This window comes from Anguilla anguilla, chromosome 10 (assembly GCF_013347855.1).
Source record: "Anguilla anguilla isolate fAngAng1 chromosome 10, fAngAng1.pri, whole genome shotgun sequence".
NCBI classification, from domain to species: Eukaryota; Metazoa; Chordata; class Actinopteri; order Anguilliformes; family Anguillidae; genus Anguilla; species Anguilla anguilla.
This window is the reverse complement of record NC_049210.1, coordinates 31,659,343-31,945,914: the sequence shown is the minus strand read 5'-3', so window position 1 is coordinate 31,945,914 and position 286,572 is coordinate 31,659,343. Positions and strand designations below refer to the sequence as shown.

General features: G+C 45.3%; 11 protein-coding genes, 1 long non-coding RNA gene, 2 other non-coding genes and 2 pseudogenes across 39 annotated transcripts; 10 read left to right on the top strand and 6 right to left on the bottom strand.

Annotated features, from left to right (window-relative positions):
- Positions 1 to 56,167: 56,167 nt before the first annotated feature.
- On the top strand, positions 56,168 to 57,740 carry LOC118237145 (annotated as a pseudogene).
- Positions 57,741 to 64,475: 6,735 nt separating this feature from the next.
- On the top strand, positions 64,476 to 118,444 carry LOC118207104 (CUGBP Elav-like family member 4). Of its 7 annotated transcripts, none has more exons than XM_035380404.1 (13): positions 64,476 to 65,137; positions 90,447 to 90,529; positions 107,062 to 107,110; positions 109,845 to 109,973; positions 110,889 to 110,968; positions 111,530 to 111,673; positions 112,657 to 112,795; positions 113,075 to 113,227; positions 114,257 to 114,319; positions 114,627 to 114,707; positions 115,202 to 115,345; positions 117,002 to 117,197; positions 117,491 to 118,444. In XM_035380404.1, the coding sequence occupies exons 1-12, from the start codon at positions 64,873 to 64,875 to the stop codon at positions 117,127 to 117,129; spliced, it is 1,458 nt and encodes a 485-aa protein (XP_035236295.1). In that variant the 5' UTR covers positions 64,476 to 64,872; the 3' UTR covers positions 117,130 to 117,197; positions 117,491 to 118,444. The 7 variants fall into 7 exon arrangements, with proteins under 7 accessions (XP_035236295.1, XP_035236299.1, XP_035236297.1 ...); XM_035380408.1 differs by having other exon boundaries at positions 64,477 to 65,137; positions 109,848 to 109,973; positions 115,202 to 115,285; XM_035380406.1 differs by having other exon boundaries at positions 64,477 to 65,137; positions 109,848 to 109,973.
- Positions 118,445 to 122,558: 4,114 nt separating this feature from the next.
- On the bottom strand, positions 122,559 to 127,422 carry si:ch211-214j8.12 (uncharacterized protein LOC100000539 homolog). Its single transcript, XM_035436447.1, has 5 exons — positions 127,344 to 127,422; positions 126,516 to 126,756; positions 125,942 to 126,108; positions 124,258 to 125,396; positions 122,559 to 123,735 (listed from the first exon to the last, which is right to left on the bottom strand). The coding sequence occupies exons 2-5, from the start codon at positions 126,736 to 126,738 to the stop codon at positions 123,354 to 123,356; spliced, it is 1,911 nt and encodes a 636-aa protein (XP_035292338.1). The 5' UTR covers positions 126,739 to 126,756; positions 127,344 to 127,422; the 3' UTR covers positions 122,559 to 123,353.
- A 59-nt stretch (positions 127,423 to 127,481) lies between these two features.
- LOC118237562 (nucleolar protein 56-like) lies at positions 127,482 to 138,467 on the top strand. The gene is made up of 13 exons (XM_035436444.1): positions 127,482 to 127,582; positions 130,357 to 130,446; positions 130,771 to 130,885; positions 131,185 to 131,352; positions 131,916 to 132,114; positions 132,572 to 132,759; positions 132,991 to 133,142; positions 133,479 to 133,579; positions 134,036 to 134,184; positions 134,957 to 135,078; positions 135,307 to 135,453; positions 135,546 to 135,629; positions 136,097 to 138,467. Exons 1-13 carry the CDS (start codon positions 127,580 to 127,582, stop codon positions 136,388 to 136,390), a joined length of 1,812 nt encoding a protein of 603 aa, XP_035292335.1. The 5' UTR covers positions 127,482 to 127,579; the 3' UTR covers positions 136,391 to 138,467.
- A 746-nt stretch (positions 138,468 to 139,213) lies between these two features.
- ubap2a (ubiquitin associated protein 2a) lies at positions 139,214 to 169,424 on the bottom strand. Of its 8 annotated transcripts, none has more exons than XM_035436435.1 (27): positions 169,317 to 169,424; positions 163,340 to 163,477; positions 161,985 to 162,062; positions 161,263 to 161,373; positions 159,376 to 159,541; positions 159,174 to 159,251; positions 156,181 to 156,244; positions 155,783 to 155,886; positions 155,486 to 155,538; positions 155,299 to 155,369; positions 150,976 to 151,141; positions 150,122 to 150,398; positions 149,258 to 149,562; positions 148,981 to 149,165; positions 148,420 to 148,636; positions 147,288 to 147,327; positions 146,710 to 146,905; positions 146,034 to 146,100; positions 145,317 to 145,506; positions 144,815 to 144,906; positions 144,328 to 144,378; positions 144,139 to 144,220; positions 142,808 to 143,179; positions 141,391 to 141,492; positions 140,657 to 140,742; positions 140,165 to 140,356; positions 139,214 to 139,550 (listed from the first exon to the last, which is right to left on the bottom strand). In XM_035436435.1, exons 2-27 carry the CDS (start codon positions 163,433 to 163,435, stop codon positions 139,455 to 139,457), a joined length of 3,537 nt encoding a protein of 1,178 aa, XP_035292326.1. In that variant the 5' UTR covers positions 163,436 to 163,477; positions 169,317 to 169,424; the 3' UTR covers positions 139,214 to 139,454. The 8 variants fall into 8 exon arrangements, with proteins under 8 accessions (XP_035292326.1, XP_035292330.1, XP_035292329.1 ...); XM_035436439.1 differs by having other exon boundaries at positions 140,657 to 140,724; XM_035436438.1 differs by having other exon boundaries at positions 144,328 to 144,375.
- A 737-nt stretch (positions 169,425 to 170,161) lies between these two features.
- LOC118237563 (DDB1- and CUL4-associated factor 12-like) lies at positions 170,162 to 183,207 on the bottom strand. Its single transcript, XM_035436445.1, has 9 exons — positions 182,721 to 183,207; positions 177,108 to 177,401; positions 176,638 to 176,898; positions 175,991 to 176,051; positions 175,463 to 175,656; positions 174,861 to 174,926; positions 174,506 to 174,668; positions 173,324 to 173,502; positions 170,162 to 173,003 (listed from the first exon to the last, which is right to left on the bottom strand). Exons 1-9 carry the CDS (start codon positions 182,775 to 182,777, stop codon positions 172,845 to 172,847), a joined length of 1,434 nt encoding a protein of 477 aa, XP_035292336.1. The 5' UTR covers positions 182,778 to 183,207; the 3' UTR covers positions 170,162 to 172,844.
- A 3,553-nt stretch (positions 183,208 to 186,760) lies between these two features.
- On the bottom strand, positions 186,761 to 196,268 carry LOC118237564 (ubiquitin-associated protein 1-like). The gene is made up of 7 exons (XM_035436446.1): positions 196,113 to 196,268; positions 192,022 to 192,066; positions 190,972 to 191,096; positions 189,217 to 189,900; positions 188,003 to 188,182; positions 187,334 to 187,435; positions 186,761 to 186,938 (listed from the first exon to the last, which is right to left on the bottom strand). Exons 2-7 carry the CDS (start codon positions 192,059 to 192,061, stop codon positions 186,798 to 186,800), a joined length of 1,272 nt encoding a protein of 423 aa, XP_035292337.1. The 5' UTR covers positions 192,062 to 192,066; positions 196,113 to 196,268; the 3' UTR covers positions 186,761 to 186,797.
- LOC118237560 (kinesin-like protein KIF24) lies at positions 196,113 to 214,367 on the bottom strand. The gene is made up of 15 exons (XM_035436434.1): positions 214,169 to 214,367; positions 212,649 to 213,351; positions 211,837 to 212,011; positions 211,521 to 211,618; positions 211,038 to 211,283; positions 210,387 to 210,474; positions 210,091 to 210,212; positions 203,419 to 203,524; positions 202,745 to 202,816; positions 202,410 to 202,519; positions 200,126 to 202,071; positions 199,344 to 199,857; positions 199,018 to 199,111; positions 196,507 to 198,674; positions 196,113 to 196,278 (listed from the first exon to the last, which is right to left on the bottom strand). Exons 2-14 carry the CDS (start codon positions 213,296 to 213,298, stop codon positions 198,546 to 198,548), a joined length of 4,350 nt encoding a protein of 1,449 aa, XP_035292325.1. The 5' UTR covers positions 213,299 to 213,351; positions 214,169 to 214,367; the 3' UTR covers positions 196,113 to 196,278; positions 196,507 to 198,545.
- A 510-nt stretch (positions 214,368 to 214,877) lies between these two features.
- On the top strand, positions 214,878 to 227,105 carry LOC118207141 (ubiquitin-conjugating enzyme E2 R2-like). The gene is made up of 6 exons (XM_035380482.1): positions 214,878 to 215,427; positions 216,039 to 216,520; positions 223,572 to 223,658; positions 223,914 to 224,011; positions 225,189 to 225,323; positions 226,837 to 227,105. Exons 2-6 carry the CDS (start codon positions 216,344 to 216,346, stop codon positions 227,069 to 227,071), a joined length of 732 nt encoding a protein of 243 aa, XP_035236373.1. The 5' UTR covers positions 214,878 to 215,427; positions 216,039 to 216,343; the 3' UTR covers positions 227,072 to 227,105.
- A 3,732-nt stretch (positions 227,106 to 230,837) lies between these two features.
- On the top strand, positions 230,838 to 234,208 carry LOC118206557 (Rieske domain-containing protein). 2 transcript variants are annotated; one of them, XM_035379361.1, is made up of 5 exons: positions 230,838 to 231,314; positions 232,019 to 232,233; positions 232,344 to 232,406; positions 233,093 to 233,127; positions 233,248 to 234,208. In XM_035379361.1, the coding sequence occupies exons 2-5, from the start codon at positions 232,053 to 232,055 to the stop codon at positions 233,542 to 233,544; spliced, it is 576 nt and encodes a 191-aa protein (XP_035235252.1). In that variant the 5' UTR covers positions 230,838 to 231,314; positions 232,019 to 232,052; the 3' UTR covers positions 233,545 to 234,208. The 2 variants fall into 2 exon arrangements, with proteins under 2 accessions (XP_035235252.1, XP_035235253.1); XM_035379362.1 differs by lacking the exon at positions 232,344 to 232,406 and having other exon boundaries at positions 230,844 to 231,314.
- Positions 234,209 to 236,413: 2,205 nt separating this feature from the next.
- LOC118206634 (Rieske domain-containing protein-like) lies at positions 236,414 to 247,032 on the top strand. Of its 12 annotated transcripts, none has more exons than XR_004761216.1 (7): positions 236,414 to 236,499; positions 237,741 to 237,920; positions 239,056 to 239,154; positions 239,595 to 239,627; positions 240,156 to 240,261; positions 245,922 to 246,002; positions 246,077 to 246,163. XR_004761216.1 is itself a non-coding variant. In XM_035379536.1 (7 exons), the coding sequence occupies exons 1-6, from the start codon at positions 236,436 to 236,438 to the stop codon at positions 245,926 to 245,928; spliced, it is 489 nt and encodes a 162-aa protein (XP_035235427.1). In that variant the 5' UTR covers positions 236,414 to 236,435; the 3' UTR covers positions 245,929 to 245,956; positions 246,077 to 246,119. The 12 variants fall into 12 exon arrangements, 10 of the variants coding, with proteins under 10 accessions (XP_035235427.1, XP_035235430.1, XP_035235426.1 ...); XM_035379536.1 differs by having other exon boundaries at positions 245,922 to 245,956; positions 246,077 to 246,119; XM_035379539.1 differs by lacking the exon at positions 240,156 to 240,261.
- LOC118207148 lies at positions 238,141 to 238,247 on the top strand. The gene has a single exon (XR_004761318.1). It is a non-coding gene; the product is annotated as a U6 spliceosomal RNA (small nuclear RNA).
- LOC118207149 lies at positions 239,440 to 239,502 on the top strand (annotated as a pseudogene).
- Positions 247,033 to 250,108: 3,076 nt separating the features above from the next.
- Positions 250,109 to 258,530, top strand: LOC118206635. Its single transcript, XR_004761218.1, has 4 exons — positions 250,109 to 250,191; positions 251,441 to 252,065; positions 252,967 to 254,299; positions 256,865 to 258,530. It is a non-coding gene; the product is annotated as an uncharacterized LOC118206635 (long non-coding RNA).
- Positions 251,841 to 251,947, top strand: LOC118207147. The gene has a single exon (XR_004761317.1). It is a non-coding gene; the product is annotated as a U6 spliceosomal RNA (small nuclear RNA).
- A 3,569-nt stretch (positions 258,531 to 262,099) lies between the features above and the next one.
- On the bottom strand, positions 262,100 to 277,297 carry LOC118237356 (neuroendocrine convertase 1-like). Its single transcript, XM_035435978.1, has 14 exons — positions 276,909 to 277,297; positions 274,461 to 274,565; positions 272,380 to 272,505; positions 270,754 to 270,900; positions 270,228 to 270,304; positions 269,034 to 269,122; positions 268,093 to 268,265; positions 267,324 to 267,536; positions 266,811 to 266,911; positions 265,873 to 266,106; positions 264,439 to 264,596; positions 264,027 to 264,160; positions 263,519 to 263,680; positions 262,100 to 263,140 (listed from the first exon to the last, which is right to left on the bottom strand). The coding sequence occupies exons 1-14, from the start codon at positions 277,098 to 277,100 to the stop codon at positions 262,787 to 262,789; spliced, it is 2,265 nt and encodes a 754-aa protein (XP_035291869.1). The 5' UTR covers positions 277,101 to 277,297; the 3' UTR covers positions 262,100 to 262,786.
- Positions 277,298 to 286,572: the final 9,275 nt, after the last annotated feature.

Here is a 286,572-nt window from a genome sequence, read left to right as displayed (position 1 = left end):
ACCCTGGCAAAAAAAAAAAGCAAAACCAAGCCAGTTTGAAATTGTACACCCTGACCATTTTCCCCCACAGACCCGACCCCGAATGATTCTCAGCATCCTGCCCTGATCTCTGTGTTACCGGTCATAGTGGCTGCTAAGGCACTTGCGAAAGTGTAAGGCTTGCGTACGGTTGCCTGGAGCAACTGAGAGCAGGGCGATGGGTTCCCCCTGAGGCGGGTGTGGACAGCGCGGCCCTCTGTGCCCTACCCTCTGGCACGCAGTGTCTCTGCGCATCTTTGTGCATCTGCACTGGCCTAGCACACACACCCAACTCAAGATCATGTGTCTCTGTTCATATTCAATAGCCTCACACAAACAACCAACTCTAGATCATGTGTCTGTTCATCTGCAATAGCCTCACACAAACACCCAACCCAAGATCATGTGTTCTACATGGGTTTATCTCTTTGTTCTCATTTTCATCGAAGGATGACATGAGAGAGAGAGAAAGAGAAGGTCAGAGAATTCAGATTCAACCTTCCTTTATTGGGTCATTAAATAAACTCACACTGATGCAGGTAAACCAAACTTTACTGCAATGTTATGGCGCACATTAAAAACATTCCTGCTGTGTGTTGGATCGGGGGGGAGGGGACTGCTCGACCTGGCCCCCTTTTTGCAGACATTAATTAAACACACCTTCTGTAGGAGGCTGTGGATGCCCCCCTAACAGACCCCAACAGGAGCCCATTAAAATCTGCAAATTCAACAAATTAAGTCAAGACAGATTAAGCCCAGCACTTAGCAAATTATCATCTTCTTTGCAAATACAAATGATTTGGGCAAATATTTCCTCATTTCTAAACCTGTTTGCCTATCTGATATCTGTACAATAAACCTGGTGCAGACCAAAAAAGAGCTAGAGGAAGAGAGAAAAAAAGAAATAATGAAAGACAGAAAAATAAAGAAAGAAAATGAAAGAAAGAGTGGGCTCTAAAATTGTATTATCATTGGCACCTTGCTGCTCTGGTGGAACCTTGCTGTACTGATGGCGCTATTTTTTCAGATCGCTGTAAGCATTTGTGGTGTCAGTCAGATTCTCTGTTCTGCATGCCAGAGTGGGATTCCATGAGTCGCGTGTCACTCCCATCATGCCCTGCTCTGGTCTAACAATTGGGGGGGGGGGGGGGGTCACAGACTGCTCTTTGCTCAGGAGACTGTAATGGAATGATCTCAGGCCTGGAATGCAGGGACCCAGGTACGTTTTAGGGCTTGTGTGGCCTAATGAGAAAGCCTGACTGGTGGAATTGTACTTTAGGCAATAAAAACCGATGACTGCTCACCATTTTGAGTCACTGGCCAAACCCTCTATGGCTCATAGCTCAAACTTTTTAAAAAGCCCCTTGGCTGTGCTGCAAGGAGGCAGGTGAACATTAACAAAGCGTCCAACGGTACAAGCAGTGATACTGGAATAACACTGTTCACTACTGTTTTTATGTCGTATGAGTATGAGTACAGAGTGGGTGTATATGTATGTTAAATTATATGAAGCATTGAATATTTCTGTGCAGTTAGTACAGTGTAAGAAACGCAATAGAGTAATTTCACAATGCTGTGTATGTGCAGTAGTTACACTGATACAAGGCCACTGTAGAGAGAAGCGTTATAATATTGCTTGTTATGGAAGCAGTTTGCATTTGTGGGTGGAAAACAAAATGTAATTTTATTTAATGTTATTTTATACATTCGGTGGTTTTTTGAGAGCTGGTTTAATTTCCAGTTAGTCAGTCATATTGAGAACGACACAAATTTAAGTATCATGTCAATATAGGCATCATGAAAGTGGATGATTTTCAAGAGCTGGGTTGTAATGAAATTTTCTCATAATTTCTGTTTATTAGTTGCATACAACTTTCAATTTTTTATACCTTTGACTGTTTTTGACTTTTACATATTACTTAATTTATTAGCAGAACCTTCTGCGTGCAATTTACCTGAACACCTTTGTTTGAAGAAGGGGTGATGGGGAGGGTTGAAACAGCTTTGTGGAAAAGTGAACCTGCAGTAGCAGAGAGGAAGCATTTTCTTTACAGAGGTGAAAGGTCATGGATCCGAAGGTACATCTTGTTCAAACAGCCAGCTCCACTACAGTAGCTGCCCTTTGAAGGAAGAGAAATTAAACAGACTCTCGAACAGCTTGCATGTTTCCTGTCATGTTTTTTACCCTCTATTCTTTTCCCTTGAATCTACTGGCCATAACCATTTCAGTGAAGATCAAGGCACTTTTCCCTGTCTTTCATGTTGGTGTGTGTGTGTGTGTGTGTGTGCGTGTGCATGTGTGTGTGTGTGTGTGTGTGTGTGCATATGTATGTTTGTGTGCGTTTGTTTTTGTGTGTTCTTGTTTGTGCTCTGTTTGTAGTAGCACAATTTTCACATCGGTCTTGCTTTGCCACAGTTGTACACTCAATAAATGAGCAAATGATGATTTTTATTTTTGGTATATTACATTGTGTTACTGCCAGAAGCATTCCAAGCTGAAGACTCTCCATCTCCCAGCATGGTTATTAAAATGCGAGAGAACATCTTTCTGTCCCAGTTTCTGTCCTGCTGGGATTTATTGTCTGTCTGTCTGTCTGTCTGTCAAACAAAGGCTCGGGGGCTGATCAAGTCAGATCTGCTGGTGAGGTCTAGTTTTGGACACATGGCAAAAGGTAATTGGACAATTATTATGTCCTCTGTGTCAATATTTTTTCTAGTCCCAGGAGTTGGGCCACACTGTGCGCACCCCACCTCTCACCATTTCATTTTGCCGATAGCAGAACTCACCGAATTGTGGTTCAGACAAAAGACTGACAAAAGCAATCTGCTTTAAATCCTGGCCTAAGAACGGAGAGCACTGTCCTCCCCTCCGGTATATTTCCTTAAAAAAAAACACCTCTTTAACCTCAACCCAACACATTACTTTCGTCTGTTTTTGCAGGGAAGACTCAAATACACAATGTTACGTACACTAGAGAAATGCCCTTTCTCTTCTGAAGTCAACTGGTTAATAAAGAAAGCAACAATGAGAAATATTTTTTCAAAAACAACTATGGAGAAGCTGAGAAACTTTTTCTGAAAGGACATAAATAAATGAAATTTGGGTTGCCTCTCCCGCTCCCGGTGTTAATTGGAACCAAGGTGTGAGACCTCCGGCAGACTTTGGCAGGTAAGAGTTTTTATTTTTGTCTGGCCAGAGATCTGGCTCAATCCAGATCATCTCCCCTGTCAACAGGAGCAGATGGTCTCTCTCTCTCTCTCTCTCTCGCTCTCTCTCTCTTGCTCTCTCTCTCACTCTCTTTCTTTTTCTTGCTCTCTTTTTCTCCTCTTTCTCCCTTTTTTCACCTTTCTCTTTTTCTCTGCCTTTCTCTCTCCCTTTTTTTATCTCTTTCTCTTTTTTCTTCTCTCTTTTGCTCTCTTTCCTCTCTCTTTCCTCACTGTCTTCACACAAACATCAGAGAGGCACCAGCCAGTTGATGCAATGTTTTCTCAGCGTTTCAGCAATGTTGCAGCGACTTAATTAATGCATCGGGCTTTCAACTGTAGAAGCTTTTAGTGGAACACAGGGAGCCACTGTAAAGAATTGCTGGTGCAAATTTACTAACTTGTTTCTAACAAAATTTTAATCAGTGATTCTGTCACTGAATAAAAAAACTGTGCAGAATAAACTTAAGCATGAGACAGTGGCTTTTCCATCATTCTATTACAGGGGAGCTAGTGCCAGCAGGAGGGAAAGCCTGTCTCTCAATGGTCACAGCCGGTGGGCATATAGGACATTACTGACAAGGACTAATACAGCTGTAAACGGAGGAATCCTTATTCACTTAAGCCTTCGTTGTCTTTATTTAGGACTCAAGGACATAGTTGGCTACTGACACAACCGAGGCTCAGGCCTGTCGTGTCCGCTCAAAACGATTTAATGAAACAACCCATCAATAAAAAGATCAATTGTCGAAACACGCTTGACATTTTCCCAAAACGAAAAGACGTAAAAACAATTCCGAAAATTTAGAAAAACCAGGAAATTCATTCCCCTAAAAGGTGATTAGGCTGACCCGTTGATAACAGTCGGGAGCAGAAATGATTACAAACTGGGTCCGGCCTTTACGGGCTCGGCCGCTCCTTCGTTTATTTCGGAGATTTTATCAGAACCGACGCACGGGGGGTGGGGGGGGGTGGGGGTGGGGTGGGGTGGGGTGGGGTGGGGGAGGGGGGGGCGGGCTCGATGCAGAGATGAGCGATGCTCACGGCGAATCGGGACGCATTTTCCCCGGACGGGAGCGGCCGAGAGTGACAGGCCATTAAGAGGCGGGAGTAACGGCCCTGGCGGCCGGCTCTGTCGGCGCGGTAATCTACACGTTGATACATCGGGGGTAAACAGGCCATATATAACGCGGGGGGGGGCCCCCTCGTCTCTTTCGCGCGCGATAAGGAGGCGGCGGCTGGCCGCGCAGCCCCGCGCCGCGTTAGCGTTGTGCTGCGTTCCACAGGCCATTAACCCTCGCTCCGCCACCTACGCGCGGCTGACAGCCCCCCCGGATTTACAGCGCTAAGCGCTGAGCGCCGCGCCGCACGGCTAGCGCCTCTTAAAGGCGCGGTAAAAACACGCGCGGAGCGGACCGTAGCGCCGCTAACGTCGCGCATGTTAATCTCCGTATTCGGATTCCGAGGGGGGGGGGGGGGGGGGGGGGTGGGGGAGGGGGGGGTTATAACACACCTGGTCGGGGACGCGAGGCGCATGCTTAAACGTTAGCGCGCTCGTAAAAAAAGAAAGAGGTGAGAACCGCCGTCGAGCGGCCGACCGGGGGCGCTCTCCTCGTGGCGGTAAACCCGGGCCGCGTTTGAAAACCCCGTCGGTTTCCGCTGGAAGCGAAGCGCTCCGCGGCCAGGGTCGGCCGAAGCTCGAGTCGCCGGGAGCGTCGAGAAACAGGGAAATGGAAAGCGTTTTTCTTTTTTTTTCCCGGTGAAAAATGAGGCGCAATTACAGGCCATTGATCACGCCGTTTGCCGGTGTGGTCCCGCGCCAAGCGGATTATGTCATAATGAGCGCGCGGGTCCGCGCGAATACGTCGCAGGAAATGAACTTTTCCTCACGGAACGCTTTCGAGGGGGATTTGAACTTTCGGCGTCGGCCCGAAGGCGCGGAGCAATAAATCACACGGAAACCCTGTTTTAATATGTATTTCTTACAGTACAATTATGAAGTCTTATGGTTTGTGTACCGGAAAAAAAAAAAATGGCCTGCTCTGGAAATGAGAGCAATATCTTAACATTTGGCTGAATCAGTACTTCCGCAGTATCAATCTTCAATTGTCCTTTAAATGTGCTCCATGGCTCGATTTCTCTATTTATCTCTATTCTTTATTTTATCAGCGGTACAAAAAAAAAATCGAAATCGCTCTTTTTTTTCTTGCCGACAGTTCTTAACGCTGTTTAAATTGGCATTTCGCATTGGCTGCCATTCTTCTTTTCTAATTTAGTCGCGGTCGCTCATATCAATCGAGCCGATCGCTCTATTTCCCATCCCCTCGCTTTAAAATAGCTCTGTTCTCGCACCCCCGAAAGCAAAGTTTTGTTTTGAAGCGCTTCCGCGGGAACTTTCCGAATGACATCCTTAGCGCTTCGGCTGGCAGAGGTCGCGACCCCACTTTATAACCAACCCGGCCGCGCGGAAACGCCCCCGCGCAGGTGGTGAGAGGGCGGGGGGGTGGGAAGACCGGGGGCCTCCGTGACATCACGGCCCGGCTCCCGCCGAAGCTTGCCCTCGCCGGGCGGGGTCAGCGGCTTTCATATCACAGCTCGTAATTGAATTCGCGCGCGGGGCCCCGGGGGGGGCCCTCCCTCGCTGGGGCCCCCTCAGGGGATCCGTGCCGCCCGACAGTAATTCCCTCTTAACCGCGCGCACCTGTCTCGGGCTTTGACGAGGCGCGGCCGCTCGCGCCGCCAAAAACCGCCGTAATTCCTTCATGCCATTTCCTCCCGGTCCCTGCGGACGAGGCTGAGCTATTCAATTTTACCCGTTGCCCAAATGGCCACAGCTTCTCTCTCAGCTTAACACGGATAGCGATATCGCTAACTCCAAATCCCTTTCTCTCTCTCTCTCTCTCTCTCTCTCTCTTCTCCTGAGCCTTCTCTTTCAAACTTTCAGATTTATTTAATTAGCAATATTTTTATATCTTTCACTTCATATGCATGTTATATAGAGACTATTAGCCCATGGTTGTTCATTCTCGACTTGATGTTGTACAGTTACTAGAGTGCCCTAATTTTCACTTTGCATAAAAGCATTTTTGGCAATTAAAGGAAGTTTGCTGCATGAGGCAGAAGACAAATGTAGGAGTTTTAGCGCTGAATGTTTGTCTTGCCGACGCTAATTTCTTTAGAATAGATAATCCAATCTGTTATATTGATGCAGCTTTATTAAATCTGCAGTCTGGCTGCGGTTCTGGAGCGATATAGGTTTGTTCATATTTTGTGCCATGTAATTTGAATTTTTCTTCTGATATATATTTTCTTCGAGTCACACACTGTCAAACAACGGCGGGGTTCATATATATACTACCCAGAGCATTTCATTTTATCAGGCCTTGGAAACGAAATTACGTGTAAAAATAAATAAACCCAGCAAAGTTAAAGTCACCGTTTGATATCACAGTGATATCACCTTCATCCCTCCTTCTCCGTACTTCAAGCAGAAGCCCAGGTAAACAAAAACTCACAATATTAGATATAAAACTATTAAACAAAGAAGGCATAAACAGTGGATGTGATGCCTGAGCCAGGGACTCCAGTGGCAGAATAATTGATGATTCTGGGCCAAAATACGCGCTTATCAAAAGCGCCAACTTCAGAAGGGAAGGGTTTGTCGCAGCCTGGTGTTGCAGGCTTGCCGTATCAAACTGGAGATGGGCGAGTACAAATATTGCCCCAGGCATGTTTTTCTTCCCTTACTTATTAATGACACTTTCATTTATTCATGTTTTCTTTTTGTTTGTTTTTTTTTTTGTGACGGCCCGTCATGATTATGCTTCCCTAAGACAAGGGTTGTGGGAATGCTGGGTGGCAAGGGTGTGAAGGGAGTGTGGTGGGGGGGGGGGGGGGGGGGGGGGGGTTTGGGTCCTGCAGGAGCACAATCTACAGGGGTAAGATGAGGCAGAGGTCTCTGGGTGTCTGGAGAGACAGCGGTGAGATGGTATCGGGATCGGGGTTAGAACAGGGGGGCGGGTGGGGGCTCATGGGGGTGGGGGTGGAGGCGGGGGGGGGGTGCGGGTGAGACGGCTGCTTTATTGGAATTTTGAAGCAGAAGTGACAAGGGCGAAATCTATCAGCGAAAGATTGTTAACGCCGGTGCGCAGAGGCGGCTGTTATCAACCTCAGACAGGCCCCCAGGCCCGACGCCCGACGCCTCCCTGAACAACGGCAGTTTGAGTTTCAAAAGGTGTTTGAGCGACGACACCCGAGACGAATGTGCACCGGACTCCTGGGTAATGAGCGAGCTTTTCCAGCTTTCTCTCTCTCTCTCTCACTCACACTCTTTCTCTCTCTCTCTCTCTCACAGTCTCCCTCATACTCTCTCTCACCGTCTCTCTCGCTCTCTCTCTCACTCTCTCTCTATCGCTCTCTCTCTCACTCTCTCTCTCTCTTTTGTTCTACTCTCTCTCTCCCTCTCTCTCTACCCTCTCTCTCTCTCTCTCTCCTTTTTGCTGCCACCTTCTCATAAACTCTTGCACTTGGAAGGGGGTGTCAGCGCACGTTAGGGCGAGGCTCGTGTGGAAGGGGGCAACCCGGTTCACGGGAACTCGCTTCGGCTCGTCAGCGTTTCGCCCCGTCCCCGTTCCCCCCCTCCCGTGTCATCCCCATCCAGACCTGCCCCCCCCCCCCCCCCCCCCCCCCCCCCCCCCCCCCACCTCAGCCCTCACTGATGTGTTCAGCATACATTACTATCATCATTACAGCGCGCCACGATGAAGGAGAAGCCAGCACAGCCGAAGGAGGACAGGGAAGAAAAAAAAAACACATAAGCGCCTACTATATATAATTCAACAAACACATTTTTAAAAAAATAGCTTTCCCGACTCTGAGGGTTGGAAAGCAGCAACTTTGCTGTGGTACATGACAGAGCTTTTCAAATTGCACTAAACTTGGCTGTACTTCAGAAGACACGCTCTCCCCACTTAGGTCTGTGGGACGAGCGGTGGAGGATTCAGAGATTCGGTGTGAAATTATTATTTGGGTAAATATTTAAATAAATTCAGTGTCAGAGGGGAAAGGAGAACAAGAGAGCAACACAGGAAGAAGCAGGGAAAGAGAGCGTGATGTTTTTAGAAAAGTTTTAACAAAATGTAAAAAATATGAAATAATGTAGAAAAAAAATATGCCATTGAAGCATTTTTGAACTGAGGGAGAGTCAGGGGAGGGAGAGCAACAGAGGGAGAGACACAGGGAGAGCACTAAACTCCATATAACCTCAGCAGGAACAAAAAATACACTAAAATCATTCACAAGGGATATAGTGTGTGTCTGAGTCTGTGTGTGTGCGTGTATGGATATGCATGTGTGTGTCTGTGTGTGTGTGTGAACATGTGTTTACATATGCATGCAAGAGAGTGTATGAGTGTGTGCACATATGGGCGCATTTGTGTGTATTTAATTAAATATTTTTGCACGTGTGTGTGAGAGAATGTACAGTATATGTGTGTACATATGCGTGTGTGTGAATGTTCAGTATGTGTGTGCACAAGTGTATGTGTGTGTGTGTGTGTGTGCACAAGTGCATGTGTGTGTGTGTGTGCGCGTGGCAGGGGAAAGCAGAAGCTTCGGTGCACGGGGAGGTTAAACGTGGGCTAAGCCGAACGATGCAGAACACCCGGGGGCTAGCATTAACAGCAGCTCTGTCCCATTCTCTGATTGAGATTTACCGCACAAACCACACCGTTATTCGCCTGGACAGCCCCGCCCTGCCCCCAGCGTGGGGGGGGGGGGCCTCATGGCCTCATCACACTCAAAGGCTGGACCCTAAAAATGCCTGATTAAAAATGCGGCCGGAGACGTGTGCTTTTCACACTGCCAAACCGACTGGCAGCGATAGTGATGTTAGCGCTTCTCAGCAGAGACTCAGCTCAGGCTCCCCTCTATCACAACAGCCGGGGAAGCTGGGTAGCTGCTGACTATGATGTCAGCATAATTTCTGCTCCTGAATCACTCAGAAGCTTCCCTGCAAGCCTGGGTACCTGTAGCGTTTGCCATATATTTCTGTCCTCTGTCATTCCCGCTCACACTTAAGCACGAGATGAAGTGGCAGTGATGAGCAGGGGTTACAGGTTTGAATCCTATGAAAGAGGCATGTCCTTTTCAGCTGGCTACTACAGAAACTGGAAAATCACAAATGTATTTTATACCGCAAGAACGCTCCAGATATGGACAATACATATTGGAGTCATTACAAAGGCAAAGCTCATCCATGTCTGCAACTGCAGCAATGATTTGAGTCACTGCAAACAAAAAGCTCTCCTGTGCCTCACTACAGCGGTGATTTGAATCACTGCTAACACAAAGCTCCCCCACACCTGACTACAGCAGTGATTTGAGTCACTGCTAACACAAATCTTCCCCACACCTGACTACAGCGGTGATTTGAGTCACTGCTAACACAAAGCTCCCCCACACCTGACTACAGCAGTGATTTGAGTCACTGCTAATACAAAGCTCTCCTGTGTCTGACTACAGCAGTGATTTGAGTCACTGCTATCACGAAGCTCTCCCGTGTCTGACTACAGCAGTGATTTGAGTCACTGCTATCACGAAGCTCTCCCACTCCTGACTACAGCCGTGATTTTAGTCACTGCTAACACAAAGCTCTCCCACTCCTGACTACAGCCGTGATTTTAGTCACTGCTAACACAAAGCTCTCCTGAGCCTCACTACAGCAGCAATCTGAGTCACTGCTAATACAAAGCTCTCCCGTGTCTGACTACAGCAGTGATTTTAGTCACTGCTAACACAAAGCTCTCCTGTGCCTCACTACAGCACTGATTTTAGTCACTGCTAACACAAAGCTCTCTTGCACCTGACTACAGCAGCGATTTTAGTCACTGCTAACACAAAGCTCTCCTGAGCCTCACTACAGCAGCAATCTGAGTCACTGCTAACACAAAGCTCTCCCGTGTCTGACTACAGCAGTGATTTTAGTCACTGCTAACACAAAGCTCTCCTGTGCCTCACTACAGCACTGATTTTAGTCACTGCTAACACAAAGCTCTCCTGAGCCTCACTACAGCAGCAATCTGAGTCACTGCTAACACAAAGCTCTCCCACACCTGACTACAGCAGCGATTTTAGTCACTGCTAACACAAAGCTCTCCTGAGCCTCACTACAGCAGCAATCTGAGTCACTGCTAACACAAAGCTCTCCCGTGTCTGATTACAGCAGTGATTTTAGTCACTGCTAACACAAAGCTCTCCTGTGCCTCACTACAGCACTGATTTTAGTCACTGCTAACACAAAGCTCTCCTGAGCCTCACTACAGCAGCAATCTGAGTCACTGCTAACACAAAGCTCTCCCACACCTGACTACAGCAGCGATTTTAGTCACTGCTAACACAAAGCTCTCCTGAGCCTCACTACAGCAGCAATCTGAGTCACTGCTAACACAAAGCTCTCCCACACCTGACTACAGCAGCGATTTTAGTCACTGCTAACACAAAGCTCTCCTGTGCCTCACTACAGCAGCGATTTTAGTCACTGCTAACACAAAGCTCACTTGCAGCGACTCCCCACCACACATGCGATGTGTTTTTTTTTCTCTGACCTTTTTTTCCACTCCTGTTGCTGAGCAGAAAGACTCTCCGGAAACTGGCAGTCATTGCCACCCTCGTTAGATTAATTGAATGAGCCACGCTGCGCCTTAATTAGTGTGAAAAAGATCAATGATGTTAGATGCTGAGAGCTGACTTCGAAGCCCTCTGCAAGCAACGGATAAGGCGACACGGCTGTTCTACATGTGGGTCATGTGCGCGCTTCAATAAGCCTCGTATGATTAATGTATTCTTGACAAAAATGTTATCTTGATGGAATATGCCAGCGCTTGCGCATCTCCGCGTGTTCATGTCTTTGGCCGGAACACAAGGTTGTATCCAAAATGTCTTTCAAAACAAACTGGTTCTGATTCGCTCTGAAGACCGGTGCATGCTTGAGTAGCTTTCATCATTAAAATAGTTTTGGGAGGAAATTATTATTATAAAGAGGAAATATATATATATATATATATATATATATATATTTATCTGAGACAACCTGCAGAACCATGATTTTATCTCTCTGTCTCTCTCTTTGTATATTTGGACCCCTTTTCTTGCGCTTATCTCTCTGAAAAAACACCTGTTCGAGGTTGACTGGCTGGGTTGTCCTCCAATTATCCGGGCTATTTCTGCATTGGAACAAAAGGACTTCCTGCCTCTTAGCTTTCAAAGGGCATGCCCAACAGGCTGGCACAAAGCTGGCTTGAGTGAGAGAAAAAAAGCGATCAACATTTGCATAATTTAGCATAATTACAGCCAAAGAAAAAGCCACACGGTTGTATAACCTCAGTTGAAAGTGTTTATGAAGTTAAGAAGAAGGTGTATGAAGTTTGACTTTAAACATTCAACCAGTGAATTAGCGGTATTCGAACCATGCAATTTCGCCTTTGATCACAAATCTTGTATAATTTCTCATTTCAGAAAGGTTAATTAGCAGCTCTCCAATTAAAAAGTGTTACTCATTAACTGACCCGTACTAATGCTGAGTGCCCCTCCTTCGGTTTCATTTTCCCACCATTCCTTCCTCTCTGTTTAAACACACACACGCACACACACAATGATACACACAAGTAGAAACACATACACTACATGGCCAAAAGTGTGTAGACATCTGACATCCAACATCTCATCCAAAATTATGGGCATTAACGTGGAGTTGGTCCCCCCCCTTTGCTGCAATAACAACCTCCAGTCTTCTGGGAAGACTTTATACATTGCTGCAGGGACTTGCTTCCATTCAGCCAGAAGAGCATTAGTGAGGTTTGGTAAATGGCTTTCCAATTGACCCCAAAGGTATTGGATGAGGTTGAGGTCAGGGCTCTGTGCAGGCCAGTCAAGTTCTTCCACACCGTCCTTGACAAAACATTGTCATCTGTAACAGTGAAGGCCCCTCCACCAAACTGTTGAGGAAGCACAGAATTGTCTAGAATGGATTGCATGCTGTAACATTAAGATTTGCCTTCAGTGGAACTAATGGGCCTAGCCCAAACCATGAAAAACTGCCCCAGACCAAGGGGTGTCCAGAGACTTTTGGTCATATAGTGTGTCTGTATTCACAACTTTGTCAGACAGAAACAATGTTACCTTTACAATGTCAGAACATTTTCTTTACTTTTATCTAGAATTTTGGCTGAACTTTGGCAAGGAAGAAAAAAAAAGGGTTATTGAAATATAAATATAGATTTAATGCGGGCCTACTGTACATATTCATCCTTTTTCCCCTCATGTTGAGGTTTTCAGGGCAATGTTGCAATGTGTGTCAGGTGTCCAATCAGCACGTCCGGCTTCCATTCTACCACCCCTCTCGTAGCGGGATTCTCCCCTCCAGGCTGCCGGTCCTTTTATTGTTTTTCCTCTCTGTGGCCGAGCGTAAGCTTCGAGACAGAGAGCATCGCAAATCATTTCCCGCGACCACCTTTTGAGCCTCTCCGCTACGGCAGTGGTGGCGAAGCCAAGCTAAGGACCTCAATCAACAGTTCAATGGGCTTTTTGTCCCCTCTCTTTCTTCATATTTTTCTTCTCCATCTTCCAGCTCAACAATGCCCATGTCAGGGCGATTATTCCCCTCCAGCAGAAAGTGACTTTATCTCCACAGTCCTGCGATCTCACAATGGCCATTCAATTTCCTCCTCTGCCCTTCTCCCCGGCTTACAGTCCACAAATTTGATCTGGTAAACAATGCATCCCATCAAAGGCAATGGCCTTTCTGCTCGTCTCGAACCCTGTCCCTGTGATCATTCATTTATGGCTCAGGGACAGGCGACGGGCCTGCGTGCGTGCGTGCGTGCGTGCGTGCGTGCGAGCGCGCATGTTCTAGCTGAACCTTTTTTGACTAAATCTCTAATCACAATATATAACTTGTTTTAAGGTTGAGATCAACATTCATTTTTAGCTTTAATAAAATATTCTAAAATTGCTTTGAATTAAATAGGCCTTTCTTATTTATCACTGGCCTCAGGCTAAGAAAAAAAATAAAATAAAACATATTATTATTTTTATTATTATTATTATTATTATTATTATTATTATTATTATTATTATTATTATCATTATTATGATTATCATTATTATGATTATCATTCATTTTTACCATAGGGCCATATTTGATTGTAGCCTCCACAATGCAAGACATGGAATGGAAAACTAAAATATGCAAACAAGTTGGTCGTTCATGAAATGAGGTTGCATGTAGTCTGTTCAGTCTCTCCCAGTGTGAAAAGCCACACACACACACATACGCTTGCACCATACAGGTTATGAGGTTCATGAAGTCTCACTTTCTCCTCCCTAATGCTCAGTTGGAACTAGAGAGAGCTGTATCTGTTAGCTGTTGATTACACTTTTTTAAAAGAATAATCAACACTTTTTTTGCTTTACAAAACTCAGACATTAGCTTTAAAGCAACCATAATCTTACATCAACATAATCACAGCAACTGCCTCAGTGGTGAATCAATGTGTATTTGCAAAGCAGTCATATTCAAAATACTGCTGTCGTTCTGTAATAACTACTGTTAATGCAGTGCAATTATATATGGATTAGGACCACCTGCCATAGGGTAGGACAGCTGTGTTCTTGTTGTCCCAACAACCTGTAGAGCAAAGTTACTAGAACGTATCTTTCAGTTGGAAGCACTGATGACTGGTGGCTGTAAGAAAGCAGTTTTCAAAAGAAGAATGACAGGGTTTCCTTTTCTATTTCACGCTGCTGTTGTATTGTGAGGAATTGAGCAGTGTCCAATGAATGGCTCCACCACACAGAACCATGGTAATGATTTCGTGCAGAACATATGACTCGTGTGAAAGATCAGGGTGAGCAGATGTGTGTGTGTGTGTGTGTGTGTTCATCCATGCATGTGTGCACGGTATGGTTCCGCAAGGATTTTTTTTAGGGAATATGGAAAGTGCATTACGAGATATCGAACCTGCGCGGTTTTCCCTATTTTTGAAGGAGCACTGAAATTCCAGAAAGCCGTTATGCGGAGACTTTCACAAGCGGTTTAAAAACAATTTGTAATCAGACACATGCAGAAATCTATATCAATTAAAAACTCAATTATAATCATTCCTTCACACGAAAGCACACACGCCACCCTGTAATCGCGCAAACATGATGAAAACCACCGTTCCAGAGAACTGAACCTCATTCACAAACCCCTCTCCCCATTCTCAATGAACATAAAAAACATCAAATATTTTTTTCATTTTTGTCCTTAAGTTGGATCGAAAATTTCATGCAAGAGTACATTTTATTCATTAACACATAATAATAATAATAATTGTTATTATTATTACTATTATTATTACTATTATTATTATTATTATTATTATTATTATTACACAGCTGAGTGCCAGAGTTGATTGAATGTATGTCTGTGTTACACAGTGATTAGTTGTGTTCAGTGAGTCAGAGGATAATAGTGACATAATATCTGTCTCAGTAGTCCCCGCACAGAGGACTGTCTGATCCAGACCAGCGGGCTCTCCCTCAGGGAGTAACGCAGAGCTTCGTAGCGGCCGCGCGGTCCTCCAGCGCACGCAGCGCACACACACGCGCGCGCGGGGATTATCAGTGAGCGTCCGCGCGTCACACGCCAGTCAAACGCGCGCCTGTCATGTTCATCGCCGTCTCACACGCCTCGCCCTTCCTGGATGATCATAAAAAAAGATTACCGTCCCCCCCCTCCTTGTACGAGTCACGCTTACAAGATCTAAATGACTCTGTTTGTCTTCAAACGCGATGACTCCTCTGAATGATTTATGACTCTGGCTTACTCTTTACTCTTGCGCGTAATGGGCAAACCCCCCAGAGGGGGCTTATGGGAATATGAGGGTGGAGCAGTGGGAATGGCTGATGGGGGGTGTTTGGGTTTTTTTTTTTGGACTGGGGCGTGCGTTGCGGCGGAACAGCGTTAAATATTTAGTAGGCTTTTCCGCACTCGTGGTAATTTAGAAATATGAGGCGGCCGGCCGTGCTTAAAGAGGGGATTATTAGCGGAAGATAATCTCTCCCGTTTCTCTCTTGTCACTCCCCTGCCACCTCCCCCCCCCCCGTCTCGGGCCTCCTGCGCGATACGAGGCTAACTGTGGGTGCGCTAGGGCCGACGCCGCTAACGACGTTGTTAATGCTAATAATGATCGTAAGTAACTGGGGGAAAAAATGGGGGGGGGGGTGGGGGGGCGGCTGGTGAATTTAGTGGCATTAGTCAAACACATTTTCCCGGTAATTTATGATTTTTGTTTTATACCTGTGCCATTTAATTATGAATATATTTTATCAGTAATAAATGTGCCATTATTATGTTAGACATTACACAATGTGATTTACCTTAGGGAACTGTGCTGTACCTATCTCCTATCTTTGTATAATATTTCCTTGGTTAAGTAAAATATGTTTAATTTTTTCAGAGTCCAGCTGTTTTAACTGCAAACACACTCATTTAATGTCCAGCAGGCTGAATACCGAACACTCTTATCCAACATGTAGAATATATTTGATTTAATTTGGTAATTTTTATCAAAGACATCAATTACCAATTACATTGGCAAATTTGTTGATAGGCAAAGCAACCTGTTGGATCAACCTTTATCAAAATATATTACTCACAATCAGATTAAAATGCAAAAGTGTATTATGGGCCAAATTAGTTGTTCGACATACACATACATACACACACACACACACACATATATACATATACATATATATATAGCACATAGCATTCCAAAGAAATAGCATTCCAGTCTAATAAGCAAGTAAAGACCAATCATGCTATTTGTTGATCTGATTAAAGAGATATTTGCCTGGGAGGGGAGCAGATGTGGCTTCTCCTCCTTTTTATGTACTCCTCGATGCCCTCATAACCTTCCAAGGCCTGGGGAGGCCTGTCGTGTTTCTGACACAGCTACAAGCATGACAATGGAAGCACAGCTGAGGCTGATTGGTAACCAGCTCAGGTGCTGCCGGTTGCCAGGTCTGCTATAAAGGCTCAGCCGCGTGAGCCTTTCTGAAGATAGACAGGCTGGATCACAGCCACTGTGTGTTTTTCGTTTTCCTGACTCCTCAACACATCTTGCCGACGTCTGTAGACGTCAGGATGAATGATGGCTGATTTATGGATGTTTGTGCATTAAATGAACCCTTTGAAGAGTAGGTTTTCTGGAATGTTTTTTTGAAATTCGATGTCAGCATTCTAGAACTGCTTTCAATTACCAGTAGTGATTGTTGCAGCGGCTTTGGAATGCTCTGTTACGAGCATTCTAATTACATATTGTGAACTTACACCTCAAAAGGGTGAAAACAAAAATAAGGGACTGGACAGATTTCCTCCAAACGTTACAAAGAAGACCCCTAGAAACTCACTATTTTTCCTCGGAATATAGAATAATATCCACAGCAAAGGGAGCCAGAGCAAATGTGTGGAGGCTCTACTTAGCAAAGGGTGTTGGGACAGTCCACACCATAAAGTGCACCGCTTAGTGTTTTGGTTGTTTACATCCCATAAAGGGAGAAAAGCGGCAGTGTACCATGGGATATCGAACCAAGCCTTCACTAATCATGCCTTTCAACAAATGATTATTCTCAACCTGTTTCTGTTTACATTCCTTGATTATCAATCAAATAATTAATTCACTGAATAAACAGCACCATTTGGTGCAGCGATTTGTTTGTGCAATCGCATTTTTCTTTACATCAAAAAAAAGCATGAATTATATTACCCATCCATCCATTATCTATGCCCGCTTATCCTGGGCAGGGTCACAGGGGGTGCTGGAGCCTGTCCCAGCATGCAATCTATCTCTGGGCACACACACACACACACACTGCACTCACACACTCATACCTATGGGTAATTTAGAGTCTCCAATCAGCTTAACTGCATGTCTTTGGATGGGGTACCCGGAGGAAACCCACGCGGACACGGGGAGAACATGCAAACTCCACACAGAAAGGCCCAGGCTAGAACCCAGGACCTTCTTGCTGTAGGGCAACCACCGTGTAGCCATGAATTATATTAAACATACAGATTCTGAAATTTTGGATAAACTTGGGATACTCTTAATTCAATATGGCAGATTTTGTGGAATGTGAACACCGTGAATATCTCCTAAATTAATCTGGTCTGTAAAGATCAGGCAGTTTAATGCCTATGAAAAAAAGTGCAGGAGTTCTCTCTAAACTGAAACATTATAAAGCCCATTTATAAATGATTTGTTGTCTCCATCTCTTTCTTACCCACAGCCCAGCGTGGCATCTACACCTGTCTCCAAGCCATGGGGGTTAATAGCAAACATAACAGCTACATGTGAAGAGGTAGTTAGACCCTGACAAGTGTCAAATGCTACATTTCGTTCATTTAGAGGAACACTCGGGGCTCGCAGTGTAGGAGAAACAAAAGTGCATTCACCTGAATTACATGAACAACAGAGCCAGACCTGGTTAGCAACAGTTCTACAGCACGAATGCGAGATCGCTAAAGCACTAGCGCGCAGCGACCATGAAAAACCTAAACACATTCGGACCTCACCCACTACCTCCCACGGCAGAGAACAAAAAGTTTCCGGCGCTTTCTTCCGAGTCTGTCCGCCTCTTTTTCCTCCACGCGCGTACTTTGCGAGTCTGCGCAGCGCCGGTGAACTTTTACCCGTCGGCTAATTGATCGCGGGCTGCGGCAAACGCGTTCCGTCGAGTTAATCGATCGCAGGTGTGCCTTTTTTTTGTCCCGGGAGCCGCTCGCCGAATTTCCAATCGGCGCGGCGGAGCCGCATTGTGCGAGCGCGCCACCCGGCAAGAACCCCATCAATCAAGGCCTCGGGGCAAAGCGGTTTCCGCGTCTGCGTCGCGCAGGCTTCCGCGAATGAGGAGACGCGTATGTCTGAATACATAAGACAAATAAAAAATTGAATATGCGTAATTCATTCGTCTGCTAAGCAGCCGCGCCTCCGTCCGCACGCGGCTGCCGGCCCTGGGGCCGATCACAACTTCCGCGTCCGTTCGAGAATCGCGGGTGGAATGTTCTGGAAAGGGGAGATATTAATAAGAGGCAGGGATCCCAGCATGTCTCTAAGTCATGAGCGGGCGTCATCTGTCCCGTCCGCATGTTGTTTGGGGAGTTTGGGAGGGTAGCCAGAGTGCTCTGAAGCAGTTTTAACTCCGTATGAGAGCTGAATACAAATGAACGCATTTGTCAAATTTTGTGCACAATTTTGGGTTCCCATAAGATTTGAATAAGAGGGAATGAAAAATAAAGAAATAAATAAATAAAGTGAACCCAGATACTGCTGTTGTGCTCCCAAGTGGATTTTCTGGCAGAAAAATAATATTTCAACTAAAATTACAGTACCGTACACCGAGTCACGATAATTTTGTACAATTTTGTTGGTGGAGAAGAATGTGTATATTTCTGACTACTGCGGCATTTAATGGATATTCAGTGACTCCACTGTCAGACCTCACACACGTGCACACACACACACACACACACACACACACCCACACAAGCATTCACACAAACACACACATCAGGCACACACACACTCACACTTGCACACACACAAACACTCACACACGCACACACACGCACACACCTGTCATTTCAATTAGCCAGAACAGAGATCTAGAAAGTTCCACCTCAGCTAAATCTTTGGCCAGCCGACTCGCTGAAGATAAGATAAATAAAACCGAGGGCAGTTATGCAAAGAGCACTCATTAAACTAAACGAACCAACGAACCAAACTCACCCTGCTAGAGAAAGGGAGTGAGCAATTATTACTGCGATCATAGAGGCCCCAGCTCCGTGAACTCTCTTGAACTCTTCCTAATGTCATTTTTTACGCAAATAAATAAGGAAGGGTTGCTGCTCGTGGTGACGGAGGGGAAATGAAATCCTCAGACCCGAGGAGAGCAAAGGAGCCCAGCTCTCCCTCGCTCAGACGGTTTGAGACACTTTACAACTATTTTTTAATTTGACTAATTTCCATTTTGATTGCGCTCTTATTCTGGCGGAATTAAACACTGCGGGACGCTGCTCCCTATGGGGATATTTTATTTTATAATTTTTTTTTTTTCCCCATATTGAAGCTCCCTCCTCTCTCCACACTGTACGTCATTACTCACCAATCACTTTGCTTGCCTTTCATTTATTTCAGTGACCATCAAAAACTTTTCATCTTTTTGTGATTTTCCAAAGTGCTTTTTCCCCATTTCGGTTTTTTTGCTTAATATTTTGCTCACAAGGCAATGTGGAGATTGTGAGTCAGAGCCGGTTTCAAGAATAAAATAATGCTAAAATCATACATTAATGAGGAAATGATGAAAATAGGAATAAGAAGTCCATCCATATCAAAGGCAGTCCTTTAACCCTTTAAAGGTGTAAGATCACAGATATGTGGTTAGAATGTTCTTAATTCTAATACTGATGCAGCTTTCATTACTGGTAATTCTAAACAATGGAGTTCTAGAACACACTGACTTAGAATTTTGAAATTTTTTTTTTTTTTTAAACCTTCCAAAAATCTACTGCTCAAAGGGTTAAATGCCATTATTGAGATTAGATCTCAGGGGCTCTGGAAAGGGGGTTGTGGGAGTTAGTAGCAGAAGGCTGCGCATGAAGCTCTTGCCATGCTCCTCCTCAGAGCTGGGATGGGGGCGCCAGACTTAGGCCGGAGAACGAAAATGCGTCCTGCAGCGAGCCGCCAGAAAGCAGTGCTGAAATAGCGGCTGCGTCTCAGCTTCAAATAGCTTCGCCAGGAAAACCATAGAGAAGCTTCCCTGCTTTCTCTTAGCTTCTCCAGGCTGGCAAACACGCAGTTTGAATGCAGCTGCATATCTGACAGCCCTGGGTAGGGCACCTGACAATCAATATTTCTCACAGTAAAACGTTCAGAGTTAATTCAGCTCTACAAAGGGTTCATACTGCGTGAGTCCAATAGGAATCAAATCCTCTCGAGCTCAAGTTGATCAATCAGACTCAATCAGAGTTAATTAATCAATCAGCCGATTGTATTTTTCTGCTGCACTCTTCCCACCAAGGTGTTGAAGGGTCAATATTAGTCAACATGGCACCTGCTCGTAGATGCAGACTAGAAGCGTGTGATATGGAAATCGCATGCACTCACATACACGTACACACACACACGCACACAGACGCGCACACACACACACACACGCACACACGCACACAGATACGCACACAGATGCACACACACACACCCACACGCACACACCCAAACACACACACACACACACACACACAGATGCACACACACACACACATACGCACACACACACGCACACACCCACGCACACACACACATGCACTTGCTAATTTGAAAGCCCACTACTGAACCAGCGTTTGGGCACAATGCTTCCCTTCATTGAGGCTGAAGGCCGTAATGACATTGGGGAAAGGTTGAAAAGCAGCGCTGCCGGCCTAATCACAAATCCAATTAAACTCCACGTGCCGGACGCCACGTCCGAGGCTGCGGAACACCGACGGCTTTTTCACAAAGCACCAATCAATGCGCGAAATGCAGAGCGTGATAGCGGACAAAGCACGTTCTAATAAAGCCTATTTACTGTTTGTCTGCTCGGCAGGCGAGAGAGACACAGCGCGGGAGACAGGGAGAGAGGGAGAGAGAGAGAAAGAGTGAGAGAGAGTGGCGGGAGAAGTGAGGGGGGAGAGAGAAGGAGAGAATGACAGAGAGACAGGGAGACAGAGATGGGGAGAAAGGAAAGGGTTGAGAGAGAAAGCAAAGAGGCAGAGAGAAAGAGAGAGAGAGAGAGAGAGAGAGAGAGAGGTAGAGAGGCAGGGGGCGGATTAGATAGAAAGAGTGAGAGAGCAGCGTGCTTCATCCTTCTTGTACTTTGGGTAAGTTCTCTGTTTTAAAGTAAGTCACTTTGCCCTCACCTTCAGACCGGCTTCTTTAACACACTCTCTCCTTTATCCGGGTTCACAAACCTGTGATTACAGAGCTTCTAAAAAGGGGAGTGAGAGGTTGCCAGAGAGAGAGAGAGAGTCCGCTGATCCTCACACCAGCAATGTGCAGTCATTCGGCTGTAAAATTGCCCTTTTTTGTTTGTTTTAGCGACTGTCCCAAGTACGCCATTTGTTCAAAGGTGTTTGCTTCTTCATCTCTTGCTTTTTTTTCCCCCCTCTGCCAACAGAGTTGATGGGGTCGCGGTTTTGCCCTATTCCGTCTGCGCGTCTGTTTGTCTGCCTGTTAGCAAGACATCTCTGAAAGCTATGAACAGATTTACATTGGCCAAAAGGGGGTTTGTGATGGTGACATCTCACAAAGAGGCATGTAACTTCCAAACAGATTCACGTAATGCCATAGAACTATCTGGAAACTTTGGTCATGGGGCAAAATGAACTTTTTACACCGATAGCCTCAGGGGGATTTGGCAGTGGGCATGCCTTCTTACGAAAAGGCATGCAACTTCTGACTGATTCACGCAACACCATGAAATTTTGTGCACTAGAGTGGCTAGAATTTAAGCAGGCATACCTCATACCAGATCTGAGATACAGCCATGAAAATGCATGCATCTCCCATTGCGAAGGGCGAGGAAGAAATAATTCACTTTTGGTGAATTCCCGACATTTGGAACTGACACATCTTGACAACTGCGTAGTGTTTGCAGAGCTATGCCATATTCTGTTTTTTTTTTACATTGTTATGATTTTCATAGCACTATAAGGTAATGCCTTCATTTTGGCATTTATTTGAAATTCCTTCTGGTTTAATCTGTGGGCTGCTAATCCTCATCCAAAAACATGTTAGCAGTATTGCATTGATAACTTACAAATAAACGCAACTAATATGTATGGGCACATGCCAAGACGTGAACACGTGCACGCACACACACGCACGTACACACGCACATACACACTTACTGTAAGCTGGCAACCACATTTATTCTCTGGTAGATGATATCAAGCATGTTCAATTTTGTACAAATAGGGTCACAACGGATATTAAGGTAATACAGAAGAGGTTTCTACTCCCTAAGGAGGAGTAGGTGGCTTGTATTTGTAAATCATGTGAATCATTTTAGTCTTGTGCTATATTTTTTTAGTTTCCGCACTGAAGCCTATTACACATATATGACAATATCTAATGTTTTAATGAATAAACAAAACCAGAAAGATTGGTTACAAAGGTATTATTGTGAAATTCTGGCATGTTTTCATAAACACCATGTCCTTAAAGGCAAAATTGTTTAATATTTTATGTCTTTAATATTGCGTTTTAAATAAGTATATGATTGTGTGATTCTGCGTATGTAGGAGAGTTTATGTGTGCCTGTCGATGTACGTTTTTCAACGCACATGGGAGAATATTTGTGTACCTTTGAATGTGTGTGTGTCTGTGTGTGTGTGCGTGCATGCACATGAGCTTATTTTATATGGTCAAAGCCCTAGTACGAAAGGCACCTGCAAAGTGGGTAATTAAATTTTAATTCAGAGGCAGCGCTGTTTCCTCACAGTGAACCATGATTAAAAAGCCTATTGTGAGTTTAATGACACACTGTGCCAACATGCCTGAGTGGAGATCTCATTGAGTCGGGGAGGTTTTCAAAGGAATCCAAAGAAGAAGAAAGAAGGAAAGAAGAATGAAGGCTCGGTACCTGTTGGCAGGAGGGTAGCTGGGGGAGGGGTAGGTCCGGGGCCATTGTGGATGAGCATCCGACTACTTAGAGGAAACAGAAAGAGAAAATGGATTTGCGCTGAATTTTGTCATATCCTTTATTGTATGTTAAAGCGAGAGGCTTCTATAAATCTTGAATAATGCAATAAGTTTCCCATACTGCACTAGTCCTAGTCGAATCCGAAATTAGATGAGTGAAATTGAGCGCAAAATTAACCGCACGTGCTCTTTGACCAGGGCATGACTTCAATTACCATGTGTCCTTTCTACGGCAAGCAGTGTAAGCATTCATTTTCTTCAGGAAGAGTTTGGGGAGTTCATTCATTGTCAAAATTAGCTAAATAAACTGTGAAAAATGGACACTTGCATTTTAATTGTGAATCAAGGTTATGGCCAAATTTGATCAAAGGAAGTCTATTTACATTGACCTAGATACAGGCGTGGCACCCTTGAACCTTCTAGTGCCTCCCCAGATCACTGCTGGTGCAAATTTGCTGTCATGGTGAAGCCAAGGTCTTACCGCCAGCCCATTTGTGTCGGCACTCCCGCGGGGTCACGACCCCCACCGTGGCCCTACGGTGAACTCCGGGCGGCTGTCTCTTTGAGGGAAACATCAAGCGCCGAATCAGGGAGATGGCGAGGGGGGAGGTGGGAGCGCGAAGGCGAGAGGTGGGGTGTCAGCAAACGGCCCATCGAGGACGCTCACTACGGGCGTACAGCGACCGCCCCGCCGATGCCGCTATACTGAGCGGTTTCACGGTCGAGGGATGCCGCTCGGCATTGTGGTTCCTCTAAGAGCCATTCGGTCATCGCCCATCTTCCGCCGTGGTCAGGAGACGCATCTCGTCCAGACTGTACCTGGACTAACTATCACTACTCTGCAGGGCACTCTCAATCTAGGATCACTTTTATCATTTGAATACTTTTGTTCCTGTAGTAGTTTCATGTTACGCTTGCATCTCCACCCAGCACTGATGTTGCACTTGTGTCGTTATCTTGATGTTGTAGCTTACCGTCATGCCTCCTAGTTTGACTTACCATAACTTTCTGACCTAGCCTATACTTACTGTGAGAACTGGACTTAACGTGCTCGTGGCTATGAATAGCTGTTACATAATGTATTGTACCTTGTCGGACCTTTGTTTAGTAGTTGTTCTGACGACCTTCGGTGTGCACTTATTGTACGTCGCTTCGGATAAAAGCGTCTGCCACGTAAACGTAATGTAATATAATGGGAAGGGGACACTGGAGTACCGGGCAACGCGGAGGCCCGATGTCGGCTAATGAGCGTGCTCTGCGAGGAGTCCCGTGCTCACGGGTCTCGCTGATCGAATCTGACAGAGGAAACAGGCTGCAATCACGCAGGAAAAGCACGACATCAACGGAGAACAGCTTTCAGCGACCTGTTGTGGCTTTATAATTAAATGCCCTGAGTGCATTTTTATTTGTAATACATTTTGAACGTATTGTCAATTTTCACAAACGTAGAATATGTTATCCTTTTTTATCGATTTACCTACCCCCCTCAGAGAAACGTATTTAATTGCAATTAACCAATGGCTATTTCTAAAGGAAAGGTTCTGCTTGCTTGTTGTTTACATTGGGGCCATCTCATCCTGTAAAGGTTTCAGAACTCGGAAATCTTCCTTTGCTCACTTGAAAAATTGGCCTTTCCAGAAGTTGGCTGTATTGCAGAACAGTGTTGAAACACGCCTACATCATTCCTTTTGATCTGAATTGAGTTGTCAGCTTTCAAAGGCCATGGCCAGAAAAGCACAATCCTTCATTCTTCATTCTAAACATGTACTGAGTATAATGTATCCAGTGTGAAGTAAACATGTACTGTATATAATGTATCCAGTATGAAGTAAACATGTACTGTATATAATGCATCAGGTATGGAGTAAACATGCACTGTATATAATGTATCCAGTATGGAGTAAACATGTGCTGTATATAATCTATCCAGTATGGAGTACACATGCACTGTATATAATCCATCCAGTATGAAGTAAACATTTACTGTATATAATGTATCCAGTATGGAGTAAACATGCACTGTATATAATGTATCCAGTGTGAAGTAAACATGTACTGTATATAATGTGTCCAGTATGAAGTAAACATGTACTGTGTATAATGTATCCAGTATGGAGTAAACATGTACTGTATATAATCCGTCCAGTATGGAGTAAACATGCACTGTATATAATGTATCCAGTATGGAGTACACATGCACTGTATATAATGTATCCAGTATGAAGTAAACATGCACTGTATATAATCCATCAGGTATGGAGTAAACATGTACTGTATATAATGTATCCAGTATGGAGTAAACATGTACTGTATATAATCCGTCCAGTATGGAGTAAACATGCACTGTATATAATGTATCCAGTATGGAGTACACATGCACTGTATATAATGTATCCAGTATGAAGTAAACATGCACTGTATATAATCCATCAGGTATGGAGTAAACGTGTACTGTATATAATGTATCCAGTATGGAGTAAACATGCACTGTATGTAATGTATCCAGTATGGAGTAAACATGCACTGTATATAATGTATCCAGTATGAAGTAAACATGCACTGTATATAATCCATCAGGTATGGAGTAAACATGCACTGTATGTAATGTATCCAGTATGGAGTACACATGCACTGTATATAATCCATCAGGTATGGAGTAAACATGTACTGTATATAATCCATCAGGTATGGAGTAAACATGCACTGTATATAATGTAACCAGTATGGAGTAAGCATCCACTGTATATAATCCATCCAGTATAGAGTAAACATGTACTGTATATAATCCATCAGGTATGGAGTAAACATGCACTGTATGTAATGTATCCAGTATGGAGTAAACATGCACTGTATGTAATGTATCCAGTATGGAGTAAACATGCACTGTATGTAATGTATCCAGTATGGAGTAAACATGCACTGTATATAATGTATCCAGTATGAAGTAAACATGCACTGTATATAATCTATCAGGTATGGAGTAAACATGCACTGTATGTAATGTATCCAGTATGGAGTAAACATGCACTGTATGTAATCCATCCAGTATGGAGTAAATCCCACACATGGTCTTTGATAAGGTCCTGTCTTCCATCAGCATTCAACCTTTACTTTTACTCACAAAATGCAAGCATTCTCTCACATTGTGGCACAGTATGCATTCTGTCACATCGTGGCATAGTATGCATTCAGTTGCGTTGTTGTGTAGTGTGCATTCAGTTCCATTTTTGTGTAGTGTGCATTCAGTTCCATTGCTGTATAGTGTGCATTCAGTTCCATTGTTGTGTAGTGTGTATTCAGTTCCATTGTTGTTTAGTGTGCATTCAGTTCCATTGTTGTGTAGTGTGTATTCAGTTCCATTGTTGTTTAGTGTGCATTCAGTTCCATTGTTGTGTAGTGACCATTCAGTTCCATTGTTGTGTAGTGTGCATTTAGTAGCATTGTTGTGTATTGTGCATTTAGTAGCATTGTTGTTTAGTGACCATTCAGTTGCATTGTTGTGTAGTGTGCCTTTAGTTGGGTTGTTGTGTAGTGCACATTCAGTAGCATTGCTGTGTAGTATGCATTCAGCTGTGCAGTGTTTTTATTTTTTTAAATACAGTACAGTATATTTATTTTGTTGTTGTTTTGGGGGGTGGGGGTTATTTGAGAAAATAAATTAGTTCATTTTATTTGTTAAGATCTATGACTGTTCCATAAAATGCAACAGAGCGCATTTCATGGTTTGTCATGAACTGGCATATGTTACATCAACATAAATACGTACTGTAAAGTTCAGGAATGATCTGTGTCTAATCCTGTTTCCTACAGTTCACATGAAAAACTCGAAACCCAGATGTCTCCGCTCGGAGACGCTCAAAGCCCAAAATATCATCTTCACGTAATTAATTCCACGTTCTGTCATATATTGACATACATTGGTTTTTTAATAAAGGAGGATTACAGTTTTCCACCTGCAGAGATAATCATTGGTATAGCGGACCAAACTCGTCCCTCTGAAAGATCCTGGATGTAAGCAAAAGCCTTTAGCTGCTCATGTTTGATGACATTTGCTTGGTATTTGCCGAGTGACCATGTTTTATCTCCATTTGGAACATCTGTCATTGGTTTTAGGCTGCCATTTAATAGGATTGCTTAATTTTTTTTTTGCCTTGACAGAAAGCATTTCCATATTTGAAGCAGGTCAGGTCACTTTCTAAAAAAAAAAAAACACATCAGCTTTGCCCTTTTCACTTTTCAACTTTGTAAAACCTTTTGTTCGTAGATAGTAACGTGCTTTTTATCAAAGGAACTGACAAGACGAAACTGCAGAAGACCTAACCCCATTGCATCGCGTTAAAACTTACGTGGTTAGAAATGGCAGTCTTCGCGCATCTTGCTATTAGCATTGCCTTGCGTCTGCGAGCGAAGGGCTTCTCTCAGTGGCATTTTACCCATGGTTCTGTGGGTGACCTGTGTCAGCGGGAGGCGGGCGTGTCGTCTCGCAGCCTCTTATTTATCAGGGTAATGACGGAAGCTGTGGCAGCGGCCATCGCGGGCAGCGGTCCAGCAGGGAGCTGCAGGGAGGCAGGCTCTGTGACAGATCAGCGCCCGAGACCGAGAGAGAGGAGGCTCCGGACACGCGGGCACACGCCACGCACCGCATCTGCTGCGCACACATACGAGCGCACATACACATACTCATACACACACACACATACACACTCACACACCCACACGCACGCACACACACAAGAACACACCATGCACCGCATCTGCTGCGCACACACATACGAGCGCACATACACATACTCATACACACACACACACATACACACTCACACACCCACACGCACGCACACACACAAGAACACACCATGCACCGCATCTGCTGCGCACACACATACGAGCGCACATACACATACACACACACACACATACACGAGCACACGCCCTGCACCGCATCTGCTGGGCACACACACGAGCACACACACACACTCATACACACACACACACACACTCACACACACAGGCGCGTGCGCGCACACGCACACACATACACGAGCACACACCATGCACTGCATCTGCAGCGCACACACAGACGAGCGCGCACACACACAGACACACAAGGACACACACACACACACACTCATAAACGCACACATACACGCTCACGCACACACTCAAACACACACATACACACACACTCATACATAGACACATACGCGCACATATACACACACATACTCATACACACACACACATACACACTCACACACACAGCCAAACACACACAAACACACACACACAAGCACAAGCACACACTCTCCCTCTCATACACATCTGAGTATCCATGCAGCACCAATATATGCAGCACATGTGCGTGTGTGCGAGCATGTGAATGTGTGTGTGTGTGTGTGCGTGTGACAGTCGGAAAGAAGCACACACCCCTGGGTTAATATAAATGCACATACTGAAACAGGGGAGCCTAACAGCCTTACCCTTTCTCCCTGCAAGGTTATCGTAATGGATTCCCACTTCAGCGACTGTGGAGTGAACACACTGGTAATGATACCTGGAGGGCGGGTTTCTTCTCTCCAAGGCCCAAAGAGTATTACAGCGCCAGTCAGTTATATCTCTTCATACACACAGAAATGACTGGCTTGAGTCAGTCTCCACTCTCAGAGGAGAGCAGCAGCTTTAAGATGGTGGATATTCTGCTCCCGGCATGATTAAACATTGCCCTTATTCACCTCAGTGATATTTGGATCTGCAGTTTTGCTAATCATCTTTAATACATTGCGAGTGACTCATGACTGAATGTTCCATAAGTTTTTTTTATATTTTTTACGATGACAATCGAGCCGCTAATTATTCTCAGATTTTTACGTGCAAAGAAAAAGAAAAGAAAAAAGGATTCCCACTTGGCTCTACCTCAGCATGTAAATGAGCAACCTTTTAATTAGAGTTCATCTCCAGAGTCATCTTCCGGACTGTTCTCTGAACTCGGAAAGTCACCACGGAGACAGAAACCGGAGAAGAAATGAGTTAGCAGGAGGACTGTGAAAAGTGAGGGACATTTTGTTAGGGCATAATAATAATAATAATAATTATTATTATTATTATTATTATTATTGTTGTTGTTGTTGTTGTTGTTATTATTATAATTATTATTATTATTATTATACATTTGTTGTCAAGGTATTGTACCTGTTTGATGGCAAAGCTGTCCTACTTCACTTTGCATAATATCCTTGCACTATATCTCTTAAATGAGTGCATTACGACTAAATGTATCTTTTGACTTCTTCGTTGGTCGTTGGCAGTGACAGTGACTCAAGGGTGTAATCCAGAAGAAAGGTGCACGAAAAAAAAGGTAGTTTCGCAGTAGGTTGTGTCATGGCTGCTCATGATGAAAGGAATAACTGCTTTCTGTGTACCCGTTATGCCAGAGACGCTGGCAGGTTTGTGCTCGCAATGCTCCGCCCATCAGGACATCACTGAGAATGTCTGTTTTAGTTCTCACATATCATTTCTGGTGACACAATGAAAAGTAATGAAAACTTCAGGAGGTTTGAGCTGCACTTTATACTTATTCACTGTCAGATGTTCGATATTGGAAAAGCAAAACAAAGCATGGATTTCTGCAGCATTCGTGAAGCACGTTGAACACACGTTCATTAACGTGATGACAAGACATGGCATGTTTATAAGGCGAGTGAAAGAAGTGGTGGTTTCTGAAGTACAACATCACGTTCGGTAAAAAGTGATGTGGCAAGGTTATGGCATTGCACTTTTTTTAGAATGATTTATAATTAAGTGCTAACAGATCATAGTCAGTTAAATCCAGCACACTGGGAATGGAAACAGGAAGAACTCAAGCTGGCAGCGATGAATTTGACAGTCAAGCAGCAGTAGAGAAACTTTTATTTTGAAGGCCCAACAGGGATGTTGGGCAGTGCATCATCACTGTAATTATAACAAAGAACAACAAACGAAATTTCAGAGGAAAAGCCAGGCCAAGGCCTTCACAAGCTGCGGGGAATACATGCAGTTGTACTGCAGAAAACCAAAATAAGGAAGTATTTTATTTTAAATAAAGTTATTTATTTATTTTTTGTAATCTCAGTGGAAGTAACCTGGAAAAATTAATTGTAAATAAAATTTTAAATTTAAAAGTTTTCCCATCCTACTCCAGGGATACTTGAATCTGCCCCCCGAAGCCAGTAGTACTGCTGGTTTCCATTCTTCCCTTCTAATCAGGACTGATCTAAATCTGGGACACAGGTGAGTTGCATTTTTCAGCGGCATTATCAGTGGCCAATCAGATCAATTATCCATCAGCTAGAAAAGAAAACCAACAATATTTTGACATTGACTAACCCTTACTTTTGACCTTCGACTTTTCATGGACTTTGACCTAATGGGCTGAAATATTATTCGAGAGCAGCGCTCTCTCTTTCTGGGAATACTTTTGTTTTCTCATGTTGGATTATCTTTTTTGGAGTATTTCTTTGTCGGACATCGGATGATACCCTTTTGTGGATTATTCCTTTTCTTTTTTTGCTGGGATATTTAGATTTTTTATAAAAATCTATAAAAAATCTATAAAAGACATGCTGATTTTCAGGCTCCTTTTAGATATACTTGCGTATAAAATAATTGCCCCTTTTTTAATAACGGACAATTAGGGGCCGGAATGTAGGAGCCGTTTATTAAATTTTTTTTTGTTATTGTAAATGAAAATTATTCATAATTAATGAACTATGAAAATGTAAGCATTAGATTTGGGGATTCTTTTGATTGCATATATGATATGCATTTATGCCTTATACTTACCCTTCAAAAGATCTTACCTGGCCTGGTTGCGTCATGCTTACCTGTATATCTTACGTGGATAATCATGGTTACGGATGTGGGAGGGGGCAAGACCGGTGAAGCAAAAAAGATTTCTACCGCACGACGTATGCACCTGCACGGAACGAATTATATTTTTTTCGTTTTGTTTGTTTAAACTTAAAGAAAGCAATAAAATTATCGTTTCATTTCACTTTCGGGGCGGAACTCTTTCGGAATCATTCGGAATGATGCGCGTAGACTTAATGGCCATCCCAGGTCCGAAGTGGCTACGGTTTTGGAATACGAAGCCACTACACTGCTGGCATCGAGGGCCAGGTTTAAGTATCCCTGCCCTAGATTGTAAGATGGCCCCTCTGCTATAAACGGGGAGCATGCTGCCCAGTGCTCCTCTGACAGGGGGGTGCTGTCAAACTTCCAGCTACCGTGTGAGCAGGGCTGGGGCTGTCCGTGGTTCTGAAGCATCAGCGTAAGTGGGGGTCTGGAGCTGTCCGTGGTGCTGAAACAATAACGACGTGTGTGCGGTTGGAGCTGTCCATGGTCCTGAAGAATTATTACGAGCAGGCCGGGCGAGGAAACGCTGCCAAGAGGCGCTGTCCATTGTGCTGAAACATCACTGTGAGACCGGTCCTATACATTGTGCTGAAGCAGTGCTGTGAGTGCGATGGGAGCTGTCTATGGTTCTGAGGCAGTCCTGTGAGTGTGGCCGGAGCGATCTGTGATTCTGCAGCCTGGGCCTTCTGAAATATCACTATACTTTGTAAAAAAATGAACGCGCAAAAACAACATAATAACAACATTTGGTTGCATTTATATATTAACTTACCGGATCTCCAACCATTTGACCTGGGATTCCTAACGGCCACTCAATGGGCATGCTTAATTACCAAATCAGGACCTCGGTTTAATATCTCACCTGCACAACTCTGCCATAAATCATCCTGTATACTGCAGGCTATGTGGTTGTTTTTCGTGATAGAAAAAGGACAAATGAACCATGTAACCCTTCAGTCACATGCTATTAGAAGTTTAGGGTGGGGACAGGTGAATAGAGGAATGATAAAGTGCCTATCAGCCGGATCAGCAGCAGATTCTCTCCTCGTAGCTCAAGAAGCAATCTGACAGAGCAGGAACCCGAGCTAAGTCTATTTAAGCTCAGCGGCTGAAACCTGCCAGTAATCTCCGGGACAGTAAATGCCAATTGCGCCAAAAGGCACAAGTGTCTGAGTCTGTGTGTGTGTGTGTGTGTGTGTGTGTCTTTGTCTGAGTCTGTGTGTGTGTGTGTGTGTGTGTGTGTGTGTGTGTGTCTTTGTCTGAGTCTGTGTGTGTGTGTGTGTGTGTGTGTGTGTCTTTGTCTGAGTCTGTGTGTGTGTGTGAGAGAGAGTGAGAGAGAGAGAGAGAGAAGAGCGGAGGAAGGGAGGTGTGGAGGGAAAAGAGCAGTCAGAATGGATAGAAAAGAAGAGAATGTGGAGAGAGTGATAGTGTTGTTGATGCTGCAGGTGCAGAAGGCACTTTTTATTTCCCTTGCAGACTGGTCACGGCTCAATTCACTGTAAGGAAGAAATCTGTAGGACACTCCAGAATGATGGCACAGGCATTCAAGGGAAATGTGTGAAACACACATATACACACACGCGCACACACGCACATACAGACACACAGACACATAAGACACACACACACACATGCACACACACACACAGACACAGACATACACACACACACGCACACACACACAGACACATACACACACACGTATATACAGGCACGTGCACACACACACACACATAAGACAAACACACACACAGACACACAAACACACATGTGCACATACAGACATACATACACGCACACACACACAAACACATGCATATATAAATGTAACCATACCAACCAGCACTGAAGTACAGCACCCACCTGAGTGTTCATTACACACTGATGTGTGAATAAAGATATTTTTTAAAACCATTTCTGTTCACTTTCTTGTAAAAACAAGTTCTTTAATGTGACCTAATCTGTATGAATATGCAAATCAGGGTGTAATCATTAATAGATTAAAGGTATGCTTTTAGTATTCCATAATTTAAATTCACAAGCCTCCACTTCAGTCATCTAAGATAACACTTGCCAAAAAATAAATTAATTATAAACAGTGAGAAGATGATTTCATGTATCATCCAAATGTTCACATAATCACATTGGTCTTTACAGATGAACCTGCTCAGTGCCAGTGTGGACACCTCCAGAGCTCTGGTCCAGCCTCAAATTGTCACCCTGATAACTGTTAATAAATGGACAGGCATGGACTGCACATTGGCATCCCCCTAACGGTGAATACATGGATCAGTCTGGTTTCAATATTGTCACCCTTCAATAATTAACAGATGGACCATTCCCACAGCTGAGGGGCGGAGTCAGGAAGAGCTCCTCTGTCCCAGTCGAACGTATGCTATGTGCACTTATTTCCTGTGTTTATCAACTGTTTGTTCAGGGGCCAACCACTCGCAGCAATAGCCCTGTTTTCTCCAGTACAGTACATCATACCTTCTGCAGTGGACAGTATGATAGTGTGGTGTGCTGTGCTGTGCTGTAATTGCTTCTGTAAATGAGGGGTAAGGGGAGAAAAACAAGCACACTTGTGGGTTTACACTCCCTGCAAACACTCCCAACACACACACACACAACCCCCCCCCCCAAACTTTCTGCATACTAATCAGAAAGGCTTAATTAAAATGTCAGGGTAGCATGATGTCCCATTAAGCCCCCCCAACCCCCCCCACCCACCCACCCCCACCCCCACCCCTCACCCCCACTGCCCCCTTTCTTCCTCTGATCCTCCCCTGGGGCTAATTAAGAAGAGAGGGAAAATGATTGAATCTCACAGAAAGGAAGCGGAGGGTAACGTCTCCCCCCCCCCCCCCCCCCCCACCCCCACCCCCCGACCTTTTCAAAAGCAGGCGACCCGTTAATATGCCTGCATTTCAAATGAGGCGCAGGAAGGGCGGTAGGGTGGAGTGGGGTGGGGTGGGTGGTACCGTTTCCATGACGACCGCATGATAACAACCATTCTCCCTCCCACCTCACTTCCTCAAGTCACGGGGTTGTGTTTGTTTTCCTGCACTCTGTATATTTCTAAATAACACACACACACACATTCACACACAAGCACACACACATCCATACACACATGCACATACACACACACCCATACACACACACATATATATGCACAAATGCCAACACGCAAACACAAAGAAATACAGACACACGCACATTTCGTAAAAATGTTCTGCTGTGTTTCTGACAAGTGTTTCTCTCACTCTCTCTCTCTCTCTCTCTCTCTCTCTGTGTGAAGTCTCTGGTCGATCCGAATAATACGTGGCAAAAGCAGCATGAAGCGCACGCACACGCCCCGCCCTTGGTGCCTGCTCACCTGTCATTAGGGAGAAGAGCAAAATGGCGCTGTCACCTCAGCATGGCTCCCTTCTCCTCACACATGCAGACACAGCTCAGGTGCGTTCATCATCACGTCTTTCCATTAAAACACGCCGAAGTGTGTCAGACTGTGATATGCGTTCTCCTGTCACGTGACCCTAGTGACAGTCACGCTGTAAAATTCACCTCGGAGATTGAATTGAATTGACCTGAACTGAACTGAACTGACCTGAATTGAATTGAGGGCAGTAGTACTGTTGGTTTAAAGTTTTTCTCTTCTAATCAAGCACCGCTTTAGACTTGGGACCCCTATCTAAAAGAGTACACGGACAGACACACAGACAGATTACGCATTTCTAAGACTGGGCGGGGGTAGGTGAGGGGTGAAGGAGGGTTCTGAATCTCCATTATGGCCCAGTATGGCCCCACGGGTTTGTCCATTATGGCCCAGTATGGCCCCACGGGTTCTGTTTTTTTGAATAAAATGTCCATCCATCCATCCATTATCTGACCTGCTTATTCTTGGTCAGGGTCACAGGGAGTGCTGGAGCCTATCCCAGCACGCATTGGACAAGTGGCAGGAATACACCATAAACAGGTCACCTGTCCATCGCAGGGCACATACACCATCACTCACATGCCTAGGGGCAATTTAGACTCTCCAGTTAGCTTTTGGACTGTGGACCGGACTACCCAGAGCAAACTGTGTGAAGAACCAGGAGGAAAACTGTGTGGAGAGCGTGTGAACTCCACACAGATAGGCCCCGGCCGAGATTCGAACCCAGGTAACAGTCCTACCCACCGCACCACAGTGCTGCACTGAAGAAGGAAATGTTCACAAGAAAAGTTCTTGGAAATACAGTCAAATGTGTTACTTAGACCTTCGTAGTGTTGATTGTGGTGAGAAGAAAAACTCAACCTCCTCGGCACCCGCCCCCCCCCCCCCCCCCCCCCCCCCCCTCCACCGCCTCCCTCAGCTGAGGGGGGCCGGAAGGTGTAAAATTGGGGGAAAGCGTCGCTCGTTAATGGATCGAAATTACCGTGCCTCAGAAAGTTTCTCTGTATCAAAAGCCGGGGAGGCGAATACGTCTGCGGAGCGGCCATTGTCAGCTCCCAGCGATTTACACCGGCTGCTTTTTACAAAGCCGCCCCGTGTTTGATGGGGTGATAAATTCATCTTTCTCTCTTTTCTCTGTGCTGCTGTGCTGATCCCTTAAAAAGAATACATTATAAGGAGTCTTTTTTCTTTTTCTTTTTTCCAAAAAAACCCCCAGAGTCAATTTTTTTTTTATCATCTCTGAAGTCACAGTGGCAAATCCGATTCTTCATAGATGAGGGGATTTTTTTTTCTTCTTTTTCGAAGCCGCGATTCAGAGAGAGAGAGAGAAAAAAAAGGAAATGCGTTTTTTGAAATTTTCCGCGTCCCCGGTCCCGGTCCGAGCTTCTCATCCGGCCGCGGCGAAGTCAGGGGGCTGCCGCTAACGGGCTCGCTAGCTCTCGGCGGCGCCCGCTAACGAACGCGGGCTCCGAGGGGAACTCCCTGCGGCTTTTCCCCCCCCGCCTCTCCCCGAAACGTCGGCCGGCCGGCGCCGCGGGCCGGGGCTCTTCTCTTTGTCTATGAGCAGCCTTACCTTTCATAGCGGAATCCCACAATCCCTCGCTTCCTCTCTCTTCCCCGTCTTACCTTTCATGCGGAATCCCACAATTCCCTGCCGCGCCGGTTCGGCCGCGCCGGTCGGAATGAAAGGGGCCGCCCGTCAGCCGTCCCCGCGCACCGCCCCGCCCCGCCCGGGCTCCGAAGCCAGGGGGGACGGGTCGGCCCTTTGAAGCCTTGGGGCCTTGGACAGAGCGGGCTTCCCGGGAGCCAGCTTCCCTCAGAGAGCCCGGAACAGGAAACGAGGGACCTGAGAGAGACGGGTCATGCATGGGAGGGAGAGAGGGAGGGTTAGAAAGGGAGAGAGGGAGAGAGAGAGAGAGGGAGGGAGGGAGAGGGAGAGAGGGAGAGAGAGGGAGAGAGAGGGAGAGAGAGGGAGGGAGGGATTGAGGGAGAAAGGGAGAGCGAGAGGGAGGGAGAAAGGGAGAGAGGGAGAGAGGGAGAGAGAGAGGGAGGGAGTGAGGGAGAAAGGGAGAGAGCGAGGGAGGGAGAAAGGGAGAGAGGGAGAGAGAGAGAGGGAGGGAGGGTGAGGGAGAAAGGGAGAGAGAGAGAGAGAAAGAAAGAGGGAGGGAGGGAGAAAGGGAGAGAGGGAGAGAGAGAGAGAGAGAGAGAGAGGGAGGGAGGGAGAAAGGGAGAGAGGGAGAGAGAGAGAAGGAGAAAGTGAGGGAGGGAGGGAGGGAGGGAGGGGACATTGGGGGTCCTGGAATAAAAGCTATGGGAGCCTGGCTGAAGATGAAGGGAGATTCTTCGACAGATGGGCTGAGATGGGCGTTTGAGGAGCCAAACGTGGTGAAACAGGATAACAGGCCAGAGGGGGGATGGAGGGTTTGCACGCTTAGGGACAGAGAAGGGGGGAAAAAGACAGGAGTGCTCTGTTGAAAGAAGGGGGGAAAAAGCTTTGAAAATGCTATATTTAGCGGCGTGTTTCTGCGCTGAGTGGAACTGGGGCTTAAATGAGGACGTTACCAGCCTTGAAACATTTTTTTTTTTTTTAAACAAATGCTTCTCTCAAACGTTCTCTCCCTAAATTGCATCCCTAAAGTTATCAGCCCAAGGTACCCTGCTGGTGTCTGACATGAATTTGTGAGGAACTACAAGTGCGCTAACCCAAGGAACAGCAGTCAAGCTGAGCCACTTTACCAGCGATGGGTAAACATGATGTATCCTATAATAGCCTAGATTGCTAAAATTACAGTTTTAGGTTCAAACCTGCAGCTTCGGGTTCTTAAGCCTTTGAAGAGTAGGTTTTCAGGACTGTTTTTTCAAAATGTTATGCTAGTGTTCTGGAACTCCATTGTTCAGTTAGGAACACTGTTATTACATATTCGTGATCTTTCTTCTTGAAAGGTTAAGACCTTTTATGGCCTAAGCCACTCAGAAGAACCTTAAGCAACCATTCAACGTTTACATCACATTTAGGCATTCACAAGTGCACACTTGAGTGCTTAGTCAACAGGTAGTGAGGCCAAAGCCAACTCATCAGCTTCGTTACTGATACTAGTATTTAATACACAAATCACACAATCACACAACCCACAACATGAGGACTGGTGCCATAGTAACTGCGAGAGGGAGACCATAATGGGAATTATACCATTATATAACCTGGCAGAAAAAAGTTCAATTCTTTTTTTATATTATTTACAAGTGTTTTGGATGAAAAAACACTTGTTGCAGTGAATATATTTTCAAAAATATTTTTTATTCATTTTTTTATCAAATGTCCCTTCTGTAAATGTAGCTTTCAGCATAGTAGAATATATGGTTCTTGGGATTAACACCAGAGACTCATGTCCCCTACAGGGGACAAAAATGAATTGCCAGTTCTTAGGAAGTTAAGTAACAATTGGGACTGAGGGAGTACTCAGATGTAGCATAGTTAGGGCTAGTAAACGCATGATACATGCACAGAGCTAAGTCTTAGATGAGCTAAGATGCTATATAAACAGGTGTTTTTTCAGTCTGCAGTGAAATATAGACTCCTAACTGACTGCCCTGACTGTAGTTCATTGCACCACTGGGGTGTGTGTGTGTGTGTGTGTGTGTCAGAGGGGAGGGTAAGGTTAACAGAGGAGACCGAGCACTTTTCAAGACGTCAAGATACCAGCAGGTATAATCTGTTTGCTTTTGCCTTTGCTTTTCGGGAAGACGTTGAAAAATGTTGAAAAAGTGACATAAAAGAAAATAATAAAACACAAAAAACGTCCACGAAAAAAAAAAAGTTGACTAGAGCTACAATGATACTCGAGATTAAATAGTGGCTGGGTATTGACGGGAATATAAATCCCAAGCAAATAGGAAGAGGCAAAGAAACCGTCATTTCTCAAGGATGTGGGAGCCAGACGGCAGAGTGGGCGTGATGAAATTGGAAATACTTCTCTCTTCGTTTGGTGAACTCAGAGAGGGGGAGGCGTGATGCACAGCGATGTAGAAATTCCATCACTTTGAGGCTTTTGACAAATCCATCCCCTCCCCTCCCCACCCCCGCCCCCGCCCCCGCCCCCACCCCCACCCCCACCGGCCCTGTGACAAAAGGGGAGGAGGAGGAAGAAGTGGGAGAGAAGGAGAGAGAGAGAGAGAAAGAGAGAGAGAGAGAGAGAGGCATGGAGGGCAAGACAAGAAGAGAGGGAAAATGGAAGAGATGAGGAGAAATAAATAAAAAAAATAGGATGAAGTGGTTAAAGAGAAAGGGAGTTGAAAAAGTGAGAGAAATAAAGAAAATTAAAGACAGATGGAGATGAAGGGATAGAAAGGGAGGGAGAGGCTGGCCTAGAGAGGCTTGGTGTAATGGAACACAAGAACAGCCAGACACTCTCAGACTGAAGAGATGCCCAATGAATCACTTTTCCCATAATGCATTGTTAACTTCCCTCAATTTTAATTCATATTCAGATAAGTCATGCATTCTCTTGTCATTTTCTTCCACTTTTCACTTTTTTTCAGCCCTGCAATCTATTCTCATTTTCATTCATCTCAGCCTGTGTTACAAAGTGCAGCCCTTTTTTTTCACACTTGTCATCAGCTGTCACCAAGTAAAATAGTTAAAATGGGACGGGGGCACACATAATTTCATGCAGTTAATAGGCAGTGAATGAAAGTGTGTGTGTGTGTGTGTGTGTGTGTATGTGTGTGTGTGTGCGTGTGTGTAGGTGTGTGTATGTATGTGTGTGTGTGTGTGTGTGCGCGTGTGTGTAGGTGTGTGTGTGCTTTCGCGCACATGAAAATGTGCCTTTTTTTATTCTGGTCTCTCCATTACACCTCGGAAAGCGGAGCTCGCAAATTGGCTGAGATTGGAGGGGGAAAAAAACAATTACCTGAGCCACCGAGTACACACAGGAATAACCGGCGAGATATTCTCTAATGAAGTGGAAAGTTGACAGGCTGTGCAGGGAACGACCCCCGCCTCGGATTGTTTGAACACGGTGAAATTACTCTCCCATATTTTTCCGAAACAGAAATGAATTTCAAATTATGGCAGATGCTATCTGAACGGCTGCTAAGTGATATTCGCCACTGCAGATGTGCTTTTTTATTTTATATTTAATTTTTAATGATTTATTTTAGTTTATTTTAAGATCCTGGGGAAACTTTATGATCACAATCAGCCCTTATCCTCATGGTTACTGTAGAACTTTAATACGAAATCTTAAATGGAGAAATACTGTGATTTATCTCAACGCTATTATTAGTTAACTGAAGTTAACCGAAGTTAATCATTCTATGGAAACATTGCATGATGAAAACATGAAACTGATCAAACCTGACAATCTAAAAAATCTTGACGTGCGGTAAAAGATAAAAACATAAAAACATTTTACCTTGATATAATTTTACCGAAGCTTGCCTTCTTCCAATCTTTAGCCCTTAGCCTCACTTTACCACACGTGTGCCAAAACCAAAAACACGATCCCCTGTAGACAAAAGGTTGATTTTGAGTGAAAGGGCAATATTGGTCCAATCTTACCCTCAATAAACAGTCCATTCCATGTGAATGACTTACAAAGATGCTACAACATTTTCAGTGATACTGTTATAGGCCGACATGCGCTAAGACACAATACACAGCAAGTAAAGCAGGGCATCATTTTGTTTTCTTTTTGTTTATTTATCTGATTGAAGATCCTACTTGAATCATCTAGAGCAAGATAGATTGAAAGGCTGGCATTGGGGGATTAATAAAATACGTATTACAGCAGCCACAAGAATGACATTAAAATTAAGAATTGCAATTGCAGGGCTGAAACATCAAGTTAAATAGAACACTGAAGTAAAACCATGGAGCTTAATATGAATCCTGCAGAGTAACAGCATTACATCAAGCTAAATTGAATGTACCGCAAAGCCTAATAATGTCCTATAAAATCAACATGACTGAATTATATTAAAACATATTGATTATCACTGATCGTATTTTATTCGGTTTTCCTTAAGGGACAATACGTTTTTTTAAAAAGAAAGCCTTTTATAAATCTTGCTAGTTAATTACCACCAGCTGGTTCCCTTAACAAGCGAATGCCACGGAGGGAGTTTTATTCTGTGGGCTGTCTGTTCAGTCTGTTTTACTCTTGTGTGTTGTGTTTCTGTCTGCACACCATCAGTTCTTCTCTTAATGTGAACCACTCTTTATAAAGTTATATAAAAATAACAATTATAATAATAATAATTGGGTTTTCTTGTTCTTTTTTCTCATTGTTGTTCAAGCATAAGCCCAATATGCCGCAATTGGGATGACAGGTGTGCCATACACCAAGTTACGGCTGGGCAGTAATACCTATATACCACCGGCTTGGCCCAATACCTATGTATCACCAAAGCCGCGTTTCCACTGCAGGAACTTTACCCCGAAACTAGGAACCTTTTGAGGAACTCAGTGCGTTTCACCCGCAGGGACCAGGGTCTAAATTAAGTTCTGGGAGTAGTACTTTCCAAAAGTACAGGAACTTTTGGGGTGGGGCGCAAGCGCTGAAAATTTCTGATTGGTCTGATTTTACTCTGCCATTCTTCAATTCCACAAAAAGACCAGGAAGACTATGGACTAATTTATGGTGCATGGTTTGCATCTGGAGGACACATTTCGCTGCTCGGCTAGCAGTAACTTTGAAGGAAAGCAAGCGGTGGATGTACCACTGCTAGTTTAAATTTTCACGCAAGTCTGAGTTTTCGTTCTATTCTTGCCATTTTGCGATTAGCCCATATGGAATTGACGATGAGAAAGTAATAAATTCAACAGCAAATTGTTTACGACGTGTGCATGTTTTCTGCTGTTGTTGCCAGTTATTTGTGGAATGTGAATGCATTCTGTCACCTCGGATGTCAAGACATGAAAGTGAATGTTCGCATAAAAACATAATGAACGTGTTTGAGAGGATATATAAAACAGTTACAATCTGACTATTGGCCTGTTATATCCTATTTGTTGCATAACAACGGTCCAAGTCCAACTACCAACGACAGTTTTGCTTGACAATGGTAAAATGTGTACAAACGGCCGTGGAAGAATATATTTCAGGTGATTAAATCGATAAAAGTCAATCAATACAAAAGTAACCATATATAGTCATTGTTGGTAACCCGTTGTATATAAGTGGAATAAACCCCTCCGGGCTGTCCCGGTTATTAGAAAATAATGTAGGCTACTTCGGTGGTAGTATGAGGTTACAGAAGAAATCATAGGACAGATGGACCAACGACAACGTCGCTTTTTCATACGTCAGTGGGCTAATTTGCCTAATCTTCGTGGGACTTTAGACCACGGTGGAAACGCAGACAACAATGGGCTGAAGGAACCTTTTAGTTCCTTGAAAAGTAGTTCCTGGGACTTTTGGTGGAAACGCAGCTCAAGAGTTTGGCACTTTTCTGGGTTTTCTACAGCAATAACCACAATCACCGCAAACTCTCGGACCGTAAGAACATTAACTTTGTACCTTCTGCCGTTATGTAAGCACAAAGAATTCAGATTAGACTTCATATTGTATGTCCACCCAATAAAGCCCCAAACTTTGGTTATTTTGCTTTTTCCATCTTCTTCTTTTTCCTCCTGATTTTGTCATCACAAATGCTCCAGTCCCACAATCAATACTTTACCCATTTTCGTATTTAGCTACATCTGCCAATAACAACATCTGATCAAAGTAGTTTGACTAAAGTAGGAAATTGCAGGATACTCAGGCAAAATGGACATGTGATGCTAATTTAGCCAATAGAACATGTTTTTAACAAGTTTGTGGCCGCCATCTTTGTTCTGTGTGCAAGCTAACTTGCTTGCTAAATAATAATTAGCAAAAGAAAATACAGCTATTGTTTTTACAGCTCTATAATCTGTGAGAAACTCATGCTGACTTCTGAAATGCATTCTCCATCATTTCACATGTAAACCCACATAATATCATTTCATGTCTAGAGATGGGTATCGTTTAGATTTTGATGATACCCTTGCTAAAACGATTTCGAAGTAGCATGGTGCCTAAACTGTGCCTGAGGTGGCAGTCTACCTTCTTTAAAATAACAAGCAAATGATGACATTAAAGAATGTCTTTTTTATTGCAAAGGTACATCCCATTGTTTTGATCCTTTTGGGTAAAATCAATCAATTAAATCAAATTACATATATATAAAATGTAAATTTATTTGAAATTCATTGTAGAAATGATTGAATCCACATTTATGTGTTTCTTTGAGCTAGAATGTATGTGTTCACCTGCATTTTATTTGTGTTTACTGTAATTACAAGGTACTCATAACACAATACAAAAAGGAATGATATCTCATCAAAAAATGTTCTCAATAAACAAAAGTGCCAAATTTCTCATGCATACAAAGCACTGTCTATACAGTAAGTCAGTCATTAAACGGGCCAAATTTAGACCTGTAGGTAAAAGTATTGATATCAAAATGAGGCTAAATTAGAACAAACAATATTGGCTATCATAGCTTTGTAGTAATAGTAGTAAACATTTAGAATGGAAAATGTGTATTTCATTTCCTGTGATAAATATCTTTCATATGTCTGAGAAACTGCCAGAAATGCAATATTAATTGTTGAAACTACCACCTGGGCCTTTCTGTGTGGAGTTTGCATGTTCTTTTCATGTCCACATGGGTTCCCTTCGGGTACTCTGGTTTCCTCCCTCAGTCCAAAGACATGCAGGTAGGCTAAGTGAAGGTATGCGTGTGTTAGTGAATGGTGAGTGAATGGTGTGTGTGCCCTGTGATAGATTGGTGAACTGTCCAGGGTGTGGCTATGTGTTACTGCCTCTCGCCCAATGCAAGCTGGGATAGGCTCCAGCTCCCCCCATGACCCTGACCAGGATAAGCGGGTATGGACAATGAATGGATGGACCTTAACCAGCCTATTTAAACACATGCAGACTAGCCACACGGTAAATGCCCAACACTCTGACAAAAAGTCTATTCCATTAGCCACGGCATCACATAGCCACAATAGCATCAGGGCATTAGTGAGACCTTGTTTGGAAATTTTATAGAAAAGGGAAACGTTTGTTCCCTCTTCCTTGCCATCTCTGTCTGATTCATTTGACAGTTTGTCTGAGTCTGAATTATGAGACACTTAGGCAATCCATTGAAACAAAATAGGTGTGACATCTTTTTTCTCCTCTTTTAATAGAATATCAAAGCTTCCACTCATGCAAGGAACATAAACAAACAAGAACAATGATGAAGGGGCCTGTCTGACAGGAAAATAAAGATGAGGTCAGTGCCCCGTCTCTATGATGTGCGACTTGGATGTTAAACCACAGTATTCTTCAAAACTGAAAGTGATTTTGATTGTTTTATTATTTTTTCATTACATGATCGCATTACTAAGAATGTTCAGGATATTAAATTGATCCATTTCTTTAAAGTGAATTATGGTTTGAGACAAATTGGATGATGTTTATTCACAAAGACAGGCTTGGAAAAATGCAGAGTTCTCAGGCCTGAGCTGCTTTGTGATGTCACAGTGGTGGGGAAGACATTCTATTGCTCTTAATTAATGTGATGTTGGGAACGCATCACTGGTGCTGCCTGGGGGCTCATCCTGTTAAGGTACTGTTTCAGTGTGTGGATGGGCCCTACAGTTACACATTGAATGTGGAATGTACCGGAACCAACTATGGCTAGCAGTGTTAGCAGAGAGGAGGTAGAGTCCTCATATGACACAATGAAGTTCATCAAGGCTTCAAATGAAATGTCGTTGATAAATTATGTATGCATTTGCCAATTTCACATAATCCGGATATTAGAAAGTCAAAGGTTTTTCCATTATTAATGAGGCCAAATTGGACTTTAATAATGGCGAGGTGGAATGAATTCACTTGTGTTAATACGGGTGCATTATTCATGAAAACGTCATTTTCCGAAAATGTTAAGCGATATTCGTGATTGAGGATGTTCCTGACACAATTATTAATTACAAATGTGTTTACTTATTTATCTTTCCACCTTAATCATGTCTATCCAAGGCCATTAGGTGAATTATTTCTTCATTAAAACATCAGTGATTCAGTTTTGCCAATCGTGAATATGTTAACTTACAATTATATATTTGCTAAATGCAAGATTCAGGTGGGTCAAAACAGATATCATAACACAATGAATGCAATACAGAATATAAACTTGCCCAAAAATTTAAATGCATCCTAATTCCTGTTCCAAACAATTTCAGTATTTTTACTCATTATGAATGCAAGAAAATCTTCGATATTTCTGTCCGTGAAAAACATCTGCAGTTGTAATTAGCGTGTTCAGCTAATCCGCGTGCCACCTGTTCACTGCGGGGTGCCAGTTGTATTGTCTCAGAAAGGTCCTCGTGATGTGGCCTCGACACAAACAGAGCCAGAAAGAAGCGCGATGCGGAAATCAAGGCGTCCGTCTCGACTCCGTAAAAAGTGATAAAAAGCCCGGCGCATCCTGGCCGGAGCGAGCCCGTTAGCCGGCGTGCATTTCATTTAATTGGCGAACTAGCTCGGGAGGTCTCTGTTCCTGCCCGTACTTCTTTCAGGAAGCTGTTTGCTATGAGTTGGCTGGCTTGAGCCCGGTTGGAAATCAAGTCCGCGCTGCAGAGGGGTCGAGGTTGAGGCGGGAGGCTTAAGGCTCGTGCTAAAAGCTCTTTGGCCTAACTCGGGAATCAAAAAACCCGGAGACGGATCTGCTTGAATATGAATATCCCGAATATAAAAGATGTAATTACACGCGAAGCAGCCGTTTGCATAAATGCATGACACGGGGGGGGGTTGCTGTATGAACTATCGGTGATTGCTTTCCCGCCCTGCTTTCAGTTTGGCACTGACCTCAAAGGACGCAGCATGTGATTCATGGTGACAAAGGAGAGGAGATTTAAAAGCTATCAAAGCCGAGCGCTATCAACGCTATCAGCGCTATTGAATCGTGTGCCGAATGTGGCGCAGGCACTGAGAGACAAGGGGAACATCCCATCCCCCCTCCCCTGCCCTCCCCCCCCCCCCCCCCCCCCCCCCCCCCCATCCGAACATCAATCCCCCTCAATCATATTTAAATCTGATTTTCAAAATTTCTTGGCACAATACTTCCCTTCCCTTCCCTTCCCTTCCCTCCGGCCCCATTGTTTGATTCCTGTGCCCTTTTATGCATAACTATCTAAATCAATTACCTTGGCATAATTTTGCATTCCCAAGTAAACACCGAGAGAAAATATAAATTGTCTTTATCTGAGTTTTTCTTTATCTGCGTTTGTCAGTCTCCCACTGAAAGGCAGTGATGACAGATGACAATTTGTCCTGACCTGGAAAACAGCTTGTCAGGCATTTCCATCTCTTCAATAAAGCCCTCAGTCATTCAGATTTTGGGAAATGCACTCAGCACAGGTAAATGTCATTTCCACTTTTTTCTTTTTAAATAATCGTTGCGTTTCTCTTGTACATGCTTCTCCTGCAGTTACGACAACTGTTTCAACTGAGAAAAGCTCTCTCTCTTTCGCTCTTCCTCCCTGTCTCTCTGTCTCTCCATTGCAAAACACAAACAATACATTTGACAGATATCTTGGAAGGAATGAGAAGTGCAAGCAATAGTCTAATAAAGAAAAGCGGGTTCTCGTTTCTCTCTCAGACCCAAGCCCACCCCCCCACTGTTCGTCCGACCGTCCATGCGTCCCTGACAGAAACCATTACAGCGTGTCGGCCGCTGGTGCAATCCAGCACGTCTCCTCTCAAAGCCACTCTCACCTCAGAATGTTTGTTTCCACGGTGACAGATCTGGGTCAGGAGGGAGGGTGCTGGCAAACGGTGACAGGACAGCAAAGCTTCATCAGCCCAAAGGAGGGAGGAGCTATTGCCGAGCCTCGGGTGGATGGTAGCTCCACCCAGAACGATGGCAAAATGAGCACGTAATTACGCCAATTACACGGTAATTTAAAATGAAGAAACGGAACAGTTGAAGTACGGTTTTGGGTATGGATAAGTTGTTTTTAAAGAAATAATTCACTTTCTGAGATTTTTTGACATTATTTAAATTTTAGTGTATGTTTTTTGTTTGTTTTGGCCCAGACAGTTTTAATGCGCAATGAAGGATATTACACATAATTACAGCCTGTTGACTTACAATAGTGGGCATCGGGATATTTGGGGATTTATTTTGAATTACAAATTTTATGCCAGTGATTTCTTCCAGAGCCATTTAAACAGTTTACATTCTTTGCATACAACCTGTTCATACAACTGGATGCTTTACTGAAGCAATTTGTTTTAAATACCATATTCTCTGGTACAACAGCAGTGACCAACCTGGGAATTGAACCTAAACCCTTGGAGGTGTAAGCCCAGTTCAACTGTCATTAAGCTACACTGTTCTCGTAATGTTTCATTCATGCTGCATGAGCTACGCCAAGTCTACAGTATTTCTAGCTTTATACGTCTGAAAGCCACGATAACTACCATTGTAAAGTCAGTATATCAATTAAAACTGAAGTAAAACCAAAGTACTATACATATATATATATATATATATATTTTTTTTTTTTTTTTTTTTTTAAACACAGTAAGTGAATTATCTCTGTAATAGAGAGTTTTAGTTTTGTGTTCCTCTTCAGGTATGAAAAGGTTTAATGAAACAGACATCTTATTTCAAGACCTTGCCATCCCACAGTAATAGGTGTATTATATAATGCTGAGAACAGGCCATTCATTCCATCTAGCCTCATCATTTTTGTTAGTCTATACAGTGCATTGAGAATCGTGATGGGCACAGTGTTGAAATCACCAAGGGTTCCACTTACAGTGTGTGCTTTAGATACCATAATTGCTTTCTGCATAATTATGTAATTAGAGCGTAATTACATCTAATTGTTGTCTACATAATACAATATGAGACTGAGCCCACTGCAAATATTCCAGCAAAACAGTTACATCTGTATTCCTGCTAAGACCAGTCATTTGCCCACATCCACATCCTTTCATGCACTTCTTTTGTTTAATCACATCTTTCTACAGTCTGTGACATCACAAATGGGAAGAGATTAATCACAGTTTATGAATCTGTGTTTTTTTTTTTCCCCCTGTCCTCAGAGAAAGTTGAAAACGAAGGAAGTGTTTGTGTTTTATTTTTCTTTTGCTGCCGTGTCATAGTGGTAGCCGAGCAACACTTCGGGGAACGCTTCACCGGATGCCGGGGGGATCTGTGCTAACCTGGCCAATGGGGATCCACTCCTTTGAGCCACAAGTCGGCATTGGTGGGATGAGCTAGCGACTGGCTAATTATAGCTTGGGATTACTGCCATAAAGGAGCATTTGAACCCCGCTGATTCCATTAATTCATTGCTCCTGTCTCACTCCTTATTTACATCGCGCTCTGGCATCTGTGGCAATATGTCAAGTTGGGCTGAGATGTGACGAGCAGTGCCAGGGGTGTGTGTGCGTGTATATGTGTGTGTGTGTGTGTGAGAGAGAGAGAGAGAGAGAGAGAGAGAGAGAGAGAGAGAGAGAGAGAGAGAGAGAGAGAGAGAGAGAGAGAGCTCCAGCCAAACCCATCCATTGAGAGAGGATAACTGAGGTCTAAAACACAAACAACAGGCAGTCAGCAGCTCCAGATCATTCCCAGAAATCACATGTGGTAAATAGTGAAATGTTAATGAAATTTGTGATTCCACACTTTCTATACAGTTCTATACTATACAGAGTTACAGAGCTTATAATATTACTTAATTGTCGTTCTCACAACCTTTCTTTTAAAATGTTTTACCCTTTTGTAGATTCTCTCTTTCTCTCTCTCTCTGTCTGTCAATTCAAATTCAATTTATTCAATTCAATATGCTTTATCGACATGAAATAGATACAGTAAATATTGCCAAAACATTAAACAAGCAAAACAATTTCAAATAGATGAGAAGAAATAAAAACTATTGAAAGCATTTAGTTATTAACTTATAATACTTGCAAGTAGAACAGGTAGTATATATAACGTTGTACTGTTATATATTTTTATTGAACGGCTACTCACCCTCCCCCAGGTCTCTCTCTCTCTCTCTCTCTCTCTCTCTCTCTCAATTCAATTCAATGATCTTTATTGGCATGAAATACATGTAGTACATATTGCCAAAGCAAACAGGAAACATACAAAAACAAGTTGTATAGCAGTGGAAGTAAAGCATGGACAACAGGTAATACTTTCAAAATTATAATTGGAGTTCAAATATAATGAAATAAAATAGTAATCCTCTCTCTCTCTTTCTCTCACTTATTATTTTTCCTTTTGTTGTTTATTCCGGATAAAACTCATTTTACTAGCGATGGCACGGATCAGGGGAGTTTATGTTTGCGACGGTGATGATGAGTTGGGGCGGTCCTGTATTTAAAGTCAATCAGTGTGTACAACCTCATATTACCATTGACATTTCCACAGAACCTGCTTCCAATTAACCTTCAGGCTTCTCCGCCTCTTCATACTGATTGCAGATTTATTTCAAAAAAGGGAAAATACTTACAGGCAAAGCTAATATTGTCTGTAAAGAGCATCTGTGACTCCTATTAATGTGGTGCTCTGGGGAAGGGGGTGAGCGTAGCAGCATTATCTCTCTCTTGCTCTATCGGTCTCTCACTCTTTCTCTCTCTCTCTCTCTCTCTCTCTCTCAAGTAGAACTGAAAGAGTAGAGGCAAATTATTTCTCGCTGATGACAGCTGGTGTAACCTGTGGTGCCTGTGGTGTTGTTGTTGTGTAGAAACGTGCAGCAGTAAACTCTGTGTGCCAGCCTGCGCTCCTGATGAGTGCACATACTAACTGAGTGAGCCACCCAGGAGCCAAGAGAACATACAGGTACCCTGCCAAAACAAACACACACACACACACACACACACACACAAGCACACGCACACACACACACATTCACATAAGCACACACACACGCATACACACACACACACACACACACACACACACACACACACATAAGCACACACACACACACACACATTCACATAAGCACACACACACGCATACACACACACACACACACACACACACACACACACACACATAAGCACACACACACACACACACGCACATTCACACAAACACACATGCATACACACACACACACACACACAAATTTAAATTTAGCATTGAACTCCTCCCCTTATGCATATTCATCAGGCGAAGGCACGCATTGAGCAGCTCACACATTTCGAACATAACACCAAATTTTGTTGTTGCCAAAACAACTGGGCTTTTACGACAAACTCCCCCCCCCTTACCCCCTGCTGCAGCCCAGAGCCATCTGTCAATCATTCTGTATTATTCCTAGCTTGTAAAATATCCTCATGTACATCTTATATATATTAAAAGGAAGTCATTAGAAGCCTGAATCGTGTGTGAATCATCTCTGTTTAATAATAGTACGGGGAATGTGTTCTTGGCTGGGCTTCTTCCTGCTTGCTCACACATCACTGCAGGAAAGGGTTTAAGCCATTTTGTCAGTCCCAGTCTTTTAAAGGGATAAACTGAACTTGCTTTAACTACATTTCATATTTTCTAAATTCTAGATGACTGCCTGACAGTATCTCTGTTGACTGTAGGGTGGCAGTGCAGTACGATGGTTAGAGAACAGGACTTGTGACCTAAAGTTTGCATGGTTCAATTTCCAGATAGGACGCCGCTGCCGTACCCTTGAGCAAGGTATTTAACCTGAATTGTTTCAGTATATATCCAGTTGTATGAATGGATACTATGTACAAAAGTTGCAGAAATGATAAGATGCTCTGGATAAGATTTTCAGTAAATGTAAAGACGGAGCTCTGCAGTTGCAGAAGTGTGGGCTCTGTGCCGCTCTAGAGATCCGCGCCCCTCCCGGTTGCGTAATCTGTCCCTCATTTCTCATTTAGCCGTTTTGTTTTGCACGGCCTTTCAACGAAGCGAGGAGAAAAAAAAGCCCTGGTATCCCTTCAGCCACGAAATTTCAATCGAGGGTCACCAGAGCACTGGGGTATAACGTTTCTCAAGATTTCCTGATCAATTTCTTTGATCAATTCCTTTTCATCTGATTGCTTTGTCTTGTGTGTCTGTATGTGTGTATATATATATATATATATGTATGCATATCCACACATTCCCCATACTATTATTAAACAGGGATGATTCACACTATGATTCACTCTTCTAATAACTTCCTTTTAATATATATATAAGATGTAGATGAGGATATTTTACAAGCTTGGAGATATATATATATATGCATACAGACGGGTGACAAATTAAATGATGCGGGGGAGACAGCAGGAGCAGTGTGAGTGGCCCATCTGTGGACCGCCCCTGACTAATGAACCGTCTCATCAGGCTCAGAAGTGTCCCAGAAGACCCGAGAGGGGTAAAGATCAAAACCAGCCGCACCTCCAGCTCGTCCTGATCTGACACCGCACAGCGCAGCTCGGAGCATGAGGAGGACTGTATCATTTTTTTGTCCAGTAGCAGGGAGGAACTAGTCCCCACGGGCGTCTTTATCGCAGTCCGCGCTCTGTCCACTCCAACCCCCCCACCCCCCCCCCCCCCCCCCCCCCGCCCCACCAGAGAAAACCAGTCGTTAGCTGTTAGCCGTTAGCCATTAGCGCTAGAACAAGCGAAGCTGCAGTTGAAGAGTCCTGTGCGTTTCCCTTCTGAGCACCAGACGGGAAAGCGTTATTAGCGGTTTATCACCACTGCAGAGGCCTGTGTAGCAGGTAGGAGAAAATGCGCCGGTGGTGGTTCACTGACCAAAATGCCCGCCTTCTTTCTCTTTATGATTATCATCATGCTTCATGAATTTTTGTACTTTAGCTTTCTCTGTTGATTCATTTTTATTGATCTGTTTATTGTCCATATTTTCATATTGCCTTTTGCTCTTTCTGTAGCCTTTTCCGTTATGTTTTTAATGTTGTTTAGTTTTATTTATTTTTTTTATTTTTTTTTATATATATTTTATTTTTTTTTTTTTTTTTTTTTTGCTGTACAGGAATTGCCCTCTGGGGTCAATAAAGACTTATTGAACTGAACTGAAATAAACTAATTAATTATTAAATCCTTTTTGAACTTACGCTTGGCAGTTTCAGTTTTTTGTTTTTTTGAAGGATACTTTCTTGTGGATGTTGTGTGCGAGCACTCTACCATGTTGGGTAACTTTTACTGGAGCACGTTGAGGACATTTCCCTGACTGGTTTTGTGTTGGGGGCCACACCTTTACAGTTGGTGGGTCCCTAATGACAGCAGGGGAGATAACATCAGAGGTGGGACCCGACACAGTACAGTATATAGTGGTGATGGGGCCTGTAAGGCCCACGGGAACAGGCATAGAGTGGAATTTCCTCTCTGACTGTCGTAAAGCAATTCGCCAGGTGCAGAGTCTGATATTGTCGGGACAGAGTGGCCCGTAAGACCTTGGCATCTGGTTTTGCGACAGTTAACAGGTGACACCTCTTTTCTATGGTCAAGCAATTCTAAAATTATCCCAACATCCTGGAGGTTTCAGATGGCAAGTGGTAGGGTCGCATGGTGGAAGTGGGGCAAGTTGCTCAGGACGGTTGAGGGACAGTCACAGTGCCCTCGCCTGGTGTCGCTGGGTAACTTGTCTCCCAACCTTCATAAGGAGAGAAATTTACTCACGCACACTTTTTGTTGGGAAGTAAATCCCGATTTGGGTCGAGTGCATTGATACACTACACTATGCGGTCTTGATGCACTGTGGAGGGACATTGAGAGTTGACGGTTGGTTCATGTGAAAGATTGTGCAGTTGTTTCATGTTTTTCGGAGTTTTCATGACAATCACGAGAACAAATATTCATATTTAGTATGGTTTTTATGGTCTCTGTGCGAGTGATGCTCTGGTTTAGGTTTTAAAACCAGCAAACCTGTAGAAAATCTATTTTAATCAATGTGTAAGTAAACTGTATTTTTGGGACACTCCTCCTAGTAGCCTAAATCCATCTGTCTGATCCTGTCTGAACCAAATTCCAATCTTCCCCCTCCAAGTACATTTATGGTTTTATGACCCTTTTGTGGCGACATCCACCTGCCTGCGCTGGGTTCTTATAGGAGAGGAACAGGGCCCTCGGGGAGTCTGCAATCAGACTTCCCACACAAGACTCTTTCTGTGTGTAGACTGCTGTCAGGTATGCTCATCTTTATCTTTGATTGTTAGACTATTTTCTAAATTCTGTAACCACAAATTGACTATTTTAAGTGTATAACCTACCTGACATTAAAACTGTTAATGACTTGATTTGTGTGGTCTTGGTCAATGTTTCGTTCTTGTAAAAGCCTTCTAAGTCGGTTTCCCCCAATTATGACTAGGGAACTGCCCGTTGGACTTGTTTGATCACCAAGTTTTCAGTTAAGGCGGGACCGTCAGCAGAACCAAGTTGATCCTGGGATGACCAATATTGGCCCTTTCGGAGTCCCTGAACCTTAATTAGGTTATACTCCCCATGAGGGAAATCTCACAACCGCTGTGTCGTCTGCAAACATCTAGTTAAATTGTCGTTACGGGCGTATCCGCGGTGCGTACCGGGTGAAACTGCGTTGACCCTCGGTGTAGAACTTCAGACGAACTGAGGTCCATTCTAAATCAAGCCTAAATTCTAATTTGGAACATAACTTATTAATTAATATGGAGTCAGATTATCACGAGGATAAAACCTAGTAACTGTTACGCTTTCTTGCTGTGGTCATGGATATAGTTGATGTGTTGTTCCGCGCATTTGTGAATATTCTGATGCTCCCATTGGGATATTGACAGTCCGGCGACAAATCGGATATATCTCTGATGACAGCATAGCCCCGTTTGCGAATGGAGAATAACCTGAATGCTACTGATCCGTTTCGGGCCAGTTTTAAGCGGGATATGAAGCAGCGCCTTCATATCTAACCCGTGGCAACGGAACCAGTGCATTCTTAATTATAATTGTGCCCTGTTCTTACGAACAGAGGAAAAATAACTAACATCTCCGGTTTTGAATCACACCAGCCAAGGGAGAACACGCGATACCTTCCCCTCCAGCTACAAACCCTCATTGGTCTAGCTGTGAGGTGTTTACAAGTGGTGACCCCGACGTGATAGGAAGTATCTGGAGTGTGCCCTGAAGTTTCTGCTGGTGTTTTTCATCCCGGCGTGATACCCTTCACCGTGGGTATCTCGCATTTTCTTCTCTGGTTTCCTGATCCTTGGTGTGGTGAGTGACACAATTCTCATATATTACCCTGTGCTAGGGAGAGTTTTTTAGTCACTGTGCAGGGGATCGACATATCCCAGACAGGCCTGGGACCGTAGAAACCAGGCATTTTCAATATTACTACCCTTTGGGGAATTCATGAACAGGGAAAGAGAGAAGCTTAGGCTGGCATGTTTTTAGGAAATGTGTTGTGCTAATACGGCAAAATGCGTTTCAGAAAAAACTAGCCTATAGCAGTAGATGGTTGCGTATGTGTACGAACATGTAAACGTTTGTAGAAAGGAAGGGAGTTTTGATGCAAGGCTTACTACTGTTTCTGCGCAGAGGCGCAGAAAACCTTGCTCAAACTCAGGAGAAATGAGGCACTGGTGAAAAGCCAGTGAATTTTGAAGGTGAACAGAGTGGTATACTGTTATGAAAGACTAAAAAGCAATAGAAGGTGAACAGTGAGAAAGTTTATAGCTGCCAGTAAGCGTGTGCAATCACAGAATGCACACGCGAAGAAGTTTGAACTTTGCTAGGGGGCTAACCCAGAAAAAGTGGCAAGCTTCTTGTTATATTTAAATTAAATAATATTAAAATACTGCTGAATGCTGAATCAGGTGCATAACCTCGGCTTCAAAGTTCCAGCCCTGAAAGCAGAGTCTGTGCTGATCCTTAAACCCAGGTATGGCCCTGCGGCAGTACACACGTCTCAAGACCTCTGACAGTGCAGACTGCAGCTGCACCAAGTTTTGAAACTGTTCGTATCTGTCCGGAGGAAACCATACTTTAAATCTCAGAGATCGAGGCCGGTGCCGGTGTAGTCACTGTACCTCTGAGTACCGCGCCCGATGTAATGTCACAGGACCGCTGAGTGCCACGGCAAATGCAAGTCTCCATCCCTCTGAAAGTGTAGCCACAGGCTACAACAAGGGTGGCGACCGTCTGGAATTTGCCACGTGTGGGACTCATGTCTAAAGACCTCTGAGACTGGTGAAAAGGTATCAGGACACAGAACTTCTGAATTTCTGAGGTGCTGGAACCAAGGTCCTTGGCCTGTGTTATCTGTCTCAGTAGCCAGTGGTATACTATTAATTAAATAAATAGGTTAGGGTTTATAAAACAGTTGAGATAAGCCAGTGTAGAAGGTACAATTCCAACATGGCTTATAACCAACCAAAAAATAGACTTTGGCCTATTATAAATAAAATAACCATTAGCCTAGAGCTAAATTAAGCTATATAGGCATAGGTGTACCACCATTCACCTTTCGTTAGAAAGCTCATTTTCAAAAAAGTGTAGTGAATTCTGGTGTACCCTATTGTTTTCATCTGAGTTTTTGTTCTGTGTCTTAGCAGCACAAGGATGAAACCAGAGGATTTTAATTAATAATATTAACTAATAATATATTAATTATTAACGCATGCCTGTGCACGCCATTTAGAAACTGTTAGAATTCACTAACCGACTTATTTGGGTGCCAATTAAATTAGCTAAGGCATGTTAGATACTAGAGATCTAATGGTATTTTTGTGTGAATTTCACCATAGCACAACATATACATATTAGAATCTTTGTCAAACCATTGATAAGCCAGTCAATGCCATAAATGAATATAATGTCATCAAACTTTAACTCAACTAATAAGGGCCAGTATCATCTGTGCCTGCAAGGGAAATTATTTAAGGAAGAAGTCTTCCAATCTACATATGTCAAATAAATAAATAAATAAGGAGAAGAAGCAATTACTCCTAAGTTTACATAAAGTTTGTCTTTTAGCATTAAAATGTTGAAAGAGGGGTCATTTTTTGGCAAGGACTGGCTTACTGGTCTCACTTTATTCTAGTTTTTCACAGTTTCCTCTCCTTAAATTCCCTCCTTCCTTTTCATTTACTGTTCCTCCTCCTCCTTTCTCCCTTCTCCCCATCTGTCTGTCTTGTTCTGTTTCCCCCCCTTCTCTGTCAGTTGTTGAATATTTAAGGAGCAGTAAACCTACACTCCCAAGACAGTGTCTGATTTTCTTTTTGTTTTTTCATCTTTTTATTTTTTGTCAGTTGTGGTTTAACCCCCAAATTATGCAGACAGTAACCCTACATAGATTTTCTCTTCTTTGCACAAATACAGGCAAGAAGTTAGCACCTCAAGCATCGGTGACAGACCAGTTGGGTGGAAATCTCTGAAGGGGTCATAAACATGTCAGCAGCTCATTTAGCCAACTCCTAACTTTAAACAGGCCCCTTGGTGTAGCACCAGAGCAAATTTTACAACACCCAATTCGTTACATTAGGGGATCCACCCATCCCATTAAGAACTTCACAGTCATCTAATCTAACAAGAGCACACAAACCAGCACACATCCAATCCTAAACAGCGCACATATAGGACACAATAGAAACACTATCCTATGTGATTCTATGAATTTCTTGGTGCAATAATGAATTTCTCTTATACCATTAACACATCGTATTAGACAACATTTCTTCAGTCTGCTTCAATTAAACTATTTTACAGTAATTACCATTCCAGTAATTTTCAACTTTTTAATAAATGTATGTATGTAGGCATTGTATGTTTCTGAACACTACTTGTCTTATATGTCTTAATTTATGATTTTGGTGTTTTTCTTTATTTTTTGTTCTTTATTTTTATACTATCATTTTCAATAACCATCCACACAAAATGTATTGGGTTCTTTGTTTCTTTTCCTTTAATTCACCCAGAACAGGTGTACCCAAATTCCACTACCATACGCTCTATCGGCGTAGTAGTGAAGAATCAGGTTCTAAAATTAGATCACCTTACCGGGTATATCACTATGAGGGGCACAGAGACCATATTCACCACTCGCATGTGTTGTCATGAAAGCTCCAGCTATATCATCTGTACCTGTAACACCTTACAACCTTTTTCTCCCAATGATACCAAATTCATTAGTGTGCAGTCTTTGCATGGCCACGCTGACGCTATCCAGGTTTCCCACACACAATGGTGCGTCATCAGCGAGATGAACTCTTTCTCGTATGGAGGTCTGACCTGTCCAGCAAACCACACTTTCTGCTTGGAAGTGACGGAAGATTTGGCCATGGGTCAGATCAACATTCTAGGCCGAGTTCCACTGGAGGTGGACGTCTCCCCGTGGTGGGAGGACACATTCTACGAACAAGGAACACGGGCCCTGACTGACCTAATGAGTTTGGTATAACAGATCATCCGTGACACCAATTATCACATCAACCAGGCTTAGGTGGAGGTGAATCTGGCCAAAAGAACGGCGGAGATCCTGGCCAGCTCCTCTACCCGGTCCGCCCAGGACACGTACACCTGGTGGGATTGGGTGTTCCGAGGGTGCGTCATCCCTAGCGCAGTCATCTTTACCATCACCCTGGTTCAATGCTGTTATTTTCGACACCTGATACACTCTCTGCGCACCTCCACTCATGCTGCATTGGTTCTCAGCCCCCTCCAGTTTCCAGCGAGGCCGGGCTTGAGACCATAAACACCGGACCTGGACTGCTGTCAAAGTTGGGCATTTTCAGTGACCCCTGGGACAGCGTTCTGTTTGTCCCACGGGGCCAGAGAGGGGAACTGTAAGGCCCACGGGAACAGGCATAGAGTGGAATTTCCTCTCTGACTGTCGTAAAGCAATTCGCCAGGTGCAGAGTCTGATATTGTCGGGACAGAGTGGCCCGTAAGACCTTGGCATCTGGTTTTGCGACAGTTAACAGGTGACACCTCTTTTCTATGGTCAAGCAATTCTAAAATTATCCCAACATCCTGGAGGTTTCAGATGGCAAGTGGTAGGGTCGCATGGTGGAAGTGGGGCAAGTTGCTCAGGACGGTTGAGGGACAGTCACAGTGCCCTCGCCTGGTGTCGCTGGGTAACTTGTCTCCCAACCTTCATAAGGAGAGAAATTTACTCACGCACACTTTTTGTTGGGAAGTAAATCCCGATTTGGGTCGAGTGCATTGATACACTACACTATGCGGTCTTGATGCACTGTGGAGGGACATTGAGAGTTGACGGTTGGTTCATGTGAAAGATTGTGCAGTTGTTTCATGTTTTTCGGAGTTTTCATGACAATCACGAGAACAAATATTCATATTTAGTATGGTTTTTATGGTCTCTGTGCGAGTGATGCTCTGGTTTAGGTTTTAAAACCAGCAAACCTGTAGAAAATCTATTTTAATCAATGTGTAAGTAAACTGTATTTTTGGGACACTCCTCCTAGTAGCCTAAATCCATCTGTCTGATCCTGTCTGAACCAAATTCCAATCTTCCCCCTCCAAGTACATTTATGGTTTTATGACCCTTTTGTGGCGACATCCACCTGCCTGCGCTGGGTTCTTATAGGAGAGGAACAGGGCCCTCGGGGAGTCTGCAATCAGACTTCCCACACAAGACTCTTTCTGTGTGTAGACTGCTGTCAGGTATGCTCATCTTTATCTTTGATTGTTAGACTATTTTCTAAATTCTGTAACCACAAATTGACTATTTTAAGTGTATAACCTACCTGACATTAAAACTGTTAATGACTTGATTTGTGTGGTCTTGGTCAATGTTTCGTTCTTGTAAAAGCCTTCTAAGTCGGTTTCCCCCAATTATGACTAGGGAACTGCCCGTTGGACTTGTTTGATCACCAAGTTTTCAGTTAAGGCGGGACCGTCAGCAGAACCAAGTTGATCCTGGGATGACCAATATTGGCCCTTTCGGAGTCCCTGAACCTTAATTAGGTTATACTCCCCATGAGGGAAATCTCACAACCGCTGTGTCGTCTGCAAACATCTAGTTAAATTGTCGTTACGGGCGTATCCGCGGTGCGTACCGGGTGAAACTGCGTTGACCCTCGGTGTAGAACTTCAGACGAACTGAGGTCCATTCTAAATCAAGCCTAAATTCTAATTTGGAACATAACTTATTAATTAATATGGAGTCAGATTATCACGAGGATAAAACCTAGTAACTGTTACGCTTTCTTGCTGTGGTCATGGATATAGTTGATGTGTTGTTCCGCGCATTTGTGAATATTCTGATGCTCCCATTGGGATATTGACAGTCCGGCGACAAATCGGATATATCTCTGATGACAGCATAGCCCCGTTTGCGAATGGAGAATAACCTGAATGCTACTGATCCGTTTCGGGCCAGTTTTAAGCGGGATATGAAGCAGCGCCTTCATATCTAACCCGTGGCAACGGAACCAGTGCATTCTTAATTATAATTGTGCCCTGTTCTTACGAACAGAGGAAAAATAACTAACATCTCCGGTTTTGAATCACACCAGCCAAGGGAGAACACGCGATACCTTCCCCTCCAGCTACAAACCCTCATTGGTCTAGCTGTGAGGTGTTTACAGGCCTATTTTAGGGAGGGCCAGACCGGGCTTTCTCTGTCCGGCACAGGACAGCTTGTGACCATGTGCCATGGTGGCAAAGAGCCTCCAGCTAAGTTCAGAGAAACCATCCTGTTGCACAGATAGCACAGCCAGCCAGACAACAGGTTTGCACGTGCCACATCATCAATTAAGCATACATTGGGGGCCAGAGGTTCAGGAACAGCCTCCAGCTAAACCCAGAGAAACCATTTTGCTGCGCAGAGATCATGGTCAGCCAGATAACAGATTCGCAAAAGTCACACCATCAATTAGGTATAAATTGGGGAACTGAGGATCAGGAACATTTCATTATTTATTTTTTTATTTATTTATTCATGGTCTGTGGAACACACTGTGCCCTGAAATTTCACTTTGTAATTCACAGTTGTCAATGCATATTTACATCAGAACGTCCATTCGCAATTACAAAACCAGTTGCTTCAAGCAGTGACTTCGGCAAATGTTAACACATGCCAGTTTTTATATATTCTCCACAGACCCAGCAACTGAGTTTTGTCCCCTGCAGGGTACTGTACATGAGTATCTGTCCTTAATCTCAAAAACTATATATCCTACAATATGCTGAAACCTACACTACAGGGGACATTCAATAAAAATAAAATTAAATAATATCTGTGGAAATATTTTCAGCGCTACATTTTTTTTTTGTCATCTAAGACACTCGTCTTATATCAAAAATAAAAAAAAACTTTTTTTTCTGTCGACTCTCCGGGGGATAAGACGGAGGCCGGCGTTAGCGGCCTGAGGTTTTTTCGTGCGAAAGGCCGAGGAACGTTAACGGAAGCGAAGTGGCTGTTCTCTTTCTTTTTTTTCCCCCCCGCTCCTCCTTTGGCCGCCGTTACGGCCGCCATTACCGCCGCGCGTCCCGGCAGACGCGGAGCGGGCTGCGGCGTCTGACAGGCGGCTGGCATTTACGCCGTCGGGCAGCTCATCACGCCCTATTCACATGCAAATGGGCCTCGGAGATCAGCGGGGCCTGTGGGTGCGAGCCACACGATGGCTCCCGCTCCCTCCCTCTTACTATCTCTCCCTCTCTCTCTCTCTCTCTCTCTCTCTCTCGCTCTATCTATCTCTCTCTCGCTCTCATTTTTTCTTTCTCCTTCCCTTTCTTTTTATCCCTGTCTCTCAAACTCTCTCGCCGTCGCCGAGATAGCAGTTGCCGACTACCGTTGTCATAACTCACGGGGGTTTTTTTTTTCCGTATTCATTTAGTGCCCCCCTTTGTCGCACGTGCCTAGTGCCGGCCAACTAACGCCTACTTTTCACAAAGGAAACTAACGGACACACATTCTCACATACATATACACACGTCAACAGATAATCGCCTACGCACACTGAAGAACACCCGCACATTCACACGCACTCACTCACACAAACACACACACACACACACACTTATTTTTACCCATTAAAAAAAAAAAACAATCTATCCATTAGCACAAAGTGAATCACTTCTGGGCTGTGCAATGTTTTCACATGGACATGGATATGGATTTGGATATGGATATGAAAATCCACAAAAAAAAAAAATGGTAATGTTAAATGTGAACTTTTCAAAAGTTAACTTTTCACATTTTTTTTTTCCTAAAATTCGAAAGAAACCCTTGTCTTTGATTTTTTTTTTGTTTCATGAATATAAATGTACACTGACAAAACAGTGAAGGAAGAAAGAACATCAAGTGAAGAATATACATGTCCATTCCATTAATCCACTAGTTCTGTCAGCTGTTTCTTTTCCCCCACTGAAGAGACCTCTGCTCGTCTGTCTTTCCCTCCCTGCTGGAAATACACTGTCCTGCAAATCATCTGGTTTTTTTTTTTTTGGTTTTTTTTTTTTCACCCGGGGCACGAAATGCAAAGCGCGAAAGGCGACGAGAACTTCGACTCGACTTTTGATGAAACCGCGGCGCGGCTCCCTGCGAGCTCTGGGCTCCGCGGGTGCGTTTCATAAACTGCCGGGGCGGCCCGAAGAATTACATTTCGACAGACCTGACAAAAAAAGAAAAATGGCGCTCGACGGCTGCAGAAACACCGCCTCGACGAAGAAGCCGTGTCATTTGTTTGCCTGTGAAAACCCATCGATTTTTTTTTTCCCGGGCTCGTGCCGGACATCGTGCGAAGAAAACGTGTGCGACCCGAGATATCAAAGTATTCATTGACTGTTCGGTGAGAACCACACTGTGGCTCAACTTCACTCTGCTCCTGGGTTCCAATGGTACAGTATCGCACCGGCCTATTTTTGTTGCACTTGGGGGCAAACCTGACTCAGTTAACATAAACAAGAGTGAGGGTTTGATTTTCACGGATCATTTTACTTCATATTATAGTTACTGTTGTATGCGGGCATTGATTTATTATTCATCAAATAATAAAATAAATTGTGATTTCAAAATTGATGTAATTGCTTCAGGATATTGCACTGGCCAATGGTCTCTCTCTCTCTCTCTCTCTCTCTCTCTCTCTCTCTCGGGCAAGTCCCTAAAACCATGGTAGGGTTACATCATATTGCAACCCCCCTCTCCCTTCCCCTACATCCCTGCCCTCAGTTTAAAATACAGGGTCCTGTGAGGAAATGAATAACCTTTAAAAAAAAAAAGCAACATGGAGATAGTTTATGCAACAACACCTGCTCATGATTAATAACACTAATCCTTATTGCTGCTTTACAGCTGTGCACCTGCAGGAGGATGATGTCACTGTCGGTCAAGATTTATAGTAAGAGGACGTGGATCGTGTCTGCGGTGGAAACTCAGATCAGGGCCTCTCCTCAAAACCCGTTAATTAGAAACTCTTGACCTCCATCACCTCCATCCGCTCACCCCTCCCACTCACCCCATCCCGAGTGGAGATTGACATGTAATTCTACCATCGAAAGAGCTTTCTTGTCACCGTGTTTTCTGTGACGATCTTGGAACAGCACTGCACCTTGGGACTTGGTGTTTTTTTCCCATCTGCTTCTCCATGGTGAAATATTTTCAACTCCGAGATGGCACTCTGTATGGCCATCTCGGAAGAACTGAACTTCTTTTTGTGTGGTGGGTGGAGGGTGGTAAATTATTTGATGAGGAAATTATTCCATCGATTCAATACAGAGACCCCTCAGACCCATCACAAAATCTACACTTGGAGATTCTACCCAAATTCAGTCATTGAAGGAGAGAGGTTGTTGTTCCTCAGTGACCATCGTTGGGCCCACAGGGCAAAGAACACATAGTAAGGGGGGGTGCGTGAATTTGTGTGTGTGAGAGAGCATGTCAATGTGCATGACTGTGTGTATTTGTGTACACATAAAAAAAATGTGATACTATTTTAAGTCTGGGTGCATTTAGTCATTGCCTTCCACCTTCAGAAGATTTTCAATGTGTGTCGTTTTCTTCTGTAGCATTTTTGTTTACTTCTCTCAGATCTTTGAAGGTGTCCTTCTCTCTCTCTCTCTCTCCCTCCCTCTCTCTCTCTCTCTCTTTTTCTCTCAGAGAAATATTAACATTTAGAAAAAGGTCAAACTCAAAAGCAGGCTTTCTCTCTTCTCGGGCTCTCTCTTTCCCAACATAAATTGAATTTACTTTTCATTTATTTGATTGTTTCAACCTTTTATAGCAGAAAAATGGAAGGGACACGGCTGAGCCTCATCTCTGGCAGTGCAGTGGCATTCTCATTACGAGAAACAGCAGCGGTGTCAGGACGCAACAGAGAGACCCACTGAGACAATTATCATCTACTTATTAACGGGGAAAGGAGTAATATTTATGGCAGAAATTTAAGCCCGAAATAAGATCACCCCATCTATTAAACTGTAGAAGCTCAACAAGAGTGTCTTTTTCTGTGTCTTTTTCTCATCTTCTCATATGGCCTTTGTCACGTCTCCAGGAGAGTGCATATTTACCCATTAAAACATGCTATCATATTTCTTTGCTAACATATTTTTGAATCACATCACATCACCATAAATCAAATCAGCATTATTGGCGGTATTATTTTTTTCTCAAAAGAACAATATACGACATATTATTGCTCTGGGCTGAATATGAACGTTTTAATTTCTTGATGACAGCAATTTCCTTTAAATAAACGAAAGCTAAATCGCAATTAACTCTTTCCAAAGCTGCCGCGTGGAGTAATTCAGAACCACGGATAGCGACCAGTCATCGCGAGACAATTGGCCATGAATGAATTTGTACGCACGCGCGGGGAAAGTTGTCAATCCTATTATTGAAACCATTTCCATACATTCAACTTTTACTTTATGACCTCGTGAATGTACGGACATCGGATACTTGTTAATTAAAGGTGGGTATATGTTCAAAAAAAGGTCAATTCAATTAGATATTTTTTGAGGTGAGCATTTCTATCAGAAACATTAAAATGTAAATCTAAATCGCAATGCTGTGACGAGCATCCAATAAAAAATTTAACATTTATATACACGTAACATGTAAGAATGTATAGCCTACGTTATTACAAAAGGACATGACGTCGCTGAAAAGTGAGGTGGTGGCTCATGGGCGGAAATTTGGTCCGATAAAGCTTGGTAAAGCTTAACAACCATCGAAGGTTGCTATATGAGGAGTCGACGTCTTCTGCACATCTCTATAAAATACCTATGTGGTTTTGTAGCGAGCCCTGTCCCAGGCTGCATGGGGTCCGTCTCCTGTGGGTAACAGGTTTATCTGCGCCCTTCCGACAAACTAACTAAAAAAAAAAAACAAGAGAAGAAAAATACTTCCTTTTCATTCTAAATTGTATCCTTTTGACTGGTATAAAAGAGTTACAGGTAGTCTACATCAAAGAATCGTCAAGCCGAAGACAATTACACGTATGCTGACGGCAGAGAACCGAACGGAATGTACCGCTGTCTACTCTCAGAAATCGCGTAGACGCTTGTCTCCCGGACGCTTCAGCACCGGAGCTGTCCATCATTTAGGAAGATTTCTAGCCGTTTTCTATCCCGTCTCTGACAATGTATCCCGTGGTGTATTTCCAAAAACAAGCAGTATAGCTCGAAATAGAGACTGACCAGTGACCAATCCGTAAAATGCCCCAGGGAAAAGGCCCAATCAACACCTAATTGAGACGTTACCAACGCACACATGTACCCTATAAATCATTTTCAATGGCATTGATGTAGCAGTTTGACTAAACAAACCATCTCACGCCTTTGTATCACAAAACGGAATACGTCTTCACATTACAACTAGTGATCATTGATTCAACTAAACGTATGCTGTTAGGCAAAAGAGATAAAGGGTAATATTCGGTTATGTTATACGTATTTTGGGTAGCCTATTAAACGTATTCAAAACAGTTGAGGCGTACAAGAAGTGTAGAGGTATGCTTTGTTTTATCTTCGTAGCCTATATAGACCTCTCTTTATTGTGGAAGATACCATTCTGAGTCTGAAGCAAGAAAAGGGGGAAAGCGACTCGGTATTTTCCACAGACTGGTATATATTTTCCTACTAAACATCCCCGCAGTGAATAGACATTTTGGAGCCGACCCTGTCTGTTTAAACCGAGGGGACACCCATACCGATACTCAATGCAAAAAATATAAGCGTCTAATCGGGGGTAGGAGGAACGGAGGTGTAAAGAGATAGAGACTCCTCTGTCTCTCAATTTCTTGAATTAATTAACACAATATACATGAAACAAAACTACACCTCCATAAGCCGTCTTTGAAATACTTTATATACAAATGTATGTATTTATAAATGTAAATATTTATCTACATTGACATTACAGCTGGACACTCCACGCTTGCGCAACTCAGCTACACGAGTATCTTAACTAGCCTACTCTTGAAGCTTACTGTAAGACTACTGCGACAACTACTGCAATTACTACCATTACTACTTGTACTTCCACTAAGACAATTGTTATTTCTGCTGTCAGACGTTCCCCGTTGGAAGATGACAACTTTAACAAACGGACAGGTGGACGGCATGGGTCACGGCAGCGCTGCCAGCACGAATGGGCTCGTGAACGGATTAAGCCACAGTCACAGCCCCGCGAGCTGCGCCACCATCCCCATGAAGGACCACGATGCCATCAAACTATTCATCGGGCAAATACCGCGCAATCTGGACGAGAAGGACCTCCGACCGCTCTTCGAGGAATTCGGAAAGATCTACGAACTCACTGTCCTCAAGGACCGCTTCACCGGCATGCACAAAGGTAGGTCTCTGCTGGGAGGCGAACTGCGGAATGTTGCGCTGTACCTTTATCCCGGCTCGTGCTGTCTTATCGACTATGTCACCGGGATAAGTATAGAAACGAGGAGACTGGCTGCGTGTGTCTAAATCGCTGTAAGTTCTGTTAGCAGGATGGCTTTTTAGAGGGTTCGTGGTGAATAAGTTTTGCCTTGTTTGGAACAATTCTTACTTTTCTTTTTTGTCGTTTCAATGTAGCATCGTAGCATTCTCTGTAGCATCGACTCCACGCAGACAGAAACAGTTTTTGCTTGCTGAAGCAGGACTTTATTTATTTATTTATTTATTTATTTAATAATTCATTCGTTAATTCGTTCATTTATTGAGCCTACTTACTAACTAACTTACTTTAGAAATGGGGGCGTTGTTAGGGGCAGAAATACTGTTTGGTCCACTGAACTCTCCGAGAAGGCTATGCAAATGCACTTTCTAAATATTTGATGAAAAACGTAGATTGGCGTAAAAACAAACAGCGTTGTGTCAGGCGATAGAGCTGAGGTCGGTGTCTGTTCCACTTCAGCAAACTTTACGTTCTTGCAACACTGAAGGGGATGAATGGCATCTGGCATAGCTGCTTTTAATAATAGCCTGAAGATTCTGCTCTGCGAGTGCTTGCATGTGATGAGGGCGTGCATGCATTTGTGCGTGCGCTCGTGCCTGCCCGTGTGCTTACTCCAGTATTCCGTAAATTATTAGGAAACAGCCATCGCATTGATTACTTCGAGTTAGACAGCTGCGTGCCGCCGTAGCTCTCACCGCCCCTCCGTTCGACACAGGGATCCTCTGTCACGGTATGAGTGTCTCAACTGAGTTGAACGCGTCCTAAACATCTCTGCAGATGCACAACATCTGATTTTTTTTTTCAAGCGTGTTAATCACGCTGGCTGTCTGAAAAGTTATATTGCATATATACACTTTTCCCCTGAAATTAATATTTCTAGTATTCGTTTTTGATAATGAAATACATTGCATCTGTTCTGCAAAAGCTTGGTGAAAACATGAAACTAAATGGCATAAACTTGCCACACCGTAAAATGTCCAGTGTTAATTAAACTCTAACAGAGTACATATGGTCCCACTGTGTACCAGAGTGGGGCCATATGTACTCTGTAAGAATTGGTTTAACACAAGACATTTTACTGTGCAGGTCTCAGATCGCAGCTGTTTAAGTTTGCAGACTCGTTCACCCTTAGCTTGCTGATACCGTGAATACGGTGCCACTGACCTGCAAGCCTACAGTGCTCTTTGGACAACCTGTGGTGTCATGGTTGTGACTATCAAGGAAGGAAGAGACTGCATGAGCCTTACAGGCAAAACTGTGTGTCTGTGTGCGTACGTGCGTGCATGTGCGTGTGTGTGTCAGAGAGATAGAGACAGAGAGAGGGAGAAAGCAAGCGAGAGTGTGTGTGAGTCTACATAATACAATGCAGATCTCTCTCGGCAAAATCTTCCTGATATAATTATTGCATTTTAATGCAGTATGTTTTCTGGTATTGATCATGCATGCATTCGCACTAATACTACTGCAGAAATGCATCTGAAAGCCCATTCCCCACCCCCTTTTCCATATTCTCATACAACTCCTTGGTCATGTGGTTTTCATGCCACATTTTTATTTCATATAAGCTCCTCCCTCAGCGAGCGTATCTACAGGCGTTGTGTGGACAGCGCAGTTGTTGCTTCATGGCGTGTGGCTTGCACAGTGTGCGTGAAATCAGGGCCCACCTTCTTCCCCTCCAGCACAGAGACAGCTGGACAAACAACATGCCAATGTATTGGGTATCTGTTAGAAAGTGATCATTATGAATAGGCAGAGAGAGAGAGAGAGAGAGGTGTGCATAATAGATAGATCAAGAGAGGTGTCCTACAGAGAAAAAAGAAATAAAGTGCAAAAGAGCTGTGTTTGCATATGAGAGTGAGCAATATAGGGAGAACGGTACAGTATGTGTGGGTGTGAGAGAGAGATAGACAGTGGGACAGGTGTGTGAGAGAAAAACAGGGAAAAAAACAGAGGGCCTCATTTATCAATATTTTGGTTTTTTTTTAAAACCGTGTGCAAATTCATACGTAACCGGAGGCGACCTAACAAATTCTGTCGGATTTATCAAACGCTTGTAGCCGTAGCATTTTCCCTTATCTACCTGCGCGTGTGGATAAATAGCAATTAATCGTAAATAAAAATCGCGTTCACAGAACTTGTGAGTAGCATAAATTTCGCCCCTGAAATGCCATGTAAGGAGCTTGAAATTCCACTGCAGGCAATTTTAAGAATGACGGAGAAAAGACTAAAAAAAAAAACTTATCTGAAGCGGAGATTGCAGTGCTGTTAATGGAAGTACAAGCCAAAAACATATTTTATTCAGTAGTGTAAGCAGTGGAATGTCAGGGCCAGGAAATACTAAAGCCTGGCAAGATATAGGGGAGAGATCGCTGCAACAGTAACGCTTTATAAATGTAATACGGTCAGAAACTTCATGTACAATGCGGCATGAACGTAGCCACTTCAGATTTGTACATGTGTAATTCAGTCGTCGACCGCTTCCCAAAGGAATGGAGCAATGTGATAACCATTGTGGGAAATATTTCCAAAAAAAACTGCTTTTGAGCGAGCTAAGTAAAAAAGATTTTCTGCAGTAATTTTCGGGTATAAGGCTTTATTTTTATTTACAATAAATCAAATCATAGCCAACATCATTTTTTATAAAGTTATCTGTCCTTGAAAAGTTAGTATGGTTTTCTAAGTGTATTCTAGCGGGAATTGGATGCCAGGTTATAAAAAATTTAAAGAAAACATGATGTCCCCGTCTGTGTAAATGTAACAGCTGTTACAGTTGTCCTGCCTCTGAGGTGCTAAAAGACACAACATGCGTTGTTGCTGTTATATGTTGATAGAATGGCATCTACTGAGAAAACGAGAGGGTTGGTCCCCAGGAAGGTCATGGAGAGGGCTTCATATTATTCAGATTAGGGACGCTATATGGTATTGAAAGCCATCTACGTGTAGTGTCCTTTTGGGAAGACCCTAAGAATTTTAAATGGTGTTTAATATTTTTTTTTTTTAATTAATTTTACTCTTCAACGTGTTAGACTTTCTTAGTTAGTTCAGTGTTTAATGTTAAATGTGTTAAGCTAATTTTCTTGCATCCTTGACATAGCCTCATATTCTAGATGCTCCTGATTATTGGGAAAGAAACAGCTCATGGTCACAGGCATTTACAATAGGCAGACACCAGATTGATCTGCATGGTAGGCTATTTGCTTTGTGAAAGCTTACCTGAGTGTTAAGACACTGACAAAAGCAGGTTTTCTCATCCATTTGGACGTTACCACAATTCATTTCCCGGTAAGTTACAAAGTTGCTTGTGCGTCAATGTTTACACACTGTGTTTTTTTTCATAAATGAAGGCCCATGCTGCTTAATCTGAGGATGTGGCTGGTTTAACGTTACCACTGGACATTTGTTTCCTTGATTTAACTTAGTATATGCAGAAAAAACCTGCATACACGCATTATAGGTTGTTTTCATTTACTGTTCATTTGCAGCTATTCCACACCTCTGTTACAATCATACCGACTAACACCAGATTGTGTATACTTCGGTTTTAATTGTATCCTACTGGATTAAGTTATATAATTGAAACGGATAATATCTCCTAACGTGTCAAAGCCGTTTGAAGTAAAATTTCATAGTGCTAGGATAAATATTTTGCTGTGTAAATGAGGAAAATATTACATTATTACATTAATGGCAACTCCCACCTAGCTATTGTTGTAAACCCTGTGGCTTGACATGAAACTGGAGGCAAAGATTAATTTCTAATAAAGCGAGGTCAGCCATAGCAATGAAGACCTAAGCTACGATATCTCTGCCCTATTTATAGCAAACTTTGCTTGTTTTTTGGAATTTATATTCAGTTGCAATTAAGCAGTCTATTAATCAGGATTAAGCAAATGATGCGTCACCTATTTTAACGTTGAATCCAATTGTGATTTTTATACAATAATTTGAACAGTTATAATATAATATTGAATTAACTTATGATTTATTCTAATAATTTTGTCACACTTTTCTAATTATAATAAAACGCAATGAATGGAATAATAAAAAAAGCACAATACGCAAAGCAAGCTTTACAACCGTTTTATTATTATTTTTTCATTTACTCACACGATGGATTTTAGAGCATTCCTGACATTTGTTCGGCTCCCACAAACAAACTGACGCACGAAAACTTTGATAAATCCCACATTGTTCGCGTAAATGCATTCGCGGGCAATTTACGGTCAGATTTGTTCGCCTCACGTTTGATAAATGAGGCCCTGAGTGAGGATAATCTTCCATTAATAGCCGAAGCATGGTGCCGATGCCCAGTTAATCACGTTGTCCATGGAGCTACTGAGCGCAGTGCTGGAGGATTCTAAGAACTGTCTCCCTCTTCAGATATACACCAACCCCCTCATCCCCAATCCCCAACCCCCCCACCCCCTCCAACCTCCGTCCCCCATTCACTTCCCTGTTGCATCACTGCTGCTGTTTTTAAACACAACCGCGGTTCACACCGCGCTCTGCCTCGCATACAACAGTGTCACGCTCATTCAACATATCATTAATTCATTCACTCTCTCTGCCCTCTTCCCCTCTCTCCTTCTCTCCTTTATTTCTGCTTTATTTTTCACTCCTTCAGTGCTCTCAGCTCTGAACTGGTTCATCTGCTGGCCTTTGCTCTCTGTTTCAATGACTGGCTCTCCAACCAGCACCTGACACTGTAATTGGGCCTTGATGGTTTTGCTTTAAAAAAAAAAAAAGAAAAAAAAAACAGTGTCTAAGGATTCATACTCCAAAGCAGAATTAGTGTGGCCACACCTGCCATATGTGATGCCGTTCACTGCTAGTAGATATGAACCAGAATTTATGATTGGCCATGTTTACATGCACACTAATAACTTGATTTCATGCGATTAAGACAATGCTCCAAATTACATAAAAGTGATGGAAACACTTTACTTCAATTATTTTATTGTGGTTAAGCTCTTAGTCACGCGAAGCATAATTGCAGCAAGATATGTGGTGTAGGCCGATCTTACTTACATTATTTAGTACATGTAAACGCCATAATTTCCTTTCTTTCAATATGTTACAAGTCCCCTTTCTGAAAATTGGGATGGCAGGTATGCCATCCCACGAAGTTACAGCTCGTCAGGCTGGCAAGTCAGAAGGAAGAGAGAGGAAATGAGAGAGAAGCTCTGCAAAATATCTCCTGTAAACACCAGGAATTGTCTGTTTTTATTAACATTGCAGGTGAATTCATCCAACCTGCACAGGTGGGGCTGAAACTGTCCAACCTGTATGCAGGTGGGGCTGAATTTGTCCAACCTGTGCACACGTGTGGCTGAATCGGTCCAACCTATACACAGGTGCGGCTGAATCTGTCCAACCTGTACGCATGTGTGGCTGAATCTTTCCAATCTGTACACAGGTGTGGTTGAATCTGTCCAACCTAAACACAGGTGTGGTTGAATCTGTCCAACCTATACACAGGTGGGGTGAACCTGTCCAAGCTGTATGTGGGAGGGAGTGAATCGGTCCAGTCTGCACACAGGTGCGGCTGAATCTGTCCAACCTAAACACAGGTGGGGTGAACCTGTCCAACCCGTACACAGGTGGGGTGAACCTGTCCAACCTAAACACAGGTGGGGTGAACCTGTCCAAGCTAAACACAGGTGGGGTGAACCTGTCCAAGCTAAACACAGGTGGGGTGAACCTGTCCAACCCGTACACAGGTGGGGTGAACCTGTCCAACCTAAACACAGGTGGGGTGAACCTGTCCAAGCTAAACACAGGTGGGGTGAACCTGTCCAACCTAAACACAGGTGGGGTGAACCTGTCCAACCTAAACACAGGTGGGGTGAACCTGTCCAAGCTAAACACAGGTGGGGTGAACCTGTCCAAGCTGTACGCAGGTGGGGTGAACCTGTCCAACCTAAACACAGGTGGGGTGAACCTGTCCAACCTAAACACAGGTGGGGTGAACCTGTCCAACCTAAACACAGGTGGGGTGAACCTGTCCAAGCTAAACACAGGTGGGGTGAACCTGTCCAAGCTGTACGCAGGTGGGGTGAACCTGTCCAAGCTAAACACAGGTGGGGTGAACCTGTCCAATCTAAACACAGGTGGGGTGAACCTGTCCAAGCTAAACACAGGTGGGGTGAACCTGTCCAACCTAAACACAGGTGGGGTGAACCTGTCCAAGCTAAACACAGGTGGGGTGAACCTGTCCAAGCTGTACGCAGGTGGGGTGAACCTGTCCAACCTAAACACAGGTGGGGTGAACCTGTCCAAGCTAAACACAGGTGGGATGAACCTGTCCAAGCTGTACGCAGGTGGGGTGAACCTGTCCAACCTAAACACAGGTGGGGTGAACCTGTCCAAGCTGTACGCAGGAGGGAGCGAATCGGGCATTTATTCTCATCTGGAGCCGGCTGAAGGAGCAACGAGCTCCACAGTATCCCGACGCTGCCATGGAGACGAGGGCCTGAGTGATGTAATCCAGCGGAGTGAGAGCGCTGAATGCCAATCATGTCGCAGAGCTGTCGAGCAGAAGCAGGCCGTCCTCCAATGCGCCGCGGAGCAGAGCCATTCAACGGGGAGCCCTGGGGACCGAATGCACCCCACGGGAGATGGATTCCCGCGCCTTTGATCCTTCATCGTATGTCACTCCGTATCAGCGGAAGGAATGCAGTGCAATGATCACAGTGAAAAATAGTATCAAAAATAGTTACTATTAATGACCATCAATGCACATATATTTACTGTGTCGGCATATCTCTAACTAGCGACAGAATAGCAATCAATATTTGTGCATATTTTAAGAATACATCTACTGTCTTTCAGCATACAAAATACTTTGAACAAAATATGTACTATCTGTAAACTGAGTTATAAACAGTATGTAGAAATATATTGGGCCATATGCACCATTCTTAAAAAGAATCTGGCACCCAGGAGGAAGTATTTGAATAACTCTGCCATAATGTATAATGAGTGAATTACTTCTGTCCGGCAGTGTTAAGGAAACAAAGCTGTATTTAAAGTGTTTTGTACATGCAATTATAAATCTTTATTAAATTGTAAAATTGCATATTTTAGGTTTAGGTATAATGAAAATATGTGGGTAATGGTTAGTCAGCACCCACAAAATATAAAAAATATGTTATTAAATTTGAGGTCAGGGTGGCCAGATTGAGAAAAGTCCACATAAGGTCACAATATGCACTGTTGGCACGGCACCATGCAAAGCATAGCAAACAGTATTGATTGTAACCTTGAGTAGTCTCCTCCTGCTGGGCATCACATTTATTAATATTTATTAATGTTGGGCTAACATTAATCCCAACAATGCATTTTTTAAAGAATGCAGGATGTGGTTATCAATGTTTTATTAAGGACTGATAATGGCGGCATATTCTAGAATCTTATTTATATGGGTATAGCATTCGTTCTCCATGGCCATAGCTCAACCAGGTGTCACTTTGAATGCAAAGTTATTCCACTATTACCCAAACCAGCTCCTCTAGTGGCCAGCAGAGGAATTACACTTGAGCCCTTTGGCTATTTATTCAGCAGTTCAAATCCACAGCGATTAAAATGGAAAACAGTGCCAGACTTGGCTTACAACATTCCCAGAGTAAATATTCCCAACATTCACAGAGCAGTGAATAAATATGCAACATCATTGATGCACTATTGCAAGATAACTGCATTCTAAATTCTAAATACATACATAATAAGCGATAAAAAGAGAAATACAGAGCCCTAAATGATATCAGCTAAAACCATGAAAAATGCCGTAGCCTGAATTAACGCTGAAGGTCGGAGTGCTACGGGGTGGGAACAGGAGGGAAACTAAAATGCAGTCGGAAGAGATTTACGGTCTGTGTCGAAACATAGCCGGTGATTCTGCTGTCCTCTCCTGTTTGAGAGGTTCATTCCACCGCTGTGGGGCCGGTACACACAGGTGTTGTGACCGCTAGAATTGGCTACGCGGGGAGCTGGAGAGGCGGTGACCTCAAGGTTGAGGAACGGCGAGAGCGGACCAGGAGAGCGCGATCTGATTGGTGGGAGTCATGGAGGAGCTGTCCCATTCGCAGCGCTGTAGGCGAGTAGCGAGGGTGTTGTTTTTTTTTATGTGAGCTGTAACAGGTGCCAGCTGAAGTGAGATGCGGAAGGGTGTGACACGAGCACGCTCGGGGAGATTGAAGGCGAGCCGTGCAGCTGCATTCTGTATGAGCTGCGGTGGTTCAGCAGCGCAAGCAGGGAGACGAGAAGTGCAATAGTCCAGGTGTGAGAGTCCAGGGCCTGGGCCAGGAGCTGTGTAGAGTGGGTGAGAACGGAAGGACTGGATTCTTTGGATGCTGTATAGAAGGTGGGTCTTTAGTCTGAGTAGAATGTCAGTGTGCTGTTACCATACACTGCAAGACACTGCAAGACACATACCCTAATCAAAGACATAATTTCTACTGCTTATAATGACAAGTTTTTTATGTTGGCTTAATAAATGCAGGCTGGATGATTTGCTTAGTAGTATAAAATCCACCCACCCAGGATTTGAAACAACAACCTTCTGGCTACAAGCGCTTGAGATTTGTAGTTTTGTACCTCACTTCTTGCCTGTGTTTGTGATAACTCCGGAAAGTTTATGTTCTAGGGACTATATTTTTGTAGGGTTTGTTGTCAAGCAAGAGGAGGTTGTTTGTGTGGCAGACATCACCCCAGGAGCCTAAAGCGTTGCATGAAGGTGAATTGGAGAGGAGGCCCGAGCCGCTCCTCTGCTCTCCCGGTCGCAGACAGAACCCGGAGGTGCCCCGTGGAAACGAGCCTCCCGCGCAGAGTCTGAGTCTGGCCCTCGCGAAGGTAAACAGTGAATCCTGGGTGATTTTCAGGCGAGCGGATCACGAGCAGGCGGCAGGCTCGGTCGCCGCTGTTTCACAGCAGTTGCATCATCCTCGCACTTCTTCTCAGGATCAGAATTTGCACCCCCACACCCCCCCCCCCTCCCACCCCCTGGGTTCTCAATCCCCTCCCTCCTTTTCCCACCACCCGCTCTCTCTCTTTCGCTCGGTGTTTGTTCAGCATGGTTCAAACATGAGCCGTTTCTTTGACATCAACCAAATTGGAGGCGACTGTTTGTGTCAGTGGGCACTGCAGGGAAAGTCAGATTTGTCCTCGCTTTTGAATATGAAAGAAATATTTGTTGTTGTTTCCGAGTGAAATGAACAACAATATATTCTTTTGAATGAAAATGTAATTGGGGCGATGTGGAGGGGGGGGGGTGATATTGAAGAGAGTGATGAAAATAAATGCAAAACTACACATTTTTACTTTTAAACCCTCCAATCCACATGGTACACCATGGGGAAAGTATTATAGCAGTTGGAGGTGAGGAATTTTGGACAAAAGCAGGTAGCCTGCACGCTCACTAGCTATGTGTTAGAATTAGCTTGTCAAAGAGGGTACAGGAATGGCTTAAACTTTGGAATGTTAGCGTATTTAAATAACCGATTCTACAACACCCCAGTCCACTCGGAACTTTGTATCTCTTGGCAAAATTCTGATCGTTATTTTTACTTAAATTTTCGTTGTGCCTGTTTGACGGATTTGGGAGGATATTATTCTGAGGCTCTCTTTAGATGTCTAATTTATTTGTTGTTTGCAGACACATTTGCGCGGGCTGCTAGCGATTTCACACTGCAACGAATGTGGCAGGCACTGTGAGCGTGCATGAAGCCTCGCTATCCCAGATTGCCTTATGTTCACGACTGACAAGCAGTGCTTCACATTGGCTGCCTCGTCTGTGCGGTTTCCTGACGGGGCCAAGGGGCCCGCCTTCTGTGAAGGAACTTAAAATGGGTCTCATGCATTAGCTTTGTCCTGACATGAAGTCTCACTGTCTGTTTTCATTTGGCATTCCAGTGTGTTGTGCTTGTGTTCTAAAAGGAGACTAGAACACAATTCTATTGTGACATCAGAGATATGCACATCCATGAATAGAATTAACTATCTAATTACTATTAGCTACTATTCATTATTATTAGTTAGGAAGTAAGCTAACTTCTGCACAAAACAAAGATGCTGACCGCAAAGTTTTTAAAAAAGTGTTCTATTGGCTGAAATAGTATCACATGTGCACTTCCTTATATGTCCATTTTGCCTGTGTATCAGAGTATCCTGCAATTGGCTGCTTTGATTGCACTACTTTGACCTGATGTTGTTATTGGCAGATGTAACTAAATGTCCAATGAGAATTGGACTGATTGTGGGACTGGAGCATTTGTGATAATGAAATTGACAGGAAAACAAATGAAAACACAAAATAAGTTTGGGGCTACATTACGTGTACGTGTGCTGTTGTATCTGAATTCTGTGTGTTTCCATGAGGTCAGAAGGGAAAGAAGTTAATGTTCTTAAGGGCCGAGAGTCTGTGGTCATTGTGGTTATTTCTGTACGAAACCCTGAACAGTGTAAAACTCTTGCTGCATAAGTATGGGGCATGCCCCGCCAGACCATAACTCGACGGATGGCACACCTGCCGCCCCAATATCATTAAAAAGGTTATCTGGAATCTAAACCGATATTATCTGCTTATGCAAAGCGCTTTCTTTCGCGGATATTCAGATTAATTTACCGCTGTTGGCGGATGCAAAAATGGGCAGTTAGATGCGTTTATTCGCTCCTTAGCTGGAGCTGTGTGTAAGTTTCGCTAGCACTTGTTGTCTTACGCATTTGCATGAGCTTACAGGAGTCCAGGCAGACAGGGCGAGTGCGGGGTCTGCTCTCTTCGCTGCTGGCTGGGATCCTAATGCCCACATAATGCGCTCATGCATAATTCATCAGCGCCCTCTGAAGTTTTGTGTTTATTTACATGCAAAGAGAAATGTGCAGGCGTCGGGCAGCGCCGCGCCGGGGGAGAGGCTATCGCTAACGGGCTGAGGAGCTCAGAGGGGAGGATCGAAGAGGAAAAACTCGGATGAGTGAATGTGTGCGTGTGTGTGTGAGTGGTAGTGTGTTTGTGTGTGTGTGTGACTGAGACTGAGCACATATGTATGCATGTGTGTGTGTGTGTGTGTGCGCGTGTGCGCGTGTGTTTGTATTAGCGAGAGGAAAGAATTGGCTTTATCTGACACAGGGGAGTTTTATTAACAGGTTCTGTTTGGAGAAGGAGAGTGTGCGGTAAGGCCTGTTTTCAGAGCCCTCCCGTGTTGGGCACGAAGTGGGAGGGGGCGTACAAGACAGCGAGAGCAGGGCCCGACTGCAGCCCTGCCAAAATGGGAGAAACAGAACCATGCCAATGCAAAGCTACGACAAAGCTAAGACAGAGCCCCATCCAATGTGATTCACACAGCTTTCTTTGCTTCTTTCATTCTTCCTCCCTGTGTTGTCCGTTCTTACTGTCTTTAGCCGATGCTCTCATCCAGACCGACACGCACGGCTTGCATTTTCTATATACAAATCATTTACGGGGCCGGGCGTTTCGCTGAAGCGATTCGGGTTAAGCACCTCGCTCAAGGGTAACGACGGCGGTGTCCGCACCTGGGAACTGAACCCGCAACCCCTGAGTTATGGACCCATTTCCCTAACCGTTATATCACGCCGCCGCCGCCGCCGCCGCCACCGCCGCGCTGCCGGACATGTGCCGAAGCAGCGCGGGCTCTAATTACTCCTGGAGCCGCGCGCGCGGCGAGGGACGCGCCGAGCCGAGCGGTTTCCGAGCGACGAGGAGACGGGCGCGTCTGGCATATAAAATGTGAAAAGATTCACGAAAAAAGTACTGAACGCTTCTTCTTCTTCTTTTTTTTTTCTTTTTCTTTTTCTTTTTTTTGTGCCCACTGGCTTTTCTTCAGCCTCTGAAATTGTATTCTCGCTTCAACACCCAGAGAACATTTAGAAGCAGACTTGAGCCAGCAGAGCACGGCAAATAGTCTCCAGTAGGTTTAGTGTCTCACTCAAGGGTACAATGGCTGTGCCGCATCTGTGAATTGAGCGTGCAAAAAAAGAAAAGAATCTGGATATCAGCCCATTTCTTTAACCAAAACGGCGGGGTTCCAGCATATATATCAGTAAAAAACGGAGTCATATTTTAAATAACTCTTTAAATGCCAATAAGTTTGAAAACACTCCTGTTCTTTGAAAAAACATGCAAATAAACAAAATGTACTGTCGCATGAAAAAACTTTTTTCTGATTATTGCTGAAAGTAGATCCCTCTCATAAAGTAGCCAGCAATTTTCAGGAATTCTACTGATGTTTAGAAGGTCTAAAGGGTTAAATAACTTCCCCTGAAAAAAAAAATCTGATTTAGGGCTGAAGTAATTCATCAGCCACCCCTTTTTGTTCCTTTCCCAAGTTAAATTTAGCGTTAGATCTACCAGAGATGGAGCCAAATGGCTGTCCCACTGTCCCTGGACTTGCTAACATCCAGAGAGAGTGCATGGCCTTTTCGTGCTCTCATATCTGCGCCTGCCTACAGCTGTCAGATCTTGCAGGGTTTACTCTTCAGTATGTGTATTAGATAAATACAGGGTGTAATCACGATGATAGTGAGAGTGATGATGATGATGGCGATGATGATGCTGATGATGATAGTGACGGTGATGGCGGTGATGATAATGAGGATAATTACGGTAATGATGATGATGGAAAAAGACCACCATTTTGAGCTCAATTAGATGTGCTGGAAAAAGACCTTCATTCTGAGCTCAATTAGATGTGCTGAGCCCAACTTGTCTTAATTCAGGGACTGAAATCTCTCTGATGAGAGCGATGACTCAAAGTTTTTTTTTTCATCTCTTCGGTAATCTTCCCAACTGAAAGTCAAGGCTTCCCTCTCCGCCCCCTCTCCCAATTAGATTCATTTCCTGTTTTCATTTAGGCAGTGAATTTAAAATATGATGGACTTCTGAGGCACTGGCATTCTAAAGGGTGTGTCTGTTGCTCCAGGTGAAATTCGATTATGTAATCAAGGCCAGATAAGTCAAATAGAGAAATAGAGCATTCTACACAGGACAGTAATTATCCATGTAAGACATGGAAGTGTGTGATATAAGGTGCAGCTATGACATAAACACCACACATGTTGAGTAGGTGCAGTACCATATAGAGGTGTATTGTGTGCTAGTTAAAGAACTGGGCTTGGAACTCAAGAGGTTGCATGTTTGAAACCTCCATGGTACACTGCTGTCGTATCCTTGAGTAATAAAGACCCATAATTTAATAGCAACAGCAGATATACAGGGGCATAAATGCAAAAAAAAAAGTTACGAGTTGTGCCTCAAGCTCTGGACAAGGGCATCTGCTAAGCAATGGAATAATTTAGAGGCGGTGTTATTCCAATTACAAACCAAGGACTGCTTCCAGACTGCGGTTAAAGCTACTGCTCATGCGATACCTGTTCTGCTTGACCTGGCCTTATTTCTAGCATTCGCTTCTGCTCTCAGAACCGATGAACAACGAACGTTGCATCATCCACGAGTCTAAAAAAAGCCCGGAGAAAACCCATTCTGTCACCCGCGTTGACACCCCGTTAAAGGCAGACGACGACGTTTCTGAGCGTTCCAGTTTCCTGTCATCCTCCCCATTGTGCCATTTTCGGTTTTGAATGATGGCAGGCGCGCGCCCCTGTGCTGTCTTCGGGGGTGCGTCTGTACATTTTGGGGGGGGGAGCGGAGGCACAGAGGTACAGACAGGAGAAGGATAGCTGCCAAGCACCATCCCGCAGTACCCCCTGGAGGGTAGCCGTCCCCAGGAAAGACACTGAGATTACTCTGATCCTGGGCCAGCCAGCGAGCAATCTCCAGATGATGGGGTGTTTTTCAAGAAGATTAGAAAAAAAAAATTAAGATAAAAAAGGAGCATAGAAAAAAAAGAAAGAAAATCACCCTGGTAGAATTTTTAAATTAATTTAGAGATCAGTGTGATTAAGACCTGGGTCCTGTCATAATTGGGTGATTTGCAGGATATGCAGGTACTTAATTACAGGCTGATTTAACCCCTTAATTGCACAGGGTATATTTCCTCTGTGGGTGCAATGTCATTCCAATGATGTTTGTGTTCACCTTGTCCTAGCTGTAACTAGACAGGCCTTTTTTTATTAATGCAAGCAAACAGAACCCTTTCGTACTGCCAAAATGTGAGCATTCACTTTTTTTTAGTGTATCAATAGTACGATCTTAATAGTGTTGTTATCCAGGAGAGTTGTTTTTATGTACATCTGGACCTCTTTGAACATTAAGGATCCCCCGGCAGTTCTTGAAAGAGTAGGCGTGTTTAAATCTATCTCACCTAAAACTGGCTCTCTACGTCTGTCCATCAGACTGTTCCCCTATATCTGATTGGCTACAGAATCCCTTGGACTCCCTATCTACACTGATTATGGCATCACCACCAATAAGAATTGAGTTAGGGTTAGGGTAAAGGTTAGCTGACCAACCTGGTTAAAAAAAGAAAGGCCAAACAAAATTGTTAAAAACTGTTGTTCTGCTGTTTACAGGGCTACATTGCATTCCACATGGAAGAACAAAACAGTCAATCAAAAGAACAAAATGACAGTCAGTCCAAAGTCCTGGACCCAGCCTTCAGCTCTGTTGGTTCGACAGTGACAGGGTAGCGACTCACAGCTTAAAAAAACACCTTATGGGCATGCAAACATAAAAACAGGGGCTGCAGGGTGGCATATCCTGCAAAGGCACTGTCCACCTGTTCAGTTGTGCATGAAGTGCAACTGATGTCTCTGGGAACCCAATTTGTACTCTGTGGTGTGATGAGAAGTGATGGCTGACATCACATGGTTTGGAGGATAGCACATGCTTGTGTTAGCACCTCCAAACTGAAAGCAGAGTTTGCAAGAATACGTGCTGGTGGCGAATAAAACAGGGCATTCCAAATTGGGAGAAGAATGGAAGAAAAGTATTTTTTTTAAAAGGTGAGTTACACCAATGGCAGCAAAGGTGGTGATGTATATGCCAAACCATGGCTGCACACTGGTAAGCAATATTTATCAATCAGGAAATGCTAGGTTTGGGCTCCTCTCGCCATGGTAACATCACCTATTATAAATCATGTTGTCGTCAGCAGTTCCCCACTGACAACCGGGGAGAAACAATACATTTTTTTACACACAAAAGATGGTGTTCTCTCACGCAAATCAACAAGCTAACCGCGACTGCCAACGGAGGACACACGTGTCCACTTTCTGTCATCGGTCATAAATAAGCTGAGCAACAACAAAGTTGACTTAACGCGTTCGCTAAATTTGCAATTACAAAACTTTGGGACCGGCTGTCTCACTGCGCTGCAAACAAAAAGTTCTTCAGCGGTGATTTATGGAAATTCTTTCACGAGTAATTCTCATTTCCGTAGCTCTCTCCATCTTAACTTCACGTGGAACGCATTTGTTCCAGAGGAATTATGTGAAATAAACCCTCTGCGGTGGCTCCGATTCTTTGGAACTCATATTTGCAGCAATAGAGATTAATTAAATTCCTGTGCATTGGATGCCAATTTTATTCACACATGAATGTTTCTGTTCAATTCTTCAGCTAATTTTGAAGCATCGCGCATATTTACATATGTCAGCTCCCGATTTAATCTGCCACGAGCGTCACATTCATCGTTCTTCCTCTTTGTCCCCTTTGTGCAGTGTCTCTTAGCAACAGCTCTGCTGCTACGCAAATGGAACGCCAGGTCACATAACTGTACCAAATAAAAAACGAGTGTGTAACATATCTCATCTGGAAAGAACACTTTAACTTTTAAGTATAAATGAATCGGGAAACGGGTTACTTTAGCTGGATTCAAGGAAAAATGACACACTGCAGAATTACAACAAAATGGAATGCCTAATATGAAAGAGCATAAGAACATGAAAACATATAATGATGACCAAAGACCATTCAAACCATCTACATACAAACTAGAGAGTATCCAGCACTACATAAAGCCCGGACCTGAACATTCCTAGAGTCTCTGCCTCTTCTCTGTGACCTGGGAAGCTATTCCATATTTGACTACTCTCTGTACAAATTACTTCCTGAACGTCAAGTGGAATTTACCTTTTGCTAATTTCCACCTATTCCAACTTGTTCAACTGACAAAGGCATTCTATAACATCAATATAACTTCTGATTTATACTTGCTACCTTTTGCAATATGTTCCAGCATCCTGTTGGCCTTTTTTTGCAGATACAGTACGATGCCTAGACCCTTTGACTAATGATATCAAAGCGTGTGACCCCCTTATTGGTCTTCTAACCCACACTGGAGTGACTGATAGGTCAATTCTGACATTAGACTGACTGAGTTAAACAAAGAAGAAACATCAGCAGATATTATTTTACTGATATCTGAATAGTTAAAACTGCACAGGTAATTATCTGTCCTGTGAGTCTTGCTGAATACTTCTCTGACTGCACTGTCCCTGCATTTGTCCTATGAGTTTGAACATTCATCTGTGACTCATGTGATTATCATGGGGCTCTGTTGTGTTTGCATGGCCCATATTCCTGTTCTACTTCACTACAGTACATACCAGGGGGCAGGATTTCTCTCCTAGCGCATGCCAGCGGAAGTAATTATTTTTGGGCATCTCAGCACAAATAATGACGTCATGAACCTGCAACCTCGAAGGACTGCGCTGTAATGTTTGAAGAATAAGCTCCCTAAAAATTCTGAAACTCTGATGGAGGTTTGTTGCATGGAAAGTCCACACTACATATTATAGCAAGTTATTTAGAGTATGAGGAATAATTTCATATATCAATATTTCTAGGATGGTTTGTGAATTATAATGATTTTGTGTGTTAACCTAGATGCTGTAATGTACTGTAACTAATTCTACAGTGTAGCTACTACAAGGAGTGTAGCTACTACAATTTGTATTGCAAACCAGAGACTTGGCACTAGCACAATCTTGTGCATTCCCAGTATCCATTGCATGAGAGGCTGATCAGGAAGTGATGCAATTGGCCTCCAGTCTCACCCATTTTGAAAATAGAGGCATCCCCGTTGTCCATTTATATACCCTCAATGCTACATACCCTATGCTTTCTGTCAACTTAATTTGCCCATAGCCATTGCCGGAGCCCAGTTTTAAAGAGATTCAATGCAAGTATTCTTTTTTCCCTTAAGAAACAGAATTTGGTTTGCAGTAACATGGCAAACTGTTCACATGTATGCATGACAATAGGAAGTGCTAACATTTATGCAAGTCCTGTAAATTAAAGATTAGGATGATTGAGTCCTTTGAGCAGACTTTGAGGCAACACAGTCTCAGTATGTTACTGCATTGTAGATTTAATGCCTTTGGGTTTTTGTACTAAAACGTGTTGGCCTATCTTGAGCCTTCAGGACAGGTCAAATTTCTAAGCCACATCGGCAGTTTGATCTTGGTTGTGTTTTTTTCTTTATTTTATTTTTTTTGATCCTCAGGCTTCAGAGGGAGGGAGAGCCGACGGTGGTAGAGAAAGAAAGAGAAAAAGAGAAGGGGAGGGAGGATGGATACTGCTGTCACACTCCGTATAGATTGATTTCTTTCTGACCTACTTCGCTTGCATGCTTTGACCTGTCTGTCCTCCAGAGTCATCCACAGGTTACCCTACTGGAGGCTCACTCTGCAGTCGTCCTTGTTATCCCGTACGGAACACTGCGTCCACGCCAGAGATGAGGGCAGGCCATGTTTAAAAATTAAAATTATGACAGAGTAAAAAAAACTGGGGTTGATATTTCAAAATTCACCCAGATCTTCGGACAGTGTATTAGTGTAGTATTATAAATTACATATATTATACATCTGTAGCTATTCTTCTCCCTCACTCTTTTTTTTCACGTTTCAGATGAATAATTGAAATGCGCATTGCGAATTCAGTTTGTATTTTTAGAGGGGTTTTATGTATGGGAGAACACCTTGATCAGAGAGAACACCGTGTGAAAAGTCATACTCCCTCAGTGACAGCTGGGACGCCTACCCACAGTCCTTTGCTGAAAACACGATTGAACCCCACCCCCACCTCCCCCTCCCCCGCCGGTCACACCTACGCACTGATCTCTCTTGTCACACCCTACTTTGCTACTCCATCAACAACACACTGCTTTTTACCTTTTTTCATATTTTCTTGGTCCCATCATTGGCCCAGAGTGAATTTATATGAGTTAAACGCTAATCTTTCTTTAGAGCAGGGGTGTCAAACTCAAGTCTGAGAGGACCACATTATCTGTAGGTTTTTTGTCCTATAAAATAACTTAATTTTGGAAGGAAGGAATCAAGGTGTGTGGACTCTTTAGCCAATCAGTGGTTTAAATGAATCACTGGTGCTGAAACACGTTAAACATCGCCAGGGCTGGAGTCCAGAAACCATGCACTTAGTGAGTCTGCTTGGTCAGGACTGTGCTTGTTAGAGCTGATTTTTTAGGGGGAGGGCAGTTCGCTAATTGTTAGACCATGTGTGCTAAGTGCCTGTCTCTATGGTGAAGCACCGTACACAGTGTGCAGGTGCAGATCTCTCTAGAGTTAATTATGTTGTGTGTGTGTGTGTTTGTGTCTGCTAATCTCTCTAGAGTAAGACTTGTTGGTTGGGTCTTGTGTATGTACATGCCGATCTCACTGGTGGAAAGGAGAGCAATTCCATTACTGTAGGGTCGGTGTGTTTGCAAGCATTTATTTCCACCAATTAACCCTGGGCAATTAGCTATTTAAATGTATACACAAATGCTGATTCATTCTTAAATCAGGCCAAAGTAACATGCTTCATAGAGGTACAGTCTTCAGCAGTAACCCATGAACCTATCAAAAATGCCAGATTTGCATAAATGATAGGCTGATTAAATAATTAAGCCTAAAAGTTTGCATAAAAGCTGGAAACAGCCCTCCTTGACCACACCTTCTCTAGAGTAAGGGCTGCTGGTTTCTGGCTCTCATATCGACTCCATTAATCGTCCCGATCATATGTTTGACTGACATTTTAGCGTACGTTAATTGATAAGTTCTTCAGCGGTCGGCTTTCTGGTGCCAACTTGAAATGTTTGACTCTGGTCTAATCCATCGCCTGAACTGGAAATGGAGTATAGAGTTAATTAGCCCATTGAGCCGCGGGTAATTGGCGGAAACAGAACCGCACGCGCGCACACACACCGGCCCTCCAGGAGAGGAGTTACCCGCCTCGGCCGTGGACGGGCTGCCGGTCGTCCTTCGGTGCGTGCGCCGGCCTCTCTCTCTAGCGGTTAGTTCCTCCTGCCCGGCCATTCATTATGCAGTCTCCTCGGCCCCGCTGGGAACGATTAGCCGAGAAATTCCTACGCAAATTATCACAGATTTATATGCAATTTAAGTGCCTGAGAGAGCTTTTCCGAACCCCGCGTGCACACCGCCGCCCGTGCCAGAACCTATTAGTCAAAGTTTTTAATCAAAGAACAAGAAATTTGCTTTTTTTTTTTTTTTTTTTTTTATCCCCTCGTCATGTTCAACGGAGCCTCAGTCAGGCCCCCCGGATCATTCCGGAAAGGTTTGAGTTCTGTGGCTCGCGGATTAAGCCGGGAGAGACGGAAAGCGAGGTTTCGTGAACAAAGTGTCTAATAAACACTGGCTCTTTACCCAGAAACGAGCAAAATGTTCTGGGAGCACAACAATTAAAACAGAGGAGCCTAATTTACTGTGCCGGAATCAACTCATGCTGAAAAACGCTGTGAGTGTTTTTGTCAGCCCCCGGATCACATGACACAGTGACCAAATTGGCAATAATATGCACTGTCACCATGCCAGTTCTCAAAGTGCATGGAATTTTATTTGGCAACACTGGTGCTTTTCTTTAAAAACAGCTTAGCAAAAAATGACCCAATTATATGGGCTTCTAGAGTGGCAGCCAATTAAATACGACCGCATAATGTAACAAGTAATTTCTGACTGATCTCTGCTCATTTCTGTCCATTTATAATGTGTGTATATTGCATATGAATTCTAAAGAAATGTATGTCACGTTGCATGTATTAGGGAGAGCTCATTGTTAGTGGCAGATAATGATGGCGTGGTGAGGTTCCATGGAACCAGAAATGGGCAGAGCTACAATGTACAGCTGACTGGTTTGAACCAATCGTTGTGTCTTGCTGTGGAGAGGCAGGCCTTTTGATTTGTTAAAACAAGTCAGTGATTGACAGTCGTTTTTTATCCCCTTCGCTGTAACAAAGAGAGAGAATAAAGGGGGAGCCATAAAACTGAGCATTGTGATGTCACTGGGAAGAAGAGCCGGACCAGATAAAAGGGAGCTTTCCTTGAGCACTTTTTAGGGAAGACTGACAGGATAATAGCCCGTGACAAGCAGACACCCTGCCCCATCTCACTGCGCAGGGCTCTGTCAGAGAGACAGAAGAGCCACATCTAACCCTGTCGAGCCTAAGCTTTTCCCCTCTCACTGTAAAATATTGAGGTGATTCACCCTCATTTTTAGGGGGGTGAGATAGCGGTTGATTCGTGGTTGCCTTCCTGCTCCCGGGCTGTCAGAGATTTTTCATCCTGTTGTGTTTGTTCTTCACCTCTGTGTTCCCCCCCCCCCCTTTATCCATTTTGCTCTCTCTCTCTTTCTCTCTCTCTCTCTCTCCATCCTTTCCTCCCTTTCCTGTATCCTAGCTGCATTATGAAATAGCTCTTTCATATGACTGCGGACTTAAAGGAACTGCCCATATCCGTATAAATAGCTGGCAATTAATTATTGAAGACCCGGGGTTGCTAATAATCCCATAGGATCGAGCCCACAATAGCATGGGAGATGGTGGAAAAGCAATTAAACAAGGTCTCTTAAATGGAAGTGAATGTGATATTGGTTGCTGGGGAGTCTGGTTGGGGGGGGGGGGGGGGTGGAGGGGTTGGTTGTGGCACTGAGAGCCAGCCCCAGTGCGCCATCTTGCGCAATAAAGCCAATTAAGCACCGCAAATCAATCAGGGGGTAGGGCGTCCTTCCATCCGGACTCACAGGACGGCGGTGATTCATAACGGAGAACGCCAGTGTCCTCTTCAACAGCAAAGACGACCACTTTTATCCATCGGTGGAGCCTGAAGGAGGGAGCACGTGTGACGACAAGGGCAGTAAAGCACTGCGGCCCAAATTCAATTAGCATTCGCCCTTAACTTCGGATTGGATTCAATCAAAATTTGCCCTTAGTTTTGGACAGGATTTAATTAACACTTGCCCTTACCTTTTGAGTGGATTCAAACAACATTCACCCTTAACTCTTTGGACTGGATTCAACCAGCATTTGTCCTTAACCCCTTAACTGGCTCACAATGAAAAACGTTACTACCACTTGGATGATCAGACCGTTAAAGGGTTAATTTTGACTTAAACCATTTGAATCAAAGTTTGATTACTTCTTTAATCAGCATAGTTTGTTGAGTGCATTTTGGTTATTGTTGCACTTGCCAAACTGTGTTTGTGCAGAAAACAAATGCAATGAATGATTAAATGTATTTACTGCTGAGTCAAAGTTAAGGAACAAACATTGCTGATCCAAGCTGGTGTCTGTATTTGAGTGGTTCACTGTGTGGTGGAGGGGTCGAAGTCAGGGTGAAGTTGCAGGACTGAGAAAGGACGGATATTGCACATTCGCCAAGCTAACACAGATTTATCGCTGACCGTATTGGTCAGTGATGCATACTGGGAGGAGTCTGACTTCAAGGTAGAGGTTGCTGTCACCTCTGATTCTCTTGTTACAAGCCTCTCATTTAGTTAATAGTTTTGTACGTCCTCTGTCCTTCTGCCTTTGTCTTCACTGAGAATTTAAGTTACACAGACTGGCAATTGTTCTTTTGCCTTCTACCTAGCATGGATAGAGTTGCCTCGTTTTTCACGCTTAGTGTTCCATGTCCATCGTAGCATGCTGCACAGTGAATAATGGATATTCTCTCTGTATGTGAATGCCATTAATATAATTTTACAAAAATTCCAAAAAGGGTGTAGGATGTCACATGTCACATGTCGCCCTTCTTACTGAGGTCATCTGTGTGCAAGCGGACTGACCTTATATTAATGTGTTTCCATCTAGTGCTGTTTATGTGTTTCCTTGAAAGTAGTGTTAGAGGCTACTTTTGTTTCGCCCTGTGGTGAACCACCCGATTGTTGTTCAGCTCATAGCAATCTGAGTTAGCATGTGGAAGGGTTACTCTGTGGTGGGATATTACATTTATTTTATATTTCTCTTGGGAAGGGCAGTTATTAATCACTATTTTGAATGCCATTCTGTAACTACAATATCAATTTCACACTGCCATTAGGCCCAGAAATAGCTCTTAAATTTTTAGTTTACAAGGCATATAGTCTTATTAATTTTTTTTTATTTTTAATATACACAGAGTATATATTTGTATATAGAGTTCATAGTGTTTGGGACAAAGAAATATTTTTAGATTTGTAATCAAACCATTTATGTGGGGGTGAAAGTAGAAATTCTCAGCTTTCATTGAAGGGTATTTTATACATTTTGGTTTCACCATGTCTAAATTACAGCACTTTTTTTGCATAACCCCCCCCCCCCTCTCATTTCAGGGCAACATAATGTTTGGGACAAATGGCTTCACAGGTTTTCCAATGTATTCAATTGCTTCCTTAGTGTAGATATAAGGGAGCTTTTAGTATCTACTTTTTGTTCTAGGTTTTTGATTTCGTTTGAAGTCTGGTGCTGGCATTTGTCAACATCAGGACCAAAGTTGTGCCAGTGAAAGTCAAGGAAGCCATTATGAGGCTGAGAAATAAGAAAAACAGTCAGAGACCTAGGCCAAACTTTAGGCTTACCAAAACCAACTGTTTGGAACATTTTTAAGAAGACAGCAAGCGCCAGTGAGCTCAGTAATAGCAAAGGGCCAAAAAAGACCTTGATGACTAAAGAATTCTCACCATAATGGATTAAAAACCCTGAAATACATGTCCAACAGATCAGGAACACTGTTCAGGAGGCAGCTGTGGATGTGTCAGTGACTATTGTCAGCAGAAGACATTACAAACAGAACTACAGAGGCTACACTGCCAGATGCAAACCACTAGATAGCCACAAATGCAAGATGGCCAAGTTACAGCTTGAGTACCTGAGTTCTGGAAAAAGGTCTTCTGGACAGATGAGACCAAGGTATCACTTGTATCAGTGTGAAGGCAAGAGCAAAGTGCGGAGGTCAAAAGGATCTGCCCAAGACCCCCATTTTGAAGTTTACAGAAAAATCTTCTCTGCTCAGGTTCCTATTGCCTTCCTAATGCCTCCAAATTCATTGGACAGCACTTCACCCTACAACAAGACAATGATCCCAGACATAATGCTAAAGCAAGAGTTTTTCAAAGCCAAAACCTGGAAAATGATTGCCTGGCCAAGTCATTCACCCAAGCTATATCCTATTGAACATGCGTCTCCTATGCTGAAGAGAAAACTTAATGCAAGCAGCCCCCAAAACAAGCAGAAGCTGAAGATGGCTGCAGCACAGGCCTGGCAGAGGATCACCAGAGAAGATACTCAGCATGTCTATGGGTCACAGACCTCAAGCAGTCATTGCATGCAAAGGAATATACAACAAAGAGCTAAACATGACTGATTTAATTTACATTAATATGTCCCAAACATCATGTTGCCCTGAAATGGAGGGACTGTAATTGAAGCGCTGTAATTTCTACACTGTGAAACCAAAGTGTATAAAAATACACTTCTACCACATGTGGTGAGCCAAATCAAGAAAAAATATGTCTTTGTCCCAAACATTATGGAGCTCACTGTATATGCATATATTGTTGGTCCCAGGTTCCAATAAACCAGTTGAAGACTTCCCCTCCTATTCAGGGTTCGCACTGCAGTCGGCAAAGTGTTTTATTGTTTAATCAATTGTTACCAGCTTGAAATCCGATAGTTTGAAATGGCGTGAAAAAGAAATGGCCAGGGATTGATTAAATTATCGGACACGCGAGAAGGAAGAGCAGGCACTCCCTCTCTCTCTTTCGCCTCGTCTTCCCATTCTTTCACTTGTTCTGCAGATTAGCTCTGTTGTCTGACAAGGTTGTCACGGATACTAAATATAATGCCAGATTTACAAAGCTTTTACTATTTGTGCTTTATTATTATTTGGGTTTTTTTATTTTTTATTTTGCTTCCTTTCAATAGCTTCTCTGTCAGTATTCCTATCCTGTGTGTATCTACCCATCAAAATCCCATTTTTCCATTTGCTCCTATCATTGATAATGGCAAGTTATTATGCTTAGCCATAATTCATTTCCTACAGCTAATTCTGCCTTCTGTGCCGTGCTTTGCAAAGCACACTCATAAAATTCCAATTTGAGACGGGCATCATACACAAGAAATATAATTATTTCACTGTGTAAAGCGTGTGTCAGTTAGTTTTATTATTCTTGATATGCATGGGTACGCATTTCCCTGCGTCTGCTGGAGCTGCCTGTCTGATTTACACATGATGAGTTTAAAGGCTGTTTTTCAAAGGACTCTTGAGAGGTGTGCTGCATTAGGTGATGAAATAAATTGCTATCCAATAAATCATAGCCTCGCCATTGGTCATATTTGTAAATATCTGCTGAATACATCAGTGTTTTGGACGTTCCGTAAGGAACAGAGCAAGGAGAAGAATTACTTGTGTGGAACTGGAACTCCAGGCCCAACCCTTCAGTTCTGTTCCCAGGGGGACAGTTAAGAAGGTTACACCCCTAAGCAAAGTGCCTAACCTGAGCTGTCTCAGTAAATATCCTGCTGTAAAAATGGATAATAACCTAAAAATGTGCATTGTGAGCGATAAGGGTCGCGAATAAGGGTGTGTTGTCAAACCAGAGCTGAGTCACACTGCGGATGCAAGTGACAGAGTGCAGTGCTCAGTGCAGTAGACACGCACACACACACACACGCACACACATACACACACACACACTCATACATATGCACACTCACACACACACACACACACACACACATGCACACACCGACAAACACACACACAGTTTTTTACAGCTGAGAAATCGTTACTCTGTCTCCTTTCTCTCCCTCTTTCCCTTTTGATGTGTGTGTGTGTGTGCGTGTATGTTCATATTTAACGTACATATATGACCTTGTACAGTTAAGTCATAAATTCCCACTGGGTACATCTCCCTTTCTCAGCTCTTGTACATATAATAATTGTGGTTATGTTATGATGGTAATGATTCATGTCATTTCCTAATGGCTCTCTCTCTCTCTTTCTCTCACTTTCTCTCTCTCTCTGTCAGGTTGCGCCTTTCTGACCTACTGTTCCAGAGAGTCGGCACTGAGGGCCCAAACTGCCCTTCATGAACAGAAGACTCTGCCAGGGGTACGACACACACACACACGCACGCACGCATGCACACACACACAAACACACACACACACATGCACACACACACACACACACACACGTGCTTGAATTTGTGGAATAATGGTATACTATTGTATCTACCTGTGCTTGAAAATGTGTGTGTGCGTGTGTGTGTGTGTGTGTATGTGTGTACACGTGCATGTGTGTGTGTGTATGTGCGCACGCACACACGCATTAAATCACAGCATACTCACCTTTCAAAAAAACAGGGTGTATCACTTGGAGATGTACAAGTCTTGTTTCATTTTGTTTTGTTTTTTTTAATGATGCCTCAAGGGGGAGCTTGATCGTCACCATGGAGACCTTGAGAGAGAACTGAGAGTGGTGTGCGTGCTGTGTGAAAATACTTTTTTTCCCGCAAACATTTTTCAACCAAGAATAAGCTTGGAAGGATCCATGCGCAGAGAGCAGCAGTCAATACAGCCAGTTCAGAGAGCAGCAGGCAGTACAGACAGTGCAGAGACCAGCAGTCAGTACAGACAGTAAAGAGAGCAGCAATCAGTACAGACAACGCAAAGAGCAGCAGGTAGTACAGACAGTGCAGAGAGCAGCAGTCAGTACAGACAGTACAGAGAGCAGCAAGAGCAGCAGGCAGTACAGACTGTTCAGAGAGCAGCAGTCAGGACAGACAGTGCAGAGACCAGCAGTCAGTACAGACAGTAAAGAGAGCAGCAATCAGTACAGGCAGTGCAGAGAGCAGCAGGTAGTACAGACAGTGCAGAGAGCAGCAGGCAGTACAGACAGTTGAGAGAGCAGCAGTCAGTACCACAGTTCAGAGAGCAGAAAGAGCAGCAGACAGTACAGACAGTTCAGAGAGCAGCAGTCAGTACAGACAGTGCAGAGAGCAGCAGGCTGTACAGACAGTTGAGAGAGCAGTAGCCAGTACAGACGGTTCAGAGAGCAGCAAGAGCAGCAGGCAGTACAGACGGTAGAGAGAGCAGCAGGCAGGACAGACAATGATGAGTAGAAGGGAACTAGTCCTGGAGTGTCACTGTAATGATCTGGCTGTCCATATTTTCAAAACAGGTTTCAGTGTCCTCACCATTTTCTGCTAGCTGCATTAATGTCTGAGGACATTGGGGTTGAGGGAGTCAATTCCATTTACACCCAGCCTGTTCAGGAAATAAACCAAGAAGAGATTCAAACCAAGAATAGAAAAAATTGTATTTAGAAAAATGTATTATTAGATTTTTAGTTCATTTCAATTTCATTTCCTGATTTGATAGAATTGAAATGGAATTAACTCTGCATTACATTCCATGACGTTACGTCACGTGTAACTGACCCCTACTCTGGAGAACAGACTGAAGCATATTTCTCAACATTTTTGTCATGAAGATGCAGAGACTTGGCACGCCCCTGCACACAGGTGGACCGAGGCGTTTGGCTCGGAGCACAGGTGTAGGACTTCGGGGGTTTAACGAGCAGCATCTGTCCGGGACGCCCCGCTCGAGCGAGCGGGCGGCGTCCCGTGACGCGGCGTCGGCACGGCAATCTGAACGCTCGGCCGCGGCCACGCCCCGCATCCAAAAGGGCCAATTGATTCCGGCTGGCTGCCTTCTCAAAGAGAACGGAGGGTGAAGCGGAGTCGTGGTGGGGGAGTGGGGAGGGGAGGGGGGGGGCGGTGGCTGTGGGTTTGTTGGCGGTTTGCTCGTGATGGAGAGACTGAACAGGTGTTTCAGGTCGAGGCTGAGAGTTGGTGCATCCCAGGCCAAAAGTATTCGGACACCTGTGGTTTAAAAAAAAAAAACTTTACATAGTGAATAATTCTGTTTATTTCTGGGTGTTTATCGAGTAGCAAACCAAAGTATAAACATTTTTTTCTGCTATTGTAGGTATAAATTGAAAAAAATGTTTATATTTTGGTTTGTTATTCAATATATGTGCATATATTAACTGAATTCTTCTCTACCTAAAGTTTCTTTAGAAAACTACTGGTGGCCTAGTACTTTTGGCCTGTACTGTACCAATGGTGTGCACTATTGGGCTGTGCTTTTGTGGATCTCAGGTATGGCTTAGACCAGGTTACATATTCAGTGGAAGTCAAAGCTCTTCATCTGAGTAGCATAAAACACGTGTCCTGTACTTTCCCTAAGTGCACTTATTGGCATTTTGTTAAGGACAGAAGAATTCAAGATTAATAATTATCCACAGATGAAGTCAGGTTGCCATTTGGTAGTCAGTATAAAATGGAAGATGATTGGTTGTTTAATCTCTACAGTTTGAAGTTCTAGGACCTGTTCTGATCTTATAGTCTTTTTGGGCAAACTTGGAATACTCTAGAAAGAGATTCACACCATTGCATCACAATATGGTAACAGCATTACATCATTTTTTTCATTGCATCACAATATCATTACACAATCACATCTAAATATCACCGCACAGTTACATCACTGCACCATTACTTAAGTGCATCATTGAACCATTACGCCATTACACAATTGAATTCGTATGAAACTGCATCACTCGCTGACGCACATCCCCGTCCAGAGACTCGGGTTCGAACCGCTCTGGCTGCGCTTAAGCCTCTTTGGCTTAAGATGGTCTGAGACCACATCAAGCCCAGGCCCAGAAAATCCATGCCAATCGATCGATTGGCTCGGAGACCCAGCTTCATGGCCGAGACTTCCTGAACTCGCTGTTAGGACCACTTCCGCCGATCACTTCCTGGGATCCGGGTCAAGCCGGACAAAGTTTTGCTGCAGATGACCTGCAGACAGCCCTTTTTTTTACAGCAGCAGAGGAGGCAGCGTCGGGCTGTAGAGTCTAAGGAAGCGTAGCTCATCACAGGCACATATGGCAGAGCCGTTGCGATCGATAGAATTTAGACGGTGGATCAACCGCTATCAACTGCGACTTCGATCGACGGGCCCCTTTATTGTCATTAATCAGGTTGGTTTTTAATATTTTATTTCGCTTTGATGTATTTATGCGCACATTGATTTTATAATTTGCATTAGCCTTTTATTCATTTTACGTGGATGGGATGAAAGCAGCCATTAAAACTGGTTCAATGCAGTGAGCACCCCGTATGCAAATGAGATGTGGAACGATTGGGTGATGTCACAAGTCACATGGATACGTTTGTGGGGTTATTGGAGATAAAGCACTATAGGACACAGAACAGGCTAAGTAATGAAATATTTTTATTATCTAACAGGGAAAATGAATCGATGAAAATGTTAATCCCACATATACAATGAGGAAATTGAAAACAATAAGGTGCCTCTGGTCAACATTGATTCATGGCCATAGATTTAGGTGCTCGCTGGGATCCTTTATCCTGATAAGGTTATTGCCATCTAGTTATTTTAATGGTTATGGAAAATATAAGATGGGGGAGACAACAGCAGAATATTTTCCATATTTTATTTTGTGAAAAGAGACTTTGATTGGCCTGAACTAGACAGAGCTGCTCGAACAGCTGGGTCACAAACCTGCTCCTCTCGTTGTACCTGTTTGAGTTATACCTGTGTCTACCTAAGTCCCAACTCTCCAAAAATTCATTATTGTATCTGACACTTTGGGTCTGTACATTTAGACAAGCAGGAAATCTGTTTGGATTATAATACTGGGTTTTATGGTGTTAAAACTAGCAAATAAATTGTTCTGCTACTATGACTTCAAGGGGCTTAATTGGGAATTTTAAATGCGTTCGTTGGGTTTACCCTCCAGCGCTCCATAGGTTGCTTTGCACCAGGGCTTCTGCCAGCCAAAGACGTAAAGAATATTTCTCTCATCAAAAGGAGACTCTGGCCTTCTTGTTCTTCTTCTTATGTTCAGAGCAACAGCTGGGGCTGCCGGCGGACATTGGGGTGATAGAAAGGCACCGGCGTTTCGCCCAAAACGGGCAGAGGGGCTTTTAATAACGGGCGGTCGAGTCGACCCCGCGACCGTAATCGCGTTACGGGTGGCTCCTCGATGGCGGTCGTTTGAAAGCCGCGGTTAACGGGCGCTAGAGCCGCGCGGCGATCGATGGAGCGCTGTCCTGCGGTCCTGAATCCCGCGACCGCTCTCCGGTCTGTCCGCCACCTCCGGGCCCTGGTACAGTGGACCCCCCCCACTAGAAGAAACAAACTGTGTTCAATTTGATTGGAATCGAATTAGAACAGACCCTGGCTTTTTATCCCTTGGTCTTTCTGTGTAGAGTCAGGCGTGGTTGGTGTTTTTTTCCTCCCTGTGCTAAACCATGGGGCCCTTTGGGCAAATGCAGTTCATCCAGGGGTAGAAGGTAAACTGCTGGATGCCATGTAAAATATTGAGGTGATTCTCCCTCTTTTTTTCTTTGCGCCGGGTGAGATAGGAGTCGATCCGCGGCTGCCTCCATACCCCCAGGTTATCGAGGCTTTTTTGATGATGCTGTGTTATCTTGTTTGGCTTTGTGTCCTGCTAGCTTACCCCAGCTTTATCGTATTTTATATCTGTCATTTTCTGTGCTCTCTCTCTCTCTCACTCTTGCTCATTCTCTCTCTCTCTCTCTCACTCTTGCTCATTCTCTCTCTCTCTTGCTCGCTCTTTCTTTCTCGTTCTCTCTCTCTCACTCTCTTTTTCTGCATCTGTGTTGCCAGGTCTACCATGGGCCATACTCCGATTCCACCATATAGCCCTAATATACTCTAAGCTTTACACGCTTTTACTTAAATGATGACACTGTAAACCATATGTAACATGAGACAATGTGAATAAGCACTTCTAAATGGAGGGAGGAGGGACAGGGAAGAGGGGAGTGGAGAGGATAATTTGACAGACTCTAATTACAGACAGCTGATGTTTGATGATTCCATTGCAGAAATAAAGGGAGAAGGGGTGGTATGGGTATTGTATTTTTTTAGTGAGTGGTCTTTCACTGAGTTATAACTAGCAGCTATCTGTGCTGAGGGACCTGGTCATTTAAGTTCAAATTTACACCTCTCTTGATCAAATAACCTCTGAAACTCACTTTCTTTCCGCCTGCACACTCGCTGTTGCCTTTTCGTGCTTGCTCCACATCTGTCCCTCTCTCTACTCATCTCTCTTTTTCACATCTGCTTTTTTTCTCTTCTCGTTTCATACATATGTTCTATTTTTTAGGAATCATGGGAAATGGAATGAAAGCAGCCACCTTGCCTCACTTCTTGTTTTGATCGCAGAGAATAGACACCGCTGCTTTTCTTAAGCACAGTTTGACCCAATTTCCTGGAAATTAAGGATGACTAAATAAAGACGTGTTGATGTTCCAGGGGATGAAAGGTGGGGAAAGTCTATTTGAGAAGAAGGCTTTTTTTTGATGTTCTGCGCTCTCCTCCTACGTTGGTTTGCTCAGATCAGAGCAGGGATCCGGGGGTGGGATTACCACACCCCTTTCTTCGCTCTTTCCAGAGCAAAACACAGAGACGACCATTAAAAAAAAGAGAGAGAAGCAGATTACGATGACAGCACTTTTCCAGAGCGCTCTTCCTTTGGGCCCTGAATATGCAATGATCCAGGGGCCCCTGACTCCGCTACAGAACATTCTGCAGAAGTTCTGCCTGCGTGTTAAAAATTCCCAGCACGAACAGAAAACATACTTTCTAGCATCGTGTGTGTGAATGCACTTTTAACTTATGGAACAGAGCTCGAAATAGCTTCCACCAGCCCACCTTCTTAATCCCTTTTCAGATCTGGGTCTCTCTTTTTTTTTTTTCGCACATTGAGGCAGCTGAACAACAGGGTGTCTTCTGAGCCGCAAGTGGGCTGAGAGGCTGATGGATCTCGAAAGACCTGAGAGTTTTAGCAGATATTTCACACCCTTTCTAAAAAAGCATTTTCAGCAGTAAATGTTACAGTGCGTTTATTTGAAGAAGAAGAAAAAAAAAATTCATCTATCCATCTGCTATACGTATAGAGCTCCCCTGTACTGGCGAGCTGCAGTTGGGCCAGTTTGGGCTGTGTGGAGGTTGCAAGTTTGAATCCCAGCTGGGCCCCCCTGCAGTGCTTCGTGCCTGATACACACCATTAACTCCTGTTGCCAGAGGGGGGCAGCGATGAGGAGGTTGGGGTTGTAAAACAGACCAGAAACCACACAGATGGCCTATGGAGGTTTATTGCTGGAGCATCCTGGTCTTTTACAGCCCAAAAGTCCTCAGTGTGTACAGCTCAACCAATCAGGCTCTACCTGCCTGCCAATATGGAGGACGCGACGCAATAAAAAAAAACAGCCAAGGGCCTTTGAGCTGAAATGCAATGTCACGCCATAACATTAACATTGTTCTTTTTTTTATTAGTTTGATCGTATTCCCGTAATGTGTTCTTTCTCCCTTGATGCTGCCTCAGCTCGCTGTTGCTTCCTTTGTCATAGGCCGTTCTGTCCATTTCGTCTCGAGCATTATCAGTTTATCTAAGGTGGGGGGGGAGGGGTGACATTTCATTACATTTTAAGCATTTAGCAGATGCAGAGTGACTCACATCTATCCATCCGTCAATTATCCATACCCACTTATTCCTGGTCAGGGTTGCGGGGAGCGCTGGAGCCTATCCCAGCATGCATTGGGTGAAAGGCAGGAATACACCCTTGATGTGTCACCAGTCTATTACAGAGACTTACAGATTTTTTTTTTTTTTTTTACATAGTATCCATTTGTATGGCTGAACATGTACTCAAGCAATTCAGGCCAAAGTACCTTTGGTAACGAGGCGAGTTCCTTGACCATTATACTACCCTGTATTTTGTGTTCGTGTTACTCGTCAGAGACCTGTTTTCTCCGTGTTAAGCGACTGCTTCAGCAGGATGTGACACTGTGCCAAATTGAACGTGATTTATTGACTCCGGTCCCCAGCGCCCTTACAGAAAGAGCCCTACAATGCAACCATTGCTCCCCATACGATTTGGCCAAACTGCTGCAGAAGCTTGTGATGAAATGCTGTGTCCTGTAGGGTGCTTTAGTCAGGGGCACCCGCAGCAGATGTTCATGGGTGTTACACACTAATGTCTCCCCCCCCCACTCCTCCTCCCCCTCCCCCTCCCCACAGTGTTGCATATGCCCAGCTCTTCACGGCTCACCTCCTTGAGGATCAGACGGTTGCAGGGGACTGTGGGTAGTCTCTGTCGCCCGTGGAGACGGGTCATCTGGCAGAACAAATAGTTCCCGCTCGCAAATCACAACGGAGTCAGAACCCAGCAAGGAACCAAGGCCAACAGAAGTGAGAGAGAGAGAGAGAGAGAGAGAGAGAGAGAGAGAGAGAGAGAGGGGCAAAAAGAAACAGTGAGAAAGAATGAGAGAGAAATGGCCAAAGAGGAGAGGAGAGAGAGGGAGAGAGGGAAAAAGGGCAGCAGAGGGAATAAGTAAAGGATGGACTGGATGCAATGGTATTTCCATCTTTCATGCAGGGCTGTATAAAACGAATGACCATTGGCTAACTGAAAAAAGGCCTTAAAAAACATCCTGTAGAAACACCTGTAGGGGTCGGAGTTGCCAATGATGACGACTAATGTCCGATTTCAAGGATAATGGTGATGGGACCGTGATTTACTGGCTTGCATTTGTTTCCAGGAAATAGCTGTTTGACAGGTAGTGGTGGCACTTTAAATTCCGATGATGTAGACAAGGATGCGTAGATTAATAGCTCTCTGTCTGAAAAGGGGCGGGTCTAATAACTGTAGTCACGTGGTCTTAGAGGCCAGACAGTCCGGCGAATGGAGAACAGAACCGTCATGCATTCATTCGTGTGCTGTTGCATCATAACTTGAAATATGTTCATAAGTGATCAATTGTTGGTAATTAACCTCGTGGGAGCAGGTTATCTGGTAATGGCATGGCGTTAGCATTCAGTGGTTAACGCCAACATTTCAACACTTTACAGATAATTACAGCTTTACGACAACGGTAAATCTCGTTAATGCGGTGTACGGATTGTAAGAAATTTTATTAGGATTTTCCGGTTGCGGCTTCAATCTTATCGCAGTTATGTACATAATTTAATTACGCCCTAAATTTGACAGACTTCCCTGTCAGCTCAGACATTTCCAATCGTTTTCAGAGAGAGTCGCTATCGGGTCGAACGCAGTTCAGATTCTTTCCTCAGAGTGCGTTTCAATCGGGTGACTTTCGATCATTTTTTTTTTTTTTTTTAAGCCACCACTACATGAAGTGAATAAGTGTCCTAGCGGAGCCGGCCTTGTTGGCTTTGTCTGAGAAAAAAGCCCTTCTAATAAGGAGTGATTTATATTCAGGTGCTGTGTAATATTATCTCACTGCCAGAAGCTCTCAGCTCGGGGGTGATTCACAGTGGGGCGAAAGGGGTGCGGGGAGTAAGTTCGGAAAACGCATAGCTTTGGGCCATTTCTCACCTACCACCATAAACAGCTGCACTTACCTGACGCCTTCTTGCTGCTTTTGGCATTTAAGAAATATTAATTATGCAGTCTGTGGAAATGCATGTGAATAAACAAACACATTCAGGTATTCAAATCGATACTCGCACAAGAACATTCCTCGCCCACTGTCGATATTGTAACTTTACTCGGAATATTATATGGAGTATTTCTATATTTTGATGTCTTTTTTTTCCCCTGAAGGCTTTGATGTGGATTATTGAGCAGTGTTCTTCTGCAGCAGGGAGTAATTGGCTTTAATGTGATGTTGTGCTCAGGAGTGTTGGGATTGGTGTGCAGTAAGTATGTAATAGTCAATAAAGCAGTTACAGCAGCGTGGAGGAGTGGGTTGAGGTCTCGAGTGATGGACAGTAGTATGGAGTTGTGGACTGAGGGTTTTAATAGTATAAAGCAGTGTATGCTAGTAATAAACAATGCTGAGTTGTGTTCAGAGATGTGGAGTAGATTAGAATGGAGCGGTTCATAGCAGTTGGAGTATTGAACAGTTCTGAGTTGCTAGCTTTAGAGTATTGTACAGCACTGTTGAGTAAAGCCAAGCATGGAGTTGCTGGATGTCATTTGATGAGGTCAGCCATTACAGTGGCAGTAATCCAGAATAGTTGCAAGCTGTGTGAAGCACTGTGTAGTAGACATTGAGTAGCTGTAGCTAGTGTGCGGTGAAATGAAGAAGTGTGGGTTGTAGCACGTAGGTAGCAGTACGTAGTAGTGGTGTGTGTGTGTGTACGCATGTGTGAATGTACGAGCGTGAGTGTGTGTGCATGTTAGTGTGTGTGTTTTTACCCAACTGTCAACAGCCAAGCCAGTTGTAAGCAAAGTAAATCAAATGGATGAATCACAGCTATATAAACCCATCATAAAAGTCCACTGGAATTTATTGACATCTTTACTCTGCTTGATAATTGAATTTCTCTGATGGAAATTTGCCAAAAGCACAAAGCCTACCCTTTGAATGATTCCAACAACAGGCTTAAAGCTTCAGACAACCACAGACCAAAATGAGCCCAGCAGAAGGAAATAGATTTCCTTCTGTGACCTTTATTTTCCTCCTACTCAGTGCTAGAGCACAAAGAGAGCTTAGTAAGTCTTGAATTTATTGCATTAAGTATCAGCGGACTGGCTAGGAGGTCTGTGAAGAGTTTATCTGCGGAATAATAATTCTTTAGAATCATTTTACACCAATGGGATGGTATCAGTTCAAACTAATATACAATTGCTGTGTTGCTACTTGTACAAGCCCTTGTAATCTCTCCAGAATGCTTGGTCTTCAACCTGCCAACATTTACACATGCCACAACACTTTTGAATACGGCTTCCTATCTTTTGACAACGATGACACCAGACCTGGGTCAAATACGTATTTGTTTCTGATTCAAATACATTTCTGTGCTCTATTGATCTTGCCTGGTGTAACTTAGCCTGCCAATATGACCGGAAGGCGGGGTTTGCACTTTTTGAGAGTATGTCATTGGTTCCAATACACCAGACAAGATGAGTAAAGCGTAGAAAATTATTTGAATACAAAACAAATGCGTATTTGACCCTGGTCTGGATGAGACCGTACACTCCCGCTAGAACTCTTTGTTCAGCATCCTCCCACCAGCTGGCTTTCCCATCTCTTTAAGCTCAGGGGTACCATGTTCGTTGGTATAATGGCTATGCCTGAACTGGGATTTGAACCTGCAGCCTCCAAGTTGCAAGTCCCGGGTTCTTAAATCTGCCACACCGTCAGGTTCCATTTCTGCACCTTTTTCTTGGGGGTTCAGTTCGGTCACAGAAGGCTGGGCCGGAATACATTTGTGTCTGACTGCTGCGGGAAGACGAGGAAAACACGTCGGCTGCCCCGCGATGTGTGATGCGATTTTTCCTCGCGCGCGGCGAAAATTAATTGGAACGCAACCGGTTGAAGACCCAGGGTGCTCTTTCTAATTTCTTGTTTACTCGTTTTCATAACGCTCTGTCGTTTATTGTCTTTTTCGTTATTGTCGTTCCCGCTCTTGTTGTTCTCCGAGTACCCACCGGCGGCACGCTTGGCTTGAGTTGTGAAAACAGAACGCCATCTGACTGGCCTAAGCGCCATCCCGCTCTGGAATGCTGTGATTTTAATTAGACCGAAACTTGGCCCGCAGTGGGATAATGAGGGCTCCCTCCCGTAATAAGAACAGAATTGGCGGGAGCTGTCTCCCCGTCCCGCTGAGCTTGATGCCCAGAATCCCTCCCTCCAATGGCACGGGGACTCGGCGAAGGGAGGGGGATTTTGATGCATGGCAACCACGCCGCGGACTGGCACGTCACCACTGGAGAGCACTGTAAAACATAGCGCAGTCTCATTATGAGACTGTAAAATAGCAGGGTGGCGGTGTAGCGGATTGGTGAGGGAGGCTCGTACTCTAGAGGTTGCGGGTTTGATTCCCAGAAGGGGGACTGCTGTTGTACCCTTGAGCAACGCACTTACCTCGAACTGCTTCAGAAAGAAAGAAAAACATCCTGCTGTACAAATGAGGAAAAATAAATAACAAATTTAAATAAAGTACGCAGCGTGCAAGTCGCTCGGGCTAAGAGCGTCGCCTCAATAGGAAAACGTGAACGGTGTACGTCTGTTCTTTACACAAAGCCTACATTACATTACATTACAGGCATTTAGCAGACGCTCTTATCCAGAGCGACTTACACAACTTTTTAACATAGCACTTTACATTGTATCCATTTATACAGCTGGATATATACTGAAGCAATGCAGGTTAAGTACCTTGCTCAAGGGTACAACGGCAGTGTCCTTACCCGGGAATCGAACCTGCGACCTTTCGGTTACAAGCGCAGTTCCTTACCCACTGTGCCACACTCCGTCCTACATTAAATAATGAAGTGTGGTCTTGTCTTATGTTGCCGAGGGAGGACCCGAGAGCAAGATCATAATGAATAAGGTTAGCGTATGCACAGGGGAACATTACGCTGATTCAGTATCAGCTGTAGGAAAGACAGTCATGTCAATGTTAAGAACCCGGAGCTAAGTATCTGGTGAATCTAAAGAAGGCATAATGCGGCCATCAATTTCTCCAGCGGTCACAGAGAGGTCGTGGCTTACATTACATTACATTACATTACTGCTATTTGCCAGACGCTCTTGTCCAGAGTGACTTAAAACCCAAACACTAGATTACCCTAGATAGATCGGAGCTGGAGGTGTAGTTGTACATCATTGGGCTGGGGGCATAGTCCTGAGAGACAGGCAATAAAACACCAAAGTCATAGACTCAGCTGACAACTAGTCTTGTCGATTTCCCTGAGCATTAGTTTGTTAAAGGTAAAAATCAAATATGCTATGATATCAGCAACTGGTAATACATATATATACAGTTAGCTCCATGCTGTTTGGTAAAGTACTAAACATGACTACGTTTATTTACATAACATTACTGTAATATGTCCCAAACATCTTGGTGCCCGGAAATGGGGGGCTACATATAAAAAGTGCTGTAATTTCTACATGGTGAAACCAAAATGTATACAAATACCTTTTAATAAAATCTGAGAATCTGCGCTTTAACCACTTGTTAATTATTTGATTGAAAATCTAAAATTGCGGAGTACAGAGCCAAATGAAGGAAAAACATGTCTTTGTCCTAAACATTCTGGTGCTCACTGTATACATATACAGAAAGGCAGAGTCTCGGATAACAGCTTGACACCCAAGCGTAATTCTCTGTTTAGCATGCGGTAACGTGCAGACTGAGCTCAGAGCCATAACGCACAGTAGATAATCAATCGAGTGGGGCAATCTGTTATGTCCAAACAAACAGCTACCCCGGGTTTAATTTCCTTATAGGACCAGGTGCCTGTTTGAGCGCAGTGTGCCAATCGTGGCTCACGAACTCGGCCGTCGCCGGGCGGGCGGGCGGGCGGGCGGGCGGACGGGCGGGCGACGGGGTTCGGGAGGAGTGCTGACTCACGCGGTCGGGCGAGTGCGGTGCGCGGTGTGCTCGCCATGGCGACGGTTCCCCGGCAGTCTGTTTGTCAACATGTTTGTCAGAGCGGTGATTAAGCGGGGAGCCTGGAGCAGTGGCAGCTCATCGAGCCCACATCGCCCGAGAGGGAGGGAGAGAGGGAAGCGGAAAGAACGAGAGACAAAGAGTGTGAGAGAGAGGTGCAGGGAGACGGAGAGTGTGAGAGAGAGTGAGAGAGAGGTTCAGAGAGACAGAGAGTGTAAGAGAGAGGTGCAGAGAGACAGAGAGTGTAAGAGAGAGTGAGAGAGTGATGCAGAGAGACAGAGAGTGAGAGAAAGAGACTGAGACAGAGTATGAGAGAGAGATACAGAGAGACAGAGAGTGAGAGAGATATGAAGAGAGACAGAGAGAGTGAGAAAGATATGCAGAGAGACAGAGAGAGTGAGAGAATGAGAGAGTGATGTAGAGAGACAGAGAGTGTGAGAGAGTGAAAGAGAGATGCAGAGAGACAGAGAGTGTGAGAGAGATATGCAGAGAGACAGAGAGAGTGAGAGAATGAGAGAGTGATGTAGAGAGACAGAGAGAGTGAGAGAGAGTGAAAGAGAGATGCAGAGAGACAGAGAGAGTGAGAGAGAGAGCATGTGTGTATATATGCAGATGACCACCATTTGGGTTGCGTTTTGCTCCACCTATCCACTGAGGTAAGATATGGAGTGACATTAGGGGAAGCTCTAACTAGTTTTTAGAAGCTCATTTAAGCCACTTTTGTGCCCGAAGGTCCAGGCTCATTTATCTTGCGAGCTAGAATATTGCACAGAACATCTGGGCATTTCCGTGTCAAGTGCAAACAATAAATCTATCGGAACCCAAACGGTCTGCGTCGTACTTGGGCAACATTCTGGGTTCTGCTCTCAAAACTCACCGCCTCATAATCGATTTCATATTTAAACAATCCCCGCGGAAATGTGCCTTATTAGTGCTCTCGATGAGCCGCATTGTAAGGGAGTGTAATGTTTCATAAGTTCGAAGATCTCCCAATTGATTTTTCGTTCCCTTGGAGATCCCGGTCTGATTTGAAGAGGGAGAAGCAGCTCCCGTGAACTCCAAAAACCGAGATTTTTCGGAAATGAGAACGCCCACAGCTGATCTCAGCAATCACATTCATCAGGGTGAAGATTAGAGAAAGGAAAGGGGGGGGGGGGGGGAAAGATGGCTGGTGGTTAATCTCTCAGGTGAGCCACAGAAATCTAGGCCAGGACACAGCAGGTCCTGCCCTCCCCACCTCTGATTGGCTGAGGCAGTTGGGAGGGAAGGAGGCGGAGCCTGGATGACATCTCTGTCTCTGTGACTGTGCGTCCAGTGGCAGGTCCAAAGCCAGGACCTCGGCTTTCAGATGAGCTTCACCTGGAACAGTCATCCCTCTGCATCCTCTTCCCTCCCTCTCTCTATCTCTCTCACTCGCTCTCTCTCTCTCTCTCTCAGTTCAATTCAGTGATACTTTATTGGCAGGACAATAGTAGACAAAGTAGTGTTGCCAAAGCATCAATAGCATGTACCGTATGACATAACATCAGTTCAATAATGATTTTGTTTAACATACTGTAAAAACAAAAAAAACAAATGAAAAAACAACAATTAAAAGGGGCCCAGGCAAAATGTCTTAAATTGAAAAAAATAACCATTATGAATATTTAACTATTTTTACTGGAAAATGGAATGGCAAATGGACTGCATTTATATAGCGCTTTTATCCAAAACACTTTACAATTGATGCCTCTCACTCACCCATTCACACACACACTCACACACCAACGGTAAAAGGCTGCCATGCAAGGTACCAATCAACTCATTGGGAGCAATTAGGGGTTAGGTGTCTTGCTCAGGGACACTTCGACACGCCCAGGGAGGGGGATTGAACCAGCAACCCTCCGACTGCCAGTCAACCGCTCTTACCTCCCAAGTTATGTCGCCCCTACTTGGATTAATGGCTTCTTTACATCGTTTCATGGTTTCATTACATGGTTGAGAATGCAAAGTATGATTTTTTTCATTGTTGATAGAATCAAAATGTGTTTTGACTGTGGAGTTACAGCCTTTGTGTGCCTGTCAGTGTAGATATGAAGTTACGTCATTTTTTTGCAAAATGCCACTCCCATTCCCATTGGTTTACTGTGGCCATGTTTTTTGTCATGGCAACTTCCTGTGAACAACTTTGAGAAAGAATCATCTATTGAACATATCAGGCCACACTGCATGCCAATACATTGAACAGCCTTGGGGGGAGACGTCATTCAAGTGTTTCACAAAACAATCTAAAATGGTTGGCTTCCAAAATGGTGGACTCCATTTTCCCCGTCATCCTCAGATCTCCGCAGCAACCACGTGTGAGATTTTGATGGCTGCCCTTTCTAGTCTCTGAGCCGGCAGCTTGTGTTGTGCCAGCTTTTTTTTCTACTGTTTGCTGGCACTGCTGCAGCAATGTGGGGAAAAAAAGAAAAAAAACCTTTACTTAATCAGACCCCTTGGGTCCTCCGTACGAGAAACCTGCAAAGAAAATGACTTCGGTGCCAGGTATATGTTTATATCAGATGCCATTCACTAATATGGCTCTATGAGCCCGGATATAAACACTGGAGTGGCAGTAACACAGAGGGGAGTTGCTCTTCACCTGTGCCGAAAAACAAGTAGATGCTCAGCTGCTGTTTCTGTCCCACTGTGAAAATAAACTCCACTGGAGCTCAGGGAACGTGGAGAGCAGAGGCGGGGGGGGGGGGGGGGGGGGGGGGGCGTAGGGGCCCGACTGGTAGATGCGCAGCGTGAAGACACACGCCTGCGCAGCTCAGCTGCAGAGTGAGAGGAACAGGGGGCTGGTAGCAGTGGCAGGTTATATGCACCTATCCAAACTGAGGATCATGCAGGCATGGGACGGGTCTTTCGGTTCAGTAGTAACCAGTAGTACTTATTTGTTTTGGATTCAAATACTTTTCTGTGCTCTGTTGATCTTGCCTGGTGTAACTGTGCCTGCCAGTATGACCAGGAGGCGGAGTTTGCACTTTTTGAGAGAATTTCATTGTTTCCAGTACACCAGACAACATCAGTAAAGCATAGAAAAGTATCTGAATCCAAAACAAATACGTATTTGACCCAGGTCTGGTAGTAACCTCAACATTATCTATGCACTGTGTGTGGGCACCCGGCAGAAGTAACCCATGGAACGCAAAGACAAGCTAAAGACAACTAAAGTTCCCTTTAAGAGACTTGTCGTAATCTGTTTTTTTGTGCTGCAAGATTTTAGGCGTGGCGGGGGAGAGTCTGGGAGCCTCCAGCAGGGGGGGGGTGGAGGGAGGATTTTTGGATTTTGGAGAGTGTTCAGCGGGAGAAGGGTGGAGAGGATTTTGGCAGCTGGGTCTGGCAGCCTCCAGGCCTCTGATTCCCCTCCTCAGTTCGCACTGGATTTAATCAGCCTCGGTGGGAAGCGTGCGATTCTGTGATTGAGGGAGGGAGGGAGGGAAGAGGAGTGGAAGGAGGGAGGGAGGAAGGGAGAGGGGGGATGTCTCGGTCTGGGTCTGTGTTCGGGGCAGCTGTTTGGTGGGATGGACTCACGGCGCGGGGACCAATTTATTCCGGAGGGCATCTGTCTGACTGTGTGTGTGCGCCTGCAGGTGTGCGGGGAGGGGTGTGTGTGTGTGTGGGAGTAGGTGTGTGTGTGTGTGTGTGGAGGGACGGGGGGACACGGGTGTGTCTTTGTATGTTTGGAGGTGATGTAACTGTGGTACATTTGACCCCTTTGAACTCTGTCATTTCTTCTCATGTTCTCATTTTTCTCCTCTCTCATTCTCTCTTTCTCTAATCTCTCCCCAACCCCAGGGAGGCTTTAGTCTGTTTGTTTTACACCCTGATCACACCGATCAGCCCCGGATTCATCAGCACTTTCTCTTTTATGCGCTTTATATGCCACAAACAGTACTTCCTCTGCAGATGCAATGACATGCAGCCAATGTACACATTACACACGCATAACACAGACGTGCTTGTACAGCACAAGTTCTATTAATGTGTGAATGAAACATATTTGAAATTTAAATTTCTCGGCATTGATGTAAAAGGCTAATCTTAATATATCTCTCTCCCTCTCTCTCCCTTTCTCTCTCTCTCCATTTCCCCTCCCCCCCCTGTCTTTTTCCTCCCTGCAGATGAACAGACCAATCCAAGTGAAACCGGCAGACAGTGAGAGCAGAGGAGGTAGTGCTCTAATTTACCCTGTTAACCCCCCGCACCCCCCACTCGCCATGCCCGCACACGCCACGCACACACAAACACACACACTCATTACACACACCGTACATACCACACACACATCTCTGTGCAAAACTGAGCAACAGCTCTCAGTCTCTGCAGATTGCACACTGCACACGCTCTATGTGTGTGGGCTCAAAGGCTGAGCCTCACCTGGAAACAGGGTCAGAACTAACACCTGTACCCGTCTGTCTGAGGCTCCGCCCCACCCTGCCCTGATAGGCCATTCCTCTACATCCGATCTAACCAATAGACAGAGAGAGGGTGAGAATGAGAAAATGTGATGAACAGAACAGGAGGGAGACAGCAATTTAATAGTACTGTTAAATTTGCTAAGGATGTTTGTCCCAAGCATTTCAACTTCACGTTTTAAGTAGGTTGTAGATGACAGCTTTGGTGATACTTCTTTTTTTGCTTTTTCCTGCAAATAGAACCGAAGAGGCATTAAATATTTATGCTTTTTCATATATTTTATACATTTTTAACCTTATTTTTCTCTTTCTCTTTTTTTATATATGTATAGATGCAAGTGTGCATTGTTTTGTATAAAGCACATTGTATTTCCTTGTGTATGAAATGAGCTATATAAATAAGCTTGAACTTCAACTTGAACTTGAATAGAATAGAACAGAAAAGAAGAGAGGGGGAGAGAGAGAGAAAGCCGAGAGAGGGGGAGGGAGAGAGAAAGACAGAGGGGAGGCTGAAAGGTAGCAGCAGAGACGAAGAGAGAACTCGAGCGAAGAGAGAGAGAGACGAGCGCAGAGTCCGGATCGCATCACTGTGTTACCGGGGCAGCCCGTCCGGATCCGAGGCAGCTCGGCAGACATTAGCCTATCGCATGGCGTACCGCAGGTACCTTTGTGCAACGGTAGAACGGCCGTGCCCCTCCCCGGCTCCCTGCCCGGGAGTTAAACTGGCAATACCCCCCTGGCTGAGAACCCCAGGCTCTTAATCACGGGGGCTCCGCTCCCGGCCCGGAGAACAGGGAGCAGGAGCGTCCGCGAGGAGGAGCCGCGAGGAGTCCCAGCGCTGGCGTTCGGGAGAGCGAGCCTCCCTCTTTAGCGGTAATTCATCCTCCGCCATTTATTACTCCCGCGGAGCGAACTCGGAGGCCCGACGTAACGGCCAATTAGAAAGCTCCCGCGGGGTCGGGAGGGCGGGAGGGAGGGGAGGGGAGGGCGGCGGCGGCGGCCCCGCGGCTCCTCGTGCGGAATCCCGGCGCGGGTGTCGGGGGAAAGGGGGCCGGCGTCTCCCCCTGCTCGCCGCACGGGGGGGGGGGAAGCTCTAGCTGGCGGTTTGCGTCATGGGGCCCGGCTCAGCGAGGCTCCGCCGGCCGCTTCGGGCTGACGTACCCCCGATCCCTTTAAAGGAGGCCGGGTCCTGCAGGCACCCGGGGAAGAACAGCCGCTGCAGATTCGCACCGCACGGGCCGGCCGCGGTCGTACGCTGCGTTTATGATTAACCGGGCTCTGTCCCTCCTGCTTTTCCACCCTACATCCCATTCTGTCTGTTTCACCTCGTCTCTCAGGTTCTCTCGTTCTTTCCCTCTACTCTTTGCTTGATACTTGCTAATAACCTGCGCTCACAAAAGCACACACACATACACATGCATTATTACAAATGCACCTGCACGCACTCGCACATATGCAAATATACACACATTCACACATTATCACAAACACGCACACACACACACACACACACACACACACATACACACACACACAATTACAAATGCACCTGCACACACTCAAACATACTCAAATATACACACACTAACACATTATCGCACACACACACACAATTACAAATGCACCTGCACACACTGATACATATGCAAATATACATACACTCACGCATTATCACACACACACACACAATTACAAATGCACCTGCACACACTCACACATTACCACACCAACACACAATTACAAATGCATCTGCACACACTCATATGCAAATATACATACCGACACACACAGGAACAAACAAACAAACACATACATACACACACAATTACAAATGCACCTGCACACATTCCCACATACACAAATATACGCACACACACACCCACGCACATTATCACACACACACACACACTCATTATCACACACACACACACCGTCACACATACATGCACGCACACACATTATCACACACACACACCCACACTCATTATCCCACACACACACACACTCATTATCACACACACACACACACACACACCGTCACACATACATGCACGCACACACATTATCACACACACACACACCGTTACACATACATGCACGCACATACATTATCACACACACACACCCACACACATTATCCCACACACACACAAACACACACACACACTCATTATCACACACACCGTCACACATACATGCACGCACGCGTAAGTCCCCTCATTAAGGACCCAAGACATCTGGCGATACTGCACGCAGGGTCGCTTAAAGGAGAATGGGAGGGGAACAGCCGGAAAGTCGACGCCAAGGACGGGGCGCTCGGCGCGGCCGCCACGCCGTAAATAACGCAACGCCGCGCGCGACGAGTTTGTTTTCCCGTCCTTCAGCCTCCGCGAGGCTCGCCTTAGACCCGCTCGCCCGCCCCCCCCCCCCCCCCACCCCGTCGCGCCCTGGACACGTGCCCGGTAATGACCCCCCACCGTTTGTTTCAGAAGACAGAAAACTCTTTGTGGGCATGCTCAACAAGCAGCAGTCGGAGGACGACGTGCGACGCCTCTTCGAGGCCTTCGGCTGCATCGAGGAGTGCACCATCCTCAGAGGCCCCGACGGAAACAGCAAAGGTGAGCGCGTGGTTCCGCTTTTTTGTTGAGCTGGACGTGAGGATGCTGACATGTACGTTTGCTGGAGTGTATGCCTGGATCTTTGCCTTTGTGGCTGCTGCATGAATGCTTGTGTGTAGGTTACTATCATTATGATTGAACCTACTCTATGTAAACTCTACTCTGGTCTGGGGTTGCTTTTCATGGTTTGGACTAGCCCCCTTAGTTCCAGTGAAGACATCTTAATGACATTCTAGACTATTCTGTGCTTCCAACTTTGGTAACAGTTTTGGGAAGGCTCTTTCCTTCCACAAACTTGTTTTAGTGTAACAATTCCCCCTGGCACACAGCAAGGTTCATATAGAAATGTTTTTTGTTGAGATTGGTGTGGAAGAACTTGACTGGCCTGCACTGAGCCCTGATCCAACCCCATCCAACACCTTTGGGATCAATTGGAAAGCCAACTGCGAGCCAGGCCTAATCGCCCAATCAGTGCCCAACCTCACTAATGATCTTCTGGCTGAATGGAAGCAAATCCCTGCAGCAATGCTCCAACTTCTAGTATAAAGCCTTCTGGAAGAGTGGAGGTTGTTACGGCAGCAAAGGGTGGACCAACTCCAGATTAACGTCCATAATTTTGGATGAGATGTTGGACGTCAGCTGTCTGCATACTTTTGGGCATGTAGCAACTTTCGCATGTACTGCGGCCTTGAATCAGTTAACAATGCAAATATGGCATGAGAAACTGAAGATATCACACAAGCAACAGGGACAGCAGCAAAAGTGCACACAATTAAATATTACCATAAACTTAAAAACACGTAACGGTTATTACAACTGTCATTTCTGCTCAGATGTCCTCCGGAGTGAAGCAAGTTCCACTGCTCATGTTTCTGTGTGTCTATCTGTGCGTCTGTGTGTCTGTCTGTCTCCCAGGCTGTGCCTTTGTGAAGTACTCCTCGCACACAGAAGCACAGGCAGCTATCGGAGCTCTGCACGGCAGCCAAACCATGCCTGTGAGTACCGTGACACGCACCGGGCTATTTTAAACCAGCGTTTAGCCCTGCTCTGCCTCCAATTGCTTAGTACCTGTTTTTTTGCTGGTTTTGTTGCTTGTTTTTTTAACCAGGGTTTAGAGTTGTGTGTTACCCAGGAACCTGAGATCTAACAGTTAGTGCTGTGAGCACAACTACGTGCGGTGACTGTGGTGACAGGTTATGATGTGTGGTAATGATGTTAATACTTGAGGCTCTAACCTGTGTGTGTTTGTGGGTGTGTGTGTATGCACGCGTGCGTGTGTGTGTGTGTGTATATGTATGTGTGTGTATGTGCATGTGTGTGTGTGTCTTTGTGTGTGTGCATGCGTGCGTGCGTGCATGTGTGCGTGCGTGTGTGCGTGCGTGCATGTGTGTGTGTGTGTGTGTGTGTGCGTGTGTGTGCCTGTATGCGTGGGTGTATATATGCGTGTGTGCGTGTGTGTGTGTGTATGTGTGTGTATGTGCGTGTGTGTGTGTGGGTGTGTGTGTGTATGTGTGTGTGTGTGGGTGTGTGCGTGTGTGCGTATGCATGTGTCTCAGGGCGCTTCCTCCAGCCTGGTGGTGAAGTTTGCGGACACGGATAAGGAGCGCACTATCCGGCGCATGCAGCAGATGGCGGGTCAGATGGGTCTCTTCAGCCCCATGGCCCTTCCGTTCGGCCCCTACGGAGCCTACGCACAGGCAGTGAGTGCAGCGGCTCTGTCTGCCTGTCAGTCTGTCTGTCAGCCCGTCTCTCTGTCTGCCTGTCAGTCTGTCTGTCTCTCTGCCTGTCTGCCGGTCTCTCTCCCTGTCTGTTTGTCTATCTGTCTGTCAGTCTGTCAGTCTGTCTGTCTGTCTTTCTGTCTGTCAGTCTGTCTGTCTGCTTCTCTGTCTGTCAGTCTGTCTGTCTGCTTCTCTGTCTGTCTGCCTGTCTGCTTCTCTACCCTTCTTTCTGTCTGTCTGTCAGTCTGACTCTCTGCCTGTCTGTCTGTCTGTCTGCCTGTCTCTCTCCCTGTCTGTCTCTCTGTCTGTCTATCTGTTTCTCTGCCTGTCTGCCTGTCTGTCTGTCTGTCTGTCTGTCTGTCAGTCTCTCTGCCTGTCTGTCTGTCTGTCTGTCTCAGTGTCCCTGTCTGTCTCTGTGCCTGTCTGTCTGTCTGTCTCAGTGTCTCTGTCTGTCTCTGTGCCTGTCTGTCTGTCTGTCTGTCTGTCTGTCTGCCTGTCTGTCTGTCTGTCTGTCTGTGTGTCTCAGTGTCTCTGTCAGTCTCTCTGTCTGGCAGTCTCTGTCTGTCTGTGTGTCTCAGTGTCTCTGTCTGTCTCTCTGTCTGGCAGTCTCTGTCTGTACAGCCCCTCCACTTTCACTGCTTTCTATCTGTCTGTTGTCTCTTCGCTCTCTCATCCTTTCCTCTGCCAGCTGTGTCTGATTCACTGCTGTTGTTGCCATGCATGCAGCTTTACTTACCTCTCTTTCCTTCCCTCTTTCTTTATCTCACTCCCTCTCATTTGTCTCTCTCCCCTTCTGTCTTTACTCAACCTTTTCCCTCTCTCTCTCTCCCTCTCTTTCTAAAATTCAAACTATTTTTGTTCCTCTCCATCTCCTCCCGCCTCTGTCTCAAATTCTCTCTCATTTCCCCTCTGCCCCTCCCTCTTCCTCCCTCCCCCCCCTGTCTCTCTCTCTTTCTCCCTCTCAGCAGGTGCAGCAGCAGGCAGCGTTGATGGCGTCGGTGGGGCAGGGAGGGTATCTGAGCCCCATGGCAGCCTTCGCTGCCCAGATGCAGCACATGGCCACTATCAACGGGCTGCCAGGTGGGCCACTAACACCCACGTCAGGTAAGGGCCAAAATCCAGTTTGCCCTGCCATACAGTGCCACGCCCTCTTACATATTGCCACACCCTCTCACGCACTGTCACACCCTCCAATACGCTGCCACACCCTCTTACGCACTGTCACGTCCCCCCACACACTGCCACCCCCTCTCACGCATCTCAGATAAAACTCAAAAAGACATATTCTCTCACACCTAATCACAGTCTCCTCAGCAGGTATGGATGACTCTACATGACTCCCTCTGTACTTTCTTGAATGCAGTGACCACTCTCTCCCTCCAGGTGGCAGCACACCTCCAGGCATCCCAGCCCAAGCAGTGACCAGCATCGCCTCCCCCATCAGCGTGAACGGTTTCACAGGGCTGCCCCCACCTCAGCCCAACGGCCCACCCCCGGCAGAGGCCGTCTTCACCAACGGGATACACCCCTACCCAGGTGGGCCCCGGCAACACACTGCCTCCCTGCTAATAGGATGATGACATCACTCATGTTTATGAGAAACTCTCACATCTCTACCCAAAAACAGGGTGGCAGCTTCACCCATGCTGGGTGGAGAGAGTCCTGCTTCTCATAAGAAGCAGGATGACATCATTGTTCACTCTAAACAGAGATGCCCCGGTTTCCATGGAAGTGGGGGAACATAATCATTCAGTCAGAACTGTAACTAAACTTTGTTATTGACGCAATTAAGAAATACTAATTTTCACTCTCTACATTTTGAATTGAAGTATTTTTCTCTTTCTGAGAAATCTTTTTCTTTTTGAACAATGTGTATGTCCACGATAAAAAAATGTTTGAGGATATTGGGAATGTATGCTATAGGATTAATAATACTGAATAACTGAAGCTACATATAACAGGAGGAATGATGACCTTCAAAGCAAAGTATAGATTCTGATTTACTGATTTGTTAGAAAAAAAATTTCCCCCGGAACTCCACTTGCCCCTACAGAGAACAGGATATTTTATCCCTGTCATTACATATCACATCACTGTTATCAGGCCTAACATTGGCCTTTAGTAGTGGATCTGAATGGTATTTTAGAATTTTTCTATTTCGTGCATGGTTTTGCTATTATGAAATTCTGGAATCTCTGTATATTAATGTGGATCGGTTCCATTGGTTTAGCCGCTGTTGGGTTTGTGGTAAATACTGTTACCCTGTTTCACTGTATGGCCAGAGGGGCAGCAGTGATGGGCGTACTGAAGGACACTCTGAGCAGTGTCTGCTCAGAACAGCATGTCTTCAACAGAAGGGACAAACTCAGACACCACAGCAGAAACGGCTGCTAAAACAGAATATGAATGAAATTCCTGCCATGTTGTTGGGGTGATGAAATACTGTTATAAATGTAATGAATATATTTTTCTAAATACAATACATACTTGTGTTCTCTGTCCGTTCCCTCTCTCCCTGCTTCCCTCCCCTTTCCTCTCCCTCTTTCCCTGGCTCTCTCTAAGCAGCACAGAGCCCCACTGCTGCTGACCCCCTCCAGCAGGCCTATGCAGGAGTGCAGCAGTACGCAGGTCTGTCACACAGGAAGAGCCTTTGTGCATTTGCGTACGTGTGTGTGTGTGTCTGTGTGTGCCCGTGTGTCTGGGTGTGTGTGTATTCGTGCATGTGTGTTTGTGTGTGCGACTGTGTGTGTGTGTGTTAGATTTTCTCATTTTGCAGCCATTTGTACTGTTCTTATTTGTGAGTGCATGCTTGTGTTTGAGTATCAGGGGGGTTTATTAATGTGTTCAAAAAATGATTGCAGTGGATCTGATGCACTGCCTGTGTGTGTGGGTTTGTGTGCCTGTGTGTGTGTGTGTGTGTGTGTGTGTGTGTCAGCAGCCTATCCCACAGCATACGGACAGATTAGCCAGACCTTTGCCCAGCCTCCTCCTCTCATCGCTCAGCAACAGAGAGAAGGTGAGACTGGACACACAGATATTTCCTGTTTTACTTCCTTATCAGCATTGTCCAGGTTCTTTTTTTATTTTTTCAGGTCTCAGTTTTCCTCTGTGTTTTCTGTCACTTTTTCTGTTCCGTTCCCTTCTTCTTTCCCTGCTTTTCTATTTATCACCTTTTTCCTTTTCTTCTATCACTTTTCTCTTCCTTTTATTTCTTCATGTGATTCCACATGAATATTTCTTATACTGGATCTTACTTTCTATCTGCCTTTCTCTCTATTCCCTTAAACTGCACCAAACTCTCCATCCTCAATTTCTCTCTGATCGTTTTTCACATTGTCCCTTCATTTCCCTTCTGTCTATATTTTCCCTCCCGCTCTCACTTTCTTTCTCCTCTGTCTTCCTTCCTCTTCCCCTTCTCCCACTGTCCATCTCATACCCCTGCCCTGGTTTCTCTTATCCTCTCTCTCTCTCTCTCTCTCTTTCTCTCTCTCTCTCTCCATCTCTCCCCAGGACCAGAAGGGTGTAACCTGTTCATCTACCACCTCCCTCAGGAGTTTGGAGACGGCGAGCTCATGCAGTCCTTCCTGCCTTTCGGTAATGTCATCTCCTCCAAAGTGTTTGTGGATCGGGCGACAAACCAAAGTAAATGCTTTGGTGGGTAAAAACCATAAAACCCTGTCAAGATTTATTATTATTATTATTATTATTATTATTATTATTATTATTATTATTATTATTTTGAGTTGTAATGAAAGGCAACAGTCTATTCTAGAGGAAATAGCACCAAAATGTGCATATCAACGGAAACCATGGAAGTAAAATATATTAAATGTAAATTATATGCCAGGATAGGAATTGCAGCAAAGATGATAGTGGGAGAGTGCCTGTTGAAACTCATTTTTCAATGTTAACCTCTGCTTTAGGGGCAGGGGGTTGCATGGTTGATTTTACAATCGGATGAACAGTTTTAATGTGCCTTTTAATCTTAACACTTTCTTTTAGGAATCACTGGACCCACATTTCATTATATCAGCCTAATAACTCTGTAATTACACTGTAATTACCATTGAACATTGTGACAACTGCGATTGCTTCACAGTCCATTGAGTTAGCCTAATAGCTATGTAATAGCACTGTAATTGCGGCGATGATTACTGCAAGTCCATTTACCATGTACTTTATGACTAAATTTGGGCTAATAACTACGTAAGAGCATTGTTATTAAAATTGACCATTGTTATAACGGTAATTGTGTCCTGACGCGTACCTGCTATTGTGATTTCTACTTCGAAGTTGTGGCACGAGTCTGTGCTGTAATTGCACAAGCCATTCAGCCGCTCTCCGACAGAGAGAGAGAGAGCTGAAGCAGAGGTTGCGTAACCGCACAAGGGTAATCGCTGGGATATTACAGCAGCCCCGTTGGAAACCTGGGACGAATCGTCTCCCGAGTCCCGCGAATGGATTTGCATAAATTATCGCCTTCGTTCCGAGCAGGCGGGGGAGCAGGAGAGCTGTCAGCGGCTGTCAGGGCCGACATGTGTTCGCCGTCAGCGCGTCCGTCTCCGCTTAACGACCGCGCAGCCGAGAGGCGGACGCCGGGCCGAGGCGTAACGAACGCAGACGCGGCGCGTTTAAAGACACCGTTGAATTTCACCACGTTAATTAGTGGAGAAAAAAAATCACCTGACATGCCTCATGAGACGATTAAACAGCCGTGGCGCGGCACGCGAGCGCCTGACTTTGGTTCAGTCGGCAAGGTGGTCCTTCAGAGCGTACCGGGAGCTACCGGAGGGGAGATGTCGAGTTGTATACGGCTGCACATTCCCTAAGTATTAAAAAAGAAATTACAGTATGTCGGGCCAATGGGGATGGTCTTTGTGATGGGCCATCCCACTTTCCGTCCCATTCTATGATGTCATAGTAAGCGAGTGATCTGCAGGGGGTCGTGAGTGGCATGTGGTGCAGCTGGTTGGTTCTTAGTCTGTGTTGTGCCTGTGTTCTAATCATTCCAATTTATAGCTCGGTGTTACAAGAAGTCTGTTCATAAATATCACAAATATGACAATTTTTGTTTCTCTGGCTTTCTCTCACACCTCCCACCTCCCTGGCCATCCTCCCCCTCTGAACACTTCATGTCTCCTCTCTCCTCCTCCTTTCATATGTGTCCTCCTTGCTCACCCCCTCCCCTGCTATCTTCCTGGCTAAATCTGCATTGGTTCACCATGCCATGCACCCACCCCCACCCCACCCCATTCCCCTACCACTGTCTGGCCACACCCCCCTGCCTGGCCACGCCCCCTGCCCCTGCAGGCTTTGTGAGCTTTGACAACCCCGCCAGCGCACAGGCAGCCATCCAATCGATGAACGGCTTCCAGATCGGCATGAAGAGGCTCAAAGTCCAGCTGAAGAGGCCGAAGGACGCCAATCGCCCCTACTAGCCCCACCCACAAGTCTCACCGGGTTGGGGGGGGGGGTGACCAATGGCGGAGCACAATGGGGCTGAAAGGTGAGGAAGGATGGCCCTCAATGAACGAACATCAAGTTCATACATTTGATTTGTCTGTTTCAGGCAAGCTGGTTGCTGGATTGGTCAACCTGTTCACCGATTAATTTACTTCAGTTTCAGCTGATGTGTGCACTAAATAACAGGCTGGTTACAGGGATGGACAGTCAGATTTTTGAAGGAAAGATATTGAAAAAATAAATGAATATAAATCTGTTGTACAGTATCAGGGTTTGCAGTGACTAGTTCATGGTCTGGGGTTCCAGCACTGACGTATGTCTTCCTTTCTCTTCCAGGTTTTTGAAATGCATGTTGTTTACCTGGGAAACTAAAAAAAAAATGTAAAAACTTAAATAAATAAATTTACGCATACTGAATGCAGAATGCAGAGATACAGGAGCAGCGAGGATCTGGAACTGGCCTGAAAGGATCAAATTAACTGTCATTGCTGGACCTAATCAACAGATAATAGCAAAGATGGGAACCGTTGACAGGTGCCTATGTGGGAACCTGGGGGGGGCAACCCCCAAACCCGTCCACCAATCAGATCTCTCCAAATCTGGACAAAGCACTTCTGAATTGCTAAGTACAAATAAAATAGAAACTAATAAGACCAGCGGGGAGCAGACCATGCATACAACCGGACAAGTCCAGACCAAACAAAAAGAACAACTAGGCAAAACAAAAAAGCTCCACAGAGGAAGCATAGGTTTTACGCATTCAAAAAAAGGACAACTATTTTGGAGAAGCTAACACACAGAACTGTGCTCTTTTGTTTTTTTCTCCTTCCTAGACTGGGAAATGATCTTTTTTAAGAGGCTTACAGACCTTTTTTCAGGTCAATGTGACCCGGATCAGCCATCTTTACTTGGAGTGCCTCTCCGTTTCCATGGGACGTTGTTACCATGTTGACTCTTAGCAACAGTCTCCATGGAGTCTTACTCATCATTCCTTAGCTATTATTGGGACCAAAGGACCGAGCATTTTTATCACTCAAAGACTTGCGGCTGCAGCTCAGTTGGACCATTTCCGTATCTACTGCTGTTTGCAAACGGCTTTGATGAGTTATGTTTAAAAAAAAAAGAAAAGAAATATTGTAAAGTTAATATATCGCTGATATGCTTTTTAAAATAAGAACTGTTCCCTGTTTGATACTTGCAGCTGCTGTACAGGATGCCAGTGTTGCCACGAAGGACATTCACAAAAGCTTGTTCACAATTGCAGCCCAATATCAATCCTAGGTTCATTTACCTCCCTCTGTCCCTTTTTATTTCAAAGGATTAAAGCGGGGGGCGGGGGGGGGGGACCATATCCTTCCTTCAGTACAGCAGCCTGATGTTTGATAACTTTTAACCCAACAATCATACAAAAATCATATCATGTATACAAGGACAAACACACAAGAAAATGTTTATATAAACATATGTACAGCAGACCCATACAGGACCTGCAAAAATAAAAAATAAGTCTGTGTATATGAATACATATATTCCCCATGCACTTAAATGTATATATAGGCATATGTTTTACACGTGTGTGTGTATATAGAATGGCTATTGAACCTTATATATAGATCTGTAATTTTTTTGTAGATTTTAGCTGGAGTTTTAAACAGTTCTGCTGAGCTGCTAGGATAAAACGAGGAAGTAATTCTGGCAGCTGACAACCTACAGGCATTCTGCTCTTTACTGGAAAGATGTGCTGACTCAGTTGCACATGTACATTTATATGTGCGTCTATGTGTACCTGTAAATACGCTTATATGTCATTTGAAACAACAGAAAGTTTTCAGAGATGAGTTTCAAAGAAAAACAGGTTGTGTGATCTTTCTTTTTCTCATTCTTTCACTCTCTTTTACGATTAGGGCCACAAGTTTGTCTCCGTCATGTGACCTGCAGGGATTTAAACTCATATTTCACTGGTTATATCCGCCAGGTGTCCCCATAGGCACTCAAACCTCACAGTCAACTGACTAATTGTATTGTTTCTAACTGAGAAAAACAATGAGTTGTTCTAATATGGGGAGAGTCAGGAAGGAAAGAGAACATGGATGAAAGTTCAAATGCTATTAAAAAGTCTGAGTCAGTAGTCCTCTGTCCTGGTCATGGAGAACCACAGGGACTGCTGGCTTTTTTAGATACTCAGAACTTGAGTAGCACAGCAAGCTGATTTAAAGCAGTTGATTACACAGTTAACTCAGGTTGCCTGGTTTGTTGGGTCTGAATCAGTCACTAATCTTAAGGAAAAAACAAAAACCAGCAGACTCTGCGGCTCTCCAGGACCAGGACAAATTAATTAGTTGAATCATGAATTTATTTTTTTTGTGCAAGTTAAATGTTATATAACTGCTCTCATTTTTACTGTGGGCATTTCTCACTGTCACGCCCCTGTAAAACATTTAAAAATACAGCAGCGTGTCCATGGTAGTAAGTAATCAAACTGAATTTAACATGTGAGTGTCGCTTGTAAATATTGTTGTCCTTCATCATTATCTGTGCTAAAATATTACTTCATGAACTTACATTACTGAGGTGGTGCAAATGAGATAATTGTGTGAGCAGGGGCTTGACAAAGAGGCTATCGTGACTTCTAGCTGGCAGGGAGCTGAAGTGCAATGCAAGAAAACAAGGGGAGACAAACTGGTGGCCCTATTTATGATATCTGTTGGCTTCTCCTATCTTATTCATGGATTGCCATTTTATCCTACACCCACTGGCATCCATGCAGGTTAGATATTAATGCACACACAAACATGCACATACATGCATACTCACATGTGTATACATGCACATGCAATCATCACACCCATGTAGACTGCACACACAGGTCCACACGTTTACACTCATGCACGCACACATGCACACAATGCGAATACACACACACACACACACACACACACAGTGACAGCACTGAATGAAAAGGAATCTTCTCAGGGGCACTGTAACTTAACCCTTAAAAAGGGTTTTTTTGGGGGAAAGTGTCCTTGGGAAGTTCAATTAAATGCCTTCCAGTTTTCAGTGGCCTTGAAATTTCAAGGTGTAAATTAGACATGCACATTAATATCACAATTAAGATCGAGGACTTAGCCATTTTCAGAACAAGATTAGATAGGTGTCCTTCACAATGCTTTTATGAAGCCATCATATCCTAAAATTGCATCTGGATACTCGCTGGTGTGTATACAGTACATGCACCAAAGTGCTATACTGCCATCTATAGGTGGCCAGATTATACTGCTGATTCCCTGTCATATGTCATATGCATATGCTACAGTTGTGAGCTGTTACATGGTTCTGTTGGATGAGCTAGATTACTCCACAGACATGAATAGCACCTTGTGAATTCAGGCCCTTTTGCTTCTGTAAGTAAGCCATTGAATGCGAGCCATCGCCCCCCGTACCGATGACACTATCCTGCCAAATAACAAGTATTACTTCAACAGACTCAAAATTCATTGTTGGATAATACCAACTCTGTCAGGGTCTGCAGCTTCGTTCCTTCTTCTGCATACTGCATTGTGTAAATGGAGTTCATTTGATAGGCTGAAAAATGCGCGTTTGTGCGCGTACATGTGTGTGAATGTGCATGCTTCCTTACCTCAGTGTGGCGGGGGGGGGGGGCTGAGAGGCCCCTGAGCAGGAAGTGACCGGTGAGGGCAGGAAATGATTAGGAAGGTTCAACATTGTGCTGTTCACCCCTCTTTTTTGTAATCGCATGTCATTTTGTCATCTCTCCTGCTCAAAACTCCCATCAAACACACTCCACCCCCCCTCACCCCATCCCACCCAACCACCCACCCGACCCAAGGGCCTTTCCCTCCACCATCAATCAGGGCACATGCTAAATTATTCACCAGCACTTCCTCAAACACAATTTCTTTGGGGAGCAGACAAATCTTTAAACACCTTTAATTCCACGAAGTTACACCAGAGAGACACATTAATCAACCGTGGGGGTGATGTGGGGTCGTTGGGACCTGCAGTCAGGCCAAATGCAAGCCCTCCCCCCAGAGATTGTTGGAAATAAATGTATTTATATGTATATTTTTAGCAGACTAACTTGTCCTAAGCAACTTACACAAGTGCATGTAAATAGTTTCAGGCAACAATGAGCCAATGCTATATCATTAGGGTCACAACCAATAGTAGCTGTTAATACATCACTTACTTAGAATACCTACATACTACACAGTGTTAAATGCAGGTGCAAGTGGGAGACTAGGAGTGTAGTGCTTCAAGCAACAAACAGGTCTGAGGATATAATTTTACATGTACCATAGGCAGGGCCTTGAGAAACACATACCCTATGTATGTACGGGACTGCAGATGCTTCAAGTTACTCAGTTGATGTCCTAAGCCAGTGTCATTACCAGGACGGTGGGGCTACACAGTCAGCATCACTTGAACTCTGACTTAATCCGCTGAGAAAAAAAAAAGTGTTTTAGCTAATATGCAAATTTGGTCTTTTTTTTAATTATTCATGAGATAATTTGCATATGTTCCTAAAAAAAAAATAAAAGTCATAATACCAAAAAACGTTTGCATTTGTGTCCACATTCAAAATATAAAATGTGATTTTGATTGGAGGAAAGGAATTCTCCCCCCCCCCACCACCCATTCACCTGTGGTACCTCCCCTTAAGTGGCCTCTTTTCTGGAATGTTCTTAGGCAGCGTGACACCGCTCAGCTCAGCAGACGGTCTCCGCGAACGCGCGGGGCGTCTTTCAGAAAGATATCTGCTGCGCTTTTGTCCCTGTTAGCGTCCCGCTTCTCTCCCCCCGCCCCCAGAACAGCCACACAGCGTGTGGAAACAGCCTTTAGTCAGAAGCCAACAAAAAAAATAATAATAATCATTCGCAACGTGAACTTCTCATGTGAAGAGAGGACAAACAAACAGCAAAAAGCATAAACTGTAGCCTATATCACGTACACGACAAACCCCTCAGTGCTGACTCCGGTGCGAATCCTGTTCACCACAGAGAGACGTGGCCGGGATTCAATCGATAGTTTTTTTTTCTGATTTATGACTATACGTCTCCGTGTACACATAAGAAATGAAATTGGTCACTACGCCAATCCAGCTGAGCTTGGGGAGTATTTCGCCAAGGGGGCAGAAAATGTGTTTGTTTCTCGGTGACGGGTGGGGGCACTGACGCGCCTGCACATAGCCCCCACCCGGGCCCTATGTCTTCAGATCATGGGATTGGGGGGGTGGGGGGGGGGGGCACAGCAGGGTCCCTGGGGAGGGGGGCTGAATGGAATGGGAGGCGTAGTTGTAGTTATGACACTATCACACTGAGACAGATACTGCTGAAAAATTATCGGATAAACTATGAAGCCAGAGAAGATAAAAAAACCTGTAAAATAAAGGGTGTTTGTTATTATTTATTAACGGAAACAGTGGCTGAGGTGCAATCTTCAGACATTCGTGGAAAACAGCCAGCGAACCTGCCTTCCTGGCGGGGGTACGGAGGTGCAGAAGAGATGGGACCGTGAAGAGAGGCTGCTGGGAAAACACACTAAAACTCTTTTTAAGAGCTTGAAAAATAAAAGCGTAAAATTCCAGGAAGTACCCAATGCAGACACAGATTCAGGAGACAGCAAGATGACACTGAATTTACAGAGAGGCTTCAGGGACATCTTGGAGAGCACTGCCCCACAACTGACCACATATGCTGTAAACACAAAACTCTTTATTCAGTCGCGTTCATTTTTCCCCAGATACACCAGACAATCTGTGAAATTAATGCAAAAAAAAATTGAATGTACATCTAATCTTCTAAAGATACTGCATGATCAAATATAAAATATTCAGCGGTTTGGAATTACTATTGCTTTTTTTGGCGTTTGCTCTTTTGCTGTAAGGCACCAGAACATACATATTCTGATGCTTTATCGTTAAGCTTAATTTTTTCATTTCAAATGATACATGAAGCACATTTCTAAAGATAAATGCAGGATACATACGTACATACATAGATACATACATGCATACAACACACACACACAAACATTGTGTCCTCAGACAATTCATTTTATCCAAAAGTAAAATTTCCGTTAAACAGTTTCACTGTTAAAACCGTTGCCATAGTGTTGCTATAACTAAATAAAAACCATTTTAATATCCATAAAAAGAGCATTTTCCTGAATACATCCAGCATCACGTCCAGACAACAGTGAGGGGATAGCACCTTCTGGTGGCCATCCACTGTAACTGCACAATGCAGCTGGCAGTCACAGGCCAGCACCCGCTCAGGTCCAGGAAAGACAGGCGGTTGACGCTGGACACCAGGAGCTGGACCATTTCCTCGGAAACGTCGCAGCGGATCACGCTGAGGTCACGCAGGCGCTGCAGGGGGGCGGGTCCGGAGGGCGCGGGGGGTCGACGGTGCACCGCGAGGAACACGTCGTCCAGCGGACAGGGGCAGGCGGCCAGGGAGACCTTCTCCAGCAGGGGGGATCCGCCCAGCAAGGCCACTAGCACCCACCTGAGGGCCCTCCAGGACATGACAGGCCTCTTCTGCCCCTGGTCTAAGAGGAAGCTGCAGAAGAGAAAGACATCTTACATTTCCGGAACTAAAAGCTTCACTGAGAATTCTCAGAAACCTCAGAAGTGCTTTTGAATTTCACCAGCATCTAATGGGTTACAGGGCTCGAAGCTAACATTTTTTTCCAAGAAGCACATGTGCTCCTAAGTTGAAAAATGTAGGACTAATGCACCCCCAAGATGTGTTCCTAAATAATTTTTGCACTTCAGCACACATCAATTTTTAGGAGCAAAGCCTCCTAGAATGGGACCACTCTAGAGCCCTGGGATGAGGTATCTCAAATACAAACACATCTACAGGTCTACAGGAACTGTAATGGCTCTATAAACTATCAAGTCCATGCAAGTGACAGGCAGCTATACTGGGTAAGATGTCTGTGGCTAAAGTTGCACTGGGGTTGCCTCATGCTTCATGTATCCACAGAGAGTATTATATTTTATATTGTCTGGTTGTGTACAAAGTAAACAGAAAAAAGACCAGTCTGGCGACCCCTCCTGGCTTACACTTTAAACTCACTTGAGTTTAAGAGACTGGAGCAAGGGAAGGCAGGGCGCATCTCGGAGGTTGGCTTCTACAGCCTCCTCTTCCTGCTCCTCCTCTTCCTCCTCGGTGCTGCTGGGGGGCTCGGTGTGAACGTGGAGAGTCTTCAGCTTGGGACAGGCGCGGAGGAGCTGGAGAAAAGAGGCGTTGCCGTCCATCCTGATTCCCTCGAGAGTGAGCGAGGCGAGGGAGGCCCCCACGGCCTGCACGAGGGGCAGGGCTTCCCGCAGGCCCCCGGCCAATTGGAGAGAGAGGCCGTGCAGCTGCCCCGCCCACTGGCCCATGGCCCGGGCGCCGTGCCGCCCCGCCCCCTCCTCGCCGACGAGGGCGAGGGAGCGCAAATTTGGGCACATCTGGCCGACCTCCCTCAGAGCCCCGACGGTCACCCCCTGAGCCTCCTGCAGACACAGGGACACCTGCTTTTTGGGGTCCCCCTCCCCCGCACCACTCTGTCCTTCACTCTGAGATGTGTTCCTCCCCCCGTTTTTCCTCAGTGCTTCTTCAGTCTCCCCCGCCTCTTCCTCTTCCTCATCCTCATCCTCGCTGGCCATGCCCTGCGCCCACCCCTCGTCTTCCCCTCCGTCCGAAACCCCCCGTCCCCCGATCTTCCCCCTGAGCCTGCACCCCCACACCTCCCCGAGGCCCGGCACCCCCGCCCGGGCGGCGAGGCCGTCGCCCCGGCCGAAATCCCGCCCGGCGACGAGGCGGCAGGCCTCCCCCAGCTCCTCCAGCGCCGCCCGGGCCAGGAGGGGCAGGGCCAGCAGGAGGAAGGCCGCCACCCAGGCCCGGTCCTCCTCCTCCTCCCCGAACCCGATGTCCAGGGCCAGCAAGCTCCGCAGGCCCAGGCCCGTGTAGCCGCCGCCGGGCCTGCCGTCCGGCCCGGCGCCGGGCCGGTAGGCCAGAGACAGCAGCCCCGCGGGGGCCAGGCGGTGGCAGCGCGACACGTCCAGGTGCCGCAGGGCCGGGCAGCGGGCCGCCGCCGTCCCGACGACGTGCCCGTCGCACTGGGTGCCCGCCAGGGAGAGAGAGCGCAGGGCGGGCAGTCCCCCTATCAGCTCACACAGGACCGGAGAGCACAGCTGCTGACTGCCAGAGAGGTCCAAGCACAACAGGGACTGTGTGTGCGTGTGTGTGAGAGAGAGAGAGAGAGAGAGAGTGTGTGTGTGTGTGTGTGTGTGTGTGTGAGACAGAATGTGTGTGTGTGTGTGTGTGAGAGAGGAGAGTGTGTGTGTGTGTGTGCATGAGAGAGAGAGAGCATATGTGTGTGTGTGTATGTGTGTGCATGAGAGAGAGAGACAGAGAGAGAGAGTCAGAATTTTCTATTAGATGTTTTCTATATGCTTTGCCAATAGTGCTCCAGTTCTTCTTCCAATAATCATTATTGAATTTAATTAACTGAATGTAATGTGATAAAAAATTACTAAATATAATTAGGGTAGAAAGAGCAGCAATTCAGAGAGAGTGGAACAGGCACCATCATTACACAACATTCTGTACCTGGTACTATACAGCTTTATACCTTTAAATTATGTCAATACGTAAATGAGCAAACTCATTTAAATACCTTATATTTAAAACAAGTACAACTGCGCAACAAACACGCCTAAGGAAATAGCTGGGCCAGCTCCACTCAGGAGTTTTCGGGGTTCCCCACACTGACCGGGCACCGCACCCCAATGAGGTGGCAGAGGTTCGGGGTGACCAGGCTGGTGCAGGCCACCAGGGAGAGGCGCTGTAACTGCGGCAACAGCAGGAGGTGCAGGGCTCCCCGGGTCAGGAGGCTGCGCGAGGAGAGGATGGAGAGGAGCTCTTCTACCAGATCCCCAGCTGGACGAGAGGGAGAGAGGGGGAGAGAGGGAGGAAGGAGAGAGAGAGGGAGAGAGAGAGAGAGAGAGAGAGAGAGAAAGAAAGAAAGAGTTCCTAAAACTGTATGTTCAGAGGTAGTTTGTACAGTGTAGTGACACCAGAAACTCACAAAAGCCAGTGTATGAAAAAAATGACTGCCACAGTGAACACATCTGATTATAGTCATTTTCATATTTTCCAAGTGCACTGCTACTCTGTGCAATTTAGGAAACAAATTAATTGTACAAATTTGTAATACATTTGAGGAAAAATCACGATGCAATTGCACACATACACGCGCACACGCACACACCCACAGACAGACACACCCACCCACACAAACACACACACACGATCATAACAGACAGAACGGGATGGCTGAAGCTCACGCAGCATGTTGAACGGCCCCATAACGTAGCGGAAGCAGTACTGATCCATGTATTTCTGGGTGTAGTCTTTGGTCCAGACATTCTTCATGTTTTCAGCCAGGCTCCACAGACACAAGCTGGCCAGAGAGCCACAGCCCCTCTCCTCCCTCCTGGCGATTTTAATCTTCCTCTTCTGGGGTCCTCCTTTGACCGTGCCAGACTGAGATGCTCGAAACAACGGCATCTCTAACCTACTGTTCTGCTGATAAATAAAAAAACATATATACTTCTGCTTACTAATACATCACTGCTGCTCTGTTGGCTTTCGAAACATGAAAAAAATAGTCACATGATGAGACATATGAAGAAGACATGTGACGTCACATTCATTAATCCGATCAGTGATTCCAGGTCGTTTGCCCTGTATCAACTTCCTTGAAGACTAATGAATGTATATACTGTCGGGTTCAATAACATATTTATACTTATTTAAACATATGTGTTTATATCTGCTGAAGCGTAATCACACACATTGAAACAAGTGGTGGATATATGTTTGACAAAGCTGTAAATTACAAAAAGCTACCTTTATGCCACGACCAGATAAACCATAATAACGTTAGATTGTTGTATAAAGCATTTTAAGAAGTTCCATAGATACAGTACAATTAACTAAGGGTGTTGTGAACGTAACCCGTGTGGTGTACTAACTTTAGCGAGCGATCGATAGTTAGTTACCAATAACTAGTTAAATTAGCTGCTAGCTAGCTACTCTATTGCTGTCAGGAAATAGGGCCTAACACGCTGTAACTCTAAACATTCAAATACCAAATGAAACGAACGCATTACCATTTGCATTGTTAATGTATTTTTTAAACATGAGAACGACACCAAAAACTAGATGCATTGTAACTGGGCAGGATACCACAACCTACCCTGTCAGTTCAACCAGAGCCCCCAGCTTGCGATGTGAAATCTCGCGAAGTCGCGATACTCGCGCGAGACTTTTTTGCCGAGAACTGAGAGCAAGATCAGGCACAGGAAGCGAGGTGGTGCAACATACGAGACCCGAAAAGTTTTTAATTATGGTGAGAAACTTTAGTATATAGACACATCATAGATGAACAAAACGAGCAGCAAAAAATCCCTGCAGAATCGTTCTAAAATTTCAGCATTTTCTAAAATGATCGCGTGTGTTTTAAGGTCTGAGTAGAAATACTGCGAGCAAGAAATTACCTGCACGCAAGTTTTAGCTAAATCCCACGCTTTGAGACAAGCTGGTTAGCCAATATTAGCGTGCTGAGGCGTGGTGTTAAGCTAAGTAGCTATCTAATAATTGACGTTTCCATGGTCAGTTTTTGTTAGTGTTCAGTCAGTGAACGTTTGTTCACCGTTTCTAACCTTGTGCACCGTTTCTAACCAATGCATTTAATTCTTGCACAATTGCAGCTTGTTTGCAGCAAGATGTAAACAAGGCCGCAGAGTGCAATTTCATATTTAGATCAAAACACCCATTTGTCATCTTGGAAATGTTTCGATACTAGCAAACGTGCCAGATATACCAAAAATACCATTAACAGGCAAATCGCTAAATAGCAAGCTCACTTTCTGTGGTATTGACTTGGTGTTGTGAGCTTTTCGACATGTAGAAATACACGTGTGTTTACGGTCATACTTGCAGTCTGTTCTCTGTTTGCAAGCTACGATTCTTGGCAGGAAGACCTTCAGATCTAACGAGCTCAAATTTCAGCCGCAGGGACCACAGTGTACAAGAGATTGCTGTGTCGCCTTTGCTAATTTCAGTTTGTCATTTTAAGTTACAGTAGGTTGCTGGCCGTATAATTGTTTAAATTCTAGTCACCGTCATTTCGGTGTTTCTGTCAAGGAATATTCAGGAAGATTATTTTTCTTTTTTTTTGGTTTTATAAATCTGTCAGTCAACTAATATACAGCTAGTTACGTCGCACACGTGGTTCAGCCCGTCATGTGGCATTGTGGGGCGTTTCCTGGTTTAGTTTCAGTTGCTTGTTATTGTGTCTGTCTAAGCATGACGTGATTACTTCGTAGAATGTATTAATGCACATGTAGCTCAGGTCTTGGGAGATCGATTATGAGATATTTATTTATGTTTGCGATGTGTACTATATAGAGCTTGCTGCTCAAGGCCATATGTGGTATTAAGGTGTCAAGAATCTTTCATTACTGGGCACTTACCAAGCGCTTGGCAAACTTAGAATGTGACTCTAAAACAGTGGTCTCCAACCCTGGTCCTGGAGAGCTACAGGGTCTGCTGGTTTTCATAGTGACTCTGCACTTCATGAATCAATTAGAGCAGTTGATTACACAGTTAACTCAACTCACCTGGTGTCTTGGGTCTCAATTGGGTGCTGATTTTAAGGTGAAAACAAAAACCAGCAGACCCTGTAGCTCTCCAGGACCAGGGTTGGAGACCACTGCTATAAAACCTCTGGTTAACTACATTGTTCATTCTTCACTCTGCCATTGTACTGTGTTCTGGTGTTGACTTGTAAAGTGACCTGCGATTAGTTTTTTCCAAACTTGCCATCTTCACCTTCAAGCTAGACCTGGATATAACTGTGCAAAGCAAATGGCTCTGTGCTTCAGTTCTGGGAAATGAAAGTTAGTAGGAATGCAAGGGATTGTGTAGCCAATTGGATATGTGGAGCCAGTTTTGAACCCCCCCTACTCTTTTAGGGAAAATAGGGTCATAGGGTCTTTAATGACCTCAGTGAGTCAGGACCTCAGCTGTGAATGCCCTGGCCTGGGCCCATGTCACCTCCTAGTACCCCCACTCTGTTTTAAATTTCACTTAATTATATGTATATATAATTATACAGGGGCGATATAGCTCAGGAGGTAAGAGCGGTTGTCTGGCAGTCGGAGGGTTGCCGGTTCAATCCCCCACCCTGGGCATGTCGAAGTGTCCCTGAGCAAGACACCTAACCCCTAATTTCTCTGGTGAATGCGAGGCATCAATTGTAAAGCGCTTTAGATAAAAGCGCTATATAAATGCAGTTCATTTACCATTTACGTGTCACTGATGTAAGGGCCACTCACAAGCAATGGCTGGCATCCAGGTTCCAGTCATTATGGAGCATAAAAACCAGCAGGCTTTGGACAAACTTTTGGTCTGCTTCGGCGCCCCTGATCGGAATTCACAAAGAATGAATTATCAGTAATAAATCATCACCTCTTAAAAGAATATCTCTTAACTGTTGGGCACAGTGGGCTACTTTGAACCGCCACATTTGCATTACAAATAATGATTGCTGCAATTTAGATTGGTGTTGTCGGTACACTTTAATCAACAAAATTTGCATAATTTGAGACTGCACTTGTTTGCAAAGAAGGCAGTACCATGATGACCATGATAACTGTCTTTTGAAAAGGTACGACACAACAATCAAACTACATTTGAGTGTGGTTAGCTCTGCCATGCTTTAGCATGCAGTAGCAGCATTAAGCAATGCAGTGCCTGCCGGATCAGCACTTGCTTTGAAGCACTTTAATTTCCTCATTATTAAAGGAAATGTCAGAGGGCCAGACAGCCAATACCACTTGCAGAAATTTGGCACACTAATTTCTGGGACAATCCTTTTACAAGATGGCGACTCGTGAACGTGCAAAATGAGCGATGGTGTGTAGGCGGAAAATCGGGACCGGGCACACTTGATCCAGAGCATAGTACCTTCCACAAGGAAGATGTTGCTGACACCATGTTCGTCAACAACGTCGCTTTCCCTGGAGGTCTCCCATCCAAGTACTAGCCAAATCCACACCTGCTTAGCTTCATTTAGCGCTAGCCGATTACCTGACCGTCTCTGTTTCTTTGTCCCCCCAGGTGCTGCTGCATGTTCTGTTCGAGCATGCTGCAGGCTACGCGCTCCTCGCCGTCAAGGAGGTGGAGGAGATCGGCATGCTGCTGCCACAGGTCACGTGGCGTCCATAAGCAGCTCATTCTTTCTTCCCCTTTTATCCGATGTGCAGATCGCAGTTTCTGTTCCGTCTGTGTTAGGCCGGTGTAAAACAGTGCTCTTTCGTTTTCAGAATATTTCAGTATTTATTATAACTGTTTGGATTAAGCTGTAAGGTTGAATAGAATTCAAGCGTACCAGTTAGTGACCTATCTAGATTATGTATAATTCATTTTGTGACTACTGTGCATGGAGGCAGCAGTCGTGTATGCAGTAGTAGGTTTACCCATTACGTTTTCACTAAGCTCACTGTGTTTTTCTGACTTACTGTGCTGTTCCAGGTGGAGGAGAGCATCCTGAACATTGGGAAGTTCCACACGGTGGTGAAGCTCGCTGCCTTTTTCCCTTTCAAGTCAGCGCAGACTGCACTGGAGAACATCAACGCCATCTCTGAGGGTGAGGGCACGGAGGGTGACCCAGGGGTCAGGTAGTTTAAACTGGTGTTTCGGGGCTGGGCTAGAACAAAAGCCTTCACCTGCACGTCCCTCCCTTCCCAGACAGGATAGGGAGTCCTGATCTTAGAGAGTAAGATATTGACAGTTTGTTGATTGATTTGCACCTTCTTTACATCCGCCGTGTTTGTCTTGGATAATGATTAATGGTTATAATGATGACATTGTATACATCTGAAACACAGAGAGGATAATTCCGTCCCCTATTATAAAGAAAATGCACTCCGTCTTGTCCCTGCTCAGGAGTTGTGCACGCAGACCTGAAGCTCTTCCTGGAGACCAACCTGCCCCCTGCTGGGAAGAAGAAGAAGTCGCTGCTGGGGGTGGGCGACGCGAAGATCGGGGCGGCGCTGCAGGAGGAGCTGGGGTTCTCCTGTCAGACCGGGGGCGTGGTCGCTGAACTACTCAGAGGTAAGAGGAGGGACCCAGGGGCATGATGTCATCACAGTCAAATCCTGCTTGGATTACTCTATAGTGACCTGACCATGTATTTCCTCCTTTTGATGAACTGAACGTTGATGGTCTTTTGCCTGTGTAATACCCCACTGTGAGAGGTTAAAGGCTCATATCTTTCTGCTTCCTCCCCTTCTTCTATCACTAATAAAGGGTGTGACTCGCTGTTTTAACCCTTTAAGGTGTTCTTAACTGAACATTCTAATGATGATATAAGAATCACTACTGGTGGAGTTCTAGAACACTGATGTAAAATTTTGAAAAAGCATTCTAAAAACCTTAATCTTCGAAGGGATAATTTTCTGGCTTTAAAAAAAGATTCATAGAGCAGTGTCAGTGAACACAAAAGGATGTTTAGGTGGGCCTGTATTTTATCCAGTCAGTGGAAGGAGTTTTTCAGTGGCCTTTTCACAGTGGAATTGACGGACAGTGCAAAGCAGCCCTCCGCTCCCCCAGTTCTTGCAGGTGATTACCTCACTTCCTGTCTCCTCCTTACCCATCATGCCCTGCTTCCCCCTCAGGCGTGCGTCTGCACTTCCACAATCTTGTGAAGGGGCTGACGGCCCAGGCAGCCTCCAAGGCCCAGCTGGGCCTGGGCCACAGTTACTCCAGGGCCAAGGTCAAGTTCAACGTCAACCGGGCCGACAACATGATCATCCAGTCCATCGCTCTACTGGACCAGCTGGACAAGGACATCAACACCTTCTCCATGAGAGTGCGGTAGGCCCACACCTCTCCTTCTGTCGTTCCTTCTCTTCACCTATCACACTCTCCCCATATGGCTGTCCTTTCCCTTCTTCAGAATGTGAATGTCAGAAACAGTTTTCAGATTTCATGGCTTGTATTTAATGACCAAACTCTGATGATGTACTGACATTTCATGTAAAAAGACTGCAGGTGAAGTGGGTATGGGGTAATGGTTGTGGAAACACACCCGTTTCCCATATAAAGTGTGTGCCTGAGCAGGTGATATCTTATATTTTTCATTGTCAGAAAAGTAATACTTTTTTTCACAATAACACTTCTCATTGACATACTTTCCTTACTCCTCCTCCATTGCGCTCGCTGGCTCGCTCACTCACTCACACACACTCTCTCTCCCTCTCTCACTCACTCACTCACTCACTCACTCACTCACACACTCTCTCTCTCCCTCTCTCACTCACTCACTCTGCAGTGAGTGGTATGGGTACCACTTCCCGGAGCTGGTGAAGATCGTGAGCGATAACTCCATGTACTGCCGCCTGGCGCAGCTCATCGGGAACAGGAAGGAGCTGTCGGAGGAGAGCCTGGTGGCGCTGGAGGAGGTGGTGATGGACAGCGCCAAGGCCCAGTCCATCCTGGAGGCCTCCCGCAGCTCCATGGGTCAGTCCTGCCGTGCCCGGTTTGGTCCTCTACCCTTATATGTATATATATGTGGCACACACATGTATGATATTTATGCTAATAGCATTAAACGTGCAGTTGGATGTCAGACATCCTGGGAAATCCTTATTGAGAAGTAAATAAGTATGGCCCCAGAATGGGCTCTGATGACTGAATTGCTCTAATGACTGTTAGGCTCACTAATGTGTCCCTCCTCCCCAACACACACAGGTATGGACATCTCCCCCATCGACCTGATAAACATCGAGAGCTTCTCCAGCCGGGTCATCTCGCTGAACGAGTACCGGCGGGAGCTGCAGGAGTACCTGCGCTCCAAGATGGGCCAGGTGGCCCCCAACCTGGCCGCCCTCATAGGGGAAGTGGTACGCACCTGTCTCTCGCCTTACCTGTGATAGGCCATCAGACCTGCCATTCCCTCATCTCATCAGACTTGTGATTGGCCATCAGACCTCCCATTCTCACATCTCACCTTACTTGTGGTTGGCCATCAGACCTCCCATTCTTATGTCTGACCTTAACTGTGATTGGCCATCAGACCTGCCATTCTCACGTCTCACCTTACCTGTGATTGGCCATCGGCCCTGCCCTTCACACCTCTCTTACCTTCCCCTACCTCCACTAGAGGAACACGTTGCTGTGATGCAGGGTGGGGCAGTGCTTTGACCGTGTGTTTGACCGTGAGCTGGTCTGGTCCTCAGGTCGGGGCACGCCTCATCTCTCACGCCGGCAGCCTAACCAACCTGGCCAAGTACCCAGCCTCCACCGTGCAGATCCTGGGCGCGGAGAAGGCCCTGTTCAGGTACTGGCCACTCCCCCACGGCACAGCCAATGAGAGCCCTGAAAGAGAGGTGTGCTGTTAAACTGAAGCACACTGCGTGCTCTGTAAGGTTGCAGGGGGGATGGGTTCAGTTCTACTACAGTTCAGAAAATGTAGTTATTGGAAAGTCCAGAATGTTCCATAGGAATTTGTCAACTAATAAATTGAAATGAATTGACCCCAGAGAGGATGCAGTCCCAAAGAATAGAATAGAATAGAATTAAATGGATTCAAATGGAATGGAACAGAATAGAATACAACAGAACAGAATGGGATGGAATATACTTTGATTTCCAGTGGGGAAATTTATCTTGCCATCAGTAATTAAAAACAAAAATGCAGATGTTTAAAATCACTTGCACAATTATGAGCTGTAAAGTTGGGCCAGATTAAGGGGGTGTTGAGAGTTGACTGTACCGCCGTTCGCTGCACGTCCAGGGCTCTGAAGACTCGGGGAAACACGCCCAAATACGGGCTGATCTTCCACTCCACCTTCATCGGCCGCGCAGCCGCCAAGAACAAAGGCCGGATCTCCCGCTACCTGGCCAACAAGTGCTCCATCGCCTCGCGCATCGACTGCTTCTCAGGTGAGGGCGGGGCTGTGGGTGGGGCATAGCGCACCAGGTGGGACAGGTGACAGTTAGAGCGTAAAATGGCCAAGACCTTGGAACCATAAGAATATTTGGGCATTTGGAGTTAAATGGGGGCAGAGGGAAATGGGGTTGGGTGAAATGGGGTGGGGTGAAATGGGGTGGAGGGAAATGGGGAGGAGGGCAATGGGGTGGGGTGGAATGGGGCGGAGGGCAATGGGGTGGGGTGGAATGGGGTAGAGGGAAATTGGGTGGGGTGAAATGAGGCGGAGAGAAATGGGGTGGAGGGAAATGGGGTGGGGTGAAATGGGGATGGAATTAAAAGGGGGTGGGGTGGAATGGGGCGGAGGGCAATGGGGTGGGGTGGAATGGGGCGGAGGGAAATTGGGTGGGGTGAAATGGGGCGGAGGGAAATGGGGCAGAGGGAAGTGGGGTGGAGTGGAATGGGGCGGTAGAAGGGGTGTCTTCAGGCTGTGTGCAGTGATGCGCATATTTTTCGTCAACAGTATCTCACCTTCGGGTGGATGTTGAGAGATTTAAACTGAGCCACACCTGTGGTCATCCGCAGACACACGCGTCTCTCTGCTACGGCCAATCACTGACCTCCCTGCCCGTGTGCGTTTCCCTCTGTCCGATCTGATCTTTCTCCTTTCTCTCTCCCTGCATCCGCATCTCTCTCTCTCGTCTCCGTCCCTGTACCCATCTCTCCCTCTTCCCTCGTTCATCCCACGCCCCCTCCCTCCTTTTCTCCATCTGTCCTGTCCCGTAGAGGTCCCCACCAGTGTTTTTGGGGACAAGCTGCGGGACCAGGTGGAGGAGCGCCTGTCCTTTTACGAGACGGGCCAGGCACCGCGCAAGAACCTGGACGTCATGAAGGAGGCAGTGGGCCAGGTAAGCACTTATACGTCCGCCCGTGAACTGTTATAAGCAGTCATAAATGGTTATAAGGTTTGGCCATTCAGAGTATGACCTACTGGATGTAAGGATGGTGATGATGTGATGATATAATAGGAGTAATTGTAGTCCTCATCGTAATGATAAAAATAATGGACGGTGAAGGGGAAAACTCACCTCAGGCAAGGGTCACTGCATACCCTTTACTTCCCCATCGCTCTCCAGGCGGCAGAAGTGGCAGCGGAGATCAAGCGAAAGCTGGAAAAGAAAGAGAAGAAGAAGAAGAAAAAGGAGAGGAAGAGGCTGGAGGCCCTGTCCACGGCCGAGGGAGAGGAGGAGAGCGAGGCGAAGCAGGCGGAGCTGAACGGAGAGGTCAGGAACAGCTGTGGTTCTGAGAAGAGGGTGTGTGTGCACCAGAGTACATTTAACCCCCCCCCCCCCCCCACCCTCGTCACTCTCCACAGGAGAACGAGGACACAGAACCTCCCGCGAAGAAGAAGAAGAAGAAGAAGCAGGAGGCTGAGGAGGAGGCGGAGAGCATAGACCAGGTGAGCGGCGCGACAAACGCGGACTCTAGGGGGCGCTCTCGAGAGCCGGGTCCAGTCCATCGCCGGAGCTCAGGATGGAGATGAGGGTGGCAGCTCTGTGGGAGGAGTTTTAGCGAAGGAGAGAAGGTGACGTCCAGCAGGGCATCCCTCTGCTCCACCACCCAACAGTGGGGAGACTCAGGGCAATGTGGTGGGTAGCCAAAGCAGCAGACTGCAGAGTGTAAGGAAGTCATATGAAATCAGATCAATTTTATTTGTATAGCGCTTTTTACAGGAAACTTCCACCAAGACATTTTACAAAGTGGTAGAAAAGAGTAAAAACAGAATGAGAAGGAGCAGAGCAAGAACCGAGCAAAAACCAGGCCCGAACCGTCAAATAGCAAGTAACAAGAAGTGGCAGCAGGCAGTTCTGTCCACTGTTATCACAGCTATATCCTCAGTTACGTTATTTATCCGTCCCCTCCCAGGAGAATGGTGCGACCGCAGAGACAGAAACCCCCTCGAAGAAGAAGAAGAAAAAGAAGCAGCAGTTGGAGGAGGAGGAGGAAGCGACAGCGACGGTGGAGACGGTGGAGACGGTGGAGGCGGAGGAGGGGGCGGAGCCTGAGGAAAACGGACTGGAGGACCAGCCTCCGACCAAGAAGAAGAAGAAGCGAAAGAGCGAGGCGATGGAGGCGGAGCCCACGGCTGCAGAGGAGTCCGCCTCGGCGGAGAAGAAGAAGAAGAAGAAGAATAAAGGCGCGGAGGAGGCGGGCGAATAGAGGGGGCGGTCCCGCACACCGGACTGTGGTTAGGCCCTCTTCGCTTCACAGCGGCTGTATTTTCTATCGACTGATTTTATTTATTTTTTTAAAAAAGCTCCCGTGTGACACGTCCTGTAGCTGTGAGCTAAGGTGTTGCTTGTTTATAGAAACAGTTAATGCGGGCAGAAATCAGAACGGTTCTGTGACTGCGGTTCGCCAACGCGCTCAAAGTGTTCCAAGTGTTAATTGGATTGAAATCCCTTTCCGCCATCAGCTGAAGCTCCTAATTGGCTGCCAGGGGACTGTGTGGTCACAGTGTCCATGTGATCAGTGGTTCCTGTGTGAATGTGCATGTAGTCCATGGCAGTCAGGTGCACGAAGCATCAATTCTTACCCATTTCAAACACTTCATGTTCAACTGTGAGAAATCAGCAATTGTGTTGTTGCTGCTCCCTGTTCTAAAACTGACGATATTTGTAACAGTTTTTTTCTAGGAATCACCCACTTCTAAACTCACAACTTCTCCAATGTTTCACAGCTACTTTGAGTCTGAAAAGATTTTCATGGAAACATTTTACTTTCAGCAAATTTCAAGGTATGTCTAACCTGATTTCATGCGGAGGAGTCTGTATAAGGATTTCCCAAATCGTCTTTTTCTGTATTTTAACCCCCACCTACATTGGTAGGGTTTTAGTAACGTTAGTAACTGAGCCTCTGAAATGGCAGTACTGTTTTTTGCATGTTTTGATCGGCCAAAACTGAGCTTTTGTTAAAAGAACCTTTCACAATAATACCCTTGATTGCAATCACTTACTGGTTTAACCAAGCAGATTTTTGGGGAAGTGGCTTCCCCACATTGCTTATAATTGTAAATTTTATGAATAATAAAGAAGTTCGGCAGTAGGAGAAGTACGGGAGTTTGATCTATTTAGCACCGTCAGATGTGCATATTTGCATTTTCAAAAGGCTGACTATAAAATATGATTGCTGTTTACCATAAGCCAGTCGCGCCGATGGTCGCTGTCCTCTGTCGGCTCTTCGGAAGGCAGCAGTTTGTAATTGCACCGTCCGTCTTGAATTCAAATGAATATTGATGGACTAAAGTCTCAGATGAATGTTAAGTCTATAAAACAAATGGGTAGTTACTTGTGTAATTGGGCCTGTCTCTCTAGCTTCAGCACAGACTCCAGAGTGGTTCAGTGTGTGAAGGCACTTGCTCCAAGTGCAGGCTGGGATCTGTAGTCTTTAGATAACATGACTCTGGGCTACGTCATTAGTCAACAGGAATCCATAGTGGGGGAACTCTATTGGCCACATCCCACTAGGGTAGAGAGGGATCAAGTCAATCAGTGCTGTGCTCAAGATGAAGAAATTGGTGCTAATTTTGATAAATTATTTGGTACAGTTTCCTTTTATAGTTTAACTGGCTAAGACAAGAAAATCTGTGGGCTGGGTTTCCATAAGAGCTGAATCTGCATCTGAACCTTAATCCAAATATTCTGGTAAAGCTGCATCAGTTGCTTCAGTTTTATTCTTCATTAGCTGCACCACCACCGATTCCATCTCAGACCCTGGAGAGTACTACCATCAGAACACCTTTTTTCCTCTGGTTGTGACAGTGGATAAGGACACACAGTGTCGCTGATGCAAAGCACCATTCAGCTACTTGAGTGCCAATAGCTCCCTCTTGTGGAGAAAAGTCAGCCTGCTAAACGTGAGTGAGTTACAAGCCAGATCCAAGGAGTGCTTTGCATCAACAAAAAAAAAAAGCAAGGGTCAGTTCTTTATGGGTTCAAAGAAATTTGCTGCACTGCGCTGACATTTTTTTAACCATTCCTGTATTATGTAGATGCATCCATAGTGGTGTTTTTTTTAGGCTGCTTAATAAAGTTTTGTAAAAAGTCTCTCGTTCATGCCATTATTCTTCAATGCATAAAGGAAACTACTTTAAAAACTGTCAAAAAATGTTTGTAAAAGTTCCATCATATACACGTTTTCAAGAGGCAGTAAGAAGGGTTCCTGCAAGGCACAACTGTAAATATTTTGTTGCTACTATTTTTGAAAACTAAAAATAAAAAATACTAAATTTTCCCCAGCATGTTTATTGGAGTGCTTTTATTTTGAAAAATCATTCACTGGGCTCTGAGGATCCTGCAGCCAGAAGTCCCAAACTGAATACCAGTGAATCCAGTATCAAGCTAGGTTTATGTACAAACACACATCATTTTTTACCCCGATCTGCTCAAATCTATTAACTTGACCAGTCCACAACCGTGTGTGTGGTGTAATATTGCTGCAAGTTTGCATGAAAGTTAAATGAATCACAGACATTCTGTAAACTGTTCAGAATTTTTATTTGATGGGCAATAAGGATTAAAATGAAATAAAATATCAAACTGACCAGTGATTTGTTTTTGCCCCCCCCCCCACTCCCTCCCCCATTGAGGATGTACTGCCAGTCAAGGAGCATGGGAGTCGGCATCAGCAGCCACTCCCCACCACCTTTGACAAAGAATGGGCAAACTCTAGAAGACCCAGGCAACAACAAAAAAAAAAAAATCTAAAAAATGACCTGTATATTAATGACAGTTTCCATCATTTATAGTGTATAAAAAAATCCCATTTTTCATGGTGCTAGCCAGTGCCCCCCCCCCCCCCTTATTTTTAAAAAGTTATATTTTTTTAAAGTTCTCTCCTTTTAAGTTTTCTTTTTTCTTTTTAATGCACTTTCATCTTTTCTACAACTTTTGGAAAAAAAAGTAAACAAAAACATCCTTCAAAAACAAAAATGCAGAAACCACATTGTCCTACTGTTACATATACAGTATATATATAAATACATACATAAATATTTTACATGTACAACGACAGCAAAAAAAAAAAAAAAAGGAAAAAAGGAAAAATAAATGAGAGCTGGGTTTAAAGGAGGGGGTGTCGGTAGTGTGCGTGTGTGTGCATGTATGTATGTATGTGTGGGTGTGTGGGTTTAGCTTTACACCACAAATGGATCTGACCAGTCAGTACACGTTCCTTCCCCTCTCTTGGGGTACACAGAGGTAGGAGGTCACATGGGGCCCCCCACTCAGTTTCCCCAGTAGGGGGAGCCACCGTAGCTGGACTTGGTGACCTGGGTCTTCTGCTGCATGCTGCTGGACTGGCTGCGCTGGCTTGGGCCGCCCTGCAGAGGGTGACAGACACATGTTACTCAGGCAACGTGCTGTGTGAGAGGTGGGGGTGTGCAAGTGTGGAGGACAGTCCCCACAAAGCAGAGACAGGTGAGGGAACACACGCTGAGGTGTGTGTGTAGATGTGCTGGAAAGCATGGCTTAAAGTTCTCTGGCACTACACAGGGAATATGGTATGCGGCTGATTTAGATCAATGAAACATATACTTGGCTTGTAACGTAATTTCAATAAAGCAGAAACACCACTGCACATTGGTTTTTGTTTAGGGTGTCTTAACCAGTCACATTCAGCTGTCCAATGCATTATTCCAATGGTTTGCAAGGGGACATTATATAGACCACCACAGTAAATTTAAGGTGTGTGAAGGTATATAAGCTTCATGGTACTCGGGTATATTAGCTTACCGGCTCACCTGGCCATCCTGTGTGAGGTGTATAAAGGTATATAAGCTACACTGTACTCGTGTATATTAGCCTAGCGGCTCACCTGGCCATCCTGTGTGAGGTGTATAAAGGTGTATAGAGGTATATTAGCCTCGCGGCTCACCTGGCCATCCTGTGTGAGGTGTATAAAGGTGGATAGAGGTATATTAGCCTAGCGGCTCACCTGGCCATCCTGTGTGAGGTGGTGGTGCAGCAGCTGGGAGTGGGGCTGCTGGTGCGCAGGCAGGATGTGGAGGAAGGGCGCCGGGGCGTAGCCGGGGGCTCCACCGGGGTTCAGGGGTCCTGTCCCTCCCAGCGCCGAAGGCAAGCTGAAGGGCGGCGGGGTCCCGGTGTGGAATCCCTGCTTGTCAAAGGACTGCAAATAAGGGGGGGGGGAGGGGTGGTGAAGTAACAAAAACTGACAATTAAACATCCCCTGTTGCTCATAAACACATATGAATGGACCACTCTCTCACACTGTAAGCTGCTTTGGACAGGAGCCTCTACATTAATGTCATGTAATAACATAAAGGGCACAAGGGAAACTGCAGTGTCACTCCTTCAGTTATAAATAACTGTTTAAGAATTATCCTGGCAACCCCAGCCTGATCAGTTGGACTCCAGTTTCATCTGAAGCTCCAGAGGTTAGGGACTGAGGGCACAGACGGGCTCTCACCTGGGTCTTGTTGTAAACAGAAGTGGTCATGTCTGGTACTCCGGCGTTGCTGGAGGTCACAGAGATTCCTGTGGGAAACGGAAGAGCTTCACTGAGGTTTATCAGTGTTATAGTCCCTCAGTATTCCAGTCCCACTACAGACTCTCACAACCCCGCCACTGAACCGGACTACAGACACACACAACCGCACTACAGACTCTCACAACCCCGCTACCGAACCAGACTACAGACCCACAACCGCACTACAGACTCTCACAACCCCGCTACCGAACCAGACTACAGACCCACAACCGCACTACAGACACACACAACCGCACTACAGACACACACAACCGCACTACAGACTCACAACCCCTCTACCGAATCAGACTATAGACCCACAACCGCACTACGCATCTGTACTACACAGGCAAAACCACACCACAGATGATCTCAACTGCACAACACTCACGCAACCACACTATGGACACACAACCGTACTACAGACCAAGATCACCACACTACAGACCCATGCAAACGTACTAGACAGACAGACACAACCGCACTACACACCCACATTACAGACCAGCCCAACCACACTGCAGTTCCAGGCGACTGCAACACAGACCTACGCAACCACGCTACAGAGCGTAAAATGGAGAGACAGAGCGGGGTGAAGACTACATGACGTGCGAGCGTGCGCACGTATGCGCGTGCGTGTGCGTGTGCACGCGAGTGTGTGCGTGTGTTCTCACCTTTCCCCTGGCTGGCTGAAGCAGCTTTGGCCTGTGCTTGAGAGGAGCTGCTGTAGCCTCCTTTACTGTAGTCTCCTGGGCCCTGCGACAGATCATCGAACCCTGCCGGGGGGGGGGGGGGGGGGGGTAGGTCAGTCCCTAAACGCACTCTGTACCACAATAAACCAATCAGAGTGAATCAGCCAGAGAAGCACCACCACTCTGATTGCCCCAGACGATGACCCAGACTTGAACCACAACAAAACGATTACTCCCACTTCTTTGAGCCAATCGTCTTTGGTGTCTGATATTTGCGTCATTTATAGATTGTTAAAATTTACACGGCAGTGGTAGCACTGAGAGCACTTCATTTCAATGAAAAATAAAACAAAGAGGTGTCTGGCTCTAGATAGCTTTTTAAAGACCATGGGTTTTTAAGTTTGATGGTCTTGTTTTTCTCTCAACTTCGCAGCCTACAGCCATCTGATTTTAATTCCGTTACTTCCTCTTAATTATCGGCTAATAAGTCGTGCCTGTAGCTTGGTCGCTTGGTAGGGAGGGTGTTGCAACGTTGGTTTGAGTTTATATGTGAAGCCTGTACTCTCCTTCCGTACTTAGTCTTGCTGCAATATTGATTTAAGAAAAATGTATTTATATAATTATATTTTTTGTACCAACGTAAGGCGTCATAGATGGAATAGTTAGGACGATGACTACACTGCTGTTAAGAATACAGTAGCGTCATAAATTAAGACCACTGGAGCTGGGCATAGTGTGTGGGAAAAGTATTCTGAAAAAACCTACTAAGTCAGCCTACCCAGTTTTTCACAGGCCAGTCCAAAAATGTATTTCTGCGAACACCACTGCAGCTTACGCAACGAGTAAAGAAACCATAAATCACTCCTAGGGGTTTTATTTTTTCTTTCATATTACCCTGTGTGGCAAAAATAAATTTTGACGCAACTGTATTCTTAACAGCAATGTAAACGCAAAAACATTGTCTTATTTCATTCCGCTTCTATTACAAGTGCCATAATAAATTATGAACGACATACATTTATTGTGCCATTATTGCGAGTTGGCATATTATGGCAAAAATTGTATTTTTATCGGAACGCAAGTGAATCTGTGTAAAAAGCAGATTTAGAAATGTCCTGCGTTCCAAAGACGCAGCGTTCCGTGGGCTGGCTCGACCTCTGATCCGCATCGGTTACATGAACGCTAAGGGCAGAGCTTTCCGGAACGTTCCCGCCCGACGTTCCCGCCGCGGGCGAGCCCACCTGAGGCGAACGCGAGTGGATTGGCGTAAAAAGCAGATTTTTTTGTCCTGTGTTCCAAAGACGCGGCATTCCGCGGGCTAGCGCGACCGCTGATACGCATCAGCTGGTTACACGCGCGCTATGGGCGGAGCTTTCCGGAACGTTCCCGCCCGACCCACCTGAGGCGTAGGTGTGCTGCCCGTACGCGGCCTGCTGCTGCTGCTGCTGCTGCTGCTGGAACTGCGTGGAGGGGTTGCCCAGCCCGACGCCGTGCTGCTTGGCCGAGGCCGGCGGCATGAACATGGTGGGCCCGTACTGGAAGGCGCTGGGCACGCCCGGCACGCCCGGGTAGTAGGGCAGGCCCGTGTAGCCGTAGCCGGGCGGCAGGGCCGCGTTCAGGAAGGCCTGCTGCCCGCCGTGCCCGCCCTGCTGCTGGGGCGCCTGGCTCTGCGCCCCGCTCTGGCCCTGCGGGGCCTGCTGGGGCGGGGCCGACAGGCTGGTGGGCGGCGCCGGGGAGGCCGAGTCCGCCCGGCCGAACTTCGTCACTTCACCTGCGACCGGACAGAATAGACGTTATAGAGTCATATTAAAACAGGGGTTCACTGTTTTTTTTTTCCCCCCGTTTTTAAAGAGGACACAAGAAGGTTGGCGTTGACAAGGTCCAGGTGGTCACTGAGGGGAAACGACAGCTGCAGGGCAGAAACGACAGCTGCGATCTGTGTGCGTGTGTCTGTCCGTCAGTGAGAGAGAATCACTGCTAAATTGAAAGGACGATGCATATTGCGTTGTATCTGAGATGCTCGCCGTTTAACTGAAAGGACGGTGCAGTGTTGGCGTGCGTACAAGAGTGGCTGTGAGCGTTTGTGTGTGAATGAGAGTGTATGTGTGTGTTTAGAGAGAAGGGGAGGGACAGTAAGACTCCAGAGCAGGGGAGCGTACCTGAGTAAGGGGTAGTGTGTGAATGAGTGTGTAAAAGTGTCTGTTTAGAGAGAAAGTAATCAGAGGGTGTGCAGAGCAGGGGAGCGTACCTGAGTAAGGGGTAGTGTGTGAATGAGAGTGTAAAGGGTACTGTGTGAATGAGAGTGTAAAAGTGTGTTTAGAGAGAAAGGAATCAGAGGGTGTGCAGAGCAGGGGAGCGTACCTGAGTAAGGGGTAGTGTGTGAATGAGAGTGAGAGTGTCTGTTTAGAGAGAAAGGAATCAGAGGGTGTGCAGAGCAGGGGAGCGTACCTGAGTAAGGGGTAGTGTGTGAATGAGAGTGTAAAGGGTAGTGTGTGAATGAGTGTGTAAAGGGTAGTGTGTGAATGAGTGTGTAAAAGTGTCTGTTTAGAGAGAAAGGAATCAGAGGGTGTGCAGAGCAGGGGAGCGTACCTGAGTAAGGGGTAGTGTGTGAATGAGAGTGTAAAGGGTAGTGTGTGAATGAGTGTGTAAAGGGTAGTGTGTGAATGAGTGTGTAAAAGTGTCTGTTTAGAGAGAAAGGAATTGAAGGGTGTGCAGAGCAGGGGAGCGTACCTGAGTAAGGGGTATTGGCTAAACTCCCATCTCTGCCTGCCAGTGTAGCAGCTGGGCCAGGGAATGTGATTCCGTAGTAATCCTGCACAGAGACAACGGCAATGAGGCCCGGCCACACAAACACCGCCCCACACGGGTCACAGCCTGGGGTCAAGGGTCACAGCCTGGGGTCAAAGGTCACAGACTCACCATGGGCAGCCGTGACTGCAGCATCTGGAGATCCTCATAGCCGTAAATCTGCTTTGGGTGGGGGGGAAAACAGCAACAGGCGTCACAGCACAGCAAAGATAGAGTATCACTCACACACACGTATATGCTTTCCTCACTACTAACCAATAATTCATGCATTTAGCAAAGGCCCTTACAGTGCAGCATACTAGGCTAATGTGACACCAAACATGGAACACACCATCACAGAAAAAGCAAAATGTAAGCTGACAAAGCAAGAACAGTGTAGGCAAGGAATTCCAGCACATGACTTCAGCTGCCATAACTACAGCACACAGTGTGAACCATGTAAATGTTACAATAAAACCAAATCAACATTTTAAAAAGTTACCAGTTAGATGTATAGCTTACGTCACACTAATACAAACATTGCATAAAGTGTGTGCTGTATTATGTTTTACAGAATGTGCTCTGATTGGACAGCAGGGATGCAGGGGGGAAGAGTTACCGGATACGCGGGCAGCAGGCCTCCTGGACCCATGATGTACTGGTTCGGCAGCAGAGGGGGCACGCCCTGCGCCAGGTTAGGGGGGGCTTTACCTGCGGGGTAGAACAGGGGGTGAGAGAATGTTCTCACATCTTGTGTTTCAGATCCACAGTTCTAAACATGTTAACCAAATATGTTGGGCGGCAGTGTAGTATAATGGCTAAGGAGTTGGTCTTGTAACCTGAAGGTCACAGGTTCGATTCCCCGGTAGGACACTGGCGTTGTACCCTTGAGAAAGGTACTTAATCTGCATAGCTCCATTACATATCCAGCTGTATAACTGGATAGAATGCAAGTTGCTCTGCATAAGAGCATCTTCTAAATGCCTGTAATGTAATGTAATGTAAGCAGTGTGCTGTGTGTAGGTAAATGTCCTGCACTGAATACATGCGTGCACGTGTGTGTGTGTGTGTGTGTGTGTGTGTGTGTGTGGACAACGCAGCGCCGCAGCTCGCTCTCTCACCCGAGGAAGAGGACGGCAGGGGGGCGGTCCTGCAGACGGAGGGCACGGTCGTCCCGTTGGCGGTCAGGCCCAGCACCCCGGTCCCGTGCACGCTGCTGGTCACGCCGACCGCGCCGCCGCCCGCGGTCCCGTTGTTGCTGCTCAGGGGGGCGGAGACCGTGTGGGAGATGGAGCTGTCCACACTGGTGTGCTGTGGGGGTGGGGGTGGGGTGGACAGTCGAGAGTTATAACAGCACTGCTCCTCCTCACTTCCATCCATCCATTATCTAGCCCACTGGGCAGGGTCGCGGTGGGAGCTGGACCCTATCCCAGCATGCATTGGGTGAGCGGCAGGAATACACCCTGGAAAGTTTCCCAATTCATTGCATTGTACCTTACTTTCATTTCTAAAATCCGCTGCGTTCGGAAATACTGTATTTTTTAACTGTCGTGTTGATAGCAGAGCGACTTTTGAAAAATTAGAATGGAAAAAGGACTTGATTTAAAAAAATCTTTTCTCTTTTAACAAATGATTTACTTTGGCTAACTACGCATAACCGTGCCAAGAGCCCTTCTGTGTCTGAGGAAGTAGGATGGGGAGAGTGGTACCATTACACAGCCCGATAACATGGACAGCTTTTTAGAATAATGAATCTGCTTTCATTGCTGCTAAAGCACAGCTCTCTGAGCAGGAGGGGAAAGAGTCTCTCTGGGAGGAAGAGGAGGAAGAGTACTCACTGTGAGAGAGGAGCTGGAGGTGAGGGCCGAGGACTGTGAGCTGTTCGCATGGCTGCTCGACAGAGAGCTAGAGAGAGAGAGAGAGAGAGAAAGAAAAAAAAGAGAGAGAGGGGCAGAAGGGAAAGGAAAGAGAAATGGTGAATAGGTAAAGATTGTGTTTTGATAGCATCTCATTCATTCAGACGTCGTTTGAAACTCCTTTAGTAAGGAGTCGGAGATTCAGACAGTGAGGTTTCTCAACACGCTGACTTCAGTTATGTGCTTGTAGCCATCATTATCTCCACAGTCACATGATATGGACACACACTGACAAGAATTACGCACACAATGTACATTTGAGTACAACTGTTGCTACTTTTTAACATTGCTACTTTAAAAATGTTCAGAGTTACTAATATTTTCATTTTTATGTTTTAAATGGCACCAGGATCATCAGGAAAGGCACAAAAGCGATCACTTGTCAACAAATTATTATTACAACTAGAACCATTGTGAGCATTACCTCAGGATGGGTCAAACTGTTCTTATTTTCATTTATTGTTGTTTATGCTTTAACAGTGTGTGCCTATAGTTTGGCAAGCCGATACTGAACTGAATTAAAATGACAAAGAGAGGCGGGACAGACAGCTGCACCGTACACTCCTATAGGCCGAGAGGGGAGGGGGCGGGGTCTCACCTGTTCAGCGCGGGCAGGGGGGCGGAGGGCATCTCGGAGGCCAGGCTGGGCAGGGCGGAGTTGTGGGGGGGCACGGAGGGGGGCAGGAGGGCGGAGGGGGGTCGGGCGGAGCTGCCGCTGCTGCCCCCGAGGGCCGGAGACTCCGGCTTCGGGGTGGAGGAGGCCGACGTAGCTGAGGAGGAGCGATAGCCGCACCCTTCCGTCACGGTCATGGTTACATCATCAGTGACATCACACATGGCAAAACACAAGCACCCTTTCCTGCTGTTTGCACAGAACTGGGACCTCTAAGGGAAACACTGGACCTACTATTACTGTAAAAATGCTCAGGTTACCTGTATTAAATACAACTCCACACTAAAACACAAACCTGTGTTCTAATGAGTTTTGCGTGACTGCATTTCAGCCAAATATATTGCTTTCTATAAACAACTAGTCTTTTTAAAAAAAGAATGTCTAAATCAATGTGTTGTCCACGGCACCCTGACGTGTACGCTTGTCAGTTTTCCGCTGTAAGACTGCACCGTGTTAAGTGAGCTTCGCAAGCTCAGAGGCTGCCGCGTTCAGGCCGCACTTACTTTCGTGCGTCGCGGTGGTCCTGACGCCGTTGAAGCCGTTCTGCGAAAGCAACGAGAGAACACCTCGGTCAGAACACGCCCACACCCGCCGCACAAGAAGCCAACTTAAACCGGCAGTACGCTCAGCAAGGAGAGAGAACTTCAGGACCGAGAACCACCGGCGAACCACGTCCACGAACGCCGCCGTCGGTAATGCTCGGTGAGAACGCCGCGCCGTTTGAAGTCACTCCACGCCGCCGGGGCGTGGAGAAGTACGAGGCAGCCGTTCACCGGGGCTGGAATCTCGCCCAGACCTCCGTCTCGCGGCCACGCCATGGATGTATAAAGAGCAGGGTTACGCGAGATCACAGCGCAAAACAAAAAGTTTAAAGTGTTTAAAGTGGCTTTAGTTTATCTAGCTATGCAAAAGAAGAAAAAAAAGGCGAAGGAGATGGTACGCTCGCCCTCTAAATCAGAGTAGGACGGAGAATGGAGAGTTTTGTCTGTACATTCGGCAAATGCGAGTTTAGACACTTTCTCTTATTTCCAAATGTGTGCTAGGCGTTTTAATGACTTGCTGAAACGAGTAGCACCATTCATCAAACATGCGGGACCTCACAGAATTCCCATCTCTGGCTCACCGTACATTAGCATGTGAAGTCTGCCCTCAGAACTGTCAACCGTGACGTAACCAACCATGTGATATTTGGACCAATAGCTGAGAGGGGGAGGAGGTCGGAGAACAAGAAAGAACTTTTCCAAAAGTTCTCCCTGGAGGCCGTCGCACACTGCACCGTACGAACACACAACACCGCGTCTTTTTGTTCCTCAGTTGTTCTCATTGCTTCGTTTTGCTCAAAAAGTTCTACTTCTTACGAAGTACACTGCCTGCTTTACCGGAGGGACGACACCCTCAAGCAGCAGCTTGCAGTATCCATGTTTCACAATCAATCCCACAATCCTCCAGTCACTCTAGTCTCCTCCCCCAGGGCACCAAGTGCAGATGCTATCCTTACCGATTAGCCAATCAAAAGGATGGAGATATGCTTAGTTGTGCACATAGAATAAAATGTCCTGAAAAACTGCCTGGAAACTGCGGTAAAGATTACAGGCGATGTAGTGGGCGTGGTGTGGCGGACGAGGCGGTACTCACCGACACCGGAGCGGAGGAGGAAGAGGAGGAGGAGGAGTCTTGGCTCTGGGAGAACGGGAGGTGGGGGTGCGAGGGCGCGGCGGTCTCTACGCCACTCCCGGACGACGAAGAGGAGGAGGAGGACGACGAGGCGGCAGGGGGCGTGGCGGAGCTGGGAGGGGCCAGGGAAGAGGGCAGGCTGGACAGGGGGATAGAGAGGGAGCTACCCAGGGGTTCACTGTGAGAGAGGGAGAGAGACAGGGAGCAGGGGAGAGAGAGAGAGAGAGAGCAGGAGAGGGAGATAGAGAGTAAGAGATTAAGAGTGCGAAAGTGAACACGAGAGAGCACCAGAACTTCAGAAAATAGTAACATTATCTGTGATCCCAAAAACTGAGGTTGGGGGGAATTAATTAACAATTCACATTGCTAAATTCAACTAATCCGCTGTTGCATTTAAAAAATAAATAAAATAACCATAATAACAGACAGTATGTTGCATCTTGCACTTAAAACTCAGCTAGTGGGTTAACACGGGTGTGGGCTGAAATGTATTGATTTGTTCCAGACAGGGTCTGAGCGGACCTGATGGGTTTGGAGTAGAGGCTGTTTGGCGTCTGTGCCGCCGGCGCCGGCTCCCTGGTGCCGCAGCTGTCCGGCTGGCCGAAGTCGGGCAGGGCCGGCTCCGACCCGAAGTCCAGAGCCCCGAACTGCACGTTGAGCCCGGAGACGTCCGCGGAGCCGGGCATCTCCACCGCAGAGGAGGGGATCTGGCAACCGCAGGGGGAGGCGCAACCGTTACGGCGTCAGGCCCCGCCCACACACGCGCAGCCGTTTAAACGAGGCCGTTGCTCGGGGTTACCTTGGAGCTGGGGGGTATCCTGCGCTTCTGCGTCTTCATCTGCCTCTGCTGCGAGCCGCCGCTGACCTGGGGGTCCGTCGCCGCCGTCGACGACGCTTTGGCTCCCGGCGAGGGCCCGTCGCGGGACGGGGAGGGGTCGCGGGGTTTGGGGAAGGGTTCCAGGCCCGGGGGGGAGGGGGTGGGGCGCGTGGCGGGGCTGGCCGGCCGGGCCTGGGGCAGGGGCTCGGGCTGGGGCAGGGCGCTCTGCTGCCTCTGGGCCAGCTGGCTCAGGACCAGCGACGGCTCCGGCTGCGTCTTGAAGTCCCCTGGAGGAGAGACGGGCGGCCATTACGGATCGCTCCACAAGCGCAGTTTCCGCTTGCATCTGCAACCTCCTGTTCGCACTCTGTCATACAGCACTCCCAGTGCTGCCATCAAAGGCTCATCAACCCTTGTAGAGGGACTGTTACGCTCTAGGGGCTCAGGCCCTCAGAAAAGGGGCAGGAAGCCAAGCCAAGCTAGGACGAGCTAGGCTAACATAAGCTAAGGTAAATGAAGCCAAGGTAAGCCACGCTAAATTAAATATGGCTGGGTCAGTGTAGATGATGGGAGGATGAATATGTTGGAGTGTGTGTGTGTTCGTGTGTGTGAACTTGTAAGACTTGTCTTTGTGAGAACCAAATGTCCTCACAAGGATAGAAAGATGAGGAAACTTATGCAGCGTGGGGAGCTTTTGCTGGTCCCCACAAGTTCAAGAGGCTGTTTTAGGGTTAGGACTTAGGGTTAGGGTTACGGAATGAATGTAGTCAATAGGAAGTCCTCACAAGTATAGCAGTACGGGACTGTGTGTGTGTGTGTGTGTGTGTGTGTGTGAGCAATACTCACTGCTGAACTGGGAGGACAGCGTGGTGGCGGTGGTGGTCTGCACGGGAGGCTTGATGTCCCAGGCCGTCGTGGAGACCGCAGCAGGCGAAGCCGCCGTCACTGCTGGGGCTGGCGGTGGAACCCCTGCGGGGGCGCCGTTGCCCCCGGCAACGGGCGGCTGAGCGGGCCGCGGGCCCAGGCCCGATCCTTTCAGCTGATCCAGGACGGGAGGTCCAGATGCCTGAGGGGCCGGCTTAGAGCCACCAAGGCTCCCAAAACCAGACCCCAGGACAGAGGACTGAGGGGGAGGGAGATGTAGCATCAGATCTCATATACACAGTACTCCATATTTCATTTCACTCTAATACGTGAAGCGGTCTGTACACAGACAGTCAAAGACTGAGTGGAATGAAACTCCCCAGTGGGAAGATATCTCAGGAGGAACCTCAAAATAGAGGCCTATGGCCTCCACTGGCCGGCACAGTGTCAATAGTTAAAGCTAGGCTAAATACTAAAAGGGTGGTAATGGGGAATCTCAGAGATAATTGAAAATGGTATAAAATGTTTTGAACTCTAAAATGCATTTCACAGTTGCACAGGTACCATAAAATATACAAAATTTAAAGGGAAAAAGGGACTTGCACACCACAAGATGTAAAAGGGGGATGTCCCCAATACGTCCATTTGCACTAGCGGCCTGAGAGTCCCTTTCCCTCCAAAGTTGAATGTATAGAAACAAATAAAGAGATTGGGTATATTGTAGCCCAAGATATAATACAAGCTGGTAAAACTAAGATACAAGCAAAAAAGTGCATATCAATATGGCTGCCTGGTGACACAGTTCTGTCGATGAGTGAGTGAGTGGCGGGCCTCACCAGGGCAGCGTGGGCGTAGCTGGGGGCGGAGCTACGGGAGTTGAGGTGCTGTGAGTTGGTGAACACCAGGCTGTGGCCCAGCCCGTCTGCGGAGGGGGGCTCGCCGTCCGCCGTTTCCCCCATATCCGGCCCGCCGGGCTTGCGCAGCAGAGATGCCAAGTCCAGGCTGCAGCACAAACACACATACAGGAGTGATACCTGGCTCTTACCTGTGTACAGGTGAGCTAGCTCTTACCCCTGTATAGGTGAGCTAGCTCTTACCTCTGTACAGTTGAGCTAGCTCTTACCCCTGTATAGGTGAGCTAGCTCTTACCTGTGTACAGGTCAGCTAGCTCTTACCCCTGTATAGGTGAGCTAGCTCTTACCCCTGTATAGGTGAGCTAGCTCTTACCCCTGTATAGGTGAGCTAGCTCTTACCTGTGTACAGGTCAGCTAGCTCTTACCCCTGTATAGGTGAGCTAGCTCTTACCCCTGTATAGGTGAGCTAGCTCTTACCTCTGTACAGTTGAGCTAGCTCTTACCCCTGTATAGGTGAGCTAGCTCTTACCTGTGTACAGGTCAGCTAGCTCTTACCCCTGTATAGGTGAGCTAGCTCTTACCCCTGTATAGGTGAGCTAGCTCTTACCCCTGTATAGGTGAGCTAGCTCTTACCTGTGTACAGGTCAGCTAGCTCTTACCCCTGTATAGGTGAGCTAGCTCTTACCCCTGTATAGGTGAGCTAGCTCTTACCTCTGTACAGGTGAGCTAGCTCTTACCTCTGTACAGGTGAGCTAGCTCTTACCCCTGTATAGGTGAGCTAGCTCTTACCTCTGTACAGGTGAGCTAGCTCTTACCTGTGTACAGGTCAGCTAGCTCTTACCTCTGTACAGGTGAGCTAGCTCTTACCTCTGTACAGGTGAGCTAGCTCTTACCTCTGTACAGGTGAGCTAGCTCTTACCTCTGTACAGGTGTGATACCTGGCTCTTACCCCTGTACAGGTGAGCTAGCTCTTACCCCTGTACAGGTGAGCTAGCTCTTACCTCTGCACAGGTATGATACCTGGCTCTTACTTCTGTACAGTTGAGCTAGCTCTTTGCTTGCACAGGTGATACCTAGCATTTACCTTTATACAGGTGTAAAACCAGGCTCTAACCTTTGTACAAGTTTAATACCTAGCTCTTACCCTTGTACAGGTGAAATACCCAGTTCTGACTTTAGTACGGGTGTGATACCTAGCTCAAACCTTTGCACAGGTGTAAGGTGCAAATTTTGAGCGTTCTAACCAACTTCTTGTTTCTTCTCTCTGGATTTGCATAATTGCAGTGCTGTAGACTGTAGGCACCACAAATGTGACAGGCTGTAAACAGGCTGGCAACTGGAAAGGGTATACAGCAGGTCTGCATGGGCTGATTTACAACCCTGTTTATTGGGGGTGAGTCGTTCAAACAGATTACCCTCTTGGAATACCAGTCTATTGACAACACCAGGTGCAGGGGTCAAAGGGACAGTTTTGCGACCTTTTTACCAAAACAACACTCGTCATCCGGAGGAACGAGAACAAACAGACGGCCACGACTCCCACAGGCAACCCTAGGTCAGGCAGGAACCTGACTGACCAATAACCACATTGACTGAAAGATAGCATGACATGAATGAGCACGTAAATAACCCGGGGATGATATGATAAATGTGGAGCACTGTGAATAATACTAGGGCTGGGACCCCAGTATTGATATTAAGCCAAATACCGGACCGAACCGGTAATACCGAATTGTACCACTAAGTGTCGCACGTGACTCAGCCGCTCCCGAGTGGAACTGTCACGCCAATTTTGATCCGGGCTGCAAAAATGATCCGGGTGAGGTAATGACATTCTAAAACCATTGTGACGTACTTGAAGTTTTGTTGCAGCGTCCGTTGCTATGCCGACGCTGCCGGCCATGTGTAGCCATTTACTAATACGATCAAATTTCAGGCTGGAAAATGACCCATTAAACCAGAGAAATTGCTGATTTGTCTTAGATTATCGCCAAAGAATGTAGCAAGGCTGGCTGCGACGCTGCAACAAAACGTTAAGTACGTCACAATGGGTATAACAATCGTTTTAGAATGTCATTGCATGAAAATAATTTGGGATCAAAATAGGCGTGACAGAACATGAGCATAGCGGCACCACTTTTGTCAGCTTCAAATCCAAAAAATGTTGCCATATTGGCGCAGTTTTAGTTTTCTTTGACACTAACTCTGCCATGTCTCGTCTCGTCACCCCAAAAAACACATGAACTTTCTAGTAAACAACACACCGAGCGCCGTGCGCATCGTCTTCCCCCCACCCACCTTTGATTGGTCTACTGAAATTTGATCTCCATGTTGCCGGCCTCGGCACTAAATTGCACACGGCCTGTCAATCTTTTTTTTTTTCTTTTTTTTTTTTGCAGACACTAGTGGCTCTGTTTATAAACAAACATAATATTATGTTAATCACGTTGTCATATTGCTTATTACTAATGCAATACAAGTTGGATTTAGCGCCGTCGGCACAGGTTGCTGATGTAGGCTACTTTTTAATTTGCCAGAACGGCTCATAATGACAAATGCCGGTTCAGTCGGTTCGCATAAAATCAAACCAGTTTAAGCTCGTACACCAGACCGGACAGGCAAAACCGGAAACCGACCCAACCCTAAATAATACCAACCGAATTGCAGGAGGTATGCGATGTGAGAGAGGCATATGGAGCTATGAGATGGTATTGGGTGGTTATGGTCCCAAGTATGCATGTAGGGGAAAGTAAAGTCCAGTATATTTATATATTGATTGAGTATTTCTGCATAAATGCCTGGATGACAGAGGGACCTCCATAGAAAGATATCAAGAGAAATGATAGGAAATGACAGGTACGATTGCACTTTTTGTACGTCGCTTTGGATAAAAGCGTCTGCCAAATGAATGTAATGTAAGGTCACGTGCTGTCATACAATGAATCTTATTACTATCATCAGATTATAACTTATGCTCTTAGGTGCGACAGTGTCCCAGGCACTGTAGTATGTATGCTTGAGTTTCAGAGTTAGCCTCCACACCTCACTAAAGGCAAGGTGCAAGAAACCTCTGAATTTTAGCACTAGATTCCAAGTTTCAAGAGAACTGAGTTTCTGTTCGCAGATTCTCTGTCACAAGTCCTCAGAGTTTCAATCAGCACAATTCAAGTCATTTAACCTCTGAGTAACAACTTCTAGACCTCTCAATTGGCCAAAACTTAAGAACAAGTCCCTCTGACCTCTGAGACTAAAGGTCTTTACACACCAGGGACGTGACGAATAAACGACACGAAAATGCGAATAATTCAGAGGCGAATTTTGACGCGCCTGAATATTCACATCCAGCACGACGCGATTTTGCGAATAAATCATTAAAGGTTCTAAAAAAGAATCGCACCACTGAGAAAAAAAATGAAATCAATATCACTGCATGACCAAACCATTTTAAAAAAACAAGACGGAGCTAGGGAGATTAATTTGATTGAGTTATGGTTTCATGCAGTTTTCCTAAATAATGTAATGACAAAAACTACCAAAATTGGTGTTAACTGTATGGTATAAAACGAAAAGGAACTATTTTTTCTTAATGGAATCGTTGTTTTCGTAGAATTAACGACCAGAGGTTTTTGCTTAACAACGGTCGTTTTACGTAGATTGTAAGCTTGATATACACACACCATCATCATACTGAAGCTCATTGAAATAATTGTCTTTGTAGTTCTTTTCCGTTTTATCATACAAAACGGAGTTCTGTGAAACAAAGACAATCAAACGATCCACCATGTTGAATGTTTTGAAGGTGACGTTGTCAACAACACGCATTTTGATTGGTCAGATGTGTACATGTCGGGAGCAAAACCTCAGGAAAATCGACCTTGGTCCGCAAAAATAAAAGCCGCAATATCGCTCAGTGAAATTCCGTCGCTGATGTGAAAGCTTGCATTGACTGGATACAGGTTCGAAAAATATTATTAACGTGCAAATTAATCGCACGAAAAAAACGCGTCTGGTGTGTAAAGGCCTTAAGGCAGAGTGCGTTCTGGTGCCAGACATGGACACAGAGATGGCGTTTAGCTGCCTAGCACCAAAGCATACCCAACAGGTTATCGCTGGGCTTAATCATGTTTCTATACTGACTTTCTGCACTCTTACGAACAAAATGTCCTAAACATTCAAGTTACAGGTTTTGAAAATAAATGGAGACAGATACTTGTTTTTTTTCCCTTCTTTTTAAAAAATCCAAATCCTTACAGAGGTGTGATACCTAGCTCTAACCTTCGCACAGGCGTGATATCTAGCTCTTACCTTTGTCCAGGTGTGATGTGGTTCTCAGTCCCAGGTGTAGCGGAGGAAGTAAACACTTTGGTCTCAGACAGCTGCAGAGCGAGAGTAACAGAGTCAGTGTATTGATGCAGCCAGGGGCATCACCGTGGTTACGTAACCCAGATTGAACAGGTGACGTGTACACACTCCCAACAACGCACACACTTACATCTTCATTCCAGTCTTCAGTGACCCAGTCATCCAGGGAATTTCTCCAGGCTCCTGGGAGGGACAGAAAGCAGAAGGAGCGGGATCAGAGAGAAGAGATGGAAAATAGGACAGATGAAGGAGAGACAAAGGTGAAGTGAGAGATATGGGAATAGATGGAAGGGGAGCGAAAACATCCAGAATGTCAGGGCCACAAAAGAACTGCAAAAGATTCCTCTGTGATATTCTAAAAAGAGCAACTCCTGTGCAGTCCAAACGCATATGGAATACAGCCTCACTGCAAGCATGCTGAACTCACCTGTTCCATCAACAGAGTCTTTAGCGCCGGACTCCCAGGTGTCTGAACGTGCACCCCCAGCCCCTGAGCCCGAGTTGGGGGTGTAGTCAGCTGGGTTAAAGGTCCTGGAACAGAAGGACAGGTGGAGGGAGAGAGGGGGAGGGGGAAAGAGATAGAAAGAGAGAGGGGTAGAGAAAGAGGGGAGAGGAAAAAGAGACGGGTGGAGGGAGAGCACAAAGCAAAGTGAAATGAGGGTAGATGTCATCAGCAAGCATATCTAAAAATCAAGAGAGACACACACACGCAAGGAGATTCAGACAGTGAGGTATTCTACATGTCCGGTTCAGCTATGTGCTTGTAACCATCATCATCTCCACAAGAGACACAGAATATAGGACAGACGGATACATAAGACTCACCCCATTCCTTGTGAGGAAAACCTGCTTCCCCCAGCTCCTCGGCCCCTGCCTCGAACCCCTGACCCTATGGACACAAAGACAGGACAGTGACGATCCCAGTCATGCAGAGAGCCATACGTATGTGCTGCAGCTTACAGGCCAATGACAAGGCTGAGACAGGCTCAAAAGCATGGTTACTTTGGACAAACTCGAAAGGGAAAAAGAAAAAAAAAAAAAAACATACATTCCCATAAGCAAAGGGATTCATTACCACATCAGAGGCTAAAAGCACTGCACAGAGGAACAGGGAGACAACAATAAATATAGCTGCAAGCAGCAATGTCGGGGACCAAGCACCATGGGTAAGCTGCAGAGCAATGACTGCAATTTGTATCTTTCTGAGATTTCTGCAGGACTTTTTTAGGGTTATCCTCAGTGAGAGAATTTCAGGGAGGGAAGCTGTGAATAAAAAGCAGGCTGCCCATCTGAACTCAGTTCTATCAGGTAAGTTATTGTTCATCCAATATTTATCGTAGCATCTTGTACTTTGTCAGGGACTACAAACCTTATCGAAATATCATCCATACCAACTTTGGTGTGTATTAGATGTAAGAGTACATCTACAATAATGACCAAAACATTGCAATTTTGAATAGAGCGCCACCTTGGGTGGCAGTGGCACAAAATGTGATACAAAAATTTTACAGGGACCCATGTAGAGCATGTATTACCAAAATTTGAATAGAAGTTGGATTTAAAGGAGTGGTCAAACATCAATTCCACAATTTATGCATATTCATGTAATTATCTTTACGAATCTTTCACTGTGGAGGATGTGCTTCTCGAGACTGTTGGAGGGAAGCTTTCTGAGGATTCCTGTCAAATTTCTTTCATTCCTTGGAGGATTCCCTCCATACAATTTGGCATCATAGAGCCAATGAAAATGAGCATTCTGCAAAAAGTGCCCCCTACAGCCTATATTGCACTATAAAACTGCAAGCCTAGTCAACAATATGGCTGTCTATAATTCCCGGAAGTACTTTAGCAATCTGCGTAAATTTGTGGCCATACACACATTTTGGCCGTGGTCAGCCATTTTTGCCTAAATTTAAATTAGTCATGTGACCATCTTTTGACATATCAAAATTTATTTTGTGATTTAACACAGCACCGTGCTGTAGGTCACACAATTTCCTCAGAATTGGACAGACATTCCAAAAGTACGAAACAGTAAGGAAAAATATTCATGGTGGAAAATTCGATATGGCAGACACTGGGGTTCTATGAAATTTGTTCAGAATGAGGAGGTAGATGTGGGAAAACATTTTGTGCATGTACACCAAAAAATGTCTCAATTTTGTAGGTGGCGCTGCAGCACCGCCTAGACTGTCAGTTGCATGAGTGTCATGCATAATAAATTGGCAGCAAGATCAGACATGCCCGCCAAATTTTGAGAGTTTCTGAGCATGGGGAAGGGGTGAAAATGTTGTGAGAGGCGGTAGGAAAACAATAATCCCAGCAAAAACAATAGGGGGTCCTAAGCACCCTTGGTACCATACATTCTGCCTGAAAATAATTGCAAAATTGAATATTTTATCTTTGATCTGGCTAAAATAAGCACTCAGCCGGCAGGAAACGTGAGGCTCGGTCGCCGCAAAAAGCCTGCTGCTCCCCCCCCCCCCCCCCGAGCGGCACCGAGCCCACGGGCTTATCCGGCAGGATGCGATCCCGGGGTTCCAGTCTGAGAGCGTCTCAGGTGTCACCGCGCAGCGCTCGCTGCTTATCGCTTAATCCGCCTCGCTATTTTTTTCCGGTTTTTCCGGTCGGAACCGGATCTTTTCCGTCGATGGACGCTTTTCTCTTCCTCCCGAGACGTGTCGCGGCACGGCGGGAGGGGAACGGCTTCAGGAGACGCAGTAAGTGCGTGACATGCGGCCTTAAAAAAAAAAAAATCTACCTAAACTCCGCTCTACAACGCCGCCTCCTCTTGCCTTTCTACCTCAATCGCTCTCTCTCCTCCCTCCCGCCCGCCCGCACCCCCTACCCCCCCGCCTTGCTGTCACTCCCTCGCCCCCACCCCTCCAGCAGCTGCTCGGGCGAGAGCATTCCTCTCATGCGGCTTACTGTACCACTTGCTATGGGCCACAAATAGAAGCCTTTCCAAAAAAACAAATCCGCTCCACCTCCACCCTTTCGAAGCACAGTCTCTGTGAGCGCACATTTATGAAACGCTCACAGCCCCCTTTTACATAAGGACAAACACACAGACATATTAAAACATACAAACATGAATATATACCACATAGGCATATCATTACACAGCTGTCAGACCCCATAGTAAGGCTATTCAAATTTGGGGGGGGGGGCAGGGAGCTTAACATATATCCCCTGGCTACAGATATAGTCTATATAGGGAAGGGAATGCGGACATGATTTCCCAGGAGTGCGCAGCTACACATTCCAAATATGTTACTTCTGGCGTATGGAGCTCCCAGGAATGTGCTGCGTATGTGTGTGCGTGTGTGTGTGTGTGTATGTGTGTGTGTGTGTGTGTGTGCGCGTGCGCGTGCGGTTGGTTTGGAGGCGTCAACACGTTCGACTGTAAACACTGGTGCCAGCTGGACAATCAAGAATTTGCCCTGCACATCTGGCATGAGCCGGGTCTCTGTATGCTAGCACATGGATGACACTCTCATACCTCCTATGAATGGTTTCCAAAATTTAAATGAACTCTGAGCTAGAATCCTAACATGGTCTAAAAAAAAATAATTAAGGACGATTACTGCCAAGCTGTCATCTGCATCACCGGGGCAACCACACAAGCTTTCAAAGTAGCAACAGTACATTTAGGATACAGAACCAGACAAGAGCAACCTCAAAAAAATATGCATTCCCAACAGTAGAGGAGTCAATAAAACAAGGGCCCTGATTGGGTGAAGTTCCCCTTTAAATGGAAAACAGGCATGGTTGTGCTTCTGCAGTGTCTGAATAGGGGAGGCGGGGTTCATTCTGACCTCGGCCACGCCCTCGTCCTCTGCGGTCCACGCCCCTCTCCCCAGGACCCAGGTCCACTCCGTTCTCCTCTGACCTTACTGCAGGACACACGTACACACACGCACGCACACACAAACAGTGTCAGGAACACAGAGCAGACAAGCCTGCCAATGCGCATATTCAACACGAAGACACCCCCCTCTCTCTCTCTCTCTCTCTCACCGTCCCGAGTGCGGTTGGCTCCTCTCCCCCTCTTGATCGCTCCTCCACGTCCCCGGCTGGCCTCCCGCTCCCCTCTCTTCTCCCGGTTCTCCTTGTTTTCCTTGTTCTCCGAAGACGATCCCTCCTTCACAAGCCCCCGCTTCTTCCCCACCGTTTCCCAAGAGGTCTGGGAGGTGGTTGAAATAGGATACGGAAGAAAAAAAAAAATATTAACAATATTAACTGCTGAACTCAAAAGCCTGTTATTAAGAACAGGCAAAAACCATGGTACATAGAGTACTCAGCTAGAAATTGTGCATTAGTGGAACGCAGTTAGCTTCAAGTAAAAACAAAATGTCCAACAGACCATAAGGGCAATATCAGTTGCTGGCGCAAGCTCTCATCGACATCAATTTTCAACATACCGTACGAAAGGCGGACACAACAGAAAGACACATTTCTAACCGTCGGCTAGTTACTGTCAGAAAGGGGCAGTTACAGACCAATCATTTTTAAACCGTTTGACGTAGCCTGTAGGTGAGAGGAGGCCATTTCACTACATTCAAGTCGAGCTGTGATGTTTTTTTTGTTTTTTTTGCACAACAGCGGCAGCAAGTCCCGAAACCCTTTGCCCTACTTCAAAGCTCTACCAAGCTTACAGGCAGCGTGTCTTTCGTTACCATTTTAGCTGTACAGCTGTCACACTGACGAGGACTTGCTCGTTTACTGCCATCCCTTGGCCTCGGATGTTTGGTACTTAGGGGGGGTTAACATCATAGACGTCGACGAGTGGTACACAAATTTGGCAGCATATATTTCGCGCTGAACGGCGTTTTCGTCGAGCGTTTCAAAATAACTCGACACGGCACTCTTGTGCAAGCTGGACAATGTTTTTAACTGACGGTAAGTAAAAGTGAATGACAACAAGCCCCGCCCACCCGCTCTATCACCCACTCAGAGCAGCAGCCCAGGTAACGTTCGGTGGTCTTTTATTATGAAAGCGCTGAACGTAAATGGTAAATGGTAAATTTATATAGCGCTTTTATCCAAAGCGCTTTACAATTGATGCCTCGCATTCACGAGAGCAGTTAGGGGTTAGGTGTCTTGCTCAGGGACTCTTCGACACGCCCAGAGCGGGGATCGAACCGGCAACCCTCCGACTGCCAGACAACCGCTCTTACCTCCTGAGCTATGTCGCCCCTATACGTGATCAGAGGAATTATCCTGGAAAATCTCGTGACCTCTAGATCCAGTCATCCCAGTGTCGCGAGCGTAACACCCCCACCTTGGCGCGTAACCCGATCTCCGGCCTGACACCTGGCCGTACCTCTCCACCAATCAGCCGCTAGGACGGCCGTCGTGAAATATTAAGAGGCTAAAGCGTCCCACCCAAACTCGAGCACGCATTATGAATTTAAGTTCGCCCTTTCTCAAAACTATTTCCATTCTTCCACAGCCTCCATTATCCACTGCCGCTGCAGAACGCCACTCAACCGTGTCCCTCCCCCACCCCCCACCCCCATTTTCTAAATGGATTGACAAGCTGAGCACATGGGTGGGCGATTCTGGGAATCCCCTCCCTTGAAATACACTTGCAGCATGCACGCAGCCAAACTGAAGCCCAGTTAGGGAGGAAGTTGTTGTTCGGCCAAGTCCTTTATACACAGACTATTTTAAGCCAGCGTATCACAGCTTACTACGCAAGCTACGACGCTCTCTAAATAATAATTACGGCAGGGCAGAGAGAACTGCAGACAGAGAAACGGCACGCATTCCGTTTCCCCTTAAAGCTCTGTGATTTAGAGGCCACTGAAAGGGTGTATGCACACGCGCTGTTGCCTTGGCGACAGATTTTTTTTCCCCTCTGACGAGCGAGCAGATGATGTCAGACCCCCCCCCACCCCTCACCGTGTCTGAGCTATCCTCCAGCAGGAAGTTGATGGCCCTGTTCACGTCCTCGTTGCAGTCGTGGAGAGCCACCATGCACTCGTCCTGGTTCTTTCCTGTCACCTCCATCAGCTGCCACAGAGCACACACAGATCACATGAACACATGCGCGCACACACACACCTCATCACAAATATGCATACACAGATCACATACATACATACACGCAGACCATACATACATACACAGGTGACATACACACAGCACAGATCACACACATAGCACACACAAACCACATACATACATACACACACACACACAGATCACACGCATACATACAGAGCACGCACAGATCACACACACACACACAAATATCTCACACACAGGTGTGCTTTAGCACAGGCAGACCACTCGCGCACAAATATTCAGGCGTCTGCACCAAGTTAAATATCACACACAAAGACAAGGGCATAAGGGTGCAGAAATCCAGAAATGACACACGTATGTGCGTACAACAGCAAAGTCACACCAAGTGCGCGTGATGGTAGAGACCGAAGCACGAACGTGCATACGTCAGTTACAGCAGTCAGATATGGCCGCACGTAACAAGTAAAACTCTGCAGGATTTGGAGTTGATGTATACTGAGCCACGCGTATATGCCGTCACTGTCGAGCGCCACACACTTCCCGCCACGAGCACAGTGCACTGAGCGCGCTCAAACACCCACGCGCCGCACCCTCACCTGTTTCACTTTGTCCTCGAAGTCGGCATCGTTCTTGTCATAGATCACCTGGGCCAGCCGGATCTGTTCCGCTGTGGCCTGGAGACGGAGGGGGGGGGGGGTGAAGGAGGAGGAGGAGGAGGAGAGAGAAAAGAGGAGGAAGAGAGTTACAAAGGGAGAGAGAGAGAGGGGGGGAACGATGAACAGACAGATACTTCTGTGCCACCACAAACACATTTGTGTTCCTATTGGCTGAACACAAGGTAAATAAACTAGGACTAATGCAGACAAACTGCCTGTTTTTCCCAAAAAATACGAAAAACTAGGTCAGAAAGGAGCTTGTCAGAGACACACTGCATATATTTGCATCTCAAACAAGCAAGGTGCCATCCGAGTGCTCTTATTACACTGGCGGGGGGGGGAGGAAAACAGCTGGTGCACTTGATATGTTAATGCCTTATGAATAAGCCAAAATCTGTCTCACCTGCACCTGTTAGCTCTTGTGTGAAGACGGAGTGTTACCTACCTGAAGTACAGACTTGTGGCTGTGTGCAGTACAGACTGGTATGCGTTTCCGTGACTTTGTGCAGTACCTACCAGTATGTGTTTCCGTGGCGGTGTGCAGTACAGACCTGTATGTGTATCTGTGACTGTGTGCAGTACAGACCTGTATACGCTTCTGTGTGCAGTACAGACCTGTATACGCTTCTGTGTGCAGTACAGACCTGTATGTGCTTCTGTGTGCAGTACAGACCTGTATGTGCTTCTGTGTGCAGTACAGACCTGTATGTGTTTCTGTGGCTGGGTGCAGTACAGACCTGTATGTGCTTCTGTGTGCAGTACAGACCTGTATACGCTCCTGTGTGCAGTACAGACCTGTATGTGTTTCTGTGGCTGGGTGCAGTACAGACCTGTATGTGCTTCTGTGTGCAGTACAGACCTGTATGTGCTTCTGTGTGCAGTACAGACCTGTATGTGCTTCTGTGTGCAGTACAGACCTGTATGTGTTTCTGTGGCTGGGTGCAGTACAGACCTGTATGTGCTTCTGTGTGCAGTACAGACCTGTATGTGCTTCTGTGTGCAGTACAGACCTGTATGTGTTTCTGTGGCTGGGTGCAGTACAGACCTGTATGTGCTTCTGTGTGCAGTACAGACCTGTATGTGCTTCTGTGTGCAGTACAGACCTGTATGTGCTTCTGTGTGCAGTACAGACCTGTGTGTGTTTCTGTGGCTGGGTGCAGTACAGACCTGTATGTGCTTCTGTGTGCAGTACAGACCTGTATGTGCTTCTGTGTGCAGTATCTACCTGTATGTGTCTCTGTGGCTGGGTGCAGTACATACCTGTATGTGTCTCTGTGGATGGGTGCAGTACATACCTGTATGTGTTTCTGTGGCTGTGTGGGTTGTGTGGTTGCAGGCAGTGCTTTGTCTCGGGACCCTCGCGAGCGATCGCTGACTAGCGACGTCATCATATACAGTATATACAAAACAATGTATGTACAAAATAGAAAAATCTGCAAGAGAAAGAGAGAGAGAGAGAGAGAGAGAGAAGGACCAGCATTAGGGAACGTACATCAGCACTGGGTCAGTCAGCCCTTGAAAACAACCTGGGTACTGAACACGATCGGAGGTAAACATCAGCACAGCGCTGTCTGACCGTTTGGGCAGTGCCGGCCACGTTTCACAGCCAGAATGGGTCACATGGGCGGCAGTTTTAAATGTCCACACACAAACGACTGCACAAAGGAACTATCAATGTTACAAGCATGAAAATAATACTGCACGTGTAACCGTATTGTTTTAAAATTTCCCTCATTCAAAATACAATCTTATAAATGACTTATAAATGTATTCATTTATTTTCCATTTTACAACTAGAATTCTGGAATGAATCTTCTGCGGTTACACCTATGTGGCAGACTGCTGTGTGGACACTGAGTGAGGGAGAACGAGACTAGGTTAAAACCGGGTATACGGCCGGACCTAACACACGTGGTCCGGCCGACCAACGGTGTGACTTCATAACGCGGCCGACCAATGGTGTAACTTCATCACTCACTCAGTCAGTCACAGACATTCGCGTTTGTAGGGCTGGCCCCGCTGTTGCGGTCCAGCCAAAAACAGGGGAACGTGGACCATAAAAATGCTTTCCCAGGACTGCATGTACGGAGGCTACGTGCTGAAGATGGCTTCTCGGCTTCGCCGCGAGCGTGGCGAGGTTGTGCAACAGGACGCCCTGACCAGGGAGCACGTGGCCGGCCCCGTGTAAGACTATAAGCTCGCGTCTCGCCCCCCCCCCGGCTTAAATTTAGGCACCCGAGAAGACGCCGCTCCGGTGTCCCCTTACGCTCAGCCACCCAGCCGAGCTCTGGCAAAACACACGCGCTTCACTCCAACCGGCCCAACGCGTAGGGCAGTACTGTGCGGACACATGTGCGTGTACACGTACACACACACACTTCTATCCAACAACTCTTGGCTGAAACCAAGTGAAAACTGGCCCCATGATTGTTCCAGCTTTTGCTCAATTGTCAACCACACATGCCGTTGGCCGTGAACGCATGACCTGAATCCACTGCTGTACTTTACTAATTAGCCAATAAGGACCCTGCAACATGCAGGTGTACTACACTGATTAGCCAATAAGAACCCAGCAACATGCAGGTGTACTATACAGGCTAGCAAATAAGGACCCGGCAACATGCAGATATCATACTGACAGTTCTAAATGAAGGATTCTGGGAACCCAAAAGAAGCTGAGAGCTTTCACTGGGGTGATGAAAGTAATTAACTACACTAACAGAGACCAATAAAGAGACCATCTTCCTTCTAATAAAATTGTTACGGGAAGGTAAAGCATGACTGCACCTGTGGGATTTTCAGAAACCAAAAGGTCTGAAATCCCTGCAAATAAACTTTCCTGACCTGAACGTCACGGTGGGCCGATCCTTAAGCTATAATTACCACAGATTTCGCCCTGCTTCGGGTATCTTTGGGTCTCCATGGTTACTAAGACAGAAATATCCAACGGCTTCCCATGATGACATCGACAAGCGTACATCCGCAAATCCATCTGCAAATCTCTCTGAAGTGCACGTGTGTGTGCGCGCGCACACACACACACACACACACACACACACACACACACACACACACACACACACACACACACACACACACACACACACACACACACACACACACACACACACACACACACACACACACACACACACACACACACACACACACACACACACACACACACACACACACACACACAGTCGTACGCTTGTACCTCTTCCCACTGTCACAATGACTCATGCTATTTCATTCAGTGGGACTACAGGGACCCAGCACAGCGGGAGTGAAACGGTCATCTCCGTCTCCCCGGCTGCCTGTGCCGCAGGTGGAACTCGGCCCTCTTAAAGCGCGCGGACGGCCCGCGTTCGTGTGTGTCCCCAATCGACCGCTGCCAGACGCGAGAACGGCAGCTCGCCCCCTCTTAATAGCGCCCAGGACCACGGTGCAGCATTTGGCAACGCGAGAAGGCCGTTAGCTGCGATTTTAGCGTAGTCACACAAAATAAACCGACACAGTTGGCAGCTAGCAGCTTGCACAAAAAAAATATAGCCCGATGCAAATTACTATCGCATCACTTCCCTGGGTTCATTTCTTTTGTGGCCCCAGTGCTGTTCCACACGCGTGGGGCGAGCGAAGGCCCCCAGGCGCCGCGGAGCCAGAGCGGGGACGTCCGTCCCACCCTCCCCGCGACCGGCGGCTGCGTCTTCCCGACCCAGCCAATGCGCCACTGTGCTGCGGCGTCCAGAAACGCACCGCGCTCACAAAGCAATGCATGTGCAGGAGAAAGCTCTGCACTGACACGCTGTATCATAAACACACTGCACTGCCTGTACAACTGCTGGAGAAATGCACTCAAATACACCTGCCATGCAGTACTCTAAAAACATTTTCAAACGATTTAGGTAATTTCACTTTGCTTAATTTACTTTTAATTCTATTCTGTCTTTTATTTGTCCTTTTTAATTACCACACAATTACTTTTTGAATTTCAGATATTTATTTTACTTTGTACTATTTGGTTTCCTTTCTAATTGTTGTATTTTGTGTGTACAGTCAGCACACTCCATCTGTTCTCAATGGGTCTATGAGTTAAAATAAAGGGACATGGAAATGAAGAACACTGCACTTGTCATAATGAACCCTAAAAACACGATTGATCACTGAACACTAACGAGGACCACTCTGTACTGTACCCTAAATATACTGCACTCGTCATGCTATACCCCAAAAACACTATTTATCACTGAACACTAACGAGGACCACTCTGTACTGTACCCTAAAAATACTGCACTCGTCATGCTATACCCCAAAAACACTATTTATCACTGAACACTAACGAGGACCACTCTGTACTGTACACTAAATATACTGCACTCGTCATTCTATACCCCAAAAACACTATTTATCACTGAACACTAACGAGGACCACTCTGTACTGTACCCTAAATATACTGCACTCGTCATGCTATACCCCAAAAACACTATTTATCACTGAACACTAACGAGGACCACACTGTACTGTACCCTAAAAATACAGCGCTCGTCATTCTATACCCCAAAAACACTTTATCATTGTACCCTAATGAGGACCACACTGTACTGTACCCTTAAAATACTGCGCTCGTCATGCTATACCCCAAAAACACTATTTGTCACAGTACCCTAATGAGGGCCACACTGCAATGTGCCCTAGAACACTGCACTCGTCATGCTATAACCCAAAAACACTGTTTATCACTGTACCCTAATGAGGACCACGCTGTACTGTACCCTAAAGAACCCTGCCTGGCGGCCTTTATTTTCTTTCCCGGCCGCGCATTGCCCTATCTGCGCCCCAATGACAGCCCCCGCACATATCCGATGCTTCACACTTTATTTTTAAGTGCAGACGCGCGGTCACATTTAGATTAAAGAGCGGGTCATTATTCTGCTTCGTCAGTACAGCCAGGACAAGCCAATCCCACCGACTGCTAATACGACATAAGGCCATATGGCAGCCCCGCAAGCCCCCACACTACTTACAACTTAAGACAAATTTTGACCTACTCAACTGGGAGGCCCTGCCCCAACAGCAACACTTTCTAACCCATTTATACTTCTCATCGCCAGCTCCGGCATCAACTGTACAGTGCGATTCCGCAACCCGTTCTCTTCTTCCGAGATGAGTTTCTAAAGCAGTCAGTGCATAGCATTAGCGGCTTAACGTTTCACGGTACGTTTCCTCATTACAAACTGGGGCCACAGAAACTGGAACCGAAACAGAGACTGCGCTCCACCTACCTTTTCTTAATTTATTGTAAAGAAATGATACATGAAAATCCTCTCAAATTTGACTGGTGCACTTCGCCTCTCATTTGCACCATTAAAATGACCGTGCTCTTGCCTGGATCCCTTTTAAAATCACCCGTTACCACCATGGACTAAAATATTCGAAAACAAGGGTCACAAGCCTCTGATAAAAAAAAAAGATATAAATAAATAAATCACACAAACGGCTTGTTTCTTTGGGCATACAGTCCATAACCAAATGGGATGAACGGATGTTTTTCAACGTTTAATGCTGAAAGCGTCAGTGATTCGTATGAAAAGCATGTACATGGCAAGTACGCAGCGTAGTCTTGAATGATTTTACCGACCCGCAATTGTGTGTTAACTGGACACAAGCTTATAACTCAACCGAACTTTACAAACAAACGAATTTAACGGGTGTATTTATTGTTTGGTCTCTACTAGACTCAGATAGTAAAAAACAGCTTCGATTCGATGACTAAGTCACCCATTTCGCCAGAAACATCCACAAATGTCCACGGAGCAGTATTTTCGTTGCCACTTGTTCTCGGTCGACCCTGTGGTCGCTGAGATTTGTTTCAGCATAAAATGGCTTCGGGACCACAGACTGCATCGAGTATAGAAATCCCCATTAATGGGTGTCACGGACACCAAAGATTGTCATTAACATGTTCAGCTAACAATAATAACAGTACCAGTAATTTCGAAGAATAATATAAATTATTAACTCACGTAACGTTAGATAAAAGCAACTGCGGTGGACAACCGGAAACAATACTAATCTATTTTAGCCAGCAGTCAAACATTAGCGAGGTTGGAAGCAATCACAAATGCAACCGTTATCTTGTGGTGACAAGCAAGGCAAAGGCATAGCAAAAGACAACTACTCGACTGAAATGGTGTAATTACTAGCAAGCCGATTTAATCAAAAGAACATTCAATTAATGTTGACATACGAAACTGAAAGTACATCTCACTGCAGTCACACAGCCAGCTAGCAATAATAGAAAACAGAGCATGACAATTTCCAGTCCCCAGTTCTCGCTACAATTCCCATCCCGTAAATTGGCTTGATACGATTAAGTAACGTTTGTTGGCTGGAAATTTTCCTATTATATCGAGCCAGTCAGCAATCTATGTGCATGGTCACTGCTTACGGCTCAAGACAAATGGTTTTAAAAATCACATAAGCACAGCAGCTAGGCTTAGCTAGCTACATATTGGAAGCTACCTCCGGTCTTTGTTTGAAGTTAAGGCTTGTTAGCCAGTTAGCTTGATCATTACATTAGCCAATCACCAACATTATCGATAGCTGTGGCTGTGTAAATAGTTAAATTATCGGGATTTCGTTTTTTACCCCGTTATAAACAACCTAACCCACCGCATCGTCGCTTAACGAACTGGATAACTAACGTTATATTTTTTCTTTATCCGCTACTGTTAGCTAGCAAGTGAATCCAGCATAACCCTTTGTGTGACCGGCTTGTCCAAAGCTAGTAGCTAACGCTAGCGACTCACATTCTCTGTTGGCTAACGTTACCTTATTTTAACAGAAAAAGAAAGTTCCGTGATAGTTTTATGTTTCCCTCTACCTGTTTATGATAGCTTGCTTGCTAGTTATGTTAGGCAATATGTTTACTTACCGAAAAAACCTACAAATCGAGTGATATTTTAATTTAAGCCAAGTATGCTAACACACGAAAAGGGCCTAACACATCGGCAGGCTAACGAAAGCTAACAGCAGATAGCATGTAAGACAATATTACAGTTAGCAAGTGCTAGCGAGTGTAGAAGCAACATAATAGCTAAACGGCATTGGCTAATATTAGCCAGCTGACTACCTCAATATCTTATTCTGTCTTGAGCATATGCGATATGAAATACGATATATATTTTCAAAATGTAGTGACCAGAGTAATATTTTGATCGGGTTTAACCGCCTCACCGGACAATTTCTCCTCTCCTTTTTTTTTTTTTACCTGCAAACACGCTTCACTTCAGCCAGCAGCAGACAGCGTCACGTGATCAGCCGCGCGCCGCTCAGTCCTGTGTGCGCGAGACAATCTGTGACGTCTTTAACAAACTAAGAAGGTGGTCCCGCGCCTGCGCGCGCGTAACGTGCTCGCTCACTGAAAAGCGGAACAGGATCACTGTTGCCAGATTGGGATAGTTAACAGTTTGTGGTGAGTTTCAGGTTGAAATTGAACTACAGAACTTTGCACTGGGTGGAATGTTAACATTCTAGGTGGCAGTGAGCTTGATTGTTAATTAACAAACCAAAACTTTCTTAGGAGTCATATACCTTGTAGGCCATTAAAACCTGCACACCATATTAACAATGTGTATACACTGTTGAATGGGGGTATTCAATTTCTAGTTGGCTGGTTATGCATAAAAAAGACACTGAATGAGTATTTTAACATGTATCTCCGCATTTTATCACCAGATTTCACAATGGATTCTGTTAAAGTAAAACTCATGTAATGTAACTCAACAATGTAACAAGTCTCTTCAGTTGTGGTAATGGATCCAGAAAGTAAACTAAAATTGTGCACCAAGCTATAGGCTTTTTTATTGCAGAAGTGATAAAAGAAAAGTAAACAAATTAAATAATGATAGGGAAATTGTTCAAATTTGGTATAGTGAAGCAGCCAGTTTTCATTGACATTTGCGCTTACATTATAGTTGTAATGCAATAGAGGTTTTCACTTCATCTGGCAATCATAGAGGAAGCCAATACTACATCAATCCTTGGTGGATGCTGTCAAACAATTTCAGTAGTCTTCACTGTATTTCAGAGCATGCAATAGTTTTTTTTTTTTAGCAAATCAGCATGTCCAAGTAGTACTGCTCCTCTGTTCACTGTTCAGCGGGTATGCTCCCACCTACATAGGGTTTTTAAAAACAATGACTAATGCAACCCTGAGCTCATTTGAACTGTAGTTTTCATATACAATCCATGTTAAGCCTGCAGGTTCCATCTTGTAACACATTTCATATTTTATCTCTAGAAGCCTATCACAGGGCATCCTGGACAATGTCTTCAATCTAATATTCAAATAATCTGATCAACTAGAAGCTACCAGCTTCATACCAACCAAACTTAAAAAATGAGGTAGAAGAAAATTTAGAAACATTTATAACTTGGTGACCTTGATTCACTGATCGTTCTACAGCAGACAGTCTTACTACTTACATTTGTGAATATTCAATGTGAATTTGGAGAAACTATCCCCATAGATTTTTTTTTTTTTTTTTGGGGGGGGGGGTTAAACACAAGTATTCATAGGGTAATTGAAGGAGAAAGAAAAAACTGGAGAGACAAAAAGAAAGGAAACCCAAGACAATTTTCAATAAGAAAAAAGTACATTGGTAGGCTTTTATTCATTATTTTTGAAAGTTTTCCTGGGTTCTTGTTTCTTTTTATTTTTTTGAGGTTGTACACCTTCTGACTCAGTCATTTGTAAAAACATTCATGTGGAGTGTATAGAAAAAAAAAATAAAGATGGAATAGTCCAAATACTTTTCCCCATACACATAAATGTATGCATATTGTCTCTGTTTTTTCCCCCCACACATATACAATTACCTATTTATATATAAAACCAAATTTTAAAAGTGATGGTTATTCATTTTCTTTAAATAAACTTATTGAGATTATGTTCAAACTATACAAACAACTTCAAGGATAGAACCATGCCAAAAAAAAGAAAAGAAATAAGGTGGGGAAAATGCTAAACAACCACGTGCTCATTAGTCTTTCACAGAAAGACAGAAGCTGGCAACAAATGCACGCAAGTCCTGCTTTTGACCACCAGGTGGTGCAAAAGGTGGCTGAGAATCACACCCGCATGGGGGAAAATACTAGCAGTGGTCAAATAAGTATATTATATGTAGCGTATAGGTATACGGTCACTGGGGGAAGGGGAATAAATAATAATAAGTAGCTGATAACAATAAAATCATGGACTGCATATCAGCAAGGTAATGACCAATCATATACATGGCTGAGTCAAAAATTGTTAAAATAAAGAAAAAAAAGCCAGGGCGGTACACTATCCTCAAGACTGGCACGTCTCAACATGGCCAGATTTCAGTGTTCAGCTGTTCCTCCTTGTTCTACCTGTTTTAAATTATGGATAATAAAAGCGGATAACACACCTTACTCCTACAATGCAGACAGGAGCTCCACCAATCATGACGTATGGTGGTAACAATGACTAGAACAACGAGGAGAGTGATTGGTCTTCCTGTAAGCCCACAGGGAACTTGGAAATACATCCACTAATTGCCATCAGTGTTGTTCTATTTGTTTTGACCAACCTACTTTGTGATTGGTGGCTCTCCTCTTTGATGTACATGGGCTAGGTGATGCTACAGCTCTCCAATTCCCCTTTTACTATCCTATGATATGGAAGAAAGTATGAAAAACACAATTGATTCGTTCATTCTCGACATAGTCCCGTACTGAAAGCGCACATGGAGACACTCTGGGACTAATGCGAAGCTACAGGTGCTACAGGTGACACACCGCTAAATCCGCATGGGCCAGGCTGAGAACCAGGTTGACGTGACCGTGGTCAAAGTCCGGTCAACTTGAATACATCCCAGTCCGAAGACGAACGGTCACTTGACGGCATCACGGCCTGGGGGGGTGTGGGAGTGAGAAAGCAGCTGACTCTGTGAGATCAGGATGAACACCCGGTCGATTCAAAAAATGTCGGGGAAGAGAGAGCAGTTAGGAGACTGTGCCAGAATGTGGGGGGTGGGGGGCACGGTTAACTGTTCAGGCTGTGGTTGAGGAGCATCCTGACCATCAGGAGAAAGAGACCAGACAGAAATGACTGCTGACCAAAAAAAAGAGACACTAATCTAAAAAAGAAACTGTCTTCCTATAAGTTACCTGATCAAAGACTGTATGGATTCCCTCCTAAGTAAAGTGTATTTTTTGTCCATTATTTCTCTAGTAAGCCCTCCCAGCCTTTGTAAATACTTTTTAAGAGAAGGGGCAGTTGGGGTAAAGCCTGCACCAAGAAAATGTGCACAAACTCACGGAAACCCAATAAACCACAACCCCAGAAACACGGCTGAGCTCTCTGAGCAATCTGGCCTCTCTTCAATTAGCCTCCTCTTTTTCACCCTCTCCTCCCCCTCCTTTTCATTTCCCTCCTTCACTCCCCATCTCCGGGGGCTAGGCTGCTGGCAGGGGGGCCCACCTCAAATCCTCCTCTGTCCTCGGGTTCACTAAACATCTGAAACTCGGCCACCAGGTAACCTAACCTACTGAAATAAATGCACATTAAAGGAAAAGTGATGTGCACAGGGGTGAGAGGAGAAGCCAGGCCCGAGAGTGAGCAGAGGGAGAAAAACGGATCTGCTACAGGTTTTGAACGAAGGATGAACCTCGGGCTGATGTGGAGAGGGGAGGAGAGGTACGAATGGAGTCCCGGCAGAAGGCAGGAATAGACGGTGGGATGGAGGGATGGCGGAGGAGGGACGGCGAGACGTTAGCTCCAGAGCCCGGCGTAGTTCCCGTGCAGGCCCGAACACAGGGGCCCCCCGGCCACGAAGAGCTTGGTGCCCGAGGAGTCGTAGCAGTGGGTGTACACCGCGTTGGGGAAGGAGCTGACGTCGGAGAAATAACTCCGCCACGTCTCGTCATGGTTCTGAGAGAGAGAGAAACAAAGAAACAGACAGAGGCAGAGAGAGAGAGAGAGAGCGATCATGGCACTGCCATCGACATCCCAGGAGATGCACAGAAGCTTCTACTAACTACAGCCATCTAACTGCCGCTCACCTGAAAACAACCACAGAATGTTTAAGAAAGATACATAGAGTATGGCCTTCACTTTCACCCCATTATAATCTGCATACTAAGTTTGAATATCTCTTACACACAAAGCAAGCTTGCACACGCACACACGCACACACAATACAGACTGCCTGTGATGAGACTACTGGACGCGAAGCCGCAGAGGTGACTGACCAGCCAGCCGCTGCCTGTGGACAGTTTGAGGATGCCCTCCCCTGGGCGTGACCGGAAGCCCTGGGCGGGGCTGGAGGGGTCTTCCAGGAAGCGCTGAGCCCGGATGTCATAGAACAGCAGCGAGCCCTGGCCCGTGCCCACCGTTATGATGTGCTCGTAGAAACTCACCGAGCGGATACCTGCCGACACGGAGCTACTCACTACAGGCAAGCTTTTCAACACTTTACCACAGTAAACCCAATGCTTCAACACCAGGTTAGTACGGTAACACCAGGTTACCACAGTAACACCAGTTTACAACAGTAACACCAGGTTACCACAGTAACACCAGTTTACAACAGTAACACCAGGTTACCACAGTAACACCAGTTTACCGCATTAACACTAGACGTGCGTTCAAGATGACGAACATTCGTGCCGAACTAAGTTTGCAGCGAACAGTTAACTTTGGACGATTTTAAATTAGCATTCCATTTAGTTCACCACAAAACCATTTTTAATAAAAATGGATGCAACTAAACGGAGGGTCATTTTCGCAGTGGCTTCCGCGATATTACAGGACTTCACTGATTGTGGTCCTGACATTGCAGATATTATACGAGTACACTCTGTATTGTCGCGTAGCGTAACTAATACGGTCTGCAGAATTGAGCGATATGCCAAGGAAGTCATCTCTCGATGTGATGATTTTACTTCTCGCTCACATTTCAGGATGAAACGAGTAACGTTTGTGTTGTATGTCTTGCCTGTCTGCAGCCATTTTTGTTCTTTTCAGACTGTTAGGTAATGTTAGCCAACGTTCGTGGAGAACATAAAAAAGTTTGAATGTGTTTGAATTTGTTCGCAAACGTTAGCTAACGCTCGCCATCTTGAACGCACATCTGGTTACCTCAGTAACACCAGTTTACCACAGTAACACCAGTGTAGTGCAGTAACACCAGGTTACCACAGTAACACTAGTTTACCACAGTAACACCAGTTTACTACTGTAACACTAGTTTACCGCAGTGACACCAGGTTACCACAGTAACACCACTTTACCACAGTAACACCAGTTTACTACTGTAACACTAGTTTACCGCAGTGACACCAGGTTACCACAGTAACGGCAGTTTGCCAGGATAAGGCTCCATTAAAATGGGAGGGCTTGTTTGGGCTGGTGGGGGGCGAGAGGAGGCTCACCGCTGCCGCGCTCCCGCGAGCTGACGGATTTGATGTGGTGGGCGGGCTGCCGGGGGTCCAGGAAGGAGACGTGGGCCTGGGAGCCCACGGCGTAGACGGACCACTCCTGCCCGTACGCCAGGCACACGTTCTCCTTACAGTACGGAAGCTTTGTCGACAGCACCTGGAGGAGGGAGACGGAGGAGCCACTGACGCTACTGACACCGCACTCCTAGTACAGACAGCACCATAGCACTGACGCTACAGACATCGCTGACATTACAGAATGAGAACCGCAGCACATCCAGAAAACTATGATTACAACCGGTTCTCCTGAGCAACACCACAGAGGAAAGAGCGAGAGCGGCTTGCTGACCTTGCACAGACTGTGCTCGGCCTCCCACAGGTGGAAGTAGCCGTCCAGAGACACGGCACCCAGCTCCTGAGGGAGACAAAGGTTGGTTTGAAACAGGACAGACGACACATTTCAATGTTATTTATGCAAAAAGGAAATTCCCTAATTAGACTTGCACTCAAGATGGAAAAAGAAGAAACCCACTGGTCACAAATGAATGAAGACATTCATTCAAGCTGTAAAAAAAAAAATTACCAGGCGAAGAAAAAAGAAAAAACTCACTTCCAGAAGACCCCTAGATTATCATCCACAATGGTGTGCTTTATATTTAACATGGGCAAGCACCATTAACCCTTTCAAGAGTAGGTTTTTGGAACATTTATTTCAAAATTATAAGCCAGTGTTGCTTTCCACTACCGGTAGTGATTGTTACATCGGCATTAAAATAATCTGTCAAGAACATTCTAATCACATATTTGTGACCGTACACCTTAAGGGTGAAATCTGCTCTGGTCAAGCAGCTCAATTTCCCTGCCATTTCCTGCTCAGGCGAGGGCACAGATTCTCCTGCATAGGGGACACATAACTTTGGGAAGTCTGTGGATGATGGGCGTGGGGTCTACCTTGTTGCGGTCGTTGAAGGCCAGCGCTCGGACCTTGCAGTTGTAAGGGTTGGTGTACTCTTTGGGAAGGTCCTTCAGGGCCCGGTGGGAGATGTGGGAATAGCTGGGGACCCCCTTGGAGTCCTGGTGCCTCTCGGCCCGGCCCAGAACCTCCTCCGACACCTCCCACAGCCCCATTGAGCCGTCCCTGGACCCTGCGAAGAAGAGCAGGGGGGGGGGGGGGAGCGGAGGTGGGGAGATCAGAGTTCTACTGGATTTCTCTGCATCTGAGTTCAACAGCACAAACAACAAGATTATCCATAAGTGACTGCACACTATGAAGACTAAGCCCAAATGTGTGACTGACAGTCCACCAAGCCAATAAGAGCTACTTCATTATTGCTGAGGGTCATGCCACTCGCTCACCTGCACAAAAATGAAATAAGGCTTGACACATGTTATATGTAAACCGGTGTATATCTGCACCCAAGCGCAGGGTCACAGCTCTCCTCCTGAACTGCGCCAGTTTAAAAGTGAGCACTTGCTCACCTGACACGGCCATGGTGTCACTGATCCAGGCGATGGAGAAGATCCAGTCATTGTGTCCATCCTGTCAGAGGGGTGAAAACACGGAGGGCGTCAGAAAAGCTACACTCACAGCTGGCTGTCACCTGACCCGCAGCACTATTCAAACGCGTCCGCACTGTTTGCTGGTGTCCAGTCTTGACCACAGGCACTCTCTCCAGAGAAGTGGTTCCTAACTCTGTTCCTGTTGGAGATCTATGGTTCACTACAACCCTAACAAAGCACACCTCATTCAACAGCCAGAGATCTCACTGAGCTGCTAATTAGTAGAATCAGGTGGGCCAAATTAGACTTGAATTTCTAACTTACAGGACAGTAGACATCGGCAGGAAGGGGTTGGGAACCACTGTTATAAAGCTCTTGGATAGGCAAACTACATAGTTTTATTAGGCATTGTAATGAGATTAGTTTCCTACAAACTGATTGGTTTTAGTATGCTTAAGCCCACAACATGTTATCAATAATTGAGGTGAGGTGAATAGTTTGAATCGCTAATGCCACTCAACCCTAAAGACGGCCCAGCAGCAGAACATAGGCTCCACCCAACCCATCACAGGCTCCACCCACTCCCCAATGGGCCAGACCCACCCACTCTCCCACTGGTGACTCACATCTCCGACGCAGACGGGGTCGAGTGTTGGCAGCCGGTAGATGGCCAGGCTGTTTGGGTTGTCTCCGCCAGTGGCGAGCAAGGTGCCGGAGGGGTTCAGCTCGATGGCGTGGATTCCGCAGCCCTGCTGGTCGAGCCCGGACACGGAGCCAAGGGCGGGGCCCCCAAACCCTGGCCCCAGCCTAACTCTTGCCCCAGTCTCCCTGTCCTTCAGCATGGGGATCCTGGTTATCTGCCCCATCTGGACATCTACCACAAACAGCTATAAAGGAGATAGAAAGGAGATATAACAACCTGAAGTACACACAAACATACACACGTGCGCGTGCGCACTCACACGCATGCTCTCATGCAAGCTCACACACAAGCTCACACGCACTCATACACACGTGCACACGCACACTTACTCACGCAGGCACACGCACACACATGCGCGCACACACACACACACACACACACACGCCCCCTCACCGTGTTGCACTTGGTCCCGCACACCACCTGCCGGTGGTTGAGCCACTGGGAGGCGAAGACCTTGTTGAGGAGCCCGAGGGAGAACTGGCGCTCGCGCAGGATGCCCGGCAGCCGCCCGGCGGCGAAGCCCCGCAGGCTCCGCTCCAGACGCCACTCCTGCTGCACCTGCGGCCGGGACTCCCGCCCCCGCAGGGCCCACACCACCGAGCGCCGCCAGCGCCACGACTGCTGCCAGCGCCGGGACCAGCCGCACGACACCCGCGCGCGCTTATGGCCCGAGTGGAACCAGCCCAGCTGGGGGGGAGAGAGGGAGGGTAAGAGAGAGAGAAAGGACGGGATAGTCAGAGGATAAAAATATCTGGGAAGCTTATACAAAATACCCTTGCATGAAAACCCAGGGGTTTTGCATAAACTGAAGGAAACAATTATCGGCGTAGTAGAAAATGCATGCAAAGGATTTAAACTTCTGGAATATAATTAGCAAGACGTAGCTACAGCGGAAACTGAGGTTCAGTATAGAGCACATCTTGCATTTTGCAGACATCCCACCTCTCCCGGAAGTCACTGATAGCGGCTCCCTGACGCCCGCAAATTATATACAATATCCCGGAAATCAGCAAGCGAGAGGGAGATTTTTAATTTTTTTTGTTTTAGTATGTGCTGCCGAAGGGAGCACACAAGCGAGAGGGAGAGAGAGAGAGAGAGACAGAGAGAGCATCCTGATTGGTCTCCTTTGTGCTAAGCAGACCTATCAATTTCCTCTGTGGGTGGGCTTTACAGTCAACCTCTCTCTCTTTCATTGTCCATCAGTTCAGGTTAGTGTCCTGCAGAGACGTTCAGCGCCATGGCTGAGTGTTCCAAAAAAGGAAAATATAAGAAAATATGCGCTTCACCCCAGACAACACTAAAATGTACCCCTGCCTAATAGGGGTAAAAAAATAATGACAGTGTTGCTCGCTGCACTGTTTGCAACAGCGACTTTTCTATTGCCCATGGTGGGTAAAAAGACTGTAAAAGACATGTTGAGGTGAGTTTAACAGGTGTCGTTTTTCATTAGCATAGCTAACGTTATTTAAACTGACTAACTACCTAGCTGCTAAGGAGCTACTCTATTGGTTCAGTCATGTTTCTGCCATCTTAGAAATATTTTAAAAGTAGGATCAGTTTTATCGTTTGAGGATACTGAGAGAATTATACATGCTTTTATTTCATCCCGCCTAGATTACTGCAATGCTTTATTTTCATGTTTACATCAAAAGACCTTGGCTCGCCTTCAGACCGTACAGAATTCTGCAGCTAGGCTTTTAACGAGGACGAAACGTTCATCTGATTCAGATTCTCATATCACCCCAGTGCTGGCCTCCTTGCACTGGTTGCCTGTGAAATTCTGAACTGATTTTAAAATGTTACTAATATCATATAAAGCATTGCACAAACTGTTTCACCAAACACTTGTGAATCTGATTTCTTGCAAAATTAACAAATTCATTGACACAGACTGCTATCAGGTTGAGACTTCCGACAAAATGCTCAAATCTGCCAAGCAAGCCACATCACAGTACAAGGAAAGTTTGCAAAAGAAATAGAAAAGCTATTTGAATAAGCATTTAGCTATTAGCATTGAGACTGCCAACAATATATTGCGGGGGTGGTGGTGCTAGCTCCCTGAAGTGAGTTTTTGCAGGGTGGGATGTCTGCATTTTGTGACATAAATATCCTGTGTTTTGAAAGATGCGCTGAAATGACATCCATTGCAATGAATTCACGAAGGCATCCGCTGTGTGAGCATGCACAGTGATAAATCCAATAACCTAGCAAGTTTTCACCGCAGGTTTTCACCACAATCAGTTAGTAATGAGCCAATAATTGTTACACCACCGCAGTTTGTGGCGTTCACTCGCTGGGTGACGCTGTCATAAAATTTTCCCCGACCGTGAAGACTGCCTTACTTGTTTAGACAGATGTGGACAGATTTTGGACAGATGTGGCTCGTAGGTAAATCTATCGCTGTTTCCGTCGCAGCACTTTCGACACAAGCACTATCCAAAAATTTCTTCGTACCGTGAAGAGTGCCTGACCCGCAACCGTAGCAATGTGTTAACACTAAATTTTACGACAACGCTAGCTAACCTTTCAAAAGTCACGTTAAACAAGTAGAAATTAACGCCATCAGCGGTGATTAACAAATCTACCAAGTATTTTAATAATGGATTTGTAGGATTTCTAATTATTTGTATTTTCTTGTAGACCATTAAGAGCAATGGAGATGAGCCAACATCCTAATTGTCAAATTGTCTGTACCCACCGCTTACAGCAAAGTGCTAGTTATTTTTGGCTGGACCGCAATAGCGGGGCAGTCCTCAAAACCATATAGCCTACTAGGTTTTGACCTGGTCTTGTTTTTAAAGTGAAACAAAACCACTGGGTGCCCAAGTGATGGGTGCTGCTGAAAAAATGAGCAGGCAGAACATCCCTTAAACTGATTAACGTTATTATTCGTGTAAACTTGTTTTTAATTATTGTACTTGATTAGAAATGACATATTACTAAATATGATAGAGACAGTTCTCCTCAATTAGTTTAGACGAGAAAAACGTTCTATTTGCGTCGCAAATTGTGCACATTTCAATCGACATTAGCATATTAAAAACTGGATAAACGTACACACTCCCAAAATGTTCATGGCAAAGATCTGGAATACGCAGATTTTGTCATTTGAACGAGCACAGGTTAGATGGCATTTTTGAGTTTATCATTTATTTTGAATTTATTTGATCTTCATAGCATGGCGTGACAAAGGAAACTGTGTTTATCTACAATTGAATTATTCAGATCGTGGGCAGACTTGTTAATAAACGAAAATGATTGAAAGTCAAGACTAATAATCAGGGGAAGTTTTCTGCCTCCTCGATTTTCAGCTCAGCAGGCACCACTGTGCCTTAAGTTTAACTATCAGTACTAGTCAGTTAAATAATGTGTGTAATAGAACACACATTGCCACACCATATTGCCACTATAAAAACTCTCTTAACAAAAATATAACATAAGCTTTTCCATTTGATTTGTCAGTTGTTGTGCATATTGTGTTTTTGTTTTGCTTGATCAACTTATTGTATAGTGGATGCAATGCATTTTAATACAATTTTGGACCCGGCTCTGCACTCTCTTGACTTCAAAAAAAATTTTGTGAACCGATGTCCCCCTTACATTACTTTTGTAATGCAAGGGGGACATTAGCAGTAAGATTGCATTCATTCTAGGGTGAGTTTTTCCCTATATCCTCATGCTAAAATCTACTGTAAATCCACATTTTAAAGCTGATATTTATGCCCCCGGACCCCCCGAGGGGGTTCGCATCTTTGTCACCTTTTTTTCACCCCTGATGAGTTTGCAGGTCTGTTCACGGTAAGAAGAAATTTCAGGATTTTTGCTTGTGTCGAAAGTGCTGCGACGGAAACAATGATAGATTTACTCAGGAGCCACATATGTCCAAAATGTAAATAAGTCAGGCAGTTTTCACGGTCGGGAAAAAATTTATGTCAACGTGGTCATTTGGCTAACTTAGCTAGCTAGCCAAACAGTCAGTAACCCAGATACTTCCTTTGTGACATTTAGGGATAATGTCAAGGAGGAAAGGTAAAAGGCAAAAAACCTTAGACAGTTTTTTAAATGTTTACATGTGCCCAGCATTACAAGGCTTGTTGTAAGATTCAGTAGCCAATCAGGACTTGAATAAGTTTTTTGTAGAGTGCAAAAACTTTGATATTATTTATTTTATTTAATTTCTTTTGTTATTGTTGAAAACACAGCATTCCAAAACTGTACATTCTTGTCAGATTCTTTGTAAGACTCTGCTATGCTGTAAATAGTTGTTGATTTTTTAAATGTGTGTTGAATAAATGACTTATTTATAACAACATTCACATAACGTAGTCATATTTTCAAAACTCCAGTCAGATTTTAGCATTGACTTAATATAGGGCCCTATGGAATCTGTGTTATAGCTTTTTTTAATTCTCAATTCCACGATTCCATCCGTTATTCTGTTATCACAGAAACTATAGGGCCCTACCTTAATGCTGCCATCAGTCTGTCGCTGACCCGCGCCGAGCCCCTGTCAAAAAAGACACTTGGCCGCCAGCCCCCGCCTAACAACTTTTCTGGGGGAAACCCTGAGTTGGGATTTAACTGAAGGAAATTCGCCTGCATGTACTGCATGCTTATACCCCAGCCATGATATACTGTGTGGGATGTTTTCACCTTTACAAACATGTGTTAATACTGTCCTATTCTCCTTGCCATACTACTGCAATATCTAGCCACATTTTCATATTTATTTGTTTTAAGTTGCATAGTTGATGTTACAAGGTAGCACAGAATGTTGAAGTGATGCATTTTAAATTACTCTAATTCTTCCCTTACCATTCAGTTAAACTCATGTACTGATGTAATGTTGTATTGGATAATGCAATAACAATTCAAAGTAATGGGTGTATTTTATCTTTAATTCTCCATTTAAAATTTTGCATTGTCATTGTTAAAAATGTAGGGAAAAAAATAGAAAATTAATATTAGTAATTAATATTAGTGTGGTTCTAACTGAAAATGAATAGTTTTGCAATGCCTATGTTTAAAATATAAGTTGTTTTAATATTGTACAAACAGAAAACGAATAGTTCATATTTTAGGACAACTGCAGTTCGATTTTTCCTTAATAAATTTCATTTCGCTTAACGTAATAGTGGTTTTATCATTGGAACTTTTATTTTGAAATTTTTAAGACCCGCGCGAAAGTCCTTACTGTCGCTAGCTTCACACTGCTCCATAAAACCTAAAATATAACGTCGGTCAGACCTTTCATACGCATAAAACGACAAAAACGAGTATACAATGCATGATTAATTCATAGGTAACTGACAAATGTGTGTTAAAGGACTGTCCACAAACAGGCATATTTGCTAAGACAGCTGGGTTTCGGTAATGTTATGACAAGTGACGCTTCGCTCGTCTGCTCTACATGAACTACTTCGATTTGCTGTTGGCCACAGTTATTTAACATTAGCTAGCTAGATAACTAAATACAGTTTTAAGTTGCATAATCAACATACAACAATTGGCTAGCTACAATATATACGAGGGGGAATGTTAAACTAATTACACAGACAGACAACTAGACTGACTGGCAAGGAATCTCGAACAAAAAATTAGCTGGCTAAGCTGTTGCTGGCTAGCTATTATAACTAGCGAACACAACCATTTAGCCAAGCCAACTCATTTACGCTCAGACTCCATAAATCGCAATGTCTACTCAATCGTTCTTGTTCTATGAAGTTTGATGGCTTGTATAGACTAGGTATTTACTAGATAGCACATGTTGCTTTGTCGTGTGACTGCAAACGTCGACAAAAACAGAACGGAGGACACTACATGCCCCATACATTGCCATATATGTTTGTCCACATATGTAGCAAAGTTATACTTAAAGCTAAGTGATTGGTTGCTAGCCAACAAAGTTAACTCGTCACTAGTTTACAAGCTTCACGAATGCACCATCTAGCTACCGCTGGAAAACTCAAGATAGCGACCAAATGTCAGGGACCCTAACCCACCTACCTGTTGTTCCTTGGGTTCGCCTGCCTTTCTTTTCCTGCTAACTGTTTTTCTCGCCATAATCTGACACACGCAGATCCCTCGCCGACATGGAGGGCAATAGCGACGAAGGGTACTGGATCATATAATGGCGATTTTCTAATTAAAGTGCCGTGCTGTGGAGCAATGGTCCGCGGGTGAAGGGCGTTACAAGAGCACACGGACCGGCCAGGCTGTTTTGGCCAATTAAGCACACAATCCCAGCAGAGGCAGCTACCCAATGCCCCCTCCCACCTCCGCAACCCAAACAGTGAGGCACTCCGTAAGCTTGGTATGTTGGTTATCCGTACTGTGAAAAATTGGAAAATTAGCAACTCCTGTTTTCAAGCTGTCTCTGAGTCTTTTTTTCACCCCCTACGTTTTTTACTACTCCTTTTAGCAAACTGCATCACCAACGGCAACGAGGCACCGCGCGCAGTCGCAGTCAACTCAAACATCAACAAAAACAAGGTCAAACGTGCCCGTATCCGTACGTGCGTGCGCGCCCACTGCCAATGTCTCAATGACGTCAGTACAAGACCCCTTTTGAAAATCTCGTCTTTGACGTCGCTTAAATAATTTCAGTAGATGACTTCGTGCATCTAAAGATTTTTAATGCCCCTGCTTTGTGAAATTAATTTCTGTACTGTTTACCTTAGCATACTTTTTGGTTAAGAAAAATCATAAATATAAAGTTTACCATCTGAGTGGTAGATAGTAAACCTACAGTATTGGGGTGTCATTCCAACCAACTGGGGAATTGTTGTAGTAGTTTTATTCTAGCATCGGAAGCAAGGGTGCACAACAAGGGCCAGACTCTTTCAAAATTGTCAACTTTTAATCTTAATTATTTCATTAGCTCAATCATATCCTAATCTGACATTTGTATACACACCAGCTATATAGCTGCAGATTGCAAGTGCATCCCAAAGATTTTACTGTGCACAAGTACAGGAGTGAACCAGCATAGTTTATAGAGCTGTCAGAAAAATAAAGCTAAGGCAATTGGTTGGAACAAAAACCAGCAGGCAAGAGTTGTGAATGCTTGATCTAAAGTGTGTAAAGTCAGTTGCAGTGGCATAGTTCTTTTTCTTCTCTCTTCAAAAATGTCTTATAAATTATGGCAGTGGATAAATATGTTTCCTTTGAAATGTGGCAGGTTCCTTCCCATCCCCATAAACTATGATGATGCTTTATATCTCCTCTCAGGAAGTGCTCCAGCTGTTTCTCATCTACAGTGTGTGTGGGTGTGTGCGTGTGTGTTAAAACTGTAAACAATGAGTTACCCTGAAAGCAGACACAAGGAATACGATCTTGCCATTACATTCTCTCTCTTCTTCTGCAAATACGCAGCTATAACCAGTACAAACTCCTGCTTTACTTGCAAAGATGGGTTCTTGTGCACTGCGATACACCTTGGCTGGTTAGGACACAAAAAAGCATGTACTTTACCTGCTAGGTGTTGTAAAATCATGTTCTGCTGTAGCCAAGGCATCTATTGTAGTTCCTTTTCAGAGTGCCTGGCTTTTGCTTTTGAAAGACTGGCATGCGAATCACGTTGCAATCCGCAACATAATTTAAAGTTTTATATTTAAAGACAAATATTAGTTAATATTACCAGTTAACATATACTATGCGTTAATCTCAGCCAATCAACAGCAGCAGAAAACATAATAGATGAGCCTATCTAATGACACTGGTTTGGCACATAATTTGTGACAAAACTGTGTACTTCAGCAAATTATCATTGTATGAGACAACAGGCCTTCTCAGATCTACATCTGCAACAGTTTACTCCAATACTGACGAATCCCTCAAGCACCTCCTCCAACAAACACAGCCCTTCAGACAACATCACTGATAAAGCAACTGGTTTTTATTAAAAACAGGGAGCTTGGGCATTTTGATGGAATCACTGCTTTTGAAAAAAAATCGCTCCAGCTGTCGTACCGACATAACTCAATCGGCTACCCAGGCGGTGAGGAACAACAAAGATAAAACCGGAAAAAAGCAGAATAAATGCACAAGATAAGCCTGATGCACAAGATGGCCTGATGCAACAATGCCAGCACAGTTTATAATGATTGGTAAACAAATATTTCCATCTCTTTAACCAGAGTATGTCACCAACGGGGTCAGTGACCACATGTTGCAAGTTATAAAAACAATAATCTGCACAGAACCGGTGCAGGCTTCAACTCAGTGGCCTATCGCATCCAATTTTATCACCAAATTGTGTAATCACCCCTTGGGACCACCGATATCTCAGATCATCTCAGTTCTAATTTAGATATTTACGGTTGTACAGCTTATGAGAAAGTCAGTTGCTTTTGTGTCAGGCTTATTCATTTGTTTTAAACTGAACCTCACAGCATTTGTGTGAGTCGAGCGACTGAGTTTTCTGAGGAAACCGAAGCAGACCCAGTTCACAGTTTCTGAACGCCGACTGTCCAAACACGACCCACAGAAGAAAAACGCTGTCCAACAACGGTGAACCTTAACATGCTGGGGGTGTGCTTTCAAAATTCAAAACAGCAGAAAAACCAGCAGGAAACTGTCAACATTTGCAAAGTGGCACTTTTGCACAAAAACCATTTCTTTTCAGTTCCCACAGCTCAAAAGACCATGCAAATCAAATTTTAACACTGGTGCTATTCATTAAGTGGAGTTAAAACAGGAAGTTGTGACAAAATAAGTTGGTACAAAATAAATCCAGTTCCACTTTTAGAAGGAAAAAAAAAACAACAGGAATCCTAATTGTTTTCCAGCCTCCATTCTGATATGAAGCCTGCAGACAAAAACATCTGAGATGCATTTAAAGTCAACAGCTAGCACACCAAGCAGATCACTAACTGCCATACAACTCCAGTACCTCAAACAGTCTATCTATTCATTCTCCATGGGCCTAGGGGGTGCCGCAGAGAGACACAGACCCAAGTGCATCCCAGTCCTCACGCAACATCACCAGGCCAACTCTGCCTCACAGTGATTCAATCTTATTTTCTATTGCACTAGAGGTTGGCAGTACACCAACACAAAATTAAGATTTTGATACAAAGCATGAACTTAAAGATAGAAAGAAACATTTAAAGCAGTTTTCACAGTTTTCGTCCCGATCAGCCTCTTTTACCGTACACAGCACTTGGTTGTAAACAAATGTTTTTGAGCGTGTACTCACTTATACAGTTCAAATGTATGTGACTTTGTGCAGTTGAGTTTGTCACGTGTTTGTGACACGTAGTGTTTTTTGAAGTGTGTTTCTCAAATCTTTTGGCTTTTGCTTAATAGTTGTATTTCCTCTTTTTTGCATTCTGTTAGTAGTCCATTCCAGTGTAAGTGCTAAAGGCACAGTAGAAGATATTACACCATATTCTCTTTTATTTAGTCATATTAATTGTGTCCACCTTAACGCAGTTCCTAAAACAGAGAGAAAGAAAAATAAAAAGATGAAATGATTATTTGCCGTGCGGCAGAAAATAACAAAATGACAAAAGGAGAACCGTGAATCAGCAGTCGAACAGAAAGGGCACTTCTGAATTTTCCTTATCGGGTTTGCATTGCGTGACTCCCGCCGGTGCAGTTGGCGGCAGGTGAGGGCAGCACGGCAGCCGGGAGTTCCGGCTCTTTCTCGGCCCTCCCCTCCTTACAGAGCAGGAGACAGATGGCGATACGCCACCACAAAGCGCCAGACGCCATTTCCTTGGTTGAGTCTTATTGTCGGTTTTTTTTCTTTTTTTTTTTTTGTTGCTTGTTTTCTCCATTTCTTTCACCATGTTGATTTGCATCTAGACAACTCCAGAGAGGGGACAGGTCAGGCTTTTGGTTTTGGCCTACGCACCCTTCTGTTTTCAAGCAAATCTTGTGTTTCAGTGACTTAAAATTTTTTTTTTTACTCTGCATCTCCTTTAACACTGCTTCTTTTTGTCTTCCTTTGTATTCTCTCTCTCGTGCCAGGGCGGAGGGGACGGTCGTGAAGTCACACCTCGGCAGGCGAAGGTGGGAGAGGTGGGGGGTGGGGGGTGGGGGGTGGGGGGGGGAGGGGCGGAGCCAGAGGCGCAGAGCTCAGCTGGTGGCTGCTCGAGTCATGAGCTCCTCCAGAGCCTTGTCCCGGTCGTTGCTGTGGAGCCGCAGCACCTCTTTAATGGCGTCTCTCTCGAAACCCATCTCCCCGAAACGAGACGCCAGCTGCAGGAACTCCAGGGCCTGAGAGGGAGGAGCGGAGAGGGGGGGGAGAAGGGAGGAGAGAAAGGGAGGGAAGAGGAAAATGAGGGGGAATGAGAAGAGCATACAGAAGAGGAGAGGACCTGGGAAACTGCAGTGAGTTGCATTTCGTTTCAAAGCTTTGGCAGATCTCCAAATCAAGGCCGCACCATTCGGGCACCTCACACTCTCGTCGGTGAACGAGTGAGAGGACGCAGACAAGAGAAAGGGACGAGAGGAAGAACGGACGTCTCTTACAGAAAAATCAGGAAAGAACTGCGAGTGGAAAACAAGTCAATAGACAGTCTCGCGTTTTCTTCTCTTCTCACGCGGAAACAGCGCCACGCTCAGTCGAGCAGCGCACACTGCAGAACGCTGCAGTGCGGGAACTCACTGACCTTCTCTTCGGAGCACTGGCACATCTCCAGGCACTCCTCCACCGCGCCTGCGTCGAACCCTCGCTCGCACAGCCGCGCGCGAACGATCAGGTAGTCCAGCACCTGACGCACAGGGCCACACCAGGGGCAGGGGGGGAGAGACAGAGCATTACCAGTTTTTAACCGTTGGAGAATATGAGGCTTTCCGGAATGTTTTTCCAGAAGTATAAAGTCAGCATTCTAGAACTCCACTGCTATTACTAACCAGTAGTGATTGTAATATCACCGTTGTTCAGTTATGAGCATTCTGATCGCATTATTTGCGACATTACATCTTAAAGGGTTAAAAACCATGTGACCAGTGACCTTTACACCTAACAGTCCACACAGCACGCACAGTACAAGAGGAGCACCAGTGACTAATTTACACCCTAAAGTCCAAATCGTACTACCAGCGGGGGTACCTGAATATTGTGAAGAATCAATGCAGCTGTAAGCAGAACTATCCCAGCCAACTTAAACCCACCATCGGCCCAACAGAACATTATGCCCCACTGCATAAGCTTTCTTGTCACAGACTGCTAGTAATACTGCAGTCACTTAATCAAATGGTGTTAAAACAGCCCGGCCTTGTGGTAAGCGCCTCTCTCAGCCGAGTCACAGGTGCGGTGAGGCGGGCGTGGCTCGTACCTGCTCCATGTTCTGACCTTGCCTCTGCATGGCCTTCAGCACGCCCTCGTAGGGGTAGCCCATGGCCACGATGGTCTCCACCCACTGCCTCTCTCCAGGCGTCAGTCCAAACAAGGCTCCGCCCTCCCCCACCACACCAGGAGGTCGAGGGGCGGGCCCAGTGCCCGGGAGGGGCGGAGACTGCAGCAGAGCCAGGAGAGAGAGATGTGGACAGGGTCAGTGATAGCAAATGATACCGCGCTGCACCTATCAACAGCATTTTCATCTTTCCCAGCCCAGAGGAACAGTAGAGCTGCACTTTTCCGATTGGCTGATTGAACTGCCTTTCACAAGTCAAAAAACCGAAAGGGAGACAGGAGTTCAGCCAGGCAAATTCAGTACTACAAATGTGACATCCCAAACATACATGAAAAATGTAATAAAAATGATATCCAGATAATAGGACTCAGACTCAGGACTTTAGGGTTACAAATTTAAAGGACTGCAGAGTATGACCTAAATTGCAATAGTATCATATTGCACTCTTGGCTTACTGGCCAAATTTCCACAGATATTTTGTCGCCTACATTACAGCCTGACTGATACCTAGAAAACATGGTAATACATTATTACTGTTTGCTGAATTTGCTCAAAATACGGATTGAAAGGTACAATTGGCTGGTAACAACTGTTTTTAGGAAACCCCTAGAGCATCCAGAGATTTGAATTGCCTCCGACGTTAACTGAAAAACAAAGTTACATAGTTCAATTATTTACATAGCAAAGCACAGAAACCTACAAGAGCTACGGATACGTCAGGAAAGAGCAAGCGCTACCAGAATCCAACCAAATCAGGGAGGTCAGATTTGCATGCCTCGCATCAGGAACATTCGGTCACAGCAGCGTGGCGGGAAGTACAGTCACGCACCATGCTTTTAAGCGAGGCCAGGATTCGTGAACCAACATGAGGAAGTGAAGGGTGTGAAAGAGCAGGGTGTGAAACTAACACCTGTCACCAGTCAAATGCAGATAAAATTTTGATTGCGGCTGGTAAGATTTTACAATTCTAGCAGCCATTTTGGTGGGTAACCAACCAGGTTGTGTAATATTGTAAAAGGTAATGCGGCTGATAAAAAGTTGAAAATGGCTGGTGACTGTTTAGAATCCACGAGCCACTCCGGCCAGGGGGTGAATAAGTTAATTTCGCACCCTGGTGGAGAGGCCGGAGAACTCACCCGTTTCAGGATGCCGTCGTGGGCTAGGCGAGCGATGATGTCTTTCTGGGGGAGGGCACGCCGTGTGATGGGCGGGGTGCCGTTGAATAGGTTGTGCCGTGGGGTGGGGCTGGGGGCGGAGTCAGAAAGTTTGGGGAAGCTGAGAGAGCGGATGTTGCAGGGAGGTCCCGCGTCCAGCCGGCCCCCGGGCCCTTCCTGTTTGGGAGGGGCCACCAGGCCATTGGTCCTGTGGTATAGGTCCGTTTTGACAGGCGGGGGCAGGGGCGGGGTCAGGGCCTGCACCAGCAAGATGCTCCTCAGTTCCTCTTTGTCGTTGAGGGTTTTGAGCTCCAGCTTGTTGAAAGGGTCTTCCGCACTCTCAAAGTCAGCGAGGTTGAAGCCCTTCGGGAGGCCGGGGGGGCTGGGACGGCGGGGCGGGGCCAAGCTGGGGGCGGGGAGGGGCATGAGGATGTCGCTGTGGCTCAACCTGGCCAGCACGGGGTTGAGTGCGGGTGGAGGCGGGGCTTTCTCGTCCAAGTGGCGAGGGGGCGGGGTCCCGTCGCTACGCTCCGCCTCCTGCTCCCCTGACGCCGCTCGCCTCGTCCTGCTGGACTCCGCCTCTCGCCGCTCTCTCTCCTGGTTCGCCCGCGCCTCCTCCAGCTCCTTCCCCCATCGCACCACCCGCCGCTCTAAGGAGAAGTCATACTGCAGGGGAGAGGAGAGGAGAGGAGAGGAGAGGAGATCTGTACCCACTGACCTCCTGAAATAACACTTTCAACTTTTTTAAATATCCCCTCCCCTTCCTCGCCCAAATTTGGAATGCCCAATCAGATTCACCTGCTCACACGCTCACTGCTGCAGCCTCCTCCATCAAATTGGGAGAATGCAGGTGAGCCCAAGCTCTCCGACACAGATGAGCCAAAGCTTTTCATACTACGGTCCACAATTCGCACAGACAAGAGGCAGAAGACACTTGGGCAAGCGGGCTGTGACCAGCAGGGGTTGCTGCTGAGCAGTGAGACACAGTCATCCAGCACTGAACACATGAGCAACACTACAGCTAGTACTGACAGGGTTAACAACTTAACCTTAAATAATTTAATCTGTAACATTATTAAACTAAAAAACATCATATTCATACTAAGAGTAATACAATATTCTGGAGTACCCACTGTGGAAGATTGCTGGTGGCAGAGTAGTATAATGGGTAAGGAACTCTTGTAATGTAAAGGTCACAGGTTTGATTCCTGAGTATGGCACTGCCGTTGTACCCTTGAGCAAGGTACATAACATGCATTGCTTCAGTATATATCCAGCTGTATAAACGGATCCAATGTAAAAGTTGTGTAAGTTCGCTGGATAAAAGCTTCTGCTAAATGCTAGTAATGTAAGATGCAATAACAGCAGTAACCTTTAATGACCACAAGGTGGTACCCTTATTCCTAACAATGATTTACACAGCAATAATAGATAGATTCTGTATAGAAGTGGTCATCAAACCTGATCCACGACAGCCACAATCTATGCAGGTTTTCATTGTTATTCTTCAATTAATTGATATTCAACGTTATAGCCGTTGAATACACATTTGATTCCTGGTCTCTTGTGTCTGAACTGGATGCAGGTTTTAAAACAGGAACTTGTGGGTTGCCGTTACTTAGCACCCTAATTAGCAACCAACTCAGAATAGATGTCTATGGGCAATTTAAATCCTGCTGTGTTGAAATGGTGCATGTCTAAACTGCATGGCAGGGCAGAGGAAGGAGAAAGCCTCACCTCAAACTGGGCCGACGCAGAGGTGCAGTCTGGGACACAGAAGCCCACCGGGAGACCCACTTTGGCCGGACACCTGAACCCGTCACCAATCTTGAAGGGAACTTCGTCCAGGTAGCTGTACTGTCCTGAAGACGGATGAGAGGAAGAATAGGACCAAACAAAAATAAAAATAAAGAGATATACTAAAGAGCCAATAAGAGGGAGATTCACCAGCCAAAAAGCATAACAAAGTCCTTCCATACATAAACTATAATGGAACCAGAGAATGTCAATGTTTAACACAGGTAGAACAGAGTTAAATGTTATCTACAGCGCCCCTTCCTGATTTCCTCGATTATTACATATTTGTCATACTGAATGGCTTCATACTTTAGACAAAATACTGAGTGATAGCAAGCTTTTATGTGACGACTGAAGGCCTTATTAGTTGCAGATTGGAAAAACGCTCATATAAATTGAGATTCTTTTTAATCTGCAGCAAGATTTGTAGTTCCTGCCAACCGTGACTGCAATAGCAGCGATATTACATAACTGGTGTGTAGCTTGGATAGAGTATGAATACTCCTTTGTCCACACCAAAATTAGCCCACATGACCAGCATTCTTTAAAGATGCTCAGACTTGCCAGTTCCTGGTTTCATGAGAAAAAAAGAGACGTCTACACTGAATACTGAGGCCTTGCACCAGTAACACACGTAAAGTGCCGTACGTTCCAAGTCGTAACTGTGTCCTGTCAGGGACTCAAACTGGCAAGCTCCCTACCTACCACACTGCAACAAACAGCAGATTTGGCTGTGGTACAGCTCAGACAAACGCCATGGCTGCTCAGTTGTGGGACACATAGGAAACAAAGGCTCACAGTTTAAGTCAGTGGTCACCATGCAAATGATGTTTCCATTATAGTATGGGGACATGTGTAAGCAGACTGGAGTGGCATCAGCCCTACGCTAGTCAGCTAAAACGCACTATGACAGACTAGAATGAAGGTTACCAGAGGTGCAATACACAGAACACAAAGCTCCTCAAGGTGACAGGGTTGCACCAAACTCACCAGAGTTCTGAAAATCTGACCCAGACTTCCATCCAGCCATTTATTCTGAAAGATAAACCACACACCCACTGAGTTAGTTAAAATCACGACACCCTAGAAACTCTTATGCAGGTTTGCAAATTGAATTTCAATGATCTGTACAATGCACATATGCACGCGCACCCTAAAATATAATGTGTAAAAATCTGTATCCAACAGGAAAAGAGAAGTTAGTGCTGGCTGTTGAACTGCATGATTTGTACTCACAAAACAGAACAAACTCATTTTTTTCTGCAGGCCAGAGCAATAAAAACACATTACTAGAACGTTTCTTTCGTGAGACATCTTTGTAAAGGCTCTGCCAACTGCAAAGGCAATGGCTTGTTTACCATGTTCGTGTGTGTGTGTGTTTGTGTGTGTGTATGTGCGTGTGTGCGTGTTGAGAGACAGCAAGGGGTGCTTCGGGCTGTTCATAAGAGACTCTCATTGGTTCAGACAGGGCTGGGTCATTCGCGGATGTGAAGTGACAGGTGGACACAGACAGTGGAGGCAAGGAGAGAGGGCAGGAAGGGTCCCTCTGAGTTTTTAGAGTAGGGGGTATACAACGATAGTCTATTCGCAAATCCCAACTTAATTATTAATTGGCTTTAATTAGATGTTCTTAATTATTCATAATTGATCCCATCATTTCACAGGATCTGACATTTTTATAAGGCCATGAGCTACAGCTGTAGATCGGACATGTAATTCTGGTGAAATTTAAAAAATGTATTCAGTTACTTGTTCCACATTTGGAACAAGCTAGCACGAGGAGCAAACCGGCTTTCAGAAAATGATAATTCGGTGGAAAGTCTGGACACAAGGCCAGGAGAACCATTTTTTGAAGAAAATGAAGAATTCACAGACAAAGCAAATGACAACAAGCCAAACCTGCATTGTGTTAATATGTTTAAGGAAAAATAATAAAACAACTTAAAGGCCTTTCTGCCTGCATTTTTTATTCTAAAAAGTATTTGGGACGTTTCTCGGCGTGACCCATTTTTCTTTGCGGGGTGTATCCGAAAAGCATGTGGCCAATAGAAGAAGAAGAAGAAGAGGAAACGGACTGGCTACTACAGTGGTGTGTTTTCAGCTCGGATGTGCAGTAGAGAAGAGGTCGCCTTGGTGGCTAACCAACCTAACGCTAACCAAGTGGCTGGTCGGCATTCAGGAACATTAGCTAGCTGCTTTTGTTAGCCAACTAAATTCAGTTATGTTTAGCGTCAGTAGCTGGCTGGCCATGATGGCCTGAGAATTTGCTATGGGTCTGATATACTACAAAGTAACAATGTAAGGCTGGAAAATAAGATTCCAACCCAATTCTCTCAGCTCATATGGGCTAGTTAGCTATCGTCATCTAGGTAAATTGGGCAGGTCCACCAGTTGGAAAATCCGACCATCCCATATAAATGACATCTTTTTATTATGAATTTGACTGCAGTTCAATTACAACAGACGAATATTCGCGTAATCAGAGAGATATATTGCATTTTTCACAAAATTCCTATTTTGGGTGAATGCGCAGTCTGAGGTCTTCTAGACTACTCCCACAATCTACTGAAGGGGGAAGGCATCCTCCCATCGAGCTACACAGCGGAAGAGGCATTTGCAGCTGCAATAGATACATGAAGCTTGACTATGTAAAGATGCAAAATATATATATATATATCAAAAATAAAAGCAACAATGAAATGATGTGTTTATGAAGGACGGAGTGTAGCACAGTGGGTAAGGAACTGGGCTTGTAACCGAAAGGTCGCAGGTTCGATTCCCGGGTAAGGACACTGCCGTTGTACCCTTGAGCAAGGTACTTAACCTGCATTGCTTCAGTATATATCCAGCTGTATAAATGGATACAATGTAAAATGCTATGTAAAAAGTTGTGTAAGTCGCTCTGGATAAGAGCGTCTGCTAAATGCCTGTAATGTAATAATGTAATGTTATGATACAGAATGCTTCCAGGCAGGCTAGAGCAGACTGAAAATGACTGGTGCTGTGCTAGCAATGGCTAGTGTAGGTCCTTTCCACCACCACTAAACTAAAGTTAGTGACTCAGCTGCATATAGCAAAGTGGGAGTTTTTGCTATCGGACATGTCAGTTGAGCATTTTGGCATACTTTTGACTGCCTGACCAGTATGAATGGAGCTATTGTTGTATTTGTGAAAGAGATGAAATTCCACCAGTCTGCAAAACAATGTTACCGAAACATTTCTAGCTTGAGCATAATATCTAGCACCTCTGCGATTTTGAGAAGGCTTTTCTGCGTTAACAAAGGTGTTTAGATGATCCCCTCCAATATGACATTTTTTCCTTGAAAATGGGTCAAGCACTGATAAATATCTATGGTCTATATGATACTATACAAGACAAAGCATAAATATACAAGACAGGTCAAAAGTATAATTAAGTAGACATTGTGGCAAGAAGGTTATTAGCTGTGAGAAATTACAAAGACGCTTAAGATATCCAGGTGCAGTGTTCAGTACACAGTCCGAAGGTTCCTGCTGATAGGCGGTGATGTTAACAGGAGAATACCAGGAAGATCAAGAGGCAGAAGGCAAATCTTGTGCTGTCTAGCAAGTGCTGTCATAAAACTGCACCACGACTACAGGAAGCACTCAATGCAGCTAGAAAGAAGCCAGTTCCCCTGACTAGAGTGAAACGGCAACTACGATCTGCTGGTCTAAAAGGATGTGTATCTGCGAAAAGTCCTTGGTATGTGCTACCCTTCACCACCCTCCCACCCCCCATTTGTAAAATGATTGGACAGACTTCCAATCATTTTTTAAAATGTGATTCAAGCTAAAAGAGACAATTTTGAGGAAAGCCAAGTCTAAAAAAATTTTTAAGCAAAACTCATATTTTAGTGTTATTGTAGGTAGAAATTTTTTTAAAAAAAACGTTTATGGTTTGTTATTCAGTAAATGTGCATATATTAACTGAATTCTACTCTACCTTAGGTTTTAAAAAACACTGGTGGTCTCATACTTTTGGCCTGTACTGTAAGTGGGCGTGGCAGAGTTGGGGGCCACGTGTTTTGTTCATGTGTCTTCAGGAATGCAGCTCTCGTCTCAGTAACTGCTGGTCTGTACCCCAACCATACGCAATGAACAAATCGGTTTGTTAGCCAGCTTCAACTACAGGCCAACGACACCGAGGTAACAAGTGACATACCCTACACTTTCTGTACAAGACCAGCGAAGTTTGGTCATTTTAAATGTACACGACCCATGGGTTCTGATATTAAGTTACCTAGTCAACTAGACCAACCATATTAGTTCACTATTCAAATATTTGACATTTTTTCTTTTCGATATGCAGCTCGTTTGCAAATAAGCTAACGGATGTTTTCCCAATGGTGTAGCGTCATTGCGTCTTTAACTAGCTAATATTTAATTCTACACCTAACAGCGATATATGATAGCAAACCAGTAAACATGTCTACAGCCAACTTTACATTAAAGTTGCCAGAATCGATTTACGCTAATGACCAATAAACGTTACTTTCTGGAACACGTAACTTCTATCTAGCCATATTGCTAAATTAACTAATTTGACGGAATTAAGTGTTTTTTGCTCACTATGGCAGACAAGCTTTACAGCTGCTATTACTTAGTACTGCTAGCTAATGTGGCCTCTCTTATCTTCCCTTCGTGGGTGTCAGCTAGCAAATCTGACCACCAGTTAACGGAATCTGGTGACACTTCACCTAGGCAGTAAATTGACGCCAGTATGAAATAACAGTTCAGTTATTTCACTGATCACCCATCAGCTAAATTAGCAAATATGACAGCTAGCTAACTCCAAATAAATACCAGTTATACACCACCAAGGTCCGCTGTACGCTTAAATAATACCATTCTCGCTAGTAGGTTTAAATACAATACCAACAATGCACGTCGAATAGCACATAGCTTACCTTAAGCCAGACAGAACTAGTTCGCGACATAAACACTCGCACAAAGAGTACTTGAGTCCAATGCAAGCTGGCTGGTGGTAAGTTTGTTCGCAGGCAGTGTGTCTCGGTGACAGCTCCTGTACTTACTAATATATTTCACAACAACCCTCTCACCTGTGTCTTTGCGTCTCCAAAGTTTTTTACCGATGCCTCCGGGGAAGAACCCTCCGGGCGATGCACTTTCAGCCAAGTTTTAATGAAACCGAAATCTATTTCCTGCATCATCGCGGGACGCCATTTTTGTTCGCCCGATTCCCCACCTCTCGTTCCCGCTTGTCATCTATGACAAATGAACGACAGCACGCTGAGTCAATGGCAGGCGATCTAGCTAGTGCAAGCTGAGAGACAAGAAAGCACGGTGTGCAGTATTTTACCCGTGTCCCCACCCCCAAAATACGCCTGCATATTCCGTTACAAATAAAAGTTGGCACGATATTTTTAGTTAAAGCGCAACATAATCACAAAATGAATGTATTAAATATCTCATTTTAATAATGATATACAATACCTAATTATACAATCATGTCCAATTTTATATATTTATGTTAACAAGGTAACACTTCAAGATCTCAAGCATCAGGCTTCTTTATAGATTTTCTAGTGTAGTCAGTATAAAGTACATTTTCCAAATCAGACAGGTTCGTGGCGTAATTTAACAATTGACAACTTCAAAATGCATACTCTGCAGCATAACTGAGTTAAATAAATCCTGAAGATTTACTGCAGAAGCGACCCCTGTTGACCATTGGGCAAAAAGGCGGAGGTGAAAATGTAAATTAATTCTGCAGAATGACGGAGCAAAAATAAGTTAAAGTAAACAAGCAAATAAAAAAATGAGTTTAAAAATGTACGTTTTATCAATCGCCACATGCGAATGGTACCTACACCATATCATGAAATCCAGTTTAAGAGCCAACTTCGCAGCGTTCTATTTTTTCAAAATTGTGCAGGATATACTCCTATATGCTGTTAATGTCAAGGAGTGTGCTGCAATCTTTAAAAATATTTTCCTGATTCAAATTGTAAAATAGCTATTTCCATGATATTGCCTTAACAGTTTTACCTAACTCCATTTATAACGCACTTAGGTAACTTATAAATTAAAAAAACAATTCCACACTCGATAATGAGTGGGATCTTGTGAATATGTTAATTAACAAAAATCTATAAGCAACTTCACTTGATCAGTCACACTCAAATTAGGCATGTGCTACTCCATACAAATAGGCTAACTTCCATTTCTGGACAGAAAATTTCAGTCTGAAGAACATTCCCAAAATTGAGTCAAATGAACACAGTGCATTGGTACAAAGCTACAAAATGCAGTCCTCTTCATGTTCATGTGTATAAAAGGCAAAAGAGAAATTGTGCTTTAGTCATCCTAACATATCTCTGTTGTTTCATGGGAAACCAAAACATTATTTATTGACAAGATTAGTCATCAGGAGGCAGATCAGTCAGTCTGTATGTCAGTCAGCCCTCCCCTCTCTCTCTCTCTCTCTCTCTCTCTCTCTCTCTCTCACACCCACACACACACACGTCATTCAGAGGAATACATTTCTCAGCTGTTCCTCCTTTGGTTCAAGTGAACTAAATACAGAGGTAAAATGCACTTATCCACCAGTTAGTTAGCTCTTGTAGGGAAGGCACACATACATAAATATTTTGTGTTGAAAACGAACAGGATGTGGAGGGCCTGGGGAATGTTTACTCTCAGGAACACAGATGCTGATCCTGTCTTAGTCAAGCTCTGGAGAGGCCTGACAGGTAGCACATCAGTCCTTTCAACAGGATGTTTATCCATCTGTCGGTGTGAATCAGACGACCCCATTGGTAACAGTCGTGGATATCACAGATTGTCTGTGTGTGTGTCAGTTAATGTGGCAGTAAGCCTAAATGAGAGCTTGTGGGCAAGTTTGTCGATTGGTTAGTTAGTCAGTCAATTTGAGTGTGTCTGAGCGTGCATGTGAATCAGTATTTCAGTGAATCAGCTCATGAGGGTTTGTGAATCAACATGCAAGTCCGAATGTCAATGTGGCAGAGTGTCAGTTAACTAGCTGGTGAGCATCTGTCACAGGGCTAAACTGGCATTAAGCCTTCACGTCAGTTAGTCAGTGTTTGTCAAAGGATGTCAGTGAGCAAGAATGTGAGTCAGTGAGCCAGTGTGAGAGTCAGTGAGCCAGTGCATTTGAGTGAGTGAGCCAGCGTGAGTCAGTGAGCCAGCGTGTGAGTCAGTGAGCCAGCGTGTGAGTCAGTGAGCCAGCATGCGAGTCAGTGAGCCAGCACGTGAGCCAGTGAGCCAGTGTGCGAGTCAGTGAGCCTGCGTTTGAGAGTCAATGAGCCACAGTGTGACTGTCAGTAAGCCAGCATTTGAGTCAGTGAGCCAGCGTGTGAAAGTCAGTGGGCCAGCGTGTGGCGGTCAGTAAGCCAGCGTGTCAGAGTCAGTGAGCCAGCGTGCGAGTCAGTGAGCCAGCACATGAGACTCAGTGAGCCAGCGTGCGATTGTCAGTGAGCCAGTGTGAGAGTCAATGAGCCAACGTGTGATTGTCAGTGAGCCAGTGTGTGAGAGTCAGTACTGCAGGTCAGGTAGATTTGCAGCTGGGCTCTCATGCTACGCACACACTTGGCCTTCAGTTCCATGATCTCCCCCAGCTTCAGCACATAGTCAGTGAAGTCCTACAGGAAGAGAGCAACACTACATTAGCAACACCTAAGACCAAACTGACCTAATATGACATTAACCCATTAGGAGTATTAAATACTTGACACAGCTCTAAAATGTTGTCACTAAAGGAATTTCTTTTACAGGGATTGTCAGTTGTCCTTATAAAACCCCTACAAAGGTAAAAATGACTGTAGTAGAGCAGAGATGTGAATACTCAAGATTGCATAGATTCTCTCAAATATTCATCAGGGTGAATTTGTACACGGCGACTAAAAACGCATCAAAGACACAAATAAATCTGTTTTTGTGATTCAGTTCCGCCGAGACCTCCAGCGTTTGCAGTGGCGCCCCTACCATGCTGGGCTGCAGGCTCAACAGCGCCTCCTCTCTGCGGCACAGAGAATCCATCTCCTCCAGCTGCTCACAGTGCGCCTGAACCACCAGCCTCCTGAGAGGGTTGGCGGGGGGGGGGGGGGGGGGGAAGAGGGAGAGAGAGAGAGACACTGGTGACCAACATGAGATTCAGAGTGACATTAATTCACACTGACGTGTGATTGACAGTGTCATTACGGCTTTCATTGGGCTGCTAACCTGTCCTACAGTGGAATGAAAGGACAGTTACTTCAGTGCTTACTGAAAGGGCTTTGACAGTAAGAGAAGTAGAGATTTGGGTAACGTACTGTGCTGGGCCCAGCCTCTCGCTGCTCGGGCTCGTGCTGCTGGCGAGTTGTGGGTACGAGGAGGTCACGGGGGGGTCGCTGTCCCAGGACGGGTCCTGTATGGTGCAGTGCGCCTTCCCCAGGCCTCCTGTTGGTAGGATTTCGTGAGGCAGGTCCTGTCGTCCCAACTCCGCCCTCCCGAGAGGCAAACCCTGCTCATCCCGCACCTCTCGCTGCTTTGGTTCCGTCCTTATGCTGTCCCCAGAGATCCCCTGCTGGACGCCTGAGCTTTTCTCTGTGACGGGCGTGGGTTTGAGTGGACCGGCTTCAGTGGGGGAGGGCTCTGATTGGCCCTGTCCGCTCAGGGAGGCATGGCTTACAGTCTTCCCTGCAGGGTCCTGGGTGTTGGGGCCTCCAGGGGAAGCTGCAGCCTTTATGAGCCCCAGAATGTCACTGTCGGGCTGGGCCACGGTCTCCATGAAGCTGCCTGGGAATGGGGTGAGGCTGAGAGAGGGGTCCTTGGTGGCACTCATCCCTAAAGAGGGAAACAGCCAATCATGAGCCAGTCGCTGCAGCCACACTAGCTCTTACAACTGCAATTCACTCTACCTGTGGTTTTTCACCTGAACTAGTTTCGTAGACTAAATACATAAAACACACTGTATCTTTGGTTATAACAGCATAGCAAGAACAAAAATATTATGGTAATAGCACAATATTTTTCCCATGGAATATAAGCATACAATTCCCAATTCGCAGTTAAATTCATACGTTAAGACACTTTACACACAGATAAGACTTACCTTTCATACACTGGAGAGCAGAATTTAGGTCAAAACTCTGCTGCCCTCTCTGGTCATCTGGTGCCACTGCAGATTCAAAGTTACCCCAATAGGTCTGGATGTCCAACAGAGCCTCCAATAGGAGGTGAGCCTCCCCTGCCCTGCCCCTCTCTCCACCGTCTCCCTCAGGAGAGGCGCAGGGGGAGCAGGAGCTGGGGCGGAGGAAGGAGTCCGTGGCCGCCTGCCGCTCCACCTGCAGGAGGGAGATGGAGAGGGGGTCCATGGTGGAGGTGGAGCTCTCCGCTGCGGAGGGGGAGGAGCCACGTGAAAGAGGAGCCGACCCCAAAGGCGTGGCCGCTCCAGCCGTACCTCTCGGCATGGGCCCCGTGCCGTCCTGCGGCTCCGCCCCTGTCGATGATGTCACCGCAGCCGGAGCCTCTCCGGGTAAGGCGAACAAGGTTGCCGGCGCTTCTCCGGAGTCTGGGTTCCCACTCACTCTCCTCGAGCAGCCCGTTAGCGGCGTGCTAACGGCAGGGGCAGAGGCGGATAGGGCGATGTTCACAGAGTCGCTTGGCAGGGAGTCGAAATGTAGCCGCAAGGGGTCTGCTCCCGCCCAGGCTGGGCCCAGCCCCTCCCGAGGCTGGGAGTTGGAGCATTTTAACTCGTGGGAGAGGTCGTTGAGGTCCTCAGCCAGCAGGGCGGAGCTGGTCCTGGGTGGCGATAGGGGCCTCTCCGCTGGGATGTTGTTGTTGTTGCTGCTGCTGCTCTCTGTGGACAGGTAGGCGCTGTAGTCCTCTTCTTCAGAGCTCCACCCCAACAGAGCCGGCCCGTTGCTGCCTCTTTCCGTTTCCCTCTCTCCCTCCCAGCTCTCCTCCTCTTCATCCCCGGCTCCCAGCACACCCCACCGTTCCCCGAGCCCTAAATCGCTCCCAGTCGCGGGGCTGACGGGGGTCCGTCTGTCCCGGTGCCCCTCGACGATGCCCTCAAGACCCCGCCTTTGCCGGCCGACTTCTTGGTCATGCTCCTCCCCCTGCCCCGCCCCTGGCAGCTGCCCCTCCCCCCAGCCCAGGCCCTCTCCCTGAAGTGCGAGCCCATCGCGTCCCAGCTCCCTCGCGTCTCCACCCCTTCCCCACCCGAACGGGGGCGTCTCCTGCATTTCGCCACGGGCTCGGGCGAGTTCTGCGTCCACGGCATTCGGGACTCGCTCCCCGGGACCGCTCCTGCTGCCGTGCCCCAGCTCCAGAGCGTGCGAGGGGCTGGGGCGCCTCCTGCTGGCCCCCTCCTCCCCTGCAGGAGCGGGCTGACGGGGGCTGCGTGGCCCCAGCGAGTCCGCCGGAGGTTCCGGGGCCCGCGGGGTCTTCAGCAGAGCGGCCGAGGGCAGGAACTGCTGCAGGTGCTCGTGATACCTCCTCAGGTGCCTCTCTCTCTCCGTCTCCTCCCTCTCTCCCTCCCTCTCCCACTCCCTCTCCTTTCTCCGGGAGGAGGCGTGGCCTCTCAGAGTTTCCCAGGGGACGGTCTCCTTCCACACCGGCCGCGCCCACATCCGCGCCTCCTGCCCGCGTGCCTCCCCTCCGTTACTCCCCCCGTCCTCCTCCTCCTCCCGCCTCTCACTCTGTCGCTCGCTCCCTCTGTCCCTCCGGCTCCGCCCCCTCCCCAGGGTGCCCCTCAGGGGCGTGGTGTGGTCCAGGCGAACCTCACCCACTGCCCCGCCCCCCTCCAGCCTAGCCCCGCCCATGGCTTTGGGCGTGGAGCAGAGCAGATTCGCCCCGGGGGAGAATAGCACCCCTGCAGGCACAGAGGAGGGGGCGCCCCTGGACTCCCTCTGCACCCCGAGTTTCACCTTCTTGGTCGGGCTCTTCCCCCGGCTAAGGTGTTTGTTGCGTTTGGGGGATGGGGTGGCCAGCGTTTTACCCCACGCCCCGCCGTGGCTATGGGAACTCTTTCCTCCCTTCTTCAGCTCCTTAACCCTACACAGGCACATGTGGTGTGACATGGGACAAATGAATACCAAATGAATGATATTTCATCACATTTTGTCCCATTAGTATAATGGTTAAGGAACTGAGCTTGTAACGCTATTGCAGGTTCAAATCCCAAATGAGGCACAGCCATTACACCCTAGAGGTACTTTCAATCAGACCACCAATGAAATATCCAGTTATATTAATGGACTGTATATAGTACAGTTCAATTTGCAATGTATATACATTCACAATGTTATTTTATCCACATTCCCTTTGTCTGAATGCATAAAGCTAAAAGGAGTGAGTGAATAAATGAAAGACAAAGCGTGGTAGGCGCTCACCGGTCAGCATATCGGAGGGTGTTGAGGGTGTGTTCTGTTGCTAGGTGACTCGGAGAGATGTTGGCGATCATGCAGGTCTTAGAATTCCCGATAAAGGAATCTTTCAGCACCTGGAAAAAAAACATCAAAAGGGTAAATTTTGCAGATGCTCACTAAATTCAGATCAGCAACTTAAGTTCTGCTCATTGGAATTCTTCGCTACATCGTAGAACGATCATTAAAATTCTATAGCGTATTCCAGAACGGTTGTTAAAATTCTGCAGCATTTTGGACATCAGTCACTGACAGTGGGTGAAATGGCAGAGATGTAAGAGAGACGGGGCTTTGGTGTTGACCTGCGTGAGTTTGCTCTGTCTGAACGGCGTGTGAGACAGCTCCTGGTCCAGCGCCCGGATGCACTCCTTCAGCTGAAACGAAAGGGAGTCGTGCCGCTGACAACCCAAACACTGACTGGTGCGTCCAAGCACGCAGATCAGGTTTAGGAGAACGTTCCGCAATCACAGACACTGAGCAGGCTTAGGAGAACGCTTGATGCACTCAAAGGACAGAGAGGGTTTAAGAGAACACTGTGTATTCAGACATGCAAAGCAGGCTTAAGAGAACGTTCCGTACTCACAGACACAGGGTAGGTTCAGGAGAACGCTCCGTGTTCTCTCACACACACATACACACACATGCACACATACACACACACACATGCACAAACACACGCATACAGAGCAGGTTAAGGAGAACGCTCCGTGCTCTCACACACACGCACACACGCACACACACACACACACAGAGCAGGTTCAGGAGAATGTTCTGTGCTCCCTCTCTCTCACACACACACACACACACACACACAGAGCAGGTTCAGGAGAACACTCCGTGCTCTCACACACGCACACACACACACAGATTAGGTTCAGGAGAACGCTCTGTGCTCTCTCACACACACAGAGCAGGTTCAGGAGCATGTTGCGTATCACAGGCACAGAGGATGTTTAAGAGAACACTGTGTACTCACTGCCAGCAGGCTCTGATTGATCTCAGCTCCCTCCATGCGGCTCTGTCTGTCCGGGTCTCTGGTGTCACACGCCCTCTCACTCCCAGCCAGATCCACAAAGGAGATCCTGTCAATCAAGGAGCACGTGACGCTACGCCATCACATTCAGCCACACCCCACCCAGCACAGACCACTCCTATAAACGTACATTCTGCCTCAACACACTCAGCAGACTACTCCTGCAAACCTACATTCTGCCTCAACACACCCAGCACAGACCACACCTATAAACGTACATTCTGCCTCAACAGACCCAGCACAGACTACTCCTGTAAACCTCCATTCTGCCTCAACACACCCAGCACAGACTACTCCTGCAAACCTACATTCTGCCTCAACACACCCAGCACAGACCACTCCTGTAAACCAACATTCTGCCTCAACACACCCAGCACAGACCAGCACTGCAAGGGGCAGGCCTTCAAGCCAGGTGATAAAGTGTGGGTCCACTGCCCAGTGCGCAAGAAGGGCCTGTCCCCTAACCTCAATCAGGAGCAGTCTGCTGCGCCTGAAACCAGTTCGGTCCCACTCGCGAAAGCAAATATTTCATCTGCCTTTGTGAAGGCGGGAACCGAGCAAAGTCCTTCCATTATGGGAGCCGACAGCAAATTCCAGCCTGCCCTTTTCAGGGCAGGAGAGCAGCCTGCCCTTTTGAGGGCAGAAGAGAAAACCATCCAACAGCGAGTGGGCCACCCCACGAACGCTCCCCAACACTGCCTGGTCCCCAACAACCACTCAGCTGCAGTCAGTGACGGGACAGAGGCTCGGCATGCGGGGCAAGAAGATGGTGAGCGTGGAGGTCGGAAACCGAGAGGTGGTGACGCACGAGTTCTGGCTGGCCGACATCAGCGATGCGAGCATAATCGGCCTGGATCTGCTGGTCCACTGGGGTGCCACGGTGGACATCGCCAACGCCAGGCTCTCCATCGGTGCCACCACCCTCGCCCTCCACGCCACCCCCAAGAGGAAACGCAGGTCCAGGAGGATCCGTCGCCGAGCAGCCTCAGCCCACCCTCACCAGCTGCCGCCCCAGCTAACCAACACAGAGCGTGGCTCGCCTGCCCCACTGTCACAACCTGCCCCCCCCTCTGTCGAGACGGTGAGTGCTGTCCGCGAGCTGTGGCGACGCAGCTGCCGCGGCCTCAACCCTCACCAATGCCAACAGGTTGAACGCTTGCTGAAGGACAATGCAGACCTCTTCACTGCCCGCGATGAGGAATGCACGCAGACCAAGCTAGTGCAGCACGCCATTGACACTGGTGACGCTACACCGGTTCGTCTGCGCCCTCACCGGTTGTCACTCGCAAAGCGGTTGGGGGCAGAGGAGAAGGTTAGAGAGATGGCCGCTGCAGGCGTCATTGAGCCCTCCAACAGCCCGTGGGCGGCCCCTGCTGTCCTAGTGCGGAAGAAGAACGGAGAGTGGCGTTTTTGCGTGGACTATCGGCGCCTCAACGCCGTAACGTGCAAAGATGCCTACCCTCTCCCCCGCATCGACGAGGCGCTAGACCACATCGCGGGGTCCAGTTGGTTCTGCTCGCTGGACCTCCGGAGTGGCTACTGGCAGGTCAAAATGGCCGAGGATGCTAAGGCTAAAACCCCTTTCACCATCGGGCAAGGGTTGTAGCAGTTCCGCGTGATGCCGTTTGGACTGTGCAATGCCCCTGCCACGTTCGAGCGGCTGATGGAAAGGGTGCTGTCGGCCGTCCCCCGAAGCTGCTGTGTAGTGTACCTGGACGACCTCCTAGTACATGCCAGTAGTTTCGAGCACGCCCTCGCTAACCTCCACGACGTGCTCACAGCGATTCGCCGGGCTGGGCTACGGTTGAATCCCCGGAAGTGCCAGCTACTCCGGAGGGAGACGGCCTTCCTGGGGCACATTGTGAGAGAGCGAGGGGTAGCCACCGACCCAGCTAAGGTGACTGCTGTGCGGGATTGGCCGACTCCAGCAAATGTAGGCGAGCTGCGCAGCTTCCTGGGGTTGGCGAGCTACTATCGGCGGTTCGTGCGGGGTTTCGCCTCCATTGCCAGTCCCTTCCATCGCCTCACCGACAAGTACCAGCCGTTCGTCTGGACCACCGAACGCGCAGAAGCCTTTGCCCGGCTCAGAACGGCTCTCACGGAGGCCCCCGTGCTGGCGTATCCCGATGTGCACCGCCCATTCATCGTCGACACCGACGCCAGTAACATGGGGGTGGGAGCCGTCCTATCTCAGGAGGACGGTGACGGAGAGAGAGCTGTCGCCTACTACAGCAGTGCCCTGAGCCGGGCAGAGAGGAACTACTGTGTGACTCGCCGAGAGCTGCTGGCCGTAGTCAAGGCACTGAGGCACTTCCGACCCTATCTCCAAGGTAGCCACTTCCGCCTCCGCACTGATCACGCTTCGCTCACCTGGCTCCTAAACTTCAAGCACCCGGAGGGCCAAGTCGCACGGTGGCTAGAAGAGCTACAAGAGTGCGATTTCCAGATCGAGCACAGGGCGGGGCGGCACCACACCAACGCTGACGCTTTGTCCCGCCGTCTCTGTGCTGAGCTGGATTGTCAACACTGCCAGCGACAGGAAGATAAGAGCCAGGTGGAGCTAGCGGTGGCTACCGCTAACATCAGTGAGGCGGGGTGGCTGCCAGTGTCACAAGAGCAGCTGCGGGAAGGCCAGGAGGCCGACAGCACGCTAAGAAAGGTGAGGGGCTGGCTGGAGGCAGAAACACCGCCGCAATGGGCTGAGGTCTCGGCTGAGGGGCCCGAGCTCAAGACCTACTACGGGCAAAGGAGGAACCTTGAGCTGCGGGACGGGCTGCTGTATCGGTGGTGGCAGGCACCCGGGCTTGGAAGCGACCTCCTCCAACTCCTCGTTCCCCGAGCGCTCCGCCCCCAAGTCCTCGGGTTGGTGCATGGCTCGGTGGGGGCGGGCCATTTCGGGAACAGCAAGACCCTGCAACGATTGAGGGGGCGCTTTTACTGGCCTGGGTGCCGCCAGGACGTGGAGCTGCACGTCCACTGCTGCGACTCCTGTACGGCATGCAAGGGGCCTACCAAGCGCTCCCGCGCCCCTCTGCAACGCTACGTGGTGGGAGCCCCGATGGAGCGAGTGGGGGTGGACGTCCTCGGCCCCTTCCCTGTCACTGAGGCCGGTAACCGCTACGTGCTTGTGGCTATGGACTACTTTACGAAGTGGCCCGAGGCGTACGCGGTGCCGGACCAAAGTGCTGCAACAACAGCGGGGAAGCTGGCCGAGGAGATGTTTGCCCGTTTCGGGGTCCCCGCCCAACTCCACAGCGACCAGGGGCGAAATTTTGAATCGCGGGTGCTGGCTGAGGTCTGCAGTCGGCTCGGCGTAGCCAAGACCCGCACAACTCCACTCTATCCCCAGAGCGACGGACTGGTTGAACGGTTCAACAAGACCCTGACTGCGCAACTCGCCATCCTCGCCAGCCAGCACCAACGAGACTGGGACCGCCACCTACCCCTGGTCCTGTGGTCCTACAGAACTGCCGTACAGGAGTCCAGCCTCTGCACGCCCGCCGCCCTGATGTTCGGACGGGAGCTCCGGACACCTGTGGATTTGGTGTTCGGGGCCCCGCCCGAAAGCAGTGAACCAGCCCGTACAGAGGCCTGCTACTTCCGCCAGCTGTTGGAACGACTGCGAGTGGCACACGACTTCTCTCGCCAGGCCCAGGACACTGCGGGACTGCGACAGAAGCGCGCCTACGACCAGCACTGCAAGGGGCAGGTCTTCAAGCCAGGTGATAAAGTGTGGGTCCACTGCCCAGTGCGCAAGAAGGGCCTGTCCCCTAAGCTGCAGTCACATTGGCGTGGGCCTGGCGAGATCTTGGAGCGGCTGAGTGAGGTGACGTATCGCATGTGCATGCCAAATCGAGGGCGCCTGGTGGTGCTCCATCAAGACCGACTCGCACCTTACCAACCACTTGCCACCGAAGACGCAGCTGGCGGACAAGGTAGCAGCCCTGTCCCCTCTACACCACCGGCAGCAGAGGAAACGGCACAGCCCACCATGGGCCGACCCACTCGGAAGCGACGGCTACCAAATTATTTAATCGAGTACGAGGTAAATCGCGTAGAAATTATGGGTCGTCGGAGACTAGTGACCCTTTAGGTGGGGGCTGTGTGGCGATCTGGCCTGTGTATAAGTAAATAATTGTGTTAACTTGTTAGCGGTTAACTTGTCCCGCTCCGCGATCGTGTAAATACTTGTTTGTCATTTTAAGTGTGTAGCCTGCTAGGAATCGCTTACGTAGCGCTAGCAGCCCCTCGGGTTTATGATTTGCACCGTCATGTTTCTGTCCTTAGCTACCTAGCCACTGTGTTGTATTCCCTGCCTGTCTCCCCTGTTTTGCGCGTGTGTCTCGCGCTGCTGTTTCCCGCTGTATGCAAACTGTCCAACCTTTGTGTGATGTGACGTTAAGGCTGTGTGATTGGTTCGTCTACGGTGCTTCGGTAGCCAATCACGGCGACCCGGGTTTTGATAAAAGCAGGCTTCGCCCAGCTATGATGGTCAGTGTACGAATTACTCGTTGGGAGAGATGTCACAAATAAAGCGAAGCTCCCCGGGAGCGATTAGAAAACAGCCAAGCCCGTCTCCGTCTCTGCTTCTTCGCGAAACCGCCACAATATAAACCACAGGGGAAGAACATCGACTACACTGATGGTCAATCAATCAGAGATGTGTAGGCTACTGGTGATTTGACTAGGCTAATTTTCATATAACTGTCTGGTAGACCTGCTGTTAACCGAGCAAGTTATCGTCGTAGATTTTCGCCACAGTCAGTTAATGAGCCAGTAACTGCCACTACATCCCCGTTTGTGGTGTTCACTTGCTGGGTGACGCTAGCTGACCGATCGTTCGCAAGTCACTTTTTACCGAATAAAAATTAACACTGTCAGCGGTGATTAACAAATCTGCCAAGTATTTTAATAACTGAACGCACTTTGTACAGCAAGTTTTCCACCTGGTGCATGAAGACAAAAATAATGTACATTGAATTTCTAATTATTACTAGGCTATTTTTTTTTCTTGTAGCTCATCAAAACCAATGGAGAAAAGCCAATATACGCAAGGAGCCCCCAGGACCGATTCTGAGAACCACTGCCTTAAATGCCTAGCTTCTCGGTCTCTTAAATGCTAAAAACATGTTCCTTTCTAAATGCCAGTCTTACAAAGATGGTAAATTCTGTGTGTGTGATTTCATCGTGTGTTGTATGTTATCCAGCAAATAAACCTTAAGACTCTTAATTCGCTTCGTGAAAATGAAAATTTTGCAGTGTTTATCCCAAAATCGGGATTATAGTAGCTTAGCCACATGCGTGAAGCATGGCCCAGGCAGACATTTACGGAATGTACACGACTGACAAGCCGTCAAACACGTTTGACAGACTGAATATTTGCCGGTTAGGGTTAGCTAGCTAGTCAAATGGCTTGGTAGCCGAAGTTGCGAACTATTTTAGAATAGGCTACTGGACTACCAAATATAGAAAGCTGATTACGCTTTCTGCCAACTAATTATTTGGTTAAGTAGGCCAAAGGAAATAGTAAAAATGACTCGGCTACCGAAAAACTTCAGAGGAGGATTATTTTATGGTCGTCTAGTGCAGCTGTAAACAGCACACGCCATAATGAAATCACTACCAAATGGGATGCCTGCATTTTCTCACTTCGCACAGGTTGACCATGGAGGATGAGTCGGAGCCGCAATATCAAGGCCAAGAGGCGCCACCTCCCACCCCAGTGACCATAGACTGTAGCCCCTACTGTAGTTTAAGCCTCCGCAAACTGTACCTCATTGGTCCACAACAAATATTATAACAGTGCCCAAATGACACAATAAATCATTAAATCGACCCATGGACAGTCATAAGACGTATAAAATACACATATTGTGACTATTTGTTCTCATGAGAAAAAATTATTGACTTTGTATTTTGACCGCATTTGTACCGTAGACTTACATGGAAACCGGATATGAAAACACCTATACTGGAGCCAACTGTAGTGGCGCTAGTGAGCAACCAGGAACAAGACCAGGAAATGAGCTTCAAAAACGAAGTCTGGTTTTGGCCGCTTGGCCTCAACACAACCAGCACAGACCACTCCTGTAAACCTACATTCTGCCTCAACACAACCAGCACAGACCAGTCCTGTGAACCTACATTCTGCCTCAACGCCGCAGCAGACCACTTCTGTAAACATACAGCTTATGCAACAGGGGAGGGATCAACACTTCATTCTTATCGATGTGTATTTTTTCTTATGACTTCATTTATAAACTTGTTAATCTCTGTACATTTATCTGCACTTTATGAATATTTTACCCCTGCTCATCTATGTATTAACCCTGGTTGCTGGTCTCGCTGCTCTGTTGCTTTGGAAAACACTTGACTCAGTGGCGCCCCCTGCCTGGCAGAGGAGGAAAGAGATACTACAGAGATATTGCGTGAAAGTGTATCAGAGTCACAGTTCGGGGGAAACTCAAAACCAGTTTCTGCCTGTGTCATATCAGGAACCCAGCAGCTACGGAAACACAGCGTCATTATGACCTGTGAGCCCTCAGCCCTGTGTGTTAAATGGGGATCGCGGTCAGAGGCGGTCTCTGGGTGCACGGAACCCGGAGGGGCACTGACCTGCCCACCAGCTGGTGCGTGCAGGCCCTCAGGTGGATCTGCAGCAGGGCGTGGGAACGCGACGAATCGCAGTTCACCCCGCTCGCCCCTCTGCTCCGCTCGCGACTGCCCCGGGAGATCACCTGAAAGGAGGCGGAGCCACAGCGAAGGGTGAAGAAGGAAGAGGAGAGGGGCGTCGCCTTACTAGGCCAATGCAACTTATCAAAGAGGCAGGGAATGAGCAGAGTGAGGAGGAGACTGATGAGTGGCAGAGAATGAGAAAGAAATAATAAAAGGCAGCGAGAGGGGGCACTTACCTCCAGAAGACTGGCCACAGACTCCACCCCCACCTCTCTTAGCCCGGCAATCTGAACCATACGCTGACCGTCTTCCCGAGCAAATAACCTGAACAGAGAGAGAGAGAGAGAGAGAGAGAGGGAGAGAGAGAGAGATATAAACAAATAGAGAAAGAGTGAGGAGAGAGAGAGAGACAGAAATATAAAGAGATTGAGAAAGAGCAAGGGAGAAAGTGAGAAAGCAACACAGAGAGATAGAGGAAGGGAGAGAGGGAGATAAAGAAAGACAGGCAGTGACAGAAGGTGGAGGGAAAGAAGAGAGAGGGAGAGGGTGGAGAGTGTAAAAAGGGGTGCAGAGAGAAGTTGGGATGAATGAGTGGACAGGTAGCACAAATTGAATTAGAAGGACAGAAACAAAGGAAAAAAAGGTGGGAGAGGGAGAGATGTGGGGGATGAGGGAGAAAAACATGGCATGCGATGAGTAGAGAGGAAAAGGGGAGAAGGAAATAGGGAGCAATAAACAGAGAAATAAAAAGTTAAATAAAAATCAATTTTCAACAGACTGGAAAATAAAAAGAGTCATTAGATCACATTCATCTATCAGATGGTCCTATACACCGTAAGGAATCGAGAGGGAGGGTCACCGGTCCGGTATCAATGCCACGCCCTCACCGTTTCCTGTGGTCCAGCAGGTCGTACAGCTGGCCGCAGTATATCTCGAAGAAGCTGACGCGCACGCTGAGGGGTCCGGGACCGGGACCGGGACTGGGACCGGGCCTCTGCTCGGCCTGCGCCACCCGGGCGAAGATGTCGCGGGCCGCCAGCGCGTATAACCCCGGTCTCCGCGGCGATGACCCCAGCATGGTGTGCGTCTTCCCCGCCCCCGTCTGGCCGTACGCGAAACACGTGGCCTTCCCCCTGTGAACGGGGGGGGGGGGGGGGAACAAAAAAAAAAAAACTCAGACTCGTTGAACTCCATGTTCGTTTTTCAACCGGTGTGTAGCTACTACTGGCCCTGGTGGACACCCATAATAAACCTGCATTACGGGTTCACTGGTCAGGCAAAAAGACAATGCAAATCTCAAAGTTTTGTTGCTTCTCCGGGATAAATAAAAGATAAATAAAGGAAGTAAAAAGGCCAGCAGAGCCATTTACCCATTGAATATGTGCTGGATAAGGGGGTAGGCCGTCTTCTCGTACACATCTTCATTTGTGCACGCCTCGCTGAAGACTTCATCGAAATAAAACTCATGCTGTGGAGAGGAAGAGCACTGAATGAATTTAAAAACACACTGGAGCTTGGGTGCAAGGATAATCAACTCTCCTCGATAAGCACACGCGTGTTCTGCCTGCTGCCAGCCGAACTGCATCCCATCCTGGGCCACATCCAGGATGCTTTTGCTGAATGGGCTGAGGAGATTCGGAGGTTTGCGATTGTGATGTCATAAGCGAGTCACGTGACGTGTTTTACCTGCAGGACGTACTGGGTGAGGTCCACCGCCTCTTTCTGCTCGTGCACTCGCACGCTCTCCCCATTCCGAACCGCGACCACGTCCGCCTCGCCCCTCTTCTCCTCCGCCCGGCTCAGAGGCCTTTTCCGCACGCACACCCGGATCCTCTCCGCTGCTGCCCGGCCAGCCGATGACCTGACGTGTGCGACCACACGCACATAAGAACACGCGCACACACAGAAAACCCACAAAGACATACACACACACATACACGTGAATACACCCACACACAAACGTACATGTGAAAACACAAACGCGCGCACATACACCCACACAAATGCACGCATAAAGACACGCACACGTGCAGATACACACACATTAATTATTTAAGACACAACAATTAAAACAATAAAGGAAGCAAAATATTCTGACTGTATGAACTCGACTTCAATGTTGAAACACAGAATAATACTCATGCAGACAGACCGCAAAATCAATTAATTACACGTGTGCACACACAAAAACATACATGCACACAAATAGATATAACTTCAACATGTACATTAACACACAAACTTCTATTGTTACCCACGCTAGGGTTTCACAGCCTTGCAAGCTGAACTTGAGCACAGCAAAAAGATATAACAAACACGGCAAAGCATGAGGTCACACTATTAAGTAAGAAAGCTTGTTGTGCATGTGGCCTAAAGACATTATTGCTCTCAGGAGGGACAGAACGGCAGCAACAGCAACAGTCAGACACGTGAGGCACAACAGCGATGGTCGCTTAGCAGCAACTGTAACTGAAGCAGAGGGAAGCAGGACTCCTCACCTCGTTGAGGACGCAGGTGAGCTCATCGGGAGGCCATAGTTGTAACCTGGAGAACGTTGCCCTTGGTGCATCGGGGCCGCTTCCTGTTTCAGCAGGGACTTCCTGTAGGAGAGCTCCGCCCACCGCCTCTCTCCTCTCTCCCTGTCACTGTGCTGTGTTACCTTATCCATGCGCCTGCTGTGTCTGGCTGCCTCCTTGTCCGTGTGACTGCTGAGTTTAGGGGTCACCGTTGGAGTGTGGGCGCTACGTCTGCACGCCACCCTCTCGCCTGGGACGCTGCGGAAGGGTGTCTCCCTGTCGGTCTGGGCTTTGCAGGGGGTCATGCAGTCGCGACCCAGCCGCCGTTTCTCGGGCTCAGGGGAAAGAACGCTGAAGTCCAGCTGTCTTCGTGGAGGCGGTCTCCTGGACGAAACAGCTGCTCTCTCTTCCTCGACATACCTCTCGTCCTCTTCCTCCTCAAAGCCCTTGACCAGCTGTACTAGGTGGAAGAGCCGCGTGCGGTCACCCATGTCCTGAACCCCGAGCCTGGGGTAATCTCCCATGGTGAGCTGGGACAGGTGAGCAAGCTGGCTCAGCCCCATCGCGGTGAACTGTGGGTAGTAGCGCTGCAACCCCGCCTCGTACAGGCACTCATACAGACAAGACGTCATCCTGTCCTCTGCTCCACCATCACCATGGACGCAAACACTCCCTCCTGGCGACCCTGCAAAAGTCAAGGCCATTACACTTCATTGGCTGTTTCCACCGTATCGCGGTTACCATTTTAAGTTACAGTCACAGTTCGGAACTACAATCATCCTACTGTCTACGAGCCCTTTGTTTGTCCACGGTTTTATTTCCTAATCAATTATTAAACAGCCCATTTACAAATGCAAGCAACAAAGTGCAAACTACTAAACTCAAACACTATATAAAATGTAATCAAGCTAACTTATGTACCAAGTTTGCCACTTTACCGCTGATGACTGATTTCCCTTTGTTGCTGTCCCACTCGGTTTGTTGCTAGCCGTGTTCAGAGCAGTAACTAGCTACAGTACTGAAACTCTATACTCCACTGCAGCAGCAGTATGACATATTGCAGGGGGTGATAAATATAGCCCACTGGCTAGCTGCACACAGTTGTCGTGTCCGTACTGTACAGGCGAACAGCTGGGGTGTTCAGATATGGAACCAAGATGCATGTTTTACTCAGCGTGGCTTAGCTAACCAGCTAAACGTAGCTGATGGCATTCAAATGGGGAATGCCGGGCGAAACATCAATGTGGACGACTTCGACATAACAACTATTAAATACACAAAACACAAATTAACCCGCGGATTTTGAAAAATAAAATACCGCTGAAAGAAAGTTTAGTTCAATTTCTTCCAAAAAATACAAAGCTAGTTAACAGCGTACAGTTGCAACCCACAGCATTAAATATCAGCACTGTGATCTGCCAGTATTCATAAATTATGCAGCTTGCTAGCTAGTTAGTCTAACGAGAGCGTGGGCTAAGGTAATATAGCAAGCTATAACTCACCAGCGCCAAGACCTAATCCATTTCAGTCTCACGTTGAAGTCAAATCCGTCATTTTGGACATCGAATATCTGTAACTAAAACAGATAATTTATTGTATCTTATTTCGGCTAACACTAATTAGCAATATAATAAATATTTAACTGCTCCAGCTAACTTAACGTTACTCCACTTTCTGCACACAGCTTCCCCAAGTATCCATAACGACGGGAACCGTTTGAGCGAGCGCTTTTTCTCCCGCTGAGGATACAAGCCTATCAGGGAATACTTTCTGCAGTGAGTGACATAACATCAACCCAATAAAAATTCAATCCTGCTCGTCGAGGGAGGGACTATGGTGAAAAGGCAATGAGGTCAGCTGTTAAAGGCAGAAATAGTCCCCCACAGGAAAATTAGAATTACCCTGTAAGCAAGTTAATAACAATAGTTGTAATTGTACCGTACACCACTTCAAGTTTTATGGTTTGTCTAGTTTTTAATTAAAGCAGTTTGGTGTCAAACCAAAGGAGCTTAAGCACGATTAGTAAAAATAGATCAATAGAATAGCCTACTCAATGAAACCGGTGATTATGTGCCTAATCATACACCAGCCATCTATGTACCTTTATTGAAATGAAATACATTTAAAACACCGATGATTGATTCATTGATTGGGGGGGTCCTGAGCGAGGACGCACACAAGTCCAATCGTTCTGGCAGATACGTAGTGACGTAAGGACGTAAGGACGAAAGGCAGGCGCGCTGTCAGCCGGAAGCTCTGATAGGGGAAACATAGTTGTTATCGTGTGTTGTTATTTGTGATTGTGCATGAACATTGTGTCGACACTGCTAAAACAAGCAAAACTGACCCCTGCTCAGTTTTCTGGAGGAAAGCGACCAGTGTGTTAAACCGATCGCTATATATAGCTAACCAAACACCATTGGATCGACTGTGGAGACCAGGGGTGCAGGGGTAACAGTCAGTGAAAGCAGAGACTGAGAAACCAACGGATACTGAGAAACTGCATGTCTTTGTACTTGCCTTTGACAGAAGGAAGTAGACGAAGAAGTTTTAGCTGGGTAACTTGACAAATTAACATGAGGACATATCTAACAGGACAGAGAGCGAATGAATCTTGAAAAGGCACCACCCGCCAGCCCCTCCCTCTTCTCTTTTGGCAATACCATCGGGGGACGATCGAGGACTGAGAGACGGGACAATTTGCTTTCGTATAACGTCGTGTCCAAAATAAATGCTCCTGAAGAGTGGACGTACTGAACAGGTACGAGTAGCAAGCTAGCTAAGTTATATCGCTTTGTTTACCTCGACGTGAAAGGAAGCACTAACCACGGACTTGCCTGAACTAACCTTGGAGTATCGCGTTGTAATGGTTTAATTACGCATATTGATTTTAGATTGGTTTAGCTTGCTACAATTTCCATAAATTAACTGATTATTTGTATGAAAGGGGTAGTTAACCTTGGTTAGCTATTAAACAAGGCGTCAGAAGGAAAATTGCACGTGCAGTTTCGGCTGTCAGTTTAGTTATATTGGCTAGCTTGTTGTTAATGCAAAAAGCAAGGACGCAGCCTAAAGCGGCGCTCATTTGACATGTAAAGATTTAAAATTTGTTACGTAAGTTAGGCAAAACATTTAGTTGTACTGTTCCTTTGTAGTGCCTGTTCGCTGACAGCATTGATGTCACTATAGATAGCTTACTTGCTATCGATAACTAACAGAAAAATTTATCGTGCTGCTTTTCCATGGGCTTTTGCAATGACTACTGATCTTCAATGTCCAATATTGCGCGACTGTATTTATACATTTTCTGGAGAACTACTGTATGGATAACCCTGACGAAATGAATGGCTATACTTTTTCTTCTCTCTGAAGGTATTCATGGAGTGAAAGTAGGCCTTGTGATTACGGCACGAACTGTACTTTTTGGATTTTCAAAATAATTTACTGGAAATTTTTAGCTAGCTGTGGTTTATTGTGCATGACTGTCCAGCAAGAACACAAGAGTGTCCTTTTTCATCCGGCCATAAGGAGAAAACTGCTGCTTCCGTCCACTGCTGCTGAGGTTAGCCGCAGTTTACAGTTTGGATACTGCTCCCCAACTTTACTCAGCGTCACCCGTCTCTACCGCCCTCCGCCCCTCGTTTCTGTATCGGTTGGCTGAGTTCAGCCGAACCGCCATGGCACAACAACAGATGCCAAGTTCCCAGAAAGCGCTCATGCTTGAATTGAAGTCACTGCAGGAGGAGCCGGTGGAGGGTTTCCGAATTACTTTGGTGGAGGAGTCAGATCTATACAACTGGGAAGTGGCAATCTTCGGCCCCCCCAACACACTCTACGAGGGGGGTTACTTCAAGGTAAGAGCAGAGAGACTGGTGGACCAAAGGAGCTCAAATCTGAAATAATAGTTTTTTTTTAAAGCCTTTTCTATCTTTAGCTCAACACTTTCTGTTGAATTTTAATTTCCCAATTAACTCTTCATTTCTGACGTAGTTACATCCGGCCTTTGAATTTTTATTTTGCCTGCTGTGATCAGCCGTGATTCATTTCACCCATTGCAGTTATCACCGAATTCAAACCCCTTATTAACCCCTCAAGAGAACAACTTAATTGTGAAAGTGAGAAGAGGGAGTGACAGGGTTGTAAAGAGGGATGGAGTCTTGTTTTAACCAATGAGAGCCAACCCTTCTGTTGGTACTGTATTTATGTATGTTTTTATTACATTTTTTACATTAAAAGGAAAACTCATCTTTGTACGCATTGTTCCTGGTAGCTGTGCTCTTTTAAACAAGTGGAACATCACATTAATTGGAATGTGGTAACCACAGCTTGAGGTCATGGAGTATGTTTAAGCAGCTGGGGATTACAACTCTCCCATTAGCCCTTGGGCCAAAACATTTTTGGGCTCTCTGCTTATTAAATATACCCCTGTATCATTAGCATGGGGAATGTTTTTATGTATTTATTTGGGAAACCATGGAAGGCATTTGAGAGAAAGTGCTTGGTTGCACAGAATCACACCCTTGAGTTTCCTTAATGTGGTGGTGACAAATTGTTTCCCGTTAATTGACTACCCAAGGCCTGATCGAGCATATTAAGAGTTATTGCTGGCAAAAAAAAGGGTAATTCTTGGTTCTAATGCCAAGCTGTGTGTATAATTCAAGCAGTGTTTTCTCTGGGGTAAAAAACCATAAAGGAAGGTGTTCGTTTGAGATTCACAACAGCCGCTGTGGGAGTTGTGTCGCAGCATTTCCAGAGCTGTTCACTCATCACAGTGCGGAAAGAATATTCACAAGCTCATATTGGAGATGTGTTGTCAGACATCCTTGGATAAGCAACAGACCAGGAGTGACATCACACCTCTGCTTCAGCAGGTTTTGGTGGAGAGAAGCTGCTTTAAAGTAGTGGGGGAAGGGAGATCGCGTCTTGATCTCCACCTCAGAGTAAAGGAAGGAGAGAGCGTGGTGGGGAACATGTTGATTGGGTGGAGAAAGATGACGACAACGATGATGGCAGTGAAGTCCAAGGGTGCGAAGATAGGGAGCTGAATATAGTGGAGGAGAAGACTTCTGGGTTCTGGGGAAAAATAGATAAAGCCAAAGAAGTAGAAAAGGTGAAACATTTTCTCACAGAACACCAATCAAGTTGTTGTGCCTACAGGGGTTCATTCTGAGGTTATGAGGTGGAGCACATTACCAAAGAATTTAGGAAGATGAGAGTGAAGATGGAGAAGTGAAACTAGTGTATGCCTGACTGAGTGTGGAAGTGCGCTTGTGTGTGCCTTTGTATGAGTGGATACACACGTATTGTGTGGTTCTGCTTTTAGGGCATTGTGATCTATGGCTTGTAGATCATTGCAGTTGCTGCTCACTCAACACTCTCCCATTAAGTTAAATGCTGTATTGGCATGACAGAAATATCTTTGTGTCACAAAAGATGAGACTAAAAAATACAATTGGTCAAGTCAACAATAACAAGCAGAACGCCAATGTTTTTTGAGAAATGTAGAAAGGAAAAGTGTTGATTCTCTTCTTTTCTCTGTCTCTTTCTGTTGGTCTAGCCCTCTTTTCCTGGTCTTTGTGATGGAAAAACATGCCAGATTCCTATTTGTAGTTCCAGTCAGGTTATAAATGGTGTCTCCAAGGACAGGAGTAAAAATGGAGGACGTAGACGAAGCCGAGCTTTCCCCTTTTCTGCTCCTGTTTCAGCGCTTCGCTGCCCATCCCTCTGTTGTTTTGAGAGCGCTCAGGTGTGGCGGAGTGTGGCGGTCTAGGGTGCAAAATGGCCACTCTTGTCAGATCCACACCTGACAGCGTCACCATACAGCAGGGGTCTCAAAACTACAGTCCACAAGGGCTGCAGCGTCTGCTGGCCTTCATTGTGTGTTTCAGCACTCAAGTGCTTAATTAAGGTCACTGATTGGCTGAATAATCCATGCTCCTCGTTTCCTGGGCCTAGACTGGCCGCCAGTTTAAAGGAAAGAACTCTCCTGCTCTTAGGGAGACCAGCCGGGCTCTTGTCTTATCTACTTTTAAAAAAATCTTATCTGATTTTTTTATTTTTTACATCATTTATCAACACGTGCTCTTTAGTTCACATATCATCATTATGATTATTAATGCTTATCTGATCTTATCTTAAACTTATTGAGTATCATTGTCGAAGCAGAATGAACTGTTGGGGACAGTGAGATTAGGCAAATAACATTCACATTAAAAAATTTTTATTTATTTATTTATTTATTTTTTAACAGAGGAACTTCCAGAGCCAAAATGGCTGACACCAGAAAGTTTAAATAATTATGATAACTGCTACCACCAGAACAGGGTAGGCTGCAGCACTGGTGCTATTTAATGATAACCTGTCTGTGTAATGCAAGCACACAAAAAATGTAGACTGAACTGCAGACCATCGGTGGCAGTGAACAGTAATTGTCAGCATAAATCTATAATAATACCAAACGTCCCAGAATGGACCCCAGTCCCGGGTATTGTATGTCCATGTACCAAGTCTATCCAGAAAAAAAGATGAACTACGGCAGCGAGAAGTAATTTTTATTAATAAAATGTTGGTGTTTGACAAATGTGTGATGTTTGACAAATATGTGGTGTTTGACAAATGTGCAGCGTTAAACAAATGCCCCTGACAGGGCGCTTCTGAGAGAGGAAGAGTAAGAGGCATAAGACTGGCATGCACTCATGCAGAGAATTCAGAGATGAAGAAGGTTCTAGAAAAAGAGAGGGAAAAGTTTATGGCGCGGCGGCTGAATATGAATGTCTCCCGCCCGCATTTATAATCCGTAAGGTTGCCTGCTGTTCCTATGTGGCCCCATACGGCGTTCAAAGAGGGGAGAGCTTTGGACGCTGCCGTATGGAAGAGAGGGAGGGGAGGTCGCGCGAGGACAAGGCTCTCCAGCTCTCCCCTCTTTCTCTCCCTCGCCGTCTCCCTCTCCGTCTCTCCCTCGCTCTCTTGTTTTTTCCCCCCTCGCTTGACGCTGCCTGAATGGAATTTGATCCATAACGGTAATGATGAATAGTGAGGACAACGCTAATGGGTTCATCTCCACGAGAGCAGAAAAAGATAGAAAAGACAAACGGCGTACCGCCTCGTTTTTGGCAGCTGACAACAGAGAGACCGTGTTTTTGAACCGGCATGTAAAAACGTATGTGGGTGTGTGTGCGTTTGTAAGTATGTGTGTGCACAGGTGGGTATGTGTGTGAGAGAGAGAGGGACAGAGAGAGAAAGAGGAAGAGGGAGAGACAGTGTTAAACAGGCAAAATCATGACCTGTCTGTCCTGCCAGACCCTCTTCTCTGTGAGGGTCTGTAAGGTTGCCATGGTGGGCTGACGCTGTCTCGTTAAAGGGGTCTTGCTGCTTTAAATGATATATCGACATATCCTCACTCGCATGTGCCCTGGCCTACTTCCTCCCCCCCCCCCCCCTCCCCCCAGCTTCAGGTCTGGGCTTGTGAGGGTTTTTTCACACAAGTATTTTTTTCCAGGTTTGTGAAAGGTAGGCCTGAATGACTAAATTGATGTGGTCTGTAAGAGAAGGTCAGGGGAGAATTCTGTTGAGTTTGGTGATGCTGAACATGATAATGACCAGAAGGATCACTATCATTTTGGAGCTTCTCTTTTTTATGAATTGGCCCTTGTCAGAGTAGCTATGCATTCAGTAAAAAACCATTAGTTTTGACAGGATGAATCTAAATGACATTACTAGGCAGCTTGTGATTGGCTGTTTCTTTCATTCATTCATTTATTTATTTATTTATTTTTGGGAAGAGGCTGCTTCCATACAGTAAATGTAATGCACAGATACATGCATTGCCATTCACTAGGATGCAGCTTTTATGTAAGGAGATACTAAACAACTGAGAAAGCATCTTTGGATTTATTTGTCACAACACATAAGAAAATAACATAATTTGTGTCTTGCGATCCTATCACGATGGAAATCTCTTTACATTCACGGCTATCATCTCCCAGCTGAAACGGTGCATTGTGAAGCTGCCGCTTTAACACAGGTCTTCAGCTCAGCCTTTCTCCTTATGTGTCAGTAATATTGCACTGACTGCTCTGTGAAAGTCCAGCACCGAAGTGGAGGCTAGGAGGGACAGCAAAAATGACAAAAATGTGATTAGAATGTTCTTAACTGAGCATTCTAATGCTGATGTAACAATCACTACTCCTACTTGAAAGCAATGGAGTTCTAGAACACTGACTTAGAATTTTGAAGAGACATTCCAAAAAACCTACTCTTCAAAGGGTTAATGGGGAACAGAGTTAGCCCCATGCATATAGGAACTATGGAGTCCTGCGTCTTCACTGTGCAATATGGGAGACTGCAGATGGTGGGAGGGGGATAAAGGGAAGAGAGGGAGAGATGGAGACAGACAGAAACAGTGACAGATATTTCAAAGGACCTCAACCTGTCTGAATTTTGCATCTGAGTAGCTGCAAGGGGACCCAGGTTCTATCAGAGAAGCACTGTGGAAATTTTTTTTTTTTGGGGGGGGGGGGGGGGGGTGTTTTTATTAAATTTTATAAAATATTTTTCATTAAATATTTTTTATTAAATGTCAAGGACACGCTTTGTGCTTGGTGCGTGTGTGTGTCGTAAATGCTGGGGAACTGTGATAATGGTATCTGTGTTTCAGCACATCGTCACCCCACCCGCATTTACGTGTCACTGGCCAACTCTTTTTTTTATTGCGCTGGAACCTATTCCAGAACTTCTCTGTGAAGTTCACCTGTGTGCTGGAGGGCAAATATCTGGTCCCAAATCCAAATTTTATCCAGTTCAAACAATCAACATAAGACACAGAGCTCTTCAGTTTGGTGAAAGAAGATGTGGTGGTATTAGTCTGTGTTGTACATGGTGTGTGTGTGTGTGTGTGTCTGTATGTATTTAGGAGGGTACGTGCGGTAGAGTTTTGTTTATGGTTTGAACATAGCCCCCTCTCTCCCTGATCTCAGTACTGTAAATCACCCCAACAGAGACCCTGCTATATTTAGAGAAAGTTTCATTCCTCTGCACTCTCACCTTTTCTTTCTGTCTCTCACTCTTTCTCTCTTTCTCTCTGTACATGTCCTTTCTCTCCCTCCTGCTCCACTCCTCCCTCCTCCTCTCTGAATGTCAGTGCTGGTAGTATCTTGTGCTGTAGAGTCACAGACAGGTTCCCTAGCTCATAGCCTTGAGAGGTCCCTTGATCTGTACTGACATGGAGGTGCCTTGTGGGTATTCTACCTAGCAGTTCATCAATTCATATAATTCAATTGTATTTGCATTTGCAATAAACAACCTTCATAAAGACGCATTTCAGAAACACAGTTATGTTACCTTTTATAAGATTTTTCTTGTGAATTGTGAATTTGAAGGAATGTTTTATTTTTGGACCTGTCTGATACTGTAAATCCTGTTTCTTTTGTGAATTTGCAAAAGAACCAGTTAGCTTTCAGTTTTTGGTGGCTCTCAGAACCATTCTAGTCATCCAGTTTCTCTGAAGTCACACACAGGCACACAGACACGTATAGACCCACAATGCATTGTAATGAGGAGACAGACAAGCAGGAAGAACAGATTAAGGATACATGTGAAAAATTAGCCCTCTCATTTATGGGTTTGTTTACCCCTTTTTGATGAAAGGAAACAGGTAGTTTTTTCCCCCTCTTTCTTCAATGTCCGCTTTCATCAAACATCACTACATCTGTTCCCCTACTCTGACTGCCTTCCTTGCATGGTGGTACATGTATTTATTGACATTCCCTAACTGGCTGGATGCATTATGTGCTCATAGCTTAAAGTTCTCCGGCAATCTGGCGTATGGCCGTTTTAAATCAAGGAAATATATTCTTGGCTGGTAACGTAATTTCAATAAAGCAGAAACAACCACTGCACGTAGATTTTTGTGTAGGGTGTCTTAACCAATCACATTCAGCCGTCCGACACAATATTCATTATGGTACGCAAGGGAACATCGACTACCACGGCACATCTGGGTACTTGCCGGTTCACATCCCCTTTTGGGGGAAAACGATACAGGAGTGTGCTGAGACACAGCAATGCAACAAAAAACGCTGTATAAAAAAACAACAACAAAATAAATGTTTTGATACATATATATATATATGAGAACATAATGCATGCATAACGCATTTTGCTAGATATTGCAATTTTGAGGAGTGGAAAATTGTTCGCATGTTTTATTTCAGCGCGTCTATTCAGTTTTACATTCTTGTTAGCATTAAGGTGATAGATAGTCAAACAGCAGTTAAGATAATTGTTTGATTCCTGAGGCTAGGAATAGTGGGTGTTGCGTTGTATTTGAGGTTGTATCTTGTGTTTTCCCCCGAATGAAGTATGCTTAAGTGAGTATGAATTGGTCAATGAATAAACAAATTCACCTATGCAAAATATAAGACCATTGCTTCGATCAGCTGCAGGATTTACAACCCCAAAACAATGAGAAAATAAGAGACTGGCACCTCTTCGAATCATAAATTTTAATGTCAGTTGTTGACCAGGCCTTTAAAGAGTATAATTTTGTTTTATTTTGTATCTCCTATATTCACAATTTTTCATAGCATTCATGTTCCTCACATTCATTTCATTCATGTTAATAATCTTATCTTGTTTATTATCTTTATTCAGCATTGGCATGTTGCACTTCTGTTTATTTTAATTTTTTTTAAATAGTACTAGTTCAATAAAGGGTGCTGTATTCTGTATATTAACATTCAATTAATCCGTTTACTCACATTCCATGCCCCACCAGAAATATTTTCCGGCTCAGAATTTTTTCCTGCTTTATCCCATGAATCCCTGAATGAGATTGCATTGGCTGCCTGGGTCTTTCTGAGTGACTGGTCTTTCTCATTGACACTGTTCCTTCTTTCTGGTCTACAGGCTCGCGTCAAGTTCCCAATAGACTACCCCTACTCTCCGCCCACTTTCAGGTTCCTCACCAAGATGTGGCACCCCAATATCTACGAGGTGAGGCCTCACACACCCTTCAAATGTGATGTGTGCTTATATGTCCAGGTGAGGGCAGACTTAGGCCTATGGGAAATTAAGGGAATGGTAATGTTTTTTGGTTGTTTCTCTAAGTGTGGTTTGTGCATGTACAGGTGTTGGATTGGTGTGTGCCTGCAGAAGTACTTGAGTTCACTCCTGTGTTTGATGGCTTATGTGTAGTTTGAGTGCACACCTGTGGTGTGTGTGTGTGTAACTAGTGTTTTTGTGCTTCAGAATGGTGATGTGTGCATCTCGATTCTGCACCCCCCTGTGGATGATCCCCAGAGTGGAGAGTTACCCTCGGAGAGATGGAACCCCACACAGAATGTCAGGTATTCTGCACCTGTTGCCCACCAGGGGGAGACAGAGTCATCTGTACATTCATTGTTACTTTTTGTCTTAGTTTATGTATCTGGACACCCCTTGATCTGGAGCGGTTGTTCATGGTTTGGACCACCCCCCTTACTTCCAGTAAAAGAAAGTCCTAATGCTACGGCATACAATCACATGCTAGACGATTCTGTGTTTCCCCGACAGTTCCACATAGAATTGTTTTTGTTGACAATGGTGTGGAAGAACCTGACTGACCCGCACAGAGCCCCGACCTCAACCCCATCCAACAACTTTCGGATCAATCAGAATCTACTGCGAGCCAGGCCTAATCGCCCAATCTGTGCCCACTCTCACTAATGCTCTTCTGGCTGATTGGAAGCAAATCCCTGCAGCAGCTCTCCAACATCTACTATAAAGCCTTCTTACAAGAGCGGAGGTCCTTATAATTGAAAATGGTGGACCAACTCCATAATAATGCCTGTAATTTTGGATTAGATGTTGGCTGTCAGGTGTCCACATACTTTTGGTCATATAGTGTATGTTACTCTCTACTGTATACACTCTCAAACTTTGATAGAGAATGAATGAGCTTGTGAGAAGGTGCTTGGCATTGGCCACTGGCTGGTGGAAGATTTTTTTTTCATTGTCATATTCCTGGTAAGATGTTACATAGTTTCAAAAAAGAAGGACATTCACACATTTTAACCTTTGCCGATTTCACAAGCATTTCTTAAATAGTTAAGCTTTCGGTCAAATTTTATACAATGGGAATCCCTTTGAAATGTAGTGAGAAAATAAAATATAAAAAGGGGGATTTAATATGAAGCTTATTACCACAGCTGTTTTCCATAACGAGCGACCCTCCCTTCATAAGCACAATAATAGGCTATAAATGTTTTGTGCACCTGTGTGTTTTTAAGCTTTGATTAAGGTTTTTTACCAAAAGCTTAGATCTTCAAGAAACGCTTGTGAAATTTGCAGTGGAGAAAATGTGCGGATGTCCTGCTTTTTGAATTTATCGTTTTGCCTCCAGCACTTTTTCTGAACTTTTTTCAGTGTGCAGTAGTTCTCTTTATCTAAGATGTTGATGGTGAAAATTATTTTGATAATCTGTCAGTCATATGAAGGAATATTTCATTGATGTGTATGTGTGTGTGTTTGTGTGTGTGTGTATAGAACCATCCTGCTCAGTGTGATCTCCTTGCTGAATGAGCCCAACACCTTCTCCCCGGCCAACGTGGACGCCTCCGTCATGTTCCGCAAGTGGAGAGACAGCAAGGGCAAGGACAAGGAGTACGCTGAGATCATCAGGTCAGTACAGCACACACATACGCACTTACACACACAGATACACACACTTATACATGCACGTACACACTTACACACACTTATACACATGTACACACACTTATACACACACTTATACACATGTACACAAACTTACACACACATACACACACTTATACACACACATACACACTTACACACACTTATACACACATACACACACGTACACACTTACACACGTACACACTTTTACACACACGTACATGCACTTATACACACACATACACACACTTGCACACAAACTTACACACACAGATACACACACTTATACATGCACGTACACACTTACACACATGTACACACACTTATACACATGTACACACACTTGTACACACACTTATACACACACTTACACACATGTACACACACTTATACGCACACTTACACACACACACATACACACACTTATACACACACATACACACTTACACACATACACACTTTTACACACACGTACACACACACACTTATACACACACGTACACACACTTATACACACACACACACTTACACACACGTACACACACTTATAAGGGGGCGACATAGCTCAGGAGGTAAGACCGATTGTCTGGCAGTCGGAGGGTTGCTGGTTCAAACCCTGCCCTGGGCATGTCGAAGTGTCCTTGAGCAAGACACCTAACCCCTAATCCCTAACTGTTCTGGCGAATGAGAGGCATCAATTGTAAAGCGCTTTGGATAAAACCGCTATATAAATGCAGTCCATTTACCATGTACCATACACACGTACACACTTACTCATACTTATAAACACGTACACACTTATACACACACACACATTTACACACACTTATACACTTGTGTACACACTTGCATACATTCGCACATGTACACACTTATATATACGTGTACAAACCTGTGTACATAATACACACACACACACATTTATACACATGTGTACACACCTGCACACATCCACACAATTACACACCTACACACATGTACACACCTACGAACATCCACACACATACAAACGTGTACACACCTGCACACATCCACACACATACACACTTACACATACTTATACATGTGTACACACCTACCCACACACACGTCTATACACAATGAGTCAAACACAGAGAAATACACACTTATATACACTCCAAAACACATAAGTACATCTTTATACACACACACATATTTACATACCTCTCTCTTCACAGACAGATGCTCCACATTTATACACACTTACCATATGCACTTAATACACACATACACTCACTCTGAGCATTTCTGTCTGTGTGTGTGTTTGTGCCTGCGTGCATGTGTGTGTTTGTGTGTGCGTGCGTTTGTGTTTATTTTTGTGTGTGTGTGTTTATTTTTGTGTTCATGTGTGTGTGTTTGTGTGTGCGTGTGTTTGTGTTTATGTGTTTGTGTGTGCCTGTGTTTGTGTTTATGTGTGTGTGTGTTTGTGTATATTTGCGTGTGTGCGTGTGCATGTCCGTTTGTGCGTGTACAGGAAGCAGGTTCTCTCCACAAAGGCAGACGCGGAGCGGGATGGGGTGAAGGTCCCCACTACGCTGGCAGAGTACTGCATACAGACCAAAGTGCCCTCCCAGGACAGCTCGGACCTGCTGTACGACGACCTGTACGACGACGACATGGAGGAGGACGAGGACGAGGACGGAGAGCCGGCCGGGGCCGGGGCTGACTGTTACCATGACGAGGATGACTCCGGGAACGAGGAGTCCTGACCTTCCTCGTCGCCCCCCCACCCCCCCCCCCCCCCCCCCCCGCCCCCACCACCGTCACCGCAGTTTACTGCACACTGGTCCCCCCCCCCCCTCCAATCTGCAGTCCCGCACACACACGCGCGCGCACACACCTGCTGTTATCTCTGGGTACTGTCCCTGATTACTCAGACAGACCCACAAACTCGCCCCATCTTTCGGACACAGAAAACTCTTTCTGTAATATGAGCCACCATATCCCAGAATCCCTCTGACTCCCTCTCCTGTCTGTTGTACAAAAGACAGCTTTGTTCTGCCCTCTCTGGTGTGTAGAGTTAGAAGGTGGAGGTGTAGACTGTGTGCCTCTTCCAGAAAAGTACAGACAGTAACAAGGGACATTTTCACCCAAACCTCAATCCTTCCTCTCTCAAGCCTTCTCTTATGCTGTCCCTCTCTCCATCTCTTCACCGTCCTCTCTTCCCTGATTCACCCTGTCTTCTGTTCCTCCATCTGCCCAAACCCCAGCAGCTTTCCTCCTGAATTTTCCGTTTTTTTTATCACTTATGTTGTTGGCTTTAGTGGTGGAAGGGAACTCAGCCAGACTGGCATGGACTCATTTCAGAGTTAATTAAATGGAACCCCACCTTTTCTAAGCCCCCCCACATACACATACCCATACAGCCACACACACACACACACACACACACACACACATACACAATCCCCAGGAACCTGTCTTGTGTTCTCTGTCCCAGGCCAGATTATATTACGTCAGGGATTCAACTGGCTTCCTTCTTTTTTTCCCCATTTCCTGGATCTGGTCGACACCTAACGAGGTCGGGACAACGTGGAAAAACTCTGTTCACCTGGAACAAACGCAGGGGGCTCGGCTTTTTGAATTCTGTGCCACCAGCTCCTTTAAAGACCTTTTAAAATGGCCGTCTTTGGGCTGAAAGGAGGAGAAAGAGATGAGCGGAAGAAAAGAAAAGAAAAGAAACGGGAAGGAAGCGGAAGGGAAGGGGCTCTCTCTCTTTCTGTCCCCTCCTGTCTCTGCATGACGATGCAAAACTGCGGCCTGAACCCGTGGCCTGGCGCCTCAGGGTGAGGAGGTATTAACTCCGCCGAGCGGCGACACCCTGGAAAAACAGGCTTAAAACGGGAATAAACCATGTCTGCGGGGGACTGATACAAGATTTGGAGGGGGGGGGAGGAGTTGTGCTGGGACACATCGCCATGACGCCTGGCCTTTCCGTGGGGAAGCCGCTTTAGCCGGCAGGCCTCGCCCACTCTCCGCAGGACCGGCCAATCGGGCGGCCTCTACACTGCAGGGTTGCCAATGTCCCCGAAGCCGTCGGAAGTAAAAAAAAAAAAAAAAAACGAAAAGAAATGTAATGTTTTGGAAGGACAGCGATAATGGAGAATAGCATTAAGACAGCGCTGCAGTGCGCTCCACTGTTCTGTGGGGTCCTGCCCGGAAGCATTCATGCAAACTGAATTCAGGAATCTCCTGATTGGCCACAAACACAGCGTAAGACATTTAAACAACAGAACTGCACTACAAGCATGTGTGGAAAATATATGGAGGAGTGCTGGCATCATTGCGTTGGTGGTGTTGGGGGGGGGGGGGGGCAATGGGGGGTCGGTGTTTCTGTCTAAGGAGGGCTTGCATGTGTGTTTGCGTGTGTGTTTGAAGTGCACCTTTTTTGCTTTTTTTTTTTTTGCACTGTTTTTTGTTTCACTTTTTTTCTGGTGAGATATTAAGAATGCGCTGAAAGAACCATTCGGAAGAACACACACATCCACAATTTATCATTGTCTTAAAATGTTTTGATCTTCTCTGAAATGCGTGACTGTGAACTGAAGAGAGGCACTTTATTTTGGTTTGGCTTCAAGTCACGAGACCTTTAGTGGCTCAAGCTGAAAGCAAGTGAAGTAATTGTCCACACAAGCCAATCCATATCAATTTAGGAGTTCATTTAACCCCCCCTCCTCCCTCCCTTCCGAGTTTTGGCAAATGCACAGATTAATTATTTGAGCAGATGAGCTACAGCCAAAGACTTGCACTGTGCTAACTTCTCAAATACTAACAGATCAAAACTAACAAGACATGGAGAGCGTTGTGGACAGTATGCAGTACTATATAGCACCTAGCGCGAAGGTAGTTATACAGTCAGTTCCTATTGTGTTTGATCCTGACTCAAGGCTCAACAGTAAGATGTAAGGTGAGCTATAGTGGATTGTCTGAGGAGCTTTATATGCCTGGCTAAATATTGGAGTTTCTGTAGCTGTGCTGGTGAGGAGGGGCATGGATCATGTTTTGTAGCACAACTGTTTGGGGGTGGAAACAGTATACTAACCGAGTGAAACATTAAAGGGGGGGTGTTGTTTTTAAGTCATCATGTATAACAGTATTTTAAATGTGTTGTTACCAGTGTTGTGCTTTTTGAGTGTTTTTTTTTTTTTGTTTTGTTCTGTTTTGTTTTGTTTATTTGTTTTTGCTCAGTGTCATACTGCATTCATGAAGTTGTACCAGTATTGTTAACGCGCTGTCAACTGTATTGTCACTATTCAATATAACTCACCTGGAGCGAGAAGCGGGACTGGGACTGCTCTGAATAAAATGATGGAATCTGCCAACTTGGATCCCAAACTGCGCTCGGTGATGGGGGCTTGATCCATTTAGAAGCATTTAACAGCACCAAGCATTTACAGAGAAGTATTTCGATGAAAGTGTCTGAAGATGATGATGTGTGCTGTCAAGCCACAAAAAACCATTGCTGTGCGCTCCATTATGGTTGGGCTTGTCATTGCAGCCCCACAGTTTGTATTTACCCTGCCCGTTGTGCAGGTGCTTTCAGGTAATCCATTAATTGTTTAAGCAGACAATGAATGGGTTGGCACAGCTTGTGTTTCAGCGCTGATGTGTTCACATTTTTCATCAACTAAAATGCCTGGTCAGGCTTTTATTTTATTTTATTTTTTAATTTCTTTTTTTGGTTCTTCACTCAAATATGAAACAAGGTTTCAAAGATTTGTTTTTCAGACCTGTCCTATAATTGTAAGGCTTCACGTTGCCAAGGTGTGGAGTGTGTGACTGATGTTCCTTGCGGGGGGTTAGGGGGGATTGTCAATGATGTAAGACAGGTTGACCGTAAAATATCCCGAAGGGGAGTTGATGCTTAAAGGAATTCTGGTATAAATTAAAAAATAAAAAGGTAATAATGACACTCCTGTTTGGTCTTATATTTTCCTAGTTTCCTTGTTTAACTGATACTATTACAATACAATTCATGTATTCAGTCAACATTTGACAAGTTGCCAATGGAGTCTGCACTTCATGCACTTGCCGTCTCTCCTGTGACTACACTTATCCCCTCTAAGGAATTCCATGCCTGATCTTTTCCCTTGTGTTGCATTGTAAGTCGTTCTACATAAGAGTGTCTGCTAAATGCCATTCAACTTTGGTCCTTAACTTTGTCTAAGGATTAAAAGCAAGAATGATTTTTTTCTTCACAAACATAGTTTTTCGAAGTTATGTAATCAATAAAACTTTACTCACCGAACTAAGTTTGTAAAGAAAGGGTGTAAAGTTTGTCTTTACTTTTAGGTCAAATATCAAATGGTGATTGAACACGAGCCAGTATATATAATCTTAATTGTTATTATCGATGTACATGTTAGGCATTTGGTAGGTACTCTTACCCAGAGTGACTTATACAGCACTTCTTCCAGATAGATAGTTACGGAAGCATTTCAAGGGGACCTATTTAAACGTTACACCGGAAACAGCTGTGTTTTGGGTTGAAGTATCCCGCTTTCGCCCGTGTGTTTCCTAATGCCGTCAGACGTGGGAAAAGTGGGCTACATGTGATCTCCGGTTCGGACAAACTGTACATGTGTAAACCGGTTCGGACAAACTGTTATTTGATGAAAAATATTGCCCCGTTTAAGCTAACTTTATTTTTAAAACGGCAAGCTATCGGCAAGCTAGCTACCTAGCTCCTATGCTGTTTGCGGGATCTACATGAGTTTGTGGGCTGACAGCAACGCCTGTGTGTTGAACAGAGATAAGAACTGGGACATACATGTGGCATTAGCAAGCGCAGATAGAGTTCAGCGCCCCGCCCAGCATGGGTTCTCTCTGACATCAAACAGGCTATTCCTGGGGAGGGTAGGGGGCCAAACTGCGTCGCGCAGGTAGACACATCCCACGTGCATTTTCGTCTTGATCAACACGGAGCAGGCACGTGTTGGCGTGTGATCCAAGGTAAACGTCAACGTAAATCATTTAGTACAGTGGTTAATTGTCTCCAAACACCGCAATGCGAGCCAAATCTTCTTTCGGTGTCTGACATTCATATTTAATGATCATAATGGCCTGTTTATTTATGCAGCCGTTGGTAGCATTGTGAGATTCAAAGAGAAAGTGCTGAATTCTTAATTTGAATAAAAAGTCGAAATCAGATTTGCTCTGGCTAACTGGCTCAAAGTGAGTAAATTAAAACAGCAATCGCTTCTACGGTTTTTTAAATATTATTAGCCTGTGTAGCAAAAACATTAATTATATCCTAATCCCGTTTCTCTTACGAGTGACATAATTATGAAGGCCATACATTTATTGCGTTTTTATTGTTTTATTAGATATGGTTCTCAGGATGCAAGTGAGTTAGTGTAAAATGCAGATTTTTAAATGTCCTGCGTTCCAAAGACTAAGCATTCCATTGACTAGCATGAGCACTGGTGTTGTAGATTGGTGGATGTTCATTGCACATTGCGCCCTATAGCTTTTGAGATTTTAAGGAGAACAAACGTGTCAAAGCGGTAACAGGTGGATTGAAAGGTGATTTTTAGCTATCTAGATTTGTGAAACTTAATGCAGGTTATGGCTGTGGCAATACTTGCTTTCTAGTAGCCTATATATTTCCAGGTGTCAAATCGTTTATGACAAGCTTTTACGTGATTATGGTACAGGAGTTGGAGACTGAGTGCTTTCTGAGAACCGGCCATGTCTGCCGAGGATAAGGCTGAGGCATCCTCATCTGCATCGCCGCCGCCATCCTCGTATTTCATAGGGAAGAAGGACGAGATTATCGAGGCTGGCCGCGTGACAAAGCTCGTTAATAACAGGGAGGTTCTGGTGCTCCACCATGACGGGGTGTTCCACGCCATGGACATGCGCTGTTACCGTGAGTACGGGGATAGGCCAGGGCCTTCCTGCGCTTTGGAAACCACAAATTTAAGCAGGATATGAAATCTGTTTTTACGTGCTTCATTTTATTCTGTTTCATTTGTGTAGTGCCCTTCATCCATTTGAAATACTTAACAAGGGGGAGATGCCATACCTTCAACGCCTTCCTGGGTTGTGTACTGCAGCTCTTCTGTACCAAAACACTTGCCACACCCAAATTACTTGATCCCAAATGGCCACCTTGGTTCAATGTTTCAAATTAAATAGTGTCAACTGACTCTCCTACTGACCCAGTACCACCACTTCTAACAGGAATTTGGCTGTCCCGTGTCTCCCATCTAAACCAAGCCCAAATCCACTTAACTTCAACTACATAACATGAGAAAGCTACAGGGCTGTATGTCTGCAGACAGTGGAAGTGGAGTCATACATTTATTTAGTTACATTTCAGACACACATGCAAAGCCTGCCTGGAAATTCTCATGATGCTTAGCCTCAAAAAGGTAGCAAAAAACAACACAAACAGTGACAACAAATTGTGCTGCACTCAAACATCGTTAAAGAATTAGAAAGTATTAAGAAATCAGGGTTGCACACTCAAGTTCCTCCTTGCTGTGTTATATTGGCCATCTTTGCCAAACCGTTGGTCAATAAAACACAGCAAGGAGGAACTTGAGTGTGTGACTCTCTGATTGCTCAATATTCACACTCTGCTAGTCTGCATCTCTCCAACTATTGGATGTGTGCTATTTTGTGTATAAACAATTAGAAAGTAACATGAAAGTCACTTGGTGCGTTAGCCTGTTCTGATCTCTTCCTTTTTATTATTATTTTTTTATTTTTTTATTTTTTTACAGATTCTGGAGGCATTTTATTCTATGGAGACATAGAGGCAAGTCACTCCGGCCACTCTGCAGTCATCTTTAACCACCACAGCTGTAGGTCCTGCGATTCATTCAGTCTGTTTTACTGCTGTCCAGCTATGTATCTTGTTTTGTTCTCTTATCTTTAGGAATTTAACGGCAGGCTGTGCATCGTCTGCCCCTGGCACAAATACAAGATCACGCTTGCAGAAGGGGAAGGCTTGTACCAGTCCGTGGACCCAAAGGAGAAGCCACCCAAACCCAGGTGGCGCTCCAAAGGGGTGAAGCAGAGGATCCACAGGGCCATCGAGGTGGATGACGACATCTTCGTCGAATTCAACGACACTCCGGGCCCCATCGAGTCTGACGTCTACCAGACCGAGAGTTTCAGAGCCAGAGCCAGGGCCAAGCTTGAAAAACCGCCGGTAAACACGACAAAGAAGTGACCGAAGAAGTCACAGGCAAAACGGCATTACCGGAGAGTTCAGTGCCTTCAAGGGAAACATTAGGGAGCGTTTAAGACTAGGTCTGACCACTTACCTTGGACTGAAAAAATCAGTGGAAAATACTAAGTTCATTGCAGGGTTTGCTTTCTGGCTGCCTCAGTTTGGGCAATCTTGTTAAGCCGATAAACACTCAATATACTTGATCCTGATTGGCCAAGACCTGCAGCATGTGGAAACCTAAGACCCCACTGCTTGAGTGTTGAGGCCCTTGTTGAAGTATCTGCACATTTATAAACATTAAAATGTTACAAATTTTTAGGTGTGTTCGGATTGCGACAAGGAGACATGTTAGCTTTGTTTGCTTATCAACTTCTTGCTCAGTTGTTGAAGGTTTTCTTAAAATACATCAATATTTTCTCTTGTGTTCTCAGGTACTTGTTCTTGTGGATACATACATTTTTTAAAATGGTGCTTTTTTGAGACCAACTCCTTCTCTGTTTCATTTTCAAATGCCAAATATTTCTATTGGTTTTGTATTTTAAATTCATTATTGATCTTTATTTTTTACATTTTTTGTGCATTTTCTAATACTCCGCTAAGACTGCACAGATTAGAACAACCAGTATCACTTTTGCTGAGTAAAATCCTTGGCTGGGTTCTTGAATTTCCTGTTGTCTTTTCTTGAGAGTTGATGACCCCCCCACCCCACCTTGTGCGTGTGTGTGTGTGTGTGTGTGTGTGAAACGTGTGTTCCTCTGTTCCCGGTACCACTTGCTTGCTAAAGAAAACTACCACTTGTGTGCCCCTGGTTTGGTCTTCAATAGTTAGCAGTTTACCACTTCTAACCAACATCTTGAAACCAGTCTTGATCAACCAATAAGCTTTATTGTTTGTAGTCTGAACCTCTTTTTTTGGCCTCAGTCAGCAGTATATTGGGTATAATGGCACTTTCATCGCGAGCACCAGTGTAGGAACAGGTCAGTCATCAATCAGTCGGCCTTTACCCTTCATTTACAAGCATTGCACTGTCAGAGATTCAGCAAGCTTTCAACATAATTCATGCGTAATACAGTAATCTACAGCAATCACGCAGCCAGTCAATTCCAGGGTTTACACAGGTGACTGACTGTGACATAAGCTCTTCAAAGGCGATCAGAAGCAGATGAGCACACGGGGCAGGACATTAAAATCCTTGAAGTCATGCTGAAGTCTGATATTTCATAGGAGAGAAGAGGGGAAGCTCAGAGGATTGGGAACTGCAGACCTGAAGTCATATGATGTGACGGGCACGCCCTGTTAGGAACAGAGGATAGAGAGAGTCCCTGAGATACTGTACTGAGGGGCTAAAATAATGACTGTGTGTGTGAGGAATAGAGTGGCAAAAGTAAATAGCATTTAAGTCGGGGTTCAAATCAGTGGTGTAGGTTTCATTCGAACATTGGGGGGGGCACATTAAGCTGGGGGTCTTGGGGCCCTCCCCCAAGAAATTTTGAGCGTCAAACACTTCATTTCCTGCATTCTGGTGAACTTTTATGCACCAATTTGTGCCCTTTCTGCATCAATTTATGGTGGAAATGCTTCTTTCATGTTTTTATTGGGAGGGACAAATGCACGTGTTCTAAATATTGAGTGGGACATTACCCCGGAAATCTATGCAGGCCCGGCCCGTGGCATAGGCGATATAGGCGAATGCTAGGGCCGCCGTCCATCCATAGGGGCGCCTATGGCAAGCCGTTTTAACATTTAATAGCCAGACTGGACATGTATTACAGATATCTGTAATTCAATTTTTCCTAGTCAAAAAGAACATTTCAGTATCCACAATGACATTCTTCCTATCCACAATTGTCATTTCAGATATCCACAACATCATTCTTCCTAGGACAAATGACGTCACTTTTGCCATTCATGTGTATTGGGCTTTCAATTTCAGATATCCACAACGTCAGAATGAACATTCTGGATATCTGCAATAGAATTCTTACTAGGAAAACTCCCATTTCAGATATCTACAATCCAATTGTTACTAGTCATACTTTTAATTTCAGATATCCAAAATGAAAAACCCATTCCAGATATCCATAATGTAATTTTTAATCCAAAATACATTGTGACTAAAAATGTCATTATGGATATCCACAATTGGCATTATGACTAGTAAAAATGCAATTGTGGACATCTGTATAAATACTGTGGATATCCATAATTGTAATTCTTTCTATCCAGAATGCAGTTTTAGATATCTGATATATTTAGATATATGTCATTCTGGATATCCAAAAAGATAATAATAAATGCCATTAACTTTTACTATTTTTTACTAATTATATTTTAATACTATTATTTCTAAATATTACAAAAATAGCCCACAATAACATAAGTAAATAGCCTATTTGATAGGTCCTATTTTCTATTTTCTGGGTTGCCCGCAGCGGATGGTAATGCGATGAATGAATAGTTGTAGAAGAATGAATCTATTGCATAGTAGTTGCCGTTGGAGCAGAGTGTTACTATCTTACTTTGGACGATAGTAACGTTCGTTAATTTAATGAATAGCTAGAATTAACGTCAGTTACTCCCACCTTAAGTTCATTAGAGAATGTTGGAATGACTATTCAGGTGTTTGGGGAATAACCAACAACATAATTTTGAGAAATACACTTTTTCTTTTAAGTGTGCTGCACGAACCGAAACTCTGGTTGGTAGTTCTGTTTGCACCGTTGTTAAGCAAAAACTGAGTTAAATACGGAACGCCTATTCTACTGTCCAAATAAGGGAGGATTCCGTATTTTACGGGATGGTTGGCATCCCTAAATGGTCTTCACCACGCCCACATTTCTATTAGGCCTCATTTGCATGCATACGGGATATACTTTTCGCGCACTAAGTAAATGAGCTTGTGCAGTTCTGTGCATTATGGAGGCGTCCTCATCGAAAAGTGTTCGGGAGTCTCGGGTAAGCGAGCAATTGTACCCGATAGCGAGAATAAACTTGGTGCCGAATTAAAACGGCGAGGGCGTATAAGAATTACCTGTTGGTGTATGAAACGTTCGCTAAGGCCCGTCTGCAAAATTGGAAGTGGCGCATTTCTGTCATAACTGTGTTGCTTGTAGATGCACATGCAGTAGGCCCAAGGGAAGCGATTCCGTTAGTGTGCATGTGGATTCATTGAATGTAGGCTCTTTCATGTTGTGAATCCAGTTTTGTAGGGTTTTTTTCATTGCATGTGCTCGAAGACTTGGCCTCTGAGTGAGGCTTGTTCAGCTACCGAGCAAACTGTTCGGGAATGCTAGTCCGCAACTTCGGCGAGGCGATGTAGCACGCTAGCGTCTCAATTTCGACACGTTTCTTGTAATTTAGCACGGTAAGAGTTTGGGAGAGTACACGAGAAGTATCGTATGTGAGACAGGTAAGGGCAATTATCACCATATGTCCAGATGCCGTGGTGGAGCATTGACGTTTCTCCCACGAAGGCCCCTAATAATCAGCAGCAGAAGCCAACACTAGCCGTGTTCCAAAAAATGAATAACTTTGCATCAGAATTCAATTCCAAGTCATGTCAACAGACCACACGGCCATCTACAACCACTTAGCTTATAATTGCTTTGTCTGCTTTTACCAAATGTAACAAATTGGGAGTCTGTTGAGTGGTCGAATTCTGTTTTCCACGCGTCGTTCGAAAAGCTAGTTTCCTCGGTATTGTTCCGCAACCTTTTAGACATTAAAAGCACAGGTGTTTTGCTAAACCTTGGTTATGGTTCAGGTGTGCTTGCAATGATGTTATAAATGTATTCGATGAATTGGCTTGTAAAACTTAGGCAAGTCTGCGGTCATTATGTATCTTTGAGGCGTATACCAGTACATTCTAATCAGCAATCAAAGTATCTTCATTCGTTATATATAAATAATATTATTGAGTGAATGCATCGTGCCATTTCGGCCGCATCTTATCGCCCCTTTTCTGGCTTGCGAGCCTGGGGTGCAGGGAAAGGAACGAGACGCCTGACCTCTGGTGGCGATTATTGGTAATGCACGAGGAAGCCGGAAGTATTGGCATTTAAAGATGGCGGCCTCCTGTGTTTACTTTCCCTCTCTTTTTCAAATTTTACCTTTCGCTGTCATATTTCCTGATCTTACCTATTTTGCCCGTTTTTTTCATAATACGTATTATTAGTATTATTATTATTATCTTTCAGCTTGTGAGGATTCCTTCCAGCGTGTCCAGCTATGTCAGCTGATGGTGACTGCTTCAGAAAAGAGGCGGAGAGGTGGAGAGCGTGCAGTTCTTTGTGTGGGTGCATCCAATAGCAGGACAGCGTCAGTCCCCTGCATACCTCCCAGGATTCCGTTTACCTTTCTCAGAGGAATGTGGACGGGTAAACATGCGAACAGGACCATGAAAGATAGTGTTTTATCAATCTGCTACTGCACATTTGCTTTGTTTGTTACTCTGCTGCCAGTTTAAGCAGTTTTATTAAGCGTATGTGCTTCCTGTGCTTGGTTTTACTGCCGCTCTGCTTGGTTTTACTGCTGCTCTGACTGAGAGCGCTCTCCAGGACGCCCCCCTTAAATAGCGGAGTCTTGGGTAGGTATCTTGTGCTCGCTTCGGCAGCACATATACTAAAATTGGAACGATACAGAGAAGATTAGCATGGCCCCTGCGCAAGGATGACACGCAAATTCGTGAAGCGTTCCATATTTTTGTGCCTTACGTGAGGTCTGACTACCATTTTTTCACTGTTTGACCCAATATTTGGTCCTTGGTCCGACTTTCTAAATCGTAAGGTCAGTCGTCTTTGAATAAAGTTTTGTATTTTAGAGGTAAGTCCCAGGACATGAGTAAGTGCAAGCTCTGTTTGATGTTTGGTGTGCTTCTGTGGCTTTTTCATCAAAAGATCTCAGGTTTGGTCTTATTTGCAGTCTTAGTGCACTCTGAGGTCAGTACAGAAACAAACAACAAAATAAAAAACTTGATAACACTCAGTCGGTATTTATGGGGTTAAAATATTGCTGAAAGGTGCAACTTTTTAGACATTACTAAAAGAGGGAATGTAAACAGGAGGGCCCATATCTTTAAATTTCAACATTTCCAGGTGTTCCTACACTACCAGTAATCGCCACCAGAGGTCACATGTCTCCTTCCTTTCACAGCACCCGAGGCTCTGCAGCTAGAAAAGGGGCACTCACGCATTCACAAAAGAACATAATTCACAACAAATAAAGATACCTTAACTGCAGTATTGCTAATCAGAATACGCTAGTATACGTCTGAACGATACCTTGTACTACGGATGTGCTTTGCTGTGGTTCAGGTCTTTTTGCAATGCCGTTAGAAATCCGTAGTACAAGGTATCGTTCAGACGTATACTAGCGATTACTGGTAGTGTAGGAACACCTGGAAATGTTGGGCTCTCCTGTTTACATTCCCTCTTTTTTGGCTCTTACCTTTTGCTATCAAATTTCCTGATCCTACCCATTTTCTACTTTTAAATAATAATTTTTATCTTTCAGCTTGTGAGGATTCTTTCCAGCGTGTCCAGCTATGTCAGCTGATGGTGCCTGCTTCAGAAAAGAGGCCGACAGGTGGAGAGCATGCAGTGCTTTGTGCGGGTGCATCCAATAGCAGCGTGGCAGTCCACTGCATACCGCCCAGGATTCCGTTTACCTGTCTCTGAGGGACTTACACGAGTAAAGATGTGAATAGGAACATGAAAGATTGTGTTTTATCAATCTGCTGCTGCACATTTGCTTTGTTTGTTTCTCTGTTGGCAGTTTAAGCAGTTTTATTAAGCATATATGCTTGATGTGCTTGGTTTTACTGTTGCTCTGACTGAGAGCGCTCTCCAGGACGCCCCCCCTAAGTAGCAGAACCTCGGGTAGCATGGCCCCCTGCGCAAGAGAAGATTAGCATGGCCCCTGCGCGATGACACGCAAATTCGTGAAGCGGTCCATATTTTTGTACCCTATGTGAGGTCTGACTAACATTTTTCCAATGTTGGACTCTGTATTTTGGTCCTTGTTCCGACTCTGAATCCTGATCCTGTATCCAGGACACAAGATGGCGGTGCCCTGTGTGAGGTCTGGTATGTTTCTGTGGCTTTTTCCTCTTTAGAGCTTGTTTTTTTTCATGTAATGAGGGTAAAATGTTTCCGAAAGGTGGCAGCAAGCAGAAAGGCCATTCATAGCAATTTAGGCCTACGTAGAACATTGGAAATGCTGCGATATGATCGGTTTGTGGCAGGTTAGGAAACAAAACTGAACAGACGATTGTCTGGATGTACAGGTCAAAACTTTGACTGGCGCTATGCTGAAACCTGGTGTTAAAGGTGATTAAGGACAAAGGTTTCTCAGGTCAATAGGTGTATGATTTTTTCATTTTAATCTGACATTTGAGAGCACAGCACGGCGGATTCTATTACATGTTTGTGTAATGAGTTGTTCAGAACACAATTATGTTTTCAAAAACCATGTTTCTCCTGAACATCACACATGGAAATACAGTAACAGTAGTAAAAGTTGAGACATTGGTGTACACCCCTGGGAGCTTCATAATGTCCACTAAGAGTCCACTAATACATTTATAAGCCGGTGACACCTGATTCCTGTTTCAGCTAAGGGTTTCAGACCGGCTTTCCGGAGCTTTGCCTCAGACATGCTTGCCGTGGCTGTCCCTACCAGCAGTTCAAATACTACCGGTCCAAGCAGAGGGCAGAACAGGTAACTACAGCGACAAAATGTCCCCCACCCAGTAAGTGTATTAACCTTAATATTACTAGACCGCGTTTTGAGTGATATAAACGCATTAACATTACCTTTACCTTAAAAAATAAATAAATTTAAAAAAACTCAAAACGGCACAAAAGCTAGATGACTAGCCTGCTCTGAACATTGGGAACACGAAATTATAAATAATCCTATTTTTTAATATGAAGTTTATTCAAACAAGTACTGATAGATTGTTCATTTCACCAAATTTTGAGCTCTGATCATAAACCGCATTTGCGGAAGTGTCAAATCCAACTTGAAAACGTAAAAGGACGAAGCCGCCGATTCCACGTGATGAAATTGGAACAACTGAGCCTTCTGATTGGGCGCAAAAAGTATGTAAAAAGTAGAAATAGGAACAAGGGCGTTTTCCGATTGGCTGTGCAATTGGAACATTTGGAACAGAGAATATCGTGAGACAGCGCAATTAAGTCCCGCCCACACCCGGAGGGGAAAACAATTAATCGCACTCCATTGACTTTGTATTGCGTGAAGGTGTGCCTCCTTGTCATTTCCATCTGCTAGCAAACCACATAAAAATGCCTAAAAGCTGCTGTGTGGTGGGATGCACTATCAACGGGGTAATGAACCCAGAACTCATAGAAAAGGCTCATAGGGGTTCGCTCTCCAGACGACGCCAGCTTTGCTGGGCCTTCGCCCTTACTCCTCTCTGCCCTCTCGTGCTCTCCAGGCCGCAGCAGACCACCAGATGGACCCCCGGAGAACGAGACCGAGGAGCAGGAGATAGGGGGACCCGAGGACCTCCCCCCACAACGGCGGCGGCGCCCAGATCCAGCAAGAGTATCTGTGTGGGTCAATGCTTGGCACCCCCTGCTGGAAGGGAGGTCCCATTGCTCCCCGAGGTGTTGATCTCAGATCAGCGCCCTCTGTTGCTGCACAGTTTGGTCCCACTGGGACAGACCAGCGACTGTTCCTGTGCTTCTCTTATCTGCTTAGGTCGGATCTGATGCCTCTTTTCCACCAACGCGAACCTAGTGCTGGTTCGCAGTTAGTTCAACTTGCGAACCTTCTAAGAACCGGTTTGCTTTTCCACGGGTTTGAGAGCATAATACACTGACTAAATGTAAAAAAAGAAAGAAAACAACTTCATACATATACATTTAGTTATATTATTACAGCCTTATTTAGTCGCTCCAGTTTTTCGCGATTCGGAATTTTCGGAATTCAACGGCATTTCCCCGAACGCTGCATAATTCGTAGAAATAATTCGCCGTTTTAGGAATTATGCAGCGTCGGGACAACTGCGGCATTTTGTTTAAGTAGTGTTGAATTCCAAAAATTCTGAATCGCGAAAAACTGGAGGGACCTCTTATTTACTATATCAACTTTAAGACAAGCAACACGCTCGGAATTATCTCATCGCGACCCATTAAATCCAATGGCACAGACATTGATTCATAATTTCAAATTGCTTTCCTAACGGCTATTTTGCATCCTGCGAAACAGTGAATATCAGATTCCTAGACGTACTGATAGCGACCACGTTGCAATACAGGACACTTAAACTGTATGCTAGCAAATTTATGTAAAGTTCCATTCATTTATATGGAGAGGTCAATACCCGAGACTGTAAAAAATATGGACACAGCTACGGTGACGTCACCAATTGACTCTCTGTGGGTCTGTAAAACACGTTTTGAAGCTCAATGGCGGGCGCGGCCATGTTGTCGATTTGGAGCCAAAACCATAGAGTTAAACGGCTCTGTGGTTTTTACAATGTGATTGACAGTCCGGTGCGGAAAAGTCCATCAACCTGAACGAACGATTGCAGAACGAACTTGAGGCTAGCTGACTGTCTGCTGTTATCTTTTAAAATATATTATCAGATGTTTACGGAGTTTAATTTCCATCCGTGACTGTACTGTGTCATGTAATCACGTTATATGTATGACATTAAAAATACAATTATATTCAGTTATCTTCAATTTATGTTTCTCGGCAAAACGAATATGCTTAGCTAGCATATCAGCTTGCCAGTGAGCTAGGTAGGCTATCCGTGGTTAGCTCACGCATTAGCAATATGAACCACAGGGGAAGAACATCGACTACACTGATGGTCAATCAATCAGAGATGTGTAGGCTACTGGTGATTTGACTAGGCTAATTTTCGTATAACTGTCTGGTAGACCTACTGTTAACCGAGCAAGTTATCGTCGTAGGTTTTCGCCACAGTCAGTTAATGAGCCAGTAACTGCTACTAGCTACTCCATCGCCGTTTGTGGTGTTCACTTGCTGGGTGACGCTAGCTGACCGATCGTTCGCAAATCACTTTCTACCGAATAAAAATTAACACTGTCAGCGGTGATTAACAAATCTACCAAGTATTGTAATAACTGATCTGCAGGCGTGTAAATATGACAACGCACTTTGTACAGCAAGTTTTCCACTTGGTGCATGAAGACAAAAATAATGTAGCCTACACTGAATTTCTAATTATTATTAGGCTATTATTTTTTTCTTGTAAATCATCAAAACCAATGGAGAAAAGCCAATACGCAAGGAGCCCCCAGGACCGATTCTGAGAACCACTGTCTTAAATGCCTAGCTTGTCGGTCTCTTAAATGCTACAAGCATGTTCCTTTCTAAATGCCAAGATGGTTAATTTCGTTAAATTCTGTGTGTGTGATTTCATCGTGTGTTGTATGTTATTCAGCAAATGAACCTTGAGACTCTTAATTCGCTTCGTGAAACTGAAAAAGTGTTTATCCCAAAATGGGGATTTTTGTAGCTTTGTCACATGCGTGAAGCATGGCCCAGGTAGACATTTACGGAATGTACACGACTGACGACGGCTGACAGATTGAATGTTTGCCGGTTAAGGTTAGCTAGCTAGTCAAATGGCTTGGTAGCCGAAGTTGCGAACTGTTTTAGCATAGGCTACTGGACTACCAAATATAGCAAGCTGATTACGCTTGCTATATTTATTATTTGGTTAAGTAGGCTAAAGGAAATAGTAAAAATGACTCGGCTACCGAAAAACTTAAGAGGAGGATTATTTTATGGTCGTCTAGTAAATAGCACACGCCATAATGAAATCACCACGAAATGGGATGCCTGCATTTTCTGACTTCGCACAGGTGGACCGTGGCTGGATCCGCAATGTAAAGGCCAAGAGGCGCCACCGCCCACCCCAGTGACCATAGACTGTAGCCCCTACTGTAGCTTAGTCTCTGCAGTAATCAGGAAGTGATGCAAACTGTACCTCATTGGTCCACAACAAATATTATAACAGTGCCCAAATGACACAACAAATCATGAAATCGACCCATGGACAGTCATAAGACGAATAAAACACACATATTGTGACTACTTGTTCTCATGAGAAAAATTTATTGACTTTGTATTTTGACCGCATTTGTAACGTAGACTTACATGGAAACCGGATATGAAAACACCTATACTGGAGCCAACCGTAGTGGCGCTAGTGAGCAACCAGGAACTACAACACCAGGAAATGAGCTTCAAAAACGAAGTCTGGTTTTGGCCGCTTGGTTTTACAGACCCACGGAGAGGCAATGGGTGACGTCACAGTAGCTTTGTCCATATTTTTTACAGTCTCTGGTTTTACAGACCCACGGAGAGGCAATGGGTGACGTCACAGTAGCTTTGTCCATATTTTTTACAGTCTCTGGTTCCAAGCCACTCCCTCTGAATTCAGGCTTGTTCTCTCTAGTGATAATAAGGACACAAAAGAAGATGTGTTACTTCCTGACAGGTGAACTCAAGAAAGGGATTCACGCTTCACAATGCCTCAGTCACTCACAAAAAGGATAGGCAGTAGCTCCCAACTCGAGAATGAAATGTTGTTCATACAGGTGTGCACAGTGCATTCTGCAGAACAACTGAAAAAAATACAGGGATGGCATTTCAAAATTTGTGTATATATAGACAGATGGTGGTGTGTATTCCTGCCTCTCGCCCAATGTACGCTGGGATAGACTCCAGCATCCCCCACGACCCTGCCCAGGATAAGTGGGTATAGTTAATGGATGGATGGATGGGTGTTTATTTAAAACTGAAATATAATTGAAATATGCCATAGCAGCATAAGGGAAATGACACCTGTAATATGAAAGACGGGGGTACATCGTGATGGACCTTACAGGAAGCAATTATGGGATTATATGGTCTAATGCTCCGCTGGATTACTGCTCAGATTATGAAAGCATTTAACAACCGTGTTCCCCGCCTCCAAAAAAAAAAAAAAAAGCAAAAACATTCCTATTGGTGCATCCGCAGTCTGGGAATATTCAGCGGATTGGCGGTAACCCACTAACCCCATTCCTCTTATCTCAGAGCCACAGCGCTAGGTGGCTGGGTAATGTTTTATTTTTCTAACAATACCGAAGCCCAGCCCCTCCCCAGTCGCATATTCCTACTGTCAAACTGACGATTTTACCCGCTATTTAAAATCTGCGGGCCCCCAACCATGTGAATGAGATGGTCAAATCTTTCTTTCAAATTTGCTGAGGTTTTAAAACAGAAAACACGGGTTTATGGCCACAGTGCACCGGCCTTTAAATGGAAACGGCTCATGGCTAACGAGTATAGCCACAGCACTAGGCGGATGTTAGCATAACTGCCACTGCCTGGATTATGGGCGGGGATTTCACATTTGCTTTATGCACAGATTAAACCAAAGGGCACGGCATCGTCATGCTTTTTTCTTTCACTAGACCTTCATGTATGCCTATGAAGGGTGGGAAATATGAACCAATATATTCTGAATATTTTTAACTGTTAGTGTAATGTGCCATGGTGCTATGAAAAGTGAGGTAAAGTCAATAAACTGGTATGGTTAAAATATTGCATGCCTGTACATACATGTCCCCCTCGGTCCCCTACCTGGGCTGGAAGGCGTCGTCCTTGATGACGCCTTCCACACCTTGGGGTCGGCCAGGTCCACCAGGGCCTTGGCGTTGAGGAGACCGAACCCTAATGGGGCGACATAGCTCAGGAGGTAAGACCGATTGTCTGGCAGTCGGAGGGTTGCTGGTTCAAACCCCACCCTGGGCATGTCGAAGTGTCCTTGAGCAAGACACCTAACCCCTAACCCCTAACTGCTCTGGCGAATGAGAGGCATCAATTGTAAAGCGCTTTGGATAAAAGCGCTATATAAATGCAGTCCATTTACCATTTACCAAAGCGGCTGTTCACCATGAGCCTGGCGCTGTTCCGCTTCCAGCCTGGGTTGTTGGCCAGTGGGTCGAACTCCGAGGTCGACACCACCAGGTGCTGGAGGTCCCGCCAGGTGAGGTCGGGGCTGTATGGGAGAGAGCCACGCCCAAAGGTGAGACCGAATTTGAGCAGTTGGCGGGGCCTACGGTCACACACTCAAGTTCCTCCTTGCTCTGTTATATTGGCCATCTTTGCCAAACCGTTGGTCAATAAAACACAGCAAGGAGGAACTTGAGTGTGTGACTCTCTGATTGCTCAATATTCACGCTCTGCTAGTCTGCATCTCTCCAACTATTGGATGTGTGCCATTTTGTGTATAAACTATTAGAAAGTAATATGAAAGTCACTTGGTGCGTTAGCCTGTTCTGATCTCTTCTTTTCTTTTTTTCTTTTTTTGTTTTTTTTTTTTACAGATTCTGAAGGCATTTTATTATATGGAGACATAGAGGCAAGTCACTCCGGCCACTCTGCAGTCATCTTTAACCACCACAGCTGTAGGTCTTGCGATTCATTCAGTCTGTTTTACTGCTGTCCAGCTATGTATCTTGTTTTGTTCTCTTATCTTTAGGAATTTAACGGCAGGCTGTGCATCGTCTGCCTCTGGCACAAATACAAGATCACGCTTGCAGAAGGGGAAGGCTTGTACCAGTCCGTGGACCCAAAGGAGAAGCCACCAAAACCCAGGTGGTGCTCCAAAGGGGTGAAGCAGAGGATCCACAGGGCCATCGAGGTGGATGACGACATCTTCGTCGAATTCAACGACACTCCGGGCCCCATCGAGTCTGACGTCTACCAGACCGAGAGTTTCAGGGCCAGAGCCAGGCTTGAAAAACCGCCGGTAAACACGACAAAGAAGTGACCGAAGAAGTCACAGGCAAAACGGCATTACCGGAGAGTTCAGTGCCTTCAAGGGAAACATTAGGGAGCGTTTAAGACTAGGTCTGACCACTTACCTTGGACTGAAAAAATCAGTGGAAAATACTAAGTTCATTGCAGGGTTTGCTTTCTGGCTGCCTCAGTTTGGGCAATCTTGTTAAGCCGATAAACACTCAATATACTTGATCCTGATTGGCCAAGACCTGCAGCATGTGGAAACCTAAGACCCCACTGCTTGAGTGTTGAGGCCCTTGTTGAAGTATCTGCACATTTATAAACATTAAAATGTTACAAATTTTTAGGTGTGTTCGGATTGCGACAAGGAGACATGTTAGCTTTGTTTGCTTATCAACTTCTTGCTCAGTTGTTGAAGGTTTTTTTTAAAATACATCAATATTTTCTCTTGTGTTCTCAGGTACTTGTTCTTGTGGATACATACATTTTTTTAAATGGTGCTTTTTTGAGACCAATTCCTTCTCTGTTTCATTTTCAAATGCCAAATATTTCTATTGGTTTTGTATTTTTAATTCATTATTGATCTTTATTTTTTACATTTTTTGTGCATTTTCTGATACTCTGCTAAGACTGCACAGATTAGAACAACCAGTATCACTTTTGCTGAGTAAAATCCTTGGCTGGGTTCTTGAATTTCCTGTTGTCTTTTCTTGAGAGTTGATGACCCCCCCACCCCACCTTGTGCGTGTGTGTGTGTGTGTGTGTGTGTGTGTGAAACGTGTGTACCTCTGCTCCCGGTACCACTTGCTTGCTAAAGAAAACTACCACTTGTGTGCCCCTGGTTTGGTCTCCAATAGTTAGCAGTTTACCACTTCTAACCAACATCTTGAAACCAGTCTTGATCAACCAATAAGCTTTATTGTTTGTAGTCTGAACCTCTTTTTTAGCCTCAGTCAGCAGTATATTGGGTATAATGGCACTTTCATCGCGAGCACCAGTGTAGGAACAGGTCAGTCATCAATCAGTCGGCCTTTACCCTTAATTTACAAGCATTGCACTGTCAGAGATTCAGCAAGCTTTCAACATAATTCATGCTTAATACAGTAATCTACAGCAATCACGCAGCCAGTCAATTCCAGGGTTTACACAGGTGACTGACTGTGAACTAAGCTCTTCAAAGGCGATCAGAAGCAGATAAGCACACGGGGCAGGACATTAAAATCCTTGAAGTCATGCTGAAGTCTGATATTTCATAGGAGAGAAGAGGGGAAGCTCAGAGGATAGGGAACTGCAGACCTGAAGTCATATGATGTGACGGGCACGCCCTGTTAGGAACAGGATAGAGAGAGTCCCTGAGATACTGTACTGAGGGGCTAAAATAATGACTGTGCGTGTGAGGAGAGAGAGAGTGCTTGTACCTTAATGGATAATGTGTGTGTGTGTGTGTGAGGAGAGAGAGAGTGCTTGTACCTTAATGGATAATGTGTGTGTGTGTGTGTGTGTGTGAGGAGAGAGAGAGTGCCTGTACCTTAATGGATAATGTGTGCGTGTGTGAGGAGAGAGAGAGTGCTTGTACCTTAATAGATAATGTGTGTGTGTGTGTGTGTGTGTGTATCTTACCTCAGCCTGGTTGCATGTATATGCAGATCACTGCAGGGCTCCAATAGACTGCAGCATTCCCTCCAGCTTCCCGCTCTTATCCAACTCTGCAACGTCAGTACCACCTCCTGTACACTGCTCCCCTATGAACACCCGCGGCACCTGCATGCCCAGACACACACACTGTCTAATTAAAAAAAAAAAAAAATTGCTAATGGCTGAATGGCTAGTGCACCCACCACACAATTATGACATCACACACGAGGCAATATTTCCAGTTCCCATGATCCTCAATGCTTTTTTTCCCATAGGGATTTTTATTTCTGCTGAAAAAAAGGAGGTGACACAGAGGTTTTGGAAATGATACTGCCGGTATATTCTTCCCTATTAAATAAAGTGGCAAAAGTAAATAGCATTTAAGTCGGGATTCAAATCAGTGGTGTAGGTTTCATTCGAACATTGGGGGGGACACATTAAGCTGGGGGTCTTGGGGCCCTCCCCCAAGAAATTTTGAGCGTCAAACACTTCATTTCCTGCATTCTGGTGAACTTTTATGCACCAATTTGTGCCTTTTCTGCATCAATTTATGGTGGAAATGCTTCTTTCATGTTTTTATTGGGAGGGACAAATGCACGTGTTCTAAATATTGAGGGGGACGTATCCCCTGCGTCACCCCGGAAATCTATGCAGGCCCGGCCCGTGGCATAGGCGGTATAGGCGAATGCTAGAACCGCCGTCCATCCATAGGGGCGCCTATGGCAAGCCGTTTTAACATTTAATAGCCAGACTGGACATGTATTGCAGATATCCGTAATTCAATTCTTCCTAGTCAAAAAGAACATTTCAGATATCCACAATGACATTCTTCCTACCCACAATTGTCATTTCAGATATCCACAACGTCATTCTTCCTAGGACAAATGACATCACTTTTGCCATTCATGTGTATTGGGCTTTCAATTTCAGATATCCACAACGTCAGAATGAACATTCTGGATATCTGCAATAGAATTCTTACTAGGAAAAACTCCCATTTCAGATATCTACAATCCAATTGATACTTGTCATACTTTTAATTTCAGATATCCAAAATGAAAAACCCATTCCAGATATCCATAATGTAATTTGTAATCCAAAATACATTGTGACTAAAAATGTCATTATGGATATCCACAATTGGCATTATGACTAGTAAAAATGCAATTGTGGACATCTGTATAAATATTGTGGATATCCATAATTGTAATTCATCCTATCCTGAATGCAGTTTTAGATATCTGAAATTGTCATTCTGGATATCCAAAAAGATAATAATAAATGCCATTAACTTTAACTATTTTTTACTAATGCTATTTTAATACTATTATTTCTAAATATTACAAAAATAGCCCACAAGAACATAAGTACATAGCCTATTTGATAGGTGTAATTTTCTATTTTCTGGGTTGCCCGCAGCGAAACGGAAAAAAGACAGAGGTAATGCGATGAATGAATAGTTGTAGAAGAATGCATCTATTGCATAGTAGTTGCCGTTGGAGCAGAGTGTTACTATCTTACTTTCGTTAATTTAATAAATAGCTAGAATTAACGTCAGTTACTCCCACCTTAAGTTCATTAGTGAATGTTGGAAAGACTATTCAGGTGTTTGGGGAATAACCAACAACATAATTTTGAGAAATACACTTTTTCTTTTAAGTGTGCTGCACGAACCGAAACTCTGGTTGGTAGTTCTGTTTGCACCGTTGTTAAGCAAAAACTGAGTTAAATACGGAACGCCTATTCTACTGTCCAAATAAGGGAGGACTCCTCATTTTGCGGGATGTTTGGCATCCCTAAATGAAGCCAGTAACTAGAACCGTGATCCAAAGTGTGTGTGTTCTGCATGCCGGGCTATAACGTGGTCTGATATAATTAGTGTGCATTTGCGTACATAGATTGTCCTGCAGGTCCTTTGTTTATACTCTCTTGGACAGTAGAGGGCCATTGACTCTCACAAAGTTTCATTCTGAAACTGTGACTGTTTATAAAACAAAACATAAAGCCACATTGGGGAGTTTGTAAGGCTTGTCTGGCAACCCTTGTTCATGAGAGTTCGCGCCAAATACTGCGAGATTGGTCTTCACCACGCCCACATTTCTATTAGGCCTCATTTGCATGCATACGGGATATACTTTTAGCGCAGTAAGTAAATGAGCTTGTGCAGTTCTGTGCATTATGGACGCGTCCTCACCGAAAAGTGTTCGGGAGTCTCGGGTAAGCGAGCAATTGTACCCGATAGCGAGAATAAACTTGGTGCCGAATTAAAACGGCGAGGGCGTATAAGAATTGCCTGTTGGTGTATTAAATGTTCGCTAAGGCCCGTCTGCAAAATTGGAAGTGGCGCATTTGTGTCATAACTGTGTTGCTTGTAGATGCACATGCAGTAGGCCCAAGGGAAGCGATTCTGTTAGTGTGCATGTGGATTAATTGAATGTAGGCTCTTTCATGTCGTGAATCCCGTTTTGTAGGGTTTTTTTCATTGCATGTGCTCGAAGACTTGGCCTCTGAGTGAGGCTTGTTCAGCTACCGAGCAAACTGTTCGGGAATGCTAGTCCGCAACTTCGGCGAGGCGATGTAGCACGCTAGCGTCTCAATTTCGACACGTTTCTTGTAATTTAGCACGGTACGAGTTTGGGAGAGTACACGAGAAGTACCGTATGCGACACAGGTAAAGGCAATTGTCACCATATGTCCAAATGCCGTGGTGGAGCATTGACGTTTCTCCCACTAAGGCCCCTAATAATCGGCAGCAGAAGCCAACATTAGCCGTGTTCCAAAAAATGAATAACTTTGCATCAGAACTCAATTCCAAGTCATGTCAACAGACCACACGGCCATCTACAACCACTTATCTTATAATTGCTTTGTCTGCTTTTACCCAATTTCACAAATTGGGAGTCTGTTGAGTGGTCGAATTCTGTTTTCCACGCGTCGTTCGAAAAGCTAGTTTCCTCGGTGTTGTTCCGCAACCTTTTAGACATTAAAAGCACAGGTGTTTTGCTAAACCTTGGTTATGGTTCAGGTGTGCTTGCAATTATGTTATAAATGTATTCGATGAATTGGCTTGTAAAACTTAGGCAAGTCTGCGGTCATTATGTATCTTTGAGGCGTATACCAGTACATTCTAATCAGCAATGCTGCAGTCAAAGTATCTTCATTCGTTATATATAAATAATATTATTGAGTGAATGCATCGTGCCATTTCGGCCGCATCTTATCGCCCCTTTTCTGGCTTGCGAGCTTGGGGTGCAGTGAAAGGAATGAGACGCCTGACCTCTGGTGGCGATTATTGGTAATGCACGAGGAAGCCGGAAGTATTGGCATTTAAAGATGGCGGCCTCCTGTGTTTACTTTCCCTCTCTTTTTCAAATTTTACCTTTCGCTGTCATATTTCCTGATCTTACCTATTTTGCCAGTTTTTTTCATAATACGTATTATTAGTATTATTATTTTTGTCTTTCAGCTTGTGAGGATTCCTTCCAGCGTGTCCAGCTATGTCAGCTGATGGTGACTGCTTCAGAAAAGAGGCGGAGAGGTGGAGAGCGTGCAGTTCTTTGTGTGGGTGCATCCAATAGCAGGACAGCGTCAGTCCCCTGCATACCTCCCAGGATTCCGTTTACCTTTCTCAGAGGAATGTGGACGGGTAAACATGCGAACAGGACCATGAAAGATTGTGTTTTATCAATCTGCTACTGCACATTTGCTTTGTTTGTTACTCTGCTGCCAGTTTAAGCAGTTTTATTAAGCGTATGTGCTTCCTGTGCTTGGTTTTACTGCCGCTCTGCTTGGTTTTACTGCTGCTCTGACTGAGAGCGCTCTCCAGGACGCCCCCCTTAAATAGCGGAGTCTCTGGTAGGTATCTTGTGCTCGCTTCGGCAGCACATATACTAAAATTGGAACGATACAGAGAAGATTAGCATGGCCCCTGCGCAAGGATGACACGCAAATTCGTGAAGCGTTCCATATTTTTGTGCCTTACGTGAGGTCTGACTACCATTTTTTCACTGTTTGACCCAATATTTGGTCCTTGGTCCGACTTTCTAAATCGTAAGGTCAGTCGTCTTTGAATAAAGTTTTGTATTTTAGAGGTAAGTCCCAGGACATGAGTAAGTACAAGCTCCGTTTGATGTTTGGTGTGCTTCTGTGGCTTTTTCATCAAAAGATCTCAGGTTTGGTCTTATTTGCAGTCTTAGTGCACTCTGAGGTCAGTACAGAAACAAACAACAAAATAAAAAACTTGATAACACTCAGTCGGTATTTATGGGGTTAAAATATTGCTGAAAGGTGCAACTTTTTAGACATTACTAAAAGGGAATGTAAACAGGAGGGCCCCTATCTTTAAATTACAACATTTCCAAGTGTTCCTACACTACCAGTAATCGCCACCAGAGGTCACATGTCTCCTTCCTTTCACAGCAGCCGAGGCTCTGCAGCTAGAAAAGGGGCACTCACGCATTCACAAAAGAACATAATTCACAACAAATAAAGATACATTAACTGCAGTATTGCTAATCAGAATACGCTAGTATACGTCTGAACGATACCTTGTACTACGGATGTGCTTTGCTGTGGTTCAGGTCTTTTTGCAATGCCGTTAGAAATGTATTTCATGAATTGGCTTAAAGTTCCTATCCGTAGTACAAGGTATCGTTCAGACGTATACTATCGTATTCTGATTAGCAATACTGCAGTTAATGTATCTTTATTTGTTGTGAATTATGTTCTTTTGTGAATGCGTGAGTGCTCCTTTTGACAGTTTCCTTTTTGCCCCTTTTCTATCTGCAGAGCCTCGGGTGCTGTGAAAGGAAGGAGACGTGTGACCTCTGGTGGCGATTACTGGTAGTGTAGGAACACCTGGAAATGTTGTAATTTAAAGATAGGGGCCCTCCTGTTTACATTCCCTCTTTTTTTGGCTCTTACCTTTTGCTATCAAATTTCCTGATCCTCCCAACTTTCTAGTTTTAAATAATAATAATTTATATCTTTCAGGTTGTGAGGATTCTTTCCAGCGTGTCCAGCTATGTCAGCTGATGGTGACTGCTTCAGAAAAGAGGTGGAGAGCATGCAGTTCTTTGTGCGGGTGCATCCAATAGCAGCGCGGCAGTCCAATGCATACCTCCCAGGATTCCACTCACCTGTCTCTGAGGGACTTGCATGAGTAAAGATGTGAACAGGAACATCAAAGATTGTGTTTGATTAATCTGCTGTTGCACATTTGCTTTGTTTGTTTCTCTGTTGGCAGTTTAAGCAGTTTTATTAAGCGTATGTGCTTGATGTGCTTGGTTTTACTTCTGCCCTGACTGACAGCGCTCTCCAGGACGCACCCCTTAAGTAGCAGAACCTCGGGTACCATGGACCCTGCGCAAGGATCACACGCAAATTCGTGAAGCGGTCCATATTTTTGTGCCCTATGTCAAAGTCAAAGTGTTTTTATTTGTTAAGTGCACAGTATAACACAGGTCATTCTGAGCAAAGAAATTCTTATGACATGGCAGGCAGCAACTACGTAGAAGCAGAGCAAAAATATCAAAAAATATCAAAAATATACATAATATTAAACATATTTAAATATTAGCAGCAGTACCAGCCTGTACAGATGGGGGATATGGACAGTGAGAATTGGAGTATTAAATATTTAATTATTAAACATAAAGTGCAGGAGTGCTGATGAATATGTGCATAAGATTGTGATAATGTACATTGAACGTACATAGGAAGTGAAGGAGCATACATAGGAGGTCATGTGATCAATGTGATCCCTGAGATTAATGTTGCTGGTTGAGAAGCCTGATGGCCTGGGGGAAAAAACTGTTTGTGAGTCTGGTCGTCCGTGCCCGGATGCTCCGGTAGCGTCTACCAGACGGCAGCAGCGAGAACAGACCATAGCCTGGGTGGCTGAAGTCTTATGATTTTCTGTGCTTTCCTAAGGCATCGTGTGTGGTAGATGCCTTGCACAGAGGGGAGGTGGCAGCCAATGATGCGCTCCGCTGTCTTCACCACCCTCTGGAGGGCTTTGCGGTCAGCAGCTGCCGTACCAGGCAGTAATGCAACCGGGTCTGACTAACATTTTTCCAATGTTTGACTCCGTATTTTGGTCCTTGTTCCGACTCTGAATCCTGATCCTGTATCCAGGACACAAGATGGCGGTGCCCTGTGTGAGGTCTGGTATGTTTGTGGCTTTTTCCTCTTTAGAGCTTGTTTTTTTTTCATGTAATGAGGGTAAAATGTTTCCGAAAGGTGGCAGCAAGCAGAAAGGCCATTCATAGCAATTTAGGCCTACGTAGAACTTTGGAAATGCTGCGATATGATCGGTTTGTGGCAGGTTAGGAAACAAAACTGAACAGACGATTGTCTGGATGTACAGGTCTGGCGGTCAGCGTCTGCTTGACCTTTGCCTGTAGTTCCCCTGGGGACAGCGGACGGTTGCCTAAAAACGCAGAGTTGGCAGAAGCGGGCGGGGCGCACGGGCCCAGGTTGGGGTGTCTTCCGACGAAGACACTTGACGTAGCTGAAAGATTTTATCAATCAGTTGCATTCTCTACAAAATTGCAATAAGAGCGCCTGCTATAGAAAACAGTATTTTATGGCACTTACGTGATCTTGCTCTTTTCCTCTGACTCGTAGAGGTCCCTCAGCGTGTCCGCTTTGTATTTTCTGAAGCCAGCGAGGCCGGGCTGGCTGGCCAGGGACCGCGCTTCCTCCTGCGCTTTGTGGAACCTGACTAACTGCACGAAGTCAGGGTAGACGCAGGCGTAACGGGTGAGAGCGTCCTTGTTGGCCATCTGAGACCCCTCGGACACGCTGGTCTCCCGCTCCCTCTGGTGCCGATGCACCAAGTGAATGGCGTAGCCCACGTCATTCCCAGTAGCCAGCGGAAGGTCTGACCCTGGTACTTGCCAAACTCCATGGTGCATTGCCTCAGCACCAGTCTGGCGTTCCCAGGGTCACCTCCCGTGGAGATGACGTGGACTCCGCCTCCACCTCCTCCGGCTTCCTCGCCCTGAATGGGGCTCTGCCTCCAGAGGCACCTGGGGGCCGAGAGCCTCAGCGCCTCTGAAGGTTTCAGGATGAGACTCCCCGAAGGAAGTCTCCTAAAGATCGGATTTTCCCTGATTGATGGCAAAGGTGTTAATTAATAAGTGACCTGGTCAGACCCTGGTACTTTCCAAACTATGCGGTGCTGTGGCTCAGAATCAGTTTGGCGTCCCCCGGAGACGATTGATGGAATTAAAGCACGCACTCCCACACTCCCATGATGAGTTTCTTTACTTGTACACAGGGCAAAATATGCTTATGACAAGGTACTTAGGCTCGGGAAGTTATAGGGAATATTTCTGCAAATGTTTAATGTCATTTTGATTGGTTTGTGGCAGTCATTCAACTCCCTTTGAGCATTCTTGAAGTTTCCATAGTTTTCACTAAAGAGTCTAGAAAGGAAATTTTGTTGAATTCCCAGTCGATTTTTGAAGATTTCTTCAATTCAATTTCCAATTAAATCCCAGAGCGGGTATTTATACAGAGTATTGAAAAGTCACTTAAGTCTGCATAAAATGCAGTTTAAATACAGTTAAATAGTATTGGATATGATCGGTTTGTGGCAGGTTAGGAAACAAAACTGAACAGACGATCGTCTGGATGTACAGGTCTGGTGGTCAGCATCTGCTTGACCTTTGCCTGTAGTTCCCCTGGGGACAGCGGACGGTTGCCTAAAAACGCAGAGTTGGCAGAAGCAGGCGGGGCGGGGCGCGGGCCCAGGTTGGGGTGTCCTCCGACGAAGACACTTGGCGAAGCTGAAAGATTTTATCAATCAGTTGCATTCTCTGCAAAATTGCAATAAGAGCGCCTGCTATAGAGAACAATATCTTATGGCACTTACGTGATCTTGCTCTTTTCCTCTGACTCGTAGAGGTCCCTCAGCGTGTCCGATTTGTATTTTCCAAAGCCAACGAGGCCGGGCTGGCTGGCCAGGGACCGCGCTTCCTCCTGCGCTTTGCGGAACCTGACTAACTCCACGAAGTCAGGGTAGACGCAGGCGTAACGGGTGAGAGCGTCCTTGTTGGCCATCTGAGACCCCTCGGACACGCTGGTCTCCCGCTCCCTCTGGTGCCCATGCACCAGGTGGATGGCGTAGCCCACGTCATTCCCAGTAGCCAGCGGAAGGTCTGACCCTGGTACTTGCCAAACTCCATGGTGCATTGCCTCAGCACCAGTCTGGCGTTCCCAGGGTCGCCTCTCGAGGAGATGACGTGGACCCGCGCCACCGCCTCCACCTCCTCTGGCTTCCTCGCCCTGAATGGGGCTCTGCCTCCAGAGGCACCTGGGAGCGAGAGCCTCAGCCCCTCTGGTGAAGGTTTCAGGATGAGACTCCCCGAAGGAAGTCTCCTAAAGATCGGATTTTCCCTGATTGATGGAAAATGTGTTAATTAATAAGTGACCTGGTCAGACCCTGGTACTTTCCAAACTCTGCGGTGCTGTGGCTCAGAATCAGTTTGGCGTCCCCCGGAGACGATTGATGGAATTAAAGCACGCACTCCCACACTCCCACGATGAGTTTCTTTACTTGTACACAGGGCAAAATATGCTTATGACAAGGTACTTAGGCTCGGGAAGTTACAGGGAATATTTCTGCAAATGTTTAATGTCATTTTGATTGGTTTGTGGCAGTCGTTCAACTCCCTTTGAGCATTCTTGAAGTTTCCAGAGTTTTCACTAAAGAGTCTAGAAAGGAAATTTTGTTGAATTCCCAATCGATTTTTGAAGATTTCTTCAATTTCCAATTAAATCCCAGAGCAGGTATTTATACAGAGTATTGAAAAGTCACTTAAGTCTGCATAAAATGCAGTTTAAATACAGTTAAATAGTATTGGATATGATCGGTTTGTGGCAGGTTAGGAAACAAAACTGAACAGACGATTGTCTGGATGTACAGGTCTGGCGGTCAGCGTCTGCTTGACCTTTGCTTGTAGTTCCCCTGGGGACAGCGGACGGTTGCCTAAAAACGCAGAGTTGGCAGAAGCGGGCGGGGCGCGGCGCGCGGGCCCAGGTTGGGGTGTCTTCCGACGAAGCCACTTGACGTAGCTGAAAGATTTTATCAATCAGTTGCATTCTCTGCAAAATTGCAATAAGAGCGCCTGCTATAGAAAACAGTATTTTATGGCACTTACGTGATCTTGCTCTTTTCCTCTGACTCGTAGAGGTCCCTCAGCATGTCCGATTTGTATTTTCCAAAGCCAACGAGGCCGGGCTGGCTGGCCAGGGACCGCGCTTCCTCCTGCGCCTTGTGGAACCTGACTAACTCCACGAAGTCAGGGTAGACGCAGGCGTAACGGGTGAGAGCGTCCTTGTTGGCCATCTGAGACCCCTCGGACACGCTGGTCTCCCGCTCCCTCTGGTGCCCATGCACCAGGTGGATGGCGTAGCCCACGTCATTCCCAGTAGCCAGCGGAAGGTCTGACCCTGGTACTTGCCAAACTCCATGGTGCATTGGCTCAGCACCAGTCTGGCGTTCCCAGGGTCACCTCTCGAGGAGATGACGTGGACCCGCGCCACCGCCTCCACCTCCTCTGGCTTCCTCGCCCTAAATGGGGCTCTGCCTCCAGAGGCACCTGGGAGCGAGAGCCTCAGCCCCTCTGGTGAAGGTTTCAGGATGAGACTCCCCGAAGGAAGTCTCCTAAAGATCGGATTTTCCCTGATTGATGGAAAATGTGTTAATTAATAAGTGACCTGGTCAGACCCTGGTACTTTCCAAACTCTGCGGTGCTGTGGCTCAGAATCAGTTTGGCGTCCCCCAGAGACGATTGATGGAATTAAAGCACGCACTCCCACACTCCCATGATGAGTTTCTTTACTTGTACACAGGGCAAAATATGCTTATGACAAGGTACTTAGGCTCGGGAAGTTATAGGGAATATTTCTGCAAATGTTTAATGTCATTTTGATTAGTTTGTGGCAGTCATTCAACTCCCTTGAGCATTCTTGAAGTTTCCAGAGTTTTCACTAAAGAGTCTAGAAAGGAAATTTTGTTGAATTCCCAATCGATTTTTGAAGATTTCTTCAATTCAATTTCCAATTAAATCCCAGAGCGGGTATTTATACAGAGTATTGAAAAGTCACTTAAGTCTGCATAAAATGCAGTTTAAATACAGTTAAATAGTATTCACATTTAATGTGCTTGAAGTATTTCCAAATGCATGGACCCCAAATAATAATGCTTTTTTTAAATTTAAAGTTTTCAAATACTTAAAGTACTACAGCTGTTTTTCAAATGTTCTTTTTCCAAATGCCTTGGATGAAGTAGAATTTAAGGCCACTGGGTGCGTTTGAATGCTTTTGCAGAAAACTGATAAGTAACAGAAAATTGTGTTCTTTGATTTGAGATGTTAGTTGTGACCTTTTTCCATTTAAAAAGCTGCTGAGTAATTTTGGGAGATAAATGGTTGTCTGCTATTGATGTGCGACTTGGCTGTTTTTATCCTCTGTTGAATGATGCAAATGTTAAATTGTGTACACCACCGTGCGTGCATATTTTAAATAAAACTTGAAATGAAACTTAATTGCTGTTGTTCATTACTCTACGTGATGTCACAGTTTGTATTGTATTGTAAATGAGAATTGGTTCTCAACTGATTTTACCTGGTTAAATAAAGGTCAAATTACGAGAGTGTGTACTATGGACCCACACATGGTTGCAAATAATTTAGGTAAGTTTTCGAACAGTAGATACAAGTAACTGGCATCAAACTCAAAACAAGCTGATGTGCAGGAGCGAAGGGAAAACTTTTACTGGCGCTATGCTGACACCTGGTGTTAAAGGTGAGTAAGGACAAAGGTTTCTCAGGTCAATAGGTGTATGATTTTTTCATTTTAATCTGACATTTGAGAGTACAGCACGGCGGATTCTATTACATGTTTGTGTAATGAGATGTTCAGAACACAATTATGTTTTCAAAAACCATGTTTCTCCTGAACATCACACATGGAAATACAGTAACCGTAGTAAAAGTTGAGACATTGATGTACACCCCTGGGAGCTTCACAGTGTCCACTAAAAGAGTGGAGCTTTGCCTCAGACATGCTTGCCGTGGCTGTCCCTACCAGCAGTTCAAATACTACCGGTCCAAGTAGAGGGCAGAACAGGTAACTACAGCGACAGTGTCCCCCACACAGTAAGTGTATTAACCTTAATATTACTAGACCGCGTTTTGAGTGATATAAACGCATTAACATTACCTTTACCTTAAAAAAAAACTCAAAACGGCACAAAAGCTAGATGGCTAGCCTGCTCTGAACATAGGGAACACGAAATTATAAATAATCGTTCTATTTTTAATGTGAAGTTTATTCAAACAGGTACTGATAGATTGTTCATTTCACCAAATTTTGAGCTCCTGATCATAAACCGCATTTGCGGAAATGTCAAATCCAACTTAAAAACGTAAAAGGACGAAGCCGCCGATTCCACGTGATGAAATTGGAACAACCGGTCCTTCTGATTGGGCGCAAAAAGTATATAAAAAGTAGAAATTGGAACAAGGGCGTTTTACGATTGGCTGTGCAATTGGAACATTTGGAACAGAGAATATCGTGAGACAGCGCAATTAAGTCCCGCCCACACCCGGAGGGGAAAACAATTAATCGCTCTCCATTGACTTTGTATTGCGTGAAGGTGCCTCCTTGTCATTTCCATCTGCTAGCAAACAACATAAAAATGCCTAAAAGCTGCTGTGTGGTGGGATGCACTGTCAAAAGGGTAATGAACCCAGAACTCATAGAAAAGGCTCATAGGGGTTCGCTCTCCAGACTACGCCAGCTTTGCTGGGCCTTCGCCCTTACTCCTCTCTGCCCTCTCGTGATCTCCGGGCCGCGGCAGACCACCAGATGGACCCCCGGAGAACGAGGCCGAGGAGCAGGCAGATAGGGGGACCCGAGGACCTCCCCCCACAACGGCGGCGGCGCCCAGATCCAGCAAGAGCATCTGTGTGGATCAATGCTTGGCACCCCCTGCTGGAAGGGAGGTCCTACTGCGCCCCGAGGTGCTGATCTCAGATCAGCGCCCTCTGTTGCTGCACAGTTTGGTCCCGCTGGGACAGACCAGCGACTGTTCCTGTGCTTCTTCTTCTCTTATCTGCTTAGGTCGAATCTGATGCCTCTTTTCCACCAACGCGAACCTAGTGCTGGTTCGCAGTTAGTTCAACTAAGAACTGGTTTGCTTTTCCACGGGTTTGAGAGCATAATAAACTGTCTAAATGTAAAAAAAAGAAAGAAAACAACTTCATACATATACATTTAGTTATATTATTACAGCCTTATTTAGTCGCTCCAGTTTTTCGCGATTCGGATTTTTCGGAATTCAACGGCATTTCCCCGAACGCTGCATAATTCGTAGAAATAATTCGCCGTTTTGGGAATTATGCAGCGTCGGGAAAAATCCGGCATTTTGTTTAAGTAGTGTTGAATTCCAAAAATTCTGAATCGCGAAAAAGGGAGGGCCCTCTTATTTACTATATCAACTTTAAGACAAGCAACACGCTCGGAATTATCTCATCGCGACCCATTAAATCCAATGGCACAGACATTGCTTCATAATTTCAAACTGCTTTCCTAACAGCTATTTTGCATCCTGCGAAACAGTGAATATCAGATTCCTAGACGTACTGATAGCGACCACGTCGCAAGACAGGACACTTAAACTGTATGCTAGCAAATTTATGTAAAGTTCCATTCATTTGTATGGGGAGGTCAATACACGTCCCCTTAGCAACCAAAAGCTATAGCGCTGGACCACCTCTGACTTATTTGCCGGCACAGAAAAAAATCTCTGAAAAAAAGTACTGAAAAAAGCACAGGAACAGTGCTTAGCGGGTCGCTGGTCCGTCTCAGGGGGACCAAACTGCAGCAACAGAGGGCGCTGATCTGAGATCAGCACCTCGGGGCGCAGTGGGACCACCCTTCCAGCAGGGGGTGCCAAAAACATTGGAGGATAACAAGAACAAAGAACGGTATGAGCTATCTGGGTGATTTCAGGATCTCTGAATCTGGGAATAGTTACACTCAATGACATGCATGTTAGGTGCACTCCTGCAGGTGCCCTTGACCAAGGCACTTACCTCAGAACTGGAGTTGGTCCCCGAGGTGCTGCACTGTGGCTGCCCACTGCTCCTAGGTAACTAAGGATGGGTCAAATGCAAATCTTACATGGGACTCAGATCGCTGAGTGGAACGTGATCATCAACCCCTGTCGGGGGTTTAGAACTTTAATTCAAAAAGGCCAATCACACAATATCTTTAATCATTTTTATTATCAAATGCGAAGTCAAGAACAATTTTAACTATTATAGAAATATATTTATATTGTATAAATACAGAGCAGTACACTGTTCACATAGAGAAAATCTAATTTTCAGCAGGACCTTTGCATTTGCCCTACTTCATTTTAAATTGCATGTACCCTACTTAGACACGAAGGGGAAAAAAAACAAGTATGATATAACTACATTTACTATATAACTGCGCCGAAATATGAGGAATGACGGGTATACAACGTCACATTCAAGTGTTGTACAGGCGGTGCAAGCACATTTAACCAAATATTAACTTGCGTCGCCTTGTCATTATAACTTAGGACCACGGTTTATGTAATGATACATCGCGATTCACTGTCGGAATCGCTGTCAGTAGCCTACTGTAGGCCTACATAAATGAATAGAAAACGGCTTCTCCGACATTAAAGCAACAAATACTCTTACATACATGTGTCCAGTGGATATAAAGGCAGCTTAACACATCCCTAAACTCAGGCGGTTGGCAAACAACGAAAACATATTTCCAGTTGTGCTAACAGGATTAGCAGTTGGATGTGCCACAAACCGCGTGATGCCTGTAACCTTGTGAAGGTATACAGAACTCAGGGCTGAAAGCCTCACATCATTCTAGCTTATTCACCACTGAGCAGGCACAGTACTTTATACAGTGTATTGCATAGATAGCCTACATACCATACACTCCTGTTCATTGAACGTCACAGTTTCTTTCCATTATTATTCAGTCAGAAAGGAGCTGTCACAAAGAATCCATTCATTCATCTCAACTGATACTGTAATTAAGTGTGCAAGAAAGTATTTTAAAATATAAATTTCGAATGTCTGTGTACTTGTATTTTAGTAAATGCTAGAAACAATAAATATCTGTGCTGTTATCTTTATTCTGAGATATAAAACTAGTTGCAGTAAAAATATAGTTCTGAAAATGAGCTCCTTGTCTGGAATGTGACAGATATAGCCAGTTCACACTTTGGATTTAATCTATAAATAGGCCTATATATAATTGGGGTAGGGGTAACACTACCCAGAGCAAGAGTCTACTACAGTGTTCTGCAGAAATGGTGAGTGTTGATCTAAACAGGACTGTGTCAACCTTTTTTTTTTGCTGGCCCAGATTTTCCAAAGCAGACAAGGATAGGTAGAATTTTAGTCTTTTGAAGGTAACCCATTCATTTAATTATTGCCCACTATTGGAAAACCATTAATTAGACCATTATGCAGAAAACTTAAATATATTGATACACTCTGGACAGCCATCAAAAACAAACATTCAAAATGTAATGCGGCAGACCAGAACAAAACAAAATGAAAGCAATCAGATCAGGCCAAAAATGACAGAAACAGATCAATTTCACTGGAAGAGCTGATGTTATCCTCCGAAGCTTTCTTTCTTATTTCTTTGATTTTGTCTCTCACTTCCCTCTCCTTCTCACACCATGACAGACTGCACCAGCACTCTGCTCTCTGGCTCCCCCCTGTGGCCGGACTCACTAGCGTTCTTCCGTGAGCATGTCGACGAGAGCCTGCATTAGCCTGCCGTTTTGGCGTCTGTACGGCTTGCTTCGGTGAAATCCCTCCCCGTAATGTCCGTACAGCTTGTCCTCCAGGCCTCTGTGTTTATTGAGCATGTCCAGGACCTGGTAGAGGTCCTGGTAGGAAACGCGCTCGGACGTGCCCAGAGGGTGCCTGGCGTGGGATCGTCCTGACGAGGGGCGCTCTCGGAAGGCTGATTTCAGGACGTTGATGAGGGCGTTGTAGGGGGCGGTCGCCTTCCGTGCGCCTCCAGCGGAGTTACCTGGAGTGGCCTTGGCCTTCTGGGACGTGTGGGGTTTTGAGGGGAACAACTATAGACAGACAGACAGATAGGAGAAGGAGAGGGTATCAGTACTGCTGAGAAGAGAGAAATTCGACTGGTGCGTTTGGATATGAATGAGTATGAGTGCGTGTGTGCTTGAGGGTGTGTGTGTGTATGCGTAGTGTGTGCATGTGTGTGTGTGCGTGCGTATGTATGTGTATGAGAGTTTTCATGCGTATGTATATGTGGTTATGCATGGGCATGTGTCTGCACACAGGAGTGTGTGTATGTGTACTTGTTTTTGAGTGTGCGTGCCTGCGTGTGTGGGCGTGTGTGTGTGCGTGTGTGTGTGAGTGTGTGCACGTACTGCGTGTGTGTGTGTGTGTACGTGTGTGTGCGTGTGCGCCGCTGCAGGTCCCCCTCCCACCTCCGTCATTTCCTCCGTCTGCTCCACGCCCCGGCGGTCATTCTGAACGGCGTTGTAGGGCTGGTAAACCCTCTGCTTCTTCATGTGCTCCGGCCGGTCCTGCGTTCCGTGCAGAATCAGCCTCCAGTCCACCACCTGCCCCTCATTCTCTGCACGGCCAGACTGCACGCACAGACACGGACAGAAGGAGGAATGACTTTTTGAATTAACCCCTCCTTCTATCACGTGAGAGGCAGTGAGACCACAGAGTGTGGTTCTCTGGACAATACCTGTACCAGCATATGACCTGCTCTCTGGCTTGCTAATAAATATCTGTTGCAAGGTTGGCTTTCCATGTATGTGATATAATTAACTTGCATTATAACAGTCTTACACAAATGATGAAGTGCCTGAAAAAAGTAGCGTCCCCACAATGCACATGTCAGACTGAAGCTCATCTGGGGATTTTAAAATCACACACCCTCCCTGCAGTTCAGTACTCCAGGACCACGGGGGCGCTCTGACTCACCACATCTGTGATGGTGAGGGTCCAGGTGCCCGTGGGGTCTTCCCCCCAGGTGTGCACGGACATGAAGGCCCAGTTTCTGAAGCCGCTGGAGGACGTGTCCCTCTCTCTCTCCGCCAGCAGGACAGTGCTGGTGCCTGGGGGAATGTAACACAGCACTCACTCAAACACTGAGGAAGGTGTGCAAAGGTGTGTTCTGTACCTAATGAGAGGTGAGTGTGAAGCGCAGTGTTCAGGTGTGCAAAGGTGTGTTAGATACCCAAAGGAAAGGAGAGAGGTGATTGTTTGGGCGTACTGTGTACATGTGTGCTTGGTACCAGAAGGAGAGGTGAGGGTGATATATAGGGGTACAGGTATGTTTGGTACCTGAAGGAGAAGTGAGGGTGATATATAGGGGTACAGGTGTGTTTGGTACCTGAAGGAGAAGTGAGGACGATGCGCAGGTCTCCTCTTCTGGTGTACTCGATGCTGATCTCCATCTGCACATGCTCCAGCGACCGGATGGCGCTGTCCTCCCCGGCACAGGCTTTAGTGGGGATCTCTATGGTGATCTCACTGGCAGTTTTCATCTTCCTGTAATAGAGGAACCAATGAAGGAAGAGGTTGATGCATAACGTGGAAACCACAGGGGTGTTCCAAGCCACTCCCTCTGGATTCAGGCTTGTTCTCTCTAGTGATAAAGGACACAAGAGAAGATGTGTGACTTCCTGACAGGTGGACTCAAGAAAGGGATTCACGCTTCACAATGCCTCAGTCACCCACAAAAAGGATAGGCAGTAGCTCCCAACTCGAGAATGAAATGTTGTTCATACAGTTGTGCACAGTGCATTCTGCAGAACAACTGAAAAAAATACAGGGATGGCATTTCAAAATTTGTGTATATATAGACAGATGGTGGTGTGTATTCCTGCCTCTTGCCCAATGCACGCTGGGATAGACTCCAGCATCCCCCGCGACCCTGCCCAGGATAAGTGGGTATAGTTAATGGATGGATGGATGGGTGTTTATTTAAAACTGAAATATAATTGAAATATGCCATAGCAGCATAACAGAAATGACACCTGTAATATGAAAGACGGGGGTACATCATGATGGACCTCACAGGAAGCAATTATGGGATTATATGGTCTAATGCTCCGCTGGATTAGTGCTCAGATTATGAAAGCATTTAACAACCGTGTTCCCCGCCTCCAAAAAAAAAAAAAAAAAAAAAAAGCAAAAACATTCCTATTGGTGCATCCGCAGTCTGGGAATAATCGGCGGATTGGCGGTAACCCGCTAACCCCATTCCTCTTATCTCAGAGCCACAGCGCTAGGTGGCTGGGTAATGTTATTTTTTTTCCAACAATACCGAAGCCCAGCCCCTCCCCAGTCGCACATTCCTACTGTCTAACTGACGATTTTACTATTAAACATCTGCGGGCCCCCAACCGTGTGAATGAGATGGTCAAATCTTTCTTTCAAATTTGCTGTGGTTTTAAAACAGAAAACACGGGTTTATGGCCACAGTGCACCGGCCTTTAAATGGAAACGGCTAAAGGCTAACGAGTATAGCCGCAGCACTAGGCGGATGTTAGCATAACTGCCACTGCCTGGATTATGGGCGGGGATTTCACATTTGCTTTATGCACAGATTAAACCAAAGGGCACGGCATCGTCATGCTTTTTTCACTCACTAGACCTTCATGTATGCCTATGAAGGGTGGGAAATATGGACCAATATATTCTGAATATTTTTAAACTGTTAGTGTAATGTGCCATGGTGCTATGAAAAGTGAGGTAAAGTCAATAAACTGGTATGGTTAAAATATTGCATGCCTGTACATACATGTCCCCCTCGGTCCCCTACCTGGGCCGGAAGGCGTCGTCCTTGATGACGCACAGCCTCTTCTCTGGGACGTGTTTCCACGCCTTGGGGTCGGCCAGGTCCACCAGGGCCTTGGCGTTGAGGAGACCGAACCCAAAGCGGCTGTTCACCATGAGCCCGGCGCTGTTCCGCTTCCAGCCTGGGTTGTTGGCCAGCGGGTCGAACTCCGAGGTCCACACCACCAGGTGCTGGAGGTCCCGCCAGGTGAGGTCGGGGCTGTATGGGAGAGAGCCACGCCCAAAGGTGAGACCGAATTTGAGCAGTTGGCGGAGCCTACGGTCACACCCTAAAACCTGATTTCTCTTCTTCTCTTACCAGTATCGTTTTCTGATAAATTACCATAAATCCTGCTGAATATTCCCCCTTAATTTCTCTTCTTCTCATCAAAATCATTCACCAATAAATTATTATAAAACTTAGTATATAACCCCCAAAGAATTTGCGTCTCCTGTTTCCTTAAGAAAAATGATTTGTACAAAGTTTTGTATTTAAATACCTTTTTTGACCACTGTACACATTTGCTTGTCAAATCATATTAACAGTCCAGACATAACTAACATATAGATGCTCTGCATGTCTCTGTCCTTATTGTACACTAGTCATAGCACTCTGTAACTGTTTCATAAGGTTAAGCAGGTCCCTGTGTTTTTACCCTGCCCGGTAAAAGCAAGGGAAGATAAAATGCCAGAACATTCTGGTACAATGCACCAAATATGTCCCTGCATATAATAAACAGCATATAGGTTCACTGGCACTTACATAAATTATTTAATCAATATTGTAATACTTCTGTTTCTCCTTTAAGCCATATTAAGTCTCGGAAGCTAATGTTCCCTGCGTTGGCTAATGGTGCGTGCTTAAGTGCAGCAGCACATGAGATTGCGTGGGCTTGGATTTATCCGCATGAACGAGTGACGTACTTCTGTTCCAGGGCCAGAGCGAATATCCCAGCAGCCAGTGGTGCAGAAGCCGAGGTCCCCGTGTGCGTCTCTGTGCACTGATTGTGCAAATCTGCGCTGGTCTGAAAAACAACAGGGTTTTGCAGTGCCGTTAATGGACGTCAGTGTCAGAAATAAAAAGCACACAATCAGATACAGAAAGAACAGGGGAGGGGAAGGAGGGGGAAAAGAAGGGACAAGAAAGAGAAGAGAACACAATCCCCTCCTATGATTTGAATCAACAGCAGGGAGAATGGGGAGAGGAAGTGGGAGAGGAAAGGAAAGGTGAGAATACAAGAAAGAAGAGACAGGGAAGGATAGAAGTAAAAAGAAAAAACAGGAAGACAGAGGTATGATGGGTTGGAGAAACAGGAAGACGAGAGAAACAGAGTGAGGACCAAAGAGGACAGAACCAGAGGAGACAACAGGACAGAGGGATGGGCGGGACACAGGGAGAGGGGCGGGGCTGGAGAAAAGGGAGGCGGGACCACTCACGATCCTCTGGTCGGTGTAGTCCCCACTGCTGTAGGCGGTGGCCAGGGTGGAGGAGCACTTCTCGGCGTACCAGGGGGACACGCCCTGCTGGGAGGCACTGCTGATGGAGACGGTGTAGATGCTGTCCGTGTAGCCGTCGCAGTCGCAGTTGTCCCCCTGCCTGCCCCCGTTCCCCGAAGCCCACACAAAGATGGAGCCCTTTCCGCCCCGCCCCTGTAAGAGACCATGGAGAGATGGGGGGGTTGTGGACCGTGAGTCATAATGTTAACACTTACATGTCCTTAAATTACACATACCTGACTGCTAAAGTTACGAACCAGGCAACCCCAAGACAGGATACAGGATAATCAAGTAAATCAATAAACCAATCAATCAATAGATCTTTATTGTCCCATGGGGGCAATTCAGTTGCAGCAGTGTTAAAACAGGCACACAAGAATACACAAGATACAACAACAGATATAATCAACCAATTAATTCTACAAGAATAGTCACATAGTAATGATTTACTGGATTTATAATGCACTCACAATCGGAAAGCACTTTTAAGCCAGAACACTCCGACTGAACAAGAATCAGGTTTCCCCTGTCGATATCCTAATGTTATCCAATATAAACTAAAAGGCAAAACTGATCCTAGGTCAGTACTCCTACTTTGAGACAAAATGTGAATTCTGGCCCCAACTGGGTTTGTGAACAGAATAGGATGGATGGTCAGTCTGCAGGTGGAAGCTTCTAGAAGGCCCCCATGCCCCCGGTTCCTCCTCACCTTCTGGATGCCATACTCAAAGGCTTTCTGGGCCAGGCGGCCGGGCCCTTCCACTGTCTTGCCGTCATCGTTGGGGCCCCAGCTGGCACTGTAGATGTCCACGTGGTTGGGGTTAAAGCCGATGGAGCTCGCCTCTATGGCGTCTGTCACAATCCCATCCAACATACGAATCCCTGAGGGAGGGGAGGGAAAGAGGGGGTACAGAGATAGGGAGAAGGGGGGGAGAGGGGGGAGAGAGAGGGGGGGAGAAAGAGAGAGAGAGAGGACAGAAAGGGGGGGAAAGGGAGAGAGTGTTAGCGGATACATACTTTCATAACACATTTTATGGCAGCTTTATAACCTATAGGGGATTGTGGTCCCCTTATAGGGAACTTATAGGAAACAACTAGAACATTTATCACCTGCATAGGGGGACTTATATGTGGTATACAGTATAAAGGGGACTTTTGTTTCAAAGAGAAAGAAAGAGAAAGAGTGAAATAGAGAGTGTGTGAGAGAAAAAGAGACTGAACAAAGAGGGAAACCGGGTTGCCCATTAGTGTAATTGCAGGTGACTCAGCACCGGCGCATCTCCATCCTCCAGTGAAACACACAGACAGGTGCTTGCGGTTATGCAGACGCAGCTTTCGTAACAGGTGTGCTCCCGTTTAACGACGGGCCAGGCGGCTGTGCGGGCCTTTCTAGCGTTTTCCGCTCCTGTTTCGATCTGTCCCGCCTTTACTCGGGGCTGACCTAGTTCCTAACGGCCTAATTATATCAGCAATCATCTCTCTGTGGCCCACTTTTACAAGCAACATGGGCGAAAGCCACACCGAATCAAAACAAGAATAAGCTGTGCCTCCATCTACTGTGTATCTATCTACTGTTGGCTAAGCGATGCAGTTAAAACTGTGATTGTTTTGCTAAGATTGACTTAAAGAAAAGTTTTTTAAAAAACGTACCTCCGACCTTCGCGTTGAAGGCCACACCAACTCCGCACTTCTTGTTGTTGGCCTGCATAGCAATCTCCCCGGCGCATCGTGTTCCATGCCTGGACACACACACACACACACACACACACACACACACGCACACACACGCACGCACACAAACACAGAAAACACAACAGCCTGTTTATTTCTGAGGTAAACCCAGTCACGTACAAAATTTTATGATAGGAAATGGTTTACAAAATGGTACGGCTTAGCACGATATAGGCGTGAATGGGATTTCTGTTAAGATAAGGTAAGAGCACTGAGGGATGTGTGTTTGAGTGACAGCTGGAGCCCTGCCGTAACTAACAAACAGAAAGACTAATTTCACCACCGATCTGTTTTCTGAGTGAGTCAATCTCTATTGATGCATACTGTATTCATGTATATATAAAGTGGCACTGATTTACCTACTTAGAATTGTGCAAGCATCCTGCCCCCACCCACACCCCCCACCCCCCCCATACTTCTGTTCTGTTACTATGTTTACTGATTCCTAAGTGCTTACAGAAGCGTTCTGAGGACACAAAGAGGGAGTTAGCTCCAATTGAGAGCAGCATGTTCAAGTGACGCACATGTGTGTGCGTGTGTCCGTGTGCACACGCGCACGCCACATCTGGGACTGTTACGCACATTCTTAGAAGGCATGATAGAGTGACGGGGGAATCAATGAGTCATCCAATCAAATGTGAGAGAAATGGGGAGAAAGAGAGAGAGAGGAGGAGGGGGGTAGATTGTTCTGATTGTTCTTCGTGAACCTATTTTCAGCTGAAACGGTTTGTGTGCAGTAAATGAGACAAAAGAGAAAGCGAGTGAGTGAGTTAATGATTGAGTGGGTGAGAGAGAGGAAAGAGAGGAGAAAGCAGAGAAAGAGAGGGGGGAGAGAGACATGGAGTGAGAGTCAGTGAGAGGCAGAGAGAGAGGGATGGCACCATGTAATAGATTTTAAAATTCTGTTTTAAAATTATATTCTTGTTTGCATTGCTCGTGTCATCCTGTGTTTGCCTAGCAGCAACAGGTAATGCACGGCAAGAAAAGCACCACTGGAAAGTGGGGCTTGAATGAACCGACACAAAGCCAAGAGCGTCATTCAGAATAGGCACACCGTGTCTTTACTGCTCTACAGCCCTCTCCGCCAATCCGGCTCAGCGTCTCCTCACTCACTTGTTCTCATTGGTGGAGTCGTATCTGGGAAATGGGTCAGGGTCGTTGTCGTTGAAGTCATAACTTGCAGCTGGATCCTAGGACAGAAGGACAGACCGTTACAGTCACGTACTGTGCAGTCTGACGCAAGCAGTTAATACTGCAGTAGAAGGCCTGCTCCTGTAGGGATCTTATTGGTCCGTGTACTACTAGAAATAAAGGTACAGTGGGGGTATATTTTTGTTCTTTAAGGAGGCAATTTCCCAAATGTACAACTGAAAGTGCAATCATGTCTTATTTGGATACTAATTTAAAAAGTACCTTTCACGAGCACCTTTTAGATGCAAGGAACCTCATGGACATAGCTTGTGATTCACTCACTCAAACACACATTCATTCACTCACTCACTCATTCATTCATGTTTAGCAGGCTGAAGAATTTCCACAAGGGGGAGATATTTGCACCCAAGCAGCGGAATAGTGCTTTGCATCAATGGCACTTTGTGCCTTTGTTTTCATCTGTGAATCGCCATGGTAACGCTCTTACGTAGTTGGGGTAGATGTCCGTGTGGTTCCACTCCAGGCCGTCGTCCAACACGGTGATGACCACGCCCTTTCCCGTGATGCCCTTCTTCCATACGGGGATGACATGGAGGTCCAGTTTGGGAAGGGAGGGGGACGTCCTGGTGTCTTGCTTAAAAATAAACAATGAGAGAAGGACGTGAGTGAAAGGGAAAACTGTCGTCATGACAACAAAATAAGTTTAGACTATAGGTCATTGATGCCACAAACAGACGTTGAGGAAGCAGGGAGAGGAGAAGAGGAGAGAGAAAAGATGGAAATATACTGAGAGTGTAGAAGATGCAGGCATGTCTTTCAAAAGTGATTTTATCCAGTGATCTATATAAAAAAATATTTTTATGGGTAAATGTACCACACATTTCATTCAGAATATTAAGTTGAAGAAAGAACAGGAAGGACTTATAACCCTTGTTATATCTGAAGTCAGCTGCATTGAGGGCAACCTGTAGAAAAGCTACACGCTGTATAAAAGAACACTATGCGTCCCTCCCCCCTTACGTTGGTCACAGGGAAATACAGCTTGTGTAATAATGGGGTGTTTTAAACCTGCCATCTCTGCCAAGGGCATACAAGAAACGGGAGAATCAATTTACATGAAATCAGCTGGACAATCAGTGACCGGAAGGAGGGAGGGAGAAAGAGACAGAGAGAGAGAATGACTCCACTCAAGGACTATATGACTCATAGTTGGGAGAATAATATGTAAATCAATCTAAGGCACCCTTTGCAGCATGTCATGTACAGGATCTACCTGTACTGGAATATCAGACCACAGCGAGTCCCCACTGCTTCTGAACAGCAGGGGTTTTTTGTATTTGGATCACTGCCAAAAAGGGGTTTTGTTTTTGATAATATTCATAAAGAGGATTCATAAAGAGGGCCCATAAAAGCTCACTGGTCCCGTTCAGGAGTGTACAAACTGACTTCTATTTGTTTGTTGTTTTTTGTGCTCTGTAATGAGGCCCTGATGCTCCCATTAGACTGGACTTTGCTGGAACATTGCATTATGGGAGCCATCAGAGCCATCAGTGTATTTATTCACTTCCTACCAGACCATGAATTTTATGTTTCTGTCTTCCTTTCTTTTTAGACGTGATTAATAAAGCAAATTTACTTACTAGCTACTGAACAAGCAAGGTCTCACTCCATCTGCCATTCACACACACACACACATGCATGCATGAATGCCCATACACACACGCACACACAAATGCAAATGTAGCACTTTAGAAATCCTTACTCGAGTGCAAACTCACTGGTTTCCTGCTGCTTCTCCATGACAACACCAAAACTGTGCTGTGATTGCAAAGCATTCTGCAAACACAAAACGAATCACGGTGCATTCCCTCCATCCTCCTTCTGTCTGTCCTTCCCCCTTTCCCTCCATCCTCTTTGTTTTGAGAGTACAGTTAGAGATTTATACAGATAAGTGAATCATGGAGAGAAAAAAAATCCCAGGGCGCTACCCATTTGTGGGCTCCTGAAATCTTCGTGTTCAATCACAGCACTGCATTGCTGTGAGCCGGTCAGAATGCCTGAGATGTGGTCATCCTGCATCCTGTGGATTTGCGTCTCTGTACTGAAAACTCACCAGGTACCACTGCTGAGACCACATGGGGTCATCGAAGAGCTGGTCCACCGAGCAGCCCGGACACCCTGCCCCCAGCGGTGCCCTCTTCCTGCGCTGCTTCTCATATTGCTGCTCCGCCCACCACACCTGCACACACAGTTAAGCAGGGTTACTGCCACTGTGTCCCTAAACACACACACACACACACAAGCTCACAGACAGACACATACACACACACACACACGTGCATGCACACATAATCTCACAGACAGACACACACGCACACACCTGCATGCACACACAAGCTCACGGACAGACACACACATGCATGCACACACACACATGTTCACACACAAGCTCCAGGGCAGACTCTCACACACACCTCACTGTGCTAAACAAGATCACAAAAACACCACAAATACATACACACATACAAGCTCACAGTCAGACACACACACACATGCATGCACACACACACGCAAGCACACAGACATACACACACACACACACACACACACGTGCATGCACACATAATCTCACAGACAGACACACACACACACACCTGCATGCACACACAAGCTCACGGACAGACACATACATGCATGCACACACACACACACACATGTGCACACACAAGCTCACAGACAGACTCACACACACACCTCACTGTGCTAAACAAGATCACAAAAACACCACAAATACATACACACATACAAGCTCACAGTCAGACACACACACACATGCATGCACACACACACGCAAGCACACAGACATACACACACACACACACACACACTCAGGCATACAAAGCTGCATAAGAACACATCTCAAGTCTAACAATACACACAAATACGTTCCCACTTTTAAACATGCACATAACTACCTACATGCATATACACACAGATGTATGTGCTAAATACATGCATAAACACAATGTCCCCAGAGTTCTTAAAGGCAAATGTGCCTATTTTCACTCTACCAGGGATATGAAATATTAATTATGCTCCTAAAGCTAGTCACCTGTGGGTGAAATAATGTTCAATTCAGTGGCATTGTATTATCAGATAACAGCTTGCTAATACAGGCTCAGCACTTTGTACAGAAGCCACACCTCCCTTCATTAGAAATGTTCCACACTATGATAAAAGCTAGTGCAGAGAGAGAGACACACACAGAGAGGTGGATAGACAGAGAGATACAGAGAGGGAAAGAGAGATGGGGGGATGACTCCACTTGAGGACTCTATGATTTGTCGAGTTATATATGTGTATTAATATAGGTGTGTTATGACGTTTAACCTCATTCAACAATCCCCTCCACTCAAGGGCCATTATGACAAACACAATGAGCCTTCCGCATCTTCAACACAGTGCGCACGGCACACAAAAAAACCAGACGACGAGAAATGATTTCAGTTAAGCACACAAAGCCTACTACTATCTATTCTATTACTGGCTCAATTGTCGGTAAGTGACTTGCGTCCATTGACGGGGGGGCGTTCGGCCCGACGAGCTCGCCAGAGGCCGGATGTCTGCAGGTGGTAGGAAATTAATGTTCTCGTGTTGTGAATCGTTTCCTTGTCATAAGGAACTGTCTCGTTTCCCTCCTAGATAGCGCGCCGACGCCCGGACGCCAGTTCCGTTATCTATTTCAAATAGAAACAGAGGACTTGAGCAGTGTCCGTCAACAGGAGAGAGAAGCCTCATTTAGGGTTTGCCCGGAATTATTGATGTTTTCATGTTTAATTGTTTCTTTATTGTAAGAGACGTGCACTTGGCCATATATGTTGGCCATATGCCCACATACTCCACCCCTATAACAGGGTCTTAGTGCAGGGTTAAAGCAAAAACCTGGACCCACACTGGCCCTTTTCAGATAGGATTTGACACACTTGCTCTAGAACAACTGGAAAAGCGAAGTAACAATTTGTTTGGTTTATGTAAATTCTTGCAATCTGATTGGTTCTAGTAGGTTTTAGGAAGTCTTCAGTTATAGGTCAGTTGGCCTGAATTTCAGTTGGAGTCCACAAACATATGGTCACATGATTCTGAGTAAACGTCAGAGAGTAAAATAATAATCAAGAAAATAAAAAAGTGCAATACCCTTTCATCCTGTGAAAGCCACCTGGTCATGTGATCAGCACTTCTTCTTGTCCTTCTGGGATGACTATGGTGTCTTAGCAGGTAATGGTTCTCTAGCGCTCCTATCTGCAAAAGAGAGAAACATATCCACTTAAATTAGCCTGTATATTCTTAGATTAAACAGGTAATCAGAACCTTTTATAATAGAGGTTCTGCAAACTGAACACAAACTATAAGATGCTTATATATCTGAGAAACTGATTGTTTTTCTCTCACAGCCCTTCATGAAAGTAGTCAGCCACATAACTACGAGAGTGAGAGAGAAAGAGCCCTTTGAGTACCATATTCTCTTAGCAACAGGTACTTGATATTAGAAAATGAAAGCAGAAAACTATATGAACTCCTATACTCAGCTGTGAATAGCCAGCCTGCTGTTTCTCCTTCAAGAAAATACAAAACTAGAAAGAGAAACCCAAACTCCCTGCGTGATGAAATAGTGGGAGCAATAACTTATTAGTGCGAGCAATAACTTATTCATTTAGATGTCATTTAATATTTATAACATATACATAAAACGTTCTCACATCTAATTTTGGGACGTCAAACTAACAATTGCATGAGATTAACTGTAGCACTGTACATCGCAATGAGTTGCTCATATATCCATACCCTGTTATCACCCTGCCACGCACCATTTCGCACAATGGATAATGACCTGCGTGTTATGTAAAACCACAGCCCTTTTCTTTTTGGTTCATTTCGTTGCTATCACAAAAAAAAAACACACACAAAAAAACAGATGTAATCCACGAAATTTCAAAGCGGCTTTGAAATATAGATCTACCATGTAGGGGTTACGCCCATTTTCCCTCCATCTGTGGAAAAACAGCAGCGCAGTCACACGCGCTAAGAAATCACGGAAATGTATCACGCGAGAAAAGGCGAGCACGTGAATTATTATTATTATTATCATCGTTATTATTATTATTATTATTATTAGTAGTAGTAGTAGTAGTAGTAGTAGCATTATATTTGGTAATTAAGCCTGATCCTGAAGCGACGTGTCCGTGTTTTCCTATTCATCAGAACATTAACTTCATCTCTGAATGTCCAGGTTATGATTATTCAGTAGCCAATTTCATCATTCATAGAGCACTGGGTGGTAGGATCAAGCGCGGGGTACTTGGAATCCAGGAGCAATAGATTTCTATTGGTCAGGCTTCCCCTGCGCAAGGCACAGGCCTCGCATGCGCTTCCCAACATTAATGAACATTGCATGGGAAGGCGATTGAACGTTGTCAATCCAGAGTCGCATGAGCGCATCTATGGTAACCTAGGCACGCTCTAAACTGGAGTCGGTTTATGTACCATAATCTGCGTTCTCCGTGCCAGCCACCAGCCAACCACTGTACGTTGCTGATTTGACTATTTCTCCCTTGAATTCCTGTTCGATTGGTAAGGAGTCCATTTAATTATGCATACTCATTGCTTGACTAAATTATAGACAATATGGTGCATGTATGTTTAATTTTTTACATTATTTAGCATGCATTAGATTACTAATAATGTATAACTTCCTGTCGCCGTTAGCGTCCTGACGCGGGGAAAATTGTTTTCATCAGCCCCCGGAGATACCTACATTAATTACTCCTAAATACAGCGGTCGCTATTTACACGCATGGCAAGAGAGAATGGCAACAACCACAGTCTCAAAAGTTCTTCAGAAGTCTCGAGAAAGAACCACCACGAATGATTGGTATTGTTACTGGCGCCCGCCCAAATTTCAAAGGAACGCTTTCACCTGGCTTGGGAGCTCTGAAAATGTCACGTTCGTGATCTTTATCAGGTCGGAAATTAGCACATTTTCCAAATAGTATTCATCTCCCTCCCAGTGATTCCCCTATCAAAAAACATCATTAAAGTCGAAACATAAAAGGCTATACTATCACATACTAACACATACACAACGTAGTTATATTAATGCCACAAAGTTAATATCTGCGTTTTGAAATCGTAATGTATCCGTGAATCTTGGCATAAGAATAATACATTAATTAAACTGTGTAAACACTGTTAATTAAACTCAGAGTTTTTATAGTCCGCGTTGGATAAAATTTGCTCTCTCAGCGCAAAATCGACTTTATCACATTTTATTTTACACTGAGGATTTTGCTGAGATTAATTATCTTTTTATAAAATAGATTTTATTCCCAGAACAGTAAATAAAATACAAACACATATACTTCTCGTCTTGCTCGACCGTTATTTCAGTAAATATTTTATTAAAGATAATGTTATGCAAAATAGAATTTTCTTTAGACCCTCCTCTTGTTGCAAGTTACACAATAAGACTGTAGAATTTGCATATTCTGTGCAAGTCATTATTATTATTATTATTATTATTATTTAGTGCGGTTTTGAATTGTTTTGCTCTGCCACATTGCGTTGCTTTAGCGGAGGCGAGCTTACCTGTCTGACCAGTTCGTAGCCCAGTTCCCGGGCGATTGTTTTGGCCGCATGGGGTCCGCCTGGTATCTCCACCGCCCATTCATTGGTGTACTGTCTGTCCCCGATCTCTGCCAAAGCGGCGACAGCGCAAATGACAACACAGACTGCCACAAGCGTACAGCACTTCATAGACTGATTACACCCCGCATCCATATCAGAATTGAACTAAAATGTTTATTGAGGTATATAGGAAAGCTATTCCGAGGCGGACGGAAACTAAATTCAGATTTAGGGTACACGAGAGAGTCCTCTGTCTGACTAATTTGGCGAAGATCTCCTTTAAATCTAATGTTGAGTTATGTATTGGCCGAGAAGAACTAAACCTCTTGCCGCGCAGGTGCCCCGCTGAATAAACGTGGAACGCCGGGCAAAACAAGGCAATGAAGAAAATTATTAAGCGTCAAATGACGAGGAGCTCTGACGTCATTCGAATCTACCTGTCCTTCTCTATTCCGAGGATGGATGCGGAGAGAGAGAGAGAGATTGTGAGAGAGAGAGAGAGAGAGAGAGAGAGAGATGGGGGTCATTTAACCAATAAATAAAAGAATAAAAATAAATAACAGAAATCGAACGTATTATCTTTATCTAACGTTCTGTTCACATTTTCATGGGCGAAGTGACAAAAAGCACAGCTCTTTGTGGCAATCCATTGTAGTCGTTCATTAATTATTAATTTACCGCCACCGTAGAGTAGTAATACATTTTCCTATACTATATATTTATGTCTTGAAACTTACAAACTTATGTATGGAACTAACCGAATATAGGCTACTCTCTCTCTTTCTCTCTCTCTCTCTCTCTCTCTCTCTCACGCACACACACACACACACACAGCCTGTGAAGTCAGGTCTTATCTTTTTTCATGTTACATTTATTTTAACTTGAACGGAATCTTTCCCCGGCCCACAGGTAACCGCCGCATTGATATCGGTGGTTCAGCACCACAGCTTAGGACAGCGCCACTGACAGCTAAATACAGGATTCAGTGAATGAACCATTTAACAAAACGTCTGATAAGGGTTAACTGCTCTGATGAACGAGATCCAATTTGAGGCTAGTTTACTACAGTAAGAGCAGACCCAGGCCACTCCACCGCGATAAACGTAGCCTACCCGGGGCTTTAATACGTTTTATGACGCTTTTAGAGAAATCAGAAAAAGTGCCCGATTTGCGTTACTCCAAATAAAGTCACTGTCGCGGGTTATAAAGTTTCAGAGTGACATTCAGTTGTCAATTCGCTCTTTAGACGGAGGGGCAAGTTGCTGGGAACACCACCTGGCGTTTTCTTCTTAACGTAAGGCTTTTCACCCTAAGATCCATCAAGTGCTGCGAGATCGCTTTAAGTGGTGAGCAGTCTGCGAAATGACGACGGTTTAAATGACGCTGAAGAGTTTTAGTAAAATCTAATAAAATTAGATTCCGACATTCAAAAAATAAGTGCAGAACAGACACGAATGATAAAAACGGCGTTTTTGACGCCTGTTGTTTTCTAGTTTTCTACCTTTAGGCATATGTACAGTTGAGGCCAAAGGTTTACATACATCTAGGCTAAAGACATTCAAACTCAGTTTTTCACTCCACACATTTCATGTTACCACACATTTCCTGTGTTAAGTCAGCTAGGATATATACTTTATTTCCATGAGAGGTGATTTCAAAATAATAGCTAAGAGACAGATTTATTTCAGCTTTTATGCACTATATCATATTTTCAGTGGGTCAAAACTAAGTTTACATACACTTTGTTAGCATTTGGTGGCATTGCCTTTTAATTGCTTAACTTGAATCAAGCGCTTGGGGTAGCCTTCCACGGGCTTCTCACAATACTTTGCTGGAATTTTTGCCCATTTCTCCAGACAGAACTGGTATAACTCAGACAGGTTTGTGTGCTTCCTTACTCAGACACACTTTTTCAGTTCAATCCACAAATTTTCAATGCGATTCAGGTCAGGGCTTTGTGATGGCCACTCCAATACTTTCACTTTATTGTATTTAAGTAATTTTGTTACAACTTTGGAGGTATGCTTAGCATCATTGTCCTGCTGGAAGACGTGGTTGCGACCAAGTTTTAACTTTTTAGCTGATGTCTTGAAGTGTTGCTTTAGTATTTCTAGATAATCCTCCTTCCTCATGATGCCATCTATTTTCTGAAGTGCACCAGTCCCTTTTCCAGCAAAACACGCCCACAACATGATGCTGCCACCCCCATGCTTCACAGTTTGGATGGTGTTCTTTGAATTAAAAGCCTCACCCCTTTTTCTCCGTACATAGCACTGATCAACTGGCCAAACAGTTCAATTTTTTTCATCTGACCAGACAACACTCCTCCAAAAGGCTCGGTCTTCATCCTGGTGATCACCTGCAAACTTAATTCTGGCTTTTTTATGCCGGTCTTGGAGAAGGGGCTTCTTCCTTGTACGACATCCTTTCAGGCCATGGCGATGTAGGATTCTCTTAATGGTGGATGTAGATACTTTAGTACCTGATGCCTCCATCTCCTTCACCAGTTCCTTTGTTGTTGTCTTGGGGTTCAGTTGAAGCTTTTGGACCAAAATTTGTTGAGTCCTGGGAGTAATTTGTGCCTCCTTCCTAAATGACACAGTGTCTGTGTGGTCCCAAGATTTTTATATTTGCATACAATTGTTTGTACAGATGCTTGTAGTACCTTCAATTGTTTGGAAATTGCTCCTAAGGAGGAACCGGGCTTGTGGAGGTCCACAGTTTTTTCTAAGGGTCTTGTCTGAGTTTTCCCATGGTATCAAGGGTAAAAAGACAGCCACATGTGCCAGTGAACTTCTAATTAAGGCAATTGTCCAATCAGAAGCTTCTAAAAAGTCATTACATCAATTTCTGGAATCTTCCAGATTGTTTAAAGAGAAAGTCAACTTGGTGTATGTAAACTTTTGACCCACTGGAATTCTGATATAGTGAATTAAAGCTGAAATAAATCTCTAATCGATTGTTTCAAAATTACCTCCGATGTGAACAAAGCAGCCCTAATTGACTTGCCAAAATAATGTATGGTAACATGAAATTGAGTTGTGAAAAACTGAGTTCGAATATCTCTAGCCTAGGCGTATGCAAACTTTTGGCCTCAACTGTACGTGACATATCGCAAAATAAACATGCATAGGCCTAGTTATTCAACTTAGAAAAGACTGATTCGATTATTTTGTGCTGTTTAAAGGGCCGCCCACCATATTCAACATTTAATATTCTTTTTACAGACTGTAAGAGTGGTAAATGTTACACGTATCATCGCCACTGTATACTTTCCAGTCAGTTGTCGTGAGCCGCTCACGGCCAGCATTGTCCTGTCATTATAGAGGAAATGGTGCGTTGGCGGGATGCTCATCTTCCTGGAGTGCAATTCACCGGAATCATTCAGCCTGATAAAGGCGCCAGAAATAAAACGATGGTCGCTCGCCTTTAAAAACAAAGCTCAGAACAAAAGCAACTGATAATAATAAATGTGCTCTATTTACATGATGCGGCCGCACGACTCGGCTAATTCGAACAGAATCCAGAGAGAAAACCATGCTATTTTTAAAAAGGGACACTTCATGAACAAAGCAGAATGGGACAAAGCCAATGAACAGAGCCAGATTCGAGCTCTAAAATTCAGAATTCGTTCATTAAAGGCCCTTTGGCATTAGATTTTATTTATTTATTTTTATTATTATTTTTCCTTGGGTGACCTTGTGGCAGAGGTCCCTTGTTCGCTCTTTTATGCAAATGAGACGCTCATCGCCAGGCTCACTGGCATTTGTCATCTTCCCCCATTCAGCACCTCATAATCACAATCTGCTTCTTTCCCAGCCTTTGAAGCGCAAACTAAGCATAATCTGAAATGTGTGGTTGCTCTTCTGCGAGAGCGTGCGTGGTAACAGGCAACTTGATGTGTTACGAGGAAGTTGTCAAAGTAGGGATCGCGTTCTATTCTAAGAAATTTTAGAGAGACGTAAGCATCGTGGAAAAATACCCACATGAAAGTAGCGATCTGCCTTCGTGTCATGTTTCTTTCCTGAACGTATTTGCACCGTAAGACCATGTGGACAGAGCAGAAATAGAATTACTTGAAATGTTTCTACTGAATGACATATGTGGCTCAGCATACTGAATTGGCAAGACTGAGCCAGTATGTAGGTTACAAGAGCAAACATTACCAACCAAGCAACCTAGTTTTTATTTTGAATGAGGGCCCCAGACATTCAATCAATCAATCAATCAAAATTAATTTGCATAGCGTATTTTACAGCAGTTGTCTCAATACGCTTCATAGACAACCCTGGCCTAAACCCCCACAGGAGCAAGCCTAAGGCAACACTGGCAAGGAAAAACCCCCTGTGGCAGATGGGAAGAAACCTCGGAAGGAACCGGGCTCAAGGGGGAAACCCATCCTCCTCAGCGACAGAAAAGAAGGGGAAAAGAGAGGGAAATGAATGGCTCAGTGATCACAGAGCCATTCACAGCTGAAGAAGGCATGGAATAAAAACGAGAGAGACCAGGAGATGAGGGAGGGGCTCATATGGCTGGTTCTCACGAAACGGAACTGTCGTGCGGGCAAAGTTAATTCTGAACCCAGGTCCACGTTCCAGTTCTTATTGTGGTGTTTCTGCCCCCTGCCTCTGCTTTAGCAAACAAAATGTGAACGAGTCAAAGTGAAGGTCTCTTACATTATACACACACAGGGGTCTATATTATCTTTGCGCGAGCCACACAGTCAATGGGCCAGATGCCGGATGTGTACAGAGAGGTCATTTAAAGGCCAGTGTTTGCTCTGTATTGCTTTCAGACTATGTATTCTGACTATATCTTTTTGTAAAGCTGTGGGACTCATTAAGTGAAAGAGCAGGGTAATCACAGATGTGCTGGATACTTTGTGATCATCCTGCGAAGATAAAAAAATAAATAAAAATTTGTTTATGACACTGCATTAATCCTTTCGTTCAAAGGTCGAGTCCTGTGTAAGTGTTTTTTGGTCATGTATATGCTGGTAAAGTATGGCGAGTTATGTGGTTTGTGGTTCAGAAAATACTGGGTAGGACACGCCCTTACAGGCAGAGGCTCTCTGACTTTCCATTAGCTTCTTCCCCCGGGATCTTTCCGCGTACGCACGTGTCAATATTTTCTATGCACTGGAAATGAGTCAGCTGATACGGCGAAGGCAGCGATAGGCGGTCCCGTGACTCCGCCTCGCCTGTCCACAACTCCTACACGCCGAAGATGAACACAAGGAGAGAGCACGCTGTGCAAGTGTTTTAGCGGTATGCGTTTTTACGTCATGACTCACAGCCTTTCCCACAACTTCTATTCTATTTAATATGTGTGTATTTAACAATATGCTTATTAACGTCAGAGAAAAGTAGCACAATGATCTTTCAATGGGAGGATGCGAGATGTGAGAATATGTTTGTCCGAGAACCATACGCATGGCTGACAGATGTCAACGGTCTGACACGCAATAATAATAATAATAATAATAATAATAATAATAAAAATTTTCCTAAATTTGTTATTATTGCACATCATATGATATTATTATGTTTTCATAATATACTATTATTAATGATTTTGTCATACCCCATTCCTGCTGCCTGCGTCAGAAGAAAAAGTAAATGAATCTTCCCAAAGGGGGCTGTAATCATACAGTTACAACAGGGCAGTGATGATGCGGCTCCATCAGCGATATCGATCGCCATCTCTCCCCACGGAGCCTTTCCCTCTCTCCTCTCAAAATCGCTTCAGCCTCAGAGGTTGTGGTTGTCATGGCTACGAGCACCGCCCCCCCCCCCCCCCCCCCCCGTATCGTTCCTTCTTCACTGAGCTAATCATGTGTCGGAATTCAAGCAGCCTTTTCTTCCAGTAAGTTGTCAGGTGATATTGCGTGAATCCTGTTAACTGACAAGGACAATCAAGGATACTGGGAAATAACTGGTGGGGGGGGGGGGCATTGATTCCCTGAAATTTGGGAGTCTGAAGTCTGAAGTGAAGTTTTGTTTTTGTAAAAAGGATAGTCTCATTACACAGTAGGAGAGAATTATGAAGTCTGAGTTGATTTTTTTAGAGACGAGTGTTTAGCACTGAACCGTCTCAGTCTGAGACTCTCAGATGCGTGCTACATCTGGAAGTTTCCTTCCACACTGACGCTTTCTGTTGTTGTTGTTTTTTGTTGTTGTTGTTTTGTTTTTCTATTATTCCACTCAAGCTCTACCTTAGGCAGAGTACAAACAGACAAAGGAGGAAGATGAGAAAGCTACTAAGGTGACATTCAGAATTGCACTCTTAAAGCAGGCTCTGATATCGTTCTGCCAAACCATTCCTGCTGGCAGCCCACTGTTTGCAGTGTTGATATGAAGCTTAGTGCATCACTGTTGATAATAAGTAATCATGTCTGTTGAATTGGCTCCCATGACACTCGCTTAAGGTAATGATGATATAAAGCAATGGGAATGTGATCAGCTGGTTCTCATGGTAATATGGCTATTATACCAGTCTTCTCCTAATAGGTTAGAGCGTGGTATATAATGCATTTGATGATGACATGGGCGATGGCAAGAGACAATTGCCTTCTAACTGTTTTTATGCTCCCCCCTCGCTCTCACTGTCTGTATTGAATTTGGTTTGATGCTACTCCTCCTCTCTCTCTGACCTGGGTGTATGAGTCACACTCAGTAGGGGGCAGAGGAGAAGTCAGGATCTCCTTCTGGCCTTCTGAACACAGTGAGCACGCGCAGGGACCCAGGGGCATTATGACGTCATCAGACCCTCAAAATAATCCAGCTACATCAGGATTGGCCAGACTGAAGCAGGATTCATAGACTAAAGCAGAGCAAAGCAGCATTCATCCACAGAGAGATGTGCCACTCAAACTGGTCCTGTTTGGTGAGGTCCTGTTTGGAAGAAACTGCATTTATCTTTCCTTGTCTGATAGAGAGAGAGAGCAAAAAAAGAAATCACCAACTCAAAATGTATTACAATAGATAGACAAAAAACAGATAAAAGAGGGAAAAGAAAAAAGAGAAAAAGAACACAAGCAATAGAACACAGGCTTTTACAAAAATAAGCATATAACCATTTGTCACACCATCAACTTTGTATGTTGTTAGAGAGAGAGAGAGAGAGAGAGAGACCTTTGAATGACACGCTCGCTTAGCAACAGGTACTTGATATTAGGAAATAAACCCCATAAACCCTGCAGTAAACCCCATAAACTCTTATACTCAGCTGTTCACAGCCAGCTGGCTGCTTCTCCTACATGCAACCTCTAATTACGAGCTTTCATCCACTCAAAGGGTGTAACTTTAGTTAGAATATTGGGGGGGGTTGAAATTAATAAACCCTGAGAACTGCAGCCCTGTGGGGGGGGGGGGGGGGGGGGGGGGGGGGGGGGGGGGGGGGGGGGGGGGGGGGGCAAGAAGAAATTTTTTAAAGAACGGTTGTGAAATGATTGTTTCCGGTGAATTCTAAGGGGAAAATACTTCACGAAAAATGTATTTGGCCTGTTTTGGTGATATTGGGGGGTTGTAATTCCCCATCCTCCCCGTAAGTTACACGCATGATCCACTCAGTAACTGCCATGAAAATAAAAACTAAAAGAAACCCAATAACCAGCCCTGCTTGACTTTGGCCCTTAAAGGTTACTCTAGATGTTGCCATGGCAACCCCCACACAGACAAGTGGAGGAAGACTTCCCAGGCGTTAAGGCCTACACGACCAATGGGGCGTGACAATGCCCGCGCTCGAAGCTGAGATTAACACATACGCAGAAAGAGCCAATCGAAAGAGGCGGGTGTTATACTCGCTCTGCCAGCACTCAGTAGGCATCCATCACTACCCCACCAGCAAGTGGGTAGCAGGTATTTATTATGTCACCAAGACACATGGTTGACGACAGATGTACTTAGGGCTGCCTAAATGACTCTGGGCCGACAGGTCACATTACCCAGCATGCACCATCCTCATTATGTCGTGTTCATTACAATACAGAATTTTAAAAAACCACAGACTTAAAACAAAAAATAACAGTCAATTAGGGACCTGTCTGTGGCATTCACATGCATAGCTATCCCCAGAGCAACCATCATGGGGGTTTGGAGAATAGAAAGATGTTTAGGGCGGTGCATAGTTTTCTCTGTGCTCACAGAGAAGGCCCCCACGGCCTGTCCTTTTCTGTTTGGTACTGCTGAACAGCAGCCTGTTTCTGTATGAAGGGATTTTTTGGTCACTGTGTGGGTGGGGAATACGCTGGGGGCGGTGGGAGTTCTGTTTCTGTGAGTGTATGCGTGTCTGCGAATTAATTAGGAAAATGTGTGACTGACAGAGATCCCGCCCCCACTACCCATCTGCCAATCTGTGAAGATGTGGGCCTCATTTTTACCAAACTTTTAAAGTGAATTCATCCGTTATTTGCTTTGAAAAAAGTACATTGCCTTTTAAAATCTGTCTGAAGGGCTCAACTTGTTAGAAAGATTTCATCATTTGCCATGTAAAGAGAATGTTGACTTTTTGATTGTGTTTTAAGAGCACTTGTGTTGAATTTCCAACTTGCATAATTATGCCCCCTTTATGATTAATTGTCACTTCTTGTGATGCCAGTATTTGATGGGCAACAGGTAGATCTGATGTTGGCAGTCACAGACCAGATTGAATGTAATTAGCCACAGGTGTGTCGAGAAGACTGGACCTTCTGCTTAGACAAAGGCAGGATGGACACATGATTTGTTCAGTAAGTCTTGGTTGTTTAGTAGCTGTCTACCTCACCTGAGTGACAGTATGGACACGCACACACGGACACACACACACACACACACACACGGCACGGTTTCCGCCAGTGTATTGCAAGTCCGGCGGCAAGTTGACCCCCCGCCGGGCCTAAGCATCGGGGAATTAAAAAAAAAAAAGAAAAAGTATTTTAAAGATGTTTTTAAACTACAGTTACAGTGGGGCGGTTCGGTTGGAAAGCTCACCAGCGACATCTGTTGGTTAAAATGTGAACGCACTATAGGAAAACAGCAGGTCTGAGATCAGTGTTCTTTACCCTCATTGTGCGTAGAGTGACGTTCAACACTTGAGGTTTCCAACTTATCACAAGCTAACGTTACCTAGCAAGCCACTATTTCTTATTTAGTAGACTAACTAACCTCGTTACAAACTTCCGCTTTATCACTTCATCTCGTTGGTAAGTAGGCATGCATTCTTTTTATATTGACTTAAGCAGTGTGTAGGTAACGTTAAACTAGTAGCATGCATGTAACGTTCGATACATTGTAACATTACATTACTTACTAATCGCCATCGAAATAACGACTTCACTTGTTTATTAATAACGTTAGCTTGATGACATTGATGTGCACGACAACGTTGTCATAATTTTTTACCGACCGTGAAAACTGTCTGACTTGTTTACATTTTGGACAGATGTAGCTCCTGAGTAAATCTATCGTTGTTTCCGTCGCAGCACTTTCGACACAAGCAAAAATCCTGAAATTTCTTCTTACCGTGAACAGACCTGCAAACTCACCAGGGGTGAAAAAGGTGACAAAGATGCGAACCCCCTAGGGGGTCCGGGGGCATAAATATCAGCTTTAAAATGCGGATTTACAGTAGATTTTAGCATGAGGAT

Excerpts from the sequence above, each read along its gene's own strand:
- LOC118237564 (XM_035436446.1), bottom strand. The coding sequence starts at position 192,061 with ATGGCTGGATGGAAGTCTGGGTCAGATTTTCAGAACTCTG. Across the intron at positions 187,436-188,002 it reads AAGGTCAGAACATGGAGCAG|GTGCTGGACTACCTGATCGT; the intron begins GTACGAGCCACG and ends CCTGTGCGTCAG. Across the intron at positions 186,939-187,333 it reads GCCAGTGCTCCGAAGAGAAG|GCCCTGGAGTTCCTGCAGCT; the intron begins GTCAGTGAGTTC and ends CCTCCCTCTCAG.
- si:ch211-214j8.12 (XM_035436447.1), bottom strand. The coding sequence starts at position 126,738 with ATGCCGTTGTTTCGAGCATCTCAGTCTGGCACGGTCAAAGGAGGACCC. Across the intron at positions 126,109-126,515 it reads GGGGCCGTTCAACATGCTGC|CTGGGGATCTGGTAGAAGAG; the intron begins GTGAGCTTCAGC and ends CCTCTCGTCCAG. Across the intron at positions 125,397-125,941 it reads TCATTGGGGTGCGGTGCCCG|TCCCTGTTGTGCTTGGACCT; the intron begins GTCAGTGTGGGG and ends ACGCACACACAG.
- LOC118237356 (XM_035435978.1), bottom strand. The coding sequence starts at position 277,100 with ATGGATGCGGGGTGTAATCAGTCTATGAAGTGCTGTACGCTTGTGGCA. Across the intron at positions 270,901-272,379 it reads GGTCTCAGCAGTGGTACCTG|CAAGACACCAGGACGTCCCC; the intron begins GTGAGTTTTCAG and ends TTTATTTTTAAG. Across the intron at positions 266,107-266,810 it reads GCTCTGGCCCTGGAACAGAA|CCCCGACCTCACCTGGCGGG; the intron begins GTACGTCACTCG and ends TCTCCCATACAG.
- LOC118207104 (XM_035380404.1), top strand. The coding sequence starts at position 64,873 with ATGACAACTTTAACAAACGGACAGGTGGACGGCATGGGTCACGGCAGC. Across the intron at positions 90,530-107,061 it reads AACAGAAGACTCTGCCAGGG|ATGAACAGACCAATCCAAGT; the intron begins GTACGACACACA and ends TCCTCCCTGCAG. Across the intron at positions 113,228-114,256 it reads CGGGATACACCCCTACCCAG|CACAGAGCCCCACTGCTGCT; the intron begins GTGGGCCCCGGC and ends CTCTCTAAGCAG.
- LOC118206634 (XM_035379531.1), top strand. The coding sequence starts at position 236,436 with ATGAGCTTGTGCAGTTCTGTGCATTATGGAGGCGTCCTCATCGAAAAG. Across the intron at positions 237,921-239,055 it reads TCTCAGAGGAATGTGGACGG|CTTGTGAGGATTCTTTCCAG; the intron begins GTAAACATGCGA and ends TTTATCTTTCAG. Across the intron at positions 239,155-239,594 it reads GCATGCAGTGCTTTGTGCGG|GACACAAGATGGCGGTGCCC; the intron begins GTGCATCCAATA and ends TCCTGTATCCAG.
- LOC118237563 (XM_035436445.1), bottom strand. The coding sequence starts at position 182,777 with ATGGCGAGAAAAACAGTTAGCAGGAAAAGAAAGGCAGGCGAACCCAAG. Across the intron at positions 175,657-175,990 it reads TGACACCATGGCCGTGTCAG|GGTCCAGGGACGGCTCAATG; the intron begins GTGAGCAAGTGC and ends TCTTCTTCGCAG. Across the intron at positions 174,927-175,462 it reads CCTTCAACGACCGCAACAAG|GAGCTGGGTGCCGTGTCTCT; the intron begins GTAGACCCCACG and ends TGTCTCCCTCAG.
- ubap2a (XM_035436435.1), bottom strand. The coding sequence starts at position 163,435 with ATGATGACGTCGCTAGTCAGCGATCGCTCGCGAGGGTCCCGAGACAAA. Across the intron at positions 155,539-155,782 it reads AGACTCTGTTGATGGAACAG|GAGCCTGGAGAAATTCCCTG; the intron begins GTGAGTTCAGCA and ends TGTCCCTCCCAG. Across the intron at positions 146,101-146,709 it reads CCCCTGCCCGCGCTGAACAG|CTCTCTGTCGAGCAGCCATG; the intron begins GTGAGACCCCGC and ends CTCTCTCTCTAG.
- LOC118206557 (XM_035379361.1), top strand. The coding sequence starts at position 232,053 with ATGTCTGCCGAGGATAAGGCTGAGGCATCCTCATCTGCATCGCCGCCG. Across the intron at positions 232,234-232,343 it reads CATGGACATGCGCTGTTACC|TGCCCTTCATCCATTTGAAA; the intron begins GTGAGTACGGGG and ends TCATTTGTGTAG. Across the intron at positions 232,407-233,092 it reads TACCTTCAACGCCTTCCTGG|ATTCTGGAGGCATTTTATTC; the intron begins GTTGTGTACTGC and ends ATTTTTTTACAG.
- LOC118237562 (XM_035436444.1), top strand. Across the intron at positions 132,115-132,571 it reads ACCTTCTCCATGAGAGTGCG|TGAGTGGTATGGGTACCACT; the intron begins GTAGGCCCACAC and ends CTCACTCTGCAG. Across the intron at positions 135,630-136,096 it reads AGGCGGAGAGCATAGACCAG|GAGAATGGTGCGACCGCAGA; the intron begins GTGAGCGGCGCG and ends GTCCCCTCCCAG.
- LOC118237560 (XM_035436434.1), bottom strand. The coding sequence starts at position 213,298 with ATGACGTCTTGTCTGTATGAGTGCCTGTACGAGGCGGGGTTGCAGCGC. Across the intron at positions 212,012-212,648 it reads TCACCTGCGTCCTCAACGAG|GTCATCGGCTGGCCGGGCAG; the intron begins GTGAGGAGTCCT and ends CGCACACGTCAG. Across the intron at positions 210,475-211,037 it reads CTGCTGGACCACAGGAAACG|GTTATTTGCTCGGGAAGACG; the intron begins GTGAGGGCGTGG and ends CTCTCTGTTCAG.
- LOC118207141 (XM_035380482.1), top strand. The coding sequence starts at position 216,344 with ATGGCACAACAACAGATGCCAAGTTCCCAGAAAGCGCTCATGCTTGAA. Across the intron at positions 223,659-223,913 it reads GGCACCCCAATATCTACGAG|AATGGTGATGTGTGCATCTC; the intron begins GTGAGGCCTCAC and ends TTTGTGCTTCAG. Across the intron at positions 224,012-225,188 it reads AACCCCACACAGAATGTCAG|AACCATCCTGCTCAGTGTGA; the intron begins GTATTCTGCACC and ends GTGTGTGTATAG.